The sequence below is a fragment of the Cetorhinus maximus genome, chromosome 12, assembly GCF_964194155.1.
Source record: "Cetorhinus maximus chromosome 12, sCetMax3.hap1.1, whole genome shotgun sequence".
In the NCBI taxonomy this organism is placed as follows: domain Eukaryota; kingdom Metazoa; phylum Chordata; class Chondrichthyes; order Lamniformes; family Cetorhinidae; genus Cetorhinus; species Cetorhinus maximus.
The window spans coordinates 76133930-76342894 of record NC_135890.1 but is presented as its reverse complement, the minus strand read 5'-3'; the positions used below and the strand labels follow the sequence as shown (position 1 = coordinate 76342894).

At 42.8% G+C, this 208965-nt stretch overlaps 1 protein-coding gene and 1 long non-coding RNA gene across 2 annotated transcripts; both read left to right on the top strand.

Moving 5' to 3' along the window:
- Positions 1 to 7644: 7644 nt before the first annotated feature.
- Positions 7645 to 33107, top strand: mzt2b (mitotic spindle organizing protein 2B). The gene is made up of 4 exons (XM_078553931.1): positions 7645 to 7763; positions 9679 to 9887; positions 12199 to 12347; positions 31942 to 33107. The coding sequence occupies exons 2-4, from the start codon at positions 9706 to 9708 to the stop codon at positions 32121 to 32123; spliced, it is 513 nt and encodes a 170-aa protein (XP_078410057.1). The 5' UTR covers positions 7645 to 7763; positions 9679 to 9705; the 3' UTR covers positions 32124 to 33107.
- A 7838-nt stretch (positions 33108 to 40945) lies between these two features.
- LOC144687103 (uncharacterized) lies at positions 40946 to 126630 on the top strand. Its single transcript, XR_013578061.1, has 3 exons — positions 40946 to 41082; positions 57522 to 57630; positions 126460 to 126630. It is a non-coding gene; the product is annotated as an uncharacterized LOC144687103 (long non-coding RNA).
- Positions 126631 to 208965: the final 82335 nt, after the last annotated feature.

Sequence of the window (208965 nt, the reverse complement as noted above, 5' to 3'; positions counted from 1 at the left end):
TTTTAAGGATATAGTACATGCGATAGTACCTACACACTTAAAAGGTCAATTTACAATTGCACCTAATAATTTGGTTGGCAGTTCGAGTGTTTCACAGTTCTGAGCTCAGTATTTTAGGACTTTACAAACCTAAGTACTCATTACAAGCAGCCAGTTTTATATATTTCTTTCATTCCCTCTGTGTATTTTATATTGTGTAAATACATGAAAATTAAAATACAAAGAATATTTAATTATTTTATCCTCTATCAATAACTTCAGGTTTCCTTACTTAACAAGCAGTTTTACTATTAGGTTAACGTTACGGACAGGAGGGGTGTCTGTTCAAACAGCACTAATTTTTCCCCTCACCACCTGTCAGTGAACAAAAAGGTATGTTGATGGTATATTTCCCAACTTCTCAGTTTATGTGTGATCCAATCCCAGTAATAACCCCACAGCAAAGTCGAGGTAGGATGAACTAAAAAAGTTGGTATATTACACACATACAAAAACCACAAAAAGGAGGGTCCACAACATCCCCCTCAGCACTCATTCAGTAAAAGGAGGGATAGAGAAAAGGTTTTACAGGACAGAGACAACAGAGAAAATAACTATTGGTTCATGTGAGTTCAAGAGTCCAGAATCTAAATCCAAAGTGTTAGAGAAATTCCCAAACCTGGTTGTGAAAATGAGTCTAGGATGCTTTTGGTGGAGGCTGTTTATTGCAGATCTTATTTCTCCACTCTAACACCCCAACTGAAAACTGGTGTTGTAAAATTCACTTTACCGATGGCGTTGACTTCAGAAAATGAAATGGGCACCAGAGTTGAATCAATTTTTGTAGGCAATGGTGCAGAACTCCCAGCAGAGTCAGGGTGGATGGGATCAAGTATCCAACCTGGCCAAAGCTCCTTCTGGGTGGCCTGTTCGTCAGATGTTGAAGCAGTAGACTGACCTGCAGCTCAGGAAGACAAGTTCAACAAGCCAGAGTCTTAGGTCATGTGACCTTACCTCTCCTCAAGGTCTTCAACAAAGATGTTTATCCAGTGTCTGGAATTCAGCTTGGTCTTCAGGACTGCTAACATCCTCACCATTATGGATTAAACAGAATGTTTGAGAGGCGATTGTCTTAGCAGACTCTCTGTCTCCGCTGGCAAGCATGGGTTATCAAATATAAATGGCCTTCGTGTAGCTCCCTTTGAAGTTGGGCTATGCAGTCCCCAAGTGGTCTGTTAGTAGCTCCTCAGAAATAATGAGATGCAACATTTCCAATGTGCGACGTGGCTTCTTTTGTTCCAGTGACTCACAGAAAATAACTCAGACAGAGGGTCAGCCATCTTAACAGTCATTGTCAGCCTAAAGGTCCAGTTTAAAATTAAGAAATAGCCATAAGGATATATTTTTATAAAAATATACAGTGTGAGGTTCTGTTCCATCACAGTTAACAAGTATAATTCCTTTACTTCATTATCTTTCATTCTTATTCTATGTATTTACTAATTTATAAAGTGGACCTTTAATTATAAACCTGTCTTTTTTTCTGTATCATCAGCTTGGGCTGATCATTGGCAAGTAACATTCGCGCCACCCAAGTGGCAAGTAATGACCATCTCCAAAAGGAGAGAATCTTGCCATCTCCCCTTGACATTCAACGGCATTACCAGTGCTGATTCACCCACTATCAACATATTGGGGTTACCATTGATCAGAAACTGGACTGGACCAACCATATAAATACTGTGGCTACAAGAGCAGGGCAGAGACTGGGAATTCTGTAACTCATCTCCTGACTCCCCAAAGCCTATCCATCTACCAGGCAAAGTCAGGAGTGTGATTACATAATATATATAATATATAATACTCTCCACTTGCCTGAATGAGTGCAGCTCCAACAACACTCAAAAAGCTCAGTACCATCCAGAACAAAGCAGCCTGCTTGATTGGCACCCCATCCACCACCTCCAACATCCACTTCCTCCACTACTGACACACAGTGACAGCAATATGTACCATCTACAAGATGTATTGCAACAATTCACCAAGCCTCCTTAGACAGCACCTTCAAAACCCACGACTTTTACCACCTAGAAGGACAAAGGCAGCAGATGCATGGGAACACCACCACCTGCATGTTCCCCTCCAAGCCACACACCATCCTGACTTGGAATTATATCACCATTCTTTCACAGTCGCTGGGTCAAAATCCTGGAACTCCCTTCCTAACAGCACTGTGAGTATTACATACACCACATCAACTGCAGCAGTTCAAGAAGACGACTAACAACCACCTTCTCAAGGTCAATGAGGGATGGGCAATAAAAATGCTGGTCTCGCGTGCGATGTCCATGTCCCATGAAAGAATTTTTTTAAAAGTACTAATTAAAAGGAACGGTATGTGCTCAGATAATTTCCTTTGCAGGTTAACTGTTTTCCAACGCTTAATGATTAAAGTTCTCTGAAACTTAGGAATCATTATCCAAAGGCACATATTTAACAGGATCAGCCCAAAAACCCAGTGATACTTTAAACTTTATACCTCCCCGCTTAATAGGCTAAGAGTGAAAGTTAACATATCTGCAACAGTAAGAGAAATCCAACTGCAGGACAACATTAGTCGACTTCAGGACAGTCACATTAACCTTTTTTCTGCACCGTTTCCCCTTTCCTGAGTTTTAGGGTTGCCAATTGTGATTAAACATATTCCTGGAATTTTCATCACATGACTTGCCCTAGTGGGTGAATCAGCTCTAGCCGTTAAGTGACCAACTCATCCATCCTTGTGATGCACTGCCTTCCTAGGCCAATTGGAAAGCAAAAAGACTCATTAACCAATTGGATGATGCTTTAATGGCAGCCAGACAGCCTTTTATTTACCCCATTTTCAATATTTTTATACCTGGTAAAGAGAAATGTTCAAAGAAAATGACAAAGAAAAGCAATCTTTTTAATGTCCTGATGATTTTTCTCCAGGGTTGCACACTGCAGTGTCCTGGAGATTGATCTTCAATCCCTGGCCAACCCTGGAGTATTAGCAACCCTACAGAGTTTACAATTTCTAAAGACAACTTTAAATATGAGTTCATCAGCATCATATATCTTTTTAAATTTATTCTATCACACATCTCTATAAATTAGTTTTACATAGTATACCAAAATGTTCTCTATCTCTTAGGCAATCCCTCGACCGAGGATGACTTGCTTCCACTGCGGTTCTATGGGTTCTGTGATAACTGATAAGTCCAATGTGCAATCTGCAGACTCTGTCACTTGCCGGGCAGGTGATGCCGAAAGGATTGGGTAGATGAGTTGTTTGCAGGTGTGTGTGCTCTCTCCAATATCTCAACTTCACCTCTGCATGTTCCTGATAAAGTCTCTCGATTGTGTGTTGCCTTCCCGAGAGATTTCTCCATTTTGGTTGGTCAGAGGCCAGGGACTCCCATAAGTTGGTGGGGATGTTTGGTCTCTTCAGGAATGCTTTGAGGAGATCCCTGAAGCATTTCTGCTGTCCTCTCGGGAGTCTCCTGCTGTGACCGAGCTCTGATTAGAGGTGTTGCTTCAGGAGTCTGATGTCAGGCATATGAATCATGTATCCTGCCCAGCAGACCTAGTTTTGCATGATTAGCACCTCAATGCTAGGCACGTTGACTTGGGGGAAGACACTGCTGTTGGGCTGCCTTCCTTGCCACTGGATTTGTAAGATCTTTTGAAGGCACCACTTGAGGTACTTCTCCAGTGCTTTGAGGTGCCTGCTGTAGGTTGTTGAAGTCTCCAAAGCATATAGGAGCCCAGGGATCACTGCTACCTGGTAAAGCATGAACGTGGTCTCAGGTTTCAGATGCTGGCATTCAAATATTCTATTCCTCAGTGGGCTGAATGCTGAGCTGGCACGTTTGAGGCGATGATGAATTTTGTCATCTATGACTGCCTTCATCAAGAGGAGGCTTCCAAGATGGAAAATGGCCCACAATGTCCAGGATCTCACCGCAAGGATCCTGGAGCAGAGGTCGCCTCCTCCCAGTGTCTGAACAGTTCCTTCCAGAGTTGCAGTGCAGTTTTCACCCATCAAGAGGAACCATAGACATAACCTTCACTGTGCGCACCAAGAAAAATACAAAGAACAGCACCAACCACTAGATGGCTTTTTTTGACCTCACAAAAGCCCTTGACTCTCTCGGCCATGAAGGCTTGAACTTTGTCACCTTCCTCTGCCTATTCCATGATGACTTGCAAGCCTTGATCCTCACTAGCAGAAGCACCACAGAACCTATCTCAGACTGGGGAAAAATGAGGTTGTGTCATCAGCCCAACCCTCCTCCACCTTCCTCAGTGCATTACTGCATCTCCTCCAAAAACCCACAGGTGTAGAGATAATTTACAGAACCGATAGGAAACTGTTCAATCTATCCTGCCTTCATTCTGAAACCCAAACCACCCCCACTTCACCCAGTATGCAGATGATGCTTGTGCGCATACGCTCACTCAGAAGCTGAGCTCTAGGTCATTGTCAACACCTTCTCCAAAGCATGAGAGGGCTTTCACTAAATACCCAGAAAACTAAGGTCCTCTTCCAACCAGCTCCCACAGCACAACACCTCCCCCCATCAAAATATTATACCTTGGATAGTAAACAAGGTTCAAAGCCTATTTATCCCACATGCTTCCATATATCAAAAAGTAATTGTTGTAGAGTGTTGTTTATCATTCGGTAGGTCCTAATGAAGTCTTCATAGTCTTATGTATTTATTAACTACAAGAACTATGTACAAATATACAGTAAAGGGTTCGAGCTAGGAATTATTTCCATGCTTGCTTGTGTACACCACTCTGTCCAAAGCCAGGCTGACTCCTGGGTGTGGGTCATGTGTTCTCTTACATGACTGTGTGGGCAATCCTGTACTCAGTCCCACATTAACCCTATATGTGTCAAACCCTTATACCACAGTAATCAGCTGAGCGGAACCTGTTTTTATATATCTGTTTATTGTATATTATTATGTTTCTTCATATTGCGTATTTTTTTAGTTTTGGGGATCACCTGAATTTGCATTTCCAATTATATGCCTTGAATGATCCTAATGTTGTGGAGTGGCCAGGCTGGAAAATACATTCTTCTCATTGTTCAGTGTGGGAAAGAACACACCCGTTTCTGAGAGAAAGGTGACTGAATTGAATTTTCAGCAAACATTAGCCCCATAATTAGCCCCAAACATCTCAAGATTCAACACTGCCAATTGGTAGGTTCAACAGGTCGCAGTATAAATTCAGGCATACTTTTTTTAAAAAAAGGCTTTTTTCAAAAAGTGAGATAAATTAGAAATGGAAGGGCGGGCTGTGTTGTACATCTCTCTCACTATGTTGTATATCTCTCTCACGCTGTGTTGTATATTTCTCCCACGTTGTGCTCTATTTCTCTCTCACGCTGTGTTGTATATCTCTCTCATGCTGTTGTATATCTCTCTCACGCTGTTGTCTCTCTCCCTCACGCTGTGTTGTATATCTCTCTCGCGCTGTGCTGTATATCTCCCTCACTGTGTTGTATATCTCCCTCGCCCTGTGCTGTATATCTCCCTCACTGTGTTGTATATCTCCCTCACTGTGTTGTATATCTCTCTCGCGCTGTGCTGTATATCTCCCTCACTGTGTTGTATATCTCCCTCACCCTGTGCTGTATATCTCCCTCACTGTGTTGTATATCTCTCTTGCCCTGTGCTGTATATCGCCCTCACTGTGTTGTATATCTCTCTCGCGCTGTGCTGTATATCTCCCTCACTGTGTTGTATATCTCTCTCGCGCTGTGCTGTATATCTCCCTCACTGTGTTGTATATCTCCCTCGCCCTGTGCTGTATATCTCCCTCACTGTGTTGTATATCTCTCTTGCCCTGTGCTGTATATCGCCCTCACTGTGTTGTATATCTCTCTCGCGCTGTGCTGTATATCTCCCTCACTGTGTTGTATATCTCTCTCGCCCTGTGCTGTATATCTCCCTCACTGTGTTGTATATCTCCCTCACTGTGTTGTATATCTCTCTCGCGCTGTGCTGTATATCTCCCTCACTGTGTTGTATATCTCCCTCGCCCTGTGCTGTATATCTCCCTCACTGTGTTGTATATCTCTCTCACCCTGTGCTGTATATCGCCCTCACTGTATTGTATATCTCCCTCGCCCTGTGCTGTATATCTCCCTCACTGTGTTGTATATCTCTCTTGCCCTGTGCTGTATATCGCCCTCACTGTGTTGTATATCTCTCTCGCGCTGTGCTGTATATCTCCCTCACTGTGTTGTATATCTCTCTCGCGCTGTGCTGTATATCTCCCTCACTGTGTTGTATATCTCTCTCGCCCTGTGCTGTATATCGCCCTCACTGTGTTGTATATCTCCCTCACTGTGTTGTATATCTCTCTCGCGCTGTGCTGTATATCTCCCTCACTGTGTTGTATATCTCCCTCGCCCTGTGCTGTATATCTCCCTCACTGTGTTGTATATCTCTCTCGCCCTGTGCTGTATATCTCCCTCACTGTGTTGTATATCTCCCTCACTGTGTTGTATATCTCTCTCGCGCTGTGCTGTATATCTCCCTCACTCTGTTGTATATCTCTCTCGCGCTGTGCTGTATATCGCCCTCACTGTGTTGTATATCTCCCTCGCACTGTGCTGTATATCTCCCTCACTGTGTTGTATATCTCCCTCGCCCTGTGCTGTATATCTCCCTCACTGTGTTGTATATCTCTCTCGCCCTGTGCTGTATATCGCCCTCACTGTATTGTATATCTCCCTCGCCCTGTGCTGTATATCTCCCTCACTGTGTTGTATATCTCTCTTGCCCTGTGCTGTATATCGCCCTCACTGTGTTGTATATCTCTCTCGCGCTGTGCTGTATATCTCCCTCACTGTGTTGTATATCTCTCTCGCGCTGTGCTGTATATCTCCCTCACTGTGTTGTATATCTCTCTCGCCCTGTGCTGTATATCGCCCTCACTGTGTTGTATATCTCCCTCACTGTGTTGTATATCTCTCTCGCGCTGTGCTGTATATCTCCCTCATTGTGTTGTATATCTCCCTCGCCCTGTGCTGTATATCTCCCTCACTGTGTTGTATATCTCTCTCGCCCTGTGCTGTATATCTCCCTCACTGTGTTGTATATCTCTCTCGTGCTGTGCTGTATATCTCCCTCACTGTGTTGTATATCTCTCTCGCGCTGTGCTGTATATCGCCCTCACTGTGTTGTATATCTCCCTCGCACTGTGCTGTATATCTCCCTCACTGTGTTGTATATCTCTCTCGCCCTGTGCTGTATATCTCCCTCACTGCGTTGTATACCTCCCTCACTGTGTTGTATATCTCCCTCGCCCTGTGCTGTATATCGCCCTCACTGTGTTGTATATCTCCCTCACTGTGTTGTATATCTCCCTCGCCCTGTGCTGTATATCTCTTTCGCGCTGTGCTGTATATCTCCCTCACTGTGTTGTATATCGCCCTCACTGTGTTGTATATCTCCCCCGCGCTGTGCTGTATATCTATGTATCTGCCGCGCTGTGCTGTATATCTCCCTCGCACTGTGCTGTATATCTATGTATCTGCCGCGCTGTGCTGTGTCTCTGTGAAGCGCCTTGCAGACATCCTGAGGCAGAGGGCGCTGTTTCTGTGTGTGTCCCCCCCCCCCCCCCCAACTGCGCGCTCAGGCTGAGTTCCGCCCTCGGCCCTTTCGTGCGAGGCCGCAGTTTCCAGCCGGCGGGAGCGGAGGAGGCGCAGGTCCGGCGGTTGTTAGGGAGGGAAAAAGCAGGTAGAAAAACCGGGAGGAAAGCTCGGATGAACGGCTGCCACAGAGGGCGGGGGGACCGGAGGGGACGGCAGCTCCCGGGTTACCCGGGGTGGGTGGTTGTCCGCTATCTGGGACGATATTTCCAGTTGAAAGCGAATGCCTTTAATTATAAATAAATTTACCCGGTTTCCATTAAGGAGAGAAGCTCGGCCTCGGAGATTTCCTATGTGAGCCCGTTTTTGAAATGCCGAATTTATCTTGACCTAAGATATTTACCCAGCTCAGATGGAAAACGAATATCAAAATCCAAAAACAAAATACTGCGGGTGCTGGAAATCTGAAATCTCTCTCCACAGAGGCTGGCACTAGACCCACAGAGTATTCCTGCTACTTTCCCCTTTATCAATAATTCAGTTGGTTTTAAATTCCTCCCAATGGCCGCAGGTGGGATACATCAACATGTAACTTCGAGGAGGGCAGATTCTTGCACCGAAAAGAGACAAAATCTACACCCCCTGAACTGGATTCAATCAATGGCCAAGTGGTGGAAGAATATTATCCCACTGGAGAACTCATATTTGGTGATACAGGAACAGAAATTGGCTGTTCAGCCCCTCGTGCCTGTTCTGCCCATTCAACTAGACCATGGCTAATCTGTATCTCAACCTCATTTACCTGCTTAAGCCTCAAGTACCAAAAGTCTGTTAATCTCAGTGAATTGATGCAGCATCCTCAGCCTTTTGGGGAAGGGAGTTTCAGATTTTTCACCGCCCCCGTGTGGGAGAAAAAGTGCGTGTTTTTAAATTTACCTCTGAATGGCCTAATTCTAATTTTAAGATCATATCTCTTGTTCTGCATTCTGCCACCAGAGGAAGCAAGGAGTTCAGATGTAAATAGCCATGACTGTTTCTGCCTTGTGGAGTCCCTTTAGTGTCTTAAATACCTCAATTAGATCACATCATCTTCTGAATTCAAGGGAACACAGGTCAAGTTTATGAAACCTGTCTTCATAATTTAATGTTTTAAGCCCTGGTATTGTCCCCAGCCTATTCCATCAGAAAGAGATGTTGATAGATGATCTTTCCTATCAAATGTCATATTCAATGTGACTACGGATAAGCAAACTTGAGTTAATTTCATGCAACATTGTCATTATGCTGAGACTGAATACTAACACAGTAATAAACATAGAGAATGCTGAAAATATTCAGGTCAGACAGCATCTTTCAAGCAAGAATGAAAGTTAATGTTTCAGGTTGATTTTTTGTTAGAACTAGTAAAGTGGTAACTCTGTTTCTCTCTACAGATGCTGCCAAACCTGCTGCGTATTTCCAGAATTTTCTGTTTTTACTTCAGGTTTCCAGCACCTGTGATATTTTACTAATGCAGCAATGGTGTAATGAATAATGCAAAGTTAAATCTTGATTTGCTGATTTATGTAAGCTGTTCTTTAGTAAGCTTCCTAGTAAACTACATTGCTTTTATTAATGTGGTGAAGGGTGTGTGGTGCTTCCACTTATTAGGAAAAGCCAGGGCTATTGAGGTGGTTCTTCATGGCATCTCAGTAAGAGTGTGTGGAAATTCTGTGAGCATACCACTGGTGCCTCCTCATGGCTGTTTATGGAGGATATTGATTGCAACCTAGAAAAAGACTGTATCCTCAAACTCTGGGAGAGGTAACAGGCTTTCCACGTGAAGAATAGGATAATTGGACACATCAAATGACTGGAGAACTTCCCTAAGTATATAAACATTAAAATAATGAGAAATAAAATGGCAGCAGGCTATGCAATGTTTAAGTTTCTGATAGTTTAGCATAATACAATTGACTCACTATGTAAATGGCTTCCCTGCTTTTTTGAGGCATGGGGTAAAGATGCAGAGCATCTTTCCATATGGTGCAAGAGGTAATGCATTGTTACTTCTTGGATTTCAGTTTGAGGCACAGTTCCGGTGATAACAGATGGCTGTCCCACAGCAGACTGGGAGCTCTGGCCTGGAAGCCCAGCAGACCCTCCTGGCCACAGTCAGTGGCAATGTACAGAAATATGCAGTCAAGAAGAAGAAGATCCTCAGCGCAGAAGAGATGGAGCTGTATGAGCTCACACAAGCCGCTGGTGTTGTCATGGACCAGGAAGTGTTCAAGTAAGTCTGAAAGTAACCACAAAGGTGAGAAACAGCCTTGGATACTTGAAATTAAAATGGATAATGCTGGAATGGTTTATTTTCTGAAGTTGATCATTTCTCGCTTTTTAAATTTGAAATGTGACCTTTCCTCCAAGGCTGAATTGTTTTTCATAATTGTAGCAAATCATGCCGGCAGCCTGTGTAAAGGTAAAATATACAGTCGGTGAAGGAAATCATTTTCAGAAGCAACGTTCATCTGGACAACAATGATGCTAAGATGGTGAAATTGCGGATTTTGATCTTTACTTCCAGAACAGGTTTTAGTAAGAATGCAGTCAGCAAAATCATTAAATACCCATGTCTGCTACCTATGTTTTACATTGTCAGCCTTGGCTCACTAGTAGCTCTCTCATCTCTGAATCAGAAGATCTTGGGTTTAAGTTCCTCTCCATAGTTTTAGCACATAACCTAGGCTGACACTTCATTGTATTACTGAGGAACTGTAAGCCCTTCACGCATGCTCCACCATTCAGTTAGATCATAGCTGATATACTTTGTTTACCTGCCTTGGTTCTGTAATCCATTAATACCGTAGCTTAACAAAAAACTTAACCACAGTTTGACATTTTCAATTGGTCCAGAGTCAGTTGCTTTTTTGGGGAGAGAATTTCAGATTTCCATTATCATTTGAGGAAAGAAATGTTTCCTGACGTCACCCTTGAACAACCTATCTCTAACATTAAGGTTGTGCCCCTGTGTTCTAGACTCTTCTCAGAGGAAATAATTTACCTCCATCTATTCTATTCTATCAACTCTAAGATAAAAGCAAAATACTGCGGATGCTGGAAATCTGAAACAAAAACAAAAATAGCTGGAAAAACTCAGCAGGTCTGACAGCATCTGCGGAGAGGAATACAGTTAACATTTCGTGTCTGTATGACCCTCTTCTGATGAAGGGTCATACGGACACAAAACGTTAACTGTATTCCTCTCCGCAGATGCTGTCAGACCTGCTGTGTTTTTCCAGCTATTTTTGTTTTTGTATTCTATCAACTCGCTTAGTTATCTTAATTAAATTCAATTAGGTCAACCCTTATTCTTCGAAGGAATACAAATCCAATTTATTCAACAGTGGGAGTGCTGTACTGCTAGAGATGCCATCTTTTGGATGAGATAATAAACTGAGGTTGGATCTGCGCTGTCTCGTGGATGTAAAAGACTCCAATGAGCAGTGTGCTGGCCAACATTCATCCCTCAAACTACATTATTAAAACAGATCATCTGATCATTATATTGCTGTTTGTGGGACTTGCTGCATGCAAATTGTCCATTTAGCACTTTGAGACTACCAAAGTCATGAAAGCAGCTACAAAGATGCAAGTCCTTTTTTCTTTCCATCAGCGCTATCTTTGTACCTTCCTTAGCTGTGATTTTGCACAAAGGAGACTCATCCAACTTCACTCACAGTTTCAAAATGTCTGCTTGTGACATGCTCCACTTTCATTGTTCATTCAGCACTTTAACTTCATTGCAGTGTTTTGGAGTATCATTTAATTCTTTCCCCCTCTCCCCGCCCTTTTATTTTTGAAAATTACAATTGTCTTTGTTTATTTTTGTTTTCATTTCAGATGAAGGTTTACACTTGAAATGTTAGCCTATCTTTTCACAGAGGCTAACTGGTCTGTATATTTTTGGCATTCTCTTTTTCACCATTTTATTTTTTGTTTTGGTCAAATGGGTGTTTAGCATGCACTAAAATTGTCTACAAACTAAATTTACAAGAAATTCACATAAGTGGAGTTTCTGCTTGCCTGCTATGGAGTGCATTATCTCTCCTTAAGGACACAGCCTACACACCTGAGCTCGTTATTTGTTGTGCTGGACAATGACTCCTAAGTGTAGGGGTCAGGTTACTTCAATCACATTTACTTCAGTTTTTCATATTCTGTCATTTTCTCCTGACTGAGCACAGAGATCCATATCTCTCCCATAGACTTTGCTTCAGGATTTATTTTTTCTTTCTTTCATAATTCGTCTTTCACCAATGATACCAGGTTGAGTTTCCTCAACCTGTCTTCACAGACCAATGGCCTTTGTCTTTTATACAAGCACAACAATCTTGATCACGTTTTGTGAGTAATGGATGTTACCCTGTATATTTTTCATGATTTTCCAGTGTTCCATTCTAAACTGTAGTGTTCATCTTTGTGATACTCCTTCAGATGAGACATTTATGTAAGCAGGGAGTCATTGATTTTGTTACCATCATCTGTTGAGTGCTGGAAGGGTCTGGTTCCCCTGATGGCTTTTCCTGTTTCTCACCTGTCAGGATAATCGTGGATCTGTTGAAGATGAATGTGGCTCCATTGGCAGTATTCCAGATGTTGAAAGCTATGTGCGCAGGACACCGAATTGCAGAGATGTCCTCAACTGAGACACCGTCCACAACGACACAGAGCAACCTGGCAGACTCCAGAGGTGAGATACCAAAAGCTGACTAGCGGAAGTAATGCACCAAAGTAATTACTATTACTGTACAGCATACTTTGAGCTTCTCATCTCTCAAATCCTGTTATTCATCCACTGATTGTATGCTCCACAGGGGTGTTGTGTAACCATTTTTAAATATTGAACTTCTCAAACAGCAGCTTCTTCCCTCCTACAATGCAGAGTATATATCAAAGCTCAACAGATTGAAAGTATTTTCGGAGGAATGTTGTATTTAAAACTTGGCACCTAAAGAATATTTCTAGTAACTTTGTTGTAAATTTAAAGTTCAAATCTTGCAATAAGCTCAGTTTCTTTTTCATTCTTCACTAAGTAGATCTGGCTCAGGTAGCCAAGAGCTCCATTCCCATCACTAGGACAGGGTTTTCGGATTTAATTTTGGGTGTGAGAAGTACAGCATGTGACTGTTCGCATAGTAAATTCCTGATCTCAGCCGTGGTGCGTGGGCAGGGTCCTTCCTGGAGGGAGGGAGGGAGGGAGGTAGGGAAGCACAAGTAGAGTTTTGTGTTGCTCCAAAACTGACTGACTGCAGGTTTCAATGGTCAAAATGAAACCATCAGCAGAAGCCTGCAAGCACACCACCTGCCTTCTGCTCAACCAGAGAATGGTTTGTGAAATAAAGAAACAGTGAGGATAAAATAAATTGAAAGAAAGCCTTCTTCTCTTTAAGGACTTTAACATGTACGGTGCTTCTCTTCAGTCATTTCATAATGGCCTTTGAAAGCATAGTGTAATCCTGCTGTTAAAACAGGACATCATCCCAGTTATTCATTTGAATATTTTTATGAATTCTGGGACCCTAGCAAAACAAAAAAAAAATTGTGCTTATCAAAATGTTGAAAAATGGAAGAGTGAGTATCAATGTACAGCATAAATTAGATATAGAGAAAACCTTCTTTAGGTCTGATTAGCATGTGTTATGACACAGGAGTTGGTAAAGGCTGTGTTGTTTAAATCCCAGAGGGAAACTTGAAGAACTGTCATAACCTATGTTTTCAATTGATATGTTTAAGATGCAGCTCTTAATTCAGGAATAAAACCACCAAGCCTCAAGGGGTTTTTTAATATAAAACTAAATTAAACATTTATTAATTTAACAACTAATTAAACACATACACATGTCTACAAATTACTACCATGATAACTTTTAAACAAATTCCCAAATTAATCACTTGCAGATAAATCTTCACCAAGGCAACAATAACCCATAGACTTTAAACAGACACCAGGCAAAGCACATTTGACCGTACACATTCAAAATGAGGCTCCTTTCAATTTGGCTCCTTTTCAATCAGAGTTGTAGGGCTTACAGGCTGGTTAAATCTTAATGCCTCTGCCTCACACACACAAACTCCTCTCAGTTTATACCTAGCTTTCCCTTTGAATGTAAATTTTCCATTGTATTACTAGGTCTTTTAACTTTACCTCTCCTAACAATAATCCTTTCATTCCACCAATTTTATTAATAATATAAACATGTTGCTTGGTACCTCCCAGCTAGGTGCAAGATTTTACCCATTCTTTTGAATGGTTTAGTCAAGAAATGCAAATTGCACTTTACCTTTTAACTAACTTATGTTTATCTAATTAACATCTCAAGCTACTATACATCAAAGCACCCAGACTAGCTGGTTTTAATCCAATTAAGACACACAAAGACACAGACCCTACTACAATTCCAATTTAAAATAATTTCCAATAACATTATAGACATTAATCTCTTCATGACATATGCCTTAACTTCACCCTTACAAGTGATCACCCTGCCCCAGTTACATATGTAATGTTTCTGTTGCCTACACCAGCTCTATTACCTTCACCAGTTATACTTCCAGTATTGTGCCATTGGTCTCGAAGAAAAAAATAAAGCAAAGTATGGTTTTGAGGAGAAGGTTGACTTTGTTTTATTTTTCTCCCTGCAAGATGTTGATTACTGTTGGAATAATATTCATAGGCATCAGCCACTCTGATAACTTGCTCAAGTATGCAGACTTAGGGAGTGAGTGCTGGCAGCCAAACCTGATGTGTCCTTGGCTAACATTTACCGAATTTGCAGACACTTTCCAGCAAGGGTGAATTAATGGCAATCAGAAGCAGGAATAATGTTTTTCCTTTATCTCACCCCCGCCCATACCACTCTGCCTAAGGGTGATAAGGCTAACTGTAGCACTCTTACTAATCTTAATCAGCTAACTCAACACAAGCTGGGCTTTGAACCTGGGAACTTCTAGTGACTATGGCTCAACTGCATTAACTAGCTTGCATTTATAAAGCAGGTTTAGTATAGGAAACCATCCCAAGGTGCTTCATAAAGGAGTAAATTTAGGCTTGCAACTTGGGTGAGGGAGTTAGGGGAGCTGGTCACATGCAGGGCTGAATAGACAGATTTTGAGATTGCTCAGGAAAGTGTGGAGAAAGCACGGGGAGGGGTTTAGTGAAAGAATAGGGCTGAGACAGCCAAAATCTCTGCGCAAATGGTAGAAAAGGGGGCGGCAATTTTCAGAGTTAGATTGACGAGAACAAAAAACTTGGAATGGGACATAAGTGTGGAAGAGTTCGCTGGTATACAGAGGTGAAATTGTTATGATGGGAGATAGGGAGCCAATGTAGTTTTAGTGAGGATTGGATTGGACTGGTGGGCAAGCAGAAATTAGTGGGTGGTTAGACCCTGCTGATGGTAATTTGAGCTAGTTGGAGTTTATGGGGGCTGTTGCCTGGAGGGAATTTGAGTAGTGGAATTGAGGTTGGGTTAGCAGTGGGTCATGTCAATAGAAGTAGAAAGAAGTAGCCTTGGTATCAGTTTGACTCATTTGGTTCCATACTTTCCTTTTGAGTCAGAGGATTGTGGTTGAGGGACATTTCCTAGGCTGATGCACCAGTACAGCACTGATGGAGTGCTGCATTGCCTTAGATACAGATGAGATATTAAAGCACTTTCTGTGCATTCCAATAGTTTAGGTGAGTAATGGTCCTATGGAACTACTTTAAGAGCAGGGAGTTTCTCCCCCTCTCAATGTCACCACAAAAATATGAGCCTCTCATTCATCTTATTGTGGCATCTTGCAGCATATGAATTGGCAATAGCCACTGTACCTCAATAATAGATTGTAAAGCCCATTGGGATGTTTTATAGAGATGTATAGAAATGCGAGTTCCTTTTAAATCACAACATTTTTTTTTTGTATGGTCCTGCTATATCATATCCTACAGAGACCAAAAATTGTAGTTTAGATTTTGAAGAGTTAAGCTGCCATTGCTTATGTAAGTGGGGTCTTCACTCTTATGTCAATCACTTCAAAATATGCCCATCTCCTCGCATCCACTAAAGAAAACCTAGAATCCTCCAGCAGGTATGTGATGCAAAAGGTTTTGCAATGTTGCAGTTGGATTTTCTAGCAGATCTAAGTTAGTCTCAAAACACCAATGATTGGTTTGCTAAAACTGTCCATATTATAGCACTTGCTTTGAGAAATCTAGGACTGTGGGGTATTTGGGTTATTAACATAAAATGGAAGCTCTTACAAGTAGAAGAAAATAGTAAATTGGCATTGGAGTTTGAAGAGAATAGTTTGGAAGTAAGTTAATTCACTTCCTTTCTTCTTCCACTTTGTTTCTGATCAGATTATGGCCAGAAACTTTCCCAAGTACTGATTTCAGTGAATTTGATGCATTAAAAGCAAGGAAATTGATCCACCACAATTCAAAATCATTTGGTTAAATGTCTGTTAAATTCTAGCTAATTGGCTACTTCCTGCATTAAGAACAATTATTAGTTCAGTCTTGGTATCAATTGGTTAAAAAGGCATTTAACAATATAATTACACCCAAGTGAACATACAGATTTGATTATAGGTTGTTATAATGTTGCTATTTGTTAACACTCAGTGACTGGTAGCACAAATGGTGGGAACACTTCTGCAGTCATGCTTGGAAGAATTGCTCTTTTTTGCTACATTGTGACTGTGGAAATGTCACAATTTATAGTGAAGACAAGAGGCCATCAACCTGAAACGTTAACTTGGTTTCTTTCACCACAGATACTGCCTGAGTTTCTTCAGCATTTTCTGTTTTTATTTCACAATTTATAGTTGCAGGTCTGAAACCAGTGTTAGAAATGTAGAAGACAGCTATTTATAAATATAATACTTTGCCTTTTGTCTGGCTGCATTTTTTGTCAGGGTTAGAACCTCTCTCTGGGTGGCTTGCTTAAGACTGACTCAGGACTCAATAATCTCCCTGAGAGCTTTTTACATCTGTTTGTCTATCTGTTCACACATGACTATTGTTGAAGATGCGAGTGGGTGTTGGGATCGTTTGGGTGGAGGTGGGGTGATGTCAAGCTGTCGCAAGGCGGGGAGAAAAACATTTACTGCGCTATCCTAAATTCAAAATGGCAGAATTGCAAAATTGTCATTCAATTTAAAATGTTTGAAAACAATGGGCAGTTGGAGTTATCCACTGCAATTGACCAGCAATGTATTAGACAATAGAATGACGATAAGCGAGTTCATAACTGTAATTCCCTAGATGACGTGCTCTAATCTCAGCTGAGTAGATATCTAATGCTTCCCAGCGAGAGAGAGAGAGAGAGAATTGGACGGTTAGTCGATCTTATCTGTCTGGGGGTCATTTTCAGAGGCCAAATGCCAGTTTCTGGTCACCTTGTGCTGCTGACCAGGGTACAGTACATGACCCAGCGAGACCTAAAGAAATGGATTGAGAAGAGAGAAAGAAGACTTCAAGCCTAAGACTTCTTCACTCCCTGCAACCACCCCAACCCCCTTCCTAAAAATAGATGACAATTTATTTTTGCCTTTCTTAATTAGATTGGTAACAGTGGCATTGGACAAAGAGTCAGTTCAGGTTTAAAATAATCTCACTGGGTCAAATCAAACTCCTGGAGACTTAAACACAGTCCCTGTCTCATTATACAATGCAGTGACAGTCAAGCTGTCGCAAGGCGGGGAGAAAAACATTTACTGCGCTATCCTAAATTCAAAGTGGCAGAATTGCAAAATTGTCATTCAATTTAAAATGTTTGAAAACAATGGGCAGTTGAAGTTATCCACTGCAATTGACCAGCAATGTATTAGACGATAGAATGACGATAAGTGACAGTCCTGCAGTGCCCAGGGGTTGTGGAAGATCTTGTTGGCACCAGTGGACACTGCATGCTTTCTCTCCAGGCCACCCGGACACAGACAAGACAGCGGAAGAGAGGCAAGCAGCCAGGGCACCCTTCTCCCTCCCATATGGGATGCTCCCTCAATTGCTGCTTTAGCCAGGAGATTATTTTTCCACAGATACATTTTTTAACCTTGTCAGTCCTGCCAAAGGTATACTCTTTCTTTAAAATGCTACTTTGTTTGTTGTCTCCTTGAAGGTCACTCTCTTATTATCTTGACATAATGTTCAAGCAGGTTTCCTCTGCCAGTATGTCATGTTTGCTTTATGCCATGCTAATTGCTATTTCCAATCGGAAACTGTATTTTAAAATCTAGGTTTCAATTTACATCTCGTGACACCTGCTAGAAAGCACATGCACGTAAAAGCCAAGTAATGATAGAATTTAGCTCACATAATGATGCTAGAGGTCAGTTAGCCCACCAACACTTGCCAGTTAGACTCGCATGAGTAGTCACTTGAGTTAGGTTCCTGAGAGCTGCCAGTGCCCCTTGAACTGTACCCTATTGCACCTACAATTGCAGAAATAAATTGGATTTTTCTGACCTTGTGGTATAACCTTTGGTCAAATTAGTATAGCTAAGACTACACTTAAACCAAATATTCAAAAAACACAACTTTTATACCAACTCAGTATTGCACAGATCAGGCAGTGTGAACCATAATTTCTAATCATTTCATTGGAGCAGAATGCCACACAAGTGGCTTGTGATTTTTTAGCTCCACAAGTGTACTGCTGGAGTGAAGGACATCGACCAACCCAGGGTGATGAATTGTGCACTGATTTGTTATATATCTTAATGAGCAAAGGGCCTTTAAATTAAAAAAAATATGATTCTGAATGTAAGACTGACATTATGGGAATGATTGCCGCAATCAGATTGACTTCTAAAAACATTAATCGCAGTACAATCAAAATGTATTTTAGAGGATTTCTGAGAAAATTCAATTGACTGATGACAAATCCAATTTGTGGAATGAGGGGTTGTGACTTGAGCTGTACTATAATGGGGGCTTGGCCCTGCACATTTCTAAAGGATAGTTAAAATACTGTGTGCTTTCCCATCCACTGAGCACTTGCTAATAAGCTGCTCAAGTCCAGCTCTTTGTGTCCAATCTTGTGGTATTCTGTGCAAATTGGGAGGCGGGGGAGGTGTAGCTTCTTGCTGCTTGTGTTTGTCTTTCTTCCCTCCACATTTTCTTCCCCATCCCCTCCCGTTCTCTTGCATTCTTTGAACAGCTTGAGGTAAGACACAAATCTCTGTTGGGGCAATAATGATGTTTTAATGGAATGTCATACAGTAACTGCACTGAAATATGCTTTCAGATCTTTTTTACTAGGGAACAGACACTATTGCAAATTACAATTTTTTTTAGGGAAACCAATTTACATATGATGTAAATATTACATATTACATATTTACATATGTTTTAGTGTGTCATCTGGAGAACATCGGTATTAAATATGTTCTCACTGTACCTTTATAATATATTCTACAACATGGCATGCATTGTTTAAAATTTCATTTACACAGATCCATTTTAAGTATCTTTTTATCATGTGCTCTCAGGGACCTAATTTAAAAACTAACTCCAACTATGAGGAGCATTTACTACTGTGCATATAAATGTCAGCCTTGTGTGAACTGCTGTTGCATTTGTAATTTAAAGAGGAAGTCTTCCATTGGGATCCCCTTTAAGAAAATCAAACCCCTTTGTGGATATTTTCTTGTAACACACACAAGCTGAAATACTTTTGATTAATTACTTTTCTGAATGTTAATTATATTCCTTTACATCATTTGTCTAAGTAATGATTCCCAGTCAGTTCCCCTATAATGCATAAAACTAAAAATCTTGCTAAAAGAAGTCAAAAAGACTAAATCTAATAAGAGGATTTATTAGAATTCCTCATAACTTTTTCTTAAAGTGGTTTTGACGATGACTCGCTCTTTCAAAGTTGTCAGCTATAGCAGTAGAGCTCAGTTAAAGCTGCACCGTTTGGTAGATGAGTTTGTTTCTTTGCAATGGGCTAAGTTTCTGTACCGCGTTCCATCCTGTGTTCTTTAATGTGTTTTCATCTCTCTCTTCTCTGAACTAGAGCATTCGTTTATCTCCGCAAAGAACAGTAAAATCCCAGCACTCTCCTTTTCCTCTGCCCTTCGATCTCCGAGACTAGCCACTAAGATTGTGGTCTACAACCCTGCTGATGCTTGCTCACCTCTCTCTCAAGGTCCCCCTGGTTCCTTCCAGTTTTCTTGCTGCCTGTTCTCGCCCTTCTCAGGTTGCGTTTATTAGTTTATCTGCTGGGTTCCTGTACAGTCAGTGATTGCACTAGGAACTAGATTACAAACAGAAGGCATTTATAGAGTGGAGCAGACTCTTGTACCCTTGGCTAGTATCTAGAATTAGATTGGCTAAAATAACAGGATAAGAAGCTTCATTTGTCCAGGCTATTTCCTTTTGAAAAAACTGTTATGTGATTTAAGGATATCAAACTTGGCAAATCTCCTTATAATTCTTCTAAATTACCACCATATCACTATATTCCATCTACTTATGTTTTGAATACTTCTTGAATTATTTTGTGTAGGTATATATATGTAAATACATAAAATAATTATATATATTTTTCAAATTCTCCAATTTCTCTCCAGTGTTCTGCCCTTAACCCTCTTCTGTAGCCAATGAGCAACCTTGGGATATAGTTCCGTGGTCCTCAGGAACTTCTCCCAAGTGTGTATTCATGAATGAGCCGAGGCAGAGAGGTTTTGTGCGCTGTTTGACTTTGACATGTTCAGCTGTGATCAGCTAATCTAACACAGACCAGAGATTTCACCCTTTCTGGCCTGTATTGCTCAGTACCACCCTAAGTATTGTATTTACCCAGTAAGCCATTTTTTTGGAGAGAAAATAATTTAATCAAGAAGCTTTTTTGTGGAATATTTTAATAACTTTGTGGGTAGAAACCATATTCTGGAACTAGTAGGAAAATATTGCCAATAATGGACCCAAAGTAAAACCTTTGAACATTTTGTAAATTAAGATTATTCCAATCTGGATGAAGTTTAAATTTTTGTTTCATTTAGAATCTGGAAGATCTCTCCTCTTGTCTGTGTCTATCTATCTATCTATATTGCATAACTGTAAGTAAATGCAGTAAGTTTGAGGTTGCCAACAAATTGGCCTGAGTTTCATGGTGGTATGGATAGCACAACTGTCAGCGCTCACCATCATTGCTACTCTGAAACTCTCAGCAATTGCTGGACTCAAGTGTGCAATTGGAACTCAAATCCAGAAGTTACTGTCAGTGATTCTGGCTTCTCCAGAGAGTGTACTGTGAAGTGCCCCCAGATTGCAATCAGGTAGAAGTCACTAAATTGATGAGAATTTGCACCATTAGTCATGCTGTCAAAACCCTTGAAAAAATTACACCCTGTTGAATGAGGTGTAACTGAATTCATAACTGTGAATTAAGTTCATAGTTACCCTTAAAAACCTTTCTGGCCCTGAATTTGATACTGATTTTGTATTTACTGATACTGATTTTGTATTTGTGGAATGTCAAATTTCTTCATTATGATAAAAGATCTAAATATCTTGAAAACAAGTTTGTTTACTATTTCAGCTTTTACCTCAATTCCAGTCATTTATTTTGCTCTTTGTAAAATTTAACTGAAAGTGAAAGATTTTATTTCCTGGTTTGCTGTTAGTGAGAATACTCCATTGTGATTGGCTGCTTGATGACTCCACAGTTGGTGGACACATGGAGATCCCAGTGACTTGATGCCAGATTCAAGTTAGCTGTCACTTCATCACTGCCATATCTGGGCCATGAGATGCTGCCAAAGTTTCAATAAACTCCACAAGGGTAATTCAGTTGAGGGGCTTGGATGTTTTTGTTACATGGCCATTTAAGTGTTTACAGCTATAAATATCATTAAAGGATCTAATGTGTATAATATAAAGTGGATACTGAAAGTCAAAATGGAGTGACATCTGTTTTCAGCTATATTAGGGATGACACTGGCTAGTTTCAGGTAGACCTTTGCAAATTAGGTTTTATTGTGACCATGGATTATGTTTTGATACAGTTTTTGATTACTTTGTGCAGTAAATTCCAGAAAGCTTTGCTATCCTGATACAGTGCACACTGTAATTCTGAGATGTCAGTGTGTCTATGTTGTCCACTCTTTTCCCCATCTCTTCTTCCACTTGTCCCCAGCATGTGAATTATAAAGTGTGACAATATCCCACAATAACAGAACACAACCAGCACCATCAATACTTATTGTTTGTACATCCTGCTGTTAAAATGGAAGTATGTTTTGTTACACAGCAGCAGTGGGTGCTGCCTCTACATCGTTTTTCCCATTAGGCATTAGACCTTGTTAAAAGTTGCTTTTTAAAAAAAGGAGTTTTATGAAAACTTAAACCTCAACTCAGAACCTGTCATGTTGTATGAAACTGATCCAGTAACATTGTCTAATTCCATAGGACTCATTGAGGCAACTGCAGTCTCTGAAGGAATTTGATCTTTTGATTAGAGATTTAAGTGATCTATACTTTGCTTTCATATTAAGAGGTTTTGATTTCTTAATGATTTTTTTTGTTATGTTTGACCCTTGAATAAGTTGGTGCCAATTACCTGATTGAGTAAGTATTGTATAAATCAATCAATGACTGTTCAGCAATAAAACATTATGGGGAGAATTTTCTCCCCTCTGGGGGAGGGGGCTGTACGGGAGCAGGTGTGCACACAGCCGATCACCGCCATTTTACGTGGGCAGGCCAATTAAGGCCTGCCCAGCATGACGCGGGCCTGGAAGCGCTGAGTGCTCCCTGTGCAGGCGGGGGGAGGGTTGCCTGAGTCGGGGCCTGTGTTCTTGCACGCACGCATGCTCGCGAAAGAGCGCAGAAATCTCCGAGGCACAAGAGCTGCTTCAGGGAGATTAGTTTGTGTTAAAAATTTTAATAAAGGAGCAGAAAAATTTAGGACATGTCCCCTCATGTGAAGCTATCACATGAGCTGAGACATGTCTATGAGTTTAATTTAAAAAATTTTCTAACCTTTAAAAACCCTTAATGAAACCTCATCTCGCCTGTGGATGGGGTTCCATGAAAAATGCGAAGGCCACCTGGGCTCTTCACTTGCCTGCCAACCTTAAGGTTGGATGGGCAGCTCTGCTTATTGTTTTAATTAATAGTTAACTGGCCTTAATAGGCCTTTGACAGTTCAGACGCGCACCCAAGTCAGCTGCGTGCCCGCCGAACTGAAAATCTGAATGGCGTGCAGTGACGGCGGGACGCACGCCCGACGTTACTGCGCGTCATTTTACGCCTCGGTGAGCGGGCCCCACCCCCACTCGCCTAGCCGAAGATTCTGCCCTATCTCTCAAGCCACTCCTAATGGGACCAGATACAGGACCAACCCAGTAGTGTTCGTGTGGCAACTTAATCCCACAGTACATCATTTTGTTAAAGTCTTTCATTGGCAGTTAACATCCACTCTTTCAATAAATCAGCTGGCTGCTTTACAGTGACCCCTTTATTAATTTGCAGTAAGCCACAGTACATTTTGTTTAGTAAAGGTGAATATTTGAAGGCAGCAAGACCTCAAAATGCAGCCTTCAATGTTACAGTTCTCTTGCAGTCATTCCTGCAATCCTGTCTATGTATAATTTAGTACTGTCGCTTGATTTTTGACATGTTCTATTAATCTGAAATATTTTGTGGAACAGGTGCAGCTGTGCTCCCTATCTCAAAATCCCAGAAGTTAATTCACTGTTTATTGGTAAGCCTGTGTCTGAGCCAGCCAGTAACATGGAAATTTTAATATCTTTAATTTCTTATTTAAAAAATAGCTTCCCTTGAAAAATCTAAAGACATCTGGTATTCTGTATGCAATGGTGTTGCCCTAGCTAAGAATGATGCTGAAAGAGACTTTGGTTTCTTTGTTGTCTCAATGCTAAACATGTCAAACTGAGTAATAGCCAATAGAACGTTGAATTCCATAACAAAAACAAGGGAATGAGTCAGAGGAAGCTCAAATAAAACTGAATTATGCCCAATTTTGGTCACAAAGGCACAAGGGAGATATTTAAGCTCTGAAGGCACTGCAGATAAGAGCCACAAGGTCAATGTTGACGGTCTAAAACTTGGGCTCCTCAAACTTATTGAGGTATATAAGGTAGTTAAGGGCATTTTAATTTAAATTGCAAGAGTGGGTCAATGAGACACAGATACAAACGAACATAGTTAGCCTTGTGATTTTATTTTGTTATTGAGATGTGTGTGTGAGTGGTCACCAATAACTGGAAAAGGTCCAGACAAGCAGTTGGGTTAAGGGAAGGGAGCAGCTGGATAATGTTAAAACTAAATTTTTTCTTTTAATAAGATTACCTGCTTTCGACTATTTTCGAAGGACTTCCTAAGTTATGCTCCAATAATCAGTGAAGTAGGATAATTAAGCAATAACATGCGAGTTCTGGTTCCTGGTGCGATCTGACTGTCTGAGAGGGGGTGGGTTAAGAGTAGTTGATCTAAGGGTTGGAATTTTCTAGGTATCCAGATGTATGGAAACACTCAGTGCTGCCATACCATAAGAGCTGACTCACACATCCTAATGTACATGAACCTTTTTTATAGAAATGCATTTGAAAAGTAATTCAGTTTTAGCAATTAATCTCATTTGAAAGGCGGAATGGATTCTTGTACTAATGTGTATGTTAAAAGCATTGCTTTCTGACTTAAGCCATTAAGATAGTGTGAATGTAGAAAATTTACTTGATATTGGCCCATAAGGAGCTTGAGGCAGTCAGTCACCCATTCATCTAACCATCTCTGTAGTTGTCCATGTTCTGCAGCTTCACCTAATCATCTGCTTGTTCACTGCCTTAAATGCAATGCTGGTTAAGTGACATTGACGTATCCAGCATTTGAGTGTTTGTCTCCGATTCTCATACAGGCATGTACTCAATGTGCCGGTGAACTTGTGGAAAAGGAATTATTTACTGGTGGTGGGTGTGGGGCGGGTAGGGTGAGGGCTGGGGAAATCAGGATTTTAACTGCATTATTAGGAGCTGTCACATTAATTTCTCCAATTTGAGTTATTGCTTGGAGCCAGGATCACAAGAGGACCTGGATCTATAAAATCTTTTATGTGCACATTGTCAGGTTTATTCTCCAGCATTGCAAATAAGGCCATAAAGAAGCTTCAGTTTTTCCATATGAGTGTCTTGGTCAAAGCAACCATTCATTGGATCTTTGGTGCTGGGAGCTCCTATCTCTATTACTGCTTTCTTTTGATTCTGATCTTTGCCAGCTGTGAAGTTACAATCTGACAAGTAGCCACAATGATGGCTAAAGCTTTGGTTTAACTAGTTGTATTACAGTATTAATTTGTTTTATCACTGATTCTGTGAGGAATGTTGGGGATGTTTGGGTTGTAAGTTTTCTCATAGACCAATGCTGATAATAGTTACAATCAGATGATAAACAGTACATTGCTCTAGGGTAGAAACCGGTGCTTTTCCGACCTCATTCATTCGTTCCTCAATGTAGGAATCCATTGGAGAGCTGATGAAGCTTCTTCTGTTAAGAGGATATGAGTTTGAATTTCTTTCAAGACTGGATTCGTCCTAAGACTTTTGAAGTGAGAGTCCAGGATTCCATCAGTTAGTCATAGCCTAATGATCTTCGCACCAGATTCAATATACAATAGAAATAATCCATTTTTGCTTTGAGAGCTTGCAATTTTCCTGATGAATTTTCTAGATTAGTTTCCCCTCAGACCAAATATGTACAGGGAGAACCTTATGTCCTAAATGTTGGTACAACGGAAAGTTGTTTAGAAGGAAGATCTGGTATTATTACAGTTTCTACAGGATAATTGTCTTTTTGTTCTGCACAGTAAGATTGTCCCTCTGCTGTATGCAGTCCAGGTAAATTTGTAGAAATACAGGGCTGATTATGAAAATGGCTTTTCCCAAGGATCATCTTTTACTCTGTAAAGATTCCTACTGCAGCCTGACGTGAATGTTGCTGATCTAACCATTTGTTGCAGTGTACTGAAACCAGTCCATGAATAAAAACCAGTAGAAACTTGTAGTTGTTGCCACAGTGTTGGGTGTTTCTAGACTCAACTTATGCAAGTTAAAAAGTGCATAGTGTTTTTCTAATGTATGTTGACTTGAAGCATGGAATTTTCCAACCCTAAGATGTCTGCAGGTGTGAGGTATTGGTGATAAACTAATAAACTCCTGTGATACTTATTCTAGACTCTGTAGATATATTAGTTAAATTAGCAGAAAGGTTTTTAAGTGGTGTGCTGGGCTTTTCTATGGAGTGATGCATGTCTGCTTGGCTGCTTCCTTTACTTGGCTAGCATATAGGAATATTGTGTATCAAAGGCATGATTCCGCATCAGGTCACCAACTGAAAATAAGCCTTGTTCACTGAACATGTCTGCTGACTGTTCCCATCTCAGACTACCCATTCAGCAGCTTGATGGTGATATTGTTGGTTGCAGATATAGGTATCTCCTGATGAGCCCAAAGGACCCTTAACCAATTGTCTTTGATAATGTTAGAAGCGATTGACTTTCACTTCTCTTTAAACCTAACCCGCAGTAATGCAATATTCCCCTTGAATCTTTGGAGGTAATTGTCCACCTTTGGGTTTAAAACAGAAATTTCCTTTGTATAAAATACCCCCCCCCCCCTCAAATATTGACACATTCCTATCCTATTCTAACTTCAGCACAAAGAAAAATAGCCTTAATAAGGCAGAGAATATTTTTATTGATCTTCAGTAACAAAAAAAAACATATGCTTGTAAGTCAACAAATACTTGTCCTTATTTTGGCCCCAGAAGGACAGAAGTGATCTTGTGGTCTACAATTTGAAATCAATAACTTCAGCTGTCTGTTTTATTTTGTGTACGTTGTAATTAACTTCTGAAACTTTAACCATCGCAAACAATACATTCTCAGATTTAGGTGGGATTTTCAAGTCTGTTTCCCAAAGAATTTAAAAAAAAGGGAAAGACTGTTTGCTCATGTAGTTCCTTCAAACATGGGGAGCATAGGAGCTGGAGTAGCCATTTGGCCCTTTGAGCCTGCTCCACCATTCAATAAGATCATGGTTAATCTGGTTGTGGTCTCAGTTCCACTTTTCTGTTTTCCCCACATAACCCTTGACTTCCTTGCCTAACAAAAATCTATCTAACTTTGCCTTGAATAAATTCAAAACCCAGCCTCCACTACTTTCTGGGGAAGAGAATTTCACACACCAATGACCCTTTGGGAGAAAATGTTTCTCCGCATCTCTGTCTTAAAAGGGAGACCTCTTAGTTTAAAAATATGTCCCCTTGTTTTAGTCTCCCCCACAAGAGGAAACATCCTCTGGGTATGCATCATATCAAGTTCCCTCAGAATCTTAAATGTTTCAATAAGATCACCTCTCGTTCTTCTAAACTCCAATGGGTATAGGCACAACTTGTTCAACCTCTCTTCATAAAACAACCCCTTCATCCCACAACTAACATGTTGGTAATGGCCTCATCAAGTTACTGGCTGAAACAACCTCTACTGTATGAGCAGAGCCAGCAGCAGTTAATCTACCTTTTAACATGGCGTTTTTTTAGTTCTCATGCTGTTAGTTTCACATTAATCATTTTGACTTAACCCTGAACTTGTTTTTTTTTTGTCATTGTTTTGGTCCTTTTCACACACAAGCGACCATTCAAACTTTTCTAGGCGAGGAGAAGATCTGAGAACCTGAAGCTATATATTAACTGCTGGCCGCTGACTGTAGGTTACAGAGTTTAAACCTGTGACAATGAAGGATGGTATACTAATATTGCACCAATCTGCTTTTTGGTTATCTTGAGATTAAACTAAAAGAACAACTCCAATTTCATATTTGCCTTTGTTTCAAGATCCAAGCTTAAGCCAAATGGCCACCGCACAGCTTGAGATTTCAAAATCTGAAAGGTATTGGCATTTACTCAGAGCCTAAAACATTCGAAACAATCCAATTCCTTGGGAACTAGAATATTAAACGCTAATACATTATTGTGTTCCTCAGATTATTATGATCCAGAACCCATTAACTCAAATAAGATGACAAATTGCAGTACTGGATCACTTTGGTATCATGAGGTTGGATAAATCTTTTCTCTTATGAGGTGGAAATCCAGAGAAAATAATCATATACTTAATTTGCTTTGGGAATTGTTGCATACAGAAGATTTCCCTCAGGCAATTTGGGAAGCAGAATCCATAATATGTTAGATCATAGATGTTGGGTTGAAGGAGCAGGCTCAAAGCGCTAAATATATCTTCCTTGTTCTCTCTTTTTATGCTATTTGAGGCCTTGAGAGAATTGCATGACACACGAATATTATGCGTTTGAATATAGATAATTTCTGTTCTCAAATTTCTGGGCTTCTTCATTCCTGCTGGTTAGTTAATTGCTCAGTTAATCTGGCTCCAGTTGACCACTTTTTGGCAAAGAGCCACAAAAGTTAGGTGTTCCCACACCTGGAAATGCACTGCCCTTTTAGCATCAGAATTAATTCAGTTTCTTTGGTCTGAGTGAGTGTAATTTTTCCAAAGCACTGAAGACACCTAACGTGCTGCTCCTGATGAAATGTTAGACTTAGCCTGCACCTTAGAGATTAGCTGCATGGTATTGCAATTGGCACCGCAAATGCAAGATCCCATCTTCTGGTCACCATTTATTTTTATTTTTTGATTTTCATTTTGCAAACATTTGAGGTGAGGTGTATGTTCAGATTATCCTTCCTCGTTTCTTCCCATCCCTTTACCAGGTGTTCCTACAAAATGTAAATCAAATTAAACTGCAGTTCTTTATTGCTTCATCTCAGATGTATTGCATTGCTAGCCCAGAGGGTTGGCTTAAGCGAAGTTTGAGCTCCACAGATGTCAGGTCAATCTTGGATTATAAATGATCAAATGCTGAATGGAAAAGGCTGGTCCTATCAGTTTCTTCCCCTTTCTCTTTTTCTGCCCACTCCCCAAAGATGGAGTGCAAAATGCACCAATATAATGGTAGGTGAATGTAATTGATGACTGTAATTGACATTCTAAATTGGAGACTGAATGAATTTTTGGGTTACCCACCCATAGGAAACTCTTAAATAGGGGTGTACAAGTTTTTGATTTTTGTATAGTTGCATACAATGGTACTTTTGAAGTTTAAGTTCATGTTCGATGTGTGTGTAAATACATATATGTAAAGTTGCTGATACTAACAGATTTTCAACTGAGTTAGGAAGTAGCAGTACCACCAACAGTAAACCTTCAGGCCCACTAAATTAAAATATGCCAAATAAGAAATAGAAGCCCAAATTGCCTGGGCTTCAGATGTCAGAGAATCTGGGCTTGAGGATAAAGTTTAGATACCCCTGTTGTAAAACACTTATAATGAGCAATGGTAGCTTGCATTAATATTGTCCCTTTAACACAGAAAAGCATTCCAAGCTGCTTCAAAGGAAGAAACAGATCCCATTTCTTTTATGGGGACCTGAAAGATGTCCAAAGGCTTGATTAATGAGACTGGATGAGGATGAGAGCGGCGGTTCAGAACTATTTTGCTCACTTGGAGGGTAAACACTGAAATGTACTGGTCGGATTGAACAGTCTAATTCAATAAATGTGCTTTTAGATGTTAAGAGGGATTCACAGAGAATCCTCTGTAGAAGTCCCATGAAAGTACAACAGTGGGATAAGCACATTTAAGGAAACATGAGCTGATTGTGTTTTACTTCCTCTTTCTTGTAATAAAATCCCAGATCTCTTGGTGCAAAAGGCATGTGCGTTACCCTACACTGTTGCTGCAGTGACAGGTAGGAAACAGGTAGTTGTACATGGAAAATAAAGTTGACCTGATATGCTTCTGGATTTTTGCACATGTTTGAAGCTGAGGCCTAGAGTGGAAATTTGGATAAAAGGTTCCCTATGTTAATCAAAGACTGTTGAGTTAATTATTGTCACCTATGTTACGGGATCTTGTACAGTGCGAGTTTCACTTTTATATTTCAATTGCTGCTTCTCGACCTGAAGATGCAGCCAGCACTTCCTGAAGCTGATAATTGCGTTAACACTGTTGGATCACAGACCTGTTTGGGCAACTGTATTTGTTCTTAAAAGAACAGTCACTTCTATTGACACTAGGCAGTCACTGTGGAATCAAGTTCTAGTATGATCCTGCTGGTGGTGCCTGTTGTTGGAATAGATGCGCTTGTTACCCGCTGACTTATGAATTCCTGCAATCTGACTTCCTGTCCTGGCTGTGAGTTACCATGCTGCTGGCACTGTGGCAGACCTGGCTTGCTTTGTGCTGTAGTTTAGCGCTGTGGGGAATGGCGGGGGAGCACAATTAGGCTGCCAGTAGTTGGCTTTCACGTTTCCTTTTTTATTTGCTATGCTAAATGCTGCTTTTCTAATCCACTTTTGTTTCCAGTTCTCTGAAATGCTTTGGATAATTGCTGGTGTTCCTCTGAGATCGAGAGGAAAAATGTCCATGATAGCCTTTGTGGAAGGGTGGGGGAATATGATTAATACTTACAAAGAACAGGTGTTCAAAGCTCATAGCCCACATTCAGATATTAATTAACTTTGAACAATACAATGATGTCAAAAGTACTCGTGTCTTTTCAACAGTAAAAATTTTCAAAGTTGAGTGAACAATATTAATGATTCTGATTGTGTGCAAATAATCTCCAAGCTAGCCATTAAATCTCTCCACAGAGCAGGGAGGCCTCTGTTTTATGCAGAAGCTTGATTCTGACTGTGAATCTTCTCTCTCTGCTCACCTTGAATAAGGCCGTTGATTGATGGAACCAGCACCAGAACTTATACAGAGAGCCATATTTGAAATGTGTGCTTTCAAATTCAAGGAGCGTTTTAATGATACAGCTTCCAAGCAAAAGAGCTTACTCTACACTCGTTTTTTCCCCTTTTTTTTTCTTTATTGGCATACAGAATTTATTTTGTGGAAATCCATATTTCTGTGAGAACAATTTCAGTTTATAGGAAGTAATAAATTTCCTGCATGTGGAAGGGATGATCTGGGTAAAGAGTTAAGGCTCTGTGCTTTCTGTAAATTCATTCGCAGTTCTGGGAAAGATTAACTTTTTGCTCCTTCCTGCCCCAGAGTACTTTCTCATGCAACAACAGAGAACCTAAGCCCTGCACAGAGCTGTAAGGCACAGGCTCACCCCACCATCTCTTCATCTTAACAGTGCAGCTGTAGCAATCGGCAGATTCCTGGATCCACCTCTCTGGGAAGTGGGGGAGGCCTCCCAGGAATCCAGTCCTGGAGCTGTTTTGCAAAGTAGCACTGGTTATCTGCATAACTCACAGCTAAGTCCTTTGCATCATGAAAAGATTAAAAGGAAAAGGGATGCCACATTAATAAATCAAAGTTACTTTAAATTTAAACTAATTTGTCATTAACCATCGTGATTCTTGCCCCCAACAACACCAACCCCACCACCTCAATGCAGCAATTCCTTTCAGTGGAGAGATCAGCCTTGACTGGGGCCTTGTCCACTGCTATCTAGCTTTGATTCACTAGCAGGGACTTAACTAAGGAGAGTGATTCTACCTGTGCTTTTCCTCCCTGTGATGGATCACCTGACCTTTGCTTGAGAATTTAATTATTCCCTCAATGGCTTACACCCAAAAAACACTGAAAACCTTTTCCAAAGAAGAATATGTTCCCATTCTCTTTTTTCCTTTCTCCCCCTTTGCCTTCAAAGTTTCTCCCCTACCAGTCAGATGTTAATACTGGTCTGTGATTTCACAAGCAGTGATTACCCTCCAATATTTGTGGGCAGACCATCCAACTACAGGGCCATCACAGAAAAGACCCAGTTCCCACAATGTCTATTTCTGCATGTTCTGTGAACAGTGATTAGGAGCAGAATACTTGACTTCTTTTTTTCTGTCTTTCCTTTTTCCATTGCCTCTCCTTCCGCTGTGACACCAAGGTTAATGCTGGCACCTGAACAGTTATCAAGACTGATGTTTGGAAGCAAGGATTAAACTCTGCCAGTGTAACCACTTTTTATATTGCATGTTTTTCCTCCCTGTTGGCACTGTGATTTGCATTTAATCAAAACTGCTGTGGGTTGTTGTCCTCTAGACTGGAGAGGATCAAATAAACAGCATATTTATGGAGCAGCCTTTGCTGCATTTCACACCACAACAGGGCACTTCGGTATTCTGACCCATCTTAGAGGAAGACCAGCAACTGCCTCTAGAGTGTGTGATGTTTTTAGATTCCAAAATGTCTTGGTTGCAAAACTGACTGCTTTCTTTTCCCCACCCACCCCCTTCTTTACTTCGCAGTGAGAAATAAATCCAACACCGCCATCAGTGGTGCCCAGACGCAGACGGAGCGAAGCACGACCCGTGAAGGATCCAGCCAGCGGGTGCCGCGGCAGCCCAGCGCCACCAGAGTCCCCAAAGGTAGCGGCACTGGGAAAAGTACTGGAAGCGGCAGCAGCACACACACAACATCCAGCCAGTAGTCTGAAGAATGTTTGCCGTCTAACATAAAGATGACAGCATTTCTGGGCCAAGGGTGTTTAAAGCGGGGCTTCTGCCCTTGTTTTTTTGTCCTCCATGCACTATCTTTCAGCAAGTGAAACCGGGACTCTTGAGATCGCTTCAGATTGTTCATATTGATACAAGTTTGCAGGAAAGTATAACTTGGTTCGGTGATTATATTGGATTGTTACCTTTCACGCTGCATGCCTGGTCTAGCAAGTCTAGATTTTTTTTCTTTCAGACTTTTCACACTGCTGTAAAATAAAATCATTTAAGTGCTGATGTAAATTAAAACAAATGCTGGCCAATTTTGAGGCAGGTTAATTTCATGGGATAACTCACATGAGAGGTGAGGGATGACTCATATCCAGCTCCCCATACAGACAGAAAGGCAGGGCACAGATTTTCCACTTCACCCTGGACATTAGAACTTCTCTCGCTTGATTGCGAAATAACATTCAGAAAAGTATTGTCCACTATTTCATAGGAATAGGAGTTGGCCATTTAGCCCCTCAAGCCTGTTCTGCCATTCAATTAGATTATAATTGCTCTGTATCTTAACTCCATCTGCTCACCTTCAATTTTAATGACGGAAAATTATGGGCAGAAAGTGCCAGAATTTGCGAAGCTCTTAGGCCGGAGCACTGAAGAGCTAAAGCTGAGTCTTAATCTCTTATCTTCCAAAATATCACTTTGTTAGCTTGCAAATTCACAAAATTCATCATGAACACGCACGTTCCATAAATTGAACTTTAATTATGGAAATTGTTAATTGCGAGCCCAACCCACTCCGTCCTTTGCTGTCAATCCACAAAGGTTTAATTTTCATGACACTCTAAGCTGATTAACAGATATCAAGCTACTTACCTGTAATGTATAGCTGAAGCAGTGTTTATGCTGTACTATGTATTTTGTATACATGTGTCTCCCAAACAGGATACATGCTCCAAATAAACTTGTAGTATTGTCCATGTGTTGCTGTACAGCTTTATATTTTGGGCCAACAGGAATGGAAAAACAAACTGGGTAAAAAAAAAAAATCTCTATTTTCTATCTATATGAAGGAAGTGAATTGAGAAGTTATTGAATTCTGGCAGAATGCCTTTATTTACTGAAAGTCCATGTTTTTAAATTTAAAATCACATCTTTTTCCACCATCCCTTAAGAATTATGTATCCTTCAATAAGCTCTGATTGTAATGCGCCTTTTGAGTTGATTATTCCATGTTGACTGCTTAACCCTACAGACCAATCAGTCAGATCCCAATATTAATACAAAATCAAAACACTAGATTCCAGAGATTTGAAGTAAAAACAGAAAATGCTGGATCCCAACATTGGCTTGTGGCGTCACATGATTAGTGCAGACCAACCAGAGCAAATTGTTTTTCAGCTACTCTGATAGTTTGAAAAGGGCGGGGACTTCAGTTTAACTTCAGAACAGAGAGGTTAAAACAGTGAGATTTCAGGACAGAGGGGTTAAAACAGTGAGACTCAAGTAGGAGTAACGGGAAAATAAAAGCAAAGGTCCATATTCTATTTAGTTAAAATATGTCTGGGGAGCTCAATCCCGTGATTTGCACATCCTGTGCTATGTGGGAAATCCTAGATGCTCCTGGCGGTCTGGATGACCATGTGTGCAGGAGGTGCCTCCGACTGGAGCAACTCAAGCTCCGGGTTTAGGAGCTTGAGCGGCAGCTGGGGACACTACAGTGCATTCACGAGGCTGAGAGGTTTGTGGATAGCACGTTCCAGGATGTAGTCACAGCCCCCCCCTTCACCCCCTTCACCCAAGCTTAAGGAAGTGCAAACAGAGAGGAAATGGGTGACCGCCAGACAAGAAGGGGACCAGGCAGGTTGTGAGGGAATCCCCCGAGTGCATTTTGCTTGCAAACCGTTTTTTGGCCTTGGAAAATGGTGAGAATGAAGGTTCCTCTGTGGAGGCCAACCAGAGCCAAGGCCATGGCATTGTTGGTGGTCCAGCTGCTTAGGGGAGGAAGAAATGTAGAAGGGCAATATTGGTAGGGGATTCGTTAGCAAGGGGAGTAGACGGGCGCTTCTGCGGCCATAGAGATGACTCCAGGATGGTGTGTTGCCTCCCGGGTGCCAGGCTCAAGGGTGTCACGGAACGGCTGCAGGGCATTCTGAAGGGGGAAGGTGAACATCCAGAGGTCGTGGCCCATGTTGGGACCAATGACATAGGAAGAAAGAGAAATGAGGTCCTGTAAGCAGACTTTAGGGTGTTGGGTAGGAAATTGAAAAGCAGGACTTCAAAGGTAGTAATCTCTGGATTACTCCCAGTGCCACGCAGTAGTGAGTATAGGAACAGAAGGATAGAGCAGATGAGAGCTGGAGAGATGGTGCAGGAGGGAGGGCTTTAGATTCCTGGGGCATTGGAACCGTTCCTGGGGGAGGTGGGACCTGTATAAGTTGGATTACATCTGAACAGGAACGGGACCAACATCTTTGCGGGGAGGTTTGCTAATGCTGTTGGGGTGGATATAAACTAGATTAGCAGTGGGCGGGGGGGATTGGATCCTGAAAATAGCTCAGAGGGGAGAGAAGCTGAGATGGAATTCAAAGTTAAAACGCTAGTAAGTGAGTCTGGAGGGCAGAGGAAACATAGGCTAGATAAGAAAGAAGTGAGTTTAGCAAGGCTAAATGGAATATATATTTAATGCAAGGAGCCTGAGGAATAATACAGACGAGCAGAGTGCACAGATCGGCACGTGGGAGTATGATATCATAGCTATGACTGAAACTTGGCTAAAAGTAGGGCAGGATTGGCAGCTCAACATTCCTGGTTATAGGGTATTCAGACAAGAGGGGAATAGGGGGGTGGGGGTGGTCACAATATTGATCAAGGAATCAATTATAGTAGTGAGGAGGGATGGTATCTTGGAAGGATCATCAAATGAGGCAATATGGGTAGAAGTAAAAAAACAAAAGGGGCAAACACACTGTTGGGTGTGTACCATAGACCCCCCTAAACAGTCAGGGAGCGATAGAGGATCAAATATATAATCAAATTTCAGAGAAGTGTAAGAATAATGCAGTAATAGTAGGGGATTATAACTACCCAAATATTAACTGGGATAGTTTGTTTGCAAGGTAGGGAGGGAGCAAAATTCTTCAGCTGCATCCAGGAGAACTTTTTTAGCCAGTACGTAGAAAGCCCAACAAGGGACCTAATGTTCGTAAATGAGCCCAGGCAGCTGGAAGGCATATCATTTTGGAGATATTGACCATAACTCAGAAAGATTTAGGATAGTTATGGAAATGGATATGGTTGGGCCAGGAATAAAAGTTCTAAACTGGGGAAAGGCTAATTTTACTAAGATGAGATATGACTTGGCTCAAGTGGATTAGGGGTAGCTACTTACAGATAAAACTGTGTCAGAGCAGTGGGAGCCATTCAAGGAGGAAATAGCGAGAGTACAGGGCAAATGTGTTCCTGTAAAGACAAAGGGGGGAAACCAAGCCCAGAGAACCCGGGATGTCAATGGACATAAAGGTTAGGATTAAGATAAAAGAGAAGCTTAAGGCAGATACCAAGGGCTCAATACAACAGAGTCCCTAGAGGAGTATAAAAAGTGCAGGGGGGGGCACTTAAAAAGGAAATTAGGAAAGCTAAGAGAGTGCATGAGAAAGCATTGTTGTGTAGAATAAAGGAAAACACAAAGGGCTTTTTAAAAAATATATGAAGAGCAAGAGAATAACTAGGGAAAATGTAGGGCCAATTAGGGACCATAGAAGTAATCTGTGTGGGGACCCGGAAGACATGGGTACAGTCCTCAGTGAATACTTCGCATTGGTCTTCACAATGGAAAAGGACGACGCAGATATAAACATCAGGGTGGAGGACTGTGAAATACTAGAGGAAATTAACATAGACCGGAGGTACTAATGGGTTTAACAGCCTTTAGGTTGGATAAATCTGCAGGCCCAGATAAGATGTATCCCAGGCTGTTGAGAGAGGCAAGGGAAGAGATATCAGAAGCCCTGGCAGTAATTTTCAAATCCTCCCTGGTCACAGGTGAGGCGCCAGAGGACTGGAGGACTACTAACATTGTCCCATTATTAAAAACGGGAGGAAGGTATAGACCAGGAAATTACAGGCCAGTCAGTCTAACTTTGGTGGTGGGGAAGTTACTCGAAAGAATTCTGAGGGATAGAATATACCTGCACTTGGGGAGACATGAATTAATCAGGGATAGTCAGCATAGATTTGTTAAGGGAAGGTCATGTTTGACAAATTTGATCGAATTTTTTGAGGAGGTAACCAAGAGTGATGTTGAGGGTAATGCATTTGATGTGGTCTACATGGACTTTAGCAAGGCTTTTGATAAGATTCCTGATGGCAGACTGGTCAAGAAAGTAAGAGCCCATGGGATTCAAGGCAAAGTGGCACATTGGATCCAAAATTGGCTGAGAGGCAGGAAGCAGGAGGTGATGGTAGAGGGATGTTTGTGTGACTGGAAGTCTGTTTCCAGTGGGGTTCCGCTCGGTGCTGGGGCCCTTGCTGTTTGTGGTGTACATAAATGATTTGGACTTAAATGTAGGGGGTATGATCAAGAAGTTCGTGGATGATACGAAAATTGGTAGGGTGGTAAATAGTGAGGAGGATAACCGTAAACTGCAGGAGGATAACAATTGACTGGTCAGATGGGCAGAGCAGTGGCAAATGGAATTCAACCTGGAAAAGTGAGCTAATGCACTTGGGGAGGACTAACAAGGCAAGGGATTACACTATGAAGGGTTGGACCCTAGAAAGTATGGAAGATCAGACGGACCTTGGTGTACATATCCACAGATCCCTGGGGGCAGAAGGGCAGGTAGATAAGGTGGTTAAGAAGGCATATGGGATACTTGCCTTTATTAGCCGAGGCATAGAATACAAGAGCAGGGAGGTTATGCTGGAATCATATAAAACACTGGTTAGGCCACAACTGGAGTACTGTGTGCAGTTCTGGTCACCACATTATAGGAAGGATGTGATTGCACTGGAGTGGGTGCAGAGGAGATTTACCAGGATGCTGCATGGGCTGGAGGGTCTGAGCTATGAAGAAATATTGGATAGGCCGGGGTTGTTTTCCTTGGAGCAGCAAAGGTTGAGAGGGGACCTGATAGAGGTGTATAAGATTATGAGGGGCATAGATAGGGTGGATAGGAAGGCACTTTTTCCATTAGTAGATGGGTCAATAACCATGGGGCATAGATTTAAGGTAAGAGGTAGAAGGCTAAGAGGGGAGTTGAGAAGAAGTGTTTTCATCCAGAGGGTGGTGGGAGTCTGGAACTCACTGCCTGAAAGGGTGGTTGAGTTAGAAACTCTCATAACATTTGAGAAGTATTTAGATATTCACTTGCATTGCCATAGCCTCCAGGGCTATGGGCCAAGTGCTGGAAAATGGGATTAGTGTTGTCAGATATTTGTTGACCAGCGCAGACACGATGGGCTGAATGGCCTCCTTCTGTGCTGTAAACATCTATAATTCCTCAAGTTCCTCTGTGCTCCTTTCGGAATGCTTCAGCTCTGCTGCACTCTCGTTTGAGACCCACTCCAAGTAAAGTGGCTTTGCTTCCTCACCCAATCCCACTCTTAGTCTTCCAGCTCCTCTCTTCCCCTGAGCCTATGTGACCAATGTTAACCCTGTTCAAGCCAGCCTCCTCCTTCCTGGAGGCAATAGTTGGAAGGTTGTTGGGTGACCACATCAATGTTAAATTAGCTGCACAGTTCACTTCTTTCTATATGCACACTGATAGTGAGCAGATTGGAGGTCTTGTTAGCAGTTGCTTATGAAAAAATCTTTTGAATAAGAATTAATTGGATATGTATTTTGAATTACTGTGCCCTCTTACCTCAATATTCTTCATATCTCAAAAGAGCTGATTCCTGCTTTGGTTCAATTGTATGCGTGAGCAGCTGGTGCCCAATTTGTGATCTGGGCTTTCGCCCCACTAAGTTCCTATGCCCCAGCCCCGAAGAGGAAAATCTACCCCAGGGTCGTTGGCTGACTTTGCTGTGGAATCATTACAATTGAGCTCAATTCTGTCCTTGGCCAAGGTATATAAAAAAATGCATGTTTATTGGCAGGGAATTCTTTAAATTAATTTTTTGATTACACCTCAAGTGCCTTTGGAAGATGTTTTTAATGTCTATATGAATGCAAGTTATTGTTGAATCATTCGATGAGGATCAGGATCAAAACATGTGCCTGATTTTTCTCTTCTCCTTCACCTGAGATAGTGTAGATAATTGTCGACTCCAAACTGTTTCCTTGGCTGAGATCCATCAGCTCAGCACTGACCAGGGATCGAATCATACATAAATATTTGAAAGCTGAAATGCCAATTGTAAAAAGATGCATGACTAATAAATAGGAATTTCATCCAAGCTTAGAAAAACAATCCTTTGGGGGAACCTTGCGTTTCCAGCAGCCTATGCCTCACAGAACAGAAATAATTTGATAGAAATTAAGAGACTGATGGAATTTTCTGAGCTTATTGAAAACCAATGATGGGTACATTTGTTAAATAAACTGATGGAATTAAACATCTTTCATACTCCCACTGCAACGATTAGCAGCAATTACTGACCTTGGTTCACTGAATTGGTACCTGCTGGAGTTTTACATGAGATCTTCTTTGAGAAAAGAAATGGCAGCAAATCCTTGTTTGATGTGGCTGAGGAGCTTACTGTGATGAATAGGGAGTTTTATCTGCTTTCAAAATGATTAGAACATCTTTTAATATCTATTTATAAGAAGTTGGCCATGTTAAATTTATCTTGGTGCAACTTCTACTCTAGTTGAATATACAAAATCGATCCAAGAAATTTAGAAATGAGCTGCAATGAGACAGGATATTTTCTTCATTAATATCTGGTTTGTACCTTGTTTAATGGTTTCATCTCTGAGGGGTTAACTGAGTCACAAGGAGCCTAGCTAACCTTAATATGTTTTAACTGCAAAACCTCAGTGTTGATCATTGCTTTCTGCTTAGCCATTAGTCCATGGATAAGTACTTCAGGAAAGCTTGCTTTCTAGACCGCTGTGTTTAACAGTTATCTGTCAACCATCCTACAACATTGGCCTAACTATCAGACTGGTTCATTAGTAGCACATATCTCGAGTCAAAGTTCTGGGCAACACTCCAGGATTTAGCACCATATAGGTTTTCAGTACAGATGGATGCTATTCAGCCAATCACGTCTATACCAGCTCTTTGTTATTGTAATCAAAAATTAATTCTGCCATCCTTCCATCTTGCCATAGCCCTGTACTTTTATTTGCCTCAAATATTTATCTATTCCCTTTAAAAATGCAATGATCTTCACCTCAACTTCTCTCCATGGCATCTACATGTTTCATGCTCCAACAAGCTCTATATAAAAAAACCTCTAGCCTCACTGTCTTTGGTGGCAATTTTAAATTGATAATCCCTTGTCACTGACTCTGCAGCCAGAGGAAATCGTCTTAAAGCCCTTCATAATATTATACCCCCTCCCAATTAAAATCAACACTAAGCATGAAAATAGCTGCTGCATCTCAATTCTCTCCTCATAACTATATTTATATGAAGAACTATAGCTTACCATCCATGTTATCATCCTGGTGAACCGACACTGCGTGAACTTTCAGGCTTTAATGTTTTTTTTCTAATGGGGCTGCCAAAAGTCACACTGTAGTGTAGTTATTGCCTTCTACAAAATTACCGTTACGACTTTAATTTTGGACCCCATTTAAATGTCCCAAAATGCTAATAGGTTTGTTTATAGCTTTATCTAAATGCACTTGCGTGTTTAGGAATTACATATTTAAACCTTAGAACTCTATATTCATCAACGCCCTTCAGGAACTTTCAGTGAGGTTACACTCTCAGTGTTTTCCCTCCCAAAATGTATTAACTTGCATGCCTTCACATTAAAGTACATCTGCCACCTGACCATTCAGCTAATCTGTGTGTCCCTTGAAGATCTATAATCATTGCTGTTTGTCAAACTTCCCATTTTTGTTAGCAGATTTCATATGGGGGTCGTGATGACTAAATCCAAATCCTTTACAAATGCTGAGAACCCCTTTTTCAATCAAAGCAATATACTTGAGCCCAACTATTTGTTTCCTGTCCATCAATCAATTTTCCATCCATAGTCCTACATTCATACACCTGGATTTTTGTTACAAGCTTCCTTTACGACACATTATTGAATAACTTCTGAAAATCTATATAAACTTTCTTCCAGTTTCAGGATATGGACAGCACTGGCAAAGTCAAAATTTATTGCCCATTCCTAATTGCGCTTGAGAAGGTAGTGGTGAGCCACTTTATTGAACCACTGCAGTCCATGTGATGAAGGTACTTTCACAACCTGTGAATGCTGTCAGGTAGGATGTTCCAGGATTTTGGCCCAATGACCATTAAGGAATGACAATTATGTATGATGAAGCTGCGGTGCTGTGTGACTTGTAGGGGAACCTGGAGGTGGGGTCGTGTTGGTGTTCCCATGCAGCTGCTGTCCTTGTTCTAGGTGGTAGAGATCAGGGGTGAGAAACCTATGAAACATCTTCTTAGAAAAAATGAAAACTCTTGGGATATTTTCCTGCATTAAGATGCTACATGAATGCAAGTTGCTGTTTGGTGGCACTTGGCGTGTGATGCCAGTCCTACCCTGCCCATATATAAGAGGGTTCACTCTCAGTGAAGGTACAAGGTGGGAGGGGGCACGCGCCCTCCCCGTCAGTACGACGTGCGCGCCCCTATGGCGGCCTGGGGCGCGCACGCACCCTGAGATGCGCTGCGTGCACGCCTCCTGTCACCGCAGTGATGTTCGGACCGGGACCTTGGATGCATCCGGTGGCCAACCGAAACGATACCGTTATTAACACGACCGACCAGAAGATCCTGCAGGACTGTCACGGGCTCTACAACATCGGGCAGCACGGTAACTGCGGTGGGGAACAGCGTCCGGCCTTTGTGCACCTCCCTTACCTCTTCTCATCGACCGGCCCGCCCGTCCGCGCGCCCCGCCCCGCCTCGCACTAACTCCCTGCGCTCTGAGCGCTGCAACTCGTGAGAGCAGCACCGTCACTGACCGCTAGGAGGCAGAGGGAGCCGGGGCAGAGAGGCAGCAGCTCAGGATAGGGAACCAACAATGACCAGGGAATGGGGACAAGAGCAGGAGCTTGGAGCATTAGGGTCAAGGGCACAAGGAGCTGGGAACAGAGCGGGCAGGTGAAAACAAAATGGCACGAACCAGGACAGATGGGGAAAACTGACTGCAGCCCATTTCATAGATGTCTCAACCATCACTTAGTGATTAGCACACTGGTCTCTGAGTCAGCGAGTATAAGCCACACTCCAGGAACTTGAGCACAAATTCTAGGCTGACACATCAGTGTAGTCCTCTGTACCATAAGAACACAAGAAATGGAAGCAGGCGTAGGCCATTTGGCCCATCAAGCCTGCTCCGCTATTTGATAAGATCATGGCTGAGCTGATTGTGGCTTTAACTCTCATTTCCTGACCCCCACCCCCAATAACCATTGACTCCCTCGAAGAGGGAAAATCTGTCTAACTTCAGTCTTGAATGTATTCAATGACCCAGCCTCCACCGCTCTCTGCAGAAGAGAATTCCAAAGACTAAGGACCCTCTGAGGGAAGAAATTATTCCTCATCTCCGCCTTAAATGGGAGATCCCTTATTTTTAACTGTACTCCCTTGTTCTAGACTCCCCAGTGAGGGGAAACATCCTCTCGGCATCTACCCTGTTAAGCTGCCTCCGACGTTTCAATAAGATCGCCTCTCATTCTCCTGAACTCATAGGCCCAACTTGCTCAACTTTTTCTCATAAGACAAATGCCTTCATCCCAGGAATCAGCCTGGTAAACCTTCTCTGAACTGCTTCCAATGCAAGTATGCCACTTCTTAAGTAAGGAGACCAAAACAGTACACAGTACTGTAGGTGCAGTCTGACTAATGCACTGTACAGATGTAGCAAGACTTCCCTAATTTTATACTTCAACCCCCTTGCAACAAAGGCCAACGTTCCATTTATCTCCCTAATTACTTGCTGTACTTGCATGGTAACTTTTTATGCACAAGGATGCCAAGGATACAAGGATATTCATGTACAAGGATGCCAAGATCCCTCTGTACTGCAGCATTCTGCAATCTCTCCCCATTTAAATAATATGCTGCTTTTCTGTTCTTCCTGCCAAAGTGGACAACCTTACATCTCCCCACATAGTACTCCATCTGCAAAATTTTTGCCCACTCACTTAACCTGTCTATATCTCTGTGCAGACTCTTTGTATTCTCCTCAGAACTTGCTAAACTACCTATCTTTGTAAGGTCAGCAAATTTGGTCACAATAGTTGGTCCCTCCATCCAAGTCATTAATGTAGATTGTAACTAGTTGAAACCCTAGCACTGATCCCCATGGCACTCCATTCGTAACAGTTTGACAACCTGAAAATGATCCATCTTACCATGACTCTCTGTTTCCTGTTAGTTTGCCAGTCCTCTAATCATGCTAATATATCAACCTGAACACCTTGCGTAATAACCTTTTTAGGAGCAACTTCTAGAATGCCTTTTGGAAATCAAAATACACTACATCTACTGATACCCTACTTGTTACATCCTCAACCCTAATAATCCTGATGGATTGTTACACACTAGTGCAAAACTGAGGAATTGCTGCACACTATTGTAGTACTGAGATAAAAACAAAATGCTGGAAAAACTCAGCAGGCCTGGCAGCATCTGTGGAGAGAGAAACAGAGTTAATGTTTCAAATTCAATATGACTCTTCTTCGGAACTCAGTAGTACTGAGGGATTGCTGCACACTAATGCGGCCCTGAGAAATTGCTACCCACCAGTGCATTGCTGAGGGAGTGCTGCACCGTTGGGAGGTGTCATTTTTCAGATGAGACATGGAACCGAAGCTCCACCTGCCCTCTCAGTTGGACGTACAAAGCCCCAGGGCACTATTCAAAGAGAGCCTAGGGAGAGTTCTCCCTAGTGTCCCAGCTGATATTTATCCCTCAGTCACCATTATTAAAATAAATTACCTGATCATTATCACATTACTGTGTGTGGGATCTTCCTGCATGCAAATAGCTGCTATGTTTCCTACATTAACATTTCAAAAGCACTGAATAACTTGTAAAGCATTTTGGGATGTGCTGAGATCTAGAAAGGTATTATGTAAATGCAAGCCTTTCTTTTTGAGATATATTGAAATTAATAGGAACATTGTATATCCCTCAAGGATCAATGTTGTGTAACTCTGTAAGCACATGAAGATAAAAGATTGGGCAGCTCTACTTTAGGGTGCCATTCAATAAACTTGTGCTTGTCTTAGGACTGTAACAAATCCATTTGGAATTGAATATTAAGACAGGGATTGGAAACTTTGCTATGAAGGAATGGTTCAGATCTGGATCAGATACCTAGATATAGAGCAGTGGGCCCATGTTAAGGAAACAAAGATTTACCAAAGGCCCTGGCTTGGGCAGGTGTTGCTGTATTTTTACTTGACAGGATATGGTTTTATTTCTTCCTGGTGTTCATTTATCCGATGTACGTTTGGATTGTCTGTTCTTGGGTTATGTGCATAAGTTCTTTATGGCAAGGATGTGCTCGAACAATGCTGTTCAATACAAATTGCTGACTACACATTGGTGGCTTTGTTGTCACTGTTTTAACAACATGCACTAATTTTAGATAAACACATGTCCTTTACATGATGGACTGTTACTTCACAAACATCTGCTGCCATTCAGTAGATGTGGTCTCTCTCTCTCCCTCTTTTTTTCTCTCTCTCCAAAGTTACACAGCACATCTTCATGCAGCTACCAGCTTTGTGCCCAGCAGTTGCAGAGGGAACATTCCTTAGAGTTATTGCTGAGAATGCTGACACACATAATGAGACCCCCCCCCACCCGTATAGAATCATCCTTGTTCCTATTTCAGACCCTACTCCCTTACAGACCTACCTCTGCTCTCCATCCAGAACACAGTTGAATGTTGTTTGCTCTTCCCCATGATGTGCTTTGTTGGAGCTGCTCATTATTAGTTGGCCTTTTTTTTTTGCTAATTAGGGATCTAGTAGTATAAATACATGAATCACTAAATTTGTGCCTTGGGTTAGTTGGCAAGGCCATAAAAAAGCAAACCAAGCAATAGGCTTTATTCCTAGAGAGATTGAATTGAAAACTAGCACAGTTATGTTATCTGCATCAAACCTTGGTTCGAACACACTTAAAGTATTGTGTGCAATTCTGGTCACTATTCTAGAAAGGATATGGGCCTGAATTTTGCGCTCATCGCGTGCTTGATCGGCGGGCCCGGGAGCGGTTTGGAAACTGTCTCCCGACTGCAATTTCACTTAATTAATGGCCAGCCAGCGTGAAACATCCCCTGAGAAAGGCTCAGCGCTGCCGGTGGGGGTGGGAAGAGGGCGGGCGGGTGCCACCGCCACTGCGGGTGCTGGTGAGCACTTCCACTGAGCTCCCTGAAGGCAGATACCTCAGGGAAATGCATATCTCCAAGTAATAAAAGAACGCCCAAAAATGCTGCAAAAAGTGTCCATGCAGCACAATCAAGCACCTGAAAGCATACCTCATAAAAATGCTGTTCCCAGATATTTCTTTTTATTTTAAATCCTATGGAGAAATGGAGATTTCATCTGGCCCTTGGATAAGGTTTCATCAAAAATATAAAGCCTGCCTGGTCGATCAGCCCAGTTGGACAGGCAATGAAAAATTGCTTACAACTGGGCCATTAATGAACTTAATTGCCCACTTAATTGTTGGCAGGCACTCCTCCGACTTTTGCATGCGCCCACCGAGCGAAATATTGCACAAGTGTGCAATGACATCGGGACGCTCACCCAACATCATCTCGCGCAATTTTGCGCCTGCAGGATGTAAAATTCTAGCCATGGAGGTACTGGGAAGGGTGCAGAGAAGATTTGCAAGGACGATACTAGAAATGCATGGTTATACATATCATTGCTGAAAAGAGAGACATGTTGCCGGAGCTTTTCATCTTGCACTCATCAGGACAAATGCAAAAATGCCAAATTTCAAACAATGGTGGCGCTGTTGTTGTCTGGCATACTGACCTCTACCTCACAGAGGCTGAGCACCACCTCTCAAACACTTCTTTTTACCTCCCCCTGGACCATGACCCACAACACCATACACCAAGCCATTGCTTCCAGGACTGTCACTGACCTCATCTCTGGTGATCTTCCCTCCCCAGCTTCCAAACTCATAGTCTCCCAACCCCAGATAGCTCACTCCTACTTCCTTCCCAACATCCGCAAACGGGATTTTCACGGTAGACCAATTGTGTCAGTCTGTTCCTGCCCCACAGAACTCATATTTTCCTATCTTGACCCCATTCTCTTTCCCCTCGTCCAGTCTCTTCCCACCTACATTTACAATTCCTCTGATGCCCTACGTCATATCAACAATTTCCAGTTCCTGGCCCTAACTGCTTCTTTTCACTACGGATGTCCAGTCGCTCCACACCTCCATCCCCCACCGGAATGGTCTGAGGGCTCTCCGCTTCTTCCTTCAACAGAGGCCCGAACAATCCTCATCCACCACCACTCTCAACCGTCTGGCTGAACTTGTTCTCCCGCTGAACTTGTTCTCCCGCTGAACTTGTTCTCCCGCTGAACTTGTTCTCCCGCTGAACTTGTTCTCCCGCTGAACAATTTCTCCTTAAGCTTGTCTCGCTTCCTCCAAATAAAAGGTGTGGCTATGGGTACCCGCATGGGCCCCAGTTATGCTTGTCTTTTTGTGGGGTATGTGGAACTTTCCTTGTTCCAGTTCTAGTCAGGCCCCCTCCCACAATTCTTTTTTTGGTACATTGATGACTGTTTCGGTGTCGCTTCATGCTCTCGTCTGGACTTGGAAAATTTATCGATTTCGCTTCCGATTTCTACCCCTCTCTTGCCTTTAAATGGTGCATTTCTGACACTTCCCTTCCCTCCCTTGACCTATCTGTCTCCATTTCTGGTGATAGACTGTCCACCAATATTCATTCCAAGCCCACTGACTCCCACAGCTACCTTGCTGACAGCTCCTCACACCTTGCTTCCTGAAAGGACTCCATCCCATTCCCCCAGTTCCTCCCCCTCTATTGCATCTGTTCCGATGATGCCACTTTTCAAAATGGCGCTTCCAACACGTCTTCATTGTTCCTTAACCGAATGTTCCTCCACAGTGGTTTGACAGGGCCCTCAACCATGTCTGACCCATCTCCCGCACCTCTGCCCTCATGCCTTCCCCTCCCTCCCTGAACCATGATAGGGTTCTCTTTACCCTCACTTTTCACACCACCAGCCTCCGCATTCAAAGGATCATCCTTCGCCATTTCTGCCAATTCCAGCATGATGCCACCACCAAACACATCTTCCCCTCAGCCTCCCTGTCAGCATTCCGTAGGGACCATTCCCTCCGTGACACCCTGATCCACTCTTCCTTCACCCCAACTCCTCATCTCCTTCCCACGGCACCTTCCCATGCAATCGCAGAAGGTGCAACACCTGCCCCTTTACCTCCTCCCTCCTCACTGTCCAAGGCCCCTAACACTCCTTTAGGTGAAGCAGCACTTCACTTGCATCTCTTTCAATTTGGTCTACTACATTCACTGCTCCCAATGTGGTCCCTTGTCACTAGGAAGACTGAATACAGACTGGGTGACCGCTTTGTGGGACACCTCCGGTCTGTCCGCAAGCATGACCCAGACATTCCTGTCACTTGCCATTTCAACACCCCATCCTGCTATCATGCCCACATGTCTGTCCTTGGTCTGCTGCAACGTTCCAGTGAAGCTCAACGCAAACTGGAGGAACAGCACCTCATCTATTAGGCACTTTACAGCCTTCCAGACTTAACAATGAGTTCAACAACTTTAGATCATGAACTCAATCATGAACTCTCCCCTCCATCTTTACCCCCTTTTTTAATCCAAGTTTTAAAATTTTTATTTATATTTATTTATTTACTTTAAATCTTTTTTTCCTCAAAACCAGGCCCGTCCCCTCCAAAGGGCCATCTATCCATAGGTCACTGGTTTCTATGTTTTGCTTTCAGAGAGCGCTGACCCTTGTTCTGCTATTAACACATTCTGCTATCTCACCTTTATGCCACTCTCAGTACCTTCTTTAGTTGTTGACACTACCATTAACGTTCCCTTTGTCCTGTGTCCATGGCATTTTTGTCAATCTCTCCTCAGCTCCCACCTATCCCTGACCTAATCTGCTCCACCTGCTCCACCCCCTCTTAAACAGCATAAAATCCATCATATTTCAATTTCTCTTTCGCTCTGAGGAAGAGTCATACAGACTCGAAAAATTAACTCTGTTTCTCTCTACATAGGTACTACCAGACTTGCTAAGTTTTTCCAGCATTTTCTGCTTTTATTTCAAAAGGACAGATGATGACTTTCTTAAAGGAAATTGGTTTGATGAGATTGGGGGCACAAATAGGAAGCAACTGAGGAAGAAGTATGGGCAGGGGTTTGGATAAGAAGGGCAGGGCTTTGGAGAGATGCATGACTGACTTTGGGCAACAGAAGGGAAGGGAAGGCACAGAGGGAGCAAAAACGAGGAGATAACTTTGATATAGAGACAGAAAAGCCCATGAGCTCCTCACATTCCCAGCTAGCTATATATGACTGGTGGCTATCATATTGGACAACATTGTACCAGAGAGAGTCATTTTTAATACATTTAGGTCCATCCTTATAATAGAAGTCCTTCTCTTTAAACCATCTCTTCAGAGTTACCTTGCTCACCATCTCCATCCTAACAAAAACAGAAACAGAAATACCTGGAAAAACTCAGCAGGTCTGGCAGCATCGGCGGAGAAGAGCACAGTTGACGTCTCGAGTCCTCATGACCCTTCAACAGAAACATCAACTGTGCTCTTCTCCGCTGATGCTGCCAGACCTGCTGAGTTTTTCCAGGTATTTCTGTTTCTGTTTTTGTTTTGGATTTCCAGCATTCGCACTTTTTTGTTTTTTTATCTCCATCCTAACCTCTGACACTGAATAGGAGGAGCTCATGAATCCCTTTATCCCTGTCTTTAACATTGAATCCCAGATGGGTTTGTTATAGTCCTAAGGCAATCACATGTGTTCATTCTGTGTCATACAAATTATTAAGGTAGTAAAGCAGACACGATCAAAAAACATTCGCACACACTTCTTTTAGCTTTACAATTTTATCAACAAATGCACAAAAAGGTTAATGTTTATACACTGAGTGTGATCTCCATCCATATTCACAATGGGGCTATTACTCTTTTGTTAATTATTCATCTAAAATACAACTAGCCAGATTTAGATGACTAATTAGCCACATGTTGCTGGTGGCTCACGTATGAACAACACAGTAATAAAGAGGGTAATTTTCTATAAGCTTTATTATAATTGAGAACCCATTACTCCAGAATGATCCGTTTAATGATTCTGAAGTACCCCTCTTTAACACCATCTCTTCAGAGTTACCTTGCTCACCATCTCCATCCTAACCTGAGTGTGAGCTAGTGGACTCCTTTGTCTCTCTCTATAATCAAGTTTGTCCACTTGTTTACTTCAACCTCAGTTCTTTCCCTTCTGTTGCCCAATGTCAGTCCTGTTTTTTTCCAAACCCCTGCCCACACTTCCTATCTCTCCTTCTAATCTCACCAAACCGGTTCCGAGACCCTGGAGGGAGAGAGGTTGGAGAGATGCTGCTGTGTGTGACTAGCAGAGTGCTAATGAGAACAGATTCCCCATTTGAAGTAATGGACCTTATAGGAATTTAAAGACCAAGATGTCAGCAGTTAGTGCTTTGCTGCTGGAAATTGATTCGATTATGTTCAGGAGGACTGAGTGAAGGGACTTCCAAAAGGACTCTGGAAGACTTGCCTGGTATAATGGGGTAAGAGAGCCTGTGGAAATGCCAGGAGGAATTATGGACTTTAAAAACAAGACTACATTTCTGCTGAGGGTGCAACTTAATGTATAAATGTGGCTTGAGGTTGTCAGTCGAGTTAAGAAACTCATACACTAAACTACAGAAATTATATATTGTATCAGTTGTCTACTAAGTAATGTTTAGTCAAAACAAAAACAGAATTACCTGGAAAAACTCAGCAGGTCTGGCAGCATCGGTGGAGAAGAAATCAGTCAACGTTTCGAATCTTCATGACCCTTCGGCAGAACTGAAGCATAGTTAGGAGAAAGATGAAATATAAGCTGGTTTAAGGTGGAGGGGCGGGGGGAGAAAGAGAAGTTGAGGGTGTGGTGATTGTGGAGATAAGCAAGCAGTGATAGGAGCAGATAATCAAAAGATGTTACAGACAAAAGGATCAAAGAGGTGTTGAAGGTGGTGATATTGTCTAAGAAAGGTGCTAATTAAGAATGGAAGACAGGACACTCAAGGTACAGCTCTAGTGGGGGTGGGGTGTCGGTCTTTCCACCCCACCCCCACTAGAGCTGTACCTTGAGTGTCCTGTCTTCCATTCTTAATTAGCACCTTTCTTAGACAATATCACCACCTTCAACACCTCTTTGATCCTTTTGTCTGTAACATCTTTTGATTATCTGCTCCTATCACTGCTTGCTTATCTCCACAATCACCACACCCTCAACTTCTCTCTCCCCCCGCCCCCCCCCCCCCCCCCCCCTCCCACCTTAAACCAGCTTATATTTCATCTTTCTCCTAACTATGCTTCAGTTCTGCCGAAGGGTCATGAAGACTCGAAACGTTGACTGATTTCTTCTCCACTGATGCTGCCAGACCTGCTGAGTTTTTCCAGGTAATTCTGTTTTTGTTTTGGATTTCCAGCATCCGCAGTAGCTTTTAGCTTTTTGTTTTTATCTCAATGTTTAGTCAAAGTTGGTTTTAGTTTGTTTGTTACAGTAAAAGTCTTAAAACTTTAAATCTTGTCGTGTGATCCTTTAAGTTGGTCACTTGGAATGTAAATCTCTTTGTACAAGTCATAGGCCCCCACAGGGATTGTAACAATATCAACCCCTTGCTATCCCCTGATGCCATTTCATTCCTTTCAAAACTTTCATACTCCCATTTCACTAAAAAAGAACGTACCTTTGACCCTTACATTTTCTTAAACTATCTCCAACCTTCTCTTTCTTTCCAAAGCCCTTAAACTCCAAGGCTGTTTCTCAGCAGTTTCTTGTTTATTGTTTCCTTTTTTCAGTCCTTCCCATATCGTTTCTGCCTCACTCACCATGCTGAGTCTACCCTGGTCAAAGTGAAAGTCAGCAGTGACATCTTTTGTGGCTGTAGCATGCTGTCCCTTGTCTTCCTTGAACTCTCCATATTCAAAACTGTTAACCCCCACTGTCCTCTCTTCCATGGCTAATTATCATGTCCTCATACTCTCCTGTTTTGAGTTGTACTTATCCCAACAAAACCACTTTGATTGGTTTTTCTTCCCATGGTTTTTGTACCCAAGAGGTTTATCCTTGATACTCTCATCTTTATTACCTTCATGCTAGCCTTCAGTTTGTGGATATCACAAACAAGCACAGGGCTAGACTTAATAGACACATGATGACATACATCAGTAATTTCACTGCTGACCCATCTATCTGATTGCTCAATGGCAAACAAGTCCAAATCTCCTTCAGCTCAATTGTCTGCTCAACGTCGATAATTGCTTAACCCATACCCAGTCAGTTGACATGGGTGTCTTTGTCTATCTTTATCTCTCTCCCTCCATTATCAACTCCTGAGCCACTGCAGATTTTTTTTTGTTCTGAATACTGTCCTCACTGGCCCTTCCTCCACCCTCCAGTTAATCTTTTCATGATCTAATTACAAGCTTATCACAAGAATCTTCTCCAACAACATATTCCAAATGATACCCTCCACTCTACTGATTTTGATTAAAGAAAAGAAAGACTTGCATTAATATAGTGCCTTTCATGACCGCAGGACATCCCAAAGTCTTTACAGCCAATGATGTATTGTAAGTAGGAACTGCAGCAGCCAAATATGGTGAGGTTCCATAGACAGCAGTGAGATAGGTTATCAGATAATTTGTTATAAGTGCAGTAGATTGGATGAATGTTAGCCAGTGCCCTGACAAAAGTCCTCTGCTCATTGGGAATCTTTAATGTCTACCTGAGAGGGCAGGTGGGGCCTCGGTTTAATGCATCACCTGAGAGATGCTAGTTCCAACAGTTCGGCATTCCCTCAATATTGAAGGGCCAACCTGGATTATGTATTTTAGTCTTGGAGGGTGGGGGACTTGCATCCATGTTTCTGTCTCAGAAGCGAGAGTGCTACCCACTGAGCCAAGGCTGTCACAAGATTGATTACTGCTCACCTTCCACTTCAACCCACTATACCAGGTTATTTGGCCTGTAACCCCTGTATTCGGAAACACTCTTCCATTTTAGCCACTTTCACTATAGCGGTCTACCCGTACCTTTTGATTCTCTTTGAATCCAATCCTCTTATGTGCCTTCCCTTTCTCTCAAAACCATTCTTTACTTAGGGAGCATATATAACAGCAAGTTGCCATTGAAGCCAGAAGCAGTGTGTTGTATCAGAGTGGTTGCAGTTTGGGCTTGAGTCCTGCAGTGAATGCAGTTATGATGTACTCCCAAGTCTTATATTGGCGTGTGGTCCTGACCTGGTTTTGTCACTCCAGCAAATTAATGTCATGATTTGAGCTGAAGTCAAGCTGGCGAGGCTATTCAAATATCTGCTATGGGAAGTGAAGCGCAGGGTGGTATTAATGAGCTAGTTGAAAAGGTGCCACAGTTTGATGGGACAGTTACAGAGCAACTGTGTGCTAAGATAAAATGCATTGTGAGAGAGGCATTTAGGAAGAAGGCATTAAGTGGGAATACCAGGACTTCAAGTTAGTAGATCACTGAGCTTTTAAATACAATTGAGTCATGGGTGACTTGGAGCTTTTGCAGTGCTGTCATGGGGAAGGGATGGTAAAGAGTGTAAAAGCATATGTTAACCCAATAGAATGGAGATGCTCACTCTATATATTTGATCCAGAAATGTTCTAATTGCAAGATGCTTTGAAGAACCCTGTCATGAATCGTACTGTCAACATTTCTATTTCAGAGCATATGACTGTAAATACTGCAGAGGGGTTTCTAGAAGGACATTAAAGGGCAGTGCAGTAGAGTTCCAATGGGCTAGCAGCACAAGATGCATAGAGAGGTTGCTGATGGGTTTTGCTTGCAACTCCTGTAGTAGGTGAGCTCTTACCCTCAGCTGTGGAGATGCAGTCTGGCATTTTACCAACAGGACCTCTGGCCATCTTCTGCTCTTTTCATTGAGCTTCCAGTGTCCAGTTACAGAGCAGCATTGGTGCAGTCCTAGGAGCAGATTGCTGCCTCATTCTTCTTAACTGGCGAATGTTAAAATCGTTTGAGGAATTGAGATTTTTTTTAAAATACCAACAATATTTATTTATTTGAAGTGTCATGCACAGCATCCTCAATGCAAATTCTTTTCTCATCCTTCCCAGTCTGACCTTCAATCCCAGACAAACAGCTAGGAACATAGGAGTAGGCCATTCAGCCCCTTGAGTCTGTTCCACCATTCACTTCGATTGTGACCTCAACTCCTTTTACTGACCTAGGGTCCATATCCCTTGATACTGTTGACCCAACATCCACAATCTGATTTGGGCTGTGGGTCGTAGTGGCGGTGGTTGGGGGGGCGGGGGGGTGGGGGGGGCGGGGGGTGTGTGGAGGCAGTGTGGTAGAATTCCAGCTTTCTAATACCCTTTGTGTGAAAGGGTGCTTCCTGATTATATTCTTAGCTTTAATTTTAAGATTTTGCCTCTTTGTTCTGGATTCCCCCCCAGGGTTTTGCTGTATCTACCCCACTGAATTTCCTTTTATCATTTTAATCATCTTAGTTAGATCAGCCTCAACCTTCTTAACCCAAGGGAATACAAGCCAAGATTTTGCAACCTGGCTTTATAATTTAACTCTTTCATCGCTGGTATCATTTTGGTGAATATGCGTTGTACCCACTCCACAGCCATTCTATCCTTCCTGAGATTCGGTGCCCAGATGATCATCCTGCCTCATACTTACCTGCAATGAAATCTGTCTGCCACAGTTTTGCTCACTTGCTCCATTTATCAATGTCTCTTTGTAATTTTATGCTTCTGTCTACACCACTTACTATGCCATCAATCTTTGTTTCATTGATGCAATTGGATGACTCTCTATCTGAGTCATTTATTTATACAGTATAGTGGATAGTTGGAGCCCCCAGCATAGATCCTTGTGGGACACTACTAGTCACTTTGTTCCATTGTGAAGGAGTAGATTAAAGGAAATAATATATTAGGGGATCTTCTGGCTTAATACTCTTGTTATGATTTCAGACCTTGGTCTGTGTTTTGCATGTATTTTCTCCCCATTCATATGAGGTACCTTGGACACCAGTTCTTTTGATTCTGAAGATTGGATTTAAGTCCAAACTTGACCAATGGGACAATAGTCTCATTTCTCATTTCTCCTGGCACATTGTAAACCTGGTTTCTATTGAATGGGGGACACAACTTGTACTTTTGTATCAAATTGGTACAGTATAGTGTCTCAAATCTGACTGTCCAAAAACTGGAGTTGCCTGAAAAGTGGACATTTTTAGAATGTACCATGCATCAATTTTAATTGAGTAAAATTAAAAGAAAAATAACTTGCCTGGACAATTAAGCCAGGTGCTGCATTGGTGCGGTGAGGTGTCTAACTAGTTATCCTCTTCTCCACTTGTGCGCCAGTCTATTCCTGCGCTCCAAGTGACTCTTGACACCACCCAACCCGGCTTTGCCCGCACCGCCCAACCCAAAGCCAGCAAGATCTGAAATCCGGCAGGGCCTAGGTCCTGAGGTTGCCAGTTTTGAGCCTGTACCTGTAGTAAATGAGCAGTCTTCCAGAGAGAAGCTACCAGATGGCTGGTGTGAAGAGTTGTGTGATGTTGTGTTTGAGCAAAAACAGAATCTCTATTCTGGGATTGGAGTTAAGGCACACATACTCTGAAATCAGATTCTTCAGTTACTATTAAATCCAGTGACATGAAATGAAAATTCCTATTTCATATGCTAATTTAGTGGAGCCATTATTTTAAAATAACAACCAAAGCAAATTTATAAAAATACATTAAGCATTGATTTGCTAATAATCAATTAAAATATTTTGGTAGCGGCGCAAGTGCTTAATCTTTATGTAATATGCTAGACCAGAGTGCTTTATGCTGACACTGCTGCAAAAGTAGCGGTGACAACCTTGACATTGATGAGCACAGAAACATTTCTAGAAGGTATATTTGTTTTTTAAACCTTCATCAGTGACTCATTTCCCCCAGTTGGTGCTGTGGCAAGTATTATTAGACACAATAAAAGTATAAAATTGCCTCTTCCACTGGTCACTGTTGGCATTTCTTCCTCTCCTTATTGTAGAGCTGATGCCTTGGAGACAGGGCGATAAGAAGCAAACTGTGAAGGTGCAGTGAAAACCCAGGAAAGCAAGTGCAATCACTGCAAAGCAACTGTGATAACCTGAAAATAAAACCTGATTGAAATAGTTCTCTGCTGTTGGCATTTTATTTATCTTTTTTTTTAATGCTGCTGTCTCAGGCATATTAAGAGTTCAGCCATTGAGAGTGGATTGAGTTATTACCTAATTATATTTAAAAGCTTTGCAATCGGAAATGGTGGCTTGGCTTTCTTGAAAATAAAGCATCAGTCTGACCTAGTTGGTAGTGTTCTTGACTCTGAGTCACAAGATTAGGGGACTCGGTCCACAATTTGTCCGCATAATCCAGGTTGACATGCCTGGTGCCGTGCTGAGAGTGTGCTGCGTTATCTCGGTGTGTCGTCCTGCATGTGGCCAAGATTTTAAATCGAGACCCGGTTTGCCTGTTCTGGCTGTTCAAATAGGCAGGCAAGATTACATGGCTCAACACAAGGCAGGCCATCCCACGACAGGTATCGAGGTTGTTTTAGGTGTGAGTTGTGGCTCAGTTGGTAGTACTCTCGTCTCTCAATCAGAGGGTAATGGACTCATGCCTCACTGCAGAGACTTGAGCAAATAATCTTTTACTGACACTTCTATGCAGTACTGAGGGAGTGCTGTAAAGTTGGAGGTGCCAATTTTGGGTTGAGATGTTAAACCAAGGCCTTGTCTGCGTGCCCCCCCCCCCAGGCGAACATAAAAGATCCCACAGAACAATTCAAGGTCATATCAGTCGGCTAGGGTCATACCTAGCACAGAGGAAAATGATTGTGGTTGTTGGCGGCCAATCATCTCAGTCCCGGGACATCGCTGCAGGAGTTCCTCAGGGTAGTGTCCTAGTCCCAGCCATCTTCAGCTGCTTCATCAATGAACATCCCACAATCACAAGGTCAGTAGTGGGGATGTTGGCAGATGATTGCGTGGAGTTCAGTTCTATTCCCAACTCCTCAGATACAAAACAGTGTGTGTCCATGTTCAGCAAGACCTGGACAACATTCAGGCTTCAGGTGATAAGAGGCAAATAATATTCAAGCTACACAAATGCCAGGTAATGACAATCTCCAACAAGAGACAGTCTAACTATCTTCCCTTGATGTTCAACAACTGTTGACCATCACTGAATGCTCACCATCAACATCTTTGGGTCACCATTGACCAGAAACTTAAATAGACCAGCCTACAGGAGCAGGTCAGAGGCTGGAAATTTTGTATTGATTATCTCACCACCTGACTTCCAAAGACACTTCACCATTTACAAGGCCCAGGTCAGAAGTGTGATGGAATACACTCCATTTGCCTGGATGAGTGCAGTTCCAATAACACTCAAGCAGCTTGACACCATCCAGGAACCTGCAAGTTCCCCTCTGAGTCAAATACCATCCTGACTTGGAAATATATCTCCATTACTTGACTATTGCTGGTTTAAAATCCTGGACCTTCCTCCCTAACAGCACTGTTGATGTAGCCACACGACATGGACTCCAGTGGTTCAAGGAGACGGCTCACCACTACCTCCTCAAGGGAAATTAGGGATGGGCAATAAATGCCAGCCTTTCCAACGATGTCCACATCCATGAACAAATTTTTAAAAAAGGAAAGGAAAAAAGCAGAAGAGACCATCTGGTGTCCAGGCCACAGCTAGCACCTAAAATAGATGATATGGTCATTTATTTCATTTTTGTTTGTGGGACCTTGCTGTGCACAAATTGGCTGCTTGTTATCTCAATTACTAAATGACTACCCCATCAAAAGTACTTCATTGACTGTAAAGCACTTTGACACTTTCTGAGGCCATAAAAGGCCTCAAGTTATCCTGGCTATCATCCCACCCCTCAGCCAACACCCTGAAAAACAAACCAGCTAGCCATTCATCCTCTTATTGTTTGTGGCTACCACATTTGCCGGCTTTTCTGAACTTATAGGCAATTCAATGTGTGGAATGCTTTGAGATCTGTATGAGAGATGGGTTTTGAACAAATGCGCTACTGTCCTCCTCTTGCCTGAAATAATTTTTGTTTCATTTTTGCCTGCATCAATGTCTCTGTGTCAGGGAAGGGATCATTTAACTTTTTACACCCAGGGTCAGCAACAAGCACTTCCACACCAGGCATAATGTTGCAAAATACAAAATAACACTTGCTTACACTGCCATCAAGCATTTCCTGGAATAAGATGGCTTAGATGCATAGTAAAGGCCATTCTGTAGCATTTAGCATTTCCAGACCATGTATAACATGGTTAGATTCAAAGCAAAACTTCACATTGTCGCTTTAAGCAAAGCCAAAGCAGTTGAAACATAAGTTAAATGCAGAGCCTCTTGTTATCTTTTGACAATGTGCCATGCCCCCAAACTCCGAAGGGTATCCCGTGCTGTACCAGTGTGACGCTTATATTTTCTCGACTAGCCACCTTTCAGATTTGCCTGAGTGAGATAGCAAATTTTTGTTTGCAATATGATAAATTTGCCTTCTAGCAAGTAGATTGAGACTGCAGCAGATTCAGTTCATGTCCGACCTCTAGAGAAGGCAGATTTGCATCCTAACAGTGCGAACTAGATTTAAACCTACATTTTAGGCCTAAAAAGATAACTAGACAGGCACCAGAAATTGATTTGCCTTAGGAGGAGCTTCATGTGTTCAGAGGTCACCATTTTGTGAACTCAAAGTAGCAGCATAACTGGTTTAATAGTATTCCAGGTCTGAGGAGAGCAACCCATTCTCCCCTCTCCTTCAAGCTATCAGACATTGACAGAGAGGTAGCTTTAGTGTGTATTACAAATTGGAGTGCTAAACATATATTACATTGAACTATTGGTGACATATAACCGTTGTCCGTCTTATATTCCTTAGGGCTGTGCAGATAGGAAAGAGCCTGGGTTTACCGCTGCTTTCTCCATGTAGGAAGATTAATGTTATTAATGAGAAACCACTCTTCTGGCAAGAGCACATTCGTCAATTGGTAAGAATGCTTCCTGACCAGTGTTGACACCTTTTACTTACGTTGCAATTTTGTTGTGGAGTTGCTTCTATTGGAGTGCGGTTTGAATTTGAAGAGTTTGATTGTTTATGAATTTAAAAGGGATAAAATGAGTTGGTCCTTATCAGTGCTTCAGGAACCAATTCTGAATGGAGAAATTCTCCAGCGTGGCTCCCCTCAATTGCCTTTCATTCTTTTAAGGTAATTATAAGAACCTCTTTGAAGATAAGAGACATTGGCAGTGAACCGTGACGCATATCTGTGTCTCTGTTGGTACAGCATAACTGGGCACCAAGAAGATAAGTTTGAGGAGGTTGGGTGTCTCTTTCTCTGACAGCCCCTCACCCCCCTCGTCCCCACACCTGCTTCCTTGTTGGGAACCCTTGGTACCTCCTAGTAATGGCCTTAGGACAAACCACATTGCTGATCTTGCACAGCAAGCAAAGAATATGAAGGAATTGCAGCATGTTGTCAGGAGCACAGCCTAACATTAATGGTATTTTCCCAGAGGTTGTGGATTATGCTAATCATGGATATCTCAGAAAGTGACAGGAAATAAACCTCCCCCCCTCCCCCACCGGCAATACAATTATTTTAACCATTTCAGCTCCATATTCCTCCCATGTCCTACCCTCCATAAACTTGAGCTCATCCAAAACTCTGCTGCATGTATCCTAACTCACATCAAGTCCCTTTCACCCATCACCCATGTGCTCACTGACCTACATTGGCTCACATTGGTCCAGCAACAGCTTGATTTCAAAATTCTCATCCTTGCGTTCAAACTTCTCCAGAACTTTACCCCTCCACATTTCTGTATCCTCCTCCAGCCCTTTAACGCTCCAAGATCACTGCACCCTGCCAACTCTGGCCTGATTTTTATCGCTTCAGTATTGATGGCTGTGTTCAGCCCTAAGCTCTGGCGTTCCCTCTCCACATCTCTACTCTCTCTGTTAGCTTACTCCTCAAAACCTACCTTTTTAAGCAAACTTTTGGTCACCTGTCCCATTATCCATTTATGTGGCTTGGTGTCAAATTTTGTCTGACAAAACTCTTGTGAAGCATTTTTAAATCCATATTAAAGGCACCATGTAAATTCAAATTGTTGTAAAATCAAAAAGGACATTTTCCTATGTCTTAATTGTGTTCGAGAGCCCTATAAAGCAAAGTGAGCTGCTACACTTCCACTGTTAAGTTAAATCAGAAAAATATGCTAAAATAAAAAGTGATACTCATTATTCCTCACATTACAAGTTCCCAACCTTAGCTTGCTGTCAGGAGCAGGGGGTCAGAGCAGGAGAGACAATGTGGGAGCACAGTTGATCTTGTATAGCCCCTAAAAGTTTGAACAAAGCTGCAAGTAGATAAGTTTCAAAAATCTGATGGCCTGCATCCAAAACTCCGGAAGGAAATCAAAGAAGAGGTAGCTGAGTCCCAAAGCACTGTTTTTGTATACAAATTGTTTGGGGAGCTAGACTGAAGTCAGTTGTGGCAATCTCTTGGAATCCATAATTCAACATTAAATTAGTGAGTATTTAGGAAGATCAAGCCCAGCCACTATGCGTTTGTTAATGGGAAGTTGTGTTTCATAAAGCCAAGAAGATGCCACAGAAGTTTATTTAGCTCTGTGACATCTCATGAGTTAGGTAGGTGATTTTTTGTGCCTTAAATGGCCTCAGAATTGACCTTTTTTACTGCCTCCTGGATTTTTTATACAAAATGCTGATACTGGGGCAATTACCCAGGGCAATTGCTGAAATTTGTGAGATTTGCCACAGGACACAGCCCTGAGACAGTTTTTTTTTTTGTTTGCCCCATGATAGTCCGTTTCTGATATGATTCTGCTCAGTGCATTTATCCAGTGAAGCCATTCAGACCAGAAGGGTGCCAGGTTCGGCCTCTGGCCTGTGTTGTGATTGTCTGAACTCTGACGGTTGCTGGGGCACAATTCCATAGCTATGGTTCACCTCCCAGTACTTCAAGTGAGATGGTGAGTGTCAACAAGCTATCTGATCATCAGGACATTGCAGTGTGACCCAATGCGATGTCCATGTATGCGCTTACCACCTGATAATGATCAGGGGAGGAAATCTGGGTGGCTTCACCTTTCCCTAGTCTTGGGGCATTGCAACCAACTTTTTAAAAAATTCTTTCATGGGATGTGAGTGTCGCTGGCAGGGTCAGCATTTTTTGTCCATTCCTAATTGCCCTTGAGAAGGTGGTGATGAGCCACCTTCTTGAATCTTTCTGTAGTGGTTTGGTACAGCTGTATGGCTTGCTAGGCAATTTCAGAGAGCACTTAAAGTCAATCACATTGCTGTGTGTCTGGAGACACATGTAGGCCAGACCAGATAAGGACAGCAGATTTCCTTCCCTAAAGGGCATTAGTGAACCACATGGTGAACTTCAGTGATTTACTGCTGTCCTGCCTATCGGCTAACCCCAGAACAGACCAGAATCAAAGTTTTATGATATGCTACTAGGGATCAATGATGTAGGGTAAGAGGAGACTTGTGTGGAGCACAAAACACAACAAAAATCAGATTTGTTAAATGAACTGTCTCTCTGTTGTAGATTGCCTGTAATTCTATGTAAAACTTGAACCTTTACTAAATAAACCAAGATTATAAATTTTAAGGAATCCATTGATAATCATTTTGGTGAAAGCCTTTGTTTATCATCTTATAAGTAACCAAGTTACTTTTATTCAGCGCAAACAGATTTGTTATATGCATGCCTTTCTTTTGAAGTCACCCACAACTACTTTCAAGTCTTTTCAAATCACATCCTGCAATGTCTAGGCATGTTGAAGAGCACATTCAGTGGCTATTGAGAAACAAGGGTTTGTTTTCTTCGCAAGTGGCCACAGGAAAGAATACCTCATAGTGAGAATAAGCAGCTCACTTTTACTTATCAGTTGGTACAAACCACTCCTTTCTCCTCAGATACAGTTTGTTACATTTGGCAAATGCTAGTCATCCACCATATCCAAAACCCTGTTTATGCCACACCTTCAGCTTCCTACACTGCTTCCTAAATACCTTCAAAAATCTCATATTGTGCCTGTCGCTCACCAACCTTATTTACCATGCTTTGTACATTTATATACATACACTGTTAAAGTAATTTAGATTTCGATGCATTATCTCAGCTGTGTCAGCCATGGCTCAGTTGGAACCCTCTCGCCTCTGAATCACAAGGTTCCAGGTTCAAAGCCCACTTTAGGTCTTGAGCACAAAAAATCAAAGCTGACGCTTCAGTGCAAAACTGAGCGGGTGCTGCGTTGTCGGAAGTGCCGTCTTTCAGATGAGTTGGTAGACTGAGGTGCCATCTGCCTGCTGGGGTAGATGTAAAAGATCCCATAGTACTATTCTGAAGAACAGCAGCCGAGTTACCCCTGGTGTCCGGGCCAATGTTTAGCCCTCAATCATCATTATAAAAACAGATTATTAGGTCATTATCACATTGCTGTTGTGTGTGAGTTTGCTCTGTGTTATTTGGCTGCCATGTTCCTACGTTACTACACTTCAAAAGTACTTCATGGCTGCAAAGCACTTTGACATGTCTGTTGGTTGCTATACAAATACAAGTCTTTCTTTTTTTCTTTACATCTTAGTCAGACCTATTTCTTACTCAAGTATTATCCATGTCTCATAATCTTGTGCATACCTTGTTTGTCTTTCCTAATGCTATGTCTGGTTCCCATCCCCTGCCAAGTTAGTTTAAACCCTCCCCAAAAGCACTAGCAAACTGCCCCATATAAATGTTCACACAGGCCTGTTAAACAGGGAGTTCCAGAATTATGGCACAGTGACAATAAAGAAACAGCAATATAGTTCCAAATCAGGATGTGACTTAGAGGGGAACTTGGAGGTGGCCGTTATTTCCATATGCCTGTTTGCCCTTGTCCTTCTAGGTGATAGAAGGTATGAGTTACTCACTGGATACACCTGTTGAACCATGGGGTGACCTATATTTTCGTCTTTCCTCAACAGAATTATTACTGATCATATTCCATTGTTGATAGCGGTGAGATTATCTCATAATAAAATGGCCCTGTGCTATGTGTCTAACCTTTGCCAGTGATGAACAAAAGAGCAACTGTGGTCAGTACTATTGATCAGCATCCATCAGCAACATAAAGAGAAGGTCGTTTTGATCTTAGTTCTGTTGCCATGGCATTGACTGACTCATCTTGCTCTCTGCAGAGTAGAAACCAGACTATTCCAGCAAAGTGATAACTGGGTTTTGCTTTTTGTGAAAGACTTATTATTGCTAATAAAAGCTTCCATTTATCATTTTCCTGTACTTATGTAAACTCAGAAAATTAGAATGTAGACAGGAAGGAATGAAGAAGGACATGACATGCTTACTGATATTTACACTGCATCATTTCTGACACGAAAGGGTCGTGCCCCTGACTTGGTATTTTAGACACGCCATGCAGCACCTTACTATTTTACAATTAAACTCATCTGGTTAACAGCTGGCTTACTCTTGATATTGTTCTGCGTACTAATCTTCTCATAATGGCCTCCTCCCAGCTGGTCATGGTCTCACTCCCATTCCCACTCACTTCTGCCTTTATTTGCTGGGCTTCTTGTTTCAATTTCAGAGACAGGAAAGTGTTAGGTGAGTGAAGGGGTGTGGCAGGTGGAGCGACCCAAATTTACTCCAGGGCTGGAAAGGCACATTTTCACGAGTGCCCTGGCTGCTGGAACTTCTCGTTGCTATAGTAACAGTACAAGAGGAGCTTCAAGAATGCTTGGTGACTTTTTAAAAATTATTTAACATGACGTGGGTGTCGCTGGCTAGCAAGCATTTTTTATTGCCCATCCTTAATTGCCCTTGAGAAGGTGGTGGTGAGCTGCCTTGAACCGCTGCAGTCCATGTGGCGTAGGTACACCTGTAGTGCTGTTAGAGTTCCAGGATTTTGACCCAGCGACGGTGAAGGAACGGTGAGACAGTTCCAAGTCAGGATGATGTGTAGCTTGGAGGGGAACTTGCAGGTGGTGCTGTTCTTATGCTTCTGCAGCCCATGTCCTTCTAGGTAGTAAAGGTTGCAGGTTTGGAAGGGGCTGTCTAAGGAGCCTTGGTGAGTTGCTGCAGTGCATCTTGTAGATGGTACACACTCCTGCCGCTATGTGTCAGGGGTGGAGGGAGTGGATTTTGAAGGTGGTGGATGGGGTGTGAATCAAGCAGGTGGCTTTGTCCTGGATGGTGTCAAGTTTCTTGACTGTTGTGGGAGCTGCACTCATCCAGGCAAGTGGAGAGTATTCCATCACACTCCTGACTTGTGCCTTGGGGAATCTGGAGTGAGCTACTCTCTGCAGAATTCCCAGTCTCTGACCTGCTCCTGTGGTGACTGTATTTATATGGCCGGTCCAGTTCAGTTTCTGGTCAATGGTAATCCCCAGGATGTTAATAGTGGGGGATTCAGTGAGGTAATGCCATTGAGTGTCATGGGGAGATGGTTGGATTCTCTCTGATTGGACATGATCATTGCCTGGCACTTGTGTGGGTTGAATGTCACTTGCCACTTATCAGCCCAAGCCTGAGGGTCTTGCTGCATATGGACAGGGACTGCTTCAGGGATATTCAATGTGCCAATGTCACCCCCACCTATTTCAGATGGGTTGCCAGAATCACTAGTAGCCTGAAGGCAACTCAGCAGCGTGGAGTAAGAGGTAGGAACAGCCAAGATTGAGAGACGAAATGCTGAAACTATCATCAAACAGCCCTAAGAGGAGGAGGTGGAATATGAGTTGTATTTGTCCCAATAGAGAAAGAGATCTCTGGAGGTATAAAGCAGCTAGAGGAGGAACCTCAGGACTGTAGAGTTAAAATGGTCTCGGAGTGATTCAAAGGCAGAAAGAGTATGGGCGTTTGAGAGAAATGAAGAGAATGAGTGTAGATGAGATATAGCATGCAACGTGGGGAGTATGTGAAAGATAAGAAAGAGCATGCATGTGAGAAAAGCAAAATGTGAAAGAGAGAGATAGGGAAGAGCATGTATGTGCAAAGGCTAGAATGTGTGTGTGAGAGAGAGAGAGCGAGAGAGCAATGAAAGTTAATATGCAGTCTTACAGTGTCTGTAGATAAATCAGTTTAAAGTAAAAGGTTACATCTTTGCTGGAGAAGAGATTTGCTCTGCTTGGGGAGATTTCACAGCTATAAATTGTGAAGGGGTGAGGAACAGGTAAGTAATCTATACAATAGCATAGTAGTTATGTTACTGTAATCCAGAGGCCTGACCTTTAATCCAAAGACATGCATTTAAATAACTTGGCAATTTAAATTCAGTTAATTAAATAAATCTGGAATTAAAAAGATAGTACCAGTGGTGGTGACTATGAAACTACCAGATTGTTGTAAAAATCCTAGTTAACTGATACCCTTTCAGGAAAGAAATCTGCTGTCCTTACTGGGTCTGGTTTATAACACGACTCCAAAACCATAACAATGCGATTGACTTCTAACTGTGCTCTAAAATGGCCTAGCAAGCTACTCAGTTATATTCAAGAAGGTGGCTCAGCATCACCTGCTTAAGGGCAATTAAGAATGGGCAATAAATGCTGGCCTTGTTGTCCATATCCCGTGAATGAATAAAATAAAACTTGTAAAGGAACAGCAACAGGCCATTCAGCCCATTAAGTCAGTGCCAATGTTTTTCTCCATAATGAGCCGTCTAGCCTAATCCTACTGCCCAGCAAACTCTGCAGTTTCTTTTATTTCCCTATTTTTCAAACTGCTATCTACTTTCCTTTTAACAGGTCCTTGTAAAACTGCTCCAAAAATGGTTTATTGTGGAGAATTCCACATTCTCGCACCCTATTTTTAAAATTTACATCAACTTTTTATGATTTACATCAATGACCTAGGTGAGAGGATTGATGGTATGGTAGCTAAATTTGCAGATGACACAAAGATAGGTAGGAAAGTATGTTGTGAAGAGGACATGAGGAGGTTGCAGGTGGATATAAATAGGTTGAGTGAGTGGGCAAAAATCTGACAAATGCAGTTAAATGTGGGAAAATGTGAAGTTGTTCATTTTGGCAGGAAGAATAGAAAAACAGAATATTACTTAAATGGAGAATGGCTGCATAATTCTGAGGTGCAGAGGAATCTAGGTGTTCCAATATATGAGTCACTAAAAGTTACTATGCGAGCACGGCAAGTGATTAAGAAGGCTAATAGAATGCTATCCTTTATTACGCAAGGAATTGAACATAAAAGTAAGGATGTTATGCTTCAGTTATACAGGGCATTGGTGAGACTGCATCTCAAATAGGGTGTGCAGTTTTGGTCTCCTTATTTAAGGAAGGATGTAAATGCATTGGAGGTGGTTCAAAGGAGGTTTACTAGATTGACACCTGGAATGAGCAGGTTATCTTATGAAGAAAGGGTGGACAGACTGGGATTGTTTCCACTGGAGTTTAGAAGAGTGAGGGGTGATTTGATTGAAGTATAGAAGATCCTGAACGGCCTTGACAAGGTGGACGAGGTAAGAATGTTTCCTCTTGTGGGTGGGTCCAGAACTAGAGGGCACTGTTTTAAAATTAGGGGGTTGCCCTTTTAAGACAGAGATGAAGAGAAATTCTTTCTCAGAGGGTTGTGCGACTTTGGAACTCTGCCTCAGAAAGTGGTGGAGGCGGGTCACTGAATATTTTTAAGGCAGAGGTAGATAGATTCTTGTTAGGCAAGGGAATCAAATGTTATCGGGGTTAGATGGGAATGTGGAAATCGAAATACAAGCAGATCAGCCATGATCTTATTGAATGACGGAGCAGGCTTGAGGGGCCGAATAGTCTACTCCTGTTCCCATTTCATATGTTTCTCTGTGAATTTTTTTTCTAGCCTCTTTTCACCTTTTGCAATTGTCTTTATGCCCTTCCCATTTCTTTTATAATAAGGTGACAGTTTGGCTACATATGAGATACACTGACTGTACCTGAAAAGTCACTAGACATCTCCCAGGACAACGGAAAATGAAATAAAACAGGCCCAAGGAACTCCAAAGTATACATTGTTATAAATAACGGATACACAAGAGTGATTTTAAAGCTGCAATCTCCGTTTGTGGTTCTGACGACTGATGTGAAAAACTCGAGCTTGCTTTCATGCTTTATTTCATTTAATCCCTCAATTAAATTACAGCCTGTAACTCATTCCCAGTGATCCATTAATCTATATGTAAACTCTCTGACCTTTCCCAGTGGCCTAGTGGTTTATCGTTTTTTTACCAATGTATTTCTAAGACACTAAGAGCCAGAAGGTCCCAAGTTCACTATTCAGGTCTGTACTATTGGCTTACTTCAGCTTTGACAGGAATTAAGGTGCTGCAAGTTCAGCTGTAATGATGTTCAATGTTGAAAAGCATCATGACCATTCGATGTAAAGGCTCCCTAAGATTGATTACATGGCCGAGATATTGGAGACTACCAATACCCACTGTACTATATCCTCACAACAGTTTATTGTTATCAAGTGGAGGGAGAAAACTGAGGGAAAATCCCCTCTGAGCCCCTTGATCAGATTAGAGTCTGGAACTTACTTCTGTGTGGTCATTAAAGAAAGAAAGACTTACATTTATATAGCGCCTTTCACAACCTCAGGACGTCCCAAAGTGCTTTGCAACCAATGAAGTACTCACTGTTGTAATGTAGGAAATGTGGCCGGCAGTTTTCACACAGCAAGATCCCACAGACAGTGAGTAATAATGTCTAATGTTAGTTGTGCGATAAATATTGGATAGTACTCCCTGGCTGTCCCTCAAAATTGTGTCATGGGATCTTTCACGTCTACCTGAGAGGGCAGACTCACCTTGTCTAAACGACGGCGACTCTGATGGTGCAGCACTTCCTCATGCAGTATTTTTAAAGTATTTATCATAAGTTAAAAATGCTGAGTAGGCTGCAACTTACAGAGTGCACGATGAAACTCATGTCAGGCACTGTCTCTGGGAGGCATGTTATAAATTTGCCAGTACTTGAATACAGCACCAGTTGTGCCTGTACATGCTCCCTATGATAAGGATTCGAAAATGCTGTCACACGACATTAGATAGTTGATAAAACAATAGCTGATTGGCGAATGCTAAAAAGTTGTTGAATCTGTCTGCAGTTGCAGGCTTTGGCCATTGAGTGTCACCATGGGGCAGCCTACATTTTTGAGCCATATTGTTATAGATAAGGTTTGCAAGTAAAATTGAAACATTTTATAATATTTTTTGATGTCTGAGAGATCCCCTGAACTGCACCTTAATGTCCCCTTGTTAAGATCCTCTTCATTTCTTCCCCACCATCTACTGCACCCTGAATGTTCCTTTTTGCTGACTGCTGGGACATGGCTGCCTCGCCCGCTGCCAATAGCCTCACCATTTGGCTGTCAACTGAATATCTCCCTTCTCTTCTGCTCTTGCCCCACCTTCCTCTCTCTCTACCCACCTCTCTCTTCCCCATCCCTCTCTTTCTCTCCCCCACCTCGCTACTCCTAACGCTCTTACTCTCTACCCATCTTATACTCTTCCCTGCATTCTCTTTCCTCCTCTCTCTCTCCCCCACCTCCCTCTCTCACCCCTATATCTCTCATCCTCCCCTGTCTCCCTCTCTCGCACCTCTCTCTGTGTCTCTCCTTAGCTCTTTCTCTCTGCCCTCCAATCTCCCTCTTCACCCATTTATCTCTTTCCTCTATCTCTGTCTCTCTCCATCTTGCACCCCCACCTACTCTCTCTCTCTCTCTCTCCCTCCCCACCTTTCCCTCTCTCTCTCGCTCCCCACCTCTCTCTCGCTCGCTCCCTCTGCCTCTCGCTCGCTCCCTCTGCCTCTCGCTCGCTCCCTCTGCCTCTCGCTCGCTCTCTCCCCCCGCCTCGCTCGCTCTCTCCCCCGCCTCGCTCGCTCTCTCCCCCGCCTCGCTCGCTCTCTCCCCCCACCTCGCTCGCTCTCTCCCCCCGCCTCGCTCGCTCTCTCCCCCCGCCTCGCTCTCTCTCTCCCCCCGCCTCGCTCGCTCTCTCCCCCCGCCTCGCTCGCTCTCTCCCCCCGCCTCGCTCGCTCTCTCCCCCCGCCTCGCTCGCTCTCTCCCCCCGCCTCGCTCGCTCTCTCCCCCCGCCTCGCTCGCTCTCTCCCCCCGCCTCGCTCGCTCTCTCCCCCCGCCTCGCTCGCTCTCTCCCCCCGCCTCGCTCGCTCTCTCCCCCCGCCTCGCTCGCTCTCTCCCCCCGCCTCGCTCGCTCTCTCCCCCCGCCTCGCTCGCTCTCTCCCCCCGCCTCGCTCGCTCTCTCCCCCCGCCTCGCTCGCTCTCTCCCCCCGCCTCGCTCGCTCTCTCCCCCCGCCTCGCTCGCTCTCTCCCCCCGCCTCGCTCTCGCTCTCTCCCCCCGCCTCGCTCTCGCTCTCTCCCCCCGCCTCGCTCTCGCTCTCTCCCCCCGCCTCGCTCTCGCTCTCTCCCCCCGCCTCGCTCGCTCTCTCCCCCCCGCCTCGCTCGCTCTCTCCCCCCGCCTCGCTCGCTCTCTCCCCCCGCCTCGCTCGCTCTCTCCCCCCGCCTCGCTCGCTCTCTCCCCCCGCCTCGCTCGCTCTCTCCCCCCGCCTCGCTCGCTCTCTCCCCCCGCCTCGCTCGCTCTCTCCCCCCGCCTCGCTCGCTCTCTCCCCCCGCCTCGCTCGCTCTCTCCCCCCGCCTCGCTCGCTCTCTCCCCCCGCCTCGCTCGCTCTCTCCCCCCGCCTCGCTCGCTCTCTCCCCCCGCCTCGCTCGCTCTCTCCCCCCGCCTCGCTCGCTCTCTCCCCCCGCCTCGCTCGCTCTCGCTCTCTCCCCCCGCCTCGCTCGCTCTCGCTCTCTCCCCCCGCCTCGCTCGCTCTCGCTCTCTCCCCCCGCCTCGCTCGCTCTCGCTCTCTCCCCCCGCCTCGCTCGCTCTCGCTCTCTCCCCCCGCCTCGCTCGCTCTCGCTCTCTCCCCCCGCCTCGCTCGCTCTCGCTCTCTCCCCCCGCCTCGCTCGCTCTCGCTCTCTCCCCCCGCCTCGCTCGCTCTCGCTCTCTCCCCCCGCCTCGCTCGCTCTCGCTCTCTCCCCCCGCCTCGCTCGCTCTCGCTCTCTCCCCCCGCCTCGCTCGCTCTCGCTCTCTCCCCCCGCCTCGCTCGCTCTCGCTCTCTCCCCCCGCCTCGCTCGCTCTCGCTCTCTCCCCCCGCCTCGCTCGCTCTCGCTCTCTCCCCCCGCCTCGCTCGCTCTCGCTCTCTCCCCCCGCCTCGCTCGCTCTCGCTCTCTCCCCCCGCCTCGCTCGCTCTCGCTCTCTCCCCCCGCCTCGCTCGCTCTCGCTCTCTCCCCCCGCCTCGCTCGCTCTCGCTCTCTCCCCCCGCCTCGCTCGCTCTCGCTCTCTCCCCCCGCCTCGCTCGCTCTCGCTCTCTCCCCCCGCCTCGCTCGCTCTCGCTCTCTCCCCCCGCCTCGCTCGCTCTCGCTCTCTCCCCCCGCCTCGCTCGCTCTCGCTCTCTCCCCCCGCCTCGCTCGCTCTCGCTCTCTCCCCCCGCCTCGCTCGCTCTCGCTCTCTCCCCCCGCCTCGCTCGCTCTCGCTCTCTCCCCCCGCCTCGCTCGCTCTCGCTCTCTCCCCCCGCCTCGCTCGCTCTCGCTCTCTCCCCCCGCCTCGCTCGCTCTCGCTCTCTCCCCCCGCCTCGCTCGCTCTCGCTCTCTCCCCCCGCCTCGCTCGCTCTCGCTCTCTCCCCCCGCCTCGCTCGCTCTCGCTCTCTCCCCCCGCCTCGCTCGCTCTCTGCCTGCCTCCCTTACTCCTTCCTTTCTTAAGCTCTTCCTTACTCTCCCTCCCCTCTCACTTGCTTCCCTCCTCTTGCGCTCTCTCCTCCTGTCCTTCTCTCTCCTCTCCTCTCTTACTTCCCTTCTCATCTCCCCTCTTCCTTCCTTTTTCTCTCTCCTCCTCTCCCTGTTTCTCTCTTACACTTTCCCCCTCCTCCCACTTCTCCTCTTCCCCTCTCTGTTTTCCACCACAGTACAACTTGAAAATACTGCATAGCTGCAATAGCACATCGTAACCTATGATAAATGATGGGAGTTCATTGAATTTATTGTGCAGCCATTTTTTTGATTTCTGCAACATGCCAATGAGCCTGAGTGGCCCTCCATTAACTAACTGCAGATATCAGGTTCAAATACATGTTTATTTCATGTCACAGATATTTCAATCCTGTGGCGCAGTGGGGACAGCTGCTATTAAACAAAACTTGTTCCTGAAATTGTGAATCCATGAATTTCACAGCATAATCTAACTGTATAAAATTATTTCATTTTTTAATAACTATCTATAAATACAGCAAGTGATTTACGCCCACAGACATATGTGATTTGTATTGTGTGTTAAGGCACTTTCTCACTGCACTGATTATGTGTGAGAAATCAGGACTGTACCTCCAATTGTTTCCAATATTTCCAAGAATGCTTACCTGCATTAACTCATGCTTGGGCTCCACTGAGACACCCTTCAGGATCAAACTGTCATTGTAGAGTGGATTTGCAACTTAACCCTGGGTGTGAGGCTAGTATGGAGCAGACACTTGTTATAAAAAATGAAATACAAGGCATGAAAGGAGATTCTTAGGAATTAGGAAAGAATGAGGTTTTAACAACAAGACTGTAGGGAGGAAGAGATTGGGTAAATTTGACTGTGTGATAGTGTAAAACAGGTGATGGCCTGTTTTACACTTCTCTCCATTTTTACTTCTATTGAAGCCTGCCAACCCGCAACCATTTTACAGCATCACAGAAAGTCACAAACACCCCAGGATGTGTCGAATGAAAGATTTGGAACTTGGAGAAAGCAAGATAGAAACATTTAATGGAACACTGACCGTAAAGGTTTTGACAAAAGAACGAGGGTTGTGGCAGCAATGAGGTAGAGATAGGAGGATGATCAATAGAGGGAATGTTTCCTCGTGTGGGGAAGAACACAACTATATGCCATAACTATACCCTAACTATATTGTGGGGAAGAGGCCATCAACCTATTTCTTATGATCTTATTTTGATCGACAATGGAGTCGAGGGTTATGGGGGACAGGCAGGAAAGTGGAGTTAAGGCCACAATCAAACCAGCCATGCTCAATCAGCCATGATTGAATGGTGAGAACGTGGAGCTTGCTACCAAAGGGAATGGTTAAAGCGAATAGTATAGATGCATTTGAAGGGAAGCTAGACAAACATATGAGGGAGAAGGGAATAGATGGTTACAATGATAGATTTATATAAGAAAAGATAGGGGGAGGCTCGATTGAAGCATAAACACTGGCATGGATCGAATGATATATATATATCAGTATATATATATATATATAGTATCAGTAGGGACCTTTTGACCCAGGCTCCCTGACTTTCACCAATAATTCTGGGATTTTTTTTTGATGATGGATTAGCAACAACTGATTTCCTGTTGAAATCTGAAGAGAAAAAGAATCTCAAAATTTCCTCTTTTCTTAGCAAAAGCCAGGTGGTGAAGAGGAGTGTGAGTTGCATCAGTGAAATCAGCACACTGCACGTGCCATATGTTCAGATCATTGCTAGGACATGATTCTTGCAGGAAAGAAAAGGTTATTTACAGAATTACAGTGTAGGAGGTGGCTATTTGACCCATTGTGTCTACACCGACTCTCTGAATGAGCAATTTACTTAGTGCCTTTCTCCCACCTTCCCCCTGTACCCCTGCACATTCTTCCTTTTCAGATAACAGTCTAATTCCTCTTTGAATGCTTTGATTGAACCTGCCTCTGCCACACACTCAGTTAGTGCATTCCAGACCTTAACCATTCGCTGCATGAAAAAGTCTACTCTCATATCGCTTTTGCTTTTTTTGCCAATTACTTTAAACCTGTGCCCTCTCGTTCTGGATCCTTTCATGCGTGGGAACAGTTTCTCTCTATCTACTCTGTCTAAACCCCTTGTGATTTTGAATAACTCTATCAAATCTCCTCTGAGCCTTCTTTTCTCTAAGGAAAACAGACCTAATTTCCCCAATCTATCTTCATAACTGAAGTTCCTTATCCCTGGAACCATCCTCATGAATCTTTTCTGCACTCTCACCAATGTCTTCATGAAGTGTGACACCCAGAATTTTCGATGTAACACTTCAGCTGAGATTTAACTAATGTCTTATACAAGTTCAACATAACCTCCTTTCTCTTGTACTCTGTGCCCCTATTAATAAAGCATAGGATATTATATGCTTTATTAACTGCTCTTTAAATCTGTCCTGCCACCTTCAATAACTTATGCATGTATACACCCAGGTCCCTCTGCTCCTGAGACCTTCCCCTTTAGAATTGCACCCTTCATTTTATATTGTCTCCATGTTCTTCCTACCAATATGAATCACTTCAATTTCTCTGCATTGAACTTCATCTACCACCTTTCCGCCCGTTCTTGTCTATGTCCTTTTGAAGTTCTATGCTATCCTTTTCACAGTTCACAATGCTTCCAAGTTTCGTATCATCCGCAATTCAATTTGTTCTTTTTTCCTATGGAGGCCTGGATCTTCTTTAGCTACAGCTGAGGACTGTATTCCTTATAGGGCAGGAAATATTAGCCTTTAACACCTGATTAGATGTGGACCAAGGACAGCAGTGAACTGACAGTTAGCACACTGGTAGTCCCTGAATACCGAGGTGGTCGATAAAAAGCTGAGTCAGATCACACACCAAAAGGCATTGCACCAGAATTTACTGTACCATGGCATCAAGCAGTATCTGCCCCTGTAGCCTTCAGCTCAAAACACTTTTGTCCCCCCACAAAGTTGTTGAAAGCGTGAGGTGATAATGGTGCAGCATTGGCACCTGAGTGCTGAGTGAACTGGACAGGATATCTCCTTAACCAATCAGATTTAAGGATTGAGAAGTAACCACTGGAAGGACTAATGAGGAAAGTGTATGAGTAGTCATCTGACCTAATATCTCCTGATGTGGCTCGGTGTCATACTTTGTTTTATAATGTTCCTGTGAAGCGCCTTGGGATGTTTCATTACAATAAAGGTGCTATATAAATGTAAGTTGTTGTTGTATTGTGATGAGCGAGCCAATGTCAAATTTGGTACAGAAAGGGAAATAAAGAGAGAGAAAGGAAGGTTAGATTAAAAGAGAGAGAAGAAAGGGGTAAACAGGATAAGTAAATTTAAAAATTCAATTTGATTTTTAAAAATCCCTCTGAACAATTCCAAACCTAAAGGAATGAAAAGTGCCAGAGAGGTTGAATAGCAAATATTAACACTTAACACATTGTTAACAGGGTACTTATCACTGTAATAGTAAGGTTTAACTTTCTGTGATGAGTTTAATGGGGAGAAAATCAGCATTACGGCAAGTTCCCAAAGGGGAGGCTGAGGGCGCGGTGCTATTTTTGTGAAGTTAATAGAAGAATGGTACCACTAGGTCAGCAACTTTTGGATTACCACATTTAACCGTGCATTTGCTCCTTGTCTGAAGTTGTTTTACCATTTACCTAATACTTACTTGTGTAAGTAGGCACTTATTCAGCAACCTGCTTATTGATGCTCAATTTGGGTTCTGCCAGGGCCACTCGGCTCCAAAACTCATAACAGCCTTGGTCCAAATATGGATGAAATAGTTGAATTCAAGAGGTGAAGTGAGAGTGACTATGCTTGACATCAAAGTAGCATTTACTGTGTGGCATCAAGGAGCCCTAACAAAATTGAAGTCAAAAGGAATCAGTGGGTAACCCTCCACTGGTTGGAGTCATACTAGCACAAAGGATGGTAGTTGTGGTTGTTGGAGGCCAATCATCTCAGACTCAGGACATCGCTGCAGGAGTTCCTCAGGGTAGTGTCCTAGACTCAACCATCTTCAGCTGCTTCATCAATGACCTTCTTTCCAACATAAGGTCAGAATAGGGGACATTTGCTGATAATTGCACAGTGCTTAATATAATTCGCAATTTCTCAGATATTGAAGCAGTTATAGCTGCATGAAGCAAGGACTGCACAATATTCAGGCTTGGACTAATAAGTGGCAAGTAACATATGTGCCTCACAAATACCAGGCAATGACCATCTCCAACAAGAGAGAATCTAACCATCTTCCCATGGCATTCGATGGCATTACCAACAATGAATCCCCCACATCAACTTCTGGGAGTTACCATTGACCAGAAATTGAACTGGACTAGTCATTTAAACTCTGTGGCTACAAGAGCAGGTTAGAGACTGGGAATTCTGCAGCGAGAAACTCACCTCCTGAATTCCCAAAATCTGTCCGGTATCTCCGAGGCATAGGTCAGGAGTGTGATGGAATACTCTCCATTTGCTTGGGTGAGTACAACTCCAATAACACCCAAGAAGCTTGACACCATCCAGGACAAAACAGCCTGCTTGATTAGCACCCCATGTATCACTTTAAACATTCACTCCCTGTGCAGTGCACAGTGGCACCAGTATGCACCATCTGCAAGATGCACTGCAGCAACTCCCAAAGCTCCTTCAACAGCACCTCCCAAACCCAATCTCTACCACCAGAAGAACAAGGGTGGTAGATGCATGGGAATACCGTCACCTGCAAGTGCACCTCCAAGTCGCAAACCTCCTAACTTGAAACTATGTCACCACTCCTTCACTGTCGCTGGGTCAAAATCCCAGCACTCCCTCCCTATGGGTGTATTGCAACGGTTCAAGAAGGCAGCTTACCACCGTCTTAACAAGGGAAATTAGGAATGGACAACAAATGTTGAATTTGCCAATGATGTTCACATCCCATGTACAAATATATAAATTCTTCTATTTTACTTTTGATTCTTTTAAAAAGACACCTTCCACCTCCATCACCCACCTCCATCCCTGTCGCTGTTGCTAATAATCCTCATCCATGCTTTTGTTACCTCTATGCTCAACTGTTCCAGTGGCCCCCTGGCTGGCCTCTCATCTTCCACCCTTCATAAATTTGAGCTAATCCAAACTCTGCTTCCCATATCCTAACTCATACCAATTCCTGATTAGCCATCACCCCGTCTCCCTCTCTGGCAATGCCTCGATTTTAAAAATCTCATCCTTGTTTTGAAATTCCTCCATCACATTGCCCATCCGTCTGTCTTTAACCTTTTTCAGTCCAACAATCCTCTGAGGTTTCTGCACCCTTCCAGTTCTGACTGCTTAAGTATCTCCCCATTTTAATCATTGATAACTGTACCTTCAGCAACCTAAGCCCCAAGGCCTGGAATTCCTCCCCTAAACCTCTCTGATTCCCTGGCTCCTCCTCCTTTAAGAAGCTCCTTAATACCTACCCTTTTTAATCATGCTTTTAAACTTGCCTTAATATCTTCTTAATTGACTTGGTGTCAAATTTTGTTTGACAATGTTCCTGTGAAGCGCCTTCGGACATTTTACCATGTTAAAGGCATTATATAAATGCAAGATGTTGTTAAATGAAAGTCTGAGACTAAGCTCTATTAAAGTGCAATCCATGAGCTTTGTAAGTACAAATAACTCGTTCCAGAAAATGGAATGACTTTCTGTCTGTCTTTGATGTCAAAGGGCAAGTGATTGAAAGTTCCTTTTAATGTTTACTTTTGAAAATTTGCAAGTTTACTTCAGTTCCTATTTTCTTCAATTTTATTCAATAAAAACATTTCTTTTTGATTTTCTCCAGTCTTCTGCATTTATAGGTGTCCAATTTTTCCTCCAACTCATTTCTCCCTTTTTTTGCTTAAAATAAAACCTGAGAAAAAACTGGTTTCAGTTGGCAATATAAATTATTTTCAAAGGCTTTAAGTGTTCAAGAGGTTCTAAAATCTTCCAGGAAAGGCAAATTATATTCATACCTGATCAAAAATGGGAAAGATGAAGGAGATTTTTGCTTGATTAAGGAAAACAAGCTCACAGCAATGGAAAATATTTGAGAGTCAAATAGATGGAGTAGGAATTGCAGCAACAGCAATCTGATGATGCTACTTACTGCTTGGTATATCACATGCTACTTAACTCTCTTACTCCGCACTGCACCAAGTAGAAAAGCATGTGAGGCCGACTGTGCTAGGGAAAGGTAATGATGTGAGACTGGATGTTTCCCCAGGGGTCAAGATTGACAGACACATTGACCCTACAAGCCCCCATATGAAGCAAATTCAAGTGTACTTTGGACAGACACCAATTTGGATGTCAAAATAAATAGTATAGATTTGAGCAGAAAGTTGCAAACAAAGATCAATAGATAAAGTGAGTGGACAAAACTGAGGTTCTTTGTGGGGAAATGTGAGGTCATCCAATTTGGACCTAAGAAAGATGGGTCACAGTATTTTCTAAATGGTGAGTGTAAGAATATTGACCTGTTTTTTTTACGTTACTTTGTTTCTAACAAAGACAAACAGTATTGTAGGCAGAATTGTTTAAATAGTGTTCTCAAAATTGTCTTTAACCCTCAAGTAATCAGTGAGACTAATAACATTAGGAAAGGACGATTTTTGGGTTTAGGATTTGTACTGTAAAGGTAGCCACATGTAAGCTAGGCAGAGAAATATTGAGATTAAAGAAGTGTGAAGATTGAAACATACAAGCTTTTGGGATACAGGCTTTGCATCACAGCAGGAGGTTGTATAAGTGCCGGCTATAAGAATGGCAATATTCAGTTAAGAGAGAAGCTTCAAAGGTTATTTGTGGCAAAGCTATGGCTCAGCGAAAACAATGAGAGGAAATAACAGTAGTGTGTAACAAAAAAGGGGGCCTCTCATTGCTATTTGGCAATCAATTCAAACAACTGGTTGGTCATAAACTGGTGCATCTGGCAGGAAGAGAACCATAAAGGAGGATGATATAATGAGTCTTTACCTGGTGAGAAGGAAAGAGACCTCTTTCTAACTTGGAAATTCTAAGGCATGAACAGGCTTGGGAAAGCCATCATCACGGGTCCTCGTTAATATCTACCCACCTAAGATTTACATCTGAGGCTGATATGTATTACTTTTATGTTTGGTTAGGGTATTTTAAGTTTGATGTTTTGTCAATAATAAATGAAGTGAATTATCAAACATATTATTGTCTCTTTTTGTACACATCTGTCTATGGGCAAAGAACTCATCCATTACTGAGAAGCTAGGATCTAAGGAGGAGTAGAAAGATTTAGGGATCCAAGTTACAAATATTATTAAAAGTTAGGAGGTGCAACAAATTCTTTAAAAATCTAATCATTGAAACATGGAATTTTTTTTTATTATTCATTCACGGGATGTGGGCTTCGCTGGCTGGGCCAGCATTTTTTGCCCATCCCTAATTGCCCTTGAGAAGGTGGCAGTGAGCTGCCTTCCTGAACTGCTGCAGTCCATGTGGTGCAGGTACACCCACAGTGCTGTTAGGAAGGGAGTTCCAGGATTTTGACCCAGCGACAGTGAAGGAACGGCGACATATTTCCAAGTCAGGATGGTGAGTGAGTTGGAGGGGAACTCCCAGGTGGTAGTGTTCCCATGTGTCTGCTGCCCTTGTCCTTCTAGGTGGTAGTGGTCGTGGGGTTGGAAAGTGCTGTCTAAGGAGCCTTGGTGAATTCCTGCAATGCATCTTGTAGATGGTACACACTGCTGCCACTGTGTCAGTTTGTGCTTGTGGTGCCAATCAAGCAGGTTGCTTTGTCCTGGACGGTATCCAGCTTCTTCAGTGTTGTAGGAGCTGCACTCATCAAGGCAAGTGGGGAGTATTCCATCACACTCCGGACTTGTGCATTGTAGATGGTGCACAGGCTTTGGGGAGTCAGGAGGTGAGTTACTCATCGCAGAATTCCAACCTGCTCTTGTAGCCGTAGTATCTATATGGCTAATCCAGTTCAGTTTCTGGTCAATGATAATCCCCAAGATGTTGATAGTGGGGGATTCAGTGATGGTAATGCCAGTGAACATCAAGGGGATTCTCTCTTGTTGGAGATGGTCATTGCCTGACACTTGTGTGGTGCGAATGTTACTTGCCACTTGTCAGCCCAAGCCTGGATATTGTCCAAGCCTTGCTGAGTTTGGACATGGACTGATTAAGTGTCTGAGGAGTCGCGAATGGTGCTGAACATTGTGCAATCATCAGCGAACATCCCCACTTCTGACCTTATGATGGAAGGAAGGTCATTGATGAAGCAGCTGAAGATGGTTGGGCCTAGGACACTACCCTGAGGAACTCCTGCAGTGATGTCCTGGAGCTGGGATGACTGACCTCCAACAACCACAACCATCTTCCTTTGTGCTGGGTATGACTCCCAGCAGCGGAGAGTTTTCCCCCTGATTCCCATTGACTCCAGTTTTGCTAGGGCTCCTTGATGCCATACTCGGTCAAATGCTGCCTTGATGTCAAGGGCAGTCACTCTCATCTCACTTCGGGAGTTCAGCTCTTTTGCCCATGTTTGAACCAAGGCTGTAATGAGGTCAGGAGCTGAGTGACCCTGGCGGAACACAAACTGGGCATCAGTGACCAGGTTATTGCTAAGCAAATGCCACTTGATAGCACTGTTGATGACCCCTTCCATCACTTTACTGATGATGAAGAGTAGGCTGATGGGGCGGTAATTGGCCAGGCTGGATTTGTGCTGCTTTTTGTGTACAGGATATATCTGGGAAATTTTCCACATAGCCGGGCAGATGCCAGTGTTGTAGCTGTACTGGAACAGCTTGGCGAGGGGCACGGCAAGTTCTAGAGCACAAGTCTTCATTGCTATTGCCGGAATGTTGTCAGGACATGCCTTTGCAATATCCTGTGCCTTCAACCGTTTCTTGATATCATGTGGAGTGAATCGAATTGGCTGAAGACTGGCATCTGTGATGCTGGAGACCTCCGGAGGGGGCCGAGATGGACCATCCACTCGGCACTTCTGGCTGAAGATTGTTGCGAATGATTCAGCCTTATCTTTTGCACTGATGTGCTGGGCTCCTCCATCATTGAGGGTGAGGATATTTGTGGAGCCACCTCCTCTAGTGAGTTGTTTAATTGTCCATCACTATTCACGACTAGATGTGGCAGGAATGCAGAGCTTAGATCTGATCCATTGGTTGTGGGATCGCTTAGCTCTGTCTATCACTTGCTGCTTATGCTGTTTGGCACGCAAGTAGTCCTGTTTTATAACTTCACCAGGCTGACACCTCATTTTTAGCTATGCCTGGTGCTGCTCCTGGCATGCCCTCCTGCACTCTTCATTGAACCAGGGTTGATCCCCTGGCTTGATGGTAATGGTAAAGTGGCGGATATGCCAGGCCATGAGGTTACAGATTGTGTTCGAGTACAATTCTGCTGCTGCTGATGGCCCACAACGCCTCATAGATGCCCAGTCTTGAGCTGCTAGATCTGTTCGAAATCTATCCCATTTAGCACGGTGGTAGTGCCACACAACATGATGAATTGTATCCTCAATGTGAAGGCGGGACTTCGTCTTCACAATGACTGTGCAGTGGTCTCTCCTACTGATACTGTAATGGACAGATGCATCTGCGGTAGGCAGGTTGGTGAGAATGAGGTGAAGTTTGTTTTTCCCTCTTGTTGGTTCCTTCACAACCTGCCACAGATCCAGTCTAGCAGCTATGTCATTTAGGACTCAGTCGGTAGTGATGCTACAGAGCCACTCTGAGTGATGGACATTGGAGTCGCCCAGCCAGAGTACATTCTGCGCCCTTGCCACCCTCAATGCTTCCTCCAAGTGAAGTTCAACAAGGAGGAGCACTGATTCATCAGCTGTGGGAGGGTGGTATGTGGTAATCAGCAGGAGGTTTCCTTGCCCATGTTTGACCTGATGCCATGAGACTTCATGGTGTCCGGATTCGATGTTGAGGACTCCCAGGGCAACTCCCTCTCGACTGTTTATCACTGTGTTCCCACCTCTGCTGGGTCTGTCCTGCCATTGGGACAGGACATACCCAGGGATGGTGATGGTGGTGTCTGGGACATTATCTGTAAGATGTGATTCCGTGAGGATGACTGTGTCAGGCTGTTACTTGACTAGTCTGTGAGACAGTTCTCCCAATTTTGGAATTAGCTCCCAGATGTTAGTAAGGAGGACTTTGCAGGGTCGATGGGGCTGAGATTGCCGTTGTCGTTTCCGGTATCTAAGTCGATGCCGGGTGGCCCATCCGGTTTCATTCCTTTTTTGTGTCTTTGTAATGGCTTGTTACAACTGAGTGACTTGCTAGGCCATTTCAGGGGGCATTTAAGAATCAACCACATTGCTGTGGGTCTGGAGTCACATGTAGGCCAGACAGATTTCCTTCCTTAACTTTAAAGTTAAACTTCCTTCCTTTAAAGGGCATTAGTGAACCAGATGGGTTTTTACAACAATCGACAATGGTTTCATGATTATTCCTGTTTTTTACTGAATTCAAATTCCACCATCTGCTGTTGAGGCATTCCAACCCGGGTCCCCAGAACATTACCTTGGGTCTCTGGATTACTAGTCCAGCGACGATGCCATTATGCCATCGCCTCCCCTCTGCATAGAAGGATGTATCAGCCTAACATACCTCTTTGGTACAGCTATCCAATTAATCCCACTCCCCTGCTCTTTCCCCAGAGGTCTACAAATTATTTTTCTTCAAGTATTTATCCAATTCTCTTCTGAATGTTATCATTTACTGTTTCCTCACATTGCCTCTGGCTCTTCTGCCATTCCCCTCCATTCTGTGTCCTCTGGCTACTGACTCTTCTGCCACTAGAAATAGTTTCTCATTCTTTACTCTCATGATCCTGAATGCCTCCACTATTTCACCTCTTCACCTTCTCTGCTTCATGGAGAACAACCCCAGCTTCTCCAGTCTCTCCACATAACTTAATTCCCTCATCCCTGGTACCATTCTAATAAGTCTCACCTGGAGCCCCTTTAAGCCCTTGACATACTTCATAAAGTGTGGTGTCCAGAAATGAACACAATACACCAGCTGAGGGCTAATGGTTATAGATGAGATGAGAGAAGATAACTTCTGTTGAATCCTTCGATTTACCCTGCTTCACTGGCTGAGGTCTGTATTAGAACTTTCAGCTTGCAGCAATTACAGAAGTTGTTCCCAATAGAACAGGCTCATTCATTAATCACAACATTGGGTTCAGTTATGGCTATTAGGGGGACCAAAATGGCTTCTGATGTGCATATGCACACTTCTGCCATGAATCTTACTACACGCCTATTAGTTAAGGAATTAATGCATGCAGCCAGAGTGCCCTAAGAGTATGCAGAGCAGGCATATCATGACATCAGTCAGCATACAACACTGATTGGATGCCAGCATTGCCGTTTTGGATTCAGTGAACACACAATAAGCAGCAGGAAGGACTTCCCATGAGCGCTATTTAAAAAGATCATCAACTACTTCCAGGTTAGTTGCTGACTGGCTTCTTCTGGCTGTTGTTTATTCTACAAGTATTTGATGCTTTCCATAGTTGTTTTAGGTTGCAGACTCTTCAGTGAGTGATGCAGCAAGTGTTGAAAGACTTTTCCTTGACTCAAACTTCTGTACAAACCAACTGCTGCTAAATATTGGTGCACTAGTAGGCCTTCCCCTTGGAATACAGCATGACTGGGAGAATGCACCGAGGTCATGCAGAGCAGAACAAGCTTCTAGAAGGGAGAGGAGGAGGAGCAAGAGGAAGAGAGGTAGTAATCTAGGTGACCTCTTTCTGCCTGGGCTGCACATAAAGAACTACTGCAAGTGAGATGCTAGTAACTGCAACCCCAGTTTTCCCCACACCTTCTCTCTGTTACTGACCATCACATTGCTGTCTTTGCCACATTCCAGAAATTAAAACAGCCACAAAACAAACATGCTAAGCCAAATTTATAAATGAGATCACACCATATTGCATTTAAACTGAAACTAATCAGCCTTTACTGTTCCCTTAGAGCCTGTCTTCCATGTGCCTTTTCCTACCCTAGTACTCCTATGCAGTACTATCCCAGTGACTGCAGCATGGCTGCTGGGAGACTTCTGAATTACAGTGGAGGAAATGGCAGATGGTCTGAGAGGACAACTTTGAGCAGCTTTGGGCCTTGAAGGCCCGGCTTCAGTCTGCATCATTTCGGCACGGGCAGCAACACTCTGGGTGGGCCAGCTGGCCAACAGGCAACAAACAAGGGCACTGGCGCAGTGGCAGGCATACGAAAGTGTGTTGTCATCCTGATAAATGACAGGAGATTTATACTCCCTGAAGCAACTGCGTTTCCCCTGGGGCAGCACCTCAGTAATCCTAGTAATCTGTTGGAGGACAGCTGTGGTATCCTGCAAACCTCTTTAAATCTGATATCCTCAGCCATGATTGTAGAAGTCTGAGCTTGCATGATAGCAAGCTGGCTGTGTATGACTTCAGTCCGAGCTTCTACAGCTACTTGTGCTGCATGGAAATCAAGACAGGAGCTGCATCATGAGTGGGTCCAATGGAATTGGCCACCACTTCCATGCTGGAAAGGGCCTCTAAGGCCTGCCTGAAGCTTTGTACAAAGTTGGGGCAGAGCTCCTCCATGCTCCTTAACTTTGAAAGTAGGCTTTCTGGCAGACTTCTCAATGTGCCAGGCATTTTGTTGTGCATCTCTATCGGCTGCCTTCTGTAGCCTGCCCTATCAAAGTCCTCATCGGAGTCTTCAGCAGCACTTAGTGCAGCCTCACCCTCCAGTGAGTTGGCTCCTTCACTGTCCCCTATTCCTGCCCTTACAGCAGGCCCTTTGTGCCCAGTGTCTCACAGTGTGCAGTAAGGTTGTGGTGTAAGGAGATGCGGGAGTGGGAGTGGGGTGGTCGAAGGAGTTGAAATAACACATGCATGATCAGCCCATCTGCAGTTTGTAAGTGAGAAGAAATTGCAGGATGGGGAGGAAGTGGGATGTCACAAGGAGGATTGGTTATGACAATGTCGTTATCTTCAATTGGTTCAGCCCTGATGATGGCCATGGGTTGTGAAATGGGCATTCCAGTAATGGCCAGCACCACCTCCTCCCCAGGGGTTAGGAAAGCAGGAGTGCCTGCCTCCCTCCGGTTAACTCCTGGAGTCTCCAATCATGCGCCACCTTGTTCTGCAAGAGAGGGAAATACATCAGTGAATGTGTTGCAGCCTGTTTGGGTGATATGTCTGTCATGGTTGACAAGATGGTGGTGTGTGAAAGCTGAGAGATGTGGGTATGAGGCTTGCAGGAGAGTTAAGTCTGGAAGTGTTTGGTGGAGCATATGAATGCTGAAGATTATTGGTAGTTGACTGATTGGAGTGTGGCGAATTGCAGAGTGTCTGAGGCTAGTGTTGCAGTTGATAGAATATGACATTTGAAAATACATCCACTGACCTTGTCCACTTGTGTGAGACAATTGAACTTTCTGCAACACTGTGTGCAGGTCCCTGGGGCTAGACGCCTGGCATTGACCGGCTATCTGCTCCCATTGCCCTTTGAGCTTGTGTCTGGATGACCTCCTGGCCCCAAGCGGATACAGAATATCTCTCCCACTTCCCATCTCCTCCACCAGGGCCTCCAATGCAGCATCTGGAAACCTTGGAACCTGCTCTCTTCCAGGTTGTATCATTCTTCATTGCTTTGCAAATCAGAACTACTTCCTATAGTGTAAGCACCTGCTCCAACTGCAGTACATTTCCCCGAGAAGAGGTGCAGGCTACCTTTAAGCAGTGGTTAGAAGCTCCAATTTTGGACCCCCAGCTGATCTGTGCAGTCAATACACTGCTGTGGCTGCTCATTGCAATCATTCTCATGAGAAGGCAGCATTATGTTGGCATGCTTCCTGGCTTTCAGCAAGGAGCATGGATAATCACACATCACGATCCCCATGCCCTTTTTCAGGGACTATTCAATTTAGCCCTCAGTGTCTTTTTATTTTATTATAAACACCAATCCCAAAAGTTATTTGGAACAATGTTCTGGTAGATGCTAAAGAAAAAGAAATGTTTCTTAATTGATGGTGCTGGTGAAAGTGCTGGTACTTTATCATCAATTCAGCAGTTTAAAATGTGCAGTTAACGGAACTAACAATAAGCTACAAGATTTGGCTGAGGCATCACTATTGCTATTCCAATTCCAATTAGAACAACATATTCTGTTTTCCTGAGGCCATGAAAGCCATTGCTGCGTGTTTCTCCTCTACTGCACCTTCCCTTCCTTCCCATGTTTGTCATCTTCCAGAATCAGTCTACTGTCAGATGGAGAATAGTGCATTTGGCTCATTATGGGTATCTTTGACTACAGGTGACCTGGAGGGAGACAAGAACAGCTGAGTTAGGGGGTATACAAGAGAGGGGTGAGGGAACAGTTGGGGTTTGAGATGGAAGAAGGCAAGTATTGACTTGGGGCTCACTTGAGAGCAAGGGTTGATTGTGTTACTGGCTTACTTGAGTAGGTGAGGGCAATTAGGATATTGGCATCCTTGAGACATTCAAGAGCATGGTTGGGTTAGGGCCTTGCTGAAGCCAGACAGCATCACCTACTGTTGATTTTAACAAAACGCTACTGTTTTGTCTTCTAGGTGTTCAGTGTAAATAACATAGATGAACATGCTGAGATGCTCTTGCATAATCAGTCCCCTCACCCCAAACTTGTAGTGGACTCTACAGTTGTAGTGGGCTTGTGAAAGTGCTGAGTTATTTGAATGGCTGATTGGCAGTGTGTATCACTGTACTAGTGCATTGACCATGACCTAATAAACCATGCTTTTATGTATATGGGCACTTGACAGAGGGGGAACACTGATGTGATGGAGTTGGCAGACACCTAGGGGTAAGTCATATGATTGTCTATCTTGGAATTGTACATAGTCCAATGGGAACCAATTAAATGAAAACAGGGTTGATTGGAGAGAATATTACATCGTGTTGAGGTGCACAGTGTGCTGGCAGATTAATGTAAATTGGGGCTCTTGTTCAATTTCCTTACTCTACCAAGCTGCTGATTTCTGACAATTCCAATGCGTTGCCTTCCCATTAGACTACTGGAAAGAAAGTTGTCCACTCACGAACTTCCCAATGGCTTGTTCGATAGCGACACAGGTAAGAATTGGAATTGGCCTGCTCACTGGCTGAGGAAGCTACATGGCACAGAAAGACCTGAACAGGGGTCATTCAAGTAATATGGTGCAGAAGGACAGAAAATAGGTTTGAATGCAGAGAAATGGAAAGTTTGTAGGTGCAGACTACATTCAAGTGGACCATCTTCCGAGGACACTGGCTGAAGCATTAGTAGCACACCTGCCGGCATTGCATCTTGTTAGTTATCAGTGTCCTGCTGTCATGTCCTGGAGCAGCTCAGCTACAACAAGTTACCCCCTCTGGGGGTAATAAAAGTGCTTCTGACTTATTTTTAACAGAACAGATACAAACAGTAATGTTTATTTGCCCTGATAAAAGTCATTCATTTAGCTCTTTAATTTCTTGACACATTGAGAGCTTGTATTTAAATATGCATATTGTGCTGCAAATGTTAGCGTCACCAGCTTCACAATTCCTGTTCCTTATCAGAATTTGCCACTACACTGCTTCAATCCTGGTATGTAGATAAGATTCTGTCAAAAATATAAAAACCTTTCACCAGTCCCAAAATAATTTATTGATTGATTAAAGTGCAAGATTAAAAAGGCACATGATAATACATGCAGGAACAAAGGATTACATGGAAATTACCCAACCAAGTACTTCAACCAATGAATTAAACTACGACAGTGAAACCCAAGCAGAACTTCAAGGTGAGATGATTTCCTTGCATTCTGGTTTTGCTGCTTTTCTCTGATAGCTGGCAGCAAGTGACAATTGACTGGAGGCTTTAGAGCAGCTTATGTTTACTTCAGGATATCTTTCTGTCATGCCTGAATCGGCAATTGAATGCACTGGGAGTTAAGAGAAAGAGATCAACTGGTGTTCTATGTTTTGTATCAGCCGAGTTTATTTTGAAATCTCTTTCATTATTCCACTATGTATCATCCCGTTGGAAAGCATTCTTGCCTCTATTTATTTTTAATTTTCTGTCTTCTCATTATGTCTCCTCTCTGATAACCAATGTTTCCTGGCTAAGTCATGCTGAACTGCTTTTGCCAACTGTAGAATTTTATCCACTTTTCAGGATTTCGCTCTAATGTCTACAGATTTTATAGACATGTGTCACAGTCTCGAAAGGTGCAGCAAGGCAACTGCCTTCTTTAACTTGCATAACGTCCCTTATTTCCATAAAAGTCTCAGTTAGCCTTCTAAGCGATTAGGTTAACAAATCTGAATTGTCTCCTTTGTTGTGAATACTTTGCATCAAAATGTGCTTTTTGAGCAATCCAGGGTTTCTTTATAATTTCCTTAAAACATACTTTAAAAATCCATAATCCTTCAACACCATGCAGCCAGCAAGTTAAGTTATGAGGAGAAATTACAGAAACCAAGCTTGTATTTCCTAGAATGTGGAAGGTTAAGAGGTGACTTGATTGAGATTTTTAAAGGAATTGATGGGATAGATAGAAACTTTTTCCACTGGTGGGGGAATCTGGGGGATGTTGGGAAATATTTCTTCACACAAAGGGTAATAGAAGTGTGGAATTCTCCCACGAAAGCCAGTAAATACTAGTTCGGTTAATCATTTTAGTTCTGAGATCAGTAGATTTTTGCTAGCAAAAGATATTAAGGGGTATGGAACCAAGGCAGATAAATGGAGTTAAGCGTCAGACAAGATCTCATTGAATGGTAGAATGGGTTGAAGGGCTGAATGGTCTATTCCTGTCTCTATGGTTGAAATTCCAAAAAGCAGCACAACATGTCACTACCCTTCCTATATATCCTTCCAATGGGTGATGCCTTATTCTTGCTTGTCAACTTGCTTTTGAATGCTGATCTGTGATTGGAAACTTTCCCTTGGGGAGGAGCCAAACTTTGCAACTGCAATAATTGCATGCCATCACCATGCTTTAATGCTAGTATGCAGCTGTATATTGTTTTAGAATGCACATTAGCAAGGCCACATGCATTTTAGCAAGGCTAGTCTCCTGTTTCGTAAGAAATCTCAATAAGCAGCCACTCTTAGTCGTGAACAAGGAGTCAACTTGAAGCTCACAATTGATTGCAGTATTCTGATAGGTTGAACTCTGAACTCTCAAATTCACACCATCATGGGATGTTTTTGGCATGTGATAGGTGATAATTCACTACCACCTCACCATGTCACCAGCAACAATGGTCCATTCTACTTTTCCTAATGAGATTGTTTCAGTGGAGAAGCTGTCTCCTTAAGAATGGAAATTACAGGAAAGGTGAGGTAGAAAGTACTTGCAGTAAATGAGATGGTTGTGAACATCACATTGAGCTGCTAAAATTCTTAAATAAGATTATCAGTAGGTCAGCTGGCTGGTGCTGTGAGAGCAACATGGGCCGGACAGATGCCAACTTCAGTGTCCAAATAGTGAGCTGGTTGATCCCAGATGGAATGGGGGAGGAGGAGTGAGGGGAGGTATTTGGGGAAACAGTGGCAGTACTGCCACAGTTGACCTCAACATCCCTGGATTAGGAGAGGAATGATTCCCTTCTTCTGCTCCTGCTCCCTCTCAATAGCCCCCTGTGAAAGTGCACACGTGATCATCGCCTGAACGTGTACCCAGTCTAGTAACTCGGTCTGTCCCTTCTTAGGGTTGCCAATCCTCCAGGACTGTCCTAGAGACTTCAGGAATTAAGGGTTAATCTCTAGGGCACTGCTACTTAAGAACTATATAAATGACTTGAATGAAGGGACTGTATTGTAGACAAATTTGCTGACGATACAAAGATAGGTTGGAAAGCAAGTTGTGAGGAGGATACAAAGAGCCTACAAAGGGATATAGATAGGTTAAGCGAATGGGCAAAAATTTGGCAGATGCAGTATAATGTAGGAAAATGTGAGATTGTCCATTTTGGCAGGAAGAATAGAAAAGTAGAATATTATTTAAATGGAGAGAGACTGCAGAATGCTGCGGTACAGAGGGATCTGGATGTCCTCACACAACAATCACAAGCATGCAGGTACAACACGTAATTAGGAAGGCAAATGGAATGTTGGCCTTTATTGCAAAAGGGATGGAATATAAAAGTGGGAAAGTCTTGCTACAACTGTACAGCGATTGATGAGACCACACTTTGAGTACTGTGTACCATTTTGATCCCCTTACTTAAGGAGGGATATACTTGCATTGGAAGTAGTTCAGAGAAGGTTCACTAGGCTGATTCTTGGGATGAAGGGGTCATCTTATGAGGAAAAGCTGAGCAGCTTAGGCCTGTAATCATTGGAGTTAGGTGAACTTCTTGAAACATATAAGATTTGGTGGAGGCTTGATAGGGTAGGTGCTGAAAGCTTGTTTCCCCTCATAGGAGAATCTAGAACTCATCGGCAGTTTAAAAATAAGGGGTCTCCCATTTGAAACTGAGGTAAGGAGGAATTTCTTCCCTCAGTAGGTCGTTAGAATGTGGGATGAGGCAAAAGCCATGCGATAAAACCTCTAGGAATATGTCCAACCAGAGCTGGCAACCTTGTCATTGTAGTTGAGACTGAACAGAGTGCTGTAAAGGCTTTATTTATGCAGTGCATTGAGTCTCAATATTGAAACTGAGGGCCAGAATTTGGCTACCAAGATGGGTAGCTCAAGTTGGGAAATTTCCCGACTCAGCAGATCTGCCTCGGTAAAATGTACCCAAAAATGCGAGATTTTCTTTCCAGGAGGGCCAGTGTGGGATGGAGTTGGGCATGCCAACCCCTAGAAGCAGAGTGTAGGCAGCTACGTTGCTGGGTGAGTGCTGAGGCAGGCTGATTCAAAGGCCTGCCTTAATTCTCTGGGACTGTTTTAGAAGATTTTAGGCCCTCTAGCCCTCACCCCTCACCTGCCCCTATGACCCCTCATATCCTCCATTCCAACTCATGCCACCCACCCACACCCCATGGCCCCTCATACCCCCATGCCAATTCAATGCCAACTCAAACCCTATGTGCCAACTCCATAGTCACTCACCCAGTATCCACCATGGGCAGATCTCAGGAGCCATGTGGCAATGAAGTAAAATAAACTTTTAAAAAATCAAATACAACTCTCACTATACAGACTTGATAGTGAAAATGTTCCCATTCATGATAGCGACAAAGCTTTTAAATCTACTCAAGTGGCTCATCCCTTATAAAAACAAACTTCTGTTCATACCCCTACTTCTTTAATACCCCTTTAAGCTGTTGATCAAACTGTGAACTCAAAACCTCCTGCTGAGATAATTGTAGTTTTCAAAACTCAGACAAGCATTCATAATGAATAAACAAATCACTTGGTTGAAACTTCTGGAACAGATGCTACATCATCTGGCTTGTCAATCAAAGCAGTCCAGCAGAGTTTTTTTTAACAATTACTGACAGCTGCAGCCAGTTTAAAGAGTGGGGTAATTAAAAAAAAACATTCAGATCATGACAGTTAAACAGACCTTATCCACCCTTTAAGACCACTTCCATCTACTCCATAAATTCATAACTCCCAGGTTAACTGCAGGTTAAGGCCCTTGCAACACCAAAATGGGTTCTCAGTTCAAATGGCTCTGCTGAGTTAGGGTTTCCTTAATGTGTGAATCACGTCCCACCCTTTTCCCCCTACTGGCAAAAATGGGATCTGCTGGAAATGAGAGTGGTCCGCATCTGGGTCCTGCCTGCAATTTTAAGGGTCTGTGAAGTCTTCCCAACTCTGCGAAAACCCAGCCCTCAGTTCCTGGTATGGTGCACATTAGCCATTGACTGTTCTTTTAGAACTGATTTGGGTAAAGTCTTTCGTGAACTGCAGTGGTTTAGTGTGTGCTTCAGAAGGCCAGGCAGATTGAACATTAATTGATTTGCTCATTATAACAACAGAATGCAGTGCTGAATACAGGTAACTCTTGCGCAGGTGTTTTTTTTGTGGCTAATAGCAATGAGATTTTCACCCTGATTGTAGGTGACTGTAAACCTGGAGTGCAGCAATGCAGAATATTGTCCTTTTTTCAATAATTTGCATTTATAAAGTGCCTTTCATGACCCCAGGATGTCCTGAGCATTTTGCAGCCAATGAAGTATCTTTGAAGTCTAGTCATCTTTGTAATGTTGAAAAAACGGCAGTCAATTTGCATACAGCAGGATTCCACAAACAGCACCAGATTACTGACCAGATAACCTGTTTCAGTAATGCTGTTTGATTAATAAATATTGGGTCAAAACACTGGGGAGATCTCCCCTGCTCTGCTTCTAAATTGTGTCCTGGGTTCTTTCATGTCCACTTGACAGGGCAGATTGACTGGGTCAATGCATAATACAAAAGATGGCACCTCTGACAGTTCAGAGCTCTCTGAGTACTGCAGTGGAGAGTTAGCCTAGATTTTGTGCTCAAGTCAAGTGGCATCTGAGCCCATTGCCTTCTGACACAGAGGTGAGAGTGCCACCACTCAATCACAGCTGACACCACAATACTGGCAAATAGCAATGCAGATTGCCACCCTGAATGTAGGTGAATAATCCTGGAGGAATGCTGTTGGAGACTATCTTTAGTTTTATCCCATGGGGTGGAAGTGGTTAACAGCAGCATTACTTGTGCCCAGGAACGTGAACTTGACTAGAAAATGATTGCTTGTCCCAATTAGACTGTATGCATGCCCTAGATAGAACGGAAATGTGGTGAAATGCTGACAGACATAGCGCAATTATACAACAGACTGTCTTGTGCTTTCCTAAAGCTAATACTGATCTTATAACCACAAATGGAAGAAATCTGGGTTATCTAACTTGAACACATTGCCCTCCCTGGATTGACGGAGAGATGGCTATTTACATCTCAGATCTGGGTGTTTTATTGAGTAACCAAGTGATCAACGCCACTGGGGCACAGCAGGGGGGAACGGAGGGACATCAGGGCAAAGGATAGACCTGTCCATTTTGCATAATGTGGCTGCTATATTGCCTGCTCCCACCCTTCCTGTTTTTAAAATTGATCCCACTGCATTGCTTTGTGCATGCTGGAGGTTATTTGTTCTGCGACAGGCTCAGAGTCTGACAGTGTGCAGTGACTCAGTTTTTGCTACATCTGACCCCACTGTCTTCAATTCTATGGACTGCATCTTGACACCTCAATAAGCTTGTCACTTGGCTGTAGCTGAGAGACGTCTGACAGGAACCCTGGATGATTAATTCCTTGTTCTGTCAATTAGGGGCACTACAAGATGATGGTATGTCATCCGCCATATTTAAAGTGCTCGTACAGGTAGTGCAGACTAAAGACAGGTACAACCTGAGACACAGACCACATGTAGTGCACATTGTGAAATAATTGTTCAGCTACAAAACAGTATCAATTATGTGTGTTGGAGGGGTGAAGCCAGTCTATTTCCATTGCCAGTAATTCTTGTTCCTTTAAATCTGAAAAAAACGCTCTCCAGTGTTCTGTTACTGCAGTGTTTCTGTTGCTATCAAGCTGCTTGATCCATTAATGGCCTATTAATTATTTAGTCAAGGGTTTTACCTTGTCAGTGCTTGGCTTTAAGTGACAATTCACGGAACATTCATTGACTTTCTGTTCATGTAACATTGAAACCATGAGATCTGCATCATTAGATCCTGTATTTTAAACACATGCTGCCAATCTGATTGGAAATTCTTGTGCAATGTTCAGTACATGTAAGTTTGCAACAAATCTTAACCAGTTGTAGCACTAATGTCTGACTGGTTATTTTGCCAAGGCTTTGCACTTCAGTGTTCGGTTCACTCCTGGATACTTGGTTGGTCACCAAGCCACAACAAACGTTTGTAATAGCAAGAGTGATTCAGTTAGCTCAGTTAGCCGGATGGCTAGAGTGGTGCAGAATGAGGCCAACAGTGTGGGTTCAATCTCCATACTGACTCTATTAGTTTATGGAGGCCTGCCCCATACTTGACGCAGAGAGATGCCCCTCAAGTTGTATAACTAGATTCCCCAGTACTGCAGCATTCTGCAGTCTCTCCATTTAAATAATATTCTAATTTTCTATTCTTTCTGCAAAAGTGGACAACCTCACATTTTCCCACATTATACTCCTGTTACGAGTTCAAAGCCCACAGTGTTTCTTAGTGTAATCTCTTTATTGAGCTGCCTGTACCATGGCTGTCTGCAGGGAATCCCTCATGGCAGAGGTCACATGACTTTGGCAAGCCAGATGGGACATGTAGTGATGATTGCATTTCAAAACCCAAACATCCCCCTTTTCATAACAAACAAAAGACAACTTTGTATGCACAATCATGTGTGATTGCGAATTACTCAAGTTACCCACCATACCGCAACCGTTCTCATGCATTAACAAACTGTTTGTTATGCTTGTCAGCCTCTACACATGCATTGCACACACAGTCGTTAAATTCTGCAGGTCTCTTAATGGTATGTGTACACGTTGTCATTGCTGTTCGTCTGGGTGATGTGCCTTTTCAGGGATTGTTGTTTCTGTGGCATTTTTTGTTCCTGTGGTGACTGTTATTGTTCCACTTCCATTGTTGGGGACCAGTGGACCTCTGGAAGTGGTGGTTGTTCTGTACTCTGTGTAGCTGGAGAGATTGCATCATCTTGATTGGCTGCCTGCAGTAAAGGAACAGCTTCTTTAGTTGTTTGTATATGCCTGTGCTTGGACCGATGTATTTGGTCATTCACTTCCACCACATATGGTTGAAATGCCCAACGCACGACCCAGATTTTCACGTGGGCTGACTCCTGTTGAGAGCATTATACCCTGACTGGCTCGCCAGTGCTCAACTCTGGCAACTCTGGCTGTCTTATCAAAATGAATTTGGTTTTCTGCCACTTCACCTTGATTTTTTTTCATTCACGCCTGTTACTACTTCTGGTTTCAGTAGTCTTTTTGCTATTGGAAGAGTAGCTTGCATGCAGTGTGACGTTAGTCTTTGGACTAGACTACTTTCCATGCCTTCAGTCAGTGTGTTTCTCCACTCAAGATTGCCTTGTATATATCGGTGCTTGATTTGCTCGATTTCTTGATGATTCCTTTGGCAGTTTTCACTGCTGCTTCAGCCTTTCCATTCGCCAGGGGATAGTGTGAAGATGATATATGGTGGTGAATTTCCCAATCCTTTGTGAAGCGGCTGAATTCTTCACTCGTGAACTGAGGACCATTGTGACTCAACACAATGTCTGGAATGCCGTAATGACTGAAGCATGCTTTCGATTGTCTCACCAGTCATCATTACGATCAGCTGGTCTAACTCCCAGTAGTCAGAATAATAGTCTACAGTGACAAGATAATCATTACTTGCTAGAGTGAAGACATCTACTCCCAGCTTCATCCATGGTCTATCTGGGATGTGATGCATCATCAGTGACTCTCTAGCTAGCTTGTTTAATTTGGTACTTGTTCCAAGCACTGCACTGGCTGATGTGGTTTCATTTTATTGCACTTCTCTTGCCTTCCTTAGACTCAAATTCAATTCCTTGATGGCTTGCATGGGTGCACTTCATCACCTCTCCTCCCATCTCCTTAATGACCTCCATAATTACCCTATTTCCTTTGTACAATATGTCATCTTGAGCAGTCAATTCATCTCTGTATGCCCAATATGCTCATGTGACCATAGGTGTGTCCTTGATGCTCTCAGGCCATCCTTTCGTCACTACTTCATGCAGCACTTGGAGAGTTGCATCTTATTGGGTAGTTGCTTGATTTGAGCAAGGTGCTTGTCTGTCAGATTCAGTGGGCCATAACCTTCCACTCCAGGACAGTGTAACTGGGGGTACCCTAAAGCTGCACTGGGGAAGCCCCCACCCAGAAGTTCCCAGGTAAGGTTTGCATGGCAATTGCAAACTCCCCATGGGCAATTTCCCTGCATTGGGAACCATCTGAAAATGTGATTTAAATTGCAAACTTCAGATGGTTTGGACCGTGTTACATTAATAGTTACCCAGAAAGGGTTAGAAGAATTAAAACTACTAACTTCTGGGTAATTACTGTACAGACCCACATTGACACCCCCACAGGACCCCACCGACCCCCAGAGGACTACCCCCACCCTCTGACTAGCATCTTCTATGGGATTCCCCCATCCCACAGTACTCCCCCCAAGGGTAATCCTCACCCCCACTAGATTCCCTTCCACAGAACTCCCCCACCACCACCCCCCCCAACTCCCTGACTACCCTTCCCCTGCGGGACACCCTCCCCCCCCCCCCTTGTAGACTCCTCCTCCTCCTCCCATGGGACTCTTCGCACCCTTCCCCCAAGAGGACTCTCCCTCCACCCCCAAGTCCTGATTCTCACCCCATCCCTGTCCCCAGCCAGGCTCGACTCCCAACTCTCAATCCCACTCCCTTCACCCAAGGCCTTAATCCCGACTCTCACCCCCACCCTCCCCCCACCACCACCAAGGCCTAACTCCTGACTCACACCTGCTCCCCCCCCACCAAGGCCCAACTCCCAACTCTGATGCCCATCTCCCTCCCCCCGACAGGCCCGGCTCCCGATTCTAACCCCTCTCCCAAGGCTCGACTATCACCCCATCCCCCCACGCCCCCTTCAAAGGCCCGACCAGACCTGACCACCCTGCTCTGGGCCGACCTGAACTTCCATGGCCCGACCCAATTGACCAACCCCACCCACCCCCCGACCTTGGCCCGACCCAAGACCCAACCCTCCCACCCCAACCGAGCCTGTCCCAACCCTACCTGACTTCCTCCATCCCCCTTCCCCAACTCAACCCCACCTGCTTGCCAAGGCCTGACCTGACCCACCCCAAAATCCCCCTCCAAAATCCTACCCACTTATACTCTTAACTTCTCCTTGACTTATCAAAGACCTTTAAGCCTGGATGGACCATTAAACTTACCTGCTTTACAGTCGCTACTTGCGTAAAAAATGGGGCCTGGTCTCCCTGCCTCTGATGCAGCAGCGCTCAACTGAAGACTTCAAAAGCGCACTGCCCTGCACAGATCTCACCTGGACTGAGTTAGAATATCAGACGAGGAGCAGAGTGGCGATCCAACTCTGCCAATCCATGGACATTCAGGCCTCTAGTCTCTGCTGAGTTGATTACTTCCAGAGCATGTCGAGCTGTTGCTTCATGTTGAATCTGAAGATTTTACATTCTGTTGTAGACTTCTCAGCTTTCTTCTTAGGGAATGGTGCTCTCGACAGCATGTCAGCGATGTACATCTGTTTTCCTTGCTTATATGTCATGTCCCAATGATATCTCTGTATATGAAGTAACATTCTTTGCAGACGCTTTGGAGCAGATAATAGCGGTTTGAGAAAAATGCTTTGAGTGGCTTATGGTCAGATTCCACTGTTACTTTGTCTCTTCCAAGCAGGTATTGTTGAAAATACTGATTAGCAAAAACAATAGCCAGGTACTCTTTCTCAATCTGAATATAGGGTCATTCCATTTGCTTTAACGCCCTGGATGCAAATGTGACTGGTTGCACTTACTGCCAGAGAGTTGTTGCTCTAAGACCTGTCTCGCTGGTGTTACCCTGCAAGATAACTTCATCATTGACATCATACTACTTCAGCACTGGCATTGTCAACACTAGTTGTTTGATTTTAGTGAACGCTGCTTCTTGTTCTGTGCCCCAATACCACTGCACATCTTTGGCAGTGAGCTTGAGTAATGGTTCACAATCCGACAAATTATGCAAACATTTTGCTGGACATTTTATGAATCCAACAAATTGTTGCACTGTTTTCACACCTGTTGATCGCTGCATCACTGCTACAGCTTTCACCTTGTCAAAATCTGGGCGAAGATCTTTGCGTCAGTGCATGACCTATATCCAGCAAGAGAGAATCTAACCATTGCCCCTTGACATTCAATGGCATTACCACCATTGAATCCCCCACTAACAACATCCTGGGGATCACCATTGGCCAGAAACTGAACTGGACTAGCCACATGAAAACTGGCTACAAGAGCAGGTCAGAGGCTAGGAATCCTGCGACAGGTAACTCATTTCCTGACTCCCCAAAGCCTGTCCACCATCTGCAAGGCACAAGTCAGGAATGTGATGGAATACTCTCCACTTGTCTGAATGACTGCAGCTCCAACAACACTCAAGAAGCTTGACACCGTCCAGGACAGAGCAGCCCACTTAATTGGCACCCCTTCCACAAACATTCACTCCCTCTACCACCGGTGCGCAGTCCTTCCAAACCCACGGTAGCTTCTTTTGTTCGAGGGTCACTGACAGACATAGGTTCAGCCATTTTAAAAGCCTTTGTTCAGTTTTAAAATTTTAGAAATGGTAATGAGCATATCTATAGATATTTTATAAGAAATATACAGTGTGTGGTCTTAGTCCCTCACACAATACTTTATCCACACTATTATATCACCCCGACCTAATTTCAATACTTTAGCATCTCATTATAAGCCCTGCTCGCAGGAATCAGCCCCCCCACGCTGGATCCTCCGAGCACACCAACATGTTTCACAACTGTACATAAGCGACGTGTGCCTGGTGAGCTGCAATTCGCTTGGGACTTTGACGTGTGTTTGCCTACCTTGCTTCAGGCAGCACTCGCAGCCATCAGTGCCAGGCTTCGCAGGCAGCTCCACATCACTTTTGGAGGGACTCATGGCCTTTATTTACCAGACCAGCCGTAAGGCAGGAATGGTTTTTCAACAGCTGCAGGGCTAGGGCTTGCTTGGGGAAGGGGGAGAAGTGGCCTCAGGCAAGGGAAGAGGCTGCAGGGCGAGGGCTGTACTGGGGAAGGGCATATCCCAGGGTGTGTGTGGGGACACATGTTGATCTGTGCAAGTGACCTTGAGATGTTGAGGGCTAAGGATGTAGCCTCCAGAAGAGGTGAGGCCAGATGGAGATGTGAGGATTTGTGTGTGAGAGAGTGAATTGTAATGTCCCTTGAGTTGGCAGTGAGTGAGATGCCAGTGATTGTGTGATGGATTGTGAGCGTGTCAGTTTAGAGTGATGAGATGGTTGCCTTACCCTGGCGGAACAGATGAGATCATTCATCCGTTTTCTGCACTGGATGGCTGACCTCTTGTGTGCAGAATTGGCACTGACCATTCTACCACCGCCTCCCAGGCTGGAGTGGTGAGACTGATGGACCTCCTGTGGCCAGAGCTGGTGTAGAGGACATTGTGGTGGGCCTCCACGGTGTCCAGAAGGTGTCCCAGGGATGCGTCACTGCGTCAGAGGGCTGCATTCTTCTTGGCTTTTGGGGCCATATCTGCACCGGAGAGGTCCTGGGCTCCAAGCATTGAGAAGTGTGCGCACGGCTGCAGTTTAAATATGGCACCTTGCATGAGGAAGCAGCGAGCTAACGGTGTGGTGGACAAATCAGACGCTGCTTGCCTGTGAGACAGCGTGTTTCCTGTGGCTGCATAATTAATGAGGTGGGAATGGGATGATATGGTGCGATAACCCGCCATTGTGGTCTGCAGTAAAACAACTATTTCCCACCCACTACTGCACTTTGTGCAAATCTGGGAGAATTCTACCCTCAGCCTGATTGTGTTATGATTTTCTATATATCCTACTTTTACTTCCTGAGCAATGGATTCTAGACAGATGTTAGGCTAACTGGCCCATAGTTTCCTGCTGTCTGTCTCTCTCCCTCCATTCTTGAATAGAGGTTTCCAATCTGCTGGAACCTTTCCAGAACCTCGGGAATTTTGGAAGATTACAACCAATGCATCCATTATCTCTGCAGCCACTTCTTTTAAGACACTAGGATGCAGGCCACGATGTCCAGGGGACTTGTCAGCCTTTAGTCCCATTATTTTTCCCAACACATTTTCTCTAGTGATTGTGACTATTTAAAGTTCCTCCCTCCCTTTTGCCTCTTGATTTTAGACTATTCTTGAAACGCTTTTTGTATCTTCTACCGTGAAGGTGGATACAAAATACTTGTTCAAAGTCTCTGCCATTTTCTTGTTTCTCGTTATTAATTCCAGAGTCTCATCTGGAATATAAAGCTGGTCTCAGTGATGATGACCATTACAGCTATCATCAATTGTTGTAAAAACCCATCTAGTTCACTAATGTCCTTTAAGAAGGAAATCTGCCATCCTTAGCTGGTCCAGCATACATGTGACTCCAGACCCACAGCAATATAGTTGACTGCAGAGTTGGCCCTCTGCAGTGGCCAAGCAAGACTCTCAGTTCAAGGGCAATTAGGGATGGGCAACAAATGCTGGCCTTGCCAATGCTGCCCACATCCCATAAAAGAATATTTTAAAAAATCATCTAAGGGACCAACCCTTCTTTAACTACTCTTTTCCTTTTAATATACTTGAAGAAGCTTTTACTGACTGTTTTTATATTTCTTGCTGGCTTTCTCTCATCTTCTAATTTCTCCTTTATTATTGTTTTAGTCATCCTTTGCTGGTTTCTAAAATTTTCCCAATCTTCTGGCCTACCGCTAACCTTTGCAGCATTTTATGCCTTTCTTTCAATTTGATACCATTGTTAACTTTCTTGATTAGCTACGGAAGGGGCATCCTTCTCATAGAATCTTTCTTTCTCAGTGGAATATACAGTAAACTTTTTGTAATCTGGCATTGGTGGTGTCAGTTAATCAAAAATGCTGGTTAATGGGGAGTTACATTTACTGATGGCATACAGTGCAATAGTTGTACAATACTACAAGATTCTCTTCGTTTTCAATATGTCTATAAATGTCAATTTTCTGCTTTAATGTCATAAAAATTCCGTTGCATTTCTCACTTTGGCTTTTCTCTGGTTCATTGGATGCCATAATGGGATTTATAATTCACAACAATGCACAACACAAAACCAAGCACACAAATTACAATGGCAATTATTACCAAGGACTACCAGTGCCTCTACTGGAAACTTGGCTAGCTGTACTAAGCTGACCTGACAGGGCTTGGAGATCTTCTGCTCTGAAGAAGAGTCATATGGACTCAAAATGTTAACTCTGTCTCCATAGATCTGCTGAGTTTTTCCAGCATTTTCTGTTTTTGTCTTTAAGATCTTCTGTTTCAGGATAACTTCTGAATGGTTGGTAAAGTGACGATTTACATTGCAGAATATCAGAATATCAGTTAATAGAGTGCTGCAGTTGGTGCAATGTTGGTTAACACAAAGTTTACTGTATCTTTGTTGAGAGTGATGCAATATCTCCTTAAATGTCTGCCACTGCTTCTCTATCGTCTTACATTTTAACCTGTTTTCCCATTCCACTTTAGCCAACTCCATATTCATATCCTTACAATTGCCTTTATTTAAGTATAAGACTCTAGTTTCAGACCAACATTTGTCATCTTCAAACTGAATGTGGAATTCCATCATGTTATATTCACTTTTACCAAGAGAATCCTTTACTCTGAGATCATCAATTAATCTTATCACATTACCAGGTCTAAAATAGCCTGTTCCCTGGTTGGTTGCAGAACTTATTTTTCTAAGAAACTGTCCAGAATACACTCTATGTACACATCCTCCAGGCTACCTTTGTCAATTTGATTTGTCCAGTCTATATGAAGATTAAAATTACCCACAATTATTACAGTACCTTTCTTACACACCCCCATTATTTCTTGATTTATACTCTGCCCTACAGTGTAGCTACTGTTAGGGGGTCAATAAACTACTCCCACCAGTGACTTCTTTCCTTTGCTCTTTCTTGTCTCCACCCAAACTGATTCTACATCTTGACCTTCTGAACTAAGAACATTTCTCACTACTGTACTGATCTCACCCTTTCTTAACAGAGCTACCCCATCTCCTTTTCCTTTCTTCCTCTGCTGCTGAAATGTCAAATATCCTTGAATATTTGGGTCCCAGCCTTGGACAGCTTGTAACCATGTCCCTGTTATGCCTATCATGTCGTACTCATTTATTTCTATTTGCGCTATCAATTCACCCATCTTGCATATGAATGTTGCGTGCGTTCAGATAAAGAGCTTTTAATTCTGTCTTTTTATCATTTTTCCTTACTCGGACCTTATTTGCTGGTGCACTCTTATGTTTGTACGTTTTGTCCCTTCCTGTCACACTCTGACTAACATTAATATCATTACCCATCTCGCTACCCTGCACTATTGCCTTGTCTTTTCTCTTTAACTTTCCAAATCTCCCTTCATGTGAGCTTTCTCCCCCACTATTTAGTGTAAAGCCCTCTCTACACCTCTAATTATACGATTCACCAGGACACTGGTCCCAGCACTGTTCAGGTGAAGACAAGCTTAACGTTCAGTTCAATTGATACAACAATACAAAGGAGGAAAGAGAGGCCTCGATCACTTTACTGGCAATCAGAATTTGTTTTTCAAATGGGAATAAGCAATCATCTTTTTTTTAGAAGCTATTGGGAAAGGTAATTAACCTATTTTGAACTCTGCTAATTATATTAGATACTAGTAAACCTCCCGTAGTTTTATATGTGGGGAGTCAAAGCCTCCAGATGAAACAAGGTTAAAGGTCGGGTAATCAAAAGATCATTTGCATGCAGACACAATTTGGAAGTCATATATTCAGTTCTTAAATTTAAATTTCTATTACAAATTCCATTGTCTATGTTTATGATGGAAACTACCTATGTGAGCTTGTTACACTCTAACTAAAACCTCACCCCCTGTACCCCCTCCTTAATTTACCTCCTCCCTTTGGTGGAATATTAGTTCTGGAGATTTGAGGATGGGAATGCACAAGCACCAGCAGACAGTCAAGCCACCCTAGAGGGCATCAGGCCAACGATTAATTCAAACAGCCTGAAATATTACCAGAAACCTATTAAGTACAACATATAGGCATTTATTATAATTTATTGGAATATTTTACTTAAGATACAGATTATAAAATGAAGCAGGTTTGGCAATTCAGATAGCTCTGAAAGCTACATCACAGTCAATGAGTGGGGAGAAAAGCATAAGCCATGCAACAATAGCATGATGATAGGAAATCAAATGGCACAGACAGGAAGTACGTGTATACTAAGCTTTAGTATTATAGATAGATTGTACTCTTCTGTGCTTCATACTTTCACTTAACTATGCTTAAGTTTCAGTAAGCTGAAAAACTCTGCCCATGTATAACATTCACCTATCTGAACAGAATGTATCGCATTAGATGGGAACACCACCACCTGGAAGTCCCCCTCCAAGTCACTCACTATCCAGACTTGAAAATATATTGCCGTTCCTTCACTGTCGTTGGGTCAAAATCCTGGAACTCCCTTCCTAACAGCACAGTGGGTGTACCTACACCACATGGACTGCGGCAGTTCAAGAAGACAGCTCACTACCACCTTCTCAAGGGCAACAAGGGATAGGCAATAAATGCTGGCCCAGCCAGCGAAGCCCACATCCCATGAATGAATAAAAAATAATGCATTTAATGCAGTAAAACTGGATTACTTCCAACTGAGATAATTGTTAATCCTCCAGTCACAGCTCTGCAAAAGACAGATTATCATTGAAATTACAGTTTGCGGATCATAGGAAAAAAGTTCACTTACAGGAATTGCAATAAATCCATCGAACGAGAACATTGTAAAAACTTCCTTCTTGCTTCACTTTTCTTTATCTCTGCTGGATTGGTATTCCTTGTGACTGAATGGAGAAGTGCATGACCTTTTTCCTCAAAACTACTGAAAAAGGTTCAATCATTGAAAGCAAATGTTGGTGCCTGAAATTTGGCACTGACTGCACAAGGCAAAATAGTAGTTATTTCATTAAATCACAATAGAAAAATCACACGAGAAGCACTGAACTCTCTCTCTACGTACAAAAACCTGAGGTAGTATTTCAGACGTTACTACTGCAGCCTTACTGTGTCTGACTTTCACTCTGTTTTGCACTCTATCATTCATAATCCAAGTTCTTCCTTCTCACGAACCCCTGAGCCTGCCAATCAGCTTTCAAAAAAAGCTCCTCACACTCTTGCCCTGAGCACGAGTCCCTGAGCTGTGCACACCAGGATGGTCCCAGGTTTGATCCCTGATCTGTGTTGTCTCAGTCAGCATAATGGTGAGGGCACCACAATTTTCTGGAGAGCTAGTGTGCTGTGGGAAGGAAAATGACCCAAGGTGCCTGCTGCTGTACCCCCTGCTTGGAATCTTGTGTGCGCGGATGGGGGCGAACATGAGATTGGTCTTGACAGTAATGCTTCAAATGTTGAAATGACTTTCCGGTGCCCACGGTTGAAATTCACTTGGATGAATACAACTGAAACCCTACTCCCAGCAAGGAAATGGTATGTTTAACAGAATTGGGGAAGGGAGAAAATTCGAGAAGAAAAAATATTTTCATATGTTTCTCTGTCCAATCGCCATTTCTACCTGCTAGTGAGAGCAAGGAATAATGCTGGGTTGGCAGTACAGGCACGTCCTTTCAGTATATTTACTGGATTTGAAATGCCAATCTCATGTTTTCCAGTGAAACACGCAGTTCGAAGGGCTGAAAAGTCACCAATCTAGCATTATCTAACCTGAATTTTTACTTGATGGATCATCCAGTGCCTTTGGCATAAACTTTACATGTTGCAAATTTGATGGGATGCCTCCCTGGATGACTCAGTTCCGGAAGGCAATGGGCATGAGTTTCCATATTGGGCACAATCAGTGATCCAGTCCTGAATCATGATCAAAATTGAGCTAATTTGGAGAAGTGTTTTTTGCTCAGGTTCCTGCACAAACCCATTTGCATATCATCGAATGTATAATCTGCCACGAGTCAGGATTTTAGAATGCAATTTTTTCAAAAAACAAAATTGTGATTAAGAAGTATTCCTTGATATATTTAAGAGTGATGACCTGGTGCAATTTTATAAATACAGCTGAAAATTGATTTATCACAAAGACAGGCACTTTTGATCAAAGTGTCTGATCTACTACCTGTGAATAAGCCAATTTTAAATAACTGAAAATAAGTTTCAAAGAACTATGCAAAAGCATTTACAGCGTACAATAGTGTACAATAAACAAGACAACTTGTTTTTAAATGAAATTCGCCCCATTAGTGCCTTTGTGCCCAAAAAAGAAGCTTAATTTTAAGAGACTCCTCAAAGACTCACAAATAGGCACAATTAGCGGACATTCACGTTGGTGATTGGAATTTGATCTGGGGTGTGGCAAGTGTTATAGGTGGGGCCAGCTTCCAGTACAATGTTTCTCAAACTATTACAAAAGATCACGGAAACTCACTTTGCACTTGAAATTCCTCAAACCTTTGTGCTGGTTTGGCCAATTTTGTATGAATTGTGCTGAAAAGAACAGCACAAATTAGTGAAAACTCCTGCCCAATGTGTAACTCATCTCAGCATACCAGAAGGTCCCCTTCACATTTCCTCACCTATGCTGGGTTGGCTGACCTCAGTTGACGTAACAGTTGGTATTCTCTCTCATGGCCTAAAGGAAAGAAAAGTTATCCTGAGCTTTTGATTGATTCCCAGAAAGCCCTTCAGTTCAACACAAATGTGTGAACATGATGCCATGCATCATTGAAAAGTCCACCAATACTGTATTCTACTTGTGACTGTCCACTTAAAAAATGTGCCATGTGACAACTCTGTAATCAGTTCATTGCAGTGATACTGGACATGGGTAGGGACGCAAATCCGCCGAAATCACCTTTGCTGTCACATGCCTGATATTCCATATTTTAATTTATTTGTTCACAGGATGTGGATGTTACTGAATGCCCAATCCTAATTCCCCTTAATAATGTGGTGGTGAATCACCATCTTGAATTGCAGGCCACGTGTTGCAGGTATTCCCATAGTGTTGTTGGGGTACAGAGTTCCAGGATTTTAACCCAGCGATGCTAATGGAGCTGCAATATATTTCCAAGTCAGGATAGTGTGTGACTTAGAGGGGAACTTGCAGGTGGTGGAGTTCCTGTGCGCCCTGCCCTTGTTCTTCTAGGTGGTAGAGGCTGTGAATTTGGAAGGTGCAGCAGAAGCCTTGGCGAGTTGCAGCAGTGCATCTTGTGGATGATGCACCCTGCAGCCATGGTGGTTGGTGGTGGAGAGAGTGAATGTTTAAGGTGATGGATGCGTACCAATCAAGCAAAGGGCTGCTTTGCCTTGGATGATGTCGAGCTACTTGAGTGTTTTCAGAGCTGCGCTCACCCCAGCAAGAAGAGAATATTCTATTATGAACATAAGAACAAGGAGCAGGAGTAGGCCATTCAGCCCCTCGAGCCTGCTCCGTCATTTAATAAGATCATGTCTGATCTAATAGTAACCTGAAATCTGCGTCCCACCTATCCCGATAACCTATCACCCCCTTGCTTGCCAAGAATCTATCCACCTCTGCCTTAAAAATATTCAAAGACTCTGCTTCCACCACCTTTGCAGGAAAAGAGTTCCAAAGACTCACGACCCTCGAGTGAAAAAATCTCACCTCATCTCTGTTTTAAATGGGCGACCCTTTATTTCTAAACAGTGGCCCCCTAGTTCTAGATTCTCCCACAAAAGGAAACATCCTCTCCACATCCACCCTGTCAAGACCCCTCAGGATCTTACATGTTTCAATCAAGTCACCTCTTTCTGTTCTAAGCTCCAGTGGATATGAGCCCAGTCTGCCCAATCTTTCTTCATAAGACAACCCACCTATTCCAGGTATTAGTCTGGTAAACCTCTGAACTGCTTCCAATGCATTTACATCCTTCCTTAAATAAGGTGACCGATACTGTACACAGTACTCCAAATGTAGTCTCACTAGTGCCCTGTACAACTGAAGCATAACCTCCCTACTTTTGTATTTAATTCTCCTCGCAATAAATGATAACATTCTATTAGCTTTCCTAATTACTTGCTGTATCTGCATACTAGCCTTTTGTAATTCATGCACTAAGACGCTCTGCAATCTCTCACCATTTAGATAATATGCTTCTCTTTTATTCTTTCAGTCAAAATGGACAATTCCACATTTTCCCACATTATACTCCATTTACCAGATCTTGGCCCACTCACTTAACCTATCTATATCTTTCTGTAGCTTCCTTATGTCCTCTTCATAAATTACTTTCCTACCTATCTTCAGGTCATCAGCAAATTTGGCAACCATCCCATCCATCCCTTCATCCAAGTCACTTATATAAATTGTAAGCAGTTGAGTCCCAACACTGATCCCTGTGGCACATCACTCATTACATCTTGCCAACCTGAAAAAGACTGATTTATGCCTACTCTCTGCTTCCTGTTAGCCAGCCAACCTTCTATCCATGTCAATATATTACCCCCATATCATGAGCTTTTATTTCCCACAATAACCTTTGATGTGGCACTCCTAACTTGTATCTTATAGATGATGGAAAGGTAATAGGGAGTCTTGAGGTGAGTTAAGTACCATACAATCTCCAACCGCTGGCATAACCACAGTATTTTTGAGGCTGGTCCAGATAAGTTTCTGCTCAACGTTGACTGGCAGGAAGTCAATGGTGCAGGATTTGACAATGGCAATGTCATTGTCAGTGGGAGGCAGTTAGGCTCTGTCTTGTTGGAAATGGTCATTATCTGGCACTTGTTATGGCATGAATGTTACTTTAATCCCAAAGTCTTCCATCCATGTCTTGCTGCATGAGGGCACCGACTGCTTTAGTTCCTGCAGAACTACAAATGGAATTGAATAACTTGCAATCATCAATGAACATCCCTGCGTCTAACCATATGATAGAGGGAAGAACAACAAAGGGTGGAATCGTCCCAGGTTTGCACTGAATGCGGCAGAGGGCAGGAAAAACGATGTTTTTCCCACCGGCCAATTTGGCGGCTTTTCACATTGCATTGTCCCAAACCCGCCGCATTAGTTATCCATTCTCGGGATACACGCTGTTTCGATGGCAGTCGGGCTCCGATTCGCCTGCTTACTTCGCCACTTCGTCATGCCAGGCACCACATTTAAAGTACAGCCACTCTTGGTGCTTCCAGCTCAGCACTGCAGCAAAGAAGACATGGCCCCGAAAGGCAGGAAGATTGTAGCCCTCAAGCGCCTTCTGGATGCCGTGGAGGCCCGCTGTGATATCCTCTACCCCCACTCTGGCCGCAGGAGGGGCAGCAACATTACCACTCCAACTTGGTAGGCGGTGGCAGTGGTGATCAGTGCCAATGCTGCACAGAAGAGGTTGGCCATCCAATGCAGATAGAGGATGAATGATCTCATCTGCACAGCCAGGGTAAGGCAACCATCTCATCACTCTAAACTCACATACTCAAGCCCATCACACATTAACTGGCATCTCACTCACTGCCAGCTCAAGGGACATCACCATTCATTCTCTCACACACACCATCACATCTCCATCCAGCCTCATCTCCCCTGGACTGCCTCCTCAGCCTTCACCATCTTGAGGCCGCTTTCACAGATCAACGTGTGCCCCCACACATACCCTGGGATACCCTCCTTTCCCAGTACAGCCCTCATCCTGCAGCCTCTTCCCTTGCCTGAGGCCACTTCTTCCCCTTCCCCAAGCAAGCCCTAGCCTTGCAGCCATTGAAAAGCCACCCCTGCCTTATGGCTGATCTGGTAGGTAGCGACCTGCCGTGAGCCCCCCTAAAAATGATGCGGTGCTGCCTGTGAAGCCTGGTGCTGATGATTGCGAGTGCTGACCGAAGCAATGTAGGCAAACAAACCACGAAGTCCCGAGTGAAGTGCAGCCCGCCAAGTGCACGCCTTATATATGCAATTGTGAAACATGTCGGCATGTTTTCCTGCCGACGTGGGCGGACGATCCAGCAGGGGGTGGATGACTCCAGTGACCTGGCCTTGTAATGATATGTTGATGCATTACAACAAGGTTCTCAAGCTCCGATGGCGGGGAACGCGGCCCGCCATTGACAGGTTGAGAGGACGATTGCACATTGGTTTCATGATGTCGTGAAACCGAATTTTGGCCTTCTCGCCATATTGTCCGCTCACGCCACCGAACACGCCCAACACCAGCAGGCATGGAAAATCCCGGCCAAAGATTTATATTTACTTATATAAGTAAACAAGTATATTTATATAAGCCTTTAACACAATAGAACATTCCAAGACACTTCACAAGAGAATATAAATCAAAATAAGACAATGAACCACATAAGAAGAAATTAGGACAGATGACCAAAAGCTTGTTTAAAGGGGTAGGTTTCAAGGAGTGCCTTAAAGGAGGAAAGCGAGGTAGAAAAGCAGAGAGGTATTCCAGAGCTTTGGGCCTAAGCAACTGAAGATGAGCCACAATTGATGGAGAAATTAAAATCAGAGATGTTCAAGAGGCCAGAATTTGAGAAGCACAGTTATCTCAGAGGGTTGTTGAACTGGAGGGGATTACAGTGATGGGGACAGACAAGACCATCAGGGATTTGAAAACAATTATGAGAATTTTAAAAATCAAAATGAGCCAATGTAGGTCAGCAGGCGTAGGGGTGATAGGAAACAGGACTTGTTACGCAGACAGCAGAAGTTTTGGATGACCTCAAGTTTACGGAGGGCAGAATGTGGGAGGACAGCCAGGAGTGCATTTGAGATAGTCGAATACAAAGATAAAGAAAGCATGAATGAGGGTTTCATTTGGAGATGAGCTGAGACAGAGGCCAAGTTGGGTGATATTACAGAGGTGGAAATAGGTGATCTTAGTGATGATGTGAAAAAGAGGTTGAAGCTCATCTTGGGGTCAAATGTGACACCAAGGCCAGAATATACTAGCTTAATCTCAGACTGTTGCCAAGGAGGGGGGTGGAGTTGGCAGCTCGGGAACAGTTTGGAACAGGGACCAAAAATAATGGCTTCAGTCTTCCCAATATTTAATTGGAGAAAACTTATGCTTATCCAGCACGAACAAACAAAATAGGAGCAGAAGTAGGCCATTCGACCCCTTGAGCCTGCTCTGCTATTCAATAAGATCATGGCTGATCTTTTGTGTTTTGAGTTCCACATCCCCATCTACCCCCGATAGCCTTTGATTCCCTTGCCTGACAAGAATCTATCTACCTCTGCCTTAAAAATATTCAGTGATCCCGACTCCACCACCTTCTGAGGCAGGGAGCTCCAAAGTTGCACAACCCTCTGAGAGAAAAAAATTCTCCTCATCTCTGTCCTACACGGGCGACCCTTAATTTTAAAACAGTGCCCCCTAGTTCTGGACTCGCCCACAAGAGGAAATGTCCTTTCCTTGTCAAGGACATTCAGGATCTTATATACTTCTATCAAGTCACCCCCTCACTCTTCTAAACTCCAGTGGAAACAAGTCCAGCCTGTCCGACCTATCCTCATAAGACAATCCGCTCATTCCAGGTAGCAATCTAGTAAACCTCCCCTGAACCGTCACCTCACATTTACATCCTTCCTTAAATAAGGAGACTAAAACTGCACGCAGTATTTGAGATGTGGTCTCATCAATGCCCTGTATAACTGTAGCATAACATCCTTACTTTTATGTTCAATTCCTCTCATAATAAAGGATAGCATTCTATTAGCCTTCTTGATAATGTGCTGTGCCTGCATATTAACTTTATGTGACTCATGCACTAGAACACCTAGATCCCTCTGCACCTCGGTACTCTGATTTTTTTATTCTTTCTGCCAAAGTGAATAACTTCACACTTTCCCTCATTATGCTCCACCTGCCAGATTTTTGCCCACTCACTGAGCCTATCTATATCCGTCTGCAACCTCTTCACAACATACTTTCCTACCTAACTTTGTGTTGTCTGCAAATTTAGCTACCATGCCTTCACTCCTCTCATCTAAGTCACTGGTATAAATTGTAAAAAGTTGAGGCCCCAGCACAGACCCCTGCGGGACTCCACTTGTCACATCCTGCCAATCAGACAAAGACCCATTTATGCATACTCTGTTTTCTGCCAGCCAACCAATCTTCTATCTATGCTAATGCCCTTCACCATGAACTTTCATTTTCCACAATAATCTTTGATGTGGCACCTTATCAAATGCCTTCTGGAAATTCAAGCACAGTACGTCTACAGGCTCCCCTTTATCCACAGCACATATTACCCTTCAAAGAACTCTAATAACTTGGTTCAACATGATTTCCCTTTCACAAAACCATGCTAACTCTCCCAGTTACCTTGAGTTTTTCTAAGTGCCCAGCTGTAACCGTTCTAATGATTGATTCTAATGCCTTCCCCAGGGCAGATGTCAAGCTAACTGGCCTACAGTTTCCTTTTTTCTTTCCCCCTCCCTTCTTGAATAGAGGGGTTATATTTGCTACTTTCCAGCCTGATGGAATCTTTCCAGATATAGTGAATTTTGGAAAATTAATACCAACGCATCTACTACCTCACTAGCCGCCTCTAGGAGGAAATCCATCTCGATCCGGAGACTTGTCAGCCCGCAGGTCTATCAATTTGCTCAGTACCGCTTCCCTAGTGATTGTAATTTCACTAAGTTTCTCTCTCCCTTCCACCCTCTGATTTACAGCTATTACTGGAATAGTTATTGTATCCCCAGAAGCAAAATAATTGTTCATTTCATCCGCCATTTCCTTATTATCTACTATTAACTCCCCATTCTCACTCTCTAGAGGACCAACACTCACTTTACTTACTCTTTTCCTTTCTAGATACCAATAGAAACTCTTGCTACCTGTTTACATTTCTAGCTAGCTTCCTCTCATACTCTAGTTTCTTTCTCCTGATTAACGTTTTATTCATTCTCTGCCGTTCTTTATATTCTGACCCATCATCTGTCCTTCCACTCATCTTTGTGCAGTTATAGGCTTTTTCCTTAAGTTTGATGCTTTCCATAACTTCTTTAGTTAACCACAGATGGTGGGTCCTCTCTTTAGAATTTTTCGTATTCTGACATGTCCCCTTAAATATCTGCCACTGCTTCTCTATTGATCTATTTCCTCGCTTTGTATCCCAGTTCACTTCATGCCCTTATTTAAGTTTAAAATACTGGTCTTAGACCCACTCTCCTCCCTTTCAAACTTGATGTAAAATTCAGTCATATTGTGGTCACTGCTGCCTAGGGGTGCCTTTACTCTGAGGCCATTAATCCTGTCACCTTACACAATACCAAATCCAATATAACCTGCTCTCTGGTTGGTTCCAGAACGTGCTGAATATTGGATAAGCAGTCTGATAATTAGGTAACAGTGAAGGAGTCGAGAGCAGTGAGATACAGCTGGGTGTCATTAGCTTACATGTGAAAACTAATGCTGTGCTTTTGGATAATATTGCCGAGGGGCAGTATGAAGATGAGAAATAGGAAGGGGCCAAGGTTAGATCTTGGGGGACACCAGAGGCAATAGTGTGGGAGCAGGAAGAGAAGCCATTGCAAGTGATTCTCTGCCTATAATTAGGTAGGTAGGAATGGAACAGGGTGAAAGCAGTCCCACGCAGCTAGACAACAGTGGAGAGGCATTGAAGGAGGATTTGTGGTCAACTGTGACAAAAGCTGCAGGTAGGCATAGAAGGGAGAGGAGGGAAAGGTTACCCTTGTCACAGTCACTTAGGATGTAATTTGTGACTTTCGCAAGAGCTGTTTTGGCACTGTGGCAGGGCAGAACCCTCATTTGAGGGATTCAAACATGAAGTCCTGGGGAAAATGGGAACTGATTTGGGTGGTGACGACTACATTCAAGGACTTTGGAGAGGTGAGGTGTGTTGGAATTAAGACACACCTGGTGCTATGACAGCCGATGGTAAAGGCTGAGTTGTTCAAATCCCAGAGGGAAACTTGAAACAACTGTCATAACTCATTTTTTGCAATTTGTATGTTTCGAGATGCAGGCTTTGAATTCATTAGTAATAAGACCACCTAGTCTCAAAAGGTTGTATAAAACTAAATTAAACATTTATTAATACAAGAAAGATTGTAAACACATACATACATCTACAAAATTGTTACTTTAATAACTACAGAAATCCCCTAATTAATCTGACTCTCAGTTACACCCCTGTTAAGGCAAATAAATCTCATAGATTTAAACAGACACCTGGCAAAGCACACCCTAGACAGTCACATTCAAAATGAGTTTCTTTCAGCTCTGGGTCCTTGCAGACAGCAACTTGAGACTTACAGACTGGAGGCTTCTCACACTTGTTAGATCTTAAAATGCCTCTCTCTTACACACAATCTCCTTTCTCCTTTATACATATCTCTCTCTTTGAATTTAAATTTTCCATTGTATCACTAGGCTTTTAACTTCACCTTTTCTAACAATTATATCCTTTCATCCCATCAATGTTATCAGCAAGCTTTAATCCAGTCAAGACACACACATAGACACAGACCCCACTAGAACTCTATTTTAAAAAATAATTTCCAATAACATTATATACATTAATATCTCTTCATGGCACCTGGGTAATTTTCAGCTTTATTGAATAGATAAATAATAGCCAGTGTTGTAACTGTACTGGAACACCTTGACTAGAGGTACAGCTAGTTCTGGAGTACAAGCCTCTTGCACCACAACAGGGATGTTGTTCGGGCCTATAGTGCTTTTGCTGAATCTATTCAGCCATTTCTTGATGTGAATCGAATTGGCTGAAGATTGGTTTCTGCAATGGTAATGACCTCAAGAGGAGGCCGAATTAGCTCATCCACTCGATACATCTGGTTGAAGACAGTTGCAATCACTTCTGCCTTGTCTTTAGCTCTCATGTGCTGTACACTTCCATCTTTAAGGATGAGGTTGTTCTTGGAGGCTCCTCCTTCTGTTGAAGTCAAAGGAACTGAATATTGGACAGCATGTATAAGCAGGTATCAGATGTGACCCTGCTTGTTTTACATCTACTGCCATTTTCCATTTCAGCTCCATTGTTTTTAATGATTTAACTAGTGGTTGACCCACTTTAGCAGCTCTTATGATTTTGCCAGCTTACAACCACAGCAATCAAACTCAGCAATGCACTACCTAATATTTTTAATGCTTGTTGCAAAATATGTATTGTACAACATTTGCATCTGGCATCCCTCGTAGCAGCGCTTTAGTTTCAGAATTTTTCCACGTTTAAAAGGTTTAACCTTGCTGAATAATTTACAGCTTCATGTTTCTACATTATTCAAGTCCATTACTTGTAGGTGTTTGAAAGTTGTGTACAAGGAAAGTGATTTATTTATTACAACAAAATTATGTAGTGGGGCATCTGCATTTATGTTCAATGTATCCGGACTACTGTACAATTTATGCACACATTGCATTCCATCTACAATATATCGTACTATAGCCCTGTAGAGCGCACACTCTTTACTGCAACCTTATATTCATGTGCATGGATATGTAAGGTACACTATAATGTACACTAAACGCAGTATCTCCCTGAACTTAAAATTAACTTGCTCATGTTTCTCATTCGGTATGTATACATTCTTCAATTATGCAAATACTGTTTGGTGTTTACAGAAGACATTGTCTTTGCTCTCTATACAATTTTGTGTTGGACCTTTTTGTGCTTTGTGACTGCTTAGCTGCTAATTCGTTATCTTAGAGACCACTTCTATAACTCATTAATCACTAAGTTGATTTCATAAACAGATAATTAAGAAATAGTCCTGTATTATGAATTAAAAGCAGTGTCTTCTCTCTAAGTGTATGTCTAGAATGGGTATCACAAATATAAAGGTGGGTTTAATTGCAAGGAAGATACTAAAATATCCAGCCGTCATATGTCTGATTGTCTATTGGTGATTATTGATAATCGAAAGGATCTGAAATGGACGACTAAAATCTATCTCACTGACTCAGCATCCTGGAAAACCTCGAGTCAGTATTGAGTACAGGAATAAGTGATTCATCACAAAGAGCACTGAGAAAGCTAAGATGTTAATGGAGGCTTGTAGTGCCTTATCAGGAAGTAACTGATCACACTAATTCAGATGATATCATAAAGCATAAGCCAACTTAACTCTTGAGTTTGAATCAATGCCTTAAACTCACTCCCAGGTTTTTCTTATTCTTTATATGATCACCCTAATCAATCATTATATATTTATAATGTTAATGTTGCTTTAGTTTTCTCATTTTGTACAGCTGTTACATTGAGCATAGTAGACACAACTTCAAATACAAGGAGTTAAGGTGCGAATAAAGACACCAAATAAGTAATAGAGAGAAGTGTATATTATCAAATGAATAACAATTCATATTATCATATGAATAACAATCTGGTTGAAGATACTAGGAACTATACACTATCTGATATTCAATATATAACATCCTGCATCCTACATATACTATAGTACATTTGGAGTGTTCTAGTGTATACTGTGATAATTCATTGCACCATTTTCCATTGGCTATATAATCAGAACTGGGGCAAGTGTCATTATACATTAGAGCTCAACCAATCCAAGGACTCAAGGGTAGGATGTTGGTCACTGTTTCTACGTTGGTTTATTGTTATTCCTTTGCAGCTTTGATTAACCATCCAGACTGATTTACCATTTTTGTACCCTCATCAACTTTTCTGACTTGAAATTCTGCAAGCAGCCATCATACTGTGCTGAGCACAAAACCTCTGCAGATGTCCTTGTCATTCCAGCTCTACTTCTGCTATTCAGTACATCAGAGAGGAACAGAGTTATATGAGCACTTTGATCCAGGAGACAGTCACATCCCTTAGATTAGGTGGTAGTTTATATTTCATCAGTGGTCAGAGACAGGAGGATGTGATGCTGAGTCAGGCAGATATAGGGACCCAGGATGCAGTGATGGAGGAATCTTAGCCTTTGACCTTGTCAAATAGATACAAGACACTTGTTGCCTGTAGGGATGAGAACAAAGACTGCAGGTAGAATGGGCAGTTTGACCATGACACTATGGTACAGAAGGCCATTCATGTGGAGGGAGAAAAAAACATGTGGTAGTCATAGAAGATATTATTATCAGGGGAATAAATACTGTTCTCTTCCATCACAACTATGAGCCCCAAAAGCCGTGTTACCTGTCCAGTGTTAGGGTTAAGGATATCTCATTGTGGCTGGAAAAGGACACAGAATGAGGGAAAGAATCCAGTGTGATGGTCTATGTAAGAATCAACAACATGGGTAGAATGGAAAATGAGGTTCGACTGAGAGGGTTTAAGGAGCACAGGTCCAAATTAATGAGCAAAACCTCAAAGGTTCTGAGCCACTTGCAAATTGGCATAGGGTCAAATAGATCAGAGAGTTAAATGCATGGCTCAAAGAGTGGCATGGAAGACGGGGGTTTCAACTCAAGGGTACTGACATCAGTACTGGGAAAAGAAGGAGCTGTTCCATTGGGACAGACTCCACTTAAACTGGGCTGGGACCTAGAGAATCTAATAAGCAGAGCTTATTAGATAAGGCTTTAAACTAAAAAAGGATAGGGGGCTGGTTCAAGTTTTCAAGAAAGAAGTGATGGACATAGAGCAGTATAGCAATGCAGATAACGATAAAGTGTGACAGGAAGAACAGAGAATTTTACGGTAATAGTCTCAGGATAAATGGTCACCCATTCAGGACTGAGATGAGGAGAAATTTCTTCACTCAGAGGATTGTGAATCTTTGGAATTCTCTATCTCAGAGGGATGTAGGCACTCAGTCATTGATATATTCAAGACTGGGATTGATAGATTTTTGAACTCCATGGAAATCAAGGAATATGGAGATTGAGCGGGAAAGTGGAGTTGAGATCGAAGATCAGCAATGAGTGACAGAGCAGGCTCAAGGGGCTATATAGCCTACTCCTACTCCTATTTGTTATGGTCTTATTCAATGTTCAAATTCTCTTTATTTAAGCAGCCTTCTGTTCCAGTTGGCCCTCCAGTGCAACTCCACCCATCTCTGATAGTTTCTTTGAAGATTTCAATGTCACCCTGCCACCCGCCCCTCACTACCCACTTCTACAAATCTTAGATGGACTACAACCTCCATCCACAATTGGCTAACATTGTCTTGTTTTTAAAGCCTTCTCCTTCATCTGAGCTGCCTCTATGTGGATTCATATAACCTTTTCAAGAGTGTAATTGTAATGCCTGTATGATAGTTGCTAGTCTGTCTGATAAGCGTCATGCATGCCGACAGAACCTACTTCAAATGACTAACTCTTTTGCCAGAAGCTCCTGTCTAAGTGACCTAATACTTCATGCTTGTAAGCTTTGCTAAAATATCACCAAACAATTTGTTATCGAGAAATAACTGTGGAATAATTCATTCACCGGCTTGCAATATAAGTTATATTGTACGCATTGCACAAAATGTTAATATAGTATTTGCTAAAGACTGTAAAGAGTGTACAATGTATGTTGCTATAGAATACACTATGGAATATGCAATGTAACAGTACATTATAATTACCGAGCCTATCCATAGTCAATGGACAGAGCATTTTGTTTTATATAGCTTACTGATCAATATTGGCTAAAAATTACGATTGGCTGTGTTCTGGTATGAGCACTAAATATGCTGGTATCAAATCTCTTTATCTGCTATTTAATTTCCCATTAACTCCTCCAATCAAGTTGCAAATAAAGGGTTAAAGCTTAATTTGATAAGATGCTGCCACTGACCATAATTTCCAGGCTTCTATGGTTTACACCGCTTAAATGCCGCACAACACATTGCATGTTGTTTGTACAGTTGTGGGCTCGCCTAAGCTTAATTCCCTGGTGGAACGGAATACTCACTGGAACTGTGAAACCTCTCTGTGACCCCTGTAGTTAATCAATCAAACTAAAATTCCAGGATATCAGTGCAATGTGACTTGAGCTGGGTTAGTTATATTCCAAAGGTAACATTCCAAGCTGATGTGACTGGAGACAGTATTGCACAAGTCATTTGACTGGCTACACCTATGCCCCAAAGATGCACCCCAATAATTGGTTAGCCTTTTTAAGTGGTTCACGTTGACTGGATGCTTTTAGTGATCTTTTACATAAAAATCATTTTGCTTCACCCATTCTTTAGCCCATCCACTTAGTTGATATAGATTCCTTTGAATGCTATCATTATGTCTTTCATTAGTCATCTGAGCGCATAGCTTAATTGTCATTAGCAATATCATCATAATTACGATATTAGAATCTAGGAAAGATGTTTCCATTTGTGCGGCAGTCCAAAGCTGAGAATAAAAATAGGATTGTCACCAATAAATCCAACCAGGAGAAACTAGTTTTTCCAGAGAATGGTTAGAATGTGGAACTTATGACCACATGGAGCAGTTGAGGCGAATATAATGTATGCATTTAATGGGAAGTTAAATATGTACTTGAGAGAGAAAAGGATAATAGAATATGTTAACATGGGTAGATGAAATAGGTTGTGAGGAGGCTCGTGTGGAGTATAAACACTGGCACGGATCTGCCTGTTTCTGAGCTGTAAATTCTATGTAGTAATATGACTAGTAGTACCCTCCTCCATATTGTTGGTAAACAGTGTGACCAGTTAAAGACCCAGATCTCTTTGCTGCTAATATTTTTCCTCAAGCAGGTCTATCATTAACTTCTGCTTTGTATTGCCATGCAAATTCTTAATCCAGCTAGCTCACTTCCCATCAGTTCCATGGACCACAATCTTGTTAAAAGCTTTGCATGTGGAAATATGCTGAACGGTGTCAGAATATCTAAGAAAAATAACACCCACTGGATGCCCTTTATTCATTCATTTATTCAACTCCTCAAAGAATTCTGGTAGAATTATGAAGGGCAACCTATTTATAAAATCGTGCTGACTCATGCCTGCCGAGGCCTCTGTTCTGGTTGTATAAGCATTGTTAGCATTCCAGTAAGTGACTCTGGAATTAAATTTGTTAAACTCACCGGTTAAATTTCTCAGTTGATAGGTTTCAACTTTTTTTTTTGAATTTGGGGAATATATTTGCTATCCTGCAGTTTTTGTTTTGCAACCCGGTTATTATTGAGCTTCGGTGTTTAATGTCATTTTGTTATAATAGAGCAACTTGGTTGAATGGTCAGGGTCCACAGTGCTGGAGAATGCCAACCACTGGAGAGAGTTGGAGTGAAGTTGTGGTATATCAAGAGGTAATCATTAGGAAAAACAAAGCTTAGGTTTCATAAGCTTGTAGGTCACAAGAGGAAAGGAAGAGTTAGATTGGAAAGGTGTCTTACAACTAGCAGTTTGGTACAATGGTGAACTCACTCTGAAAGTGTTAAGGATACAGGGTGGAAAAAGTGTTGGGGACCAAGAGAGGAATTTTTAGGCAAACGTTTGCATAGTAGTATTGATAAATTCAAGCATTAAAACTAATTACCTGTAAAGTACTAGGCTGTATTTTATCTGGTGCAAATGTCTTGAGGGCATTTAATGCTTTTAATGTTTCTTCATAGCACTCACTTTGATGCATAATATATACTTCTGAGCCATTTTGACAGACTCTGGGATCTCTCCATTATCTTTATTCAAAAGAATTAATTGAACACATTCATCATTTCTGATATATTTATGTTAAAAGAATTCCTACTGTGGCGTTGCTTATTCTGTAACACTTCGGCTATATTAGATATACTTAAAAATGTCTTGCTATTGGTGCTTACATCAGTTCACCTTTCTGTTTCACTTGCGCATCTTCTGACATGCGGTTGAGAGGTTCACAGCCACCTTCCTTTCCATAGGTCAGAGCAAAAGTTATTTACACAGCTTTTCCTTGTTCCTAAAAGATCTTTTATACCCTTGGAACATTTGATCCACCTTCCCTGTCATTTCTGTCGTCTGTGGATCTCTCCAAAATCTGCTACTGTCTGTCTCAAGGCCGTGATCCATGACTGTTCGGCCATATGATTTGAATAGAACTTAAATTCTACATCATTCTCTCTCCTTGTTTCAAACTAAGAGGCAAGGAGCGTTATTTGGAGTTGATGCTACCTCAGCGTACAAAGCACAAGTGATTACAATTATAGAACTGTATCAATCCTATAGTTGTTCCCTGCTTTTTTTTGTATAGTCTCTCTATAGCAACTCTCCAGGCTGGACGGTTTGACATCAGGAGATCACCATTCAGTGAATCATAGGCATTGTTTTGTGTCCCATCATTGCATACTGGAACATTCTTAAGAACGACCCTCAAGACTCATAAAAAAGGATTCAGCTCTCGAGGTGTAGGATTCAAAAACAGAAAAGTTATGTTAAACTTGTATAAAACATTGTTAAGCCACACTTGGAGCAGAATTTTTCATTCAATGTGCAGGCACCTGCCTGACCCGTTCGAGTGTGAAATAGTGTGTGATGACGTCGGGCGAGCGCCCTGATGTCATCGCGCACTCGCACGATATTTCGGTTGGCAGGCATATGCGAGAGTCGACAGTGCTCCCGCCAACAATTAAGAGGCCTATTAAGGCCATTAACGTAGTAATCAATGGTAATTTTTCATTGCCTGTCCAATGTTATGGTTGGCGGGCAGGCGAATTGGCCTGGTGGCCTTTGCTTTTTTGAGGAAGCCTCGTCCATGGACGGGATGAGGTTTCCGATATTAATTAAAAAGAAGATAAAAATGTTTGGACAGAATTTGCATCAACCATATGTTCAGGTGACTGATCCTAAGGCGTGGACAGTCTTTTCAGCATTTGAAAATCTTTATTTATGGCTTTTGAATCCTCCAGCTCCCTGAGGCAGCTCTCTGCCTTCAGGGAGCTTTCAATGCGCACTCTCCTGTGCCCACGCTGACTTCAGCCTCGCCCTCCTCCCACCCTCACCCTGGCAGCACTGAGCATTTCAGCACGCCTTTCACACTGGCTGGCCAGTAATTAGCCAGCCAGCGTGAAATTGCGTTCGGGTCCGATCGTGAGTGGCAGCCCATTTCCCAGCCACTCCTGTGCCCGACAACCACGCACTCCGAACTCAAAATCCTGCCCTTAGAGTATGTGTACCGTTCTAATCTCCATGTTGCAAAAAGGATATACCCACTGAAGCATGTGTAATAAAGGAACCTTTGCAAGGATGATACCAGAACTCTCAGGATACAGCTATCGGGAAAAACTGAATAGGTTGGGCTTTTTTCTCTAGAAAAATGGTCACCTGATAGAGCTCTTTAATGTCATGAATGGGCTCAATAGGGTAGAGGTAGTGAAGGTGTTTTCACTTGTGGGGATGTCCAAAATTAGAGACCATAAATTTATGATGGTTACTATTAAACCCAATAAGGAATTCAGAATAAAATTCTTCACTCACAGAGTGGTTAGAATGTGGAACTTACTGTCACACGGAGTGGTTGAGGTGAATAGCATAGTGGAACATTCTCAAGGATGTACTTACCTATCTCACCCTGAAATACAGAGGTGAGTGCAAGAAGGAGAAAGGGATAGAAGGATTTGCCAATATTGGAGGCACAATTGGAGCATGAACAATGGCGTCAACAGTGTAAGAAGGGGACTACTTGGATTAACGGTGCTCAACAAAAGGATATTGATGCTGTTGTTACATTGTGTATATATCTGAGCTGGAGGTGGGTAAAGAAATCTGTGATTGAATTGTTAACTTATGGCCGGCAAGATTGAAACAAGTGCTTCCTGGACAACGATCCAAAGCAAAGATGTTAAATTCTGAGTAACATTAACTCCTTATGAGAAGTTAACGTAGAACCTTTTGGCTTAATATCTTTTGACATTGCAACTTAACATATTAGTCCCTTTATCAGATCTGCTGGGACTTGGGTGGCTGGCTGGAAAGAAATGTGGGAGAGGGTTTATTTCCTCTGCTTGGAATTGCCTTTGTAGTCACGAAGTGTATGAAAATGTATCCCGTGTTGACAGCAAGACATACAGTGGTGATTTAGGTAAATTGGGCTAATCGTTTTGCTGGGAAGTCAGCAGAATGAATAGAACTGGTTAATTCTTTCTGCTGGGATCACTGTGTTATAGTCAGGTTGATGAAAGGGTTGATTCCTGCTTCTGAGAACAAGGTTTATGCTTACGAGCTATGGATAGACAGTCAGATGAAAGAGTTAATCCCCTCTGCTGGGAACATACTTTCTGGTGACTCCCGTATCCTGGGAAGAGGTGAGGGGAATGCCTTAAACCCTACAGCCTGGAACAGCCTCTGTGCAGTAGTTGGTTCTAGCTCATTAAAGGGAGGGTTAATATCCTGAGTCATGTCTGGCTACTGCTGCTGCCACTGGAATGCATCTCCCTATTGATGAGGTTTTCTAGCTGAAGGATAAGCAGAACGATGTTGTGACTATGTTCTGCTGCTGATGTGCAATCCGATAGCGAGGCCTCGAGACAGCTAAAAGAAGCAGTCTGTGTGTAATGTAATTACAGTGCTGACGAGGGCTGTGATGCAGGATTAGGTGCTATATACAGTACAGAAACTGCTCGACACTTCAGTAGCACTCCTGAGGCATAGGTGGGCGAAGATGCTGCTTATGTCGGTCAAAAGGATGCTTAACTTATTTTAAAATATCTTTTAGTAACAGGATTGCAGTGAGGAGATTGCTTATCGACAGGAGCAGTTCTGATGATTCCTGCCACCTTCAAAGCATGCGGTGACTGGATTCTTGTAGAATTGTTTTATTTTAATAAGTCGGCTGCAGAGGATTATTTTTCAAAAGCTTTTTTTTCCCCTTCCAACTCCCCCCCCCTCCCTTCTCCATTGCAGGGCAGTGCCATGCTGTATCTCTATCCACATTTCTGACCTCTCTTGGCATTTCAAGGTAAGAGCTGTCTTCACTGAGGTGGGTTTGAGCCTTTAAAGCATAACCCTTTCCAGAAAGAAGAGTTTTTCCAAGTAGCAGAATAATGAAAGTGTGTGATATGTTCAAGGCAGCATTGTCCATTGAAACTGCAACTGTATTTATACTTTTATAGCGTCAAGATTGTTCATGTGTATTATTCTGAGGGGAGAGGGCTGGAGTGGGCCAAGTGTTAAATAGATGATATGATTTAAACATGATGCATGTACAGTATGGTGAAACTGAGCCATATAAGACCAAGGGAGTTGGGTGGGGGTTGCCATCTTTAGTTGCAGTACCAGATGTCCCATCATGGATCCTTGTCTTCCTGGCTGGATGCTTTGCGTCTTATGGGTGGATGCGTGATGCCTTGCGACAGCTCAGGCTTGCTCTCAGTTGTGGTGCTGTCTGCAGTAACTGTCTGCACCACAGGAAAATCAACAGAGTGTTTCTCTCACCATCAGGGCCCGTTTCACAGCAGGGATACTCACCGTCATTTAATGAGGGGAAACTGGAAAGCGAATCCCATCAGAAGGACCCTCTCCTGCTTTTCCAGCTGGTTTCTTGTCCTCCTGTTTTATTTCTCACGGCCTGCGAAAGTTGTGATGGTCCCGCATGGGATGTTATGATTTTTGCGTTGGCCCAAGAAAGTTGGCTCAATCCATGTAGCAAGCGCAAAGGGAGAGCAAGTGTTGACCTCCAGAATCTAGGTGACACCTACAATATCCAGTTGACTTGGAAATGATGATGATGTAGATGAACTGAAGGAATAGATGAAGATGAGCTGAAAGGCGTTTCAACCTGCAGCTTATAAGCAGCCATTTTGTATAGAACAGTGGCATTACAAATGGGGGATTGATGTCACCCTTCCTATTCATGAAGCTGCTGGGGTTAAACTTCAGGAAGTCAAGGAAGGAGGAGTTTTGTACACAATATTGTGTGCAAGCTGTCGCGAGCTGCCAGTTTTCGAGGAAAACCCACAATCACCAGGGTTAGCTGGGAAAGTGTGCAATTACCTACCTTTATAGTGTTCTGCATTATGTGACATTCAGCAAAATACAATTTCCCTTTCAGCAGCTACAATGAGAAGCATCACAAATATTGGTACTTTTATTCCATCATGCGCAATCACAAATATGTGGGTGTGTGTCAGTGTCTGTGCCTCTTCATAATTTCTTCAGAATCGTACATTAGAAGTAAAACCAGGTCACTGTCAGAGAGCTTAAACTGTGCAGATTGCAGCTGCCCTTCATCATTTTATCAGCTGTAGTTCCGGAGAGATACGTGCTATACTTGGTATTAGTGCTGGAGGCAGTAAATCCGCACCCTGTCCTCATGTGGGTGATATTGCAGGGCCAGATGGAAGAGCGTTTGCTTTCAGCATTTTAGTTAAAAGGTCTATTGGAGGAAAACAATTCCTTATGTAACCACTTAGAAATGTTTTGGAAATAATCAGAACCTTGTAGAATATCTCCCACTGTAGATAATTGTTAAGTGGGAAGAGATGTGTTGAAAGGGTTAATCCATCTGTTAGAAAAATTGCTAGCCAATCTCTCCTGTAGCTGAGAAGAGGTGGGTTTAAAGGTGTGAATTCTGCGCAAAATGTATTTTCCCAGGCTGCTTCTAACCCTTAGGTTTAAAACAGATAAATCCTGCATCATGGAGGATAGAGAGGTGCAGGTAAGTGTAGAAGTTTTTCCCATCCTTCCTTTTGCATTGCTTGGCGTTATAAAATAACCCAACTGAATATGGCAGTATCAGACCGCCAGCGACCTTACCTGCGAGTATTTCCCTGTAAAAGACATCCCTGCTCAGGCACTCCAATGCAGTATTCAGGAAGTGCTGCATCATGCACTGTGCTGCTCTCTGAGTGAAGCAGTAAACCTAAACTTGTTCTGGCAGTTCTAACAATGCTATTAGCACAAGAAATTTATTAGGACCCTGGCCTACAATGATTGGCACTTCTCAAATTTAAAATTCTCGTCCTGATGTTCAAATCTCTCCATGGCCTCACCTCCTTCTATCATTGTAGCCACCTTCAGTTCTACAATCCTCAAGATCTCTGAGTTCCTCCAGTTCTGACCTCTTGTGCATCCCTGACTTTCATCACTCCATCATTGGTGGCCATGCTTTCAGCTCTGGAATTCTCTCCCTAAACCTATCTCCATCTCTCTTCCCCTCTTTAAGATGGTCCTTAAAATCTATCACTTTGACCAAACTTTTAGTCACCTAATATTTCTTTATGTGGCTTAGTGTCAAATTTTGCCCAATAATACTGCTGTGAGACTCCTTGAGATGCTTTCCTACATTAAAGGCACTATAGGGGTGGTGCTGCTATGGTACAGTATCTTGCAAAGCATTTTGTTTATTCAGTGACGTGAGCTGCTCTGCAATGATGCCGTAATGTGTTTTGCTTTATTACTTGTACTTTTCAATATAAGTTACATTCTGATGAAAGCTGCTTTTAAAATGTACATGCTGTGGCAGATGAAAAGAAAGAACATGATTTCCATAGCACCATTCTCATCCTCAGGATGCCTGAAGCCACCAGATTCCTTTTGAGTGTAGTTGCTGTTGTTTTGTAGGGAAAGGCTGCAGCTAGTTAGCACAGTAGAGATTCTGCAGGTTGGCAAGCCATTCAAAATGATGATGCAGCATGTCTAGGAACACTACATCAGCCCGAAAACTTAGAGTGCCATTTCCCTTTAAATGCCCATGTCTGCCATCTGCTGATGCACAGCAGGGCAAGCTATTAACTGTTATACTCCATTGATCAGCCAGGGTCACGATCAGTAACAAGGGTCGATTAACATAGCTAGCTGAGAATGCCGTTCCGTCAGTTACCCTCCTTCAGAGCTAAGTAGGTGTGGCAGACTGTGGCCTCATTTATTACTGTGTCCCTGTCTTGTATCTCAATCTGAATAGACCCTAACCTAATGGAAAATGAAACATTTGCAAGTATCCTGCTGTCCATTTTCCGTGATGTAAATTTAAAGGTCAATAAGTATCGCCGTAAAATAATTAAGGACAAATTTTTATAAATATTGTCAGGAAGTAAATGTTGAAATGACCGTAGTATTTTAACTTAGTGTTTATATTTGGAATTTTATGACACTGAACTGTCCTATTACCACCTGACTGTAAGCTTAAAGGGAGAGGCCTGCAATCCAACTGCGGCCCAGTGAGTTTATCACAACCTGCGAGCTATATTAATAGAGCGGGAACTAGATTATCCAATAACTTTACGTTCCTATAGCAATAGTCAGCTGCTGTCAGACCAAAGCCTCAGACATGGCAAAGAATGTTGAAATTGTTTTTTTTTATTCACTCAGGGGATGTGGGCTTTGCTGGCTAGGCTAGCATTTATTGCCCGTCCCTAGTTGCCCTTGAGAAGGTGGCAGTGAGCTGCCTTCTTGAACTGCTGCAGTCCCTGTGGTGTAGGTACACCCACAGTGCTGTTAGGAAGGGAGTTCCAGGATTTTGATCCAGCAGCAGTGAAGGAATGACACTATATGTTCAAATGAGGATTGTGTATGGCTTGGAGGGGAACTTCCAGGTGATGGTCCCATGTATCTGCTGCCTTTACCCTTCTAGATAGTAGTAGTCATAGGTTTGGAAGATGCTGCCTAAGGAGGCTAGGTGAGATTCTGCAATGCATCTTGTAGATGGTACACACTGCTGCCACTGTGCATCAGTGGTGGAGGGAGTGAATGTTTGTGGATGGGGTGCCAATCAAGCTTTGTCCTGGATGGTGTCAAGCTTCTTGAGTGTTGTTGGAGCTGCACTCATCCAAGCAAGTGGGGAGTATTCCATCACACTCCTGACTTGTGCCTTGTAGATGGTGGACAGACTTTGGGGAGTCAGGAATTGAGTTACTCACCACAGGATTCCTAGCTTCTGACCTGCTCTTGTAGCCACAGCATTTGTATGGCTAGTCCAGTTCAGTTTCTGGTCAATGGTAACTCCCAGGATGTTGATAGTGGGGGATTCAGTGATGGTAAGGCTATTGAATGTCAAGGGGCAATGCATAGATCCTCTTGTTGGAGATGGTCATTGCCTGGCACATGTGTGGCACAGATGTTACTTGCCACTTGTCAGCCCAAGCCTGGATATTGTCCAGGTCTTGCTGCATTTGGATATGGACTGCTTCAGTATCTGAGGAGTCATGAATGGTGCTGAACATTGTGCAATCATCAGCGAACATCCCCACTTCTGACCTTATGATGGAAGGAAGGTCATTGATGAAACAGCTGAAGATGGTTGGGCCTAGGACACTACCCTGAGGAACTCCTGCAGTGATGTCCTGGAACTGAGATGACTGACCTCCAACAACCACAACCATCTTCCTTTGTGCTAGGTATGACTCCAACCAGCAGAGAATTTTCCCTTTGATTCCCATTGACTCCAGTTTTGCTAGGGCTCCTTGATGCCATACTCGGTCAAATGCCTTGATGTCAAGGACAGTCACTCTCACCTCACCTCGGGAGTTCAGCTCTTTTGCCCATGTTTGAACCAAGGCTGTAATGAGGTCAGGAGCTGAGTGATTCTGGCAAAACCCAAACTGAGTGTCAGTGAGCAGGTTATTTCTAAGCAAGTGCCGCTTGATAGCACTGTTGATCACCCCTTCCATCATTTGACTGACGATTGAGAGTAGACTGATGGGGTGGTAATTGGCCGGGTTGGATTTGTCCTGCTTTTTGTGCACAGGACATACCTGGGCAATATTGGAAGGCAGTGGCATAGTGGCATTGTCACTGGACTGGAATGTCCTGGGACCTGAGTTCAAATACCACCATGGCAGACGGTGAAATTTAAGTTCACTAAACATCTGGAACTTAAAAAGCCTGACGATGACCATGAAACCATTGTTGTTAAAAACCCATTTTTACTTAAGTCGATGCCGATTTCATTCGTTCTAGACCTCAAAGCAGTTTGATACAACTGAGTGGCTTACTGGGCCATTTCAGAGTCAACCTGGGCCTGAAGTCACATGTAGTCCAGTCCAGGCAAGGATGGCAGATCCTTTCTCCCCCTAAAGGGCATTAGGCGACCAATTTACGACAATTGATTCATGGTCATCATTTTATTGTATTCAAATTCCACCATCTGCCGTGGTGGGATTCGAACCCGGGTCCCCAGAGCATTACCCTGGGTCTCTGGATTGCTAGCCCAGTGACAATACCACTGTGCCACCACATATATTTTTTATACTTTGAAAATTCTTAAAGTGGGGTGTTTCTGAGATAATGTGATGACTCATACCACAAAGGAATTTTAATGCAATTACCTGCTTTTATCAATGAGATTTTGTGACACATGTATTGACTGGATTCTTAATGTGCCTCCTCTAAGCAGATTCTTTGAAAATGAAGATTGGAGGAACAGCACAATAATAAGTAATAATGAACTAGTATAATTTTTAAAAATACCAACCAGGTTAAAAAAAAAGCAATGAAAATGGTTAAAAAAAAACCACACAATTCATTGAAGATGTTAATCTTGATAATAAACAAGGAAGAATCATGTGAGATACTGAAAGGTCAGAGCGAGTCATACATGAATCATCTTAGTAGTTCATCTCCCATAGTGCAGGTCATAATGAATCAGACATTAAGGTGTTTTACATTATGGGCCTGCTGAGCCTAAAATTAATATCCACTCTTAATGGTGCCAGAGTAGTCTTTCCCCCTGTTATAGGGCATCTCTCTACTCACATTCCCCTCTCCCCTCCCACCTCTGGTCTTTGTCCATTTTCCACAACAGACTTTCTTTCACATCGCTATTCAATATGTTCGGTCTCTCTTTCTCCTCCCACAAACATGGTACATTTCTGCCCTTCTGTCTCTCCTGTCACCCAAACAGAATGTTGCTTTTGCTCTGTGTCCCTTCTCTGCCAGGTCCCTAACAGCATCTCTGCCTCTCTGTGTTCCCCTGCCAGCAGGATTTTTATCTCATTCCATCTCAACGAGTTCTGCCTTCTCCACCAAAACTCTCTCTGTTGCTGCCCACCTCCCTCGACACAACAGTTTCTGAATCTCTCCCTTTTCACCGTTCTGCAGGACTGCTGAAATAAATGAAGCTAGTTCACTCACTGGAGAGGAACCTCCTGCCCATGTACGTGCTGGAGCTGTAGTCGGTTCCATCAGTGGTTTTTAAACATCTTTAGGTTGTTCACCATAAAAATATTCTCATAATCTCTCCCTGTCTTCGACTATGGATACTGTTAATGGTAAGTTTGCAAAAAGTAGTTCACCCCTTCTCTTTTTGTTTTTTTCTCTTCTACTCGTGTTTCTCTTTTCTTCCCATTTTCTTTACCTTCACTTCTGTTTTTTTCTCAGTTCCTCCACAGCTGTTTTTCTGTTCCTAGGGAAGGATTTTTCAGACGGCGGGGTCTCCAGTCCCATCACCTGAAGAGACCAGCTGCCCTGCAACCAATTGGCTGGAGGCGGGATGTCCACCCCTCACTCAGGAAGAAGTCCCACCTCAAAGAACAGTCAGCCATCTGACTGGCAGCTCTCCATTCCCATCAGTGCTACCTGGAGCAGTGGCCACTACTCAGACCACAAGCAGTCCCATCAGTCAAAATGTCGGAGCCCACAGGACCAGGTAGGTGCTCTTGGGAGGGTGTCGGTTACTGAACTCTTAAAGAAGTCTCAGTAATTTTCTGTAGGTTAACTATAAATCTTTATTAACTACTAGAACCATTTACACATGTAAAGTAAAGGGTACAGGCTAGGAGCTGTCTCCATGCTTAGGCCTATTCACGTCTCTGCTCAACACCACACTGGGCCTGGGTCATGTGTTCTCTTATATGTGCCAATCCCTTATACTACAGGTGCAGGGCCTCGCAGTGGGGATGGGAGGGGAGGCCTGGGAGAGGTGATGAGAGAGGGGGTGTGGGTCATGATGGCAAGGCTAGTCAGAAGAGAGCACCCAGGAGAGGTAGACATAGGAGGTTGGGTGGGTGGGGGGGCGGGGAGAGCGAGGGGAGTGGGGGTGCCTGATGTGGAAAATGGGGCCATTGATGGATACTGCCCCCTTTCCCACCCGAGGCCCGAGCAGGGTGATCTGCTGGGCATTTCCCACCACCCCCAATCCCCAAGTCCTCCCACCAGCTGAAAAATTCTTAGCCGGTTGGCAAATGGCCCTTAAGTGACCATAATTGACCACTTAAGGGACTCATTTGGCCACCCTAGGCTTCCCCTGTCTCCCCATTTAGTTACGGAGAGGTCAGTGGCTTGGGAGGGTGGCTTGCAATCCCACCCGCGGTGGACCATAAAATTCTGCCCTCAGTTTCTGTTTTTTTTATGTTTCACATTCACCTTTTCTTATTCTTTTGTCTTCACCTCCCTTGTTTGCCTCTGTAACACTTTTTTTTTTACTCTGTTTTTTGTGCCACTTTGGGCTAAGCATAGGACAGCAGGACGAAAGAAGCTTACAAAGTGAGAGGCACCAGGCTGGGGCCAGGGGTGCTCCAAAGGGACGGGAGGCATATCTGAAAATGTCTGCATCAAAACAGGTAAGAGATCAACCACAAGATGGAACATTGTGCTCGCTTGAATAACACCTGTTGATTTCAACAAAACTGTGTTACCCCAATTACTCTTGAGAGGACACCCCACAGCTAGAATGAGCCCTGTTTCAAGCATACTTTTCCAAATGTTACTCTGATAGCAACATCAGAAGCAGGTTAAAATCCATGAAACTTTCACTGCACCCTCCCTGTAGCAAGTCTGGAACAAATTTGTATAGCTCACATTTTTGTGATGTGGCAGTCACCCAAAAACTCTGTAGAAACGATTGGAAAAGGTAGCCTGTGTGGGGTTGTAATTTGTGCTGTAACCCGGGTAAGAGGATTGAGTTCACAAACCAGCAATGCTATTGCAGACTACCGACAATGTTACTTCCTCACACAGTGAATTTCTGCTTTAGGGCTGGCAGCTGCAGAACTGCACCTAGTTCAAGGTCATATGCTGTTTATTTAGGACAGCCTTCAATACTAGAACTATCCAATGACTGAGAAACATCGTTTCTCACTCTCCTATTTTCCCTCTGTCCCTATGCACTGTGACTGTTTACTAGTTTTCATTCAGGTAGTGTGGCCCATCTCTGTTGGGGAGGAGCTATGTACCAGAAGTGTGCTGTGCCTGACCTAGGACTGGTGTAGGACCTAGGGCCAGAAAACTGGGTAGGAGAAATGAACGCAACTGTAGGACTTGCACCAGCCTCCTGGCCCGAGAAATGCTATAAATTTGAAAATAGAAAGGTCAGCTTATTTTCAGTTTGCTACTGGACATGCTCTGAGGCGAATGCTGATGAAAGACTGCACTGTCCACTTCATGGACCATCACTCATGCCTGAAACAGGAACAGGACAGTGAGGTAGAAGATTGCCAGCAGAGCCCTACTCTGCCCTTTACAACAATGTGATGCGTCTGTACCTGTAGCGAATATACTCACTTGATTTCATGGGCAGGATTTTCAGGCCCTGTCGAGATCGGAAAATGAGCTGGATGGGGGTTTAACTAACTTGCAGGAGTTTTTGTTTAATAACTTGCAGGAGTTTTTGTTTAATAACTTGCAGGAGTTTTTGTTTAATAACTTGCTGGAGTTTTTGTTTAATAACTTGCAGGAGTTTTTGTTTAATAACTTGCTGGAGTTTTTGTTTAATAACTTGCTGGAGTTTTTGTTTAGTAACTTGCAGGAGTTTTTGTTTAATAACTTGCTGCAGTTTTTGCTTAGTAACTTGCAGGAGTTTTTGTTTAATAACTTGCTGGAGTTTTTGTTTAGTAACTTGCAGGAGTTTTTGTTTAATAACTTGCTGGAGTTTTTGTTTAGTAACTTGCTGCAGTTTTTGTTTAGTAACTTGCAGGAGTTTTTGTTTAATAACTTGCAGGAGTTTTTGTTTAATAACTTGCAGGAGTTTTTGTTTAATAACTTGCTGCAGTTTTTGTTTAACTTGCAGGAGTTTTTGTTTAATAACTTGCTTGAGTTTTTGTTTAGTAACTTGCTGCAGTTTTTGTTTAGTAACATGCTGGAGTTTTTGTTTAATAACTTGCAGGAGTTTTTGTTTAATAACTTGCAGGAGTTTTTGTTTAATAACTTGCTGCAGTTTTTGTTTAATAACTTGCTGGAGTTTTTGTGTAATTTAACTTGCTGGAGGTTTTAGTTAACTGACTTGCTGGAGTGTTTGTTGAACTGACTTGCTGGAGTGTTTGTTGAACTGACTTGCTGGAGTGTTTGTTTAACTAACTTGCTGGAGTGTTTGTTTAATAACTTGCTGGAGGTTTTGTTTAGTAATTTGCTGGAGGTTTTGATAATTTAATGTGCTGCAGTTTTTGTTTAATAACTTGCTGGAGTTTTTGTGTAATTTAACTTGCTGGAGTTTTTTGAGGAGGTAACAGAGATGGTTGATGAGGGTAATGTGGTTGATGTGGTGTACATGGACTTCCAAAAGGCATTTGATGCAGTGCCACGCAACAGACTTATGAACAAAGCTATAACTCGTGGAATAAAAGGGACAGTAGCAACATGGATATGGGATTTGCTGAGTGACAGGAAACGGAGAGAAGTGGTTAATGGATGTTTTTTGGGCTGGAGGAAAGTTTGTAGTGGAGTTCCCCAGGGGTCAGAGTTGGGACCCTTGCTTTCCCTGATATATATTAATGACCTGGACCTTGGTGTAGCGGGCACAACTTCAAAGCTTGCAGGCGATTTGAAACTTCGAAGCATTGTGAACTATGAGGAGGATAGTGTAAAACTTCAAGGGACATAGACAAGTTGGTGGAATGGGCAGACTGGTGGCAAATGAAGTTCAATGTGGAGAAATGTGAGGTGATTAATTTTGGTTCGGAAGAACATGGAGAGACAATAGAAACAAAGGGCACAATTGTAAAGGGGGCGCAGGAGCTGGGGGACCTTGGTGTATATGTGCATAAGTCATTGAAGGTGGCAGGACAGGTTGAGAGAGCGGTTAATAAAGCATACAGTGTCCTAGGCTTTATTAATAGGGCCGTAGAGTACAAGAGCAAGGAGGTTATGTTGAACACATATAAGACATTAATTCGGCCTCAGCTGGAGTGTTATGTCCAGGTCAGGGTGCCACACTTTAGGAAGAATTTGAAGGCATTGGAGAAAGCACAGAAAAATTTCACGAGAATAGTTCCAGGGATGAGAAACTTCAGTTATGAAGGTAGATTGGAGAAGTTAGGACTGTTTTCCTTGGAGAAAAGAAAGTTGAGAGGGAATTAGACTGCTATCTGAAAAGGAAGAATATGCAAGGTTATGGGGAGAAGGTGGGAGAATGGCACTGTGAATTGTTCATTTGGAGAGCAGATGCAGACAGGATGGGCTGAATGGCCTCTTCCTGCACTGTAACAATTCTGTCATTCTGTGGGTCTGAAAATAGCCGGTGCTGGTTTCCCGACCCCGATCCCGTCCCAGCGTCAACCATTTTGGCCAAGGTGGGTTTGGAGCCAGCAGGGTTTGCCTGACCCACGAGTTGAGCAGTGAATTAGGCTCTTTAAGAATCTTGTTAAAGGTGGGAAATAAAGGCCAACTGGCACTTTCCCTTCAGCCTCCAGTTTCCCGATAGGATGTGCGGCAGTTCAGCTGCTTGAGGAAGGCACCCAGCAGCAGATGTGCCAGCGCTCCAGGCCACAGGCAAGTGTACCATCAGCATGGTACACTTCTACAAACCCCCTCTCCATTGCTGATAATAGCTTTTTATTCCAGATTTATTTAAATAACTGAATTCAAATTCACAAACTACCATGGTGGGATTCGAATTCTTGTCTCTGGGTTACTTGTCCAGTAACATAACCACTATACTACCATACCCATTCGATTGACCCCTTTGGTCAATGTCGAGGCTGCAATTGATGTTACACGTATTATACTCTTGTTCCACAAAGACACCAAAGCACATTGATTCAACTCAATGTTTTATTTTGGTTAGCATATTCGATTTGCTACAATTTTTTTTTAGCAGTATGTGCAACAGTTTACCTGAATGCAATAATATTAATTCTGTTGTGACTAATACATAACGAGGGAATTCCACAATAGAGAGGGAATATTACCCTCAGAATTCTTTTTCAAGAGGGAACTTGGCTGCCCAGACCCTTGGAATTAGGGAATCTCTTTAACATGACTTCTTTTTAAAGTTGTGTCTCTGTCTTGCTCCAGCTAATATGCAATTTAAATTGTTTTAAGCTATTGACTTGCTCAAGCAGAGGAATTGATACGCAACACCAGAAACAAGCTGTGCTTATTGTTTGAATTCTTTTTCATGATATTTCGATGCCTCACTTTAATCTGGGGAGTGTTTTAAATCATTCGGAACAAATTTAATTTGTCCACTGACCTTGCGAGGAGGATCGTTGGGAGTGCTGAGTCACATCGTTGTGAAGCCGACAGATGGTTGGCTTTGCCTAATTGTCAGTGGAAATTGTGTTATGTTCATTTTGACTGCCAAAGGCGATTGATGGGTAAGGGAAGCAGGTAATGATTTTTTTTTTGGACTGTCAAGACAGGATCTGCTTAGAATACAGCTGAGGTTGAAGGACTTTTATTCTCTGTTTATTCCTTGTAGGTTTCCCTAGAATAAGTTGTGATTTGAAATGGATTGCCAAGAGATTCCTTTCTGCTTATTTAATTTCATGAATTAGGATTATTATATGGCGACATTGGTATACATTTAGCTCACAGTATCCTGTTACTGTCAGAATTTGGTCCATGCCAATCTCTCTCTCTCTCGTTCTGTCTCAAGACATATTGGGTCAGGATTTACTGCAGCTGGTGAATAAATGCACCTGCTGTTTGTTGGATTTGCCCTTGCCTTTTAATTTCTGTGACGTTTAGCCCTGGAAGTTGCTGTAAATTAAAGAGCAAAATGGTATGGCACCCACTACAGGCCACCCGAGACATGTGAGATTAGGGGAAACAACTGTGTATCTCATTAACCAATCAGGTTGTGAATGAACAACCCAGAATCTGAACCAGGGTGTATCAGTTAGAACGGTAAATTCAGTGTCAAATCAGGCACAGAAAGTGGAGTAAAGAGAGAGAAAGAAAGGTCTGATTATGAGAAAGAGAGAAAAAGACAAAAAAAAACATTTCATTTTTTCAACATTTTCGGCAGCAGTTAAAATCTGATGGGATGAAATTGCACATTTGTAAAAGTTAATTTTCAGTGCCAGAGGAGTTGTTTTGCTGTAACTAAGATTTAACACACCCTTAAGGAAGAGTACTTAGGCTTAAATGGAAAAGTCCTAACATTCTGTGGTGAGTTTAGTCCATCTGCGACATCAGTATGAACTTCACATCTTTGAACTCCTAACAGTGAGATGCCATTTTTGCACAGCTGATGGAGGAGTAGCGCATTATATACAGCAACGTTTGGATTTTTACCTTTAACTGTGCATCTGCTCTCGTCCAAAGTTGCTGTGTGATTTGAAAATAGTTGTTTTCACAATATATTCTAGCCCATGATCTTGCCACTAATAGAGATCATGAACAGCTATGTCTCCCCTACAGAATTTTGCTGATTACTTATGTTAGTAGTGATAGAAGCAGTGCAAGTAAACTTTTGCCCCAAATTGCTTTATTAGAAGGGTCTCATTTCAGTTCAGCCTCAGGAACTAGTTATTGGAAAATGACTTCATTTTTTGCAAAATGTGCATGTAGTTGCAGAATAGCATTACAAGAATGCAACACCTTCTTTGCATTAGACAGTTTTTCGAGCACGCTCAAAGTCTGGATGAGGACATTGTAATTTCTGATGTCTCACATGATCTAATTGCCCATTTTAATTGAACTCATTTTCATTGGCATCAGTAACGCTGAATTCTTGTGGGGTATGTTAAATTTCTCTCTGTGAGTTGTGAGCACGTTAAATGATTTTATTTTTACTCCCTTTTTAGCACATTAGCAGGAACATGCAAGGTTACTTTCTGTTTTTGTTGGAGGCCGGATGCAACTCAACTGATGAAGCAGCCAAGCAAAACTCATTTGTACTGATGCTGCTAAAGCACTTGTTAGCCATCATAATTAACATGTAAACTTTGTTAGTAACACGCTTTGTGTCAATCAGTAGTGGAGTGCATGAATGTTGATGAAGGGAATAAAGTGACCATGAAATGTCCATTTCATAGGAGAGCATCTTCAGTTCATTGTAGATGACAAAAGGGAATGGTACCATGGTTTCGAGGGGCAACTCAGGAATGAACAGAAAGCCCAGAAGGCATTGAATGCCATTGAGTGTTGAGTGAATACAGTGTCCCTCAATGCTTGGAAAGATTTATGAAGTAAGGGGTCAACTTGAAGAAGTGACAAAGTGGCAATGGACTTGACAATCAATTATGTTACATTGCTTACTTCTTGGAAAATGACTGTTAATTATTTTGATTTGCTGTGATTAGCTACGGAACTAGTAGTAGCAGTGGTTTCACAAATGTGAATTTATCCAGGAATATACTGTAAATGGAGCATCAAAGAGGTATAATGATATTTTATAGATACTAGAGGTGTTTAACACTTCATTCTTCTACAGGTAGTGATGTATATGATGTTTCACAGCTTTCCATTCTCCCTAGAAAGTTTTGTTCCATACTATGCATGCTGTTCTTTTTTGAAGGAAACCACCATCATCAGAAGCCCTTGACAGCAAATAAAACCCTTTTTCCACTGTGACAGAAACATGCGTCACAAAAGAAACATTTCTAAAATACACCCTTTTCATATGACCTTAGGTAGATTAATATGAATTAAGGATTGATTTTGGATTAACTATGTTCTTAAAAGCTTTTCTTTGTCACTTGGTCAGAAGAACAGTCAAGTGCACTAAATGCTGTTAATTCAGCTACACTTCATTAAGAGTCATTTGTCCTAGATGGTTTTCCTCATTTCTGTTGTTACCTATATTGAGAAATTAATTGTGTGAGAAGATTACTTTTCGTCTGGGTAAGTCCCTTTTGAGTTGTTAAATTTATGTGCGTTTGCAGACTAGGGGAAAGTAGAAAAATTCATTATCTCTTATCAGGTGTACCAAGGGACACCTTGAAAGGAAGACATAAAAGCAAAATACTGAGGATGCTGGAGATCTGAAATAAAAACAGAAAGTGCTGGAAAAACTCAGCAGGTTTGGCAGCATCTGTGGAGAGAGAAACAGAGTTAATGTTCCGACTCCAATATGAGTCATCTTCCTTCTTGAAAGTGTTGTATGTTAGTAGGTCTCAGGAAGAGGTTCTGATGGTTTAACATTAAGTGTTTCTTGATAACACGTAACTGTGCACAAATATACAGCATATAGCCCAAGCTATGAGCTAACTCCATGATTGCTTCCACACAGGTCTCTGTCCAGTCCACAACGGACTCTAGTCTCAGGTCGTGTGCCCCTTTACTGTGGACGGTACTGTTTCCCAGGCCCATGTTAACCTTTGCTATGCCAGATACTCCTATATTACAGAAAGGAAGACAGTTTCAGCTGGGTATCCTCTAAATTAGTGACTGTGTTCTTACAACTCTGGGATGGAAATTGCAATAAACTTGGTGTACCAGACAGGTTTCTTGTTAGAAACAGTAAACTTTATTTACAGAGCTCCTGATGAAGCTACATGCTGGAACCAAGACCAAGGCTAGAAAGCTCCACCCCAAAGATTACCCATGCTTAGGGCTGATTCGTCTGTACAGCCACATGATCCCCAAAACAGTATGATAGATTTTACTTACAATCACTAAATTCCTCCCCCTTTAATTTTGTTTTACCTCTCTTATTTACAAGAATATCTTAACCCATAACATATACAAATTTTTACAGTTCTTGCAATTATAGATTAAGTCTTTGAGGTGGTTTTCTGATTCGGGTAGAGCGACATAGCCCTATGACTTGAGGTTCTTCCACTGGATTGACTTGACTAGGAACTGCTGCATCAGGGGCATCCTTAGACAATGCCAGTTCAGAATTATTTACTTCAACAGAGACATCAGGTATGTCTATTCTATGTTGATCTGGCACCACAGGGATCAAAGGTTTGACTTCAATTTCAGGCGGAGTAACTGGTTGTTGGAATGTCCCTATACTTCTCAGATGATCCATGTATTTCCTAACATTCCTGTTTTTCACTAACAATTGGTATAACAAAGGCCCTGTTTCAGAGACAATTATACCAGGAGCCCATCTAGGTCCAGTTCCAAGATTTCACACAGAGACTGTCTTTCCCACAGTAAATTTTCAATCTTTACTGTGAATGTTATGATTCACTTTCTGACTACTATGGTTCTTTTCCACCTTCCCCTCTAAGTTAGGGAATACCAGACTCAACCTTGTACGAAGGCAGCATTTCATTAGTAATTCAGACGTTGTTGAACATGTAGTTGTATGAGATAGTTGAAAAGAAATCTTGAAATTTGTGTTTCTAATGTTCCTTCTGATAATTTCTTCATGCCTGTTTTAAAAGTTTGTACTGCTCTTTCTGCTAACCCATTGAATGAGGGATGATATGGTGCTGTTTTGACATGTTTAATCTCATTTAAGTTCATGAATGTCTGGAATTCTGTACTAGTGAAAGCAGTACTGTTATTCGAAACAATGACTTCTGGTAGGCCATGTACACTAAAAGCAGCTTTTCAATAGTTGCACAGGATATAGGTGATCTCACTTCATACACATGCATCCACTTAGAATGTGCATTGATGATCACTAAAAACAAGGTACCTAAAAATGGACCTACATAGTCTATATGTAGTCTATCCCAGGGTCGAACAGGCCACTGCCACGGATCCAGTGGAGCTGAAACGGCAGCTTGTATTGCTGACACTGGAGACAGTGTTTCACCATTTTTTCTTTATCACTGTCTATACCTGGTCACTAGATATAACTTTGTATGAGTATCTTCATTTTCGAAATGCCTGGATGCGCGCTATGAAGCTCTGTCAAAAGTGGCTCTCTTCCTTGCAAAGGGATGACAACTCTTGCTCCCCACAACAAGATACCATTTTGACAACTTAATTCAGAAGTATGGGCATAACATGGTTTTAACTCTTCATAGATTTGCATTTGACCATTCTTATAACACCTGTTCTCGGATTCTTGATAAAATTGGACCCCAGTTTGTCCAAGTCTTTATCTGCTTCGCACAGACCAGCAAGGATTCCAGGAAATTCAGCACAAGTAAAAACTCTTGTGGCACTGGAGCATGTATAATGTTATCTGGCAAAGGGAGATGACTGAGGGCATCAGCATTTGCTATATGCACACCCGGACAGTGCATAAAGGTGTACTCACATGCTGACTAAATCAAAGCCCATCTTTAAATTCTAGCAGAGACTATTGGTGGAATTGCTTTATCTTCACTAAATACACCCAACAGTGGCTTGTGATTTGACACTACGGTGAAGTGTCGACCATGCAAACATTGATGGAACTTCTTTACTCCAAATATTACAGATAAGCCTTCTTTTTCAAATTGTGAATAACCCTCCTCGGCTGCAGAGAGGGTTCTGGAGACATATCCTATTGGCCTTTTGGATCAGTCCTCCCGCTCACACTCCATAGGGAGATGCATCACTGATTAATATTAATTCCTTTGATGGGTCATAGTGTAATAACAGACATGATGAGTGTAAAAGCTTCTTGACTTTTATGAAGGCTTCCTCTTGCTGTGCCTTCCAGGACCATCTGTGGCTCATCTTCAATAATAAATATAAAGGGGCTAACACTATTATTTATACATTATATAAATAATTATATAAATTAGGCACGTAGCAACCGTAATAATTTATCATGCCCAAAAAAGACTTGAGTTCAGTGACACTGGTAGGAGAGGGTGTGTCCTAGATTGCCCTGACATTCTTCTCTACTTACAAATCTTGGGCATCCACTTGATGACTCAATTAGGTGACTTCAGTCACTTGGAAAGTATACTTCCCTTTTTTTCAATCTTACACCAACCTCCAAAAATCTCCTTTAAACCATGTCTAGGTTGGCCAAATGTTCTGCTTCCATTGATCCTGTGATCAGGATGTCATCCAGGTATACTACAACTCGGGGAAGCCCTTGTAGTAGGCTTTCCATGGTTCTTTGGAAAATCGCACAGGCATATGATACACCAAAGGGTAGGGGTGTATATTGGTACAGGTCCTTGTGCGTGTTGATGGTTACATACCCTCTAGATGTGCTGTCCAGCTCTAGCTGTTGGTATGTATGGCTCCAGTTTGGTGTAGGATCTTCCTCCTGCAAGCTTAGCGTACAGATCTTCAATCTTTGGGATTGGATATTTATCTAATTTAACAACCCCGTTCACAGTTAATTTGTAGTCTCTGCAAATGCGAATGGTTTGATCTAGTTTCATCACAGGGACTATGGACGCTGCTCATTCTGAAAATTGGACTGGCTGGATCTGCATCCACCTTCTCCTTAAGGGTGTAAGGCACAGGTCTGGCCTTAAAGAACCGGGGTGTTGCCTCTGAATCTATGTATGTTTTGTCTTGTGGGCCTTTTATCTTTCCCAACTCATCTCGGAATATGCTGTCATTCTTTTTTAACGGCTCAAGAATTCCTCCTGTTCTGACTTGAAAAATTTCTGACCAGTTGAGTTTAATATCATTCAACCAATCGTGGCCCAAAAGACTAGGTCCTTCACCTGTTACAACAATCATTGGTAGCTGGGCTGCCTGTTGCCTGTAGGATACAGGTACAGAGACGATGCCTTTTACCTGTATCGCCTTTCCAGTGTACACCTTCAGCTAAGCTGTGGTTTGCTCGAGATTCAGTGGCTGGGTACCTTTGCTGAGGTATTTAAAGATGTGTTCTCCCACCACTGTAGTCGATGCTCCTGTGTCAACCTCATGACTAGAGGCTTCCAATTTACTTGAATGGTAATGTGATTGGTTCAGTTTTTACTGCCTTAAGATTTTATAGGGAATAGATATCAGTATCAGCAGCTTCTGGTTCATTTATATTGTGCACTTAATCCTCTTGGCCTGCTGTCTGATTGGCTGTCTTGATTTCACCCTGCATTGCTTTGTAACATGCTCTTTTTTGTGACAGTAGTGGCATTCTGCCTCTTTAAATCTGCAGGTTTCCAGTATCTGATTGCTCCAACATCGGTAACACTTTAATTTCTGAATCACTGGTGAGATGCTTCCAGTATTTCTTTTTGTTTTCTGAGCAGTAGGGACTGTGTCCTGCTTTGCAGTTGGCTCACTGGTTTTTGCGCCTCGCCCAGTCGTGGGCTCCCACCCCAACTGAAGAACGGCGCCATGTTGCACACTCTGCAAAGCCTGTGAGTCCCTCTCAGCGCTCTCCATAGCTAGTGCTATCTCCTTGGTGTGCTTCAGATCAGTATTAACTTCTACAAGTAAACGGGGCTGAATGGGGTCATAATGTATACCGCAAACCAAACAATCTCACAACATGTCATTTAGAGTATCTCCAAAGTCACAGTGCTCAGTTAATTGTTTTAACTACGCGATATACGTTGTGATTGACCACCCTTACTGTGGAGTTGAACTCGAATCTTTGCATGATCACCGATGGCTTAGGCTGAAAATGTGCCTTCACGAGGCCTACTAGCTCGTTAAAGGACCTGGAGTCTGGTGCATTCGGGGCCGTCAGATTCTGGATGAGGTTATATGTCTTGCTCCCGCAGACACTTAGAAGAATTACTTTCTGTTTCTCCTCCTCCGTTATTTCATTCGCCAAAAAATAGAAACCTAGGTGCTCTATGTACTGACTTCAGTCTTCCATCAATAAGTCATATGGGTTGATTCTGCCGAAGGGCAGCATGATTGGTGAGTATACTTTTCTTTCTTCCCTTAAAAATTAAAATACTCACATTCGCAAGGTGAGGTGCAGCATCGGAGCTATTTATCCTCATCGCCAATTGTAATAAGCTTGGTGTACTGGACAGGTTTCTTGTTAGAAACAGTAAACTTTATCTACAGAGCTCCTGATGAAGTTACATGCTTAAGCCAAGACCAAAGCTAGAAAGCTCCTCCCCTAAGATTACCTGCGCTTAGGGCTGATTCGTCTGTACAGCCACATGATCCACAAAACAGTATGATAGGTTTTACTTACAATCGCTACAGAAACATAGTACAAATGGGATGGGAATGTTATCTGCCTTAGATCCACTGAACCAACATTGTACTAGAATTATCCAAAATATCATCAGTCCTAAACCCATCCCAAATCAACATCGCTATATAAATGGTGATATGGACTCCAGTAAGGTGTCACAGAGGTGGAGGGTGCATTGAGAAGCGCATTTTGTTTGCTGTAATTGAGGATTGTTCTTATTTTGTTTGTCTGATAAACTGTTCAGTATTTTTCTATCCATCCATATTTTGCTATTTTAAGTGAGTTCTACAAATATTTTTGGGCTGACAACATGAAATTCTTAAATCCTTTTATTAGTATGTTATGAAGAGAGGGAGATGGAAGAGGCCACATTGGTGGCACTTGAAGTGAGATATCATAGAAGACAATTGTACCTTACCTGTAGATACCTGCTCACCACAGTTTACGAGCTAAAAAGATTTTCTGAATATCTGTGCTTTAGAAGGCTGCATTTCTTCCTGTAGGTTGTACTTCTTCCTGTGGTGAAGATACATCAACTACTAGCTGAAGACCTGCAGTTATATCTACCAGGTGAACAATCGTACCACTCAGTAGAATTTATTTGCCACTGATTCCTTACGGGCCGCTACTGGTGACCTTTGCTACATTAGTTAGGCAGCAGACCGTCATAACATCAAGAAGGTTACTGATACTCTTTCAGGAGGGCCGCACAATTCATATCCTTCCCAATGGAGCCATAGAAACAAAGAGAGAGAGCTCTCCAGTTCTCCAGAAAAGCAGGGCTCTCACTGGGGCAATTGATGGAATGCATATTACATTCAAAGCTCCATGTGCTAACCCCCTCAATTTTATAGATGAAAAAGAAAGAACTTGCATTTACCTTTCACAACTTCAGAATGCCCCAAAGCACTTCACACCCAATGAAGAATGTTTTACTTGTTTCAGATTTAGGGACATACAACAACTCACAGGTCAGCCCACAAACAACAATAAGATAAATGATCAATGAAACTGTTTTAGTGATGTGGTTGAGAGATAAATATTCACCAGAGAGAGAGCCCCCCTGTTCTTCTTTGAAATAGTGCCATGGGATATTGTACGTCCACCTGAGAGGGCAAACAGAGTTTAGCGACTCATCCAAAGGACAGAACCTCCCAGAGTGCAGTACTCCTTCAGTACTGCACAAAAAGGTTAGCTTAGGTTAAGTGCTCAAGACCTGGAGTGAAATTTAATCCACAACCTTCTGACTCAAGAAGAGAGTGTGTTACTACAGACTCCTCCTTTATGAACAGGACAAACTTTCATTTCATTAATCTGAAGCTAATGTATGATGCTGAGCATCTTACCCTGCAAGGGCATGACAAGAGTTGTCATGACATTTCCATCATACAACTCTCTACCATATTAGCACTCATGGCTTTGATTATGCTTCCAGATGTTTCACTCGTGAACATAGCTTTTGACAATAGTAAGGCTGCTGCAAACACAGAAGGATAGTGGATAAAATGAGATCCATGTAAGCATTCTAAAATTTCATTTCAGATGTCTGGTTAAATCTGGTGAAGCTCTGCCATACAAATTATGAGGGTCTCCACAACCTTTGCAGCTTACTGTGTACCACATAACATGGCAGTGAAGAAAGGTTTGCTGCTTCTGGAAGCTGAAGGAGACACAATGAAGATCAATGGTGGTGGCAGAGGAAGGAAAGCCTCCATCTCCACACCATGAGGAATGTTAACAAGAAAGGGAGAACATGGATCCAATATATCCAATTCTCTTTTGAAAATTAGTATTGCATTTGCTTCTAGCAACTTTATAGTGTTGCAGCTGTAAATATAATTGCTGTAAATGTTTCATTGGTTTATAATATTGTAAGTGTATTATCTATTCTTTTCCAATTGCCACCTCAGATCACACTTACATACGAACATGTGAATTAGGAGCAGGAGTAGGTCACTCGGCCCTTCAAGCCTGCTCTGCCATTCAATAGGATCATGGCTGATCTGACTGCAACCACAACTCCACATTCTGCACGTATTTGTTTTGCAATACAAGCTATTTTATTCACCTGTATATTTGTCTAATTGCAATAGATTTAAGTTGTCTAGTTTATTTCCCCCTACATGTCTTTTACATACAACTTATATGGTATGGCATATGCTCTGCCCTAAGGCTGGTCCTTGGCTCATTGTCTGCTGATGCTTCATCCTGAGCTATTTTTTTTGGCAGTTTTTGTCAGTGTTGGTTTGCCGTGGTCTTCCACTCTCATGGGCAGAGCAAGGAGGCAGGTCCCACGTTTACCTCAGCCAGAATGGGAATCAAACCCCTGCTATTGGTGTTATTCTGAACCACATGCTAGCCAACTGAGCTAACCAGCCCCACACAGTTCATATACAGTTGAAATATTGAAATCCTTCAATTAATAAAAGCTGACACTCCAAAAGGCTGACGTCAGCCTGTTGTACTTTTCCTATCCCCCTCCCCTCACTGTTAAAGATCTCTGCTTGTTACCTTCAGAAGAGTGAAATTGCCATTTCCCCTGTCACCGTCTAACTCTTAAAGCTTTGCTAGCATAATTGGAAATGAACTCAGAACTCTGTGGTTAAAGTTTTTTTTTGCAGGTAACATTCACCAAAATCCATTTACCTTATCTCCAACTGTTTCTTAACACTGTGTGAACCCTTTGTTAAAGCTGCTTAACTTGTTCAGACCCAACTCTGCTACTTCTGGCAGGTGCTCCTCGAGCACAACATGGTTAGCTTTCTATAATTGGAAAGCTCCCCTGGAGCATAGAGGCTGACTCTTACATCGAAGAAGCAGCTGTTCTGAAAGGATCAACTTCCAGCAACCTTTCTCCTGGGGTGTAAAGGGACCCATGTTTGAAGATCCCTTATGCGAACTTTGAAGGAGGCCTCAAGAATGCAGGCTCAATACTACTGTCTGAGAAACAGTGACATCTTCTTGAAAGGCATCAGTTTGGGCGTGCTGGTCAGCAATGTTACTGATGGAATAGTTTCAAATAGGCTTGGAAAGCCTGTCAAACTATCCTGTTCAAAGATCTATTGCACAATTGTAGGTTCCACTTCAGAAGCTATCATTCATTGTCTTTAGTACCTTTTCCTGTTGTCTTGGTTCTCCAGAAATTTCTGCATGTCTTGGCAAACCTCTTGCAATGTTGTGGAGATGTGGGTAGTGAACTTGTTCCACTTCTGTATCATCTCAGTGATATTTATGTAAGCCAATTCTACTTCCTCCATATAACTTCAATGTTCCATAATCATAGCTTTTTTGAGGACTGCCTCCCATATTCAGATTTAGCTAGGCTCCTCATAAGTTTCGCTGACACCCAGATGCGTATAGAGAGTACGAACAATAAGCAGGTGATATTCACTGATAGAGGATGTGAGCTGGCAACAATGTCTAGGAAAACTATGGTTGTACTAAGAGGCTATTGGACCTCTCTGCACTTTACGACATCTCATGCGGTGGTGGAGGTTGCACTGATAGCTCCACAATTTCCCTCCACACAGACTGGATCTTCCTTTTCTGGGGTTTCCTGCTCTTCATGCCCATTCTAGCCATGGGTGCAGTAGAGACCCTTTCTTGCTATAGTTCCTTCAGCTGTGCTCTTCAAGCTCTGCTCTTCAAGAAGGGATATGCTCTCTTTAATTAGCTGTAACCTTTAAAGACTGTGCCTGCACTAAGTCTCTCTTCATCTTCCCAGTGATGTAACCCTATAAGGAATAGGGTTACCAGTGCAAACCTGGGCCCAGGAAGAAAGGTTCAGCAGGACCATGCTGGAGTCAAAAGCATGTGGTTTTCCTGCTCCCACCAGCCCATTAACAGGATAATACAGCCTTTAAATCACTCATGCTTAATGCTTAATTATGACATAAAAGGCTGCTTTTGGCCTAAAGGCTCTACCATTATCACTCACCTGCAATTGAGATTCAGAGATTAGCTTTCAACTGTATTTTAATTCATGTAATTAACCACCTTACCACATGCAAATATCCCATCAGGAAGTTCTCCAATAGATTGTGTCCTCCAAAATTGTTGCAAATGATCAGATAATGCAATGCATTCTCAAAAAGCTATTTAAACTCTTGTGAGCAGATTCAATTTTCGTTGTTTTCTAGGTATTTTAATGTTAGAATCTGATGTGGCTTTTTGCTTCTGTCTAATTTTTCTACTTGCCAGTAAATTTATCTTGGTTTTAGCCTGATCATAACAGTTTGACATCATGATGCTCAATGCTTTTTGAAATTGACAGATGAAAATAGTGAACATTCAATGTGGCCTCCGTTGCATAACATCACAAATTCAAGAGTAATTGATATCCCATTCACAAGATCAATATATTTTTGTTAGATAATGGTATTAAGGGGTACGGAACAAAGGTGAATAAATGGAGTTGAGGTACAAAGCAGCAATTGAATGGCAGGGCAAGCTCAAGGGGTTGAATGGCCTACTCCTGTTTCTATGTTCCTAGACATGTCAGTTCATAGAAAGTTGAGGCGGTTTACGAAAACCATTTACTTACCTTTTTTGGCTGGATGGTCACATAGGACTTGACATATTCAAGTTTGTAGAAACAGCAATGCCTCTGGTTTGTGCAATGACAGTCTCATGGATTTTGTTTGATATTGATATTGACCGTCATCTTAAAAGCAGTACTAGTGGTTCATTGTTAACCATCATCGTGTGTCCCGGTGGTGCAACACCATTATGTATAATAGTATCGATGTGCTCACCATTTACCTATATATTTTTAACAGAAGGACAACAAACCCTAGAGGATGAAGTCATTTCTATGAGACCTCATTGCCCACCTCATCAATGTGCATCACTTGGTGCAGGCACCAACTCTTAAGAGGATATTTAGAGAGAAGGGAGCACATGATGAATCACTCATCATGGGTGAGGAAGAGGCAGTGAAGCTGGCAGTAGGAAGTCTAGCATGACCAGATGCCCTACTGAGTCATTTTGTGATACTGATCTCTCAGGAATGTTCTACATCTATTCATTCCTGCGGGGCATCAATACAACTAGCGTAAAGGGATAAGCAATGAGGAACAATCAGAGACGCTAATGTTGTACTGTGTAGGGAGATGGGCACCTTCTCAAGGGCAATTAGGGATGGGCAATAAATGCTGGCCTAGCCAATGACGCCCACATCCCGTGAAAGAATTTTTAAAAAATCTTCACACTCGTCCCTTGGAGAACACTGAATCAGTGGAAGGATTTGCAGGCTGATTAACAATCTGACAGGCCGTGGTGTGAATGCTCCCTCCACAGCATTGACTTTGTTTATACTAGGAGCATGTACCTTGTTAATACACGTAAATTGGAGTACTATACCCAGTTATGCAGAGTATATTAAGAGATTCATACCCCTGTAAGAGCCAGCCATTTATTGATGCCGTTGAAATGAAATGCCTTTGAAAGGTATGACACCACAGACATAAAGTGCAAAATATTACATCCATATATAAATATTAGGGAGCACATTACAACACCTCTTTGGCAGTCACTCCTTGTTGGGTTCAGTATTCATCTCAAGCCTTACACATGTCACTTTTCATTTTGCTTTAAGAAAAGTGAGATGGAAATTGAGTGTGTTTGAGATACATTGGGAACTTACAAAAAGAAGTGAGTAGACAGAAAGCAAAAACACTAAGAAAAAACATTGTCACAATCAGAGAGATGTAGTATCCCAGTGAGAAAATTGTGTGACAGCCTGTTACAAATTTCACTTCCATTCCTTCATATTTAGCATCACTGGTCTCTCCTTTAACTGTGTCCCTATGTCCCTTGTGATCAGAGTTTAACTTCAATACTGCTAGTGTGACCTGAAGTTATAACAATGAAACACGTTATATGAATTTATTACGGTACTTTTGGCACTTTTGACCATGTGTGCTTTGCTGTTGTTGTGAAAGACTGATTAATATTTTAATGAAATAAGGCCAAATGTAAATCTAACTCACTCCAGGGACGTCAGTGGGGATTTGAACACAAAATCTAAGCTGATACTCGAGTGCGCACTGAGGGACGTGCCATCTTTCAGGTGAGAGGTTAAGCTAGAGCCGCATCTGCCCTCTCAAGTGGGCGTAAGAGATCCCATGGTACTACTTCAAAGAAGAGCAGGGTGTTCTCTTTGGTGTCCTGGCCAATATTTATCCCATGACCAACAGATTAGCTGATTATTAACTGTTTGCGGAACCTTGTATGTAAATCAGCTGCTGTGCTTCCTACATTACAGAAGTGATTACATTTCAAAAAGCACTTAATTAGTTATAAAGCTCTTTGGGATGCCCTGAGGTTGTGAAAGGTGCTATATAAATGCAAGTTATTCCTTTCTAAATCTCACCGTATTTCTGTAACACTTCTCCAAGCAAAGAAAATAGTAAAAAACACCACACTACCTATGTTTTGAGGTTAAATTAACTTTTCTGACTGAGGTTTTCTTTGTACATAACTCTATCTTGATTCCTGTCCAACTCTCTCTAGAATTGACTATGTGGAATGTAAGCATCTGTGTTTTGTCTTCCTATCTGGAAAGAAATCCAGTAGCTGACCACTGAATCGCTCCCTATCTGGGAGGTTGGCCAGTATGGGTGCCTTTTAAACTAATTCTCTGGATGTGGACTCATCAGAAGCTATGCCCTGCTGTGTACAAATGCATGGGACAGTAATTGGTAGGGATGGTCACTGGAACGTTTAAATGAACACTCATTGTCTCGAACAATGTGGTGAGATGCTTTGTCTGAAATTGATACACGTCTCTCAGTGCTGTTGTTCAATGAATTTAACACCCTGTGAGTGCAACTTGACTTCTAAGTATATCTTAATATAAATTGTACCAAACTCCTTTGTGGGCATACCGTGAAAATCTGAAATGTGACACAGCCATACCAAGAAAGAGAGAGTGAGAGACTGGAAGCATAGAAGGTATAAAACTAGAAACAGGGACTCGAGAAGAATTGCAGAGCAGGAAAAATCTTACAGGACAGAAAGAGCCCTTTTGATCCATTGTGCTTGTGGGCACTTTGGTAGAGCTATCCAATTAATCCAATTTCCCTGCTCTTTCCCCATAGCCCTGTAAATTTTTCCTCTTCAAGTATCTATCCAATTCTCTTATGAATTTCACACATGAATCCGCTTCCATCACCCGTTCAGAGAGTGCATTCCACATCATAATAACTCACAGCATTAAAAATATTTCCTTATGTCACCTCTAGTTCTTTTGCCAATTATTTTAAACTTGTGTCCTCTGTTTTGTAACCCTCCTACCACTAGACATAGTTTCTCCCTATTTACTCTATCTAAACTATTCATGATTTTGAACAAATTTTATCAAATCTCCTCTTAATATTTTCTATTGTAAGGATAACAACTGCAGCTTCTCCAGTCTTTCCTCAACTGAAGCCCTTCATCCTTGGTACCATTCTAGTAAATCTCTTCTGCACCCTCTCCATGGTCTTGACATCCTTCCTAAAGTGTAATCCCTGGAATTGGACACAATATGCTTGAGACCCGAACAGTGTTTTATAAAGCTTTTGCACAACTTCCTTGTACTTTTGTACCCTGTTCTTCCATTGATAAAGCCAAGAGTGCCAAATGCCTTTTAATGGCCTTCTCAACTTGCCCTATCACCTTCACAGATTTATATACAAACATACCACTCAGGTCTCTTTGTTCCTGCAATCTCTTTAATATTGTACCATTCAGTTCATATTGGTTCTTTTCATTCTTCCTACCAAAATGTATCACTTCACACTTCTGTGTTAAATTTCATATGTCTGCCCATTTTACTTGCCTGTCTATGTCCTCCTGAAGTCTGTTACTATCTGTCTCATTGATTACTACGTTTACAAGTTTTATATCGTCTTTGAACATTTTGAAATTGTGTCCTGACTGCTGATCCAGATAATTAATATATATCAGTAAGAGCAGTGATCCAATACCTACCCCTGAGGAACACCATTATATCCAACCATTCACCACTGCTGTCTGATTCCTGTCCCTTAGCAAATTAGGTATTTGTGCTGCCACTGTCTCTTTTCAAAATGCCAATTAATTTTCTCCTGGCTTATTTTCTGTAAGAGTTTTTCCTCCACCAATGTTAGGCTGGCTGGCCTGTAGTTGCTGGGTTTATCCACCTCCCCTTTTTTACCAGGGGTGTGACATTTGCAACCCCCCTGTCCCCTGACACCACACCCCATACCCAAAGAGGATTGGAAGATTGGGGCCAGAGCTTCCGCAATAGGATGCATCCCATCCAGACCGGATGACTTTTCTACTTTGAATTCTGCTAACCTTTTAAATACATCCTCCTTTATCCTGTCCAGTATTGTTAATGCCTCATCCTTTATTGCTACATTAGTAGCATGCTCCAGTGAGACAGATGCCAAGTATGTATTTAGAATGTTAACCATGCTGTCTGCCCCCACAAGAAGATCTCTTTTTTTGGTCTGTAATCAATCCCACCCTGTTTTTTGTCTACCCTTTTACCATTTGTGTGTTTACAAAATAATTTTGGATTCCTTTCATGTTGGCTGCTAACCTATTCTCATACTCTCTCTTTCCCCCTCTTATTGCCTTTTTTTTAAAGATCTCCTCTATACTTTCTATTTTCAGCTTGGCTATTGTGCCTCAGCTCACCAACCTTATTTACCACGCTGCGTGCGTTTACACACGCGCACTCCAAATTCATCTTAGGCTGCTTTGCATTTGTGGCTGTCTGATCCATCTATTTCTAAATTATTCTTTATTCTAGCACTAGCCTCTCCCAATCCTCTGTGCAGCTTGTTTGGCCTCTCTAATGTTTCACCTCCCCACCCCCACCCTCCCCCCTGCCATGTTAGATAAAGCCCTCCCCACAGCACTAGTTAACTTTATAACGAGGACCTTGGTCCCAGCTCTGTTGAGGTTGACCTGTTCACCTCCCATGCCCAGAACTGATGTCAATGCACCAAAAACATGACATCCTCTCTCCTGCACCATTTCTCCAGCTATTCGTTAACCTGTTTTATACCAATATTTATATAGTCACTAGCACGTGGCACTACAGGTAATCCAGAAATTACTGCCTTTGACGTCCTGCTTTTTAACTTCCTCCCCAGCTCCTGAAATTCTGACTGCAGAACTTCAGCCCTTTTCCTTCCTGTTTCATTGGTTCCCACCTGGATCACAACTACTGGCTGTTCCCCTTCCTTCCTCAAAATATTATGCACCATCTTGGGGATGTCTTTTACCCTAACACCAGTGAGGCAGCACCCTATGTAGGACTCATGTCAGCAGTTGCAGAAATGTCTGTTTATCCCCCTATCGCATCCCCTATGACCAGTGCATTTCTCCAGCTTACTGTACCACCACCCCCCACCTCCAACCACAGTGCAATAATTTGCCCCACAGCAGCATGGATGTGTTCTAGAACACTCCCCAAGGTGCCGTTACCCTCACTAGTACTCAGGATGAAAACTAGATTTAGAAAGCCACACTCCAAGAAGAAAAAGAGACAGTTTCAGGAAGGATTTGCATTTTGTTTTCTATGAATAATGCCATGAATGATAACTAAATACCATTATGTTATATATTGTAATAATAAATACCCCTGTCATAAAACAGCATATCCATTGTAGTACATCTGCTGTATTCAGCTGCACTATTCTCAGTGATGCACAATCTAAATAAATAACACATATCTGGAATCTGCCTATATTCTGAAACTTGGTCAGTAAAATCACATGTCAGCTAATATATTATTGATTTGCGAGTTTGAAGCCTTAGTCCAACATGGCTTAAAGCCAGATTTTATATTAAGTATTAATACTGTGACAGCTATTTCCTAAAAATGTTCAGGAAGAAATTAATTTAAATTCCTGTTTGTGAAATGGTTTCACTTTCTCGATTTCTCGCTAAGCCATTAGTTATTATTTAGCTATGTCCCTGGATCATTAGGCGTACATCCAACAATTGACACTGGGAGAAGTAGTGGATTATGATGAGTCCAAAAGCATTTGGATTGGCTCGTATTCAATACTTCAAAATTTAGGATCTTATTCAGAAAACCCAATTTCTTTAGAGACAAATATATATTTACATGTAAGGGCAATCAGAGAGGGTAAGAACTGTAGATGGGGAAGAGCTCTCACTGGATTCTGCACCAAACCAACTAACTTCAGGCATACTGGAGTCTAGTCATACTGGTGAAGGATTTTCTATTGAGCTAATTTGTATGCAGTGCCTGTATGTACATTTATTTGCCATTTACCAGATAATGCTATACATTAAGACTTTTCTCCCAGAGAATTTAAACCATTCTCTGTTTCTCATAAAGCATTAGATTGGAGGAGATGCAGAGTTAGTTACCCCTCCCTTGTGTACATCTGATCTGATGTTATTAATACAACTCGTAGGGACTTCCTTTCTGCTCTTCTCTGTGCACAGAGATGTGCAGTCTATCAGTTCTATGGAATGAATACTTTTGACATCTGTTAACCAGTGTCAACTTTGAGTATCTCCAGTTCAGGTATCCTATGAGCCAAATACAAACCTCCATTTGTGCTATCCCTTTGAGCACTGGCAGTTGAGATACAGCATAAACTAGATGCAGAATTAAGATCCCTCTGAACTGTTGCATCAAGATGTAGCACAGGTTAGATGAAGAGCATTTCTCCACAGCTTTGCCCTAATCTTCTGAGCAGTACCTTCTGTTGCTCCACCATTGTTGTTGCCATTTCTCACGAGTTGTCCATGTGCCTCCTCTCAGGCAGCATTGCACATCTTATGTCACATGTGACAACCTTCAGATGGTACATTCTGTGGACTCGGAATTCACGAGGAACTGTATTGAGACAGTCCAACCTTTACGTTGGACCTTTGCAGTCAGTTGGGGTAGGAGACTTTTTTTCACCCGTTAGTCAGGGTAGGATTTCAACCCTCTTCTAACAAACCTTGAATCCTCATCTCATTTCAGAGGGTTAATTGTGAACGTCGCTATAGTATCTTTAGTGTGAACATCTCTTCTTAACCATTGAGGGAATGAAGAAAAATGCTCGTACATTCTCAAAATGTGATGATCTAGAAGGAAGCCCATGAAGATTTTCAATTGTAACCTTGGTCAATCTGAGAATATATTATCCATTTGTCTGTATCTTCTATATGGAGAATAAACAGTAACCAGGAGCATACCACTCTGTTGCCTCATGTGGAGCATGGTCACACAAAGACAGCAAGCTTGACAATTATTAATGGGGCCTAAAAGTGATAATGGAAGATGTGTTGCTATGGGGGGAAAAAATCCAACGTGAAAGCTGCACGAGGATAAACTGTACTGTTTAACTGTAAAAAAAATTATAAGTTTGTGAGGATGTTCACAGTTGCACTTCATCACTTCATTCCCTGTACTTAGGATTTTGTTCATATTGTGAACTGTGAGGTCAAAGCTCCAAAGGACTTTAGTTACCTAACCTTCATCATGTTTTTAAACTGAAAAACAAGTAAATATCTCATATTTAGCTTATCTCATCAATTGTTTGTTATTTTAGTTAGTCCCTCGCTCTACTCTCAGTCCACTCTTGGGCTACTTCCACTCTTAGGTAGCTCGCTGATGTCTCAGGCCAACCTTGCCCTCTGCACCCACCCCCCCCCCCCATCATCGCCTCACCCCCCGCTACATTTCTCAGACCATCCCCCCACCTTCCTTGTTGTCTCAAGAAAAGCCCAGTCTCTCAGAAAGCATTCCCCCTACCTCAGTCTCTCGAATGGTTCCCCAGCCTTTCATGCTATCCTCATTACCTCAGTAGTCCCACAGGCAATCCTGCTGGTCTTTCTTAGCAGTTTATTTACCCTGCTTCAGGCCATCCCTGAATATGTGTTATTTCATAGGTTTTTCATTGCCCTCCCCCAAAACCCTCTCATCTTTTTCATTTTTCAGGTAACATCCCATTCTGTCATTTGCTCTGCAGTCTTCTTAGTTTCTGTCTTTGCCTTGTGCAACACTCCTGATCTCTCTCGTCTCCTCAGGAAACACCACCACAACCTCCCCTCACCACGAATTTTCTCTCTTATTCCTAGCAGCTCCTTTAGTCTCCCTAATTCCCTCAAGCAGTCTTCCTAGTCTCCCTTAGTCTCTCTCATTTTGCCATGCATTTCTGTAGCTTCTCAAGCCCTATTGTGCAGTCCCACAGTTTCTGAATCTCTTGGGCAGTCCCTCCCGATATTTTACTAGATCATTGTCTTAACTTATTTAAAAATATTGAACAAATTTTGGAATCTCATTTTGTTTTGAAAGGCTACCAAAGCTTACAGCACATAAGCTTTGAAGGTGGAATTGAAGACGGCAGCTGTCCATTGAAGAATACCTCCAAGCGAATGTTGCGGGAGTGCTGGTATTGTAGCCAGGCCCACAGACTGGGCTGTGCCACACTCGTTCTTCACTGGCTAGCTTTACTGCTGTACTTTGGTAAAGCTGCCAGTTGAAGAGCTGTTGTGGGCGGCCATTTTATCACTGATGACATTGGGAAAAGATGAAATATACCATGTCAAGGGGAGAGAAGCTCTGTCACACCATGTTTACTCTGGACAAACAGTTTGAAGATACAGTTTGATCATCGGGAACTTGTTTGAAGAGAAACCTTGCCAAATGAAGACTGCCTTGTCATTCGAGCCTCTTCTACGCATGAACCATTCCAAAAGATTTTCTTTATTGAAGTGATGGTTTGGAAGGCTATCAATACCTGTAACATCCTGTGATTAACTGTATTTGCCATACTTGCAAAGTCCTCATTTTGATATTGAAAACGCAGTGGACGACCAAGGCTCATTGTACAGGTCAGGGGGTCTACAAAGGATCCTGGGGCTTCCAAAGTTGTCATGTTTCTCTCCATTTGATTCATATTTCAGTATTTTTCTGTATTTGTTTATTTATTAATGCTTTGGGTGGAATTTAATGCCCTCCCCTGAGACAGGTATGGAGGCAGGGGAGGCATTTAATTGGTTGGGAGGGTGCCAAGTGGGTGCCCTGCCACTTTCCCACCTCTGCACGATTAAGCCTGGGGCAGGAAGGCTCTTGGATGGTCTTGCTGCCCCGGTGCCAATTGAGGCCGTTAAGTGGGCAATTAATGCAGCAGGTGGGGCAGTTGCCAGACGGGAGGCCTGGAAAGCAAACCCTGTGGTTGCTTGAGAGCTCCTGTGGGGGGTCGGTGTCCCTTGTTCAAAGGCACTCAGTTCCATGATCGAGGGACCGGGCATCAGGAAAAGGGTAGCCCACTGGGAGCCAGCACCCTACTCTTGTTGCTGAGCCCACTGCTCCCCTCCACCCACTCTGGTGACTCCCATCCCATCTTCACTCACCTTTGTCAGGGCCCCTCGGCGATCTTGGGCCTCTGGTGGGTGCATTGCCAGCAGCAGCTACCACTCCCTGCAATGGACAGCTGCCAGCCTCTGATTGGCTGGCAGCTCTCAAGGGGTGGGATTTTCACCCCTGGGTCCTTAATCCCTGAGGAAGGCCTGCTTCTGGCCAACCAACGAACTGTCCAGCATTTAATTCGGCAGGCCTTCCCCAAAATAGATGATGTGAGATCCTGCTGGTTCTCCAGCCAGTGGGCAAAACCTCAGTTAAATACTGCCCATTATTTCTGTTCCTGTATATTAATAATAAAAGTTTTCTGCTGTGCTATCACTGTCGGATGGTTTATGCTGTGAATTGGTTTATGCCAATATTTGCAGAGTGTTTTCCCCACACAAAACACTGAAAAATACTGGTCCAAAAGAGAGAAGGTGAAGTAAATTAGAAAATACAGATTCGGGAAAGCCAAGATTGGCTATTAAAGATTGTAGGAGAAAGTAAATACTGAGGGAAGCTTGTAGATCAAGAGGTGTAAATCCTGGGAAAGGATGAATTAGGAGCAGCCGGTTATTAAAGGCCAGAAATTTGTGGAGTACTGGTAAATTGTCAAAGTTAATAATTTTACTGAGTACCATGAGTTATTGAAGGTTGTACTTTTGTACAGTATCCATGAGTGATAGAAGGGGTTATGCTATCACTCTGACGGACTAACAGATGGACAGCAATAAAGAAAGAATGCAATGGTTTAGAAGAGTTAAAATCATAGAATAATAAGGCATTGGAGGGGGCCATTTGGACCATTGAGGCTGCACCAGCTTTTTTGATCAGCAATCCAGTTAGTCCCATTCCCTTGTTCTTTCTTAATATCCCTGCAATTTTATCTCTTTCAAATATCCAATTCCCTTTTTAAAGTAAGGGAAATAGAGAGAGAGAGAGCATTTCAGTTATATAGACAGTGCAAGAAACTCCTGACTTGGACTACTCCCCTTGAATTTTCATTTTATGATCTTTTGCAAAGTCATTTTTTAAGTATAAAATGGACTTCCATCTGGAGTAAGGTTGCAAATTGTGCATCTCATACATTAGATTTCAGATAGTGTGTTCAATAAAATTCAATAAACTTCAATAAAAAATAAAAGCAAAATACTGCAGATGCTAGAAACCCGAAATAGATGCAGAAAATGCTGGGAATGCTCAGCCACTCTGGCTGCATCTGTGGAGAGAGGAACACAGTTAATGTTTCAGATCGTGACATTTCAACATTTCAATAGCCCCATCAAGAAACGTACCATGATAGTATAGTGTATAGGGGGAAACTGTTTCCACAGGCAGGAGAATTGGGTAACCAAAGAATACATATTTAAGATAATTGTCAAAAGAACCGCGTAATGGTGGGACTGGGGGGTGTTTGGGATTAGACACTTTTTAATGAGTTGGTTACTTAAAAAGATGAAGTTTTCAGGACCATGTGGAAAAAGCAGGGAAGTAGGACTTATTGAATAGCTATTTCAAAGAGCCGGCACAGGCACAATGGGATAAATGACTTCCATCTGCGTCGTATGACTCTAACATGCACTGGGACTGAACATCCTGTTTGGATTTATGAATAAGGAACTAATCACATATTAATGTTAATTGTCTATTAATGGTGTTTAATACAGGTGGTGGGCATTAATTGGGGTTTCACTTGAGCATAAATAAAGAGATACTTATTGAAACTATGGGGTGGTTGAGCTTGGAGGTGAATGTTTGTAAGGACTTAACTCTGTAAATAAATGTAAGACCGAGTATGGTTCCAGTACGATCCATCACCAACTGGCTTTCCAGAATAGAACAATTATCATGCAACATTAAACTATGCTAAATCATCACAAAAACTGACAGTCAACATGTTAAAATAACTATATACGCAAGGCAAGGCATTTTGCCAACTGATTATTTAAATTATTTAAATTAAGTTGTGTATGATAAACAGCATCCGACTATATTCCATTTATATCATGTTTTAGTATTTTTATCTGTACTCAAATTGGTAGCTTGTGAATAGTGGTGTCCCCTGGGGATCAGTACTTGGGCTTCAACTTTTCACCATATGTATCAATGACTTAGCTGAAAGAATGGAAAGTTGCATGTCCAATTTTACTGGCAACACCAAGTTAGGTGGCATAGTAAATAATGAAGATGAGAGCAGAAATTTGCAAAGGGGCATTGAAAGGTTAAGCGAGTAAGCAAAACTGTGGCAGATCGCGTTTAATGTGGAAAAGAGTGAGGTCAAGCACATTTGACCACAGAAAGATAAACCAGGGTATTTTCTAAATGGTGAGAAGGTAACTACTGTGCAGGAATAGAGAGATTTAGGATTCGATGTACAGAAATCACTAAAAGTTTGTGTTCAAGCACAAAAAATAATTTAAAAGACTAATGGAATGTTAACCTTATCTCAAAAGGTCTGGGCAATGAAAGGAGATAATTATAAGAGTTGATATGGTTAATAGAGAGAAACTATTTCCTTTACTAGGGGAGTCTAGAATAGTGGGCATTAGTTTCAAATGAAACAAGAGAAAAATAAGCTCCCACTGCAGTGATCATGTTTATTTTTAAATCAAATAGAACAGGCCAAAGGTGATGTCAGGATAAGCACTTCTTCACACAAAGGATAGTGGAAATTTGGTACATTCTCCCTCGTAAAACTGTTGAGGCTGGGGGTGTCAATTGAAAATTTCAATACTGAGCTTGATAGATTTATGCTAGGAAATGGTATTAAGGGTTACGGAACCGAGGCAATGGATGAAGTTAAGATACAGATCGGCCATGATCAAATTGAATGGCTTAGCAGGTTTGAGGGACTAAATGACCTACTGCTGCTAGGTTCCTATCTTCAAGACATTACAAATGGATTCTTAAGTTGTGCTGTAGTTGCCGATGTTCCCTGCTGCTCCCTATCCACAACACAGAATGACTAAGATGTTAATGGCTGTTCTCAATTGCACTGATTTAATCTAGTCTGAATTTGTCAAAGGAAGCTTCATGTGGCCTTTGTGCTCCAGTTGATTTAAAAATAAACCTGATCAATTCAGTGGGCGTTTATTTTTCTGTTGCCTTCCCGGAATTAGCTGAAGCATATCCTTCCAGATTAGATTGTTTTATCATTTGAGGTTTTCTTTAGTGGCATCAAGGATTCTGCCAGTGCTTCTCACACTGACTAAGATGGTGCTTTAGCTGTTACCCCTGACTGTCTGACCATGTGACCATCTCCAATTCATTGTAAGTCTTCGGCTAATGCTGTTGCTCCCTACATGTCCAGCAAGTCAGTACTACCAAAATATTGTCAGTGTGAGTAATGCTAATAAGAGCATTACAGCAGTAATAAACAGCAGTACAGATATTTTCCAGATTGAGTGTGTGTATCCGCTATACCCATTAAATCTAATCTATTTTGTTTTTAATTAATTCTCGGGATGTGGGTGTTGCTGGGAAGGCAGGCATTCATTGGCCATCCCTAGTTGCTATGTCAAAGGGCTGTTAAGAACATATTGGTGTGGGACTGGAATCACGTATAAGCCAGGCTAGATAAAGATTGTTTTCCTTCCCTAAGGAAGCTTTCATTCCCTAAAGGACAGAAGTGAACCAGTTGCTTTTTATTCACAATAATCCAGCCACTTCGTGGTCAGTTTTACTGATACAAGCTCAGATTTTAAAAAATAATAATTCGTGTTCTCAGATTGCCATAATGGAATTTAAACTCACTGGATTCCCTGGATTATTAGTCCAGGCCAATTATATAAAAGTCATGAGAAAACACTGTCACCCGATTGCTTGATGTCACCTTGCTTATGGTGAGTTGTGATTTAGCATGTTTTCCCTTTGAATTGACAGGAGTGTCCCAGTATCTCCCTACTAAGATTTCCAGCTCCAGATGGAAGAGGTTCAGCATATTGATGTTCTAGGACTAGTGGATGGAGACATGAAGTACACCTTGAATGTAAATAAAGTGGTTGTTTGGCTGGGTAAGGTTCCAGCCTGGTTTAGTCTGGCAAAGACAGCTAATAGTAACAAGACAGTAATTCCGTTTTTGTGGGATGATTTTTTAAATTTATTCGTTCGAGGGATACTGGCGTCGTTGGCTAGCCCTGCATTTATTGTCCATCTCTAATTGCCCTTGAGAAGATGGTGGGGAGCTGCCTTCTTGAACCGCTGCAGTCCATGTGGTGTAGGTGCAACCACAGTGCCGTTAGGAAGGGCTGGAAAGTTCTGATCCAGTGACAGTGAAGGAATGGCGATATAGTTCTAAGTCAGGATGGTGTGTGGCTTGGAGGGGAACTTGAAGGTGGTGGTGTTCCCATGCGTCTGCTGCCTGGACCTTTTAGGTGGTATAGGACACTGGTTTGGAAGGTGCTTTCGGAAGAACCTTGGTGAGTTGCTGCAGATGGTACACTCCGCTGCCACTCTGCGCCGGTGGCGGAGGGACTGAATGTTGAAGGTGATGGATGGGGTACCAATCAAGTGGGCTGCTTTGTCCTGGATGGTGTTCAGCTTCTTGAGTATCATTGGAGCTGCACTTATACAGGCAAATGGAAGGAATTCAATCGCACCATTCGATGGATTATCCTGAGTCTGGTAGCAACTGGTTGCTCTGCGTCAGGCAATAGCTCGTCATCTGAATGCTGGTCAGCACACGGCCAGCATTATACTAGGCCCTGCTTGACGATGTAAAAGCCTGTGGTCAGGTAGGTGATCTTCATGAACCAGTGACTTTTTTGCTGCCTGAAGTGCCCCCTGATGATTGACATTGAGGTAAAATAATCTTCTTGATTAATCTTAGTTGTATTTTTCCAAGGTTAGAGTTTTAGTTTGAAGGTTTCCAAAAAGTAACAACCTTGTATTTTTAGTAGGGGCTATGGACCAATTGTTATGGGCAGTTCAAAGAGGGAGGTCATGTGATGAAACCTTGGCCTAATGAAAAGAGCTCAATTTTTTCTAGCCTGTCCTCATAGTTGAATCCTCTCATCCCTGGTGGCTCCTTATTAATTCCCTTCTGCGTCCTCTCCATGACCTTGACATCTTCTTTCATGTAAGAGACGAAAACAGGATACAATTTTCTACTTGCAACCTAACCAAGGATGTATATCAGTTTCAACATCACCCCTTTGCTTTTGTAGTAAACCAAAACAAACTACATCTTCCTACTTCTATAGATATGGCTGGTGCACTAGGGTTACCAACTCTGGTTTGGTGTATTCCTGCGTGGGGAGATCTAATTGAGGTGTTCAAAGTTATGAGAGATTTTGACAAGATTAAACTGAAAAAAATCTATTTCCACTCATTGGTGACTCAGTAACTAGAGAACATGTATTTAAATCATAATCAAAATAATGAAAGAGGGGTCCAGAGAGATATTTTATGCTGAGGCGTGTTAGGATATGGAATACCCTGCTCAAAATAATGGTGGAAACAGAATGGGGATTTTCGCTGATGACTGCACAATGTTCAGTACCATTTGCAACTCCTCAGATGCTGAAGCACTCCGGGCTCATATACAGCAAGATCAAGACAACATTCAGAGTTGGGCTGATGAATGGCAAGTAACATTTACACCACACAAGCACCAGGCAATTACCATCTCCAACAAGAGAGAATCTTAACCATCTCTCCTTGACAATGAATGGCATTACAATTGCCGAATCCTGCACTATCAGCATCCTGGGGATTACCACTGACCAGAAACTGAACTGGACTTGCCATATAAATGCTGTGGCTACGAGAGAGGCTGAGAATTCTGTGGTGAGTAACTCATTTCTTGACTTCCCAAAGCTGTCTCCCATTTAAAAGGCAGAAGTTTGATGGAACATAGAAACACAGGACTTAGGAACAGGAGTAGGCCATTCAGCCCTTTGAGCCTACTCTCACCATTCAATAAGATTAAAAGTAAGTCTTTGCTTCCCCAAGAGCCTGTGGATGTTGGGTGAATTGAAATTTTCAAGACTGTGATTGACAGATAAGTGGAACTGATACACTGATCAGCCATTATCCCATTTAGTAGTGGACCAGGCTAGAGGGGCTGAATGGCTTACTCCTGTGCCAATGTAATAGCACAATCTGGGTGAGAGTTCCACTGACAGGAGAAGTGGTAACTGGAGAGTAACTTTTGTTATTCAACATTAATTATTTGTATTGATGCAGACTGTAGTGGCGCAGTTCCAAATTATATAAAACATAACGAGCGACTTAAAGGAAGAGAAGGCGACAGAAAGGTGGAGAATTTTAGAGAGGGAATTTCAGGGCAGAATTTTCCCTATTTGAAGCTAAATGCGGTGGCGGGTGGGTTCCGCAGCGCATATCCTGTTGCTCGCAATGACAGGAAATCCTGCCCAATTCCGTGCTTAGAAGCTCATTAATTATGCACAGGCAAGTATCTCTCTGAATCACCTGGTGAGTCAGGAGCTGGCTCTTCCGCCCCTCCATTAACTGGCGGGTTGAAGGTTTGGGCGCCATATTTAAATGCCACCGGAGCGCACACGTCTCAATCTCTCCAGGACACCGTCAGAGATGTTTGCCAATCAAAAGAAGAAGACTGCAAGCCCAAAGAAGAAGGTAGTTACCCCATTTCAACCACAATGCCCTCCAGGCCTTGATAAGAGGAGAGCAGGCACATGGGAATGTGCTTTACACCATGGACAGCTGCAGAAAGCATACCAGCCTCACCTCTCCAGCCGAGGAGGCCATCGCAGAGGAGGTCAGCACAGCTGTCCACTGCACCCGAAACACCATCCAGTGCAGGAAGAAGATGAATGATCTCATCTGCTCCGCCAGGGTAAGTCACCCTTCAACTCCCTCCAATATCAAACTCTCATCATGGCATCATGTAATCAAAGGACTACTCTCTTCAGGGATCTCACACACCATTAGTGTAACACCACTGATTGCCTCACGGAAACTTTCACATCACCACCATCCCATCTATCATGCTGCTCACACTCCATCCACAGCCCCTTCTGGGGAAGGTTCACCTCACACACAGGGGACATGCATCTTTCCCAACCTCTGCTCCATCCCTCCTCATCGCATGTCTTTTGTCTTCATCCAGGGCAAACAGGCAGGAAGGATCGCAGACCGGGGAGAGACGGCCGACGTTGTCACCCTCACGATATCCAAGGAGGGTGCCCCCGAGATTGCTGGGGAGGACGGATCGTTCCTGTGGGGAAGGGGAGATCGGATTATGCCAATCTTGTATGGATTACACCTCTATCAGTTCATCACATCCTGACAATCAGAGTGAGTGACATGCAAAATCTGCCTGCTCATGAACTAAAACTCTCTTTCTTATAGGCACCAGCAGATTGAGGCCCAGAAGGCTGACCAGCGTAAGTCCCAGTCCCCAGACCGCGTCTGAAGAGGAAGCTGAGGAAGAACCATCACAGTGCTCACCCGCACCCTCTACCAGCACAGAGACACACACCTCAGTGGGGCATAGTTCTAGATTAGGCTCGGGCTCACTTTCTGGGGAACACCTCACTGACACATCCCCGCAGCAGATGGAGGCAGGGACAGGCCAGGTCTCTGGCACTTGGAGGGCTGCTGGAGACCAGTCACCCGCTCAGTCTGAGTCAGATGATAAGCCTCTGCGAACGGTCGCCAACTCAGTGCTGGCAATGCAATAAACAAGCCGGGGGACATCATGCAGAGATGCTGCAGTCACTCAGCAGACATTCACCTTCCCCACAGGAACTACCCCTGCCCTCCCCAGCAATCTCAACGGCATCTTCTTGTCTCTCCCCCGGTCTGCGATCTTTCCCGCCTGTTTGCCCTGGATGAAGACAAAAGACATGCGATGAGAAGGGATGGAGCAGAGGTTGGGAAAGATGCATGTCCCCTGTGTGAGGTGAACCCTCCCCAGAAGGGGCTGTGGATGGAGTGTGAGCAGCATGATAGATGGGATGGTGGTGATGTGAAAGTATCCGTGAGACAATCAGTGGTGTTACACTAATGGTGTGTGAGATCCCCGAAGAGAGTAGACCTTTGATTATATGATGCCATGAAGAGAGTTTGATATTGGAGGGCAACTAACCATGGCAGAGCAGATGAGATTATTCATCCTCTTCTTACACTGGATGGCGTTCTGTCTGATGTCGTGGCTCCAACATGCGAGCACCTCAAGGTCACCATGGGAAGTTGGTGACCCCCATGGAGGCCTTGGTCCAGCAGGTTTGGCCAGATTTGTGCTCAGCTCTGGACTCCATGGCCACACAGACTGATGAGCACCAGTAGGTGAGAGGGGGAACGAGGCACCTTGACCTCCCTCCAGATGCACCTTCTCCTCAAGTAGTCAGGGCGGGGCCCTCGGGCACCAGAAGGAAGGATGAGCGTCAGCCGGACACCCCGGGGGCCTCCACTCACGACACTCCAAGGGTGTCAAGCTGCTCTAAATCCCCTCTGCCAGTGACTCCATCTACTCCAGCTCCTCAGACTGAGGAGGGTGCATCTGCCCCCGAGCAGGAGACCCTTATCAGGCCGGGGCCCTCCAGGCCTCAGGCCACAAGAAGACATCCACCAAGGTCATCACAGACATCAGGACGTAGCAGTCAGCAGGCTGCCCCCACCTCTGCTGCTGATGTCGGGGCTGCACCCAGGCGTAGTGGAAGGGTTAGGTAAGTTAAGAAATATTGAAATCACTTTCGGGTCATGGGTGTGCTACCACTGTAAAAATATTGCACACTTGTAAATACAGTTGATGTTTATGTAAACGGCTTGGTCGACTGAAGGTGTTTCGATTATGTACATACGAGTCCTCTTATTTTGAGGTTTTGCCATCCTCCCACTCAATGATAGTGTCCTCTGTAAGATTCACATTCATGTGATGTCAACCTCACTAAATATAGTTTCCATACCCTTATGTGATATCAGGAAAATGTGTTAAAATCTTTATTGGAAGTCTTCCTCTCAATACACCATTGTGTGAGGGCAGCTCAACAGCCATGAGGGCCTAGCGGCAGTTGTGTCGCCTCTGGTAGTGCCAGGAAATCCCCAACCATGTCCTCATCTCACTGGTCGCTGTAGTTTCTCATTAATGTGGCGACAGTGGCTTCAAGTGAGTTTTCGCAGTGTTCTCGCTGTTGAGCAGACTCACTTCTCAGAGTGAGCGCATACAGGGGGCACCGCTGACCTTCTTAGAGATCATGGCCTGATGAATCATGAGACTAGAAAGTGGAAGTGTGAATGCTGAACCAGCTCTCCATGTGATAAGTTGGACATCCCATTCAATGAAATGGAATGGCATTCAGAGCCAGGAAGACTGTGGCCATCTCCCCTGGCCTTCACTTCACTCCTCCTGGAATCTGGCAGCAATTAAAGTGTCACGGGCGTGTCTCCCACATCTTGCTTCCTTTATGGCATCATCATGTTCAAACTGACCCTCATTCCAGGATCCCAGAACCTCCTGATCTTCATCCTCTGAGGGGCTCTCATCCTCCTCCATTTCACCCTCTGGGAAGGGATCACCTCTTTGTAGTGCCATGTTGTGAAGGGTGCAACAGCAATGATGCAGGATACCCTATTGGGAGTGTATTGTAGTGCACCACCTGAGCGGTCCAAACATCTGAAGTGCATCTTCAGAATGCCAATGGTCTGCTCGATTAGGGACCGCGTGGACCTGTGAGCTGCATTGTACCTCTCTTCCAAACCTCTGAGGCTGACGCACCCGTGTCATAAGCCAGCGTTTCAGTGGGTACCCCTTATCCCCAAGCAGCCATCCCTGCAGACGCTCAGACCCTTCAAAAATCTCAGGCACCTGAGAGAGACTCAGGATGTATGAGCCATGGCAACTCCCAGGGAACCTGGCACAAACATGCATTATGTGCTTCTGATGATCTCGCACCAGTTGAACATTGATAGAATGCTAGCTTTTGCAGTTTATAAACATTAGCGGCTGCTGCCTTGGAGCCCTTAAAGCCACATGGGTACAATTGATTGCACCCCGCACCCTTGGGAAGCCTGAAATAGCTGCAAAGCTGTTGAACCTCCTAGCCTGGCTATCTTCATCGAGAGCAAACCTCACGTAGTGTTGTGCCTTGCTGTAGGGTGCATCTGTGACCTCCTTGATGCATGGCATACTGTGAGATGCTGCACATGTACCCTGTGGATCCCTGGGATGACCCAGGCAGGCAAAGAAGTTGAACACTGTGGTCACCTTTAAAGCCACTGGCAGGGGATAGCCTCCCACTCCACGGGGCATTAGGTCTTCACAAAGAATGTGGCAAATGTGATCTATCGGAGCTCAGGACAAGTGCAGATGTGTGCAGCATTGTCTCTCACTCATCTGTAAATAGGAAAGTCTTCTTTGGTATACCCTAGGTCTGGCGGCCATTGTCTGGGTCTCTCTCATGTTGTTGCTGTGGCTCGCATTGACCCTGGACCTCAGGCGGGGCCTCCTCCTGAAGCTGTGCTCAGCGTCGCCTCTCCCTCCTTCTCTTCTTCCATTGAATTAGAACCCTCAAAAAAGTAGCACTGAGCCCTGCATCCATAATTGCATTATCCTTCTCTCTGAAATGAAAAGATTGAACAGATTAATGATTAATGTGAACATAGTGAAGCTTACAATCTGTAACCATTAGCAACTGCAATGGCCTTAGTGGTTTCTGCTCTGTGAGCTTTGCCACTGATGTGGTCTTGTATCTGAGGCACTAACAGACACATTGAGGTGACCAAGGTGACATCCCTGAGACTTAACTTCTGAATCCCACAGAGATTGGAGAAGGTTTGAATGACATGCGTGGCCTGACCTAGCTCAGTGCTCCAATCTCTGAACTGGCATTCTAATGAACATTAAGTTGCTCGTGATTAATCACTGGATGCCCTTTGACCAGTTATGAATGCCAACCCTGGAAAGCACATGACAGTCCTCCATTGATGGGATGCCATATATGCAGCACTTGTGGCTCCTTAACGGTTGCCTGCATTCTCAAATTTCACATTCTTGTGTGTTAATGTTGAAATGCAGTGACTGTGATGTTAAGCCATTGACTCCTACATTTCCCTGTAACAGCGTTGAGAAAGACATGGGTTCCAATGGCTGTCTCCTCAAGGAGGTCTTCCTCCTTTCTCTCAGCTCAGACTCCAGCTTACCCTTGTGAGACCAACAAGTTAGCGGGCACCCCCACAAAGGGCCCATTAGTCTAGCAGTGCGCTCCTCCTGCACTGCCTAAGAACCCTCCCATTCAGATTCGCTTCCACTTTTGATTTATAACTTTGATAGTGCAAGATGGTGGTTCTGCACCATTACCTCGAGACCAGCTTCAACGCTCCCTCTCTCACTGTCTGCATGTCAGAAATCTACCTGGAACCTCACGATGTGAAGGTGGAGTTCCCTCTTGTTATTCTCCGGCCTCCCCCAGTAACACTGGATTCCATTATTGTCGTGGTCAACACTCCTACCCTCCCCGCTGAGCCCATCACTACTGATGTGCCCATGCCCCATGTGGACCTCTACCCACCCCACTTAGAGACTGTGTGCACAGTCACCTACTGAGGAGAACACTCCCCACCTCGCGCCCCCTCGCTGCCCCTTTGACCCCATTGTGTTCCCCCTCCCCTGCAGCTCCTTGCATAGCCTTTCTGCCCCTTTGCCCTCCATGTGCATGTTAACCTTCCAGCCCACTCCCCTCTGGCCCCATCTTAAAATGCTGGTCTCTGAACTCTCATCCCTGTCTGAGTACCGCTGCACAGTGGTCTCCTTCAGGACAACGGTGGCATCCACCTGGAGCAGACCAACCCCTCAATCCCCCCCTCCCAGGTAGCAATGCTGGTCGCTGTCTGAATGTTGAGCCCTGTCTGAGTATCGCTGCGCAGTGATGTCCTTGTGGCTACAGAGGCACCTATCAGGAGCAGACCAACCCTACACCCCCAGCAGTGTGGCATTGCACTGGCACCGCAAAGAGACTGGCGCAGCCCTGTGGCAGGTAGGCTGTATATGTTGCATTCACCTCGAAGTCACGAGCGGAGTGAGGTCTGACCAGTGCGCGCCGCTGTTTTTCAAACGAGATTCAGACCAACGTAATTTGCTGCTGCCATGATGCAAGACTGGGAGGCTGCACATGATTCAAGGTCAAGCTAATTTAATAACTATTCATGAGATGATAATGAATGGAAATGGCATTCACGCCACTACTCAGCGGGATACCCGAACCACCATTAACCTGCCATCAGGAGAATTGCAAACTATTCTTACGCCGGCAGCTTTCGACTTTTTGGCTCCCGCTAGGTTCCCTGCTCCCGCCAACCACGAAACCTGCTGCAGGCAGGATGGGAAAATCCTGCCCTCAGATCTCGGGCCCAAGGCTGCTAAAGACGCAACTGCCAATGGTGGAACAAAGAAAATCGGTGATGCACAAGAGGTCAGAATCGGAGGAGAGCAGATATCTCGAGGGTTGTGAGGCTGGAGGAGGTTACAGAGGTAGGGAGGGGTAATTCCATGGAGGGATTTGAACTCAACGGCGGGAATTTTAAGGCTGAGGTGTTGCTTAATCAGAAGCCAGTGTAGGTCAGCAAATACAGGTGTGCAGGAAGGTCACAATTCCCACATCCTGATGAGTTAGCTAACCCTGGGCAGACTGGCAGAGCAGCAGTAAAATTATGCCTCAGCATCCCTTGGTCTTGGGAGAGGGAAACTTGGCCAACAGCCCTGATTACCATCCATTGACTGCAGCTGGAAATGCATGTGTGTGAACGTTGGATGAGGGCTGGATCAAACTGTGATGCCTTCCATGGACAAATAGCCTGCCAGTGGTCCATTATTTGGGTTTGCCAACAAAGAGTGGCTAAATGTATGAAATAACAGAGAGTGGTCATCAACTGTGGAACTACCTTGCGCCTTCAGAAGAGTAGGAGGGAAAAGGAATATTGAAAAAGAAGGAGCATGAGTGAAGCTAACATTTTAACTGGTTTAGGGTCCTATTATAATATTCTGATAAGAGTAAGAACACCCATTTTGTTTTCAATTAGTGCAGTGAGGTTGAGGTTTACCTGTTGTGTGAGACATGCTGAGCACTATAATCACGTCAAGGACTGAGTGCCACATGAGCTGGTTAATTTTACTCGATTTCCCACTAAGCTGAGAGGAAAGTAAAATTTATTGCTCTCTGTAAATGAGACCAACAGCAGTTTAGGCTCCATTGCTGTGGAATCAGCACTGCACATCAGGCTGTCTGAGGATTCAGAGAAGGTGGGATAGGAAGTGTTGCGTCTGCTAGACAAAAAAAATGGGAAAGAGCAAGCAATAGCTGCATTCTCGAATACCAAAATGGTGGGGAAGGGATGAATCTCCAATCTAATGTTGCATTATAATGAAGATTGAGGGGAGTGGTGGTGGTAGGGATGGTGAGGAATGCTGTGTTCAATTTAAATAAATTTGAACATCGCAATGACCGTGTTGTCCTGCTTGAATTCCTTGAATAAACAGTGTGTGAGGCTAGTGTGACAGCCATTTCCAGATGTAGTTTCACAGCTTGTGCCTGTGACAGTGAAATCAGAATGTCTCACTCATTTTAGGTCACAGATGCATCTAAATATACATAATTCTTTTTAGCACAGTTGCCTATCATGCGACTATACATCATAATTTTCCATGTTCTGTCAAGTTTATTCCCATTTCTGTTTAACTTAATTTGCCTGTTGGATGATCATACTGAAAAGAAAGCAACATATTCCATTTCAACATTATCCTGTTCAGATTAATGATACAAAGTAGGAACCGGATGTATTTGCATGTTGAACTATAAATTTATGTTTCCATTATCTGATGGTTTTAATTGGTTGATTTTTAGGAAGTGTTATTACCGATAGCTCAAGAGTTATGGCGACAACCTGGGCTCAACAAATGTGGCTTTGAACTGCAGACCACCTACATCTCCATATCAAACATCGTTAGCGCTTTCGACATCTCAACCATCTACATTCCTTATTTAAAGAAGTTGGCCATTCTCAGGATTCCAAATATCTACAGTCCCGCTCAAGAAGCACTCAGTCAATGTATCAACCATTAACCGCAGAAGGTAAACACTCGGTTGAAATTCCCACCACCCACATACCCAAACCCACAAGAGGTAAGTGCTTCAGCAACCATCTGCATTCTCAACCTAATTTAGTGTTCAGACCAGTAAAACCAGTCCACTGGGACACGGTCGGAATTTTACATACTTATATATCGTGGGATACTATGGCGGTGAAATAAATAGGACTGTTCCTGTAACGAGGAGAAAGTTACCAATTACAGGAAACTGGTAATCAGATTTGAGATTGTTTGCTGTTCAGTTCTCAGAGGACTTGATGAGACATGATTTGCGCAAGTAGATAGTGGATTAAATGCTTTCTGGGTTTTGGTGTGTTACACAGTCTTCTATCAGTTCACATGGTGACAAAGTTCATTGTGTTAGTGTTGGTTGGGAGGGAGAAATATTTTTGATATTTGCTGAGATGCTTGTGCATCTTCCCAAACACTGAAGAGGTACTGAATTTTCCTTTAACTTCACTTGGCAAATATTTTTCACCACTTCTTATCAGCCCTTCTGTGCTGCCAAAGAGCCACTGACTGCACATGCTGACAGTTCACCATTCCCTTGTTGATGTCAAAATCGCCCTTGCCGCTCCTGATCTGGTTGCAGTCAGCTGCACGAGACTAACACTAAATAGACAAACAAGTCTAACCCCTACAGTGTCAGCAGCTTCCACCCCCTTCCCGTTTCTTCCCCCTCCCTTTTGTTTTTTCCAATAATTTATATAGATTTTTCTTTTCCCACCTATTTCCATTATTTTTAAATCTATAACTGTAATACCCTGTCGTCAGTCTTTCCACCCCACCCCCACTAGAGCTGTACCTTGAGTGTCCTGCCATCCATTCTTAATTAGCACATTTTCTTAGATAAAATCACCACCTTTAACACCCCTTTGTTCCTTTTGTCTGTGACATCTTTTGATTATCTGCCCTGTTCTGTTGAAGGGTCATGTTGGACTCGAAACGTCAACTCTTTTCTTCTCCGCCGATGCTGCCAGAACCGCTGAGTTTTTCCAGGTAATTCTGTTTTTGTTCAGGGTGTTCTGTCCCTCATAACAACCCCTCCCCCCACCCCACAAACTGATCTAAGATCTCAGCCCACAACAATGCAAGTAGTGATGTTACTGAAATGGTGGTTTTGTTTCTGTAATACTAAAATGTGCATTTAAAAAAATCTTATGAAAGGATTATTTCTACCTGCCACTTAGGTGTTCCTGTCTTTAGTATTCTTCATTTTAATTTTATTTATTTTAGTACATTCCTTTATACTGTATTTACTCTGTATTATGGAGTCTAATTATTTAAACATGCCTATTGTATTGTACAGTAATTGTCCATTGTCCCCTGACCTGGATCATTATAATCGGACTCCAATTGGCTAGAGAAGTTACCAAAGACCATTTTTCAGCCAATCAGGAGCAAGGTCATTGAGATTTCACCTGAGCATGCCTTTGGAGATGAGTTTCTGATGTGGCCTTTGGGCGAATAAAGGAATAACTTTGTGATCGCCCAGACAAGCAGGCGCACCAGAATGAATTATTACTCTGGGCAGGGGTTTGCTATCTGAGAGTTGAACCTCTTCTGTCTTTCCTGTCTTGGTGAAAGTGTTTGCCCATATAACCCAGATGGGCAAACTGACGTCAAGTTTGTGGGATGAGAGAAGAGTATAAAAGGGAATTAAACATTAAGCTACCTTTCCTGATGGAAAGCTACCACAGGATTTTTGATAATTACTTTAACAAATCATACAGGTAGGACCTCAGTTTAATGCCACCAGAGTCAGTTTTTGGCAGTGCAGTCTCCCTCAATGTTGTGCAGGAATGTTGACCCAGATTATTCTCCTGGGGCTGGATTTAAGCGGCGCCAAAGTTTCCTCCCCCCACTTATAGGCTAAGCTGTCCATGATCCCAATGGCTGCCCTGCAGCAATATAACACCGGGAGCAGCGTTGAATGCTTTAAAGCAAGACTTCCACCCCTATCTCAGGATGAAGCTCCACCTAAAAGAGTTTTGGCCAATCAGATTGGCCAGCAGCTCTGTAGTCCCAGCAGCGCTGTGGCGAATGCACCATACCAAGGAGGCCAGATAAGTCGAGGGCTGGGGGTCTCAGCAAAGGGTCGGAGATTAAAAGGGATGGGAGGACATTTATGGGGAGTGCCAAGGGCCCCCCCACTTGCCTGCCACCGGCCTGCTCACTAAAGTTGCCAGGCTTCCCTCACGGCGTGGGCCTCCCTATGCCACTGGTGAAATACTGGCAGTGGGATGAGATCCTTAAGTGACCAATTAATGGCCATTTACGGGCCTCACTAGGCCCATGGGTGGGTGGGCTGCGCAATGCTTCCCCATCCCCTAAAAAATTTCAGACAGTCATGGGGTAGCAGCAGGAAGATCACCCGCTGGATTTGATGTACCCACACACCCCCTGCCCCCCCCTCAAGCCCACCGCCGGGAGAAGGTAAAATCCAGCCCCTGGAGTGGAGCTTAGACTGTGAGGCAAGAGTGCTGTATCAAGCTGTGTGTTTGACATGTGTAAAAGTAACACTAATGTGCTTGTTGAAAAGAATTGGTGGGAGGATGGTGCGGGGAGGGGCTGTGCAGGTAGGCAATGTCACTATCAAGACCTCTCTTTAAAAAATTCAGTTGCAAAGAATTACAATTAATAACATCTTTTTAAATGTCCCTGTTAGTTTTTAGCTCTTTTTGAAGAATGCCTGTACTTCTAGTTGAATGTAGTTTTTGCCTATCAGCAATTCACCATCTGAGGCTGAAAGTGTGGATGTATGATGTTCTTCCAGCCCTTTGCCAATCCCATTCTTGAGCCAGTCACGAAGAAATGCTTCAGAATTGTGTGATGACAATGTTCCCTCCAATTTCTTTCCCCTTTACTCTGAGATTGATAGATTTTTGTCAGTAAAGGGTCTAAAGGGACACAGAGCACAGGAGGGTAAATGGAATTGTGTCGATCAGCTATGATCTAATAAAATGGCAGAATAGGCTTGTGGGGCTGAATGGCCTACTTCTGTTCCTATGTATTACCCCAGGCAGCTAGGATAATATCCCAAACAATCCCAAAATGTAATGGGATACTGACCTGAAGGAATTACTGAACCACGTGTAGTTGAGTAATATTACTGGAGGTGCAGCCATTAATTTAGATAATTCAGCATCAGCTATGTATACTAATTCAGCTCTCTTTCAAGGTCAATAACACCTTCCAGACTGCAACACACCCTAAAAATGTCCCAGTGTTCACTATTTAAACTGGAGTATTCAATTATTGATTGAAGTGGATAGGAGAAAATGGCAGATCATTAATATTAATCAGATTTTGGTAACCGACCTTTAAAATAATCCTGATAGTAAAATTCCTTCCCTAAACATGGTGTCCTGATGCCAAGATAAAATATTCCTATTTTAAAATGGAACCCTGTGATAAGATCGCCATTTAATATTAGGGACCTGGATATTGAAGCTCCTTGTTTAACAGAGGGTTCTTGGGATTCACATTGTAAAAGAGGTCCCCAATAATGACATTCATTTTGTAAGCAAGGTACCTTAAGATATTGACATTCCCTCTTTGAAAATTCCTACGATATCTTGCTTTGCCGCAGTGTGACTCCCAGATCTAATCTGCAGAATGAGACAGAGACTCAGGGCAGCCCACATAAATCTGTCAGGTAACTGGCTTCAATTCAGTCTGCTTTCCACCAATTAATCTTTTTGTGCTGACATCTCGTAGCCTGGATTTAATATTGGCTTCGATCTCTTGGACACTCCTGTTGCATGGGCAATAACTCTTTGGGAGCCTAACTATATCTCCTACCTCTTATAATGGTGGCAGCACAAGGTTGGAAGGTTGTTAATCATGTCACCTCACAAGTCGTTGATGAAAGAAACTGCAATGTAAGGCAAGTTGAGATTTAAAGCTGCAGTGTGCATTTTCAAAATCAACTTTATTTTCCCTTGGCATTTTTGCTGTCACCAAGTGCTGGGGAATATACATTTCTCAACCAGAGCTTGAAGCTCCCTCTGTACTGTCTCACCAAGCTCTCTGATTTCATAATTATAGAATTGTGTTCTCATACATTCATGAGATGTGGGCATCTCATATGGCCAACATTTATTGCCCTGATTGCCATTGAGAAATGATGATGAGCTGCCTTCTTGACCACCTACTGTGTTTTTAAGGAGGAAGTTCCAGGATTTTGACCCAGCTACGATGAAGGAATGTCAAGTTCCATGTCAGGACAGTGAGTGACTTGGAGGGAAACATGCAAGTGTGGTGTTCCCATACGTCTACACCACGGAAGGAGGCTATTCAAGTTTGCGTCAGCTCTTTCGAAGAGCAATTCAGATAGTCTCCTTCTCTGCAACTTCAAATATTTATTCGATTCCCTTTTTAAGACTGCTATTGAATCTGCACCCACCACCCTATCAGGCAGTGCATTCCAAATCCTAATTATTGGTGGCATGAAAATGTTTTTCCTCACATTGTCTTTTGTTCTTTTGCCAATCACCTTAAATCTTTGTCATTAGGTTATCACCTTTTCACCCATTGGAAATAGTTTTGCTTTATTTACACTTATCTGAGCCCTTCATGATTTTAAACATCTCTATCAAATTTGCTTTTGGCCCTCTCTGCTCAAATGAAAACAACCCCAGCTTCTCCAATCTATCTACGCAACAGTAATCCCTCATCCTTGGAGCCATTCTAGTACGTCTCTTCTGCACCCTCTCCAAAGCCATTTCATTCTTCCTAAAGTTTGGTGCTCAGAATTAGACACAGTACTCCTGCTGGGACTGAAGTAGTGTTTTATATAAGGTTAGCATAACTTCTTGGGTTTTGGTCAAAGATAGTGCAGTTAGGTTGAAGCTAAAGCTTTGAAGTGCTTTATAAATAGCTAAACTAAGTCAAACTGATATACATTGAAAGTAGCAAATGATACTAAAATAGATTACAACCATCTTATTTTAAATATCTCTGCACTAATTAATTGTCAATTTATGGCAAACACAGCTGTTCTCCTTTAGGAACCCCACATGCCAGAATGATTGCACTGACACAAATGAGCCAGGTAGAAAGACTTTAAGTCTAAGCTGTGCTGCACCTAGTCTGAGAACCTGCTTGATGATGCAGTATAGGATTAACCCTGTTGCTAATCCATGACGTACCTGACCTTGTTGATGTTCCACAGCACTCAACACCTTTCAATTTAGGAAGCAAGAAGAAAAGATCAGCCATAAAATTTGGGCAGGAGACTGACAGAAATCCCTTGGAAGTGGTTGCAAACAGCCACCAACACAGTGTTTTTTTGGTGGGAAGATGGGTGACTGGTGGGTCCAGGTGTTCTGCCACTGAAGTTACAGCAGGTGATTGGATAACTCCCACAGAATTTCCATGCCATCATATACATTTATATTTAAAAAAAAGAGAAGTTTGCAATCATTAGGTTCATATGTAACGTTGCCCAAAGTACTATTTTTGCCCTTTCACACTGGATCTAATTTCAAATCCTACCCGGCTCATTTGTGTCAGTGCATTCATTCTAAAGTTCAGGGCTCTTAAAGGGGAATAGCTATGTTTTCCTTTAATAAGCAAACAATTGGTACAGATCTATTACAGGAAATAAGATGCTTTCTACCTGTCTTAGTATGACTTGCCATTTTCAATATATTTCAGACTTATTTATTTTAGTTACTTATAATGTATTCATCACTAAAGTATCTACACAGAGAAACAGTCAAACTTAATAACGCCTAAATGCGTAATAGGAATGTTAGCCGATTGCCAAAAGGGAGAGAGGTTTCAGAACTACTAATAAACATACCCTTTATTTAAGTGATTTCACAGAATCAGAGAATCACAGTGCAGAAGAGGCCCTTCGGCCCATCGAGTCTGCACCAACACGTGAGAAACACCTGACCTACCTACCTAATCCCATTTACCAGCACTTGGCCCATAGCCTTGAATGTTATGATGTGCCAAGTGCTCATCCAGATACTTTTTAAAGGATGTGAGGCAACCCACCTCCACCACCCTCCCAGGTATTCCAGACCGTCACCACCCGCTGGGTAAAAAAGTTTTTCCTCACATCCCCCCTAAACCTCCTGCCCCTCACCTTGAACTTGTGTCCCCTCGTGACTGACCCTTCAACTAAGGGGAACAGCTGCTCCCTATCCACCCTGTCCATGCCCCTCATAATCTTGTACACCTCGATCAGGTTGCCCGTCAGTCTTCTCTGCTCCAACGAAGACAACCCAAGTCTATCCAACCTCTCTTCATAACTTAAATGTTTCATCCCAGGCAACATCCTGGTGAATCTCCTCTGCACCCCCTCCAGTGCAATCACATCCTTCCTATAATGTGGCGACCAGAACTACACACACTACTCCATCTGTGGCCTCACCAAGGTTCTATACAACTCCAATATGACCTCCCTACTTTTGTAATCTATGCCTCGATTGATAAAGGCAAGTGTCCCATATGCCTTTTTCACCACCCCACTAACATGCCCCTCCATCTTCAGAGTTCTATGGACACACACGCCAAGGTCCCTTTGTTCCTCAGAACTTCCTAGTGTTATGCCGTTCATTGAATACTTCCTTGTCAAATTACTCCCTCCAAAGTGCATCACCTCACACTTTTCAGGTTTAAATTCCATCTGCCACTTATCTGCCCATTTGACCATCCCATTTATATCTTCCTGTAGCCCAAGACACTCAACCTCACTGTTAACCACCTGGACAATCTTTGTGTCATCCGGAAACTTACTAATCCTACCCCCCACATAGTTATCTATGTCGTTTATATAAATAACTAATAATAGGGGACCCAGCACAGATCCCAGTGGTACGTCACTGGACACTGGCTTCCAGTCACTAAAGCATCCTTCTGTCACCACCCTCTGTCTCCTACAACTAAGCAATTTTGAATCCAGCTTATCAAATTACCTTGTATCCCATGTGCATTTGCCTTCTTTATAAGTCTCCCATGTGGGATCTTGTCAAAGGCTTTGCTGAAATCCATATAAACTACATCAACTGCACTACCCTCATCTACACACCTGGCCACCTCCTCAAAAACTTCAATCAAATTTGTTAGGCATGACCTCCCTCTGACAAAGCCATGCTGACTATCCCTGATCAAACCTTGCCTCTCCAAGTGGAGATAGATTCTCTCCTTCAGAATTTTCTCCAGTAGTTTCCCTACCACTGACGTGAGACTCACTGGCCTGTAGTTCCCTGGCTTATCTCTGCAACCCTTCTTAAATAGCGGAACCACATTAGCTGTTCTCCAGTCCTCTGGCACCTCCCCCATGGCCAGAGGGGAATTAAAAATTTGAGTCAGAGCCCCTGCGATCTCCTCCCTTGCCTCCCTCAGCAGTCTGGGATACAAATCATCTGGACGTGGAGATTTGTCCACTTTTAAACCTGCCAACACCTCTAATACCTTGTCACTCGCTATGTCAATTTGCATAAGAACTCGCAGTCTCTCTCCCTGTGTTCAATACCTTCCTCTTCATTCTCTTGGGTGAAGACGGATGTGAAGTATTCGTTCAACACTCTGGCGATATCTATTTGAACTAGGACTGCTTGGGAAAATGTTAAAAAATGATGTTTGCGAGCCAAAATCCTAGCAAAGGTTATGAAGTTTAGTCACATAGCATAAGATGGCTACAGCAAAGTCATTTTGTTTATTCTTTCATGAGGTGTGAGTGTTGCTGACAAGGCCAGCATTTGTTGCCCATTCCTAGTTGCTGTTGAGAAGGAAATGGTGAGCTGCCTTCTTGAGCCATTGCAGTCCATCTAGTGTAGGAACACCCACAGTGCAGTTAAGAAGGGAGTCCCAAGATTTTGACCCAGTGACAGTGAAGGGATGGCGATATAGTTCCAAGTTAGAATATGGGTGTGGCTTATAGGGGAACATGCAGGTGTTGGAACATGGTGGTGTTCCCATAAATCTGTTGCCCTCGTCCTTTTATGTGGTAGAGATCAGGGGTTTGGAAGGTGCTGTCAAAGAAGCCTTGGCGAATTGCTGCAGTGCATCTTGTATACAGTGCACACTGCTGCCACTGTGCGCCGATGATAGAGGGAGTGAATGTTTAAGGTGGGGTGGTAATCAAACAGGCTGCTTTGTCCTGGCTGGTGTCTAGCTTCTCGAATGTTGTTGGAGCTGCACTCGCCTAGGCAAATGGAGAGTATTCCAACACACTCCTGAATTGTGCTCTTTAGTTGGTGGACAGGTTTTAGAGAGCCTGGAGGTCAGTTACTCAGCACAGGATTCCCAGTCTCTAACCTGCTCTTGTAGCCACTGTATTTATATGGCTGGTCCAGTTCAGTTTCTGGTCAATGGTAACCCCCCAGGATGTTGATGGTGGGGGATGCAGTGGTGGTAATGCCATCAAGGGGAGATTGTTAGATTCTGTCTTGTTGGTGATGGTCATTACTTGGCACTTGTGTGAATATTACTTGCCACTTATCAGCCCAAGCCTGAATGCTGTCCTGGTCTTGCTGCATATGGACGTAGACTGCTCCAGTATCTGAGGATTTGTGAATAGTACTTAACAATGCGCAATCATCAAGGAACATCCCCACTTCTGATCTTATAATGGTGGGAGGGTCATTAATGAACTAGCTGAAGATGTTTGGGCCAAGGACGCTACCCTGGGAAACTCCTGCAGCGATGTCCTGGGACTGAGATGATTTTCCTTGAACAAGACAGCCATCTTCTTTTGTGCCAGGTGTGACTCCAACTGGTGTAGTTTTCCCCCGATTCCCATTGACTTCAATTTTCCTAGGGTTCCTTGATGCCACACTCAGTCAAATGCTGCCTTGATATCAAGAGTAGCTAATCTCACCCCACCCACTGTGTTCGGCTCTTTTTCCCATGTTTGGACCATGGCAATAATGAAATCAGGAACCGAGTGACCCTGACAGAACCCAAACTGAGCATCGGTGAGTAGGTTATTGCTGTGTAGGTGCCACTTGGTGGCATTGCCAACAACACCTTTATTCTATCAAGAATGCACTGCAGAAAAGAAGGCACAATGATGATGAGAAATTAATATTAAAGGCTGAGTTTCTGTCACACACAGATTATTCAGACTCAGAAACTGTTTTATGTTTGTGAGTAAATTATAGTGCATCTTAAAATTAATATAAACATGAACCATATCTCTCACTGACTACTGCCCCCCATAAACCCAGATGTAAGATGGGGTATCAGATATTTAATGGTGATATGTTAAAGGTTTCCTTGTTATTTATTTACATCTTGTTGATACTTGCGATTTGTTGGAAAATGAACAATGATAGCAATTTAAGAATGTTGTCTTCTGTTTCTTCATCTTTCCCTCTCTACATATGGAAGTTATGGCTGACCATTTTCAGTATGCTTGTGTTTACTCCTCTGCATCATCGTTCAAAGCTATAATTAGTCATCTTTATATATATAGCTTCTTTAATTCTTTTAGGATTAACTTCTGTTCTCTCACTGTCCCTATTTCCTCCCTGAGTGAGATTACCCAAGGATTGAGCTGAATCAATGCACTTTTAGTGTCGTGGATTTGTAACTGGGCCAAGGTTACCCCATACTCATTTTATCCAGGACTCTTGTAGCTGTCTGAGAAAAGAGACTAATCCCATCAGTCTGGACTACATTCCAGCCCAGATTGTTCAGACTCACTTTTCAAAGACTTACCAGCATTCTAAAAGATGATCCTTAACTTCAGTGCTTGTGTTTGGAAAACAGTGTGTTATGGACTCTTTGTATTTTGTACTTAATACTTTGGTACAATGAATCAGGCCAGGACTTGTGAATTGTTTTGTCTCTAAAACTTGAGGACACTGCATGTAAGTGTTAGACATAGAAATGTTTTTATCTGAAATTTTACAGGCACGATATTTCCAAAAGTCAGAAGCACAAAGCTGCTAATGGATGACCTGAGCAGAAGCTGTTTTACACTATCTGATGGATTTACCAGAATCCCTTTCAGGTCAAAGTCAAAGTGCTTACAGTTGTACTGTATTGATAATTAACCTGCTTTCACCCAAAGGGGAAAAGCAACTCTGGGCAATAAGGTAATTCCTGGAGCATTTATGTGAGGTACAGTTGTGCTTTGGCAGTGAAGACTGTAATTGGTGGAGATGTTTCAGATTAATGGGCCATTAATACAAGATGGTCACTAATAAATTCAATAGGAAATTTAGGAAAAACTTCTTCACCTCAAGAATGGTTAGAACGTGGAATTCACCATCACAAGGAGTAGTCGAGGTGAATCACATAGATTAATTTAAAGGGAAGCTAGAGAAATACATGATAAAGAAAGGAATAGCAGGTTAAGCCAAAAGGGTTAGATGAAGAGAGGTGGGAGGAGGTTCATGTGGAGCAAATTCACTGACATAGAATTATTGGGGTGAGTGGCCTGTTTGTGCACTGTACATTCTATGTAATGCCAAGCTTTCATTGGTCTTTTCTGTTCCTCTACTGCCTGGTCATTCATGGCATGAATCAGGTTGGTGAGATGTGCAAGACCATTGAGCTAGCTATACAGAATACCCTGAACCAGCTGGAGAAGGACTGCAGCTTGATCACAGAAACTATTACTAACAAACTCACACAAGAAAGGTATCTTTCTCCCACTTGATGTTGCACAGCTCTCATTTGGCATCTTCTGAAATTTCACTTCTTTCAATTCTGTCAGTCTTTGTTATCTGCCAATTCTTTTTATAAGGAACAAGGCAAAAGTTACAAGGTCAGGCTCTGTGTTCTCTGCGTTCAATTAATTATTTAAGTAAAGGAAAGTGAATGAAATACAACAACTTGGTGCTTATTGTGACTGGATTAGAAAGGAGGAAGTGAAGCATGCCATAATTGCAGCATTCAGTTGCAGAGTTCAGGGGGGTTTAATGGGATAACTCCTGAAAACAGGAGTGGGGATCATGGTACATGAATTATCTGTACCCGTTTATTGCTTTTTGTTAAATTAACATTGCATGCTGTTTTGAAAGATTCCTGCAAGCAGCCAGCGCTACCCACGCTGTTCATTGTCTGCGCACATCAGCAGGGATCCAATGTAATGAATGGATAACACTCCATAAAGACAGCCTGCATCTCTAAAAGGAGAGGTGCATTGTGGCTGCGAGTGGTGGGAGCAATAATTATTCCCTCCAAGCTGCGTGGCCATGAGGCTGTGCAGACCCAAAGGATTGGTTAGCAGACAGGAAACAGAGAGCAAGAATAAATGGGTCTTTTTCAGAATGGCAGGCGGTGACTAGTGGGGCACCGCGGGGATCAGTGCTTGGGCCCCAGCTATTCACAATATATATCAATGATTTGGATGAGGGAACCAAATGTAATATTTCCAAGTTTGTTGACAACACAAAACTAGGTGGGAATGTGAGCGGTGAGGAGGATGTTAAGAGGCTTCAAGGCGATTTAGGTGAGTGAGTGAGCAAATACATGGCAGATGCAGTGTAACGTGGATAGCTGTGAAGTTATTCACTTTGATTGGAAAAACAATGGCAGAGTATTATTTAAATGGTGATAGATTGGGAAATGTTGATGTACAAAGGGACATGGGTATCCTTGTACACCAATCACTGAAAGCAAGCACACAAATGCAGCAAGCAGTTAAGAAGGCAGATGCCATGCTGGCCTTCATTGCGAGAGGACAGGAGCAAGGATGCCTTACTGCAGCTGTACAGGGCCTTGGTGAGACCACACCTGGAGTATTGTATGCAGTTTTGGTCTCCTTACCTAAGAAAGGATATACTTGCCATAGAGGGAGTGCAGCGAAGGTTCACCAGACTGATTCCTGGGATGGCAGGATTGTCATATGAGGAGAGATTGGGTCAACAAGGCCTGTAGTCACTGGAGTTTAGAAGAATGAGAGGGGATTTGATTGAAACGTATAAAATTCTGACAGGGTTGGAGAGACTAGATGCAGGGATGATGTTTCCTCTGGCTGGGAGGTCCAGAACAAGGGGTCACAGTCTGAGGATATGGGGTAGTCCATTTAGGACTGAGATGAGGAGCAACTTCTTCAGTCAGAGGGTGGTGAACCTGTGGAATTCTCTACCACAGAAGGCTGTGGAAGCCAAGTCACTGAATACATTTAAGAAGGAAATAGATAGATTTCTAGACACTAAAGGCATCAAGTGGTATGGGGAGAGAGCGGGATCATGGCATTGAGATAGAGGATCAGCCATGATCATGTTGAATGGTGGAGCAGGCTAGAAGGGCTGAATGACCTACTCCTGCTCCTATTTTCTATGTTCCTATCCCGCACACACCAGGCACAAGTTGGCCCCTTTTAAGTTGCCGTGCAAAAAAATTTAATGGAGCCACACATTTAAATCGTCTGTGCACTCCCAAAAAAAGTAAGAGGTACATCCTTTGAAAAGTGAATCTACGCTGTGATACTTTGAGAAATGGCTGCTTATGTAAGAGCACGCACTGAGGTTCTCAGACACTGGAGGTCTTGGTGGAAAGCTTGGAGAGACGGAGATATATCCTGTATTTGCACAAAGGCAGAAAGTTCTCCAGAAATATGTTCAGGAGGCAATGGGGAGAAATAGTGGCGGAGGTCAATGCCAGGAGTGTTGTTCCAAGAACATGGGTGCAGTGAAGGAAGAAGTTTAGCAAACTAACACAAGTTGTCAAGGTGAGTGATTTCAATTTTCAAATGGCATATTCTACCAACTACACCTCTATCCTCATCCACTACACAATTCACTACACCGTATCACCCATGTACTAATAATTGTAATAAATCCATGCTCAACCCTTCAATTTATATGCTTTACATCACTCACACGATTGGCACTATTGCAAGTCTTGCATTCACAACTCATAGCTCAGACACGCTGGCAGCTATTCAACCATGACAGGCACATCCCTCAAACATATTGCAGGACACTCACTATCACACTTCCCTCTTTCTCGCAGGAGGAGGTGCATGACAGGAGACAAGAAGAAACAGCAGAAGGAGGACAAATGTACCTTTATCTTCTAATCCCCACAGAAGGGACATCATTGAGGCTGCCATGGCAGGGCTGAAGGAATTGAAGATGAGGTTATCTGCACACCTAATCCTCCTCCTCTCTTTCTCTTCCCCCTCACCACACAATCCTTTCTGACTTAAAAGCTGCAGATGGTGTAAATGTGCACTTCTTACTTTCTCCTCTTGCTCTCATCACAATCCAACCCTTTTCCCTTTTTCATTTCAGATACCCAATATCTGGAGCCACCCCAGTCAGAGGGTAGCAGAGATGCAGCAACCATCAGGTGTGAAGGCAGTGCAATGATTTGTTGGATTTATGAGCTACCTAACAAAGCTCTTGGCCAATTTGTCATCAGGATGTGAACTCCTACTCGAGCTCACTGCAAAGGATGTTCAATGGATTTGCGGCACAGAACAAGAGGCAGCTTTCACTCACATCAAACAACTGGTGACGACAACACCAGTGCTGAGGTACTACCATGTTAACGATGAGGTCACCCTGCAGTGTGATGCTCTAGAACTCATCAACCCAGCAGAAACATTGAATCTGACAGACAAGCATCTTGCTCAGATCAAGCAAACCGTGCAACAAGATGCAACTCTCCAAATGCTGCAGGAAGTAGTGATGAAAGTATGGCCCGTGACCATGAAGGACACACCTATTGCTATAAGGAAGATTGAGCATACAGAGATTAAGTGATTACCCAAGATGGTATCTTATACAAACTAGTGTCATCACCCTGAACTAGTGTCACCACCCCTAAGGAGATGAGGAAAGAGATACTGAAGCGCATCCATGGAAGCCATCAAGAAATCGAGTCTAGTCTGAGGAAGGCAAATGCTCTACTGACCAAACATGAGCAATGAGGTCAAGGGCCATATCAGCCAGTGCAATGCTTGTAATGAACATCAAGCAAGCAAGCTAAAGAGCCACCTATTGCTCATAACATCCCAGGCTGATCATGGATGAAGCTTGGAGTAGACCTCTTCACTCTCTTTAGAAGTAATTATCTCATAATCTTCGACTACTATTCAGACTACCGAGAGTTAGACAAGCTGATGTAAATAACCACCAGTGAGATCGTAGAATGCCTGAAAGCACACTTCAGTTGTTATGGCATTCCTGACATTTTGATGAGCGACAGTGGCCCTCAGCTCATGAATGAAAAACTCAGGCACTTCATAATTGATTAGAAAATTCAGCACTACCCATCGTCTCCACACTATCCCCAGTCAAATGGAAAAGCTGAGGCATCAATGAAAATTGCCAAAGGGACCATCAAAAAATGGAGTAGATCCAGCACAGATGTGTACAAGGCAATCCTAGAGTGGAGGAACACAGCAACTGAAGGCATGGAAAGTAGTCCAGTTCAGCATCTAATGTCACGCCACACTCAAACTATCCTTCCAATAGCTAAAGAAAAACTACTGAATCCAGAAGTGGTAACAGGAATGAGTGGCAAAATCCAAAGTGAAACAACAGAAAACCAAATTTCACTTTGATAAAGCTGCCAAATCATTGTCTGAGCTGAGAAACAGAGAATCAATCAGAGTGCAAACATTCAACGTTCTCATCAAAAGTCAGCCCACTCGGCAACTTGGGACCTGTGCAGAGAAGTTGTTGCCTCAATCGTACACAGTAAAAATGAGCAGACATATATGTGGAAGTGGAGAAGTTGCTTCTTCACAGAAGACAGCTGATGAGGAAGATGTGAGTTCAGCAGCCGTGCAAGGAGCTGAACAACCATCACTCCCAGAGGTCAACCATTCCCCAACGAAGACAACGGATCAGCAGCAACAATTATCACAGCAGCAACACTTGCCACGGCAGTGAAATTCCCCAGAGAGGCAACATCACCCAGAAAGGAGCAGACACCAGATGAACAGCCAATAACAACCCACACACATACCATTAACAGAACTGAATGCTTTAAAGATTATGTGTGCAATGCGTGTGTCGGGATGCACGAAGTTGGGATAGACTAGAATGACCAGTTTTCTGTACATGTGTGATGATTTTCATTGTAGACAACATATGTGCGTGACTTGTGACTGCCAATGACAGTGTATGCAGGTTGTTTTTTTCTTTTTGTGGAAAGGGGGATATTTGGAGAAGCGCCTTTGTGGACTGTGGCTTGCCATGGTCATGTGACCTCTGTCATCTTTGGTGTATAAAGGCTTGAGAGCAGAAGCCATTTTATCCATTACTTGGAACACCCATCCCCCACTGTGGTAGAATAGTCTGCAACACCTACACAAAAGCTGATCAGTTAAGTGAGTGTTCCTGTGAAACTATCCCAGCAAGGGTGTATGCTGTCGGAAGATGAACAATGAACAGTAAACAGAAGCAAACTGATGAGAAAACAAGAAGAAAAGAAAAGGATGTAAGTACAAGATTGAAGAAAACTTCTTCAGCTAGCATTGAACGATCTTGGATGTTAAAATGTGACGACTTACAGTGCTGACACAGTGCGATCGAGAGTTTGTACTTCATAAAAATGAAGGAGCAATATGACCAAGTTTAGGAAGCATTGACTATGGTCAATGAATCACAATGCTACTTGAAATAGTTTAAGTCAGCTTTAAAAATAAAACCCCAAGAAAACCACTTACTCTAAAATGATGAGTGCATGGTGACAGCATTGTTCGTGTCATGTTTGGGGCCAATGCCACATAGCGACTGGGATCATTTGTGGGAAAACTATGAGTTACAACTAAATTTTTTTAAAGCAACTAATCGTTTTTTCATATTATAGAAAAATAACCATCTCCCCCCTGTTGCTATTTAATTTGGAGCCTGCTTAAGCCATTTTATGCAGCAAAACCCCTTTCCTTATTGTCTGCCTAGGAGGTTAGCCAGCTCCCCAAAATAAATGCGCAGAGGCAACACCCATATTTCATCCAAATCTAGGCCATTGACATTCACGGTCTAATCAAGATTCAGGGATGTTAGTTTAGGCTCCCAATCTGCTGGCATGTATAATAGAAAAAGGAAACATTCCAGTGCCTGAAACTGCCAAGTATTCAGTGAGCAGCTGTTCCCATAATTGCTTTCAACATTTGCCTGTCTGATGCTTGAAATTTCATTGCACATGGGCACTCGGGTCTCCTCTTTGTTAGTCAGTTATAGTCGCCAGGAATTGCCCATTGCTCACTTGCTACAGAACGTTTTTCTTCGGCAATTATTGACCAAAATAATCCACCCATCTGTTACATCCCTTCTTCAATTGGAACAGTCTATCCAAATAAAATATGTGTCCTAGCCAACATGGAGAATCAAGATTGTTGTATTGGGTGGTGTTCACAAATGCATTTAGGCAATAAAGAATTTCGATAAAAATTGTCACTCCCTTTAAGTTTTTCTATGCTGGGCTCCAATCTTGAGGCTGAGTGCATAGTCTGCCTGCTGTTAGACCTCTGCCAGGGCTATTCTTGGACCATTGTCAGGTCATGGTCAATGTTGACTGCATTGTCTTGCCTGCCTTGTAAAGTGAAGCCGGTCTTCTCGTTGCTTCTACCATCATCCTGACCCCCAACATGACTATGATGGTTAGGGAAATAAAAGAAGCCAACCCACATCCTAGCATTGCATGGCACAGCATGGCAGAGTTGCAACGCTGCTGCAACCTCTGCTTTTATTGTGAAACATTCACCTAGGATGAGCTGGAACATTTTCTCTGATTGGTACCTTTCAAGTGTCATTAACATGTAACAATCAAAGGATCTCTCTCCCCCTCCACCTCCCCCTGTCCCCATATGATTGAAGTTCATTGTTCGACTTGCTTCTTGATAGTTGTGGGTACATGAACAGACTGCTGAGCAATGAAGCTGTACAGAACCAAGAAGATTGCAGGTTCAACCACCAGTCTCTGCTCAGTTAGCTGATCTCAATAGAAATGCTACATTTGATCTCAATGTCAGGGAGATGAAAAAATTCAACCAGAGCGCTCATTCCTAATCACTATCTAATGACCCCTGTGAAAAAGTGGATATTGAATGAAGACAGCATTGGTTTTGATGTACCATCCAATTGAACATTTGGATGAGATAGCGGAGACCTGCCACTGTCCATGGAACTATGTCTCATTGTGATTCTTAGCTTTCAGAAGATAACAGGTAGAATGGCAAATCTGTCCTGGTCCTGGAGTCCCCTGAAATAAAAGAGTAGTCTTCTGGATATTTCTGCAAGGAACCCAGGAGAGAAATCATAGGGGGACATTGTCTTCCTCTCTTTCGCTGTGTGTGCATTTTCCAGTTGGTTCCATCCTGTGTCCAATAACATAGACAGTAATGATTGGTCCAACCCACACCCCTCTTCACTAGGCAAGTGACACAAGCACAACTCTCCATTGGTAGTAACTGCGGACCATCGCAATGAATTAGAACTAAAGGCTGTACCCCAGAAACTGATTGGTCCACTGACAGGCAAGAGGCTGAATCCTGGTTAGTTACCTTCACTGTCCATCACTTGAACTCCACCCTCTGTGCTGCTAATGGATAGCAGAACTGTCAATCAGAATGGGCAGCCAATACTGGTAGAGTGAATGCAGGCGGTTGGAGGTCACGTGATGAAACCTCCTAGAACACATCCATCCAGAGTTGGCAACCATTAGAACGGTGCAAAAAGGGAGCAAATTGGAGTGAGGGTGGGAAAAGACAAAATATCTATCATTTCTATAGTATTAGTTTCCATCCTTTTGCAGTGAGACAGTGGTGATTAACAGGCTCATATCAAAAGCATCAATTTTATAACATTGGGCCAAATCTTCCAGCTTCCGGATCATCGGACACCAGGCATATGACTGAAGATGCATGGCAGGACCCTGTATGTGGGAATTGTCCAGGAAGTTTAAACCTCTAACGGGCAATTCCCCTGCTCCCCCAGCTGAGTTAGAGTCAGAGGCTTTGGACAGATCTGCAGTACTTACCTGGGTAGTTAACTAGGAAACCTTAGACACATTAAAACCTAGTCTAACATCTGGGTAACTCCACAACTGACCACTCAATCAACCCATGACCCAACCCAATCTTCACCCTCCCCCGCTACCTCGACCTGACTACCGTTCCCGAACACCCAACTACTCCCCTGACCAAAGCTGACTATCTCCCTGACCTGATGATTCTCCCAACCATCCAACTACCCTCCCGACCTGACTACCCCCCCGACCCGACTACCTGTTTACCACCTCACCCACCTTCCTACTTATCCACCTACCCACCTACAGACTCACTCACATACCCACCTCACCACCTGCCCACTTACCCAACTACACACTTACTAACCTACCCACTTTATCACCTATCCACCTACTCACTTATCCAGTTACCTACATCAACCACCTACCCACACCATTTTGCAACCTAACTTTCAACTTACGTGACAGAATGCCAAGATGTTAACCAAACCCAACCCCCACCCCATAATAGGTAGGAAAATGTGAAGGCACAATGACAACGTGCATCCTACTATAAAGTAATTTCAAACAAGCTACAGAACATTAGGTTACTGGGTTCCTGCTTGATTCCCTGAAGGGATGAGTCACATACCTCATAGGAACATTGGAATTGCTGGATGAGAAAAGATTACTATCCTAGTAGTCACATGATCCAACGATGTTGAAACTGTTGACTACTTATAGCAATCAATCTCCAAACACACATTGTATGCAAATGTTGTCATTTTCCCAACAGTGGGTTTCAAGACATCTGAATGTTCTGCTCTTGGGCACAAAACTACTCAATTCCTCTCGGTATGCACTCATACTGCATACTCGTTGTGGGTCTAAGGGTTTCTTTCAAAACTGTTTGCTTATTAGTAGATGAATCTTGCATCAGAACACATAAGTCTGTTAAGTATCGACGATTCGAGATAAGAAGTCAACCATTCAAGCACTCAAGCCTGTTTGCCCTCCTTTGCTCTATATTTCTAATAGCCTTACCTAATAAAAAATCTGTCTCAGTTTTGAATTTTTCAATTGACTCAGCTTTCACAACTTTTTGGCGGCGAGTTCCAGATTTCTGATGCACTTTTTCTGATGGAGTTTTTCCAGGTATTTTTGTTTTTCTTTTAAAGTTATTCCCTCTTATCCTGGACTCCCCCACTAGAGGAAAACGGTCTCTATGCCATCAATGTGTTTAATCACCTTAACACCCAAATTAGATCACCCCTTAATCTTCCATACTCAAGGGAACACCTACTCAATCTATTCAGGCTGTCCTCATAATTTAACCCTTTTAACCTCAGTATCATTGTTGTAAATCTGTACTCCAATGTCAATATGTCCTTCCTGAAGTGCAGTGCCAGAAGCTGAGTGCAATTCCCTAGATGTGGGCTATCAGAGCTTTAAGCTGTATAGATTTAAGTAGTATATGGCGAGAATAGTCACGAATGTTATGATTTCTGATTCGTGGTGGATCGTACCTCCCCGTTGGACCCAGTGGTAACATCATGGCAGATCTTAGCCCTGGATCATGGTTTTAACTGGATTTTGTCAGGAGTACATATCAATTTTGCTTGATTTAGACAGACCTGGGCAGATCCTGTCGTTCCAGCAAAACAATGGGTAAATGCAAAATCAATTCCATTGGGCTGGTTTGCAGAAACCTATTCCTTGCAGAGTGGAGGATTTTAGGGAGTATTAAGAAAGAAAATGGACAGCCCCTCAGCCCTGATCTGCTCTTGGGATGTAAACCAGTTAAACAACAACCTTGTTCTAGTAAATTTTCCCTCAAAGGCTATGAATGACAAATGTTTTAAATGCTCCTGTCAGGTGGAAGTTGAAGCTGCACCTGCCAGTTGAACTGTGCCAGTTCTAGTGTCCTCCTGTACTCAAAACTAAAGTGGATGACTTTATAAGACCTTTTAAAAGCCCATTATTGACAGGGAAGGTTTGGAAGAAACTGAGACCTAGCAATCATCTAGCAGTGTAGATAATGCATATCTGGATTAGGTAGGTAGGTCAGGTGTTTCTCATGTGTCGGTGCAGGCACGAGGGGCTGAAGGGCCTCTTCTGCACTGTGATTCTGTGAATAATCCCAAGGATATGACTCATAAGATTTGAAAACTATTGTGGTCATTAGATAATTTTAATTTGACATTTTATGACTCAAGCCTGAGAATTTTGTCAGGAATAATTAATAATTTTAGTACTACTAATAATTTTAATATTTTTAACGATACTGATAGTTTTAATCTTATTCACTCTGGTTTTGAATAAGAGGATGGCCTCTATAATGAAGGCATTTTGGATCCTTCCAAGTCAGCACCAGTTTTGTACACAAATAATAGGGCCAGAATTCACTATCCCAGTGACTGCTTTACCTGTGTATCGTGTAATGAGATTTTTAATTCAATCACTTCTCTCTGGAAATGTCTTAAAAATAAACATTCCCATTAATAGAATTTTAACTGTCTGTAACAAATGTGAGAAGGAGGATGACTATCACTCTTGCAGCGTGCCGCTGTGCTAAGTGTTCTGGTAAGAATCTGGACGTTGCCACCGAGGGTGTTATTCCATGTACTATCTGCAACAAAAGGTTCAAGGCCCAGAATGGTTTGAGCATACGTGCAGAGGTTAAGAATAGCAAAAGGATCCCAACAATTAGTCAACTTCAGAAGGTCACCATTAAAAAAAATCAACCTGCTCAAAGGAAGAAGTTACATTGCTTCCACAGCTTGAAAAAAAGTATAGTGGCTTTAGGGATATAAACGTGATGATTGCTAAGATGTTAACAACAAAAACGAATAGGCCATAATTTTACATCCCGCGGTGGGCACGCGCCTGACCCGTCCCGCCGCGACATAGCGTGAGATGACGTCGGGCAAACGTCCCGATGTCATCGTGCACTCACTCGGCAGGCGTGCGCAGCAGTCGGAAGTGCGCCCGCCAACAATTAAGCGGGCAATTAAACATGTTAAGGAGGCAATTGAAAGCAATTTTTCATGGCCCGTCCACTTTCATGGTTGGTGGATGGGACAATCGGCCAGGCAGCCTTTACATTTTTGCTCAAACCTCCATCCAGGTTGGGATGAAATCTCCGTGGGGAAATAAAATAAAAAGAGATAGCTGGGGACTGTTTTTATGAGGTATGCTTTCTGGTGCTTGATTGTGTTGCGTGGGCATATTTTGCAGCATTTTTGTTCTTTCATTTATTCTGTGAAGGTCTGCAGCTCCTTGGGGCAGCTTGTCTGCCACCAGGGATCTCAGTGGAAGTGCTCACCAGTGCCCGCGATGATGTCGGCGCCTACCCTCTCCCCACCCCCACCAGCAGTGCTGAGCCTTTGTCAGGGCACGTTTCATGCCAGCTGGCCGTTAATTGGCCCGGCAGTGTGAAATTGCAGTCGGGGACCCATTTCCCATCTGCTGTCGTGCACGCCCGATGAGCGAAAAATTCAGGCCGTATATAGGTTTCAGATATACGTAGATCTAATGAAATCGTGAAGCTTAGGAGTGATATGGCTCCCCCTTCAAACTCAATGTCCAGTAGGATCATCCCAGAAACAGGTTTGAATGATGAAAGGACAGAAGGAAGAGTTGATTCGACTGACGGAGTCGCAAGTAGTGCAATCCCACCTATGTCGGAAATTAAGAAGACTATTAAAGGTATGACCAATCTGTTAAACTTGAACAACCTACTGAACGACTCATTGATAAAGCAAAATGAACAGACAGTAAAATGCATATTAAAGCTTAAGGGACAAATTATGGAAAAACATTATTACACCCTACATGAAGGGTCTTAGGGTCTTGCATAACGGACAAGAAAATTAATACAGGGAGAAATTATCACGTGACAAGATCTAATTCGGTTCAAAGATCGGTTCAAGAATAGTGGTGTAAGAGTGACGCTAAGAAGAAATCCCTATTTAAACAAGTCCAGACATTGTTCAGCAAAAACAGAAAACATCTCATTAGCAGGATAATGGGCAGGCCAGATAAGTGCCCAGTCGATATAAAAGAACTCAAAAATTATTTTTGGAATAAATTATCCACTGAATAATAAGGTGGGCATAGGCAAATGTACACTGTGTTAAAAGCGAGCCAATAATGCTCAACTATGGGAAGCAGTAGGTGAAAAGGAAATTAAAGAAGCAGTTGACGAATTTAAAAAAGATACAATGCCAGGCCCCGATAAATTGATATTTGAAGATTTACCAGATTTGACCAATACTAGACCGACTACCCAGAACATTTACCCAATGGTTAAAGGATTGTATGATCGTTGATGCTTAAGAATGTAGAACTGTTTTAATTCCTAAAACAGAAGACCTGGAAGCTGTCAGACATATCTTTACCCAAAACTATCGCAAAAAGATTGGTTAATGCTATCTACATAAATCATAGGCAGAAAAGCATTATTGCAGGAGCAGCCGGATGTAACAAAAATATTACCATAATTGCCCTATAGGGGCAAAAAGAAGAAAGAAGAATTTAGGTGCAGTGTTCATCCATCTTGCAAAAGCTTTTGATTCAGTTGGTTATAAATTGATCTTCAAAAGTTTACAGCGTCTAGGTTTCTGTAACAAATTTATAAATTTGATTGAAAATTTGTATACAGACATAACCACTGTAATCGAGGCCAACTTTAGTAAATAAGGGAGCTAAACAAGGTGATCCCCTGTCCCCTATTTATTTTTTCATATTCATTCATGGGATGTGAGCATCACTGGCTAGGCCCGCATTTATTGCCTATCCCTAATTGCCCTTGTTCAGAGGGCATTTAATAGCCATCCACATTGCTGTAGGTCTGGAGTCACGTATAGGCCAGACCAGGTGAGGACAGCAGATTTCCTTCCCTAAAGGACATTAGTGAACCAGATGGGCTTTTACAACAACCGACAATGGTTTCATGGTCATCATTAGACTTTTAATTCCAGATTTTTATTGAGTTGAACTTTCGAACCTGAGTCCCCAGAGCATTACCCTGGGTAATGCTGGAATACTAATCCAGTGACAATGCCACTGCCTCCCCGCCCTCCTATGTACGTTAGAGGAAAAAGGTGTGAGCATCAAACTTAACAATAATGTAAGGCCAATACAATCTACAGTATTAGCATTTCCTAATGATATGGCCTGACTTAGCAACTCATATGTGGGTATGGCTAAAACTTGAGGATTTTAAAGAAAGTCTGCAAGAAAACCAGCCTGGAAATCAACATCAGAAAAACAGCAGTTTTTATATGACCTCCAAGAATAAAACACATTCTTATAGTAATGAAAAATGTTGGAGATTAAATGCTGACAAACTCAAATTTATTACACCTGGAGATTTTGCAAAATATCTTGGAGCTCGAGTAGCTCCAAGGGCAGCAATTACAGAAGACAAAACGCAGAGTTGGATAGACATCCCCATATTAACCCCATTAAAACTACCCAACGGTATGAGATTTTAAAAATAAATATAATTCCTCTACCATTTGATTTGAACAGAGGCATTGCAGAACATTTTAACAAACTCAATAATATTATCAAAAAGCCAGTTAAGAATATTTTACACCATCCTGCCGATATTGTAGATGGAGTTTTGTATGCCAGAGCTAGAAATAATAGTCTGGGTCTCCCAAAACTAGAAGTACAAATACCCACAACACATAAGAAAATTAAAGGCTCTTGTAACATTCTCAGACCAAGTTATTAAGGCATCACTTCTGTACATTGGTATTAATATACAGCAAAGGATTTAACATTTTAAAGATCTCAATAACTTAAAGAAGATTCAATGTTATACTAAAAAATCTCAAAAATCTGTTGCAACAATCCTGTTTTAAATGAAGCAGAAATGGTAGAGATTGCATCGCAAAACTGTTCAATTTGATCTAAAGACAGCGATAGACATATATTCCAGGTGGCGGGATCTGGAATTTATAAATGATCTAGACTAAGCTTTCAAGATATAGGGGTATCATTCTATAATGATATTTCTCACAGCTAGCTCCATTTTAACTGTTTTAAACAGTCTCTTTTTTAAGGCTGTTACTTAGATCGAATATTTATCTGACTAGATACTATCTCAAGGTAGACAATAAGATGCCAATAATTGTAGAAGGTGCGACCCTCCTCATGAAATGATATCCCATATTGCTGGCAATTGTGCATATGTTAAGAATGCAAGGATTCTAAAGGAGAAATTGACCAGACATGGATGGGCAGTGAACATAGAGCCCGGATCTATAACTTCTGATGGTACTCTTTGGAAACCTAACTTAATATTCGTAAGAGACAGGGATGTCGCTGTGGTGGATGTTACTGCCAACTTGAGGATAGTAACAAATTTCTGGAACACACCTGCACTGAGAAGGTCAATAAACATATGCAAAACATTAGGTTCTTCGGCTTTGTGATTTGAGCAGGTGGAAAATGCTTCCAACTCAGTGACTCTCTGATGAGATTTTTTACATACTGAACAATACCAGACATCTGTCAGCCGAATGTCAGGCTCAGGCTCGTGATGCTGCGAAATCTGGAGATTTTATAGATCTTCATGGACACATAAAAGTGTTAGCTATCACATGCCTTTTAGTCTTTTAAGTTAATTTTAGATATTTCTATTCTTTTGATCTTATTACAATTTTACTTCATTAATTTTTTATCTCGTTATGAAGCTGTTTTAATATTTTAAATTTGTAAGTAGTTTAATACTCTCTTTTAAAATGTTAACAATAAAATTTATTTTTTTACTGGTTTATTTTTAAAACTTTATACAATCAGATGATGATAGAGCGTACTATTATTGATGATTCAGATGCTAACTAGTTGGGCTCCACCCTGACTTCCGATTCCATACTGGTGAAATTCTGCGGCTCCAATGTTTCTATCAGATTTGGCATAACTAAACCCATTTAAGCACTGTGCACGAACCGTGTTAACACTTGAAACATACTCTGTAATAGTCTTTTAAGCCTTTATTGCTTGCCAGAAAGTCTCTGCGTTACACACCTAACTGCTCCACCAAACTAGGATACCCCTGGCTTATAGCAAGCAGGGCCTTTTCTCTATAAGCCCTTCGGAGATCAAACGAGCATTCCCGTTTAAAACCCTGTGCGCGATTCTGCAGAACCTCCATTGATGAACTTGTTCGTCTCTTCACAGGATGTTGTGGTGGCCGTGCGGAACTGGATGCCATAAGAAATGCATTTCAACATGCTGCTTGTTATGTGCAGGAATCTGCCCAGTTTATTCTGCAGTCTAAATCCCCTTTGCGGTATCAGAGTGCATCGTCCACCATGCGATGCAGCTGCTTCTCAGCAGACCATATAGCTAAATGTGTGTGATTGTGTGATCATTGGAGAGGGTCATTCTTTTGCTGTTTTTTTGTATTTAAGGCTCTTAATAATCCAGTATCAAGCAAAAAAGGAATGCCAACTTGATTTATTATGGTTTGAAACAACTTTTCATAAAGCACCATTCATCTAACTTAGAAACTCCAGCTTGCAGACTAACTTCTCAGTTGAAGCATTGATATTTGTAGCAATATGTACAAAAAGTCATTGATGGATTACTGCAGTGGGAAGGTTCATGTACAATTTGCCAAAATTGCATATTAGCATCCATGTCCATGTGGATTTACAGGGTGTAGGCTATATATTTAATTTAGTACAGACTATCGAGTAAATGACAGCTCAGGACAGTCTCCAAGGATGAAAGTGATGCTGATGCTTCCATTAGAGCAACTCGTCCATCTCACGCTATTTCCCAGACATTGGCGTGTGAGATAGACGAATTCACGATCTCTGACAATTTCTCTTCATCTCATTTTTCACCAGGAAAAAAGGAACTGGAGTAGGCCATTCAATTAGATCATGAATGATCTGTACCTTAATTCCATTTACCCATTCTGGTTCCATATCCCTTAATACCCTTACCCAACAAAAAGCTATCAATCTTGAATTTTTTAATTGAACCCTACACCCTGCCCTCACCACCCCCCACCCCCCAGCATCAATAGCCTTTTGGGGAAGAATATTCTAGATTTTGCAAGGAACTTTTTTATTTCTGTTGGACTGTTGTGAAGGACATATCTTCTTATTTCTGTTGGACTGGGGATTAAAATTACAATGGCTGCAGTTTGAAAGACATGTCAACTGGAACAGGATGAGAGATATATACAATGTTGCAGTCCTGGAACAGTGTGTATCATGAAAGACAGGATGGTGCTGGAAAGAAGTCCTGTACCAAGGAAGCTGCCTGACAACAGCATTTTAATTGGCTCCTGACCAGGTGACCAGGAGTTGTGTGAAGAGCAGTGCAGCTGAATAGCTCCTAGCCTGAAAGGAACAAGACCTAAACCTCTTTCTCCTGTGTGTGGAAGAGTCCAGTAATTCCACAATAACAGCTAGTTGGCTTTTCTTCTCATACTTCTATAACCTACTCTCTCTCTCAAAACCCCTGTCAAGAGGCAAAGGGGAAAATCACTGTTAGGGACATTGAAAGGCAAGTGCTCAACCAGTGAGCTTAATACTGAAAGTTCTGGAAGATCATCAACAAGAACCGAAAGGAATTTGGAAGACATCGATCAAAATCAACCCATTGAATCCTGTACTCCGGAATTGGTGCTATTGAACTGTTTTAGCCCACCCTCAAAATCCATGTTTTTGCGTTACTTATGTGTCTTGTATGTGTGTGTATAGGGATTTAAGAAGGAGTAGAGTTTAAGTTATAGAGTTAGAAATTAGCACTTCATATTTCTTTTGAGCCTGGTTAACGACAGTTTGTTCAATAAATAGTTATTTACTTATTAAGTTTACAAAACTGGTGCTCATATTCTGTTCACCTAAATTAAACAGTTAAGTAGAATTGGAGCAATCTGGTGGTTTGATCAAACATTTCACATTTGTCGTGGCTCAGGAACAGTGGGACTTGATATTGCAGCGCACTATCCCCACTGAGTCGTGATGATTTCCGCTAACCTTTGTGTGAATAAGTGCTTCTTGATGTATCCTGCTGAACATATTAGCTTTAGTTTTAAAGTTACGCCTCTCTCTGCTATCTGTTTGCCAGTTCTGTGAGTGCCAGCAGCCCTCTGATACCTTATCTATTGCTCATGTTATTGAAGACCAGAGTTGCATTACAGCCAAGTCCAGCCATTTCTGCTTGGGACCAATACACAATTATAGCTGTACATTTCCCCTTCAAATCAAACTGAACAACAGTCAGAATCAGAAATGTTCACTATACAATGCATAGCAATTTGTTTGCTCTCAAGTGGGAATGTGAATGCTGCTCGAATCTCCACTGCTCAGAACTCTACACATTCACAGTTTTACAGTAAGGCAGCGTCAGCCAGCTGTGAGAGGAGTTCCTAGAGCGATGAAGGTGGGGGGGGGAAGCGATGAGCTGAATGTCTTTGAACGCCTGAACAATTTCTATGTACTCCTTTCCTTGGATGTGATTAACCCTGTCGAGAAAGGAGAGGTGAAAGAAGAGAGAATGGAGAACTTTTATGGAAGATGTTGTGAAAACAAACAATAAGATAAATTGTATAGAATAAAATAAAGGATTTTCTTTTCTTATATTCATTCTAGGAATGTGGACGTCACTGGCAAGGCTGGCATTTATTACCCATCCCATGTTCCCCAGGGAAAAGCATGTTGTGTCTTCTTCTGTCACAGTTTCCAATTGAGTGAATGCTAAGGCTTTTCAGAGGACAATAAAGAGTCAGCCTCATTGAAGGGGGTCTGGAATCATGTAAAGACGGGTAAGGACAGCTGATTTCCTTCCTTAAAGGACATCAGTGAGCCAGTTAGGTTTTTTTTAAGCTTCGTGGTTGTTTTACAGACACAGGGTCTATATAATAGATTTTTTAAAGCTGAATTAGAATTCTCAAACTGCTGTGATGGGATTGAGTTTACAACTCTGAATTACCAGTTTAGAAACATTGCCCTACATTACCATACCAAAATACCCAAATGTTGGTTCGGGATTGCTTAATTTTATGCGGAGAAGGTACAATAGCATTATCAGGAAGGGTGAGATGGTTCAGCGGCTGGCATGTTCACCTTTTATCGAGGATCAAAGTTGCAGTCAAGCCCAAATCCATACTGCCTACTTTTTGACTGTTAAGGCCTTATGTAAATTAATTTACGATGGTTTCAAACCCATTTCCCACTGACTTAGCTGTTCAGGACAAGGTTTTAATTTGTCATTGATCAAAGATTCTCTTAGTATTGTTTCCACAAATGAGGCACCTGTTGTTCCCTGCATCTTTCTTGCAAGTTCATGTGCATTTTTTGGGACACTTTCGTAAGTCATGCACATTGCAAGGCAGTGGGGAAAGAACACAGGAGTGAGACTAATTTGATCACTCTTTCAAAGAGCCTACACGGGCATGATGGGCCGAATGGCTTTGTTCTGTGCTGTGTGATAAATCTCTGTTTTTTTGCAACCAACAGGTTTCCCAGTCAGAACTTCCTTCCCCATCTGAACTTTTTTGTTATGATCTCATGGGAGACCATTAACTTTTTAAAGGAATTCTAACTTCCAGTTTTAACTGAAAGAATTATGCCACAAGGTTTCACACTTCAAACAAAAACTTTTACTGTGCATGAGTTAAACAAAGCAAGTAGCACTACCAACTTAACATTGTATGTTTCATAAACACTTATTCTTTCAGCCTGAAAATCTCAACAGTACACTGCTTAGGCCGGGGTTTTCCAGCCCTGTCATGGGTGGGACCCGACGCGGGCGAGGCGATGCCTCAGCCAGAAGCCCATTGACTTGCGTAGGTACCGGAATATCGCGGCGGCAGGCAAGTGTGGAAAATCCTGCCCTTATCCCACTGTTACTTCCACCCAAGAGTTTCCCCGCACTTTGTGGGATCTTGAGGGTTCCTTCACTTCTCCTGGGACCAAAGCTAGGTGTGCCGCAGCTCTCAGGAATTCACTCTGATTCTCCCCAGTATTCCTGCTATTCTCTAAGGTATGAGATTTCTTGGCGTCCTTTCATTAGCATCCGGCTATGCCACCCTTCAACTCTCTTTAAGTACCTTATGATTATGGACACCCCAACTTCAGCATGGGCCTTACTGCATACTTGCCCACTGAATCCAAAATCAGACAACACCCTTTGTTTCTAATAGCAGTGGCATAGCGGTATTGTCACTGGACTAATAATCCAGAGACTCTGGGGACCTAGGTTCAAATCCCACCATTCCAGGTGGTGGAATTTGAATTCAATTAAAATATCTGGAATTAAAAGCCTAATAATGACCACGAAACCATTGTCGTAAGAACCCATCTGGTTCACTAATGTCCTTTAGGGAAGGAAATCCTTATCTCGTCTGACCTACATGTGACTCTAGACCCACACAATGTGGTTGACTCTTAACTGTCCTCTGAAGTGGCTTAGCAAGCCACTCAGTTGCATCAAACCACTAAAAACAGGTCACTAAGGAATGAAATTGGACAGACCACCCAGGATTGATCTAGGCACCAGACACGATAACAGCAAACTCAGCCCTTTTAGCCCTCCTTACTAACATCTGGGGGCTTGTGCCAGAATTGGGAGAGCTGTCTCACAGACTAGTAAAGCAACAGTCTGACATAGTTATACTCATGGAATCACACCTTACAGACAATGTCCCAGACACCACCATCACCATCCCTGGGTATATCTTGTCCCACCGGCAGGACAGATCCAGCAGAGGTGGTGGCACAGTCGTATACAGTTGGGAGGGAGTTGATCTGGGAGTCCTCAACACTGGCTCTGGACCCCATGAAGTCTCATGGCATCAGGTCAAACATGGGCAAGCAAGTGTCCTAATGACTACAACATACCGCCCTCCCTCAGCTAATGAATCAGTGCTCCTCCATGTTGAACACCACTTTAAAGAAGCACTGAGGGTGGCAAGAGTGCAGGATGTACTCTGGGTGGGGGATTTAGGTTCATCACCAAGAGTAGCTGGCTGGGTCCCAGATCTGTGGCAGGTGGTGAGGGAAAAACATACTTGACTTCATCCTCACAAATCACCCTGCCACAGTTGCATCTGTCCATGACATCATCGGTAGGAGTGACCATCGCACTCCTTTGTCTCCTTGTGGAGACAAAGTCCCATCTTCGCATTGAGGATACTTTCCATCGTATTGTATGGCACTACTGCCATGCTAAATGGGATCTACTTCAAACCGATCTAGAAACTCAAGACTGGGCATCCATGAGGCGCTGTGGGCTATCAGTAGCAGCAGAATTGTACTCCAACACAATCTGTAACCTTATGGCCCAGCATATCCCCAACTCTACCATTATCATCAAGCCAGATGACCAACCCTGGTTCAATGAAGAGTGCAGAGGGGCATGCCAGGAGGAGCATCAGGCATACCTAAAAATGAGGTGTCAACCTGGTGAAGCTACAACACCAGATTACTTGCGTGCCAAACAGCATAAGCAGCATGCAACAGGTGGAGCTAAGTGACCCCACGACCAACAGATCAGATCTAAACTCTGCAGTCCTACAGCAACCAGTCATGAATGGTGGTGGACAATTAAACAATCAGTGGAGGAGGAAGCTCCACGAATATCCCCATCTTCAATGATGGGGGAGCCCAGTACATCAGTGCGAAAGATAAGGCTGAAAGATTTGCAACAACCTTCAGCCAGAAATACCAAGTGGATGACCCATCTTGGCCTCCTCCAGAGGTTCCCAGAATCACAGATGCTAGTCTTCAGCCAATTCAATGCACTCCATGTGAAATCAAGAAATGGCTGAAGGTACTGGATATTGCAATGGCTATGGGCTCTGACAATATTCCGGCAATTGTACTGAAGATTTGTGCTCCAGAACTTGCTGCGCCCCTAGCTAAGCTGTTCCAGTACAGCTTCAACACTAGCATCCACCAGGCAATGTGGAAAATTGCCCAGATATGTCTTGTACTAAAGAAGTAGGACAAATCCAACCCGGCCAATTACCGCCCCATCAATATACTTTCCATCACCAGTAAAGTGATGGAAGGAGCCATCAACAGTGCTTGCTTGGCAATAACCTGCTCACTGACGCTCAGTTTGGGTTCCGGCAGTGTCACTCAACTGTCTTGGTTCAAACATGGACAAAGGAGCTGAACTCCAGAGGTGGGGTGAGAGTGACTGACCTTGACATCAAGGCAGCATTTGACCGAGTGTGGCTTCAGGGAGCCCTAGCTCCTTGGAGTCAAAACTGGAGTCAAGGGGAATCGGGGGGTTGGGGGGGGAAACTCTCCGCTGGTTGGAATCATACCTAGCACAAAGAAAGATGGTTGTGGTGGTGGAGGTCACTTATCTCAGTTCCAGGAGATCACTGTAGGAGTTCCTCAGGTTAGTGTCCTAGGCCCAAACATCTTCAGCTGTGGGGATGTTCGCTGATGATTGTACAATGTTCAGCACCATTTGCAACTCCTCAGATACTGAAGTAGCCCATGTCCAAATGCAGCAAGACCTGGACAATATCCAGGCTTGGGTCGACAAGTGGCAAGTAATTTTTGCAACACACAAGTGCCAGACAATGACCATCTCCAACAAAAGAGAATCCCCTTGACATTCCCATTCCACTTTAGCCAACTCTATCTTCATACCCTTGTAATTGCCTTTATTTAAATTTAAGCCACTAGCTTTAGGCCCAAATTTCTCACAATCAAACCTAATATGAAATTCTATCATGTTCTGATCACTTTTACCTAAAGGATCTTTTACTATGAGCTCATTATTAATCCTGTTTCATTACATATTACCAGATTTAAAATAACCAGTTTCCTGGTTTGTTCCAGAGCAGAAACTGTCCTGAATACAATCCATAAACTCATCCTCCAGGCTACCTTTGAAAACTTCATTTTCTTTTTATATTTGTTGTGGGATATTAGCATCACTGGCCAGAATTTAGTGCCCTTTCCTAATCAGAGGGCATTTATAAGAGTCAAACACATTGCTGTGGATATGGAGTCACCTGTAGGCCAGACCAGGTAAGGACAGCAGATTTCCTTTCCTAAAGGACATTAGTGAACCAGATGGGTTTTTACGACAATCAACAATGGTTTCATGGTCATCATTAGACTTTAAATTCCAGATATTTACTGAATTCAAGTTCCACCATCTGCTGTGGTGGTATTCGAACCTGCGTCCCCAGGGTATTACCCTGGGTCTCTGGATTACCAGTCTAATGACAATACCACCAAGCCACCACCTCTCCTCAGTCATTCATCCAATCTATATGAAGATTAAAATCGCCCACAATTATTGCAGTATCTTCCTTACAAGCTCCCATTATTTTTTGATTTATACTCTGTTCTACAGTGTAGCAATTGTTAGCTATTGGTATTATAAACCACTCCCACCAGCGATTTCTTTCCTTTTCTGTTTCTTATCTCCACCAAACTGACTCTACGTTTTGTCTTTGATTATTAGAGCTGCCTCACCTCCTTTTCCCTTCTTCTTTTCCTTCCTAAATGTCAAATACCCTTGTTTAGATCCCAATCATGAAAACTTTGCAACCATATCTCTGTAATGACCATCATATCATAGTCATTTATTTCAATTTGTGGTAACAATTCATCCAACTTGTTACAAATGACTGAGGAAAGGATAGGGCCGATCAGAGAATTACATGGTAATTTGTGCTCTGATGCTGAAGATGTGGGCAAGATTCTCAATGAACACTTTGGCTCTGTCTTCACTAAGGAGAGGAATGAAGCAGATATTCTAGTTAAAGAAGAGTGTGAACTGTTACAGACAATAAGCATAGCAAGAGAAGATGTACTGGAGGCACTGGCATTCTTGAAGGTCAATAAGCCACCAGGGCCAGATGAATTGTATCCCAGGCTGTTAAAGGAAGCCAGGGAGGAAATAGCGGACGCACTGAGGATCATTTTCCAATCTTCACTAGATACTGACGAGGTACCAGAGGATTGGAGGTCTGCGAACTGGTTGTGCCATTACTTAAAAAGGGTTCAAGGGTTAGACCAAATAATTATAGGCTGGTCAGTCTGATGTCTGTGGTGGGCAAATTATTAGAATTAATTCTGAGAGACAGGATAAACTGTCAGTTAGAAAGGAACAGATTAATCAGGGATAGTCAGCATGGCTTTGTTAGAGGAAGATCGTGTCTTACTAATTTAATTGAATTTTTTGAGGAAGTAACCGGAGGATTGATGAGGGTAGTGCAATGGATGTTGGCTACATGGATTTTAGTAAGGCATCTGACAAGATCCCACCTGGCAGACTGATCAGAGAAGTAAAAGCCCGTGGGATACAGGGGAATGTGGCGAGTTGGATTCAAAATTAGCTCAGCAACAGGAAACAAAGGTAATGGTTGATGGATGTTTTTGCGAATGGAGAATGGTTTCCAATGGCGTTCCACAGGGCTCAGTGTTAGGGCCCTTGTTGTTTGTTGTATATACTAATGACTTGGACTTAAATGTGGGAGGCGTGATTGGGAAATTTGCAGATGACACAAAAATTGGCCATGTAGTTGATGGTGAAAAGGATAGTTGCTGTCTCCAGAATGATATCAATGGTTTGATTGAGTGGGCGAAGAAGTGGCAAATGGAATTCAATCCAGAGAAGTGTGAGGTAATGCATTTGGGGAGGGCAAACAATACAAGGGAATACTCAATAAATGGGATGATTTTGGAGGGGGTAAAGGAAGTGAGAGACCTTGGTGCACATGTCCAGAGGTCCCTGAAGGTGGCAGGACAGGTGGATAAGGTGGTTAAAGAAAGCATATGGAATACTTTCCTTTATTGGGCAGGGTTTAGAATACAGAAGCAGGCTTGTAATGATGGAACTGTATAAAACGCTGGTTAGGCCATAGCTGAAATTTTGTGTACAGTTCTGGTTACCACATTACAGGAACTACATAATTGCCCTGGAGAGATTGCAGGGGAGATTTACAAAAATGTTGCCAGGGCTTGAAAATTGCAGTTATGAGGAAAGATTGGATAGGCTGGGATTGTTTTCCTTGGAACTGAGGAGGCTGAGGGGTGACCTGACTGAGGTGTACAAGATTATGAGGGGCCTCGATAGAGTAGACAGGGATGCCCTGTTTCCTCTAGCAGAGAGGTCAATTACCAGTTGATTGGTAGAAGGATCAGAGGGGACATGAGGAAAAACTTCTTCACCCAGAGGATGGTGAGTGTCTGGAATTTGCTGCCTGGTTTGGTGATGGAGGCTGAAACCCTCAACTCATTTAAAAGGCACCTGGATCTGCACCTAAAGTGTTGTAACCTGCAAGGCTACTGACCAGGTGCTAGAAGGTGGGATTAAAATGGGCAGCTAGTTTTTTATATTTTTTCTTTTTTGGCCAGTGCAAACGTGATGGGATGAATGGCCTCTTTCTGTGCTGTAACTTTCCTATGGATCTATAGTTCTATGAATGTTGCGTGCATTCAGATAAAGAGCCTTTACTTCTGTCTTTTTACCATTTTCCCTTCTCTGACCTTATTTGCTAGTGCACCCTTATGTTTGTACATCCTGTTCCTTGGTGTCACACTCTGGTTATCTTTACCTGCATCGCTACCCTGCAGTATTGTCTTGTCCTTTGTCATTAAATTCCTAAATCTCCCCTCACGTGAACCCTCCCCCGCCCTCCACTATTTAGTTTAAAACTCTCTCAACAGCTCTATTTATATGATTTGCCGGCACACCATCAGTGGCCATTCCTGAGCTCTGAATCTACAGTGAATTTCGGTTTTCTTTGATGGAAGCTATGCTGAGATTGATAGAATTTGTTGGGCAAAGCTTTTGAAGGCTACAGAACCAAGGTGAGTAAATGGAGTTAATACATATCAGCCATGATGTAATTGAATGGCAGAACAAGTCTGAGGGGCTGAATGGCCTACTGCGGTCTTATGTTCCTATGACTGGACTATTGAATGGTCACTAAACACCATCGTTTGACGATCACCATATCTTTTCCCCAATGACTTCCCCGAAAATAAACAAACTACAAACACATTCAACTGGCATATGAGGGGAGCCTCACAGTTTATTTTTTTTAACCAATTGCACTTTTAAAAATGTGTCACATGTTAATGATGGAATGTTTTGAGTATTTATGATCTTCATTCAGGAGGGTGACTTGTACACCCAATTCTACCGGAAGCAAATGAACACCATTTTTGTTTACTATAATTGATCCCCTTCCCAAGAACCACAATAAGCTATTGCTCACTATTTTCATCACCTGGATCAATTTGCGAGAGGGAGTTGAGAAACAATGGTCTTTGTATTATGTTTTTTAGGCCATGATGCCTCCTGACTGCTCTCTTCAATCATCAATGTGCCACTTCTCCTGAAATCTCTCTCTCTCTCTCTCTTCCTCTCTCTCTGAGGTTGGCATGGCAACACAGCACATCAAAGCTATAATATGATGCACACCACTGAAGAACAGGTGAGGGTTTCATGCGGTGATTTCCACACAGCAGTAGGGTTGATAATCAGCAGTGATATCAAAAGAAGACACAGGCTGGAGGTCAGGCATCTCCTTTGATCTCTGGGAAAATTTGCTCAGAAGCTAATTCAGGGGCAGCATTGGAAGAGGAACTGGAAGGGAGAGCAGGGGTAGATCATACCTATAGCTCAGTGAGAGGTGTGCAGGGCAGCAGACTCAAAAAGGTGATTGAAAATAAATACAAAGTTGAAGGAAGTTGATTACCCCGATGCCCCAGTCAGTAAATAGCATTGCTTGGTACAATTGTAGAAGCATACAGCACAGGAGATCATTCGACCCATCATATCTGTGCTCTTTGAAAGAGCATTCCAATTAGTCCCACTCTCCTGCTCATTCCTCATGGTTCTTTTAAAATATTTATCCAATTCCCTTTTGAAAGTTATTATTGAATCTCCTTCCACTCCTTTTTCAGGCTGTGCATTCCAGATCATAATTCGCTGCATCAAAAATACATTCTGCTCCTCTCTCCCTCTGGTTTTTTTGACAATTATCATCATGATGAGGCGCACTGACTGGAAAAGTCCCTGTTTGTTATTTGGTCTGCTTTAGCCCATCTCAGCTGGGTTGTAATGAGATGCGGCAGTCAGTTAACATTGGGCTAGGGTAGCCTAGCTTCAGCCAAGGCTCATGATCACCATTTGCTAAGTTCAGCTGGAAACCACAGTGAAAGGAAAGGATGGCGTTTGACTGTGATCTATCCCCCCACCCTCACTGTCTAGGCTTGTACATAAAAGAATGGCCACTTTATGTGAGGTACTGAAAGAGTTTGTGTGACCGAGCAAATGCCAGCACTGTGGGGAAAGTAAATCATGACGCTCAAATAGTGAAAAGCTTAATGATTTGAGATTCAGACTCTCAGCGACCCTAAAACATTTTTAATAGGATTTTATTTTAAATCAAAAATTGATAATAAGACATCTGCTCGCCTTTATACTGAACGTTCACAACCTTTAAGCAGTGCAATGTGAATTAGGGACACAAGAACAGGCAAAATGTGAGTTTAACCACAGCAATTCAGGCTGATCTCCTTCTTTTAATTAATTTTGGAATATCCAACCCAGCTCAGGACTACCAATCCTGCAGGCAGGGAAATTACCACTGAACACCTGATTCCAACACCCCAATACCCCCCACCCCAAGCTGATTAAAGGCTGATCCCCTCCTTATCACTGGATCAATGGCTAGTGTAAATACTCAATCAAACTGTGAAGTGAATTTCTTCCCTTCAGTTCCTCTGTTGATTTTTTTTCAGCAGCTCAACCGAGCTTGTACTACGGTTTTACGAATAAATGCTTTTCAACAGATATTGTGTGTTTGTCACTCGTATTATAACTGACTGCATTCAGAAGCTGTCAAAAAAACCCACAACAAATCTGGAAGCCGTCAGAAAGAGTAATGACTACTGGAGGAATGAATTTAGATTCGATGGATTGCACAAGATTATGACAGGTTTAGATAAGGTAGACAAAGAAAAGCTGTTCCCATTAGCTGATGGTCCAAGAACCAGGAGACACAGATTTAAGGTTTTGGGCAAGAGATGCAGAAGGAATGTTTGGAAGAACTTTTTTTACACAGCAAGTGGTAATGAATTGGAACTTGCTGCCTATAAGAGTAGTGGAAGTGAAGGCATTGAATGATTTCAAAAGGAAATTGGATGGGTACTTGAGTGAAAATTAATTTACAGGGCTAGAGTGGGGAAATGGAACTGATTAAATTGCTCCACAAAAAGCTGGCATGGACTTAGGCTGAATGGCCTTCTTCTGTGTCATAATGACTCTATGATTTATGAATTTTGGATTGTTTGTGATAAGAATAATGAATGGCAGGTTTACCATGTAGTTAAATTCAGGATGCCCCATCTTTGATCTTGATTTAAATGATTATGTGAGCTGGCTGATTTCTGTAGTATAGGGTCTGGCACATATAGGGTTAATGTGGGACTGAGTACAGTACTGCCCACACAGTGATGTAAGAGAACACATGACCCACACCTAGGGATCAGTCTAGTGTTGGACAGAGCCATGTGCACAAGCAAGCATGGAGACAGCTCCTAACTTGAATCCTTTACTGTATACATGTACATAGTTCTTGTAGTTAATAAATATATGCTGTTAACCTACTTAAGACTATGAAGACTTCATTAAGACCTACCAAACGGTATACAACAGCCTACAACAATTTCCATCTAATTCAAATGATGCTTGATGAACCCTCCCCCTTTTCGGTGAAAGTGCATGTGTGTGAAAGTTAGGTGGAAACAGCACTGTGTTCGTGTGTTGACCACTTAGTTGAATAATGGCAGCAGAGGGGAGATATTGAAAAAAGGTGACTGATACTATTGAAACCCCACCCCCCCATTGTGACAAGGTCTTCACAGTTTCAGGAGGAAGGGGATGTAGATGTGTAAAGGGATTTTTTTTTATTATTCATTGGACATGGGCTTCACTGACTAGGCCATTCCTAACTGCCCTTGTTCAGAGGCCATTTAAGAGTCAACCACATTGCTGTGGGTCTGGAGTCACATGCAGACAGCAGGTTTCTTTCCCCCAAGGGCATTAGTGAACCAGATGGGTCTACTGCAACAATCAGCAATCATTTCATGGTTGTTATCAGACTTTTATTGAATTTAAATTTCACCATCTGCCTTGGTGGGATTTGAACCTAGGTCCACTAGAGCATTACCCTGGGTCTCTGGAATACTAGTCAGTGACATTACCACTATGCCATCACCTCCCCCCAAGTGTTGGCAACGGATTCCAGATTTTGGATGATTTCATGTAAAATGATGGATGCCTGGGAGTAAGTTTTGAGGGAGAACCTGTTCAGGGGATTTGGATGTTTTAGCAACAGAATGATGGATACCTGCATGATTTAACAGGCTAGAATCCAACCAAGGAGTTTGTAAGATTTATTTCTAAAATAACAGGTCCCTGATAGTGAAAGGTAAATGAAGGCAGCAGTGATTTCCTAAAACTGAAAAAGAATTCTCCAACAAATAGCTGAGTTCTGCTTTTCAACATCGATTATTTTTTATATATGCAGTGAACTAAAGAGGATTTTACTAGAAGTACAAAGCAGGGTCATCAACATTTGAAACACTGAAGACTGGTTAGCTTTTTGCTTTCAGTTTTTGTCTGGCATTCTTGGTGTCTCTCTATATCTCATGGGAGTGTGCCTGTAGAATTTTTAGATTAATTTTGTAATTTTTTTTTGTTGACAGTTACTTTCTGTCCTTGGGCTGTCAGCCAGTGCACCCTGTTCTCCTGACCACTCTCCCCCATCCCAGTTGGCTTGTCTAGACATTTACAGCTAGAGAGCCATCCTTTAGTTTTAAGAATTCTCACTGGTGATCTCAAGAGTTCAACCTGTCCAAGATCGTCAGAGTGTATCCTTGTCTTTCGATTTTGGATTTTGTGTTTGGTGGAATGATTTCTTGTTTGGATCACACTAGCCAAACATTTCCACTGATTCCGCTGAGCATTAGTGTCAAGGTGTCAGCCATGGCTCTAATGGTGATGCTCTTGCCTCTGAGTCAGAAGATTGTGGTTCAAGCCCCACTTCCCTAACTTGAATACATAATTCAAACTGGTGTTTCAGTACAGTATTGCTGGGGTGTGCTGTCTTTTGGATGAGGTGTTGAGCCCTCTCAGGTAGACATAAAAGATTCCACAATACTATTTTAACAAAGAGGAAGGGAGCTAACCTCAGTATTCTGGTCAACGTTAATCTCTCAACCTACACCTAGAACAAAAATGGCTATTTATGTCATTGCTGTTTGTGGGATCTTGCTGTGTGCAACTTGCTGCCTTTCCTACATTACAGCAGTGACTACATTTCAACTGTGATTCAGTGTCTGGAAAGCACTGTGGGATATCTTGAGGCACTGCATAAGTGCAAATCCTTTTGTTTTGTCGCTTAGATGTAGGTTCAGATTTTCTCAGTGGATTCAGCCTGACATGAACGCAACAGCCTTAGCCTCAGGTTCTGTTTAAAAGCCTCACTTTGCTGCAGAATATATGGAATAGACCTTGATTTAAATGGTCATGTAATAAAATGTGCTTGGTGTACGCTATACATAGCTGATCTATTCTTGCAATAAGTAGTGCATTTTATACAACAAAACTTTAAAATCTATTTCATAAGTAATGACACCAACCATCATCCACAGACCTGTTCATCTCACAGTTATGAAAAAGATTTTTTATTCCCAGCTCCTTTTGGTCTCCAACAGTATCTGCGTTAAGAGCAGGCAGATAACCTCTTCCCAAGTCCTCCATCGATACCATGATGCAACCAGCCACCAGGAGGAGTAGAGAGCTACCCAGTGCACTTCACTTTTGACTTCATCCTCTCCAGCTCACTATTGTCCATGTGGCACAGTTAAGATCTGTAATAGTGTGTGGAAGATTGCATGTGTGAACTCACACACCATCACTCCATAGCTCAAGGTGTTGGTCATGTGTAATCCATGAAGAAATAGGATTACCAACAAACTCCCCAGGATAAAAGGATGGGATCCAAACCCTAACCAAAATCTAAAGCTCTCCAATTAAATATTATGAGGTTATATTCCACAAACAGCAATGACATAAATAGCCATTTTTGTTCTAGGTGTAGGTTGAGCAATTAAGCTTATAATCTTTCCACTTCAATAACTATTCTGTTCTTTTGATACTATTTATGGCAGAAATGTCAGCACTGTTCAGTTAAAGGAGGTGGTGGTGTAGTCATATTGTCACCAGGCTAGAAATTCAAAGACCCAGTCTATAATGCTCTGAGGACCTGAGTTGCATCCCACCATGGCAGAACTCAATTAAAAAATAAAATCTGAATTAAAAGTCTAATGATGAAACCAAAAACCCATCTGGAAGGAAATCTGCTCCCTTGTCTGGTCTGGTCTACATGTGGCTCCAGATCCACAGCAATGTGGTTGACTCTGAAATGGCCTAGCGAACCACTCCCTTCTCATGGGCAATAAATGCTGGCCTAGCCAATGATACCCCCATCCTATGAATGTGACTGGAAGTTATCATGATCAGTCACCATCAAGTAACTTAATAGAGAATGAAAGACAAACTGCTTGCAACTTCCTGTATCTTGAGTACTTCAGTGGAACTGATTTCAGACTTAAGTAACAAAGTTCCCAAAATGTGCACCTTGTAACATGGGCAACTTTGAAATAGAGGTGTGGCTCTGATGCTAACAGCAGTAGTCAGTGATCAACTTAGAGGCTATCCATGCATAGGATTTGGGATAAGCTTCCTGTCTTTCCCTTTCCACTTGTCTGAGCTGCGTTTGGACGGGTTGCTTTACAACATTCAGAGTAACTAGTTTTGTGTTGCATGAGATTCCTCATCTGTAAGCTTTGTAGTTGTGTGTGTCCCTAGGGTCATATCAGAGGATAGATGGCGATGGTGAGACTTTTACCCCAAAGCACTTGTGCTCTTTGAGGGACCACCTGAGTGCTTTGAATCTACCAATAATAGAGGAGTAAAGACCTTGAGACAGCTTTAATATTGGTGGCTCAAAATCTGAAATCAAGAACATGGCTGCTGCCATCAACTTTCAAAACCATGTGTAAAACCATCGATGCCAGTGCATAGTAAGGTTCTCGGGAAACCCTGTCCCTGGTACTTGATATACCAAAGACATATCATTAACACAAACATAGTGGGGGACAGTAGTAAGCATTGATCCACACCGTAATAAACTATGTGCAAAAATGAGTGACACCCTCAGAATTCTTGGCCTAGCCCCTCAACAGGAGCCAAGAAATTGATTTTGAGGCCTTATTGGTTTTGCAGTGACAGGAGCAGTTTGAATCATTGTGGACCTCTGCCAAACCAAATTTGGAAATGCCATGGAATTTGAGCTTTATCGTTGAAAGCTGCACATCTCATGTTTGAAAATAGTCACTGGCTCAAACATGTCAAAAAGGCCAATTTATAAATCAAATTCCGAGTTGCCAGCAACAATATCCTTATAATGATCCATCACTGTGGTAGCTTAGCAACAAGGATGGAACCAGTGTAATTTTGCAGCGAGACTCTGAGTAACGGTTTGACCAGCATGCCGCACAGTGCCTAGGAAGGGTTGGAGTCGGGACACTCTGGGCCTGAATTTCCACAGGGTAGGAAATAAACCAATGACTTACTTCAATGTATACACCAGGTCTCCAGGGATTGCTGCAGTCTCACACTAAAGTTCAAGCAATCCCTCTCCATGGACAAGCAGAAAGGTGGATACAGTGTCCAAGTGCACCAATAGAGTCAGCCTTTTTACACCCTAGCCTCCTACTTAATTTAGGTGTTAGCTGTAGCTCAGTACTTGCCTCTGAGCCTAAAGGTCATGTGTTCAAGACCCTGTGCAGGGATTTTAGCACTGCAGTACTGACTGCCTTCAATCCTTTCTTCCTCTTTTAGCTTTTCCCACATTACATGGGGCCACCACACCACAATGCTGGTTCATTTCCTTTGTACTTGGTGGGTGGTTTTACAGCCAGCTGACCTTCCTGCCACTAACCCTCCCCATTTATTCAGGCCAACACTGATTCACCTGTACCAGTGACTGGATTCTTTTATAGCCAACAAGTCCTGGAGTGGGTCTCAAACCCTAGGCCTTCCAGCTCAGAGGCAGGACAGCTACCTGCTAAGCCACTCCAGCTCTCCTTGACCACCTTCAATGGCCAACTAAAACAGATTACCTGGTCATTATCATCATGTTGCACGCCAATTGGCTACTGTGTTTCCTACATCACAACAGTGACTGTACTTCATTGGCTGTAAAGTGCTTTGAGATGTCCTGAAGTCATGAAAGGTTCTTTCTTTAATTTTAGCAGAAATCTAAATGCTCCGGGTGATTGCATAGATTTTAAATCATTACAAAATCGCAGATCACCCATGCCTTGGCCAGTCCTTTTTATTGTAGCAGATGCTGAAACATGCATACAGGACCACCACAGGTACAGCCAAAGTGCCAAAACAGT

What these genes read in the sequence shown, in the direction of transcription:
- mzt2b (XM_078553931.1), top strand. Translation starts at nt 9,706, where the DNA reads ATGGCTGTCCCACAGCAGACTGGGAGCTCTGGCCTGGAAGCCCAGCAG. An exon ending in ATGGACCAGGAAGTGTTCAA is followed by an intron (nt 9,888 to 12,198) that starts GTAAGTCTGAAA and finishes CTCACCTGTCAG; the next exon opens with GATAATCGTGGATCTGTTGA. An exon ending in CAACCTGGCAGACTCCAGAG is followed by an intron (nt 12,348 to 31,941) that starts GTGAGATACCAA and finishes TTTACTTCGCAG; the next exon opens with TGAGAAATAAATCCAACACC.